This window comes from Melozone crissalis, unplaced genomic scaffold, assembly GCF_028551555.1.
Source record: "Melozone crissalis strain CALT ecotype California unplaced genomic scaffold, PUWL_Pcris_2 ptg000018l_1, whole genome shotgun sequence".
Classification (NCBI taxonomy): domain Eukaryota; kingdom Metazoa; phylum Chordata; class Aves; order Passeriformes; family Passerellidae; genus Melozone; species Melozone crissalis.
In genome coordinates, this window is record NW_026535796.1 from 3,658,327 (window position 1) to 3,918,493 (window position 260,167).

Below are 260,167 nucleotides of genomic sequence, written 5' to 3' on the forward strand. Positions count from 1 at the left end.
CCAGAGACCCTCTGCTGTGTGCTTGGCCATACCAGGCTTCCCCAAATCCCCCTTCCCAGGGACTCCCTGGTCCATCCCAGTGCATCTCCAGCTGCTCCTCCCTATGGACCCTGACGAGTGTTTCTCCCCATGTCCCCTCCCCGTGTCCCTCATGGGCTGCAGAGCCCCTTGGGGTCTCTGGATCTCCACCCCAAAGCCGAATCCTCTCCCTCATCCCAAACAGCTCCAGCTGTGTGTCCCTCCTGCCATGGGGACATCTGGGGCTGTCCAGCAAGGACTTGGCTTTGGATCTTCCTAAAAAAAAAGCATCAGATCCCTCTCCCTCTGCAGCAGAAAGTGGAACCTTTTGGGATCTAGTCCCCAAAACCCCTTGGACAGTTTCGCTTCATGCCCACCACACCACCACCATTGGAAAGACTGTGCCTTCACACCCCCCTGTGGATCTTCCCTTTCCCTCATACCCATTGCTTCTGCCACCTGACCTTAATGCCAGGCGACTTCCAGGGCACCAAGGAGCAATTTCAGACAGCAGGAGAAACACTTTCCTCGGAGAAAATGGAATAATTGCGATTTTGTGGGGAAAAAAACACCCATACGACCTGAGAAAAGGTGGGGTCAGGGGCCATGGAGCAGTATGACATTCCAGAGGCCCTGTAATTCCCAGGAACACCCACATCCAGTCCCGGGGCCAGCTCAGTGCTGGCTGCTGCTCCCTGCTCTGGAACGATCCAGGGAGGGCAGCACTGGGAGATGCTCCCGTGATTTCCTGGTACAAATTCACTTCCAGAGACAAAACACAGCAAGTTTTACTGTACCAAAAACTGCCTGGGTGGGAGAGCAGCCAAGGCTCCTTTCCATCAGGCTTCCCGGCTCTTCCTCCGGGCACAGCTGGAAAAGAGCAGGCCGTGGTCCCTCCCCACTTCCCAGAGCTCCTCTGCATCCCCAGGGATGTGGCAGGATGTCCCTCTACAGGACAGCTCGGGTCCAGCACCCTCCTGCACGGCACCTCGGGGCTCACCACTCCTCACTGGGCAAAAGTGACCCCCAGAGCTGCTCCAGATGGGATTGGATCGGGCTGAGGTTTGGAAATTTCCAAGCTGGGCACCTGCATTCACCCAGCCTCACACAGACACCAACTCACCTATTAAAACCCCTCCTTTTTAAAGCCAACACTTACCTTTGGGCAGCTCTCCATGAAATCAGTGTGACCACAGGTGGGATTCCTGCTCCAGGTGAGCTGGACACTCCTGAGTGTGGAAGCAGGAGCTGGCATCTCTGCCCTCCCACAGGGAGGATCCCATTTTAGGCCACACAAAACGTTATTCCCATGAGGAATCGTGGCTTCCTTCCACCTCCCCCCTTTGAGGCTGCTTTGAGCACTGCTCCCAGACACTCACCAAAGGATTCCTAAACCCAGGTGAGTTTGCAATGAGCAGAGTTCACCTTTTTCCCTGAAAACCTGGACACATTCCTTACCTCAAGGCCAAGCATCCATCCATCCCCATGCTGGAGGGGACACAGCCCAAGCTCCCCCTCAGCCCCCTGGCTCTGTGTGTGTGAGGTGACAAGAGAGGACCCCCAAAGGACACACTAGCACTCAGAACTGCATGGGCAGGACCCAAACTGTCCCTGGGATCGCCTGGATGCACACAGGTGAGTCAGTGCATCATGTATGAGGTCAATTTCCCACTTTTTACACGTGTACACTATTTGAGACACTAAAGCTGGGAGAAATGCAGATGTTGGCGTCATTCCCATACAGGACAAAACCAGATTAAAAACCCAGACGTGTGCTGGGCAGCAGCTCTGCAGGAAGTTTGGGGCTGCACTCTTGGAACTGTACTGTGGTGTTTGTGCCATGTTCTCCTGGACAAACACTTCCCTGAAAAGCAGCCAGATTGGATTAGGCAGTGTCAGGGTGACGTCAATGCCCGGGACAGCGACGCGAGGGCTCGGAGCAGAGGGGACGAATCCGTGTGGCTCAGTGCAGCTCTCACATTTTGGAATCATGACCTGGGGAAACAAAGCAGCCCAGGCTTCCAATTCCCTCCCAGGCTGCTGAGTCACCAGCACAAACACTGCCTGGCTCAGGATGCTCCCTGGCTGTGCCGTGCCAGGGACACGTCTGGGCCTGCTGGTGGCAGGGGGACAGGGATGGGGGTGTGACGCTGCAGGGATCTTTCCCAGAAACCCCCCACTCTGGAGCTATCCTGGAAGGAACAGGGCAGCGACAAAGGGTGGCAGAGCCTGATGTGCTCCTGTCAGACCCCAGAGCAAACCCCCTGCAGCAAGGACAAAGAAAAGAACTCCAGACTGATGGGACACTCCCGGTTTCTGCTTGTGACACGTTTTACTCCGCAGAGCAAAGGCAGGTTGGCCTTTCTCACTTCACCTTCCCTTACATTTAAGAGATGACCGAGACTAAAAGAGAAATTAAAAATAAGAGCTAAGGAGAAGTTGTCAGTCTCCCCAGAGCTGGGACACACCACCCACGTGCTGCAGGCTGCTCCAGGGTGCTGGAAGTCAGAGGGATGCCCCGTGGAGGGGCTGGAGCAGCAGTGCAGCGTGGCACATCCTGTGCAAGGAACGCAGCTTGGCCACACGTCCCCGTGTACCCGCGGCCACCCCATCCTCCTCCGCAGCTCCAGGGAGTTCCAGCAGGAAGAACAGAATTCACTTCCCGTGCCTGGTCTCTGTACACTCCAAAACAAGTGTTGCTAATGCCCAAAGGCCCCACGGAGCTCTGGGTTCCCTGGGAATGGAGCAGCAGGTCCCTGTGTGCCGTGCTCCCAGCCCCATCTCCACAGCTGGATCCCAGGCAGGCACACAGCACCGGGGGGAGGCCCTGCCCCGTGTGCAGGCTCAGCACCGACCTCCCCCACACACACACCTCCTCTGGCCCTGCCCTGGTGACACCAGGAGAGAGGGGGCTGTGCCAGGGCCATCCTCCCCGTGAGGACTCCCACACACTGGAACGCTAACAAGGACAATGAGGAGTTAGGTAGGGTAAGGTTGGGGCTGTGCACCAGGGCACCACGAGTTCCTGTCAGCCCCGTGTCCGTGCTCAGAGCTTCCTCTCCCGCAGCTTGCTCCCATCGGGCTCCTCCAGCAGGGCTGAGTGTCCATCCCCATTGCTCAGGCATTTGTCCTTGTCGTGCCTGTGCTCCTGCCTGTGCTCCTGCTTCTGCCGCCGGATCTCCTTGTAGCGCAGGGTGATGTCCCTGCAACACACACGGCACACGGCTCCAGCCTGCAGGAGAGCACCAGGGAGCCTCTCTGCACCGAGCTGCTGGGGATAACAACTCACTGGAGCCTCTGGCTGGGCATTGCTACCACTGCTGATGGCACTGATTCACTGGCACTTTGTGTTTCTGGCTGGTGTCCTGGCTCTTCCCACCTCTTCCAGAGCACAACAGCCAATCCTGCAGGAGCAGCCACTGCTGCCCCCTCCACACAGCATTGCACTTCAAACAGCTGTGGAATGATTTGGGTTGAAAGGGATCCTAAAGCCCATCCCCTTCCACCCCCTGCCATGGGCAACCTTCCACTATTCCAGGCTGCTCCATCCAACCCGGCCTTGGACACTTCCAGGGATCCAGGGGCAGCCACAGCTTCTCTGGGCAGCCTGTGCAGGACCTCAGCACCCTCATTTTTCCCCACACCACACCTAACCCTGCTCTCTGTCAGTGCAGAGCCATCTCCCTTTGTCCTGTCCCTCCAGCCCCTGATATGTGCAGAGCCATTCTCCCTTTGTCCTGTCCCTCCAGTCCCTGATATGTGCAGAGCCATCCCCCCTTGTCTCATCCCTCCAGCCCCTGCTATGCAGAGCCTCTCTCCAGTCCAAAACCGGAAGGCTGCTAATTCCTTAGGCCCTGTGCAGCTGCTTTCTATGATCCAGACAGGAAGCTGCCAGGATCAGGCCCAGGGAGCTCCCTGTTTATTTCAGAACCTGCACCCACCCAGGAGAGCTGTGCCCTCTCCCCAGGCACTCCCAGGGGGCACATTTGAGGATGGGGGTTGAACAAATCCTCCCAAACCCCTGTCCAGCCCCAGCTGCAGCCCCACTCACCGGATGAAGAAGCGCCAGGCTGTCCAGGTGAGCACCAGGATAATCCCCAGGATCCAGCACTGGGTGATGTAGAAGGGCAGGGAGAGGGTGAGCGTGTAGGGGTCGTACTTGACCACGATCAGGAACTCCGTGGCAGTAATAGCAGCAACCAGCCAGGCCTGCTGGCCCAGCTTCTTGTGGAACTTCCTGCAGGGGAAACACAGACAAGAACATCTCATTGCTGTACAACTGGGGATGTGGAGAAATCTGCACAAAAAGACAGCTGGGGCAGGGATTTCATTCAGCTTGGCACAGTCCTACATGTCTAGTTCAGATCACACAGGCACTAAGGCTCTGCAGGATGACACTTTCATGTTGGTGTTACTTCAGTTTCCTCTCAGAGGCTCTAAAAGCAAGAAAAGTTAAATTTCACCACCACACAATGCAGGAAGTGTCCCCATTCCCAGGTAAATAAATCCACATGAAACAATTCTCTGACCAGCCTGAGACCAGCTGATGTTCAGGGTATGGTTCCAAACAGGACCACACACAAGGCCCAAAGCCATATTTAACACAAAGTGGAATTCAAGCTATACTAAACCATCCAAATACACTGGGAAAAATATGGAATAAATCAAATGTATGTGAGTGCTGATGCAGAGGGGATGAGTGCATTCCTTCTTAAAAGGTATCCTGCCTGGATGAGCTCAGATGAAAGGGCTGCAGAAACTGCTCCAGGTGGTGACAGATTAAATGGGCAGAGACCAGCCCTAACCCACAGGCAGAGAGATGAAAAGAGAAGCAGCAGATCTCTCACAGGGAATTCCAGTGGCTGGGATGATGAGGGCAGCTTTGTGCTCTGCTGGGCTGCTTCCTCCTGTGCCATCCTTTCCCTGACAACAGAATCAAAGATAACCCCAACACAAGAGCTGGGCAGCCCCTAAGGCTGCTGAGGAAGAGAGCTGGTTTCCTGCCCTAATATTCAGGAAAGATGTGAAAGATTTTTCTTGTGAAGAAGGAGATAAAAACTCGTGGCCTTGATGCAGACTCCTTGGAGGTGAGAGGAAGACTCCATCAGGAATGTGTGACTAGGTCAAATGCTACAAATGCATCAAGACACTCCTGGCCAGGAACATTTCACACATCCAGTCCTCGGGAACTCTGAGGCAGTGAGTGGCGTGTGAGGGCTGGAGAAAGCTTCACCCCTCTCCTGGGGCTGTCACAATTCCAGGCACTACACTGTCACCATGCTCAGCCCAAGGTCCTGCAAGCAAAGCCCCACAACTGCCCGCAGATACTCAGAATGCTGAATGGGAAGAAGAATTCTTCACGTTGGAATTTCACTGCTTTCTAGACCCAGCATTGCAGGGCTGGCTGAAGAGACCTCCTCAGTTCATCCCAGCACCACCAGACAAGGCAGTGAGCCACGTTTTTGTCAAGGAAGGACAATAGAATATTCCAATCTTTGAGCATTAAGAGTTTCCAAAAGGAAAAGGTCAGCAAGGTTTCCCATGTGATGTAAGCCAGGAGCCTCTGGTACAGCCTGCTCTTCCCAGCAGGAATAATGCACTGACTTTTGTAAATACAACCATGGAACAAATCATTCTTCCCCTCCTCTTCCCCTACAACACCATGGGAAGAATCCTGAAGGATCCTTGGCTTGAAATGATGTGCAAGTGAAGCTGGTAAATGGGGGCAGATCCTCTCTGCCAGGATGGCCTGGAATGCAGGAAGGGATTACAAAACCCTCTGCAGAGAAGGTGCCAGGTAAGAGCTCAGCTCTGCCCTTCTGCAGGAGCAGCCTAATGTCAGCTTGATGCTCTGGGGGGCATCAAGCAGAGCCAGGAACCCCAGGATGTGGGGACAGTCACCTCTCCCAGCAGGAGGTGGTGGCAGTGACAGGGATGCACAGCTTGGGATGAGCTGCTCTGGCTTGTGGAAAGAACAACAATCAGAGCCAGGGATGAGGCACTGGCCAGGGATGGCTCTCCCAAACTCCTGTGTTATGCCACATGGCTGGACAGAGGGCAAAGGAGCTTTTCCAACCCCAACACAAGAAGATGAATGGTGCTAAGGAGAGGAGCTCAGCAGTGAGGCAGAGACTCTTCTTACCTGTGAGTTGGAGGCACGTCCCAAACCAGTAGGTCCAGCACCAAGGGCAGGGCATCCTGCCCCTGAGGAATGTCCTGAATTCCGACTAAGCAATGTGGGCTGGCCCTTCTTCCCAGTTCTAGGAGTCAAAGCCTTGCAAGGGAAACTGATCTTCAGACCATGTTGGAACCCTAAATTCTGAACACAGACACTTTGTTGCGTTGGTCAGCGACAGACAATGAACACCCCTGGAAGCCAGGCGGTGCCTTAGGCTGAGGATGTGGGCTCAGGCAGGTTGTGACATTAAAAGAAAAGGTGATTTTGAGAACAAAGCTTTCTCAGCTCTCACATGGTCTGCAGAAACAAAAGCAGCGAGGACAAATATGATGCTGAGGTGGGAACGGTCTCGAGTACATGCACTGCTGTGTGTGGTGCCTCACCTGCAGCACACCCTGCTACCCAGGGCCTCTGACCTGCAAGAGGATGCCAGGAGAGCTCCAGAGGGCCAGGGGGAAGAAAGCTCAAGGAAAGAAGTGCCTTTAAGAATAATTTTTTTAGTCTGGGCCCAGATGTCCCCAGAGGGCACATCCAAGGACTGCAGTTCCTGGCTCTGGTCTGGAATCAGAGCGCAGCGCTCTGCCCATGAGCCAGGGGCACTCCAGCTCATTTCCACACTCCCTTCTCCACAGAGAGATCATATACCAGACACTGAGGTTACCACAGTGCACACACAACGCCCTTAACAACAGCTGCTCTCTGACCAGGGGCAGTGAGAGCGGTACCTCCGGAACAAAGGAACACGGAGCGGATGCTTTGGGATTAGGCCTTGCTGTCCCTGACAAGCTGAACTGAACTGGTGCCCGAGATGGATGCCAGCAAGCTGGAGCAAGTTGAAAACAAAGCACGTGGAGCTCGACATGGCAAGTACAGAGAGGAGGGGCTTACGGGTCGTCCATGAAGTCGTAGATCTCCCTCATGGCCACTCCTCCCACGTTGACAAAAAACACCAGGCGTAGCAGCACCAGGTAGTGTTCAGGGGGCATCCACAGCACAAACTTCAGGTAAAACGTGTTCAGCTCTGCCAATAAAAACTGGGAGGGGGGGGGAACATTGGAATTACATTTGGAAAATACCACTGGATGGAGCCTGGAACGCCCCTCTCTCCCTGAACAGCTCCCCCTGTGCATTTCGCAGCATCTCTGAGTGAACCATCAGCACCAACCCAAAACCAACTGGGCTTTTAAACATTTCCTCTACTTTGGAAGAGGCACTAAAATTCACAACAAAAAGCTGAACAAGCAGTACCCTCAAATTTCAAGCAAGGTTTTGAACTTCAAACCAAGAGGCCAAAGTACCTGCACAAACACTGAGGGCAAATCCCAGCACAGCTTTTCCTTTCCCTGCCCTTCAAAATCCAGCTGAGGGAGCCCCACCATAACAAGAGGCAGAGCTGCACATCCTGGGGGGCTGGGTTGGGTTGTTTTTTCTCAGTTATATAAACTCACCCTCAAAGCCAACTTGGGAAAGTTGATTATAAATTAAGAGCAAAATGTTCTCTGCAGCAGCTGCCCTGGCAATGTGCTTAAGGGAGTAGAGAGACACCAGATTGTCACTTCAAAAGAAGTGATAACAAAGGGCATTAAGCCTTGCTGAAACCCAAGGAGTGAGCCAGAACCTGAAGCTGCTTGGAACCTGTCAGCTGAAGCTGAGATGTGCTAAAAGAAACATAATCCCACAGTTCAGTATGAATTCACTGGGATCTCTGTTACAGCAGCACCTAAAACCCCATTTCTTCAGGGTGCAACCAGCAACCTTTGGGGAAACATCTATTTTATTTATATTATACTCTTTCAGTCCTCCCACAGAGCAGGCCTGGTGTGCCACATAGGCTTGGCCAATGTGTCCTGCAGCAGGAATCAGGTGCTGGGAGTTTGTTCTGGCAAAACACAGAGTTCTGTCCTGTGCCACTGAACCTGGTTCATGCTCAGTGCCCCTGGATCACCACCAGTGTCACGGGGATGGATTTAGTTAAATTTCACAGTTGCTGGGCTGAGATAAGTTTGAGTTGCCCAGAGCACAGTCAAGTGACATCCCATGGATGGCACAAAGTCCCCTGGCTGGCAAAGGGGCAGAAATGGGGAAAAGGAAGGGTAAACTGGGCAGTTTAAATGCCTGTCAGTCATGTGGGTGACAAGTTCAGCTTCACAGGCACTGGTATGAATTTCAGATGCTGCATTCCCAGCATAAAACAATTCCACCCACTCAGGTGCTGTGTGTGCAGTGAAATGTTTAAAAAAAATAAAATTCTAGGAGAACTGAATGATTTAGGCAGATCTGTACTTCAGGAGTGAGCTCAGAGGAGCCAGAGGCCTTGGATACAGCCCCTTCCAGCTGTAATGTGACCTGCAGCTGCATAAAACTGAGGGATTGGAGCTACTTTCACCCACAGCCAGTGCTTTGGGGAGCAGCATCTTGCTGAGAACACAAAGATCCCAGTTCATATTGCTCCCAGTGCCAGAACAGTGGGCAGCAAGCAAGGACGGCCCTTTCTGCAGTGAATCTGTCACCTGTCCCAGAGACACGGACACAGCCCCCTGTTCTGCGGGATTGGGAAGGGATCCCTGCTGGCCTCAGCTTCAGGAACACACCCAGAGCTGCAGCCTGAGTGCAGGACCTGGAAGAGGGGACAGGAGGGCCAGAGAGGTGTCCTCACCACGAAGATGATGCCGCAGACAGCGAGCCACCTGCGCAGGCTGGAGGCCGGCTTCCACTCAAACTTCACCCAGCTGTAGGGGGTGAACTGGAACACAATCCTCTTCATCTTGCCCCTGGAAAAAAGCAAAATAACCACTGCAGCCTGAAGGGAAAGCAGGCAAGAGGCATCTGCCAGTGTTGCCATTTGAGACACCAGTTCAGATATGCAAAATGCCTCCGTTTACTCCATTAAAATCACAACTTAATGAGATTAGCTCTGAGCTTGTTATTTTAATTATCAATTTAAGCTTTAATATACTACACCCACTGTTGTAAGCAGTTCTGCTCTGCTCAGCAAAGACACTACAGAGCACCATGGGTCATTACTGGTACACAACTACAAGGGATTTATTAAATTTTAATTCCCAGTGTCCCAGTTCCTGTGAAGTTCTGGTTACTAGGGAATGCAAAAAGACCAAACAGATCCTTGCTGTGAATGGGAGCATGATGCCAGCTTGGATTCCTGCACCTCCTTAAACCATTTCATCAAATAAGCTCATTCCCACAGGATGCCCTCAGTCCCAGCCATCAGGCAATGTTTGGGACACACAGGTGGATTTCCAACAATCCCATTCACAAGGGGAATAAAACTCTCCAACAAACCTCCCTGCAGCAATAAGTCACTGGATCCTGGAGCCACCTGGGAATTCTTTAATCCATATTAACCCAAACAGAACAACCAAGCTCTTGAACAGGGTCCTTTGTGCTGTGCCTGTGGAGTTCCCTCCTCCCCAACTTACTTGTAGGTTGGAATGTTCCAGAGCCCTTGCCACTTGTAGGTTTTCAAGGAAAGCCAGGACAGGGTCTTCATCCCACAGTAAATTCCTAACCCGTTACATAAGATCACATCCATTATCCACTGGAAGGAGAAACACAGGAATGATGCTGGGGAAGGAACACTAGAGCTTGGCAAAGGGAATCACTACAGCACAGCCCTGCATTCCAAGGAGTGGGACAGAGTGTTAATTCCACAGGTTTTCTGAAGGTTAAATAGCTTGGCTTGATGTATCTAATAATGCCCTGACTTTTGAAAACACAGCCATGGAGCAAATGACTCCAAGCTTGGGTCTTTCCCAAAATCCATCCAAACACAGACCCAGAGCTGTGTGCCCTGACTGCAGGGAATTCTGATTGCTCTGGCACCAATTTGCACCTCACACGAAAATAAAACACAACTTTAAAAGGGTGTCCTGTAGCCATGATTTTTTCCTGAAAAATCCTTTCCTTAGGATTTTTACTCCTGAGAAGCTGAGAGGCCTCAGGAACAAAATGTAAACAATGGTTATCTGCTGCTGTGGAATGCAACAGGTGCACTTGTGATTTGTCTCATGTTGGTGTTTCTAATTAATGGCCAATCATAGCCCAGCTGTCTGGACTGTCTCAGTCAGTCACAAGCCTTTGTTATCATTCTTCTTCTATTCTTAGCCCAGCCTTCTGATTAAATGTTTTCTTCTATTTTTTTAGTATAGTTTTAGTATAATATATATCCTAAAATAATAAATCAAACCTTCTGAAACATAGAATCAGAATCGTCTCTTCCCTCATCCTAAGACTCCTGTGAACACCATCACAGTCCCTTTAAACTCACACCAAGTTTTGCCTTTCTCTGATTTTCAGACTTTATTGCTTTTATTTGCTTTATCAGCAAATATTTGAAAATGTTCAGGTACAGCTTTAGATCCTCCCTGTGGTGTGAAACAAACCCAAACAAATATTTAACCACGTGCAAGTGTCTGTAAGACACAAAATGACAGAAACAGTGACAAGCAGGTCACAAACTGAACAGGGAGCAGTCACACGCGGGATACAACCCAGCTCTCACCACTTCCCAGCCCTCCCTGTAAAATCTGAATTCCCAAACAAACCCCGATCCCTGCAGTACATACATGATCCCACCAGCATTCACTGAAGTTTGGGAGCTGGTGCTCCAGGCTGTACTCCAGGAACTCAAACATGACACTGATGATCATGCACATCCACCAGTCCCGAATCATCAGAGTCTGAAGGGAGAAAAAAGCCTTTTAAACAGCTCCTAAAACACATCTACAGTTGTAGATCCTGTCTCCAGTATCCAGAAAAGGATCAGGAAACTCAGGACAATGTTATTTTTGTGATATGATGGTCCAAATGCTCACAGGCCTCTCAATTTATCACCATTACCTGCACAAGAGACAAGAAAGGCCACTGAAGAAAATCACCTCCACCCCAGCCAAAACCAGCAGAGGAATACAGATTATGATAAACTCTGGTAAAATGGGATTCAGCAGGAGGGAAATGAGTTAAATGCATGGAATGACTGGGTGCTCAACCACCACAGGCAGCATCGTTCTTACAGTGCTCAGAAAAGGCTTTTCAGAGCCTTTTATGGGCTCTAAACGACTCCAAAGCCACAATAATTTCTGATGAATGAGGCCCATTCATTCTCAATATTGCCACCCTGGTGCTTTGGGATTTGGGGGAAAGAATCCAAACACAGGCCCATCTCTGTTTATTGAGACAACACTCTCAACTTCCAGCTTTTAATAGAGAAATAGGTTATTATTTAACATATTTAAGAGAAAAATATGCTATGGCCCTCAGGAAATCCACCAACCAATCTCCTTCCAGCTGAGCAGCCCAGCTTCTAATGCAATTCTCTTGGAAAATAAAGGATCCAAGTTTTCCAAATTGAGAATTCAGTTCATTAACAGAACAAGCTGAAGTCCAGGTTTTCCCCATGCCCAGCAAATTCACCTCTGGTTTTGAGGTGAGCCACTCACAGAACACATCTGCACTGTTAAATGAAAACACAAACCAACAGTTCCAGCTTGTTTCAGAACAGCCAAGCTCTGTCAGTTTGTTATTACAACAGCAAACCCAAACAAGGTCTGCAGGGGGCAAAATCTCCTGAGTCAGGCAGCCTGCTTGGGTTAAAAAAGGTAATATTTAGACCAAAGTAATCAGCAAAACATTGCTGAATGTTCTGCCAGAGACAGGCACAGCTGGAATTCCTTCTGCAGTTGCTTGATACCAACTCAAAAGTAACAAGAATTAAACCAGTGCCCATTTAATGGTTTAAAATCCTGATCTGATGCCACTGGGAAAGCAGCAGCAGCAACAACATCTTCCTTTGGGAACATCACTGTCACTGCCAGCCCCACACTCCACTTCCAAAGGTCATTCCAACATTTCTGCTGCTACAGGAATTAAGTTTTTTATTGATCTGACCCTAGGATGAATCCCTATGGAGAAGGAAGGAGCCTGTTGATGTAACAAAGCTCTGGAAATAAATGAGGTGCCCTAACCTGGGAGGAGACAGGAAAAAAGGCTTTTGACATATTGATATGTATTTTCATGTATTACAAACAGCCTGGTATAAGTGACCAAGGCCTGGCACCACAAAAGCAGCAGCAGTGAGGCTTTGGGAACAAAGGAGCAGAGTTTCTAAGTTGAAATGAGTCATTCCTTACCTTCAGGTACCACCCAAAAAAGTGAGCAGGAACAAATCCATCCAGCTTGTCCTGAAAACCAAAAAGAGAGTGAAGGTCACAGCCTTTTTATTTTTTTTTCCCAAGAAAAATGCAGCAATAAACGTCTGTTTTTCCCACACATAAATACTTGCACTCCTTCATCAGGAAGGAATTCAGCAGAGCTCCTTAAATCTTACCAGCCCTGCCAGGCCCTGGACACAGTGCCTTTCCCTCTGCTTTTATCAGATCCCAGGTATTCCAGTTTTTGATGTACTGAGGATTTACAGGGTGGGATTTACACCCAAGGGTGCTCCTCACTTCATGCAATCACGGAGCTGTAATTAACATCATTCCTTTGCCCTGGAATTTCTGCTAGTGAGAAACTTGATGGCTTTTAGGACTCAGAAAAGCCCTGAACTAGTGCAAAGTGTCCTTGCCCATGGCAGGGGAGGAGTTACACCATCTTTCCAACCCAAACCATTCTGGGATTTGGTGGTGCAGCTTTAGGGCTTTGTGCCCCAGGGTGACTGAGGAGAAGGCTCCTCAAGCACACCAAGAAATCCAAACTCTGAGGGGACAATTTGACACCAAACTTGACTGAGGAGAAGACTCCTCAAACACATTAAGAAATCCAAACTCTGAGGGGACAATTTGACACCAAACTTGACTGAGGAGAAGGCTCCTCAAACACACCAAGAAATCCAAACTCTGAGGGGACAATTTGACACCAAATTTGACTGAGGAGACTCCTCAAGCACACCAAGAAATCCACACTCTGAGGGGAAAATCTGACACCAAGAAGCTGAGAAAGAAGAGCTGTTGAACCCTGGGCAATCAGGTAATTGGGATCCAGAGAGACACACCCCCAGGTGATGGACAGGAAAGGTCAAGAGAAGAGAAATGAAGAGGCTGGAGAGTCACTCACAGGCTGTGCTCTGATTCAGCACTCAGCCAGACCCACAAGTGCACTCTGAAGAGTTCAGTTAAGTGGGTTTTCACCCAAAAGCAGCCTCCTGAGTGAGCCTGCTCCTTACCCAGATGTTGTGGAAGGGGTCAGTTGCATTGCCAGGGTCATAGATGAGGCAGTTGCCCCCGTAGTCCCTCTCAGGCAGAGGAACCCCCAGGTGTGGGTCGATGTACTTCATGAACTGCCGCCCGTCCTGCACCGTCTGCGGGAACACAAACCAGGAACCCTGAGGCACTCACACACCTTTAAGAATTAAGAATTACCCCCTTCTCAAATTCCTTGAGGAACAATTGCTGAAATGAAGTCCAACCTGACTTGGAGCCTTTAATCCTAAATATTAAGGGAATAAAAGGCTAGAGAATGACCTTAAAGATGAAAAATCAGCGATCTTTAATGCTTTACCCCAAGCCACTCCTCTGTGCTCCCCATCTCTCCCCAGCTCATCCTTCCCAACACCCATTTCCAGTAAGGTCCCATGCAAACAGCGAAGAGAAATCATCAAAATGACCAAAATGTGAACTCATCTGTCACTAAATCAGCCACACTTTTGCTGAGCATTTATTTCCCAATGGAATCACTCAGTGTTGTGGTCAAGGCTCGACCCTGCAACATCTGTGACAGGCAGCAAAGCTGGACAAAGCCAGAATTAATTGAGTAATAATACAATTACAGAATAAACTGCTGAACTCTGGGACAAGTTTCAGCCACGAGCAAGCTTGGATTTGCTGTCAGGAAGTTCAGCCACCTGCAGACTCAGCAGAATTTAACCTTATTTAAACCTGGGCAAGGCAATGATGTATTTTTAGTGGAGAGCTGAGCAACAGCAGGGAGTTCCTTAACCACTAAATCTCTGCTGACACCACACGCTGCCACAGGGAAGAAAAGCCATTCCAGGCTTTTCTGGTGGAATTCAGAACTGCACCAATAAAAATCACTCAGTCTGACTGCAGCTCCTCAGGAATATCATGCTCAAGGATGGCTGGAAAGAAACCAGGGTGATCAGTCCCATTTTCTCAAGCTCACATGGCCTCTAGAAGCAAAACTTTTTTTAAAAAAAAGCGTTCCCCACCCGTCTCTCACACAAAAATTATTTTTAGAGCTGGCCTGATGAGTATATTGTCTCAAAATGTTTCATTTTAGCCTCTGAGAATTGTACAAGTCAGGGGGAAGTTCTCAGTTTACTAAAGGACAAGATATGGTAAAATGTTTCATTTGGAAGCACCAAGGGCACATCTTTCTATGAAAAGCCTCCTCCTCAGCTCCTGCCACCACACAAAGCTGGGTGTGAAGTTTTGGATTATTGCAAAACCCCCACACCTACAAAGAACCTGTCACTCCAGGTAAAAGATATTTCCAAAGGTGAAACCAGGTGAATTCCCCTGAGTCACACATGGCCCAGCAGGGCAGAGGCTGGACTGTGAAACACCAGCTGCTCAACATGAATTCCCTCACCAGCTCATCTAAAACCACTTCAACAGTGTCTACCCTGGGCTGAGGGTGACTGGAGGTCAGAGCAGGTGAAATATTTTTATATTATCATTTCCCTCAGCCTCACAGTCTCATTAAACAGCCTAATGATTCCATCTCACCAAAACCAGCATCTCCTGTAGTCAGCAGGAAAAGAAAACATCACAAAGGAGTTGATCCCCACATGGAAGTGGCATTTAGGAGCTGGAGGTGTCAGTCACTTACCTGGAAGAGGATGAAGATGAGGAAGAGCTCATAGACCACGCTGACACACAGCCAAAACCTCCAGTAAGCTGCAGAGAGACACAGGGGATGTCAGCAGCAGCTTTGGGGCAAGCCATAAATTAAATTATTCACTAATTTCAGTATCACAGAATCCTGGAATGCTGTGTGTTGGGAGGGACTGAAAGCCCCTCTGGGACACCTCCCACTGGCCCAGGCTGCTCCACACCCAGCCTGGCCCGGAACACTTCCAGGGATGGGGCAGCCACAGCTTCTCAGGAAACCAATTCCACCTCAAGGGAGGCTCCCACCATGGAATTACAACTCCCAGCTCCCAAGCACAGTGCTCCCCACCCTCTCTCCCTCAGGGATACAACCAGAAAGGAGCTTGAAATCCCACACAGGCTGCTGTGTAAGTTTGCTGGAACTGCTCAGGCACTGACCTGGATGTGGGAGAAGGGATCCAGGTCCAGCACACTCCAACCCAACAAACTCAGCAGTCAGGAAGGGGAAGGAAAGGAATGTGCCACCTGCAGTGCTTTCCAGCAGTCCCTAGAGGAGAACCTGATCCTTCCTGAGCTTTCTCCCTGCTCTGAGGTGGCCTGGGCTGCACAGACACACCCAGGGCAGGCTGGAGTCGTGTTCCGCAGCCCAGCTTTGGCCTGGGGACAGGGTCGTGTCCCCAGGGGCAGAAAGCATTTCAAAACCCCAAAGATAACTCCACTTTTACTTGCAATGACACCAACACCAAGCAGACCAAAGGTTCAGCAAGGCCTGTCCATCAGAGATGCCATGCAGAGCTCAGCTGCTGCTGGGAGCCCTCCCCAGATGTGGGATTACAGATGTGCACACACCTGAACCAAAGGGTGCTCAAATTCCAGTGGCTGCACACTCCCAGCTCCCCTGCCAGGCTCAGCCCTGGGTCACAGCCCATCCTGGATGGGCTCATCCATGCCCCTGATCCATCCAGACACCTCTGGGCTCTGAACTCCCTCAGTATTTCTGTCTCCTGCCCTGAGCCAGGGTGGGCACAGACCCAGCTCCAGCAGTTCTCCCTACCCAGATCCAAAAATTCCACACAAGGGAATTCAGCAAAACTCACAACACTCTGGGTGGACACTGAAATTCCAGAAATGCCACACAGCACTCTCAGGATGAGAGCTGCCTTTGTGTGTTTCCTGGAATGGAGTTCTCCTTCCTCAGGTCCATGGGGGAGATGCAGAGGAATCCCAGCAGGATTTGCCAGGAAAACAAGACCCTCTCTGTTAATTCCAAGGCAATGTAGGCACTTTGATGTTCAAAGCAGGGCCAGGCATAAATTACACAAGAATGATACAAACAGAGCCTTACAAACAGAGTTATCAGCACAGAACCCCAAATCAACTCCCCATGGAGATCCTCAGGAGATGTTTTCTCCCAAAACATGTCTTCATCCAGCTCAGCCTCAAGTAGGAAATAAATTATTTAAAAAAATAAAAAAGAAAACCACCACAAATCAAAACAACAGAGAAACAATAATAAAAAATGAAACAAAAAATACCAACTCCACACATTTTTAAAAGCAGCCTCTGACACCATCATTAAAAGAGGCCACAATGTGGAAGGTGAAACATTTTTGCAGCAATCCTGCTAAATCAATTTCATCAGAATCACTTATTTTACATTTCTGGGAAATAAAAAAGAAAAAAGGGAAAATAAAAAATGCAGGTGTGGCCTGCAGAACAGCAGTTCAGAGCTCTGTGACAGCTTTCACCCACTTGTCTTTCCAAAATGCATCTTAGGAAAAACCAAACAGCAAAAAAAAAAAATCCTCCATTGTCACAGGATTATTTGGAAGAGAGGAGCCTCTTCCCAAACTGGCACCAGCAGGGAGAATTAACCTTTCACCACCACACTTCTCCCACCTTTAAATGTCACTGCCAGATATCAAAAAAATGCCCTTTTTTCTAACCCATAAACCTCACACCAGAGATTTTACACTGCTCACAGTCAGCAAAGTGACAGATTGGTCCTAAAAGTGATGTAGCACAGAAAGCAGAGAAATCTAAATCCTTGTCTGAGCTTTCATTCCCCTCTGTACACTGAGCTGTGGCAGCTGCTGAGCAGCCTCAGAAAATAAAAAGATAATTTAAAATGGAGATCTGGCGCTGATTTAGTGCTGAGGTTTCTCCCCAGCTCACAGAGGTCCCCCAGAGGTTCTGAACACACCCAGCACCTGCACCCCAAATGTTTCCAAGGCTGTACAAACACTGCTCTCTCTCCTGCTGGGTCAGGCTCAGCGTTAGCTGTAAGGTTATTTTTGGCACATCTCCAATGCTCGTTTTCCTTTAATTCACTTCCCATTTTGCCTCCCTCCAATCAGGGCTTTCCTCCTGAGTGAGGAGGTCCCCACTAATCATTGACACACCTGATAACCCAGGGATTCCTGGGATCAAACATTAAACTGCTGCCTTGCAGGGATTTGGGAACAAGGCATGAACATTCCAGCAAGCTGAATCCAACCAGCCTTTCCCTATTTCTGCTCAGAGCCTGGCCCACTCTACCTGAGGGGCTAAATGAGTAAAAAACACAAAAATCTGGGTTGTTTGCCCAAGGAAAACACTTGTCCTGGAGCTGCTCCTTCCAGTGCTGCCCTTGCCTGCACATTCCCACTGTCCCAGCCCTCAATCCCACAGGTTACTCCAGACCCTCACAATTGACTCCCTGACCAGCTCATCCTGTCACACAGCCTGTGTTAAGTCAAAATAACTCCTGGTGAAGGCTGGGAATATTAAAAGCTGCTTCTCAGGGCATTAATAACTGTCATGGAAAATTTCTTTGGAATGACAGCATGGATGTGTTATCTTGACAGGCAATAAAGCATCCCTGGGCTCCCACAGCAGCAGCTCCAGGAGAGGAGCTGGCAGGGAGAAGGAAGGACATCTCTTATCTGCAAATCCTAAGGAGAGAGGCTACTGATGCTGGCTCTATCCAGGATTAGTTCTACCAGGAAATGCTCCCCAAATTTGGCTGTTCACCCACCAATGAATAAATGGATCCTCAAGCAGAGTTTAAGATCTGTCCCTTGCACTGCACTGCTCCCCTGGGGATAAAGCAGTGAAGGTTTGGATAGAACCAGTGGAAAATGGGATAAAAGCAGGGCAAGTTGGTAAAGCCTTGTCTGAACAGTCATAGCTACTTATTTCCATGACAATCCTACAATTCTGAATTACAGGGAGGCCACTGGTGTCTGTCCATGCAGCAAATTATTAAACTGGAGGAAACAGGGGCCTGTGTGGAATCAGCAGGGAAATGGCAAAGCTGGATGAGCCCCTGGCTAAAGCTGGGAATGCTGAGAAGGCAACCAAATAAAGAAATAAAGCCACCAGTCTGGACAGGAGCCACTAAGGTAGTGGCTGGGATCAGTTTCCTTAATGGCCTTACTGAAAAGTAGGTTAATGACACACAGCAGGGAAGGCAGGGACAGCAGAGAAGATGATCCCAGGGGACTGGAGTGACAGAGGAGCTCCTAACACAGCTCCATGCTCTGGAACCAGGAATTTGGGAAGCATCACATCATCACAAAAATCCCCAAAACAACCCTGCAGCTCTGGAGAGGACATTTGAAAGCAGAAAGCTCAGAACAAAGCCAGAATGTTATGGGGAAATGCGACATTGGGGGCAAGACTGAAAGCCAAACTTCCCTGCTTTGTTCCAGGGAACAGAACCAGCCCAGACAAACCCTCAAAACCTGGGTGCACCCAAGTGTCACTGGGTCCTCAAAAGGAGCACTGATTTTACAGCAGGAGCCACAATTAACTGGAACAGAAGGAAAGACTAAAACCTGCCATTTAATAAGAAAGGCAAATTTAATAAAGCCCCAGGTGTGCAGAGGTGTGCTGAGGGCACTGCTCTGGAACCACACCTGCTTGGCTGGGGGCTGTGGGGTGGCTGCTGGGTTAAATTTCTGGCATAAACCCAGCTTTATTTGGCTGTAGGAGAGCGCAGTGCTTTCAGGAACATTATTTAAGCCCATATGAATTCCCTTAATTCTTCCTCTTTCAACGATTCACATCTAAAAACAGGCAAGAGATCAAAGCCATTTAAATATTTTCATGTTTCACCTGCTATTCCATTACCTGGAAGAAGTTTGCGTTGTGCTTTCAAGACTTCCAGTCTTACAAGAAACCTTTAAAATCATAATCAAGGGCCTCTAATCTCCGGTGGAAAATGGACATGGAGCTCAGGAAGTGCTCCTGCACTGGATACAAGGTCACAAGTGCTGTCCCAGCACAGAGAGGAGAAAAAAAATGAGGATAAACAGGGGAAGTTCAGGTTTGAGAACTTGGCAGCTCTCAGAGAGGTTTTTAGCTACATCAGGAAGATCCACACAGATCTGCAGCTCCATGGAAGCCCAGCAGGGTGGTTATGGAGGAGCCTCCACGATCAGTGTGCAGTGCTGAGGAACCTGTGATTACTGAAATTACAACTTACCTGCTCTCCAGGCAACACAAACATTTACCTCCTCCCTCCCAGAGCAGGCAGCTGCTCAGGAGGATTTGAGGGAGCCCAGCAAGGTGAATTTACCTGGGTGAGGTCTTGAGAATGGTCCATCTTTAGCTTGTGTCACCCCAAAACACAAGAAAACCAAAATACTGGCGACGATTCCTCTGCAAGGAAAAACAGAGCACTCTGGGTTATTGCCTCATCCTCCTCCTGAGACTGCAAATTATGTTCTCTGATGAAAGAAATGTCTGGCCCTTGTTCTTTAACTGCTCAATGTGTCCCTCTTAAATGGATCCAGGCACCATGCAGAAAAAAAACAGCCAAAAAAAAAAGGCTGAGGATCACAGCAAGTCAAACACTTCCCTGTGTCTGGGAGCAGCTTTTATTCCCACTGGCTCACAAAGACACACAGGATTTAGCAGTGAGACAGCTCTCACTGCTCCACCACATTTCCATGGAATTTAAAAAGGAGCTGTCAGACTTGTCACCACTCCAAAACAGCTTCTCAACCAATTAAAGACAAGCAGGAGCTTTCCAGACCACACCAGCACTGCTGCTATTTCAAGAGCTGGAACCATAACACTGAGCCTAAGGAACATAACAGAGATTTTAAATAAAAATAAATTATCAGACCAGAAGCCCAAATATACCAAAGACCTACGACCCTGGGCATGTTCCTTTAGTTTTAATGGATTAAATGGCATAAAGCAATCCAAAGTGCTCTTTTTACTGCACTTCAACTCCCACTGGATCCTGCTTGCTGTCTCATTTCACCTGCTTAAGAGCTGGCTGAAAGGATGGACAACTGGCAAAGAGCTCATCCCATGTTTGCAGAAAATGATGCAACCCCTGACTGCAAACAAAATGGCTTAGCCTGCAGAAATCACACAAAATACCCAGCAATTTTGCTGCCAGAGAGAAATTGTTACAAACCAGAAGCAACAGGAGATTGTTTGTGCTTTAAACATGTCAAAAAACCTTTCAAAACAGAAGACTAAAGGATTTACAGAAACTATTTTATAACATTCACCTCTGAATATAAATGTTTGTGCTTCCTGAAAATAAAAATGGGGTTTAGTTAACAGATGTAACTCAGTAATTTTGCTTGCTTTAAACACTGGGAAGCACACCAGAATTAGGTGCTGAATGGATCTGTGAATAGACAGTTCCATGGGGATTTCCAAAGATCTGGAGGGCAAAACCCCTTTCACCTGACTTCCAATAATGAGAATATTCTGCATTTTGAGGCCCTGGCTGCATCTGGAAGCTCCAGTCCTGTGTGGTGTGACAAGCCCAGCCATGAACTGAGGGGTCCAGACCACTGCTCTGGCCTTGGGAGGGTTCCAATTCCAAAGCTGAAATTCCAACTTTCAATTCCAAAGCTGGAATTCAAATCCTGGATGCAAATCACCCCAGGAGCTCAGCTCTGCTCCTTCCTCTAAACCCCACTCTAGGCCCAAGAGCTGCTGTGCTGAAATATGCTGGGCATCCAGGTACATTCACTTCAAGTTCACCACAGGAAGTTTGGAAACAAATCGAAACAAACGAATTTTCATAAATAACCACACCAGTTCCATTTCATTATTTTTTTCTCAGTGATAACAAAACTTTCCCTCTTATCCTCATTAATTTACCTTGCAATGCCTCAGCAGCAGCCTGGCCTGAGGCAGGAATGCTCCAGCACCTGAGAGGGGCTCTGCTCTCCTCACCTGGCTGGACACAGCCAATGGATTTTCCTGAGCAGCAAATCAGGAAGGCACAAAACAGCAAAATGTGTCCACAAAAATCATTTTAGCACTTCACCAAATTTAAAAAAAAAAAAAAAAAAGAAAAAAAAAGGGAGAGGCTGGCAGCAGCTCCATCAGCACAAACAAACAAACTCTTGTTTGTGCTGAGAGTCGATTCAGACACACACGACAATGAGGAGCTGTGCATGGCCCTTTGTCCTGGGATTCAAGGAGGCAGCTCCCACTCCCTGTGCCCTACCGGGCTGGATCCATGCTGGCACAGCTGGTACAACCCCCTGGGGCACCACAAGCCCTGAAGAGAGCTCTGGCCTCCTGCTGCCTCCATTTCCCTGTGGGTGCTCAGCCAGAGCAGCAGGAGATCAGCATGCAAACCCACACACCCCTGGATGTGTCCCCATGGAAAGCAGGGATTGCCAAGAGCTGCGTAAAAAATCATCTCAGGAGAGACATTTCCCAGCTGGAAATTCAATGTACAGCCCTGAAGCACACCGGTGCTTTTAAACCTGAATGTGTTTTTATGGAGGGAAAAAAAAGAACTTTTTTTTCCCCCCAAGACACCCTGCTCAGCATTCCAAATATTTGGGAGCTGTGGATTTCTTCTGTGGCATGCAGAGGAGGTGCTCAGTGTTGATCTGGCTGCACTCAGAGCTGGAGCTGAGTCCAGGCTGAACAGAGGAGAATGTCACAGCTGTCAGTCAGGATGAGCTACCCCATGGCTGGGAGAACAGTGGGAATAAAGCTCTCACAACCAGACAGGTTCACAGCACAACCTCTCCTTGCCTAACAAAGTTCCACTGTTCTTACACCGGGGGCAGTTTGACCACACGTGTGATCCCAATGAACTCCTACTACATTTACATAGAAAAAGCTCCTGCAACCTTATCTTAAAAAAAAAAAAAAAAACCAACCTAAACAATCCTGGTTTAATTGTTTCAGGACAGAATTCCTGTGACAGATGTGCAAACACCAGTCTCAGCCATGGACACCACACCCCGTGAGCTCAGAGGTTCGGGTCTTGCCCATCACTTCTGCTGTGAGCGATCCCACAAATCCACCTCTCACCCTGCTCCTGCATGGAGCATTTTATAGGGTGACAAATCCTGATTTTATAGGGGAGAAGGTGGGACTATCCCACAACTCCAGTCCGGGGAACACAAAGCCAGCAAATTTGGGAAGTTCACCCCAATTTACTGCTCTGAGCAGCTCACAAGGACACCTCAGGCAGGGCATGGGAACAAAGGAGGCTGGAGCCTTTGGAAGTGAGTATTTCAGACACTGCTCCACTGTCGGTGTGCAGCAGGTGGAAATAAAAGCCCGTGACAGCTCCAGACTCTGCTCCCTGGTGACAAACCCCCCTGGTCAGCAGGCACCAAGTGTTCCCGAGGAACACCGGCACACAGGGACAGCCTCGTGCTGGCTGGGGCTGGAACTGCAGCACAACACAGCCCCACACCACGGCTGGCAAAGGTCTCAGGGCAGGATGAGGGATTTTAAATCATGGATGCAAAAAAATCTGTGATAATTTGGGCTGTGGATACACTGATGCACACTGTGCTCATCTTACCCTGCTCTGAAATACCTCCTTTCATCCAGAGAGACATAAAACAGGGAATATTTGGAAGTTCATGTCCAAGCCTCAGGATGCTCCTTTTCAAGGATTTTTGTGCCAAGACCTTGCAGAGTTGCAGCAGTGAGCAAAGCCCATTTGCTGCCCCTTTCTTGGCAGGATGCTGTAAATTGATTTTAACACCTGGGCACTGGATAAGCACACAGCAACTCGTGTTTCCTGAGAGAAAGACCCACCTGCTGACTAATCTTCCCTGGGTTTGTTTTGATTAAGGCAGCCCAGGCTCTAAGCTCAATAATAAGATATTCCACTGAGTCACCTTAGCTCTGTATTACTCCCTAAGGATGCATCATCACTTCTCTTTCAGCTCTTCCCCTTCCCAATTGTGAGTGGCCATTCCAGGCCACGCCACCCCTCCAGCCTGGCCTCCCTCATTATGCCTGGGAACAAAATGGCATTTATTTGTTCACACAGCAACCTTCCAGAACCTCTCCCAGCTCCTGACACCTTCCAGCTTGTCCCATGTCACCCCCATGTGAAATCCCAGCTCTCAGTGGGGCACAGTGGGAGTTCCATTACCCCCAGGCATTGTGTAACCACCAGAACAACAGCCAAGATTATCTCAGGAAATACCACAATTCCTGCATCTCCAGCACAATGGATGCTATATCCTGAGTCACTTCAGAAATGTACAAAAAGAGGGGAAAAAACCCCTTCAATAGCAAGGGGGAAAATTTCATTATATTTAAGAAACCAGAGCGGTAGAAAACAATTATTTTCTTGCTTCTGCCAATGATGCTTTGCAGCATATCTTTAAAACATATTTAGCTTTTTAAAACACCACTTTCCTAGCTCCTTTTTCTTCCCTGTTGTATTTTAAAAGGGGAGAAATTCGACCACATTGGATCAGTTTAAATTACAGTAGGAATTGACCACACATGTAAGATTCATTCTTATTTCCCCAGAGCTTCCCTCTGGGCTACACATTCTCACAGCAATTTTCAACAACAAACAAAGATTTGTATTGAAATCTTGAACAGAATTTTACAAAGAGCATTTGAGCCAGAAAAATTCAGTCACAGCCCCCAGCATTTTGAAGTGTTGGTTATTTTAAGGAAAGGTTATCTTTAAGAAAAAGCTATTTTAAGAAACAGCAATAGAACCCTTGCCAAAGAAACCCAGCCAGGAGGCTTTAGCAAGCTTTTTGTATTTTGCTTTAAATCACACCACAGAGCAGCCACAGGCCTGACAGTGACACTAAACTGATTAGAAATTGAATTCAATGATCAGCATCAGAGGAGCTTACAGACTTGTGACTGGTTTTGTAACGTCCTAAGGGAACAGGCACTTCCACAAGGGATTGCAGGGGTCACTGGAGGTCCCTTTTCCAGAACACACCTGGGAATACTCAGATATTCCTGAGATATTCACCTCTTTGTGTTGTAGGCTGTGTCCTGGGGAGTCTCTTCCAGCAGGGTAACGTAGCCCAACGCACACGTGAGGATGAACAGGACTGTCAGGGTATGAGCTCTCCTGAAATTCAGAACAGAGAAAAGTGACATTAAACAGCAGGAAAACTCACATCTCACCCTGCCAGTGCAGCCTCAGGAGGCCAAAACCACGGCCAGCAGTCAGGAATATTGAGGGATTCTCTATTGCAGAGCACAGAGAGCAGAACTTACAGTGGCACTGCATGTGATCAGCAGCAGCTTGGAAAAAACCAGCACCCAGTGCAAACACCCGAATTTAAACAGCTCCAGGTGTCTCCCCAGGTTTGGCAGGTCCACACCTGACAGTGCTGCTCTATTTCACAGCCTACTAATCAAAATTGCAGCTGAGGGAACAGGCCCTTGAGAGCAACCAAAGGGAATTCACTCCAGACATGGGAATTACACAAGAAAAACTAGTCATTAAAAAAAAAAATCTCCAAAGGAGAACAGGAGAACAGTTGCTGTTGTAAGAACTCTGATGCCACCTCAAGGTATCAGATCATCAGGGATATTCCTACAGTTTCAGTGCACCTAGCACAAGGGGTTTCTGTGGGAACAGCCATGACAGCAAAGCTGGGTGGCTGCTCCACAGCAGTAAAACATCCTCATCCATGGGAGCCCACAGGTTTACATGGATTGTGGTGAAGCACTCAGGGAGAAATTCTTCTGGCACAGGTTTCCCATAGAAGCTGTGGCTGCCCTATCCCTGGAAGTGTCCAAGGCCAGGTTGGACTGGGCTTGGAGCAGCCTGGGACAGTGGAAGATGTCCCTGCCCTTGGGACTGGATGAACTTCAAGGTCCCTTCCAGCCCAAACCATTCCAGGATTCTGGGATTCTATGGAAGGAGAGTGAGCAGAGCACATCCAGCCAGGTGACATCCACACCCTGCACCCCCTGATCATCACACAGAGAACATTCTTACAATGTCTGCATCTTTTCTTACTTCAAGTTGGAAATTCCCTTCCTAATGAGAAGTCACTTACTGTTTTCATTGGAAAACTCCTTCCCCGTTTGGGAAGCATGGGAACTCTGTCCAAGTAAGGCCACAGGACACGCCAAGAGTTTTGGTTTAGAGGATAACATCCCTTAACACAAACTAATAAAAAACCCACCTATAAAGAGGAAGCTGAAGGGAGGAGAAAACTTGTAAAAGCAAGAGTCTGTATGTGACATATTTGGCTCTATTTCTATTTTCTTTATATATTCTTTTGTAACAGCAGCTCACATCCCATCCCATGTCATTCCAAGGTTTGTATATTCAGGTTGTGCAGCTCACAATAAACCTTGGAATTCCCAAACCATCCACTGACTTCCCTTGAAACAACCCCACAGCAACCCACCTAAAAGTGCTCTGAAAGCCCAAGAAAAGCTGCCAGTGAACCAAAACTCCATCCTACTGCAAACCCCAAGTTCTGCACAGCACCCCTGCAATCCCACACAGGCAATACCTCATAAGCAGACACAATCCTCTTCTGCCCCTGCCAGAACAGAGTTTGGCATTGAAGGCTCTCCTCCCTCGTGCTCCTGAGGACTCAGACCACCAGCTCCAGCAGAAAACCACCAGGCCCCACCAGTACTTCCAGAATTAGTAAGGAATCAGCGTGCCCAAACCCAGGGAAAAGCCTGGGAGCTGCAAGCTCCTGCTCGGCAGCTGCATCTTGCCGGGTGCCAGGACAGGTGATTCAGCCACCAGAGCTCACGTGGGGCTGCCCTGGATCCTGCAGGAGCTGGAGCACTGAACCCAGCTTCTCCCAGGCCTGCCTCTCCCAGGAGGCAGGACAGCAGCACAGAACCCACGCTCCAATCACACCCTGCCCCTGCACACCCATCACCTGTGCATGGAATGAATGGATTCTACAACACCAGACAGGTTACATGAACTCCAGGCTATTTTGGTATCCCTTGTTTTGCTGTCTGGTTTTGAAACGTATTATTGTGTTGTTTTATTGTTACACAGTTAGACATATTGTTGTAGAGTTATAGATATTATGTATTATATAGAATAATTACATTGTGGGTTATTTTTGAAGAGGCTACAGAAACTAATCTGGAATCCCACCTTGCTGTTTCACCACCTGAGCACCCACACCAAGTCAGCTGCTTTTTCAGTGCATTCAGATCCCATAAATCTCCAAAAAATCAGCGATTACAGCTCCTCCCTGGGACAAACACCTTGAGAACCCTCTACCAGCAGCACAAGGGTGACTCAGCTGTGCTCCTCCCTGTGAGGATCTTGTGGGACAGTGAAGGGTTGGTGCTGGGGAGCCCCATCCATGCATTTCCCATTTATTTTTGGTGCCACAGGCACCAGCCTGAAGCCCAACCAGCTGCTCTGTTCAAGCAGAAACAAGAGGCTGCTCTCTCATCACTTCCCTCATCTCCAGATGCTGCCAGATTCCCTCCTAGCAGGTTTCCAAGGTAAAGGTGCTCCAGCACAGCGTGAATTCCAGGATCTGGGATGAAAGACTCAGGAGATGGGCTTGACTTCTGGGAAGAGCAAGTTGGCAGCCCTGGCAGAGAGCTGAGAGCAGTGACACAGCAATGAGAGGGAGCACAGCATCACACAAATACACTTCAGAGAGCAAAACAAGCCAGGAAATATGGATGTACACCATTTCTCCTCACAGCCTGGGAGTTCAAAAATAAAATAAAATCCAGAAAAAGGAGCAGCTCTCCTGAAGGAAGGGCTCGTCTGAGAGATCAGGATGAATTTAACGGCACAAGGGGATTGTTTTCATCTCCACACACACTTTAAAATAACACACCAGGGGAAGGAGAGCTAAGAACAGCCCAGCAAGGTAAGCAAGGCAGGAATTACATGGAAAGGCTTATGTTCTCCTGGCCTGGAGCCTGGGAGGCTGAAAAGAGCTAAGCTGGGAATCTTCCCCTTAGAATTACACACAGGAGCTTGGGCAACACGCCCGAGCAAAAGGAGGTACAAACTGCAGCCAGATCTGGGAGGTTTCACATCAAAAACTCTGCAAAGCAGTGCCTGATGTACCTGAGAACAAAAATCTAAGGCCAGGGAGAGAGCTCACAACAAATCCCAAGCTGTTAAAAAGGTGGAATATTAAGTGGCTTATTTTTCTGCCTTTCTGCAGCACACACTTGGCTCCTTCCCCACTCAAGCCCTGGGAGATTGAGATGAAATAAATCAGATTTGTTTTCACACAAGCCCTTGCCCTGCTAATTCAAACACCAAGTGAGAGCAAGCGAAGCTCTCCCGCACTGCAGATCACAAAAAAGTGGGTTTTTTCCTAGTTAATAGGATTAAGTTTGATCCCAACTTCTCTTTTTCATGCTAGGTCATTCTCCTGTCACACTGAGACGCTGCAGGTCTGTCAAGAAAATGACTACAAGCTCTTTTATTTCCCAGCTGAAGTCTATGACAGAAATGATGTAAGGGAATTGTTTAAACATGTCATTTTTTGAGAGATTCTGGCAGATCCTTGGGTGAAAAGGAGAGAGTACCACCCAGGAGCAGGCGGCCCATGGCCTCATTCAATCTCCCACAAATTAAAATCAGCTTAAGCAGGGACCACACCCTTGTTATCCACGGCTTGTTTGTCACCAGTGATGCAACAACTCCATTAAACACAATAACAATCACTGGAACACAATGCAAAGAATTTATTTATTAATATTTTGGTCAGTCCTCTTAAGTGGAACAAAATTCAAAAGGCGAGCCAGTCCAGTTTGCTCCTTGGGTTAAAAAAGTTGCATTAATTGCAGCTGCTGATGAAAGGATCTGTCAGCAGACCCAAGAATCTGTCAGTGACTTTTTCATTACTTAATTCTTTATTCCAAATAATGGCAAATTCATTAAACCATTCTTGAAAGAGATTTTTAAATAGATGTCAAAGCTCTGTACCCTCCATAAACCAACAATTCACCTGGAAATCCTAAGAAAATATGGCAAACTGTAAAACGAACCCTTTCCTCCAAAAGCAGCAGAGGGTTGTGTCAAGAACAAGACACAGGAAAACACAACAAAAAATAATACCAATTTAAAACTAATTTAATTTTTATTTGAATTAAAAATTGTAACTAACAGGCAAACTGTTGGGGATAGACAGACGGTTTGGACAACTTCAAGTCAAACCCAACCATACAAATATCCCTGCTGGTTTTAAGCTCTGTGTTATGTTTTAAAATCTGTTCAAACCCTCAGAGCCCACAAAACAGTCCCTATTCTTAGAGCAGCCGCAGATCTTCGGCACATCCCTGAAGTCACCCGAGGCCGATTAAATTTCCGTACAGACGTGTGACACTCCAAAATAGCAACCTGCCTTTTCCTTGCCATCTCCACAAAGGAGCCCAGACCTCCAGAGACCCAGAACCACAGGTCAACAGCAAAGCCTCAGCAAATCTGGGGTTTTCCTTCCACTGAGGAGGAAAGACCAAGTTCCCAAAGTTTCCATCAGTTCCACAGAGCTTGCAAGTTCCACAAATGCACTATTTTGATGATGAAACATTTTTTTGCTTAAACCTAGGGAAATGTGCATCTTGAAGATAGTTTTGGGCAGTTCTGCTGAGACAAGTGACAGGGAATTACAGGGAATTCTTTGAGCACATTCTTCCCTACTCTCCTTAAAACTTTGGGAATGTGTTTATAAAAAAAAAAAAAGCAATATAGAGACCTGATATCCAGCTGGGACATTGAACTCTGACAGGCCCTCTCCACAAAGATATTCCTTCTGCATTTCCAGCTTACTGGCAGAACTATGAAGCCCTTTGAGGAAAGGGCAATGCCATTCCCATAGCGCAATTCCCAAGGCACAGGCCCTCTCATCCATGACCAGCTGGCAAAGGTGGCTTAGTGGGATTGCACAAGCCTGGATGTCCCTGCTCCCTGCCCAGGGCATTCCCACAGGCTGGAAAAGCATGGCAGGGTGACCCAGGGCTCTGGAGCAATGCTCCTTTTCTCCAGTGCAGCGAATCCTGAGCGGGCAGCGCGGCTCGGAGTGGCGCCATCAAAGCAGGGAAAAATCCCAAGCTCAGCTCCCAGCAAACTCCAGGAATGCTGCCTTGGAGAGGGCACAGGGAGCAGCTCCTGCCAACCAACCTGTGGATATTCCATCTCCCTTGTGGATAAATCCCCACCTCTTCCTGCAGACCGCCCTTAGCAAATCCCGGTATTTCAGAGATAAGAGCAATCTCCACGAGGAATGGGTAAGGAATGTTTTGGGCTGAGTAGCAATCCCTTCTCTCCAACACCAGCTGGTTTGCCCACACATATCCTCACTTCCCAGGCCACCTGGGAAGAGTCACAACACTGAGCACAGCGAGAGGAACATGCCAGCAGGGACTGCCTCTTCCTTAGCTGCAAATTCCACGCTTTTTGCACAAGAAAGTGGAAATAATTCCTACAAACACTATGCCATTAGCCCATAGACACACTGCCATTCCCTCTTTTTTAGTTCTTTTCTTATTAATTTTAACATCCTGAGCTCCACAGATCTCTGCTGCCACACCATGACCTCGGGAATTTATACCACATCCACGTGCTGGCAACATGAGATTATTAGTGTGAGAGATAAAACACATTAATAATCAAAAGGTGACATTAATGCTAATGAAATCCAAATTAAGGTAAGACTTTGAAAAAGCAATTAACCCACTGAGTCACAATGTGGTGGCAAAAGTGCATCTGGCACCTCCCAACACCCTTAAATCAAGACTGGATGGACATTTTCCTGGGAAATCTTCTTTGGCTGAAGACAAGCTATGAAATATCTGCAGAAATCTTAGGAGAACATCACCCACAGTATCCAACTGAATGACCCCAGAACAAGCAGGGCTTTGTGTGAAAGCTGCTGCTGAAGGCACACAGGCAAGAACAATCCAAGGTGCTGGAAACAACAGGGAACATGTTCCAGTGGCTTGCCAGGAAAGCTTGGCATTCCCAGCTCCCCCACTAGGAAATCAGTTCAGGGATAAATGATACAGAAACCACGGATCTGCCTCAGAAAGCTCCCTCCTGTTCCCTTCCCTTGGCATTTCCTAATGGCAAAGGGAGCTGCCAGGTTATGCTGACTGAGCAGGTTCCCACAAGGGAGTGTTTTCCAAGTCATTTATATGGAATAAGACCAGGGATTTCAGCACACAAGTGGTTTTTCAAAGTTCCAAGCAGATTTTAAAGAGCAGGAAGCCAGCTAGGAAGCTCCACCTTTCCCAAGGACCACATTTGCAGCAGGAAAATCACCTCTGCAAATTAAACTACTCCTGGAATGATTTCTGTGTCCACAGATCCCAAATCATCTCATTTTCCCAAAAGTAGCAAGCCATGAGAGTAACCTTATCCCTAACTCCTGAACTCCAAAGAGAAGGTGCATTCCATGTTTTCCCAAAGTCAGAGGGCAGCCACTCTTTCCTGTGGCCACCTCCACAGCATGAGAGGAGTCCCAAGGGTCACAGGAAGAAAATCATTCCCCTGGATCATCTTTATTCTTGGACACGGTAGGAACTGAGTCATTGCCAAAGGATACTCTAGCACATACAGGTCAAAAGTTACACGAGGAAAAACTCTGGGACTTTTCCAGATGTTTGAACTCCCGGTTGCCAGCACAAGCTACTAGGGAAAAGAAAACTGGATAAATAGGGAAGTTAAGAATGACATTTGTCCACCTGACACAGGGAAGCTCCTGAGAGAACAAGGCACACATCCACATTTCCAAAGGAACAATCCACATGGCCACACTAACTAAATGCATTACAGCATTTATTCTGAGGTGACAGCCCTGTCACCAGCACCAAAAGCTGACACGAGGAGAGATTCTACAGCAAAACCAGGTATTTCAAGGCTTCACAAAACAGCTGGCAGCAGCCACCTGAAGGAGGGAGTAAGGAAAGGACAGCTTTACCCATTTTCCATTTAAAGGTTGGCACCGGGATCCGGCGATTTGCTCAGCCTATGCGTCCTTGTGTCCCCGAGACCACAGTGTCCCCGCAGGGACCCAGCAGCATCCCAGTGTCCCTCCGCAGCTTGCACTGGCAGGAATGTCACCTCCTTCATCGGGATCAACACCCTCGGCTGCGCTGCTGCCCAGATTGGCAGGGTGAGAGCCAAGGGCCCTCCCCTCCCACTCCTCCATGCCGGGCTCCAGCCAAATCCCAGCGCCCTCGGCTCGGATTCCAAACCTTCAGTGCCGGCTGGGCTTTCTCCATGGAAAGGGACGCGTGTTTAACACAAGGAAAATCACCTCTGCCTACACACACACAGTGTGCTGCTGAGGGGATTTATGGAACACCTCCAGCAAGGCTGGGACTTAGGAGCACTTTTCCAGGTACAAACACACCTCTTCTGCAAGGACTGAATTTAACAAAAAGCTGATTTTCTCTGCTGGCCCAACACCAGCAGTTGTGAGTTTCTGCACCCGTTTTATGGACTGGGACACGCAAAAACACACAATGCCTGCCCAGTAGGAGTGGGGCAGGACGACTTCAGCTTTCTGCCAGGATCGCTGGGAGGAAAAGAAGAAAAAGCCCCTTCCAAGAATAAGGGAGAGGAGAGAAGGAGGTGGAGTCCATGTAAACCATGCTGATAACTGGAATCAGGCAGGAATGCATGCCCGAAAACAGACAGCTCTCAAGGTACTGCAAAACACCTCCAAAGCACCACCAGGCAGGACAAGCCATCGGGATCAGCCCTAAAGGTCCTGCTCCTGGAAAAGTGGGGACCAGGACCGGGAAAAGAGGTGCCACTGCCAAAAGCCAGCCCTGAATTCCCGTTAAATTGCCAGGAAACAATTAGCGGTAGAGCCACACCAGGGAAGCACTTGCAGCCGATTGCAGCACCGGTATCGGAGGCAGAAGAGGCACGTAAACAGCAGATAACGGGGAGCAGATAACTCGGGTATCCCATTCCTTGGGGCCCTCTGCATATCCCACTCCTCAGGGACTTCCACAACCCACTCCCCAGCCCCTCCACATCCCATTCCTTAAGGACCCTCACATCCCACTCCCCAGCCCCTCCATATCCCATTCCTTAGGGACCCCTACATCCCATTTTCCAGCCCCTCCATATCCCATTCCTTAGGGACACCCACATCCCATTCCTCAACTCCCCCAGATCCCATTCCTTAGAGACCCCCACATCCCATTCCTTAGGGACTCCCATATCCCATTCCTGAGGGCCCCCGGGCCCACGCGGAGCCCCCCGGGCCATGCCCGGCGCCTCTCACCAGAAGAACGTGTTGGTGCCGTCGTCGTACACCTCGGACTCGGTGCTGCGGCGGACTCCGGCACCGTCCCGCTCGGCTCCGGGGGCGCCGCCGTTGGGCTGCGCGGGGGGCGGCGGCTGCTGCTCCTCCAGCGCGGCCTTGCCCACGTTGCCGCCGTGCGCCCGCCGCTCGCCGCGCCTCATGGCGGCGGGGGCCCGGGCAGCACGGGCGGGGGCACCGCGGGTGCTGTGGGGACGCCCCGGGGGACGCGGGCCGGGGCCGGGGCCGGGGCCGCGGCGGGAGGGGCGGGGCGAGCGGGGCCGCGCGGCGGGAGGCGTGACGCGGCGTGCGCGCGACCCCGCGCCGGCGCGTGCGCGGCGCCCGGGGAGGGGCGGGGCCGGGCCGGGCGTCGTTTCTCCCCCTCCCGTTGCCGTGGCAACCGCGCGGCCTCCCGACCCCCCTCACGCGACCGCCAGGCGGCGCCAGGAGGCGGAGCCACCGCCCCTCATGGAGGGAGCCCGGGCCCCTCAGGGAGCCGGCGAGCAGTAATTAAACAAAATGTTTAAACAAAATGTCTCCGTACCGCGCAGAACCCTTAACAAAACCCCAGAATAAAAGTGGCAAAAACAAGTGTCCTTTGCCAGGCTGCCGTGCGGCCCTCGAGTGCCCCACGCTGGGTACCCCATGCCTGATGCCGTGGCTGTCCCGATTGCCCCGTCTTTGTGCAATGAAATGTTTAATATCTGTTAAATTTGTGCGTTTTGCTGGCGAAATAAAATTGTGTTTGGCGAAAATTTGCGTTTTGGCGAAATAAAATTGTGCTTGGCGAAAGGTTTTGCTCCCACCCGGAGGGTCTGGCCAGGGCTGGGGGGGCTTGCCGGGTGCCCCCTGTGCTCTTGGATTTGAGGAATTCTAAAATCCCTCAGCCCTTCCCAAATTACCTCGGTCAGGCTCCTCATCCGGAATGTGCCACGCTGATCCCGGACGGCAGGCACAGAGCTCCGGCTTTCTGGAAAGATCTTGGCATGGCAGCAAACTCCAGGAGTACTGTGTGGAGGGAAGGCAAAGTCCTGTGGGAGCAGAGAAATCAATCAGGGAAGGAAATTAGAGGAAACATTTAAAGGATGGCAAATAATCAAGACAAGCTTTAAAGGTCCCTCCCACCCAAAGTTCTTCCATGTTCTGTGAATTACACACAACAGGGGGCAGGATTAGATGGGACATTGGGAAGAAATCCTTCCCTGTGTGAAAAATGCATGTATTTTCTGATTGGCTTTTCGCAAGTATTAAAATGAATATTATATGTGTTGCGTTAGAAAGTAATGCTGTATTCATTCTCTTAAGTACTGTGTTAAATATAGTTTTAGGTTATAAAAAATGTTAAAATAGAAACTATGCTATGTAGGATACTTTTTTTTAAAGAAAGGACTTGTAGCGAGATAGCAGCCACAGGACACCTAAATCTTTCAGAGAAAAAGAATTTATTGCCCTCTTATCAGAAGAAACTAACTTCTTCCCGCCTCGAAGGCGCTGTTAGGATTCGGAGGAAGAAGGTGACAATGACCAGACAGACTCCTGTGTTTGAATGGAATTTATGCATCATGTCTGAGGTGTATAATATGCAACAGGCTACTGCTTTTAAGGGTTAATCCTTTGTTAACGGGTGTCCTTTTTCGGGCTCGTGCTGCCCAGAAAAAGGTACCCGGATGTCCGTAACTCTTTGTATTTATTGACTCATATTGTCCTAATTAAATTTGTCTAAATTATTATTACTCTAATTGTATTACTATTTTTATAACCACTTTATTATTATTAAACTTTTAAAATTTTAAAAACAAGTGATTGGCGTTTTTCACACCACCCAAAGCTATTCCATGGTTCTGTGAAATATTGAAAGGGAGCAGGGTTAGACGGTACATTGGGAAGAACTCCTTTCCTGTGAGGGACTGAGGACCTGGCACAGGTTTCCCAGGAAAGCCGTGGCTGCCCCATCCCTGGAAGTGTCCAAGGCCAGGCTGGACGGGGCTTGGAGCAGCCTGGGATAGTGAAGGTGTCAGGGCCGATGGCAGGGGGTGGCACTGGACAGGCTTGGATGTCTCTTCCAGTCCCAGGCACTCCAGGATTCTGGGATTCTGTGGAATCACGGAGTGGCCACAGGAGGGCAGGAGCGGGATGGGCGAGGAGCGGGCAAGCGCCCGCTGAACACAGTGCTGGGACAGATAAAGGATATTTCTGTCAGCTGCACAATCCCCCCTCCAGCCTAAAACACTCCCTTGCACACCCCACGATGCTTCATGAGAGCAGGAGGCACTCACCTCGTTCCAAGAGATCGCAGAATATCCCGAGTTGGAAGGGATCCATAAGGATCAGCCAGCCCAGCTCCTGCCCTGCCCAGACACAACAATCCCGTTGTGTGCCTGAGAGCATTGCCAAACGCTCCTGGAGCTCCGGCAGCCCTGGGGCTGTGACCATTCCCTGGGGAGCCTGCTCAGTGCCCGACCACTATCTGGGGGAAGAATCTTCTCCTAATACCCAGTCTAAGCCTTCCCTGCTTGGAATGAGCACCCAGTATTTTAATTACAAGCAAGGTTTCATCCCAAACCACATCCTCTGCTCTAACATTGACTGTAGCTCCAGGGATACCCACAGATCCAAACAGACCAGGATTTGGGTGAAAAGACCCCCAGCTTTATGAGAGAGCACAGACATCTGCTGTTATTTTAGCGCCATCCTGAATCAGTGCCTCCCTGTCCAAAAGCATTGCTGCCAGGCAGAGGGTGGACAGGCAGCCTCTATCCAGCCACAGTGGTTTCACACACAAAACCCTTCAGCAGTCTCCTCAGGTAGGAATTACCATCCCCACCTCCAGCCAGGACTGACAGCTCAGGGAGTGCTCCTGGAGCTTCCCTGCCAGTTCTCAGTACAGGTAAAATTGCTGCCCAAAGCAGCTGGAGTCCAGTGGGTTCAGGTGTGTGACCAACCCAGCAGCCACAGAGCTGATCCCTAAATAATTTTCTTTGCTTCCACAGGGTTTGTGTGGCTCTATCCCCAAATTCAGCTTTTCCTGCTGTCATACTCAGCCCCAGTCACCTCAGAGCAGCAAATGCAGGAGGGGAGGGAAGCACTGGAAGAGGGACAGCATCAACTTGCTTACCTGCCTTGCTCTACATGCAGATAAATCCTGCCCAGACAAAACCAAATTCCTCCTGAACAGGAGCAGCAGCCGCGTGGTCTCCTCTGAGTGCCATGAAAGATCCTGCAGGGGGTGGATACACCTCAGCCAGAGCCAACCTGCAGGCACAGACTCACCTTCCCCCCTGGCTGTGACATCCATGGGCTTTGGGAACTGCTGCTGGCTGCATGACCTCCTGGGCTGTCCAGAGAGCTGAGCCCTGCTCAGGAAGGAGAGGCAGGAGCACGGGAGGAGTGCCACAGCTGTTCCTCCCACAGATAACCCCATTTGCCTGGAACACAGCAGCGCTCCCTGTGCAGAGGCCTTTGCCCTGCTGGAAAGCACCGCCTGACAGGGCTTCGCTCTCTCTGGGTAAACACACATACACACACACACACACTCTCCCAGAGATACAGCCTGTTCTCCACTCCCAGCTCATGGATCACCCCTGGAAGGCTAAAGGTCTGCCCACACCTTGCTTTCACGCACAGCAGGATATTGGGATGATAACTCTTTTTTTCCCTCCCAATAATCCCCAGGTCTGGTTTGGCACCTGTTCACTTGGCAAAGCCACAGAGTGATGGTGGCTTAACTGGGAGCGCCACTCTGGAAATGCTGGCTGCCTTTCCTAGCAGAACACAGCTGGATTACCACCCACAGGACTTGGTTTATTCTATAGCAGCCCACAGGAATGCTGTTGGAGGGCACGAGGGAATCCAGAGCAGTTACTGACCCTCTTGTTGTTCCCAGGAAATGCTCTTATTTGTAAATGAAAGCAACAACCCTCCCCAAGAAAACAGGTGTAAGGCAAGATCTGGCTTACATGCAACATTTTCACTCACTTTTTATAATAAGAGTTATTCCCTGTTCCAAGCCATAGGTCCAGATGGGAGTTGATTTTCCTCTGCTCAGGTGAGACCCTACCTGAACTCCTGCATCCAGCTCCAGGGTCCCCAGCACAGGAAGGACATGGACCTGTTGGGGAGAGTCCAGGGGAGGGACACCAAGTTGTTTAGAGGGATGGAGCAGCTCTGCCATGAGGAAAGGCTGAGAGGATTGGGATTGCTCAGCCGGAGAAGAGAAGGCTTTGGGGTGAACCCTTCCACTCCCTGAAGGGAGCCTGCAAGGAAGCTGGACAAGGGCATGGAGTGACAGGATAAGGGGAATGGCTTCCCACTGCCAGAGGGCAGGGTTAGATGGAATAATGGGAAGAAATCCTTCCCATTGAGGGTGCTGAGGCCCTGGCACAGGCTGCCCAGAGAAGCCATGTGTGGAAGTGTTCAAGGTCAGGCTGACAGCACCATAACACATGGGAAGGAAACAGCACCCGACTCCCACAGCTGTTTTACCAACCAGCAAGGCATCAAGAGGAGATTTCTAGAGCTTTCCAGAGCTCCTGTTAATATCTCCTTTTGGCCAGTTTATGGCCCCTCTGGGAGATGTCACAGGGTGCCACACACAGCGCTGGCACCGCGAGGGGCAGAGGGGAAAGCAGCAGCGCCCAGGAGCTGGCAGGAGGAGCTCGGCACTGTTACCTGTGCGGGGCGGTTCTGGGCTTGCCACTCCTCTGGGCGAGGGTGAAGGGCAGCTCCCTCACCTGCTCCCGATATCTGCCCACTGCTAGGCACAGGCAGCTCCCTCCCAAGGCAGGCACGGGTGCCACACGGAAGTCACAGCAGCTCTCGGTGCACATGAGACCTCTGAGACCTCGGGCCAAGGAGCTGGGGAAGGAAACCACAGCCTGAGAGAGCCCAGGAGGCTCCAGCCCATCCTGCACACCAGCCCTCTCCTTAGGGATCTGCCCTGAGGGGCACCGAGGAAGGCTCTCCACTTCACCATGCAGGTAGGAACAGAAACTGCCCCGAAATTCCCAGGATGCTTCTTTTCAGCACCCCTGAGCATCTGTGGCTTGGAAATACAGGATACACTAACCTCCAACCTCTACCACTCACCTGCTTTCACAGCCTTTACGGTACAAAATTCCTACCACAGGTGTGTGACAGGGAAAGCAGGGTGTGCTGCTGGTCCCATGCACCATCCCCAGGTGCAGTGGGGTCACACTGGCCCCACACGTTGGTCCCAGAGCACAGATCAGGGAATGATGGTGTGGATGGAGCTTATGTAAACCTGGGAATGAGCACTGCAGAGGTGACAGCCCCAGGTGTTCCAGCAGCACATGGAATACAGCAAAGGCAGAGGAGGAGTGAGGAGCTGTGATCTCTTTCTTCTCTAATTTGGAAAAAAAGATGTGGGTTTTTTTCCCTGGGAAAAGCCAGGCAAGCTCTCCAAATTCAGGGCAGGTAGTAAAGGCACAGCTCTGCCTGTGCAAGCAAAGGCTGTCCCACTTCTCAGCAAGCCATGGGCTGAGGTGGAAGTGCTCCAAGGGAAGCTGAGTAAGAAACATCCTGGAGATAAAACCAATTTGATCATCCCAGTGTGGGTGAGGGAACCACCCAACCCCACACCAATCCGTGACTGGGAAGGAAAACAAGGATGCCAGATCCTATCCAGGTCCTTGTCCCGAGTTACTCACACTGGTGACTGTGCACACAGCCCAAGGGTGCCTGTGCCATTCCCAGAAGGAGCTCTCAGGGCAGGGGGTTACCTGGCTGGGGACAAGGACCAGTGGTGCACCTTGGAGGCACAGAAACCCTTTTCAATATGGAATCAATATGGAAATTCCTGCTTCCCATTGTGCCACTCACTTTTACCCCTTTGCACAGCGGCACCTCCACATCCTGTTCCACAGGGCAGGAAGGAGTGAAACTGAAACTGTCCTTCCCAAGAGCAGGGACAGAGCCCAGGGTTCCTACAACCACTGCAGAGCCCAGGTGGCCTCACCTGCACCTGATCCCAGAGCACAGCAGCCACAGTCAGACAGCATCCCGAATTCTCAGGAAAAAAACAATTACTTGTGAGAGTAGCAGTGATCCAAAGTCCCTGCCCTCTGAGGCGATCCCTGCCCATACATCCCTGCCTTCCCACCAGGAACTGCAGCAGCAGGACAAGGGGGATGCCTTCAAACTGACAGAGGGCAGGATTAGATAGCATATTTGGAATAAATCCATCCCTGGGAGGGTGGTGGGGCCCTGGAATAGATTTCCCAGAGATGCTGTGGCTCTCCCATCCCCAGAAGTGTCCAAGGCCAGGCTGGAAAGGTTGGAGCAACCTGGGCCAGTGGAAGGTATCCATGCTCATGGCAGAAGATGGAAATGGACAGGCTTTAAGGTCCCTCTCACCCAAGCCACTCTGGGACTCTGGGATTCCATACACATCCCATATGGCCCCAAAAGCAACCTGGGCACCTGCATGGCAGCCTGAGCTCCAGCTGGGATGAATCCAACATCCCATTTGTGAGCCCACCTTGGTAACCTCCCAGCCTCTTCCCAAGGAAGTGGATGTGCTGGCTGGGATGCTCAGATGCCCAAGCAGGACCATTCCTACAGGTGTTGGAGCTGGGAGCCACCTGGGAACAGAAGGTGTGATGCCAGCAGGTGCCTTCACCTCATCTTAAGCTTTACTGGGAGCAGCAGCAGCAGAAGTGTGCCAAGGTGGCATTAGGAGCACTCCAAAACATTCCCATACCCAAAGGATGCTTCCTCTCCACATCCATCCACAAGATCACAGGTGGCACTGGCAGGGAATTGCTGCAGGATGAGGCTGGTGCACATGGGGGCTGAGAGAAACCAGCCAGGCAGGAATGAGCCAACACAACAGTGGAGAGTGTGCCAGGCCAGATCCATGCCAGCATCCCAGCACTGGCAGTGGGCAGATCCCTGAGAGGCTCCCACCCCCTCCCTGTGCCCAGAGGGAAGCTCAGACCAGGATACAGGGAACTGCTGTACCCAATCCTGCCCCACAAACCTGGCCAGAGCAGATGACAGCACCAGAACCCTCCCTCTGCTTCTTGCTGTATTCTGGGGTACCTTTTATCCAAGAGAAGTTCTGACTCTTGGCACAACAGCACCTCTGGGGAGAGCATCCCTCTTCTCAAGCCTTCCCACTTTTCTCATTCCTGTCAGTCAGTCTCCTCATGGCTCCTGTGCTCTGGCTGATCCATGTGAGCGAGCATCTGGCAGAATATCTCAGCCCTTTCCTCATCCTGGCCTCTCTGCTCCCATGGCCTCATTCTCCAGTGAAAGCTCGGGATGCAGATCTTACATCAGGGCACAGTTACACCACCACGGCTCTGCTGCCAAGATTACAGCTGGAGGAACTCGTCTGGCTGGCTGCTCTTTTAGGTCACAGCATCTCTGGTGACACCAAGTGACAGTAATCCCATCCTTGGAATTCCCATTCCCCTTCCCGCTGCTGTGCTGCATCACCTTCCCTTGGGAACAGTGGTGTAACTGTGGGGACACACCACAAATCACACCAAAGGGTGGAAAAACCCCCACAGGGGCAGCTAATGGCTCAAGCTGAGGCAGAGCAGGGTTAGAAGGGATACTGGGAAGAAATTCTTCCCTGTGAGGATGCTGAGGCCCTGGCACAGGGTGCACAGGGAAGCTGTGGCTGCCCCATCCCTGGAAGTGTCCAAGGTCAGACTGGAGCAACCTGGGATAGTGGAAGGTGTCCCTGGAGGGACTGGATGGGTGTGAAGGTCCTTTCCAACACAAACTATTCCCTGATGTTTGCTTTGTGCTCCCCTGTCACAGACATCTTTTATGAAAAGTCCCTTCCATATGATTTTTTCTCCTGAGAAGCTAAGAGGCCTCAGGAACAAAATGTAAACAATGGTTATCTGCTGCTGTAGAATGCAACAGGTGCATCTGTGATTGGTCTCACAGAGTTGTTTCTAATTAATGGCCAATCACAGACAGCTGGTTTGGACTCTGTCCAAGACACAAACCTTTGTTATTAATTCTTTCTTATTCTATTCTTAGCTAGCCTTCTGATGAAATCCTTTCTTCTATTCTTTTAGTATAGTTTTAATATAATATACATCATAGAATAATAAATCAAGCCTTCTGAAACATGGAGTCAGATCCTCATCTCTTCCCTCATCCTAAGAACCCCATGAACACTGTCACAGTCCCCCACATCTGCACCCTTGGGTGTCTGAGTGTAATTACCTGTACCCAGGAAGGTGGGAGCTGCACAGCTGCTCTCTCCAGAGCCACTGACACACAGGAGGGGAACAGGCAAAAGCCAGAGTTCAGGCAGTGCTTGGACAACACTCCTAAGCACATGGATGCTTGGGGTGGTCCTGTGCAGGTCCAGGAGCTGGATTCAATTATCCTTGTGAGTCCCTTCCAACTTGGGATGTTCTATGATTTTATGATCAGCAGCTCATCCTCCCCTCTCTGTCCCTTGGCTGCAGCCTGAGGTATCCAACATATTTTCCAAGGAATTTTTTCACCTGCTTTCCTGCAGAGCTGTGCCAGCCTCCAAGTGTCCATGCTCCACTCTCCCTTTATTGGAATTTAAAACTACCTTCCCCACCCTCCCCAAAAAAACCCAAAAACCTGTGACCTATCTGACAGGAACAACTGACAAATGGAAAAGGCTGATTAAAGCCTGTAAAATCCACTGTAGCATGAAGAGAGAGGGTGAAAGGTAAACATTTCCCAGTACAAATATCAGGGCATCAGGTGAAAGAGCTGAGAGAGGTTTTTTTCTCCTGGTCCAGATCCCTCACAGCCCCAGGGCACAGCTGGGCACACTGAGTTCTAGGGGAGGCTGCACACCCTCCCGGTCCCTGCAGCATTCCTAAACACAAACCCCTGGCTGGGCTGGCCAGACCCCAAACTGGTGATCAGGAGCTTGTGGGAGAATGTTTCACACCAGCTGCTCTTACCTTCCTCCCTGGGCACCTCTTGGAGGCTGCTGGAAGAGGAAAACACAGGATCTCCCAGGGAGCCTGCTGAAGCCTCCCCTTCACTGGTTTTCTTTTCACCAGGATGAAATTCTGCTGACTCCCTGCAGAGAATCCCCTGCTGAGGACACGGACTCCTTTGCCTCCCCGGTAAGCTCTGCTCCTTCTGCATCTGCAGCTCAGAGAGGGGACAAATCCCCATTTCCCCTGCTCATTCCCAGCTTCCCTCTACACAGCCACAATGGGGGTCCAAACCTCTGAGAAGCTGGAGCTGGGAAGGAGAGCTCTCAGCTTTCCATCCCTAATAATTCCCTGCTGGTTTTGTGGGCAGAATGAAGAGAAGTGGGATTTTGTCCTGGTGAGTGACATCCACGAAATGGGCAGTGAGAAGGAGATCAAGAGGAAAAAGTTCCTGGATGAGCTGAGCAAGAAAGGTTTCACCATCAAGGTGAGAGGCTCTGGGAGGAAAAGGCAGCAGATACTTGGCCTGACTTGGGCTCCTGCATCCCAGAAAATGGGAGAGGCCTGAACCATTGAGCTGTTCACTATATCAGAGCTGGAAAAGGACCCACTTGCTCAACCAGCAGAGAAAGCAGAGAAACATCCCAGCCCCAGGACTCACACAGCCCCCAGCCCTTCCAGCTCCGGCTCTTCCCTGCCTCTCTGGCTCTGTTTTAACAGCCCTTCTCTTCCCCTCACCAGAAAATCGAGGACACAAAGCTCTTTTATGGAGTCCGTGCCCCGCCGCACATCTTCTGGAAATACCAGCGTCTCCTGACGAACCCCAAGAGCAGGCAGCAAAACTCCAGTGCCTACCAGGACGTCCCAATGACCACCAGGTGGGTGCTGAGCTGATTTCCAGCCTCCTGCAATCACTGTTCTCCACACCAAAATCCATTTTCCAAAAGGCTGTCCCAGCTTTTTAATTTTCCACAGAAAATTCACCCCCCACATAGAAAGCTGAGGATTTCTCACTGCTCAGATTTCTCCCTCCCTCACTTCCCTGGATTTTAGCGCACACCTTCTTCCTTCTCTGCCCTGTTTTCCTGAGCCACACAACACAAGTCTGTGTCCCAGAGCAGCCTTTAAGCAGAGTTTCTCTTGTTCAGGATACGGGTCGTGCATTTCATCCTGCAGAACACTGTGACATCCGACTTAGGTAAGGGAACGGGGATCACAGGGGTGATGCTGCTCAGCCTGGATCTGCAGGAAGAATTCTGCCCAAGAATCCTGGGCACTGGCATCCCAGCTGCCTTGCCATCCTGGGGAGAGCAGAAAAGGGGGGAGCTCAGACAAGTCAATTTGCTGCTGCAACCAGAGGCTGGGAGATTTGGACTGCAGGAACCAGCAGTTCCTCTGCTCTGTCTCCCCAAAACCTAAGCCTAACCCTGTCCCTTCTGCCCTGCTCCCAGAGAAGCTGCATGACCTGATGAAGAAGAAGGTGTTTGAGGCAGCCTTTCCCCTGCACAAGGTGAGGCTGGGCACACAGTGCCTGGGAGGAAAATCCAGGAGAGACGGAGGAGCAGGATGGGGTGGGGGTGACTGGGGCTGCACCAAGAGCTCGCTGGGTGAAGGGCACAGCAAAGCTCCTGGCAGCTGCCCTGCAGCTGGGCAGGGCACTAAGGGTGCCCTGATGTTCCTGCATCCAACCAACTTCTCTGCTCTCCAGAAAGAAGAGATAAGGGAAATACTAAAGAAGAAGTGGGCTCGCTGGAGAGTTCTATTTAAGGAACAGCCAATTGAGCAGATCAGGTAACACAGGCACAAGAGGCAGATCTTTCTAACCAGGAGGTCCAACCTGAAACACAGAGAGCTCAATGCCCTTTGCCAGGCTTCTGCATTGTCTTAAAAACCATTAGTTTGAACCTGGCTCTTCTCAGAAGCACTGGGCTGCCTCTGCAGCTTCCAAAGCTCTTAGCCTGAGGGTTATCCCTGTGGCTCCGAGCTCCATCTGCTCATCCTGCAGCATCAAACAACCCCCTCGCCTCTGAGGACTGTAATGAACCTGTTTGGTTTCCAGGCACATTCAGAAGGCAGAAGAGGTAGGAATGGAGCATCAGTGCTGCACAGCCAGCCCGAGGCTGAACTCGAGGCGGGAAAGGCAACATGGGGCTCCTACAACCACATGAAATCCTAGGAAAGAGCAGGGCTCTTGTTTCTGAAAATTAACTCCATGGACAGGGGGGCAAAAAAAACATGTTACTTTATAAACCTGCCAGGGGGCTCAGGTAGAGAGGGGAGATCTTAAAATAGAGGTGCACCTCTGACAGCTGGCACAGGATACAGGGCTCCCAGTCCCTCAGTCGGGTCATTTCTTATCCATGACTCCAACCTACTCTCCACACCATGAAAACTGAGATACTGCCACCACAGGCATTTTCTAGTGACTCCCAAAATCTGATCTCCAGCCTCAACTTTCCTCCTAGGTGCTACTTTGGAGAGAAGGTGGCCTTGTACTTTGCCTGGCTGGGCTGGTACACCTACCTGCTGATTTTCGCTGCCGTGGCTGGGCTGGCAACCGTGGCCGCTGGGGCTACTGTTTTCAGCTCCAGCCAGGTGAGGTAAGGCCCTTGGGAATGCCAAATGCACATCCCATGCAGCTCTGCAGGTGGCTCTGAGGCACCCTCGTCCCCCTTGGCTTCTCTTCTCCTTTCTTCCAGCAAGGAGATCTGCAATGCCAACAACACCATCATGTGCCCTCTCTGCGACCAGAACTGCTCGTTCTGGCTCCTCTCTGACACCTGCACCTATGCCAAGGTAGGGAACCCCCTTTCCAGGGCAGGGTAAAGGTAAAGGATGGGGAAAGCAGCTCATACTGCTCCCATATCACTAAAAAGAAGCCCCACCCCAGATTGTTTTGCCCTCCTGTAGCACCTTTACCAGTCTCGGGGGAGATGAGCATGCCGAGACCCCGAGGTACCACAGCACCTGCACCTCGGTGCCCCATCACACTCTTCCCTCATCTTTTCCAGGTCACTCACATGATTGACAATGAGGCCACGGTGGTGTTTGCCATGTTCATGGCCATCTGGGGTAGGTGTCCATGCCTGGGTGCCCAGCATGTGTGGATGGGAGAGGGAGCAGAAGGTGGAAAAAGGAACACCAATGTAGCTTCACCCTTTGGGAGGGGTTTATATCTCCTCCACTTCCAGACACAGCAAGAGACAAAACCACCCTGGTGATATCCTCCAGCTCCCCAAATATTCCTTATCTGAAGCTTGTCCTACCTGAAGCTTCTGCTCAGCATAGCCTCCCCAAGGGCACCCAGCAATTTTCCAGCAGCTGCCTATAAATGGCCACGACCACAGGAAGGAGAGGCCTCCAAACTCCTCCTCCACCTTCCCAAATCACTGCAGAGTGTCGCATTTGCTGTGGGATGATGGGATCCCATCACTGCCTAGGTTACACACCCATCTGGCTTTTCCACAGCCTGCTCCCTGACCAGCCATCTTGGGAGTGGGCTGGGTGTCCCACCTGAAAAGCCATGGCACAGTCCTGAGTGTGTCTGTGGGCTGGCTCACACAGGGACACAATCAGGAGCATCCATCCAATTAACATAAGGGTGGTTGGAATTGGAGTTGGAGAGGTGCAGCCTTGCCAGGGAGCAGTGCAGGACACCCATTCCACCTGAAAAGTGACTTATCCCAAATTCCCTCTAGACACACCAGACCAGGCCAGCGAAAGCTCACCTGCACCATCCCTGTTCCCTCACTGCTGCCTGTCCAGGGCCCTTCCAGGTCACCAAGGCACAGAGGGGACTGCCTGTCCATGGGCCAAGGGCAGTCCAGGCTGGTTTGCCAGCAGGTTGGATGCGATGTGACTCTCTGGGAGACAGAGGGGTGGCATTCAGAGCCGTTCCTAAGTGTCACTGCACTTTCTCCTTCCCAATCCAGCCACTGTATTCCTGGAGCTGTGGAAGAGGGAGAGAGCCAATGTGGTCACCAGCTGGGACCTGTACGGGTGGGATGAGGAAGAGGTGAGGACATCATCTTTCCTGCTCAGTGCTCCCCCTTTCAGGGCAGGAGTCACCTGTCTAAAAGACACATCAGAGGGGTCCCTTGCCCAGGCTGAACTCAATCAGGCTTGGCCTGATAGTGGGTTGGGTGCTCACCCCTGTCCTTCTCCAGCACTGCTCATCCCATATGTCCACTGACACAAGGGGCACAAAGCACTGCTGGGTGCTTTTTCTTTCCCACTTTTAACTTTAATTTTTTTATTTTTTGAAGGAGGAGCTGGCTCTGCAGCTGATCAATAACCCACAGCACGAACCCCGGCTGTACCAGCACTCCTACCTGCGCAGCACCATCGTGCTCATCCTGGCCCTGCTGATGGTACGTGCCAGCTGGCAACGGGAACGTTTGGTTTGAGGGCACATGGACAAAGGAGCAGAGGCACAGATCAGGTTTTTGGGACACCTCCATGCCCATCACAAGGATCCTGGGGCTTCCTCATGCCCACACTTCACTGTGCTGATGGCAGGAGCCACCCACCCTTTGGGGACAGGGGCTGAAAGCTCTGCTCTTGCAGTGAGGATCAAGGCAGTGACATGGAGAGCAGGAAGAGGCAAATCCCAATGCACTTGTCCCTGCTGTGGGTCACAGGAGACTGGCTTAGATGGAGACATAGAGTCCTGTAATCACAGAATGTTAAGGGTTGGAAGGGACCTTATCAAGTCCCAATCCCCATGCCATGGGCAGGGACATCCCCACTACTCCAGGTTGTTCAAGGCCTTGAATGCTGCCAGCGTTGGGGCATTTGCAACGTCCCTGGGGAGCCTGTTCCAGTATCTCCCCACCCTCACAGGGAAGAATTTCTTCCTAACATCCAGCCTAAATTTCCCCTCCTTCAGTTTGCACCCGTTACTGCCTGTCCCATCACTACACCCACCTCACAAACTTGTTGGCCTCCACCGAAGGGCCCTGGTTCGCCTTTGAGGCCTCCTCCGGGGCTGTCCTGAGGGCACCATCAGGAGCGATGAAGCACTGGCCTGGGTGGCTCCTGAGCCCTCCTGTCGCTCCCCACAGATCATGGTGCTGATTGGCATTGCCCACGCACTCGTCATCTACCGGGCGATGGCCGTGGCGGTGTTCACGCAGAGCGACACGAGCCTGCTGAGCCAGCACGCCGACATCGTCGCCGTGCTGACGGGCGCCGTGCTGCACTACCTCACCATCGTCGTCATGACCAAGGTGGGGAGCTACACAGTGTGCCTGGCAGCATTTCCCCACGGCCAGCCCTCCCTGCTCATGGTATCCCTCTGTCCTGCAGGTCAACTGGAAAGTGGCCCTCTTCCTCTGCGACCTGGGTAAGGGAAATTAATGAGGTGTGTCCCACCTGCAGCGCCCAGCCAGCCTCCCATCCCCTTCCCTGCCTCCACCAGCACAAGGCAGTTCCCAGGCACCTCCAGACACGGGGGCCAGCAGCCCCCCAGCACACACTCACCTGTGCCCACATGCTGCCCCACAGCCAGCTCTGCAGGGCTGAGACCTGGCATGAGCAGGATCCACCCCAGCTCCAGGAGAGGTCACAACATGGATTTCCTCTCAGCTCTAAGGTCCTTTCTCCCTCAGTTCATGGCTCTGAGGGACCTCCCTGCTTGGCTGGACTTACCTCCCTCAGAGGGCTCAGGTGGAGGGCAGGGAAGGCTTCACAAGCAGCAGACACCCTTTGGACCTTTGGATCTGTGATGGCACCCATGGGGGAGCAGGGCAAGGTCCCACTGCTCTATGAGCAAGCCCCTGGGCATTATTCCCTTTCCTAGAGAAACCACGGACCTCCACCCAGCGTGAGAACAGCTTCACCATGAAGATCTTCCTCTTTCAGTTCTTCACACACTTCTCCTCGCTCATCTATGTCGCCTTCTTCCTGGGACGGTGAGTGGAGAACACCGGGCAGCCAGGGCTTGGGATGGCTGCTCCTGACTCTCCCCAGGGTGTACGGACAGCCTAGCCCCTCTGCCCTCCCCACCAGGCATAGGGACCCCACCTGGGACTCAGGAGGGCCATGACCCCATGGGTGTCACTGTTGCTTCCTTCCTCAGGGTCAATGGCCACCCAGGGCACTACGTGCGCATCGCGGGCCACTGGAGGCTGGAGGAGGTGAGGCACCCACTGACCCCACAAACAACTCCTCCTCTTCCTTTCCCTGCTGCCCAGGCAGCCTCTGGGAAGCTCAGCTCCCATAGCACCTGCCAAAGGGTCCCTCGGGCCCAGCCACTCTGCTTGCAGGGCACTACCCCTGTCTTGCTGTCCCCTCCAGTGCCACCCTAGCGGCTGCATCACCGACCTCTTCATCCAGATGGCTGTCATCATGGTGCTCAAGCAGACCATCAGCAACATCATGGAGTATCTCATCCCGTAAGCTCCCCACACTGGCACTTTCCATGGAGAGGAACCCTGGCCTTCTTCCTTTTCCCCTTCCTCCAGGGATGTGCTGACAGCAGCCCAGCCCTGCTGTCCTCCTCAGACAGTCACACAAATCCCTCTCTCCCACTGCAGCTTGATATCCCACCAGCTACGGAAGAAGAAAAAGCACCCCCAGAGGAGAAGTCTGATGTTAGGAGAGGAGGAGGAGGCAGAAGACCCCTGCAAAAGGCAGTGGCTGAATAACTATGAACTCAACGAGGTCAATGTCTTCAGCTTGTTCAACGAGTACCTGGAGATAGGTACGTGGGGCAGATCATTGGCTGGGGAGTGATGGATGCTAGGGAGACCATACACAGGCAGGGAGTCACAGCTCCACACCCAGCCCTGCTCTGAGAGCCTTGGGACACCAAGATCATTCCCAAAACAGAGAGCAAGCAGCTGTGCTAGCAGAAAGCAAGAAACTGTGCTAGCCTTTGGGCCTGCCTCAGACCTTCCTCTCCTTCCAGGGCCACGGCTGTAACCCCAGGGTGTGCCTGTGCCTGGCTGGCTCAACTATCCCCACAGATCCCACTCTCTGACAGCTTTGTGAGAGCTGGGAATCCCCAAGATGTGGCTATCTCCCCTCCCACCCCTGCAAACTCCTCTGACCCAAGCCACAAAGCAGGACAAACCCAAGCAGAGAGAGACATCCCCTCTGTGGTGGCTTAACTCCAGCACCCGTGTTTGCCCTCCACAGTGATCCAGTACAGCTTCACCACCATCTTTGTGGCAGCCTTTCCCCTGGCCCCGCTGCTGGCCCTAGTCAACAACGTCATCGAGATCCACATGGACGCCATCAAGATGATGCGGCTGCGCCGGCGCATGGTGCCCAGGAAGGCCAAGGACATCGGTGAGAGGGTCCTGCCAGCACCAGCCTGAGCCCCCGAGACCCCCACAGCCATGGGACAGCACAGGGAGAGCCATGGGTGGGAGGAGGACAAGCTGCTTAGACTCTGCCAGAGGCTGAAGCGCAGCTTGGAGGCTCCCTCCTTGACCTGGCCATACTGAAGCTGTCCCTGAGCTGGAATGGTGGCAGTGAGCTGGCAGAGGGACCTCAGTGGCTGCTCCTCTCCCACAGGGATCTGGCTGCAGGTCCTAGAGGCCATTGGCATCCTGGCTGTCATTGGGAACGGGCTGGTGATCGCCATCACCTCCGACTTCATCCCCGTGCAGGTCTACAAGTACATGTACAGCCCCTGCACGAGGGAGAACCACACCAGCATGGAGTGAGTTCAACTCTGAGACAGTCCCTGCCCACAGCATCCCCACGGCTCTGTCCCCACCACCATGTCCCCTCCTGCCTCAGTGCCACCAGTGCAGGAGCACAAGACAGCTGAGTTGTCCCCCAAAGCAAGGTGGGGGGAAAGGGGAGCAGGGGAACACTCCCACATGGCATCATCACATCATCCCTGTGGTGGGTAAACTGAGTGGAAAGGGCAGTGTGTAACACTGGAGAGCTACAGGATTCCCAGGGTGCAGGCACGCGCTCCCTCCTGCCCTCCCCCTGTTTCTCTAAGCCTTGCTGACTGACCCAGCTCACTCTAAACTCTGAGCCCTCCATTTCCACCAGGCTTTGTGGAAGTGGGCAGTGAGAGCCCCAGGTGGGTCCTGCTTCCCCAGAACAGGAGGTACAACCCGTGCTCAACCCGCTCCTTCCCCACAGCTGCTCCACCGGGTACATCAACAACAGCCTCTCCGTATTCCACATCCAGGACTTCGAGCCCCACACCAAGGTGCTGCCAGTATTTAAAGGGGAGCAGATCAAGGAGTGCAGGTAAGAGCAGCCCCCTGGCACCCCCTGTGACATCCAGGCCAGAAAGCAAGGGCCTGGGCTGGCATTGACGGGGCTGTGCTGCAGGTACCGGGATTACCGCAATGCTGACGACTACACCTACACCGTCCAGTTCTGGCACATCTTCGCAGCCCGGCTCGCCTTCCTTATCCTCTTTGAGGTGAGCACCTAGGGAGGCAGGAGAGGGCTGGAAAAGGGGGTGGATCTGTGCCTCGTGCCCAGGCTGGGAGCCCCTGACTGCCTTTGCTTCCCACAGCACGTGGCTCTGTGCGTGAAGCTGATCGCAGCCTGGTACATCCCCGATGTGCCCCAGAGGGTCAAGAATAAAATTCTGACGGAAAAACACGACCATCTCCGTGAGGAACTGAGGTGGGTGATGCCCTGGAAGGTGCCAGGGGTTGCCAGGTCTCAGGATCTCTCTGCTCTGGAGCCCCTCTTCCTTCAGAAAAAGAAAAGCCCCAAGTTAAAACAAGAAGCAATTTTGACCAGGGAAGGACTTGGTCTAATTTTTCCATCTAAACATTGTTTAAAGAGAAAGGATTAAGTATTTCTGTAGGAAACAGAACCATTGTAGCTGCCCCAGTGCTGCTGTCCCATACTAACTAAGCCCTGCTCTGGGAAGGGCTCAGCCTGATCCCTCTCCATGGCCACCCTGTCCCAGCTGCTGCCCATAATCCTGATGGGAGCAGATAGCAGGGTTCAGGAAACACCTGTATCTCAGTTTTATTTTACATTTTCCTTCCTTGAAATGTAAAATGTAAACCCCCTCCCTCCAAATTATTATAGTTTTGAAATTAAAGGGCTGACAGGCAAAGATATGGGAATAGGAATAACAGTTCTTTAACGGGAAAACTAAAAATATAAATGTCATAGTACAAAAAAGAAAACAAAGCACTGACAGAGTCAGAATACGACCTGACCCCCTGTGGGTCAGGGTGTTGGTAGCAGTCCCATTAAATGGTGGCTGCAGCCCTCCTGCAGTGCCAGCTGTAGTTCTTATGGAGCAGGGATCCTGGAGAAGGATGGAGTTTTCCTCTGAAGGTCCAGTGGTGGTGTAGATAGGCCTGGTCTTCCTCTGGGAATCCAGTGGGAAAAGGGGGGCTGTGTGTTCTAAATCTCTGATTATATCCAGGTGGGAATGCTTGGCTCCTCCCCCTGGGCAGAGCATCTCCCAATGGGATGATGTAATCATATCAGTCATGCAATGAGATTCAATGGCCCATTAACAAAGATATTTCCCGGAGGGAGGATTGGTTGTGGGAGAGATAAAGAAAAACTGCCCAATTAACAGAAGATAACTGCCCCACCTCTAACAGATGGGCCAAATAGAATGCACACCCCCACTAACATCTTTCAAACTAAGACAACCTGTCATGGTTTGACACTGGCCAAACTCCAGGCACCCACAAAAGCCACTCACTCACCCTCCCCTGCCACAGCTGGACAGAGGAGAGAAAAAAGTAGCAAAGGGCTCATGAGTTGAGATAAGGATTGGGAGAAAACACCCCAGGGGTAAAACAGGCTCAACTTAGAAGTACAAAGTCAATCTATAACTAACAAAATCAGAGGAAGATAATGAGAAGCAAAATAAGCCCTTAAAACAACTTTGCTTCCCCCAGTCCTTCCCTCCTTCCCACCGACAGTGCAGGGGACAGGGCACGGGGGTTTTGGTCAGTTCATCACCCAAGGTTTTCTTCCACTGCTCAGGAAGATGAGTCCTTCCCCTGCCTCACCATGGGGGCCCTTCCCACAGGAGAGAGTTCTCTGCAACCCTCTCCACCACGGCTCCAATCTCACGAGCAGGAATCCTCCCAAAACTGCTGCAATGTGAGTCCCTCCCATGGGCATGCAGTCCTCCCAAAGCTGCTGTGGTGTGGGTCACTCTTCCACAGGCTCAGTCCTTCAAGGACAGGCTGCTCCAGCTTGGAAGCAGGGCCCCCTCTCTCCACCAGGTCTCCCCTGGATCACAGCCTCCTCCAGGCACCCACCTGCTCCAGCCTGGGCATCTCCTCCTTGGGCTATGGGGGGATCTCTGCATCCCTGTGGATCCCCATGGGCTGTGGAGGTATCTCTACATCCCCATGGGCTGCAGGGACACAGCTGCTTCACCATGGTCTCACCACAGTCTGCAGAGGAATCTCAGCTCCAGTGCCTGGAATGGCTCTTCCCCCTCCTTCTGCACTGACCTTGGTGTCTGCATGTTTCCCTCACATGTTCTCACTTCCTCCTCTTCTCTGGCTTGCCAAAAAAACTGGGCCCCTTTTTTGTTTTGATTTTCTTCTTAAATACGTTATCTGGATCTCAAACTGGCCCAGCCCTGGCCAGTGGCATGTCCATCCTCAGAGCCATCAGGGACTGGCTCTGCCAGGCAGGGTGGGAGCTCCCAGCAGCTTCTCACAGAAGTCACCTCTGTGCCCCCACACCACCAAAACCCAGGTTGTGCAAAACCAACCCAACCCCACACTGTCACAGCTTTCCATCTCTGCCTTCCTACTGACTGTGGGATTTCCCACAAACAGGGGTTCCCCACCAACAGCCTGTCATTCTTCCTCCATCTATTTTGGGGAAGAGGCCCTGTTCCGACTGGGAGTGTTTTCCCACACCTCCCAGCTCAGACAGTTCCCTTCCCAAGGCCTCTCTCCTCTCTCCCCAGCACGGCAGAATACTCCACCGAGGTGTAGCCACCGCCCACCAAGGAGCAGGAGAACACGGACTCGAGCCCCTTTCCCAGCCTGGCAGTGCCAGGGGTGCTGGATGAACCCCAGGACACGGTGCCACATGTCCCATCTGGGACTGAGCTGGGAAGTGATGACAAGGACAGTGGCTTCACAGGAGCAGGCTGCTCTCTGACTCGGGAATGAAGGATGCTGTGGAGAGCTGGGATGTGCCTAAATGGGATAGAGCCGTGGCGCTGGGGACAAGCCCAGAGGCAGCCCCAGGATTGCTGTGCTGCAGGACATCACCTGGGTCCTTGTCACTCGCTTCCTTAAGCACAGGAAACACCACTTACCTTGTTCCAGCCTCCCTCTCCAGCCCTTTTGTTGCACTTTGGCCTCTTTTTCCGCCGCCTTCTGTGACCTCCTCACTCTCGCACCACCGGGGCACCTGAGTCCCTCTTTCCCGAACTCCTCCCCGTGTGTCAGGACTCCCACACAGCTGCAGCTCCGCCCGGCTGTCTCCATGGACGCGGCTCCACGGGAAAACGCCGCTGTTATCTCGGGCTCAGCCAGGTCCTGAGACCGGTTCCTGGCCCAGCAGCCACCAGCCATCGGTAAATAAATACAGCACCCACGTGGAAAACTGCCTGGTATTGCTCCTGCCTTCCTCCTCTGCCACCCCAAATCATCCCCCAAAACCTTTCCTTATCTCAGTGGGGACAATCACAGCTGCAGTGCCCACTCTGAGGGCTGAGTGGGAGATGGCTGGTGGGACACCAGGGTTTGGCCACGCACATTGGGAACACAGCCTGGTAAACGTGCCAGGATAATGGAAATACCTGGGGAAATGGGAAAAACACAGCAAATCCCAAATGATAGGGTTATCCCACCTTTTCCTTTAGACATCACTACTGGCCGGCCCCCTGCTCTAGACAGAACTCTGCAGCAGGAATGGGGGGACACCTCAGGACTGGACAGGTGCCACAGCTCAGGGGGCTCTGACAGGGGACCCCAGAAGCAGGACTGGGGGGCAGCCCCCTCCTTTCCCACCAGTAATGAACCCAGCCTGGCTGGACACCACCCTGGCACTGCCCCTGTCCCACGAGGGTCCCACCACGGACACTTCCCAAGGTGTCAGTCCCGGGGGATGTGCCCTAGAGGTGACACACTCCAGGCAGGACTGCAGGGAAAGGCACCAGGGTCAACTCAGCCTCAAAACTTCGCTCCCAAGAGCATGGAAAACCACAAACAACCCCATAGGGAACAGAAAGGAGCTTGCTGAGCCCTCACTTTTTGCACCGTTGTGACCAAAACTGGATCTGCTCCTCCATGTAACTTACCTACCACAGGGATAAACCCGGATGGACAAGAAAGATCTTATCAGCTCCTGGTTTGCTCCCAAGCCTCCCCACACCCCTGCCATCCCCAGGACCTGGGCTTCTTCCATGCAATCCTTCACCATCCCACAAATCCTACAGATTTACACAGGATTTTCCAGCTGATGCATCACAGTGTCCATGAGAAGTGGGCAGCCCTCAAAAAAGGCTGCTCCAAACACACACAGCCAGTGGCTGTGGGGACCAGGAGCAGGGGATTCTCCCCAGAGATGCCAACAGGGATCTGTCCCTTTCCCTCCTGCACCAAGCCAACAGCACTGGTAGCTTATATCCTAAACAATGAGGAGTCAGTCTGAGCGTTTCTCCATGGGAACAGGCCCAGTTGGTTGCCATCCAACCTGTGACCTGTACCTGTTTATTTATATAGACATAGTTATTCAATATACATCTACGTATATTTATGTATTATTAAATATCATTATAATTATAATATATATACATACGTATATACATACGTGTGTGTGTATATATATATATATATATATATATATATGAAAATACATACTCTGCACCCGTGGCCCTCTTCTCTTCTTGGCCTCGAATCACATGCTGGTTGATGTTTTTCTGGCTCAGGCTGGTGTTTGTCCAGGGGCTGCTGGTGCTGCTGTGACTACATCCATGATCCATGCCTGAGGCTCCAATCACCTCCACGGTAATTAGCACAGGGAATTTCTGCTATCCACAGTGGCCACGGCCGGATCCGGCTACCCGCGGCCAGTGCCAGCTGGAGCAACCACCTCCAGCACCAGCTTCATCTGGCAAAAAGGCTCTAAAGGCACGGAGAGAAGGAAAGGGAGGAGCAGGAAACAAACAGGAGCCCCCACAGCTCATGGCAGGTTTCTCCTCGCCCTGACACCTCCGTGGGCTCTTCCTGCCTGGAAAACCGGGGGCTCCTCCTTGGCCCCCAAGCCTTGAGACACCTGCTGGGTGTGTTGCTGTCCCCCTCCTCCTTTTTTTCTCTTCTCTTTCCCTCTCCCCTGCAGCCGGAGCTGTCGAATTCCCTCCCGCAGGTTCAGGTGGAGGTGGAGCAGCGGGAGGGAGGGACAGCCAGCCCTTCCCATGGGCCTGGCGCCCGGGGATTGGGGCAACGGGAGAGCCGGCCAGGGCTGGGGCTGAGCTGGGAGGAGAAATAGATAAACTATTAAAACAGAAAGGGAAAAAAAAAAAAAAAACGAGAGAAATTCCAAGCACTGATCTGGCCGGTCGGGTCGGCTCAAGCGGGAGGCGACGAGCAGGAAGCCTGCGGCTGGGGAAGCTCCAAAGGTAAATGCAGCTCTGTTCTGCTTTTCTTTCCGTGCTGAAGCTGCCCCAGATGAGGTCAGCAGGCTTTCACCTTCACCCCATTCCCTGTGCATTCCCGTTTTGGCTCTCCATCCCGCTCCCTGCCTCGGCACACCCACCCCACAGCTCCCTGGCCAGGGTGCCCCCCTGCCCTTCTCGCTTTCCCCATGGCCGTGCTCCTGGGAGTGCCATGCCCAGCCATCATTCACCACCCCACAACGTCCACACGCTTCTCTGCCTCGAATCTGGGGTGTCCCCATGCCAGGATGTGGGAAATGGAGCCCTGCTGCCCGTTAGCCCGTGCTCTTCCCTCCCTGGCCCTGGGCAGCCCCAGCACCCATTCCCTGCCATCCAACACTCTCCTTCCCTGGAGCAAGGGGATCCGGGGTTTTGGGGCCGCCCCACACCCCCTGGCAAGGCTGCAGTTTGTTGGAGCTTCCTTTTTCCAACCATCAGAGGAAATGGTTTAGGAGTGACCCATCCAGAGGCAGAGCTGGAGCATCACACTAGGCAGAGACAGCCCCATGCCACCCTCATGAGCGTCTCCCACCCTTTCCCCATGTGAAATCCGGGTGGGCTGGCTTGTCTCCTTCCCATCCTCTTCCTTCCCTGGCCATGGAGGAACTCAGTTAATCTTTTAGGTATAAATCACTCCCAGCTGGTCAAGCTGAACACGTACTGGGCGTCTCTCATGTACCTTGATCCCTGGTTTCACCCCACGCCTGGCACTAGGCTGCTCCAGAGGGAAGCACCATGCCTGCATCCCTGCTCCAAGCCAGAGCACAGACCTCCCCTTCCCACTCCACACCCACAAACATGGGGGGACAAACCCTGCTCCCACCCAAAATCAGCGTGCAGGCAGGAGTGCTGAAGCTCCACAGAAAAGAGGAGCCCTGGGAGAGGCTTTCACCCCTCCTGATTCCCAGATTCTGTGTGTTTACCATGGAAACATGGGCCCTGTGACATCCCTGAGACTCCCACTCCAGCCCCAGCATCACCCGCATCAGGTGTGTGGGGACAGAGCCCAGCCTTGCCAGGCTCTGCTCCCAGTATCTGCCTCTTCCCATGGGGCCATAGCAGTGATGCCAGCTGGTGGGGGTCCCTGTGTGCCATCCCTGTGCTCCCTGCTTGCCTGGAATGTTGTGCCAATCCCCAGTCCCTGGGCACAGCCACGGGGTAACAACGCACCGAGGCTCCCAACCCGCCGGAGAGCTCTCCAGGTGGGAGCTGCATTTCCATAAACAAACCAGACTGCTGGTAATTAGCAGGTTCAAGGGCATGTCAGGCTGGAGGCAGCTCTGCAGCCCAGGCAGGGAGTTGGCAGGGGAAGGAGGTACCACCGAGCCCCCCAAAAGCTGGAGTTTCCCATGGCTGAGCTCATTTCCCCACTTTAGTTTTGGATTCAGTCTGAAGCCACATTATTTTAAAATCCTGCAACCCCCAGCTGGTCATTAATCACCTCCCACACATAAATTCACGGTTGGGAAAGCCAGGCTGGGAGGCAGTGCGGGGAGGGCAGGTGACACAGTGGCCACCAGGCTGTGGGTGGGACGTGGCTTTGGCTTCCCTGCAAAGCAGCACCCGCCACCCCCAGTGGGAATCACCCCCACCCGACGGGGGTGGCAGGGCCCTCCCTGTGCCAGCACTCAGGAGCTGCTCCCGGTGTGTCCCAGGCCCAGCCCGCCCTGTGGCAGAGGCAGGTGGACTTTGTCCCCCCGGGAGATGCTGGCAGCGCCCGCGCCTGTCATCTGAGCGCGCCATGGCAGGTAGGTGAAATCCCACTTCTCCCCTGTTCTCCGCTGGGAAGGATCCCTGTGCAAGCTCAGCTGGGTGTCCTGCTCTGGTGTCACCTCTTAGGGCACCGAGGGTCCTTCCCAGCCCCCTAAACCGGCTCAGCATGTTGCTAAACAGCCATGAGCGCCACTCGCTGCCAGACCCCCAAGGCAGAGCTTGTTTTTCCAGGATGGCTACAGCAGTCATGATACAGCCCTGGGGGGAGCTGGATCAGCTTTCCCATCCAAACCCCCTCCCCTCTGTGCCCCCAGACCTTTGCGGCGTGCCCCCCGAAATCCTGGTGCCGGCTGCCAACGAGACGCTGGAGCTGGTGCTGGGCAGCCAGGTCGAGCTGAACTGCACCGTGCGCTGGGCGGGCACCGAGCACTGCCAGCCCATTCCCACCTGGAGCAAGGATGGGCAGTGGCTGGGCAGGGGCAGCAGCCAGGACACTGTCTGGTAAGGAGCCTGCCCTGAGGACGTCCATCCATCTGCTTTTGGGGGCTGCCACCACACAGCCTGACCCACAGCATCGCCCATGTCCTCCTGTCAGGTCTGGCCAAAACTCCTCGGAGCAGCTCCTGGCCAGCGTCCTGCAGCTCAACCTCACCCAGGATGCCGATTTTGGGGTGTTTGCCTGCTGGATCAGCAATGCCACGGCCACCTTCACCCTGCGGCGAGCAGGTAGGGACCGGCTGGTGACAGGGAGGGGGCATCCCACGGAGAGCCCAGGTGCAGGGGGGATTGAGGAGGGTGATAGGGACCCTGCTGCTTCTCCCACATTGGTGTGCAAACCCACCCCTGTGTGTGTGCTGGTGGGTTGCTGCTCACCGTGCCTTTCCCTGTCCTGGCAGAGGCGGTGGGGCACGTGCCAGCCGTGCTGGCAGCCCTCCTGGTCCTGCTGCTCCTGGTGCTCCTGGCTGTGCTCTACGTCCAGTGCCGCCTGAACGCGCTGCTCTGGTACCGGGACCGCTACGGAGAGCTGGAGATCAACGGTGAGCCAGAGGTGTTCCCACTGGGAGCAGCCTCCCGTGGCCTCAGAGGGCTCACACAGCCCTTCCCACGTTATCCCTGCCCCGTGGATCTCCCCAGATGGGAAGCTGTACGATGCCTACGTCTCCCACGCCAATGCCCCCGATGATCGGAAGTTCATCCACTTCATCGTGAAGCCACAGCTGGAAAACCGCCACGGCTACAAGCTCTTCCTGGATGAACAGAACATCCTGCCCAACTCAGGTAGGCACCAGGCAGGGCTGGGCAGGGGGTGGCACAGGCACCTGGGGGCTTTGACACCCTTTTTGCCCACAGAGCCATCAGCTGACCTCATCATGAATGTCAGCCGGTGCCGGCGCCTCATCGTGGTGCTCTCCGTGGCGTACCTGGAGCAGGAGTGGTGCAACAGCAGCTTCAGGTAGGAGCACAGCAGCTCCCACAGGAGGGGAGAGGGGCTGCCGGGTCCCTCACCCTCCTGTCACCCACTTGTCTCGCAGGGAAGGGCTCTGGAGGCTGCTGGAGCTTTCCAGGAAACCCATCTTCATCGTCTTCGAGAGCCAGTACCGAGAGATCACTCACCCTGCCATCACCCTGCTGAAGCAGCACCGAAGCGCAGTGACCCTGCTGGTGTGGAGAGCCGGCTCCATGGTGAGTGCAGAGCAGGATCCTGACCCCTCAGAGCCCCCTTTCCCTCCCCAGCACCCCCAGTGCCAGCCTCCCTGCTGCCCTTTGGGGCTGCCCCATGGTGAGAGCAGAGCAGGACCCATCCCACCAGCACCACCTTCTATTCCCAGCTCCCCATTTTGGGTCAGCCTCCCTGCTGCCCTCTGGGGCTGTGCTCTGAGCTCCAGTGCTAAAGAGCGGGTTTGGGCACTTACCTTTGGGAGGACATGTAAAAAACCAACCAGAAGAGCCCCAGATCTGGGAGCTCACCCCCAAACCCACATGGTCTGGACCCTGTGACACCCCAGGGCCTCCCCAGGCTCAGCTCCCCGAGCGGAGCTTTGGCCCAGGGCCACTCCGGCCATTTTGGGGCCAGGCTGGGAGCCGGGAGCGTTCCGGCAGGTCGGGCCGGTTTCGCCGCCGTGTGTGGGCACGGTGCCACGCCGGAGCACAGCCCTCAGCCCTCACCTTGGCCGAGCTCCCAGCGGCGGGGAGAGCGAGCCGGGCCCGGGGAACCCCGCGGGGCCGTGCTCTGGCGGTCCCGGCCCGGCTCATCCCCTCCGGGCCCTGCAGACCCCATCGTCGGACTTCTGGAAGGAGCTGTGCCTGGCCCTGCCGCGCAAGGTGTCCTTCCCGGCGGGAAGGAGCGTGGGGGACCCGCAGACCCAGCTGCAGGAGGACAAGGACCCCATGCTGATCCTGCACAGCAGCTACCTGGACAGTGCGGGAGACCTGGACCCCGACGGGGACCTCGGCACAGGTCCGTGTCCCCGCTGCTCCTCCCGAGGGGACAGATGCGCGCTGGACGTCACCCCTGTGGCGGCAGGGTGGGTCCTGCCCCTTCCCCCTCCGGCTAAACCCATCTCCCCGCTCCTGCCAGGCCTCCGAGGGCGCATCTTCGGCAGCCCCCCACCCCCCCGCCTCGGTGGGCCCGGCATTCCCAGGGCTCCAGGCTCCAGCGGGATGGAGGAGGCACAGCTGAGGGACGGGCAGCGCTCCGAGATCGACGTCTCGGACCTGGGGTCGCGCAACTACGGCGCCCGCACGGACTTCTACTGCCTGGTGACAGAGGATGACATCTGAGCAGGACCTCAGGTGTCCCCCAGCACTGTGGGGACACACAGACCAGGTCAGGGCTGAGGAGCCCAGAGTTATGATGGGATCAGAGCCATGGCCATGCTGGGAAAGCAGGAGCTGGCTCCAGAGTGGAGGACTGGAAAACCATCACCAGGAGCACCCTGCCCGTAATACCTCAGTGCCACCCCTGGGCGCCACCCAGGCGGCTGGGCCGTGTCCCTTGCCGTGGGTGGCAGGTATGTTCTTCCTGCATGATGGACAGTGCTGGGATGGGTGATGCTCTCCAAGGAACAACGTGTCCCAGCCCCAGGGAGTGCCCGACAGGAGTGGTGGCAGCACCTTTGTCCCATATGGAAACCCCCGTGACAATAAAAGGCTGCTGCACCCACTGCGTCTGTCCATGATAGGGACACAGGTGACACAGAGGGAGGGGCATTCCCCACTACAGGCAGTGCTTTGATCTGTCCTTCCCATGCCAGGGTCCCTGTCACACTAACTTGGAGCCATGCCAGGCACAGAGCCTCACCCTGTGCTGGTGTCCCCATGGCACTGCTGTCACTGGGACACTGTCCCCCCTCTCCCAGGTGCTATCAAAACGCAGGTGCAGGTGGGCATCACTCAAGGCCTTTATTTCAGGGGTACACAGGGTGGGGGGGTTGTACACAGAGAGCTGCAGAGCCAAAGACCCCGTGCCCCAAGCCTGGACTGTCCCATTCAGCTCACCGTGGGGGCTGCTCCAGCCCCTCCGCCCGTTCCCCCCATCCTCCCACCCCTCTACCTACTCTACATTGTCCCCCCGGGGTGCCCTGTGCCCCCCAAGCCTGGGGGCTCCCCCAGCCCAAACCCACCGGCAGCCCAAAGCCACCCCCAGCCCAGCCGTGTGTCCCCTCCCAGCCACTACTGTGGCACAGAGAGCTCTGGACCTGTCTGCACCCAGCATGGGGACACAGGGGACATCTCCCCACCCACAGGGTGACACTGCTCAGCAAACATGACCCGGACGGCCCTGCCCAGATCCTGCTGTGCCAGCAGGGCCCAGCCCTGGCAGCAGCTGGTGAGGAGCCACTCTGCCACACTGGGACAGTCCCCACAGGGTGACAGATGGGGCCCTGAAGCTCTCCCAGGCTTCCTGCAGCGAGGGCACAGAACCCCATCAGACACAACCCCCTGCTCACCCTCCACAGCAAAGGGGGAATGCAGCACTGTCACAGCGTCCCTTCCCAGCTCCCTGCAGCTGCTGTGCCACCCCATAAACTGTGGGAAGCCACCTCAGAGCCCTCCAAGCCCCCAAGCCATGCAAAGCTTCATCCCCCCCCAGCCAGGGCAGAACTCTGGCACAGGGCACGGACAGCCCCGGCCCCGCAGCTCAGGGAGCTGGGATGAAGCTCCCCCAGAAGCCCCCTTGCCCCAGAATCGCTCTACAGGAGCCTTCCCAGCTCCCTACAGCTCGTGCTCCCCTGTCAAGCCAGGACAAGCCAAGTTTTGCAGACAGCTGCCTGAGCGTGGGGAGAGCCCCCAAGGGGTGCCATGGGGCAGCCCCCTCCTAACTGGGGCCCCACAGCAGAGCCAAAAGCAGCTGCTGGGTTTAAGGCTGGGCAGGAGGGAGGACGAGTGTCCCCCAGCCAGGGAAGGGGACCCAGCAGAGGGGGGAGGCATGTGGGACGTAGGGATTAGGCTACAGAGTGGGGGTCTGGCAGCGAGCAGCCTCCCCACGGCATGGCTGGCAGCACGGAGCATCCCAGCGAGGCATTCCAGCTCCCAGGGTGTCCTCACAGGCTGAGGAAGTCCTCCTTCCGGTAGCCCTTCTGCAAGGAGACAGCCCCATCAGGCACAGGGAGCCGCTGTGCTCCGGCACTGATGGTCCACAGTGTCCCCACGCCACCCAGAGCACAGGGACAACACTCTGGGATGGCCCCACACCTGGAGAAAAGCAGGTGTGGAGTGGGGGCCCACCATATCCTGGGAAGCATTTGGGTGGTGAGGCTCTCCAGGATGAATCTCCTTGGCCTTGGTTCCCTAGGGATCCCCCCACTGGCAGCAGGGGGCTCTGGAATGGGTACGTACCATCTTGAAGTCCCGGTGGAGCTTGGCGTACTGCCACATGTTTCCCAGGAGGCTGGCGGCAGCGCGGGAGGACTTCTCGTTGTCCGAGCTGGGAAAGGGACAGGATGCCATGATGTTTTGGGGACCACTGAGCATGGGACAGCTCAAGGACACCACGCCAGAGGGGTCTGGAGGGATTTGGGGCTTGGTGAGAGTGGGGAGAGGCAGGAGGTGAATGGCTGGATCCCACAAAAACAGGCAGGAATAGGGAGAGGTTCCCTGATGGGAAAAGGCAGCTATGGTGATGGTGGGGTATCCTTAGGGGGTGACAAAGGGCTGGCAGGTGGCCACAAGGCCACTCTGAGCTAGTGTGGGGACTCCCAACACCAAGGCTTGGGGAGGGAAACTTGTGACCCTCTTCCACTGTGTGGGAGCAGGGAGGGAGAGGAGAGCAGGACAGGAGGCCGGGCGTGAGCAGCTCCCACCTGTCCCGTCGCTTCTTGATGAAGAAGAGCTTCCTGAGGCCGTCGAAGTAGACGATGTCGCGGGCGGCCATGGGGCTCTCCACCACCAGGTTGTTGAGCACGGCGATGATGTTCACAATGACATCGGCGGGCGGGGCCTTGTCCCCGACACTCCCCGGCAGCTTCTCGATCAGGTGGCTGACCACCTTGGTGGCTGTGGGCAAAGGGAACATCAGGGCTGGTGGCCAGAGCTGGAGGGACAGAGCCACGTCTGGGAACAGGAGATGGAGCAGCCCGCTGGCTCAGCTGCATGCGGGGATGCAGCAGGCAGGATGGGGTTGGGATGTGGCTGGAGATAACGGGAGGCAAAGGAAAAGGTTGGGAAGCACCCCCCAGCCCTGGCTGACCCCTGGCACTCACACATCTCGTCCTTGTTGCGGGCGTGGCGGGACAAGTTGCGGATGAGGCCGGTGAGGGAGCGCAGCTGGTGGTGGTCAGCAGTGCGGACGCGGTCCAGCACGGGATTCAGGATGCGCTCCTGCTCCAGTGCCAGCCGGCTCAGCACCCCCGCCCACTGCAAGGCAAACATCCCCTTGGAGACCCCACCAGCCTCCTGCTCCTCCTCCTCCCACTCACTGGGAGCAGGTTGGGGTGAGCCCTGCCCAGGTGCCCCCCTCCCACAGGGCTGTGGTAGACAAGCTGTGGTGGGCAGGCTGTGGGACCCCGGTGTCCCCAGGCCATGGTGGGCCGGCTGTGGGATCCCGGTGTCCCCAGGCTCACCCTGCGGTCCCCGGCCGTGATGTTCTGCAGGGCACCTGAGGCTGCCTCTGTCGTGTGCTTGTTGAGCTCGCAGCGCTGCAGCAGCCGGTTGTAGATGCCCACGATCTGCGGGTTCCAGAGCCACTCCATGCCCTTGGGGTCCTTGGAGACCTCCGTGAAGGTGACGATGTCCGCGTTCAGGTAGTGCTGAGGGACAGAGGCATTGTTAGACTCCAGGGATGTCCCCTCCTCATGTCCCTCACTGCCAGTGTTGCCTTTTCCAAACCTGCCTGGCCTGAACTGCTGGGCAGGGAGCTGGCAGGTCACCCTGGCTACATCATGCCCTATAGCATGGAAAAGCAGAGGTTCAGCACCTGATTCACCCCAAACACCTGATTCACCCTCTGCTGAGCTCACCCGTGTGTCCCACCCACCAGCTAAGGCTGGCGTCCACCTCCGCCCTGGCATCACCTCTGCTGCCAGTGCTTCCCAGTGCCAGCCCCACCCCGGTGACAGGGCCAGGATGTGCCCCCACTGACCTCCCGGGCTTTCTTGCTCTGGGGGCTGAAGCAGCCCACCAGCTCCCCTGTCACTGTGCCACCGGCGTTCCTGCGGTGGCCCTCGAGGCGCTGCAGCGAGGACGGGGGCATCTCGTCATACAAGCGGTAGGAGAGGTTGCGCAGGACACAGACCGCATTCTCCACGCTCTGGGGGGCACAGGGGACACGAGGGTGTCATCCCTTGGCCACCTGCAGGGTGTGTCCCGCTGGCACAGGGGCTCTACAGCAGAGTCATGACACTGGGTGTGCCCAGCGAGCCCAGCTGGTGGACTCCAGGAGCTGGACTGGCTCTCCCAGCATCACACCAAGATGTGCCTTTGTACAATGGCGTGGGGGAGCAGCACCACAGCTCCTCTAGGACCACCTTGGGGTCTCACCTTGTCCTCCGACTTCCCCACCTCCAGGGAGCTGTTCACATAGTGGATCATGGAGTCCACCAGCCCGTGGCACTCGCGCATCTTCTGCCGGGTCTGCTGGCTGGCAGAGCTCAGGTTCCTGCATGGGAACAGGGTTTTGTCATGGAGAGAAGGGGATCCCCCACAGCCACCCCTTCCTGAGCCCAAAAACGAGCCTTGCAGACAGTGCTCCTGTCTCTCCCTCGCTCCAAAACTTTGCTCCCAGTGGGAGGAGCTGGAGGAGATACCTGAGGAAGCCTGTGGAGTTATAAAAGATCTCTGCCTCTGAGGGGTTCTGCTGGATGACACCCGAGGCCCCCAGCCCAGAGAGAGGGACCAGGACCAGGTCTGTGAGCTGCTCCAGCGTATCCCGGGCCAGGCGATCCTTCAGGTTGTCACTGGAGGACAGATTCCACAGGATCCCTGCACAGAGGGGGACCCTCAGTACTGGAACAGCTGGAGAGCACATCCACCCCAACTCCCCTCCCCACGGGGGTGGTGACAACCAAGCCAAGGGATCATCCCTGTGGAGCTCCACTCACACCAGGGCAGTAGAGGCCAACCCCAGGGAGGAGGACCCTTTCCCACCCCACCATTGTCCCCAACCTGTGACGTTCTTGCGGAGCTCGTCGTCGGGCTCCCGCAGGGTGCGCATCAGCTCGTAGATGCCGTTCTCCTCCACCAGCGCCAGCTTGTTCTCGGCGTTGTCGTAGATGAGGTTGCGCATGGCGCCGGTGGCGTGGCGCTGCACCTCCTGGTTAGGGCTGTTGAACAGCTTCACCAGCTTGGGCATGGCCTGCAGGCTGCGGGCCTGGGGGACAGCCCAGGGGGTCAGACATGCTGCGTTCCCAGGGCTCCCTCCGGCCCCTGCACCTGCCTGCGGTGTTGGAGGGGCTGGGAAAACCCCTGCTCCCACTGGGAAACCCCCTGCTCCCACTCTTCCAGGGCCTCACCTGCTTCTTGGCGCTGCTGTCGCTGTAGCACTTGTGCTGCAGGTAGGCAGCGCCCAGCACCTGCAGGTTGGGGTCACTGGCGATCAGGTACTTCACTGCCGAGGGCAGGTCGATGTCATCAAACCTGGAACCACAGCCAGATGAGTCCCAGCAGAGCATCCCACAGGACTCTCAAACTCTGCATCCCACCATGTCTCCCATCTCCAAGGAGTCCCACCAACCCATCTATCCCCTTCCCACTGCACTCTGGGCATGGGACTCCATTCCCAGTGGGATGAGCATCATCCTCCTGCCATGTCTCAGGATCTGTCTATGGAGGAGTCAGGATGAAGGATAGGACACACTTGGAGATCAGCCTGTGCAGCAGGCCCAAGCTGCGCCCACCATCCCATCCCTCTTCCCAAATATCCCTTGTGTTTGCCCTCCTCCAGCAGGGTGGGACACACTCCCACCATGGGGACAATGACCAGGACACCCCGGAGCATCCCCCGGCCCTCACCCTCCGGCGTGGTGCCCAAGCAGCGTGCTGTGCCCGTTGTACATCTCCATGGCGCGCGGCTCCCCGAGGTGGTGGCCGGACTCGGCCAGGCTGCGCACGGAGGGGGCGCGGGAGCTGTGCTCCCCCAGCCCCAGGAAGGCGCCGCCGCCTCCCGCGGGCATGGTGCCGAAGGAGCCGGCGCTCAGCCGGGAGCGGTTGTTGCTCTGGAAGCGCTGCAGCGTGCGCATGGCGGGCGCGCGGATGGTGCGGCTCGGCGGGCCCTCGGCGCCGTCCAGCCAGTCGCAGGCGGCCTTGGAGGCCGTGCCGCCGCTCAGCTGCCGCTCGAAGGCGAAGGAGCGGCTGAAGCCGCCGCCGGCCTGGCTCTTGTAGAGCTGCCGGTGCCCCGGCGCGTCCAGCTGCTCCGACAGGACGCTGTAGCGGTCGTCGGCGAGCGGGACGGGCCCGTCGGCCAGGCGCAGGGAGCGCAGCGACAGCGTGTCCAGGTTCTGGCGGCAGCGGAAGTTGCGCTCGTGGAAGGAGCTGGGCCGCGGCGAGGTGGCAGCCGCCTGTGAGGCCGCGTAGCCGGGCACGTACGTGCGGCCCTTGGGCAGGCCCCCGTTGCTGATGGTGGCCATGCGCTTGTGAGGGGTCAGGTCCACGGCCGAGCGCGAGGACCAGCCGCTGCCCCGCAGCGTGCCGAAATCCTTCTTGGCCAGCGGCTGGTACAGCTGCAGCGGGAAAAAATGGAAGGTTAGGAGTCCATCCCTCCAGCAGGGGAGCAGCGAGCTCTCCTCAGCGCATCCGAGGCTGTGGGCAGGGGACAGAGCCCAGGTGGGTACATACCGAGGCCTTGGCATCCACCCCATTGCTCTGGGAGCGGGAGCTGAAGGAGGAGCGCAGGGTCGAGCTGTACTGACCGCCTGCAGGACAGCCACAGAGGAGGCAGAGTGAGCACGGGCAGGGCAGGAAGGGATCGGCAGATCAAAGATCGCCCCAGCTCATCCCAGGGGGATCTGCTGCGGGAGCCGTGGCACCGCAAGCAGAGCTGGGGGGACACAGGGGGGGGAGGAGGCCGCCTTCGCTTGCCCGCTGGCCACGGGGAGCCGAGGTGGCCTCCCCGCCCTGCCCGTGCCCCGACGGCGAGGGCACTAATTGCCACCTTGGCGGGGACGCCGCGGCGCAGCCCGGTCCCCCCTGCCGCGGCTGGATCAGCAGCCCAGGCATCCCCCAGAGCCAGTCCCGGCTCCCCCGCCCTGGGAAGGGCGCCTGGAAGCCCAGAGCCCCCCACGGCACCCCACGCTGCCCATCTGCCCTGCCACCGCCCCAGGGCCGCCGGCGGGACACGACAGGGACGGGACGGGACGGGACAGGGACAGGGACGCCGCCACTGCTGGCGGTGCCAGGAGCGTGACTCACGCCTGGGGCAGCCCTCGGGGTGTCAGAGGGGTCTGTCCCAGCACGGGGGTCCCCAGCGCGGGGGTCGGGCCCAGGGGATCCCGGCGGTGCCGGGCGGGGCGGCAGGGCGGAGGCCGCCGGCGCAGACGTTAAATGGAGGAGCTGGAGCCCGGCCAGCGCCGCCGCTCAGGGCTGGGGGGGCTCTGCCAGGGCGGGAAAATTCTCCCCATGCCAGCCCAAAGCGGGGCGTGGGACCCCAGCAGCGCAAAGGCCTCCAAGGGCAGGTGGGGGCACTGAGGCAGGACCCTGAGTGCGGTAAAAGGAGCCCACGCTGGGGCTGAGCTACCCCCGCTCCCAGCGCTGGAGATGCTCGGGGGCACTGGGGGGACTCGGTCAGGGTGAGGGGCACCCCCCAACCCGCAGGCAGGGTGCACCCAGAGCCCAGTTCCGACCGAGGGGCTCCCACCCCCCATTTCCCACCGCGTGTTCCCAGGGGCTCCGGGGGGTCTCCCACCTCTGGTGCCGTCGGCGAGGTCCTCGGGGCGGGCGGGCGCCTGTCCCCGCAGCATCATGCGGATGCGGACCTGCTCCTGGACACGGGCGCTGCGCAGCCGCTGGGCCTCGGCCGCCTCCCGGCCACGCTCGTCCAGCTGCCGGTCCGAGGGCAAGGCCAGCGAGCAGACGCCGGCCTCGGGCTGCAGGGCCGACAGCAGGAAGGCTGCGTTAGTCTCCTGCATGGTGCCGAGGGGCCGCGGCCAGCCCGGCCGCCCTGCGCAGGTGAGCGGCCGCAGTGGCGGCGTTCCGGCGTTCCCTAGCCGTAGGGAGGCTCCGTCCCGGCCCGTCCGTCCCGCCCCGCCGCCACGCCTCGCCGGGAAAAGGAGGGGGCCCCACCGGGGCCACTGTCACCATTGACAGCGTCGCCATTGTCACCGCCACAGGTGGTGACACCGCCACAGGGGCCACCTCGGGGATGGGGGAGGTGGGTGGTCCAGGAGTCTGGGGGTCCTACCTTGGGAAAAAACAGGATCCCCTCAAACAGTCACCCCCTGACTCCTGGGCAGCTACACAGTGAGCCCCAGATCCCCACAGTGTCTCATTAACGAGCCGAAGACCCCCAGGAAACCCTCCCAGAAGAGCCCTGGGCCCCCACAAAGCTCCCTGTTGATCTCTGCCATTCAACCCCAGACACCCACATTGTTTCTGCAGTGAGCCCTAGAAACTCATATGGTCCCCCAGGAGAGCCCCAGATCCTTGGAGAACCTTCCTGCTGACCTCCAGAGACTCACAGGGCCGTGACACTGAGCCCCAGACCCCTACAATGTCTGTCCAGTGAGCTCAAGACCCCCAGGAAACCTCTGAGGAGAGTGCTCTGGACCCCCATATGACCTCTCTGTCCAGCTCTGGACTCCCAGATTGTCACTCCAGTGAGCCCCAGACCCCCACATGGGCTCCCAGGAGTGTCCCAGACCGCCAGGGAGACCCCTCAACCAGCCCTGACCACAAAACCCCAGGCCACCTCCACAGGGGGACCCCCAGATCACTCAAGGCACTCTCCAGGAGCACTCTGGACCCCAATGTGCCACAGGGGTCCAGCCTGGAGTGGGGGCTCCCTGCAGTAATTCCTGGCCGGGCCCTCCCTGCTTTGCTTTTCAAATCAGCCGGGGAATGAAAGAACAACAATAATAAAAAAGGGGCGGCAGAGCGCCGCGGGCCCGCGGTGACGAACGCGGTGACTCAGGCCCCGCTGCCACCACCACAGGTACTAATTAGCCTCGCCCCACCTGCCGAGCCGCCCCACGGCAGCCAGAGCGGGGACACCCCGTCCCCTCGGCCCGCCGTGCTCGGGGTCAGCTCCCAAATCCCCCCGCTGTCCCCACAGCCCCGGCTCGCGGCTCGTTCCCGACCGAGCTCGGCCGTTCCCAGCCCCTGCTCGGGGTCACGGTGGCTCGGTGTCACCGTGGCTCGGTGTCACCGGCCGGGAGTTTTGGGGTGAGCGTGGGTCTGGCTCTGCGGGCAGCCCTGGCTCAGCGCTTGGCGTCACCGCTGCGGCAGTGACAGCGGCGCTGCGGGCTGGGCCGGGTTTACAACACCCGGCGGTGACACCGTGCGCGCTTCGGTGGCGGGTGAAAAGGGCGGCTGTCCCCGAGGAATGTGCCGCCGTCAGCAGGAGCCGCGGCAGGGGCGGGGTGCCGACAGCTGCGGGACAGCAGTTTGGGGTGACAGTCCCCACAATCCCCTTTGGTGGCACCATCCCCATGTGGCAAGGACCAACGTGGGGGCAACCCATCTCCCCAACTCTGGGGTTTGTGGGAGCCCCCTGTCGCCCAGGGGCCACGCCTGGGCCTTTTGGGGTACAGCACCCAGGAAAGCCCCCGAGGTTCCCCCCTCTTGTCCCAGCGCGGCACCACCCCACGGGCGCACGGGCTTTGGCAGCGCTCGGCGGGCGCTCCCAGCCCTCGGAGCCCGGATGAATCACGGGTTCCCCCCGCAGCGGAGGGGCGGAGGGGGTGGATCGCTCCCTCTGCAAGCCGACACTTGCCCGCCGTGCCCGTGCCAGGATCCCGGGGGATCGGGGCCATCCCAGCAGCCCCCCAGCTCCGGGGGACAGAGGGGCTGCAGGGACAGCCCTGAGCCCACTGGCACCCCCACCTGCCCCCAGCTCTGCCTGCCTCCCAAACCCGCGTTCCCCCAGCATTACACTGCCCAGCAGCTGACAAATGGAAATTTGGGGGTCCGGGGGGATTCAAGGAACGCTTGGAGCAGGAATGGGCAGCGCTTGCCTCATCAAGCAGCTCGTTAATTGGGGAAGGTCGGATAGGAGGGGGGGATAACCAGGGGGCTTAGAAACAGCAAGTCAGCACAAAGAAAACGTTTGAAGCAAAATTGAGGTATTCCCGAGGGGATCCGACCGCAGCTGGAGTGACACGGAGTGAAATTAACCCAATCCGGGGTCCCTAAAGCGGCCGCTGACCACCCCCAGCCTGGAGCCACCTCTGTCACTCCCCCGCGGGGTGACAGAGCCACACTGCCGGGGAGCCCCGGCTCTCGGAGCGCTCCATGCTCTCCCACCCCCCGAGCAGCACCGGGTGCCCGTGTCCCCACGCCCCGGTGCCCCGGGCTGGCCGTGCCCGCGGGGCCGTCGGTGTCGGGGCGGGAGCGGCCGCGGTGGCAGCGCGCAGCCCGGACAGCGCGCACACGTGCCAGGAGCCACGCTGGGGACAGCGAGGCACAGCGAGGGACGGAGCGAGGGAAAAGCCTCCTGGGCAGAGCTGGCCGCTGATGGGCAGCCGCCAGACCCACACGTTGGAGCCCCAGACCCTCAGCACCGCCCCGGGCAGGGGAAGGGGACAGGGTGGGCGGCAGGGCGAGTGACACCGGCTCTGCCCAGGGACCCGCCGTGGGGACAGTGGTGAGGACGGCCGCGGTGGGGACGGCACGTACCTGGCTGGGTGGCCCCGGAGGGCAGCTGTCCTGCAGCATCCTCGGGCAGGCAGGTGCACCCTTGGGTGCTGCGGGGCGCGGGTGGGCGCCGGCGTCTGTGGCGGGCGTGGGGCGTGCGGGCCCGCCCCGCACCTCGCCCAACCAGTCTCCTCGCAGGGCTTTTGCATGGAAGCCGCTCACCTCCCCGCCGAGGCTGCCATCTCGGGGCTCACCGGGGCTCCTCAAAATCCTCAGCACGGCCGGGGGTCCGGGGGGGACAGCCCCCAAGACAGAGCCACGTCTTGGCCACCTTCGTGCTGCTGCAAAGAGTCCCCAGGGATCCCCACCGCCACCACGGCCATGATCCAATGTGTTCTTCCCACCACATCCCCCTGAAAAGCCAGCTCGGGGCACCCATGGGTGTAACAGGGAGGGTTTGGGGGTGTCAGAAGGAGAAGATGGAGGAGAGGCAGAGTTTGGGGGGCACAGACATTGTTTGGGATGCAGGGGACTCCCCTGGTTCGCAGGGAGCGTGTTTGTGTGCGTGGGATGGAGCAGGAGCCCTTTGAAGCCAGATAAGCTGAGAGGGAGCGTTTGAAACGAGCCAAACCAGTTTGGGGGGTCACCACTTAGCTCCTACCACCACTAACCCAGGCCCCCCACCACACCCCACACCCACCAGGGAATGCCAGGAGGGAGCCCCCCAGCAAAGCCCGGTGCAGGGCAGGAGGTGCCAGGACCGTCCCCATGGCCACTGCTGTCACATGTGGGCTGTTGTCAGCCCGGGGGTGTCAGGGGGACCCTCTGCTCCCCTCAGCCTCCACAACCTCCCCTCTCAGGCCCATGGCTGGGGCAGCCCCTCAACGAGTGAACTCCAGGCTGGAGCTCAGCTCCATCGTCCCTGACAAGCCCCGACACCTTCGCAGTGTCCCCGCAGGGCAGGGAGGGCCAGGGCTGATCCTCCACAATGGGGACCTGCCCGCACCCCGCTGTCACCTGGGGCTCCAACACCTGGCCTGGGACAGGCTCCCTGTGGCTCCTGCCATCCCCATGATCCCTGTGCCAACCCGTGGCCACAGCTCAGCCACCACCAGAGAAACAAACCCTCCGGCGCTGCGCTGCTGGCCCTGCCCCAAGCACACACCATCAGCTGGCCCCAAACTGTCCCCAGCACCACTGGGGATGCCACTGCTGGCACCAGCCCGTCCCAGCACCAGCAGCAGCTCTGGATTAGCTGGGGCTGGTGCTAATGGTGGTGGCTTTTGGAGCCCTGGTGGCTGGGAAGCTGCTGGAAAAGCTGTGCCCAAGGCCAGGCAGGTTTTGGGATGGGACTGGTGGCCCGGGGGCCGTGGGCCACCCGCCCTGCCCAGCCACAGAGCAGCTCCCAGCGCAGCGGGCACAGCCCTCACCCACAACAAAGCCTTCCCAAAGTGCTGCAAAAAAACAGGGAGCAGGGCAAGGAGAGGGGAGAAACAGCTCCTGCCTGCCAGGACCATCCCTTCCCAACAAAGCCTGGGGCCACAAATTTGGGACAAAAAGCCCCCAGCTGTGGCTGTTTGCTGATGGCACACGGATAGCTGAGCCCCCCTTTTCCACCCTCACCTCAAACTCGGGATGCTCGGAGCGAGCATGAAACACCCGGGGGGAAACTCCAAGACTATTTCAGGGAGGAGCCCAGGGGAGAGACAGGGACCCTGGCTGAGGAGGAGCAGGAGCCCATGGCAGGTGGGACACGGCAGAACCCTCGAGACACCCCCACGGGAAGCACCAGCACAGGGCTGGGACAGGGGCGGGCAGGGATGAGTGTGCCAGGACATGCACGGGGAACCAGGGCAGCCCTCCCTGGAGCTGGGTGGAGCCCAGGTGTGGGGCGGAGGCTCAGCAAGCCCGGGCGTGTGGCCGGGCATCAAACAGGGCGCAGCCTCCTCCTCCTCCTCGCATGGAAACAGCACGGGAATGCTGCTGCCCACTCCCACCCCAGAGAGGGGACCAAGGGACAAAGGCCAGCCCGGCTCCCATGCCCTGCATCCCTAGTCCAGGTGTGAGGGTGATGGAGCAGAGGGAAATCTCAGCCAAGACATTGATTTTAATTTTTTAAGAATAAAAAAAAGACCAAACCAAACAGACAAAAACTTCCTGAAAACAGCTTCCTACCTCATAATTTCACAGAAATTAGCTTGGAAATGTCATCTGCCCGTACCTGCTCCAGGCTCTGCCTGTCCCCCCCCAGCCCAGCCCCCCCTGGCACGGGCAGTGCCAGCCTCAGGGCTCTGCCCCCCACCCACAGAGTGTCCCCAGTGCCAGACCCCCCTCCCTTCGTGGGTCCTGGAAGGGGAACAGGAGGGTTTGGGCAGCCCCGTGGGCTCTTAGCCCCTCCCCAAAGCTCAGCTCCCCAGCCTGACACAGGGACAAGGTACTGGGTATTTTGGGGAGGGGCAACGCAGGAAAGGAGCTGCAAAGGGATCCTGGATGTCACAATTGCACCTCCAGTGTCCCCAGCCTGGCACAGCCCTCCAGGACCCAGCAAAGCCCCTGGGAACCACCAGCACGAAGGAGTTAATGAATTCATTTAGACCCTTAAGGACAAAACCACTGCCACCACCCTGGCCCTCCCCAGGGAAACCACAGCGGGCGTGGGTGCCTCCATGGTGGCACGGTGGCCGTGGTGGCAGGGGACAGGCAGGTGCCAGGGGTCGGGGGCTGCAGGCCGGGCTCAGCACTACTCCTTGGAGGGCTTCTTGCTGCGGGTGTTCCACATGCCGCGCTTGGAGTGGTAGTAGTGGTAAAAGTTCCTGAGGCGCAAGCGCTCCACCTCCAGCCCGCTCTGAAGCACCCTGCGGACGGAGGGACGGAGCTCAGGGATGGAGGGATGGAGGGACAGGGCTCAGGGGATGGATGGATGGATGGATGGATGGATGGATGGATGGATGGATGGATGGATGGGGCTCAGGGGATGGAGGGATGGAGAGATAAGGTTCAGGGGTGGATCGATAGAGGGACAGGGCTCAGGGATAGATGGACAGGGGTCAGGGATGGATGGATGGATGGATGGATGGATGGATGGATGGATATGGATGGATGGATATGGATGGATGGAGCTCAGGGGATGGATGGATGGATGGATGGATGGATGGATGGATAGGGCTCAGGGGATAAATGGATGGATGGATGGATGGATGGATGGACGGACCAAGATCAGGGATGGAGGGAGAGGGCTCCCTGCAGATGGAGGAAAGAGGGATACTGCTCAAGGGACAGGGAGATAAAGGGACAGGGCTCAGGGGATGGAGGAAAGAAGGGATGGAGTTCAAGAAATGGATGGACGGAGGGATGAAGCTCTCTATGGATGGATAGATGGACGTGGCCTTCCCAAAGGGAAGTTTTCCCCTTCACCACCCCATCATCCAGCCCCCAGGCAGCTTGATGGATGTGCCCAAATCCACGTGTCTGACCCTGCTCCCGGGGGTTTAGGGGCTGCAGGACCCCCAGGCTCACCTGTCCAGGAGCTCCCAGTCCTCCCCGCCCCAGCGGTCCCGGAACTCCTCCGTGTTCATCCCTCCCACACGGTCAAAGTCCGACTTGTAGATGCCGAAGAGGCCGAAGCCGTTCACCTCCCAGTAGCCTGGAGCGGGGGGGGGAGCAATGAGGTGAGGGGTGGGGGCACCCCCAAATGCCCATCTCATCCCCTCTGTGCTCTCCCCACCACCTGGGAACCACGGGGATTCCCCATCCCAACCCCTCTTCCCACCCATCCCCATCTGTGCCAGCTCCTGCAGAGGGGCAGCAGGTCTTGGCCTGGTTTTGGGGCGCTCCCAGCGGGAAAGGGGTCCCTGCTCACCGTTGGGCTCGCGGGGGGAGCTGCCACAGCTCAGCCTCATGACGATGGGGGCGTAGGCCAGCTTCCCCTCCACGCAGTGCTTGCGGATGCTGTCCAGGATGTTGGCAGGGAAATGGATGTGCAGGTCGCACAGGAACACGATGCTGTGCTCGTCCTGGGAGGGCACACACACGGGTCAGGGGAATTGGAGAGGAAGAGCCCTGGGAGAGGAGCCACAGGCAGAGCTGGTGCCTGTCCCCACTCACCTCCACCATGTCCACACCGGCCTGGAGCCCGGCAGAGCGCTCGAAATTCCCCGTGCGCCGCAGGTACTGGAACCTGGGGAGAGAGGACAGGGCAGGTAGCACTGGGGACAGACAGGGACAGCCAGGAGGGACAGGAACCACCAGCATGGGGTTCCCAGGAAAGCTCAGGTGCTACAGCTCAAGCTGAGGGTCCTCCCATAGATTTCAAGTTTCTCCACCCCCAGATCCACATGGAAAAGCAGTTCAAACCCCCAAAAACGAGGAGGAGGGAAGAGACAGCAAGGCAGGGGCTGTGCAGGTGGGGAAGGAGCAGCAGGCTGTGTGAGCACCCTCCCTATGGCAGGGAGCCCCCCAGACCCCGAGGCTGCAGGTGGGAGTTACCGGGGCAGCCGGGCATCCCGCAGGGCCTTCTCCACATCCATGTCCTCGCTGTCAAAGTCCACCAGGATCACGTTGAAGTTGGCGTCCCCCGTGGCCCCGTAGAGGCCGGCCATGTCCGAGATGAACTGCTGCACCCAGCGGGCCTGGTTCTTCACTGCCAGAGACACATCTCTCAGGCTCACAGAGGAACCCTCAGCACCTCCCCCTGGCCCAACCAACCCCTTCTGAGGAGAGGTGACACCCCCATCCCGCTGGGCGCTGCTGAGGGAGCAGCACAGACCCCAGAGAGCCGCGTCCCGCTGTCACCTACCCGGCACCACGAAGTGCACCATGACGTCCTGCCTCCAGCTGAGCCGCAGCGGCCGGCACAGCACAGATTTCCCATAGAGGATGCTCCAGGCGCTGGGCTGGGGCTCGGTGGCGCCCAGGGCCAGCCCGTCGGGGTTGGCCTCGGCGCTGTCGTCCTGCTTGCCCTGGTGCAGGAGCACGTAGACGTACTCGGAGAGCCGCACCGTGCGCTGGCCCCGCTCCGCCAGCTCCAGCTCCAGCAGGTAGCGGTTCCCCCGCGCCGTGTCCCGCCGCTTCTCCACGTTGATGATCCTCAGGAGGGTGTAGATCCTGCCGGGAAACGAGAAGCCTTGAAATCGCCGCCATCCTGAGCTCTGCTCCCCATGATCCGGGACCCAGCCCCCGAATTCCCTCCGTACCCCCCGTTCTTCTCGTTGAGCCTCTCCATGTACTGGGCCACCACGTCCACCACCTCGCTCTCGGCCAGCTGCAGGTTTCCCGACACGTTGCAGCGCAGGTCGTTCCAGTCGGAGCGCAGCAGCTCGAAGTCCACGGAGCTGACGCTGAACGTCCGCTGCCAGTTGATGGAGTCCTCCAGCCAGCCCTGCTGCAGCTCCCCCGCCTCGTAGGAATAGTCCGACACCTCTTCCTCCTCATCCTCCTCCTCCTCCTGGCCCTTCCCCTCCTGCTGCTGCGATGCCGTGGTCTCCGACACCTTCAGGAAGGACGTCACCCTCGTCCCCTCGGAGCGGGTGGCCTCGGAGGAGTTGTAGCCGGCAGTGGCCGCTGTCCTGCCCGGAGCAGGGGTCGTGTCCTCGTGGCTGAAGAGCCCCTCGGTGCCCAGGGCCAGGAGGCCGGGCAGCACCCGCTGCTTGGGCGGCCGCTCCCACCTCCTGCCGCTCTTGCGCCTGGCAGGGTCCCTCTCCCTGGAGATGTTACCCAGGAGCCAGGGGCTCCGGCGCCCAGGGAGGGCCTGGAGCTTGCTGGGGGCGATGGGATGCTTCTGCGGGGTCCTGGAGCGGAGGTGGACTCTCCTCACAAGCTTTGGATACAGGAAAATGCCGGGGAAGGCCGGCTCCTGGGCCGGGGCTTTGCGCTTCCCGGGCTGCAGCCGGGTCACGTAGACCTTCTCCTGGCTTTTCCGGGGCTTCTTGTCCTCGCTGGGAGCTGCTGGCCTGGTGGGACCTGGCGTTTTAGCTTTGCCACCGAAGATGGACACAGAGAGGTGGGGCTGGAGGCTCAGGTGCTTTGGAGATGCTGCCGGCAGCCCCAGCTCATCCTCCTCTTCCCCATCCTGGGGCAGCCAACGGAGTGCCCGGCGCGGGCCCCGCTCCGGCGCGGGATCCCCCTGGAGGGCGGCTGGAGGGCTGGGGGTGCCCCACGTCCCCCCCAGCTGCCCAGGGATGCCCGGCCCGGCCTGTGTCCGGCCCCGCTGCCGGCGGAAGCTGTAATAGTCCAGGTCATCTCCGTAAGCCCCGGTGACCGGCATGGGATCCTTCCCTTTGGCTCTGGGTGCCGGCCCAAAGCTCCGCTCCTTGGCCTCGGGAGGGGCGTCTGTGGGCTCAGGGCTGTCCACTCCTTCCTCTTCCTCCTCCTCGTCATCCAGGAAATCTAGGGAGCGAAGGCAGAGATCAGTACCCTGAGGCAGAGCCTGATCCCAGTAGCAGAGGAGCCTGTGAGAGGCTGAGGTGAGGGAGCAGAGCTGGGGCACCAGGGGATGCCCACACAGAGACACCCACATAGGGCTGGCAGCTCCAGTTGCTGCCACTTATCCCCACCTCAAATCTCAGCACCAATCCCACTCCATCCAGAAGCAAACCCGACCTGCCAGGGCTTTGCTAAGCTGCAAATTGACCAAGGCAGGCTCTGAACAGCCTCTGGCTCCCCAGGAGCACCCCCAGGCTCCATGGACACCCCCAGACTCCACACTGGGTCTGTTTCCTGCTGCCCACTGCCGAGGCCAATCCAGGAGATGTTGGAGGGAGAGCAAATCCCAACCCAGTGTCCTGCTTCCCACACCCCACACCGCCCTGTTGTCATGCCAAGCAGGATGCTCTGAGGGATGCTGCTCTGCACAGCCCAGCCCTCCTGCAGCCTCTGGCACGGCTGGAGTCACTCCAAAGAGCCACAGCTCCGAGGGGATGAGCTGCCAGCAGCAGGGATGCCGGGAGCTCGGCCCCGTGCCCAGCCATGCCTCACTGTGACTCACTGTCAGGGCCAAGGAAGAGAAACGCTCGCTGCCGCGGATCCTCCTCCTCCTCATCCATCTTCATGTACTTGTAGAACCCAAACCTGGGGATGGAGAGGGAGGGTGAGGGCCTGGGAGAAGGGAGGAGCGAGGAGGTTCCTAAATCCAGGACCGCCGCCAGCACTCAAGCTGCTGCACGCCTGGGAGATGGGGATGGAGCCAGCCTGGGGTGGCCCTCCCATGGGGGACAGGGACACGTGGCTGAGGATGCATCATCCCAGCACTGCTGACATCAGTCCCCTGTGCACAGCACCCCAAATCCCAGCCCCCAGTACCTACTTTTCCAGGTAGAGGGGGGACTCCCTGTAGAAGCACTTGTTCTCTGTCTCCATGTGAGTGAGGCGTGTGAAGTCGTTGGGATACACAAACGAGAGGTAGACCTGGGGGGTAAATGGTGCCGTGTCACCCCGAGGAGTTGGGGACCCGAAGCCACCACCAACGTGACTCCCAGCACCTCAAACACAGGGATTTAACCCCAATTCTCCCAGGTTGAGCCAGTGAGAGATGCTTCCTGCTGGATTTCACCCAGCTGGGAGCATCCCTGCCCTGGGCTCTGCCATGTCCCCATGGGAGCGTGGCCCTGTCCCCAGGGAGACACTTACGAACTGCAGGCCCTGGTAGCGGGCGATGGGGAAATCCTTCACCACGTAGGTGGGGCTGTAGGCACAGGGCACCAGCACGTTCTCCACGCGGGACGCCTCGATGGCAGGGGCTGTGGAGAAGCCCAGAGCATCCCAACGCGTTCCCACACACCCCAGCAGAGAGGCCTCCCCTCAAGAGATGGGCAGAGGCTGGCAGGGATGCCCAGAGCAGCCTTTGTCCTCCCCCAAACCCCGCCAGGGATCAGCATGGATGCATCCTCGGGCACTCACTGAGGAAGAAGGTGTCCCTGGGGTCAGCCTTGAGCATGTCGGCCCCGTGCTCGTCCTGCTGGGCCTCCCAGAGGTGGCTCCCACTGTGGCTGGCCAAGGTCTGCGGGATGTGCTCCACGTGGTTCATCTTCAGGGACGACTCATCTGCGGGACAGGGCCGGGCTGAGCCCCCAGGCACCCCCTCCAAGGGGGCATTTCCCACCCCTCCTGCTCCCAGGGAAGGCAATGCTGCCCTCCCAGCCATCTCAGAGACCCTGCGACTAATCAGCCTAATGATTATTGCATCCACTAATGAGGAGAGGATGAGGGCACAGCTGATCCAGCCAGGCCTCCTGCTCCCATTACCACGGCCTCAGAAAGGAGGGGATGCTGAGGGCTGTAACTCCCAAGGGCACACAGGGGTTAAACCTTGGATGTCCTTCCTGCAGGTACTTGCAACGCGAGCTGGTGTGCCTCCTACCCAGGCATGAGGGTGGCACGTCACCCTTGGCCACCAACCAGCCCCCAGGAGGTCACCCCTGCTCCTGTCACCTCGGCCATGCTCCCATGGGTGCTCCCTTCCCTGCTGCAGGGCCACAGGGAAGCAGGATGCCCCTTCCCCAACCCCAAATTCTTCTTCTTGTGGCAGGGAAAGGCTTCCCAAATGTGTCCCTGCAGCTGGCTGGGGTGGGGCTGAAGCCACTGGAAAAGTCCAGAAAGGGAAGGGAAAGGGAAGGGAAAGGGAAGGGAAAGGGAAGGGAAAGGGAAAGGGCTCTGCCTGCTGCTGGCAGCCTCCAGCAGGGAGGGGCTCCCCAGGGCTGCCATGGCTTTGCCTCAGGGTGCTGCTGGGTCTGAGGGAGCTGGGAAGCAGGAAGGAGGAGCAGGAAGGAGAAGCAGGAAAAGCTGGTGCTGAGGGACAGGGATTTATCTGCACATCACCCATCTCAGGGGCACCTGCATCAGCAGCACTGGCACCCCTCATCCCTCTTGTCCCCAGAGATGCTGCCTGCCCCCTCCTCCTCATGGACACCTCCCAGGGCAGGAGCGATGGCCGCTCCCGCTGCGTGCGGAGCGCCGGGGCAGGGCCCATCCATCACAGCCCTCCCTGCTGCCAGGGCAGGGGCAGCAAGCACAAGATCTATAGATTTAATTAAACCCTCTGCCATCCATCCCCGCTTCCACGACAGCTCCTCGTAACTCAGGGCCAGGCCCCGGAGCCAGAGGGCTCTTGGCAGGCAGAATGAGGCTGGGGCACCAGCAGAGCTGCGCTTCCACGCTGTGGTGACTGCACAGCCCACTTTTAGCAGCATCTCATCTCGCTCCCAGCATCCATCCTACCCACTGCAGCCCCTGCAGCCCTCCTTACAGCAGGCAGAAATCCAGTGTGGGGATTCAGAGGCTGAGATGTCCCCCCAGGACCCCATTTCCCAGGTTCTGCTTTCCTTCCCATCTCTCCCAGGACGTGCAGCCCCTGGAGAGCCTGCTGGCTGTGGCACCTGGCCCTTACCTGTGTACAGGGAGATGTAGGAGGAGTCAATCACCTCAAACTTCAGGCTGGGGAGGAAAACTCGCCACTGGGAAAAAACAAAAGCAGATGGGGAATGAGCAGGGGGGTAGCAGGGGTCAGGATGCAGCTGCCCAAGCCCAGCACCCACGATGGGTCCTCCCTGTGCACAGTTCCCAGAAAGTTCCCTGCAGAAGAGGAGCAAGAGAGAGGGCTGATCCTGCCCCATTTCCCACAGAGTTTGGGATCCCTGCAGGGTTGGAGAGGGAAAGGCTCCTGTGGGTAGGAAACAGGCTCATGCTGGCTCCCTCTGGGACTGCCACAACTCCTGTGACCAAAGGGCTCCTTTCCTCACTCCAGTGCTTCATAAAGAAGAGCTTGCCTTGATTTAAGAGGGTCTCCAGAGCTGCCTGCCCTGATTTAACTCCAGCATTTTAAAAGCCAGTCTGGAGCCCTTGTCGGGACAAGCCCTTCAATGCCCCCGGGGCGAGACACATCAGGGTCCTGCTTTTGTTGTGGATGCTGTTGTTGTCTCTCCCTGCACAGCTGAGAGCTTTTTCTGCACGGCTGAAAGGCTTCACTCCCTCCCTCCAGCAAAAACATCCCATCTCAGAAACATCTCCCCCATCTATTTGCTTTCCCCACTATTTGTTTTTGCCCAAAGAAACGCAGATCTTATCAGGATAGAGGGGATGGGGAGGAAGGGGTGTAGCTGGCCTCCCTGATGCTTTCCTGGCACCAGCTTGATCCCAGTGATTAATGAGTTCTTGGGAGAAAGGAAACCTTTGCTAACGAGCCAACATCTTGCCCTCAGCCAGCCTGAGCCCCTGACACACGCTCCAGGCTTTGCCAGGGCTGTGCTGCCAAGGCAGGCAAGTTCAGATTCGAAACCCATGGTAATTCCAAGGGGGAAAAAGAAGAAAACAGGGAATGGCTCCATCGTCTGGGCCACCTCTCTCCCACTGCTGGGATGCAGCCTGCAAGGTGGGACCTGCCTGTGTGGGCTCTTCTTGCCCATGGGAGTCCATGGCAGGGCCACCAGCAGGAAAGGAGAACAGCACTCCATGCATCCCAGTGCTGGAATGACCAGGGAAACAGTGACACTGACTTGTCCCCACTGGCAGCTGTGGGAGGGGGAAACCTGGCTTTGCTCCAGGATAAAGCCCTTGGGGACACACATGGGAAAAGCCCTGGAAGGAGCCTGGCATGGGGGGTGGGCATTTACTCACCCCAACCTCCACGTGGTCCGAGCCTCGGTCGTCCTGCTTGTGCAGCAGCTCAAAGTAGTAACGTCGGGAGGACATGAGGCTGCAGGGGAGGGGACACAGCTGTCAGAGCCCAGGGCCAGCCTGGGAAAGCCTCCCTGTCCTGCCCACGGGTGGGTAAAACCTTCCTGAGGCAAGGAGACAGGGAGCTGGGGAGGGTGTCTGCTCCCCATCCCACTGCTGAGGGCTTCTGTGGGATTGGGGGCACACTGTGACATCCCTGTCCTCAACTTATCACCTGCCCCTTCAAACCATGGGTCTGGGGTCCAGCCCAGCCCCACGTGCCTTTTGGGAAAGGAGCATGGCCCAGGGAGGTCAGAGGCAGCACCTGCATGTCCCAGACTCCATTCCCTTGGGATGATCCCCACAGACACACTCACCGCAGGGGCTTGGACACCTGTGAGCTGAACTTGGTGAACTCTCCTGGTGCTGTCCACTCAGTGCCCAGCTGGGAAGGAAGGAGGAGATGAGAGAAGCAGGACACCACACCAAAGCCCAGCAGCCTCCCATTACAGGAATTAACCCCAGGGAAATCCAGGAATAAATATTAAATCTCCTGGTCTTTGGCAGCTCCAGCCAAGAAGGGACCAAGGGGCTCCTTTGGAAGCCAAGCCAGGCCTGGCCAGGGAGGGGAGCAGGCAGAAACAGCCTGGCATTCCCAAAGGAGCAGAGAGGCAGGAGAGCTGTCCCCAGCACAGGCACACATGGATCCCTCCCTCTGGAGCAGGGAAAGGCAGAGGTGGTGCCATACCTTGCCCACAAATGCAGCCAGTCGGGAATTGGAGGGACTGTCATCGGAGCTGAGCCAGAACTCTGAGTTGTCATCTGAAGCCACAGAAAACTGGAAATCCCCTGCAGAGAGCCACGGAGAGGGTCACCACGAGGGACACAGGGACCCTGGTGGTGTGGGATTGATCCTATTGCCTCGTGGTGAGATGGGGAACAGGGATGGGACCACCCCAGACCTCACGTCATGGCTCTGCCCTGGATGGGATCAGGGCTTTGCCTCCCTTCAAAGCCACAGGAAAAGGGGCTTTGCTCCGGAAGGACTCCCCTGCCCAGGAGCCAGGATTTGGGGCCCATCTCCAAGAGCCTTTCTGTGCTCCTGTGGCCAGGAAGCGGAAGGACACAGCATCTCCACATTGCTGCATGGGGGAAAAGCCACACTCCGTCACTCACCATCCTTGAAGGGATGGATGTAGCCAAAAATCCTCAGCCCATAGTTCTTCCACTTGGGAGACACAGCCAGCTTCTTCACTGTGGTGCGGGTCTGCCGAGGAAACAGGCATGGATCACCTCCTCCATGGATCACCTCCTCCATGGTACCCCAGCCTCCCACACCCACAGAGGGGGTCCCATCTCCTCCAGTTGGGAATCACTTCCCCAAGCCAAGCCCTGCAAGTAAAGGTCCTGAGGAGGAGCAGGGGGCACCCAGGGAGGGATGTGTGGACCCTCCCACCAGTTCCTATCCCGGGACTCACGTGGGGGAAGAGTGGGAAGTGGAGGTTCTTCCTCAGGTGCCTCACGGCCCCGCCACACCAGTCCTCGAAGACGTGCAGGTTTGCCTTCCCTTTGTACTGTGGGAGAGGAGAGGGGGCTCAGTGGGGCTCCTGCTCCTCCTCCATGCCCTCCCAGGCTGCTGCCCACACCCACCTGCTCGTTCCAGGGCAAGGCCTGCTTGGTCAGGTTGAGCTTGGGGTGGGCACTGGCGCGGCTGGAACGCTGCTGGCTTCTGGAAAACCAGGCATCCCCGTCCTGCCCTTCACTCTGGGGAGGCACAGAGGGACACAAGGGATGGGTGACCAGGGCCAGCACGGCCTGTGCTTGTGGGATGGCTCTGTGCACCCGTGGCTGCCCAGAGAAGCTGTGGCTGCCCCATCCCTGGAAAAGCTTAAGGCCAGGTTGGATAGGGCTTGGAGCAACCTGGGCTAGCAGAAGGTGTCCATGCCCCTGGGAATGGATGGGCTCTAAGATCCCTTCCAACCCAAACCATTCCAGGATTCCACAATCTAAACACCTCATTTTGAGCCTTGCCTAACCAAGGCAAAAGATTTCACGGCTCAGGGCAAAGGAAAACAGGAGGTGGCACAAAAATATTGGCAAGGTGTCCCAGGCAGCAGTTTCAAAATGTTCCAGCTAAACTTGTTTCCCTTCCTCTGCCAAAACTGCTCCAAAACAGTGAGTTTTCTGTTCATCCAAAACGTTTGGCCAGTCTTGGGGGCTGCTGGGATTTTGGGCTCTCTCCCTCTAAAAGCACAGAGGGAGCAGGATGCCTCTGCACTCCCCCTCTTCCTTTAAAGGGGATTAGGTTAATCCCATTGCTTGTATCTCATAATTTAGAGATTAAGTGAGCATTTACCTGCCTCCAGATCACTGATGGGTGACAAGGAAGAGCCAGGTGCTTCTGGGGCCCCTCCAGAGCATTCCCCTCTTCCTCAGCTTCCCCAGAGCATCATCCCCCTCTGTCACCACAGCACAGCCCATTTGGATGCACAGTGCCAGGGAGATAATTAGCAAACTGCCTAAACAAACTCATTAGAGCCCCGGAGGAGGGAGCAGTGCCCTTGGAAGACCTCACAAGGAGGGAGGGTTTTGTGCCAGGCTCAGTGGAAGGCTTCTCCCTCCTCCCAGGAAGAGCCAGGATGCAATTCCTGCTGTGCCCTCTATCTTGACCCAGCACCAGCCTGTGCCTCCTCTGGGCACCTGAGGTTCCCCCTTTGTCCATCTGTCCCTTATTTCTGAGGAGTTGGGATAGGGCAGGGAATACCCTGTGGCTTCCCCCTTCCTCCATCCCACCTGGCTGCCCTGCTAGGAGGCCTCTTGGTGACAACAGGTTGGACAGGGACAACAGGGCCTTCAGCAGGGCCTTGGTGACCTGCTGGACAGGGACAGCAGGGTGTCCCATGGCTACAATTCCAAGTGCCTCATGCTTGGAGGCTGCACCTGGGGTGTAGTGGCTCTCCAGTCCAGGACAGAGCAGAACACACAAGAGCAGGTGGCTCTGCCCAGAACAGCAGGAATTGCAGAGCAGATGAAGCTGGGCCCTGCCCGGGGAAGCCGTGACAGGGCACATGGAGCACAGTGTCGGATATGGGGGGGATATCCCGCCCCGTTTCAATGGGACATTAGAGGGTTCATCCACTGTGAGGGCTGCTGGGCAGAGCCAGAGGTTCTGATGCACCCCCAAACCCTTGGATCCCCTCAGCTGGACGAGACCTGGAGCACTGTGCCCCCCGTGACCTCCCCACCCCTTCTGCCCCGTTACCATGGGATCTTCCTCGCGGCTCTCGCTGGAATCCTCGGCCTTCCTGCGCCGCGCCGGGGCCGCCGGCCGCCTCCCGGGATCCGTCACCTCCCCCGGCCTCTCTGCATCTGCCAGGGAGCACAGGGGGTCACACCACAGCCTGCACCTCTCCTGGGGACACTCGTGTCCCTGGCATTGGGTACAGGGACATGGAAAGGGGGCCCTGGCTGCAATTCCCCTCATTCCATCTGCACTAAGCAGCTTTGCAGCAGCTCATCAGCAGCAGGTTTAATTACACCCCCCACAGCTCCCAGCCCTTTACATAAGAGGTACTGGGATGAGCTGCTGGGGTCTTGCTCCCCTTCCATGCTCAGGGATGCATCCCTGCTTCCTGCCCCTCCAATCCCAGCTCTCCCAAAGCATCCCACAGCTCTACCAACAGCACGCCAGCCCCAAACCCCCCAGACACCATCCCCTCAAACCATGTCCCTCTTCAAAAATCACACTCACATCAAAACCTTGCTCCCAGACCCATCAGGTTCATTAATGTGCTGAGTTAATTATCCCCAACTTTTGAGTCCCCTCTGTAGCTCCTTTTCCTTGGGCAGGGAATTTTAAACTACCCCCACTTCCCCCAAAACAACGGTGCAGACCTGGAAAACGTTACTTTGGGGGGGACATCCTCTTTTTGTGCCACCCACCCCAAAACCCAGGGGGATCCACACTTCAACCCAGAGTCAAGGGAAGCTCAAGGCAATGCTTGGAGAGGTGGGTGTCCAAGAACCACCTCCACAAACACCCGAGGCTCCCCAAAAACCAGCAATGAGGGGGAGCCCCAGGTGTGCTGAGCAGCGACCCCCACCATGGGAATTGCAGGAAAGGGGTCACAGACCCACTTCCAAGGGTATGGAATGATGTCCCTGTGCCTCCACACCCTCCTTCCCACCCCCAGCCGGTCCTGGGGACTCCCATTCCCGGAATGGAGCAGCCTCAGTGACTGCCAGGCCAGGGAGGGGCTGGGGGTGCCCGGAGCCCCCCGCCCCACGCCTCCCACCCCATTGGTATTCCAGCGGCCGCGCTGCCGGCGTCTCCTTGGAGATGGCAGCACAAATCCCATCCCCACGGCAGGGACAGGAAATTAAGCTCTAAAGCCCCTTCTTCTGCTCCCGGCCATTCTTCAGCCCCTGGCAGCCCCAGCTGGCTCCTGGCAGCTCCCCAGGCTGCTCCCTCCCCTCTCCCAGCCCCATTCCTGCAGCCATCCATCCCTCTTCCCTGGGCAGGAGGGTGATGGGAGCAGCGGCACACACGGACAGCGGCAATCCCACATTCCCAGCGCTCTGATCCGAGCATCCATCACGGCCAGGAGGAGCTCAGCGCCCCAAGGGGACCTGCCCAGGGCTGGGAGTGGCTCTGTGGTACCCGCTCAGGGAGTCTCTCCCAGCCCTGGAGGAGATAAACCTGCCTCCCGTGGGATCCTGTGGGATTTGCCACGGACAGAATTCCCTGGATGGCAACCTGAGCCAGCAGCCTCCCTGGGATGGCTGGATGGTCCCACCCTGCTTCACTCTCCTCCATGTCAGGACTGTGAACTGGAGGGGGATTATTTGATATAAATTGGGTAAAAACCAGGAGTTAATCCAAGCTCATCCATGGAGCTCTCAGAACCCAGAGCCACGAGCCCCCTGCTTGCTCCCATCCCTTCCGAAGGGCTCCCACATCCAGGGAGGAGCAAAAGCACCAGCAACGCTCCAGGAAAGGCTTCTGGGCTTCCCTGGCAGTTTAAATATTGGAAAGTGGCTTCTGGTCAGGCTCTGGGGACCTGGGAACCAGTGCCATGGGGATAAGGGGTGGGGATGGGCAGTGCCTGGTGCCAAGGAGCATCACTGCTCCCAAAAATCCTGAGCTCCTTTGGTCCCAACCACAGCCTTGCGGGAGGAGCAGCTCAGAGGCAGGAGAAAGAAGAAGAGGAGGAAGAAGGATTCCAGCTCCTCCCAGCATCCCAGCAGGATGCAGAGCAGCTCTGCTGTGTCCATTCCCTCAGCCAGGCTCCCTCAAGGACCAGAGAGGGCAGGACAGGGACAGGGGAAGCTCTGAGGACAAGCTGTGGGCTGGGGATGCTCAGGGAAGGGAGGGAAGCACTAAAAGCTCTTCTCTGGAGCGACGCCGATGCTTTGGGAGCAGGGAGGAGCGGGCAGGAAGCACAAACCATGGCACAAAGCAGCTCTGAGTCACAGCAGCCTCCAGACAGGGAGCCAGGATCCTCATCCTGGGGAGGAGGCCACGGATACCAGGGACCCAGGCAGGGCACGGAGCGATGCCTCCCATGGGAGAAGCGTGTCCCGTTATCCCGGCCCTGGAACTCCGCTGGGGAGCACAGAGAGCCTTTCACATCCCACCTCCCTCCTCCTCCTCCCCAGCTCCAAACACAGCCCCTTTCTTCCAGGCCGGGGTTTCTCCTGGCCCTTTTCCAAGCCCTGCGACGTGGAGGGGGGGAGGTGACATCTAAACCCCGACACAGCTGCAGCAGAGGTGGTGGCAGCAGAGGTGGTGGCGGTGCCTTCCTCAAACCCAGAGGTTCCATTCCCAAAATTTCCCCCCTCGGAGCAGGAGCATCCCTGCAGGAGCCTCCTAACGAGGTGTTGAGTAATTATAATTAGCGCTAAAGGAATCAACGCCACAAATCCCCCTGTCAGTGCCACAGAAACATGGGACAGAAATCCCTGACAGAGGGTGGTGGCACGGGCTGGGTGACAGCCGGTGACACCAATGGGGATGAGGGGAATGGGGTTTGTGACCACCCTGGACACTCCTGAGCACTGCTGGCACCTGTCACAGCCGTGCAGAGGGAGCTGGAGCAGCCAGGGGGGATCTCTGCTGCCTCCCCCATTCCTGGGCTGCTGTTTTCCCACTCGGCGGCAGCGCTCTCAGCTGGAGCCGTGGAAATCGATGGAATCGCTCTGGCTGCTGATGGAGCTGCCATGAGACCACTCCAGCTGACAAACACCCACCAGGAGAGGCAGCTCCGACACTTCCACGCTCATCATCAGCATCTCACATCCCTCCCAGGATTGGGCAGCTCCCAGACTCCCTGGCTGTGCATCCAGTGCCCCTCTGCCCCAGGGAGAGCTGGATCAGCTCCCACAGGACCCTGCTCCATCCCAACAGGGATGATGCTCAACTCACAGCCCCCAGCACAAGGATTTGGCTTCCTGGGATGCAGCCTCTGGAGGAGGTCACGGTGAAATGCTGGGAATTTTAGGGTGCATTTCACCCCAGAAGCATTCCAGCCTCTGAGCTCCACGTTGCCTGTGGGGTCACCACCCCGATTCCAGCTTCCCAGCCTCTTGCAGCAGCTGGCTCCTCATCCAGCCAGAATTCCTGTGTCCTTCCAGTGCCAAGGCCACTGACACCCCAAGGAGCAGCTCTGGAGAGCCCCAGCTGCAGGCACGGGGAAGGGATGGAGGGGAGATCCAGGGCAGATCCCAAACACCAACACAAAGAGCTCCTGGTGCTTGGGAAAAGCCACCCCTCACCTACCCTGGCTCCAAGGGACGGTTTTGGGGACACTCCAGGAGCCAAGGGGCTGGGTCACAGCCAGGCTGGGGACAGTGCCACCCTGGGGTGCCACTTGTGCCTCTGAAGAGCCACATTTTTGATTCTGAAAAACCCAAAACAGGCAGGTGCCAAAGTATTCCCATTGGGCACCCCAGAGGAGCAGGGCATGGAGCCTGAGGCTGTCCAGGAAGGGATTCCCATGTGGAAAAAGGACCCCAGTGACACCCAAACCAGCCTTTCCCAGCAGGGATGGGAGACTGGGGTGACGCCAGCAGAAGAAAGAGCAGCTCCCAGCCCAGTCCCAAATCCCGCTGCCCTTCATCTTCAAAGGGCTCTCTCATCCCCTTCCCTACCTGCTCCTGGCATCCCTGACAAAAAGGATGAGCCCCACAGGAGCATTCCAGGCTCCCAATTAAAATCAAAGGATCTGCAGAGATGGATCCCAGAGGGACACATTACCCCAAACCCTCTCCCCAAAAACGGGTCCCTGGGGGGAGGAGAGCCAAGGACAGGACACAGAGCATCCATCCCACCGCTGCCTCGGGATCAGGGGGTTTGGGAGCCCTCTGGAGCATGGCAGAGGGGTGACCCAGGCCATGCCACGTCCAGCAGGCAGAGAGAGCCCCACTCCATCCCTGACCTGGCTTTAGACCCCCTGAGCGCCCATCCTGTGCTCCCCCAATCCCACAAAACCTCACTCCAGGCTAAACCCCAGCAAACCCCACACCCCCTGTGCCAGCCATTTCAGGGCTTTATTGCCTTTTTCCCCAGTTCTTTTTTCCTTTTCCATCCTTTCCCCACCTGGCACATCCCCCGTTTCCACCCCATTGCCTCAGCGGGTTTCCAGCCGGGAGAGCTGGAAATGGCCTCATTATTTCCACTGAGGAATCCTGTGCTCAATTAGCCAGAGAAGGGTAATTATCTGCTTGGAGAAGATGAGGAAAAGGGGGGGATGTTTTATCAGGGACCATCCCAGCTTCCAGCCCAGCCCCTGGATGCTCCAGGTGTCACCAATGGCTGGGACATGGGAGCCCTGGGATAATCCCACTGGGATCATCCTCCCAACCCCACCTGGCTGGGTGTTCCCCACTTCACACCCCCCAGAAACTGCCTAAAATCCTCATGCCCTGCACCTGCAGCCTCCAGCTGCTCACTGACATCCTGCTTAATGAGTAATTAACCTTTTTCCTTGTTAATTAACCAGGCAGCACCCCTGGCACAGACAGACAGGTCCTGGCTCATGGTGGCCAAATCCAAAAGTCATCTCCAAACTCCTTTGGGGTGATGCTCTTCCCCCAGACCCTTGCGACAAGTTTTTTCCTTAATATGGTTTATTTCCTATGACCTATTTGGGATTTTTTTGCTTGTTTTGTTTGGTTTTTTTTCCCTCCATTCCATGTTTTTCCACCTAAAACATTCCCTGCCTCTCCCAGTCTGGCAGCAGCAGGATGAGGTCCACCTGTGCATGGTCAAACCCTTCCCCAACCTCCATCCAACCCCTTCCCAAATCCAAAAAGGCCGAGTGGGACCTAAACTCTGCCTCTCCCACACCTTCACCCGGGTTTTAGGAGCCCACTGGAAAATCCAAGGAGCATCCCAGCTGTATCCAGCTTTCCCTGGAGAATCCCCCACCTCTCCACAGCCAAGGAAGGTGCCCTCCCCATGGCAAAGGGCAACATTTTCCCCTCCCAATGTACTTTCCCATCTGTTTCCCCACCTCCCAGAGACCCCGTTCTCCACCAAAGCCCAGCTCCCCTCACTCCCACTTTGCAGCCATTGCACCCCCTCCTTTCCACAGCAAAACCTCTGGAGCATCCCGAGGAGCCAGCCGGGATGCAGGGACAGCAGGGATGGGCACCTGGGGACATCCCTGAGCATCCTCCCCGCAGGAAAACCACGGCTCGCCCCCCAACACCCGCGGGGATCCCATCCATGGTGTTCCCAGCATGGGGACAGCGATCCCAAGCCAGGGTCTGGCCACAGGCCACCCAGACACGGCCATCCCGAACAGCGGCGGGGCCGGGGGGAAGCGCCTGGGGATGGGGGTGGGAATACATGGAAAAGCCCCCGGGAACACCGGGAAAAGCCCCCGGGCACGGAGGATCCCGCAGGGAAGCGGCAGCCCCGGTGCCCTCCCCTCCCTCCCAGCCTCATTTCCTGCCTCGCTCATTCCCATTATCCCGATTTCACCGCGAGGCCCAAAATTTTGCAGGCTCATGCTGCTGCTGCTGCTCCGCTCGGAAACTTTGGGGTTTCCAGCCGGGAGGCTTCGCCAACCCCCGGGACCGCTGGGACCCCCTCGGGAAAGGCTTTTCCTCCCAACACATCCCGGCCCCTTGGCGTTTTTTAGGACGCATTTTATAGGCGAGGTCGGTCCCGGCGAGCTCAAGTTTCACCCGGCAAATATCGCGAGTGGCTTCGTGTCCCCCCGGGCTGCCCAGGGACAGCTGGCCCGGGAAAACCGGGAAAAACGGAGCGAGCCTCGGGGCACCTGTCCCTCCGGAGCATCCCGAAATCCATCCCGGAATCCAACCCGGCGGCTACCCAAGGGAGGGGGGCAGAAAAATGGAATTTTGGGTATTTTTACGGTAGAGAAGTACAGGCTGAGAAAGTGCTGGGATGGGATGGGGAGGGTTGGGAAAGGATGGGAACGCTGGGAAGGGATGGGAGAGCAGAGATTGTCCCTTCCAGCAGGGCGAGCGCCTATAAATGGCCTCTTTGTCATCTCAGCCAAGGCAGCGGGTGGAAAAATGAGGACGGAGCGGCTCGAGGGGGGACAATGAATGTCCCGGCCGGTTTGGGGACCCTCCTGGGTGTTCCCCTCATCCCGAAGGGCCAACGCCGGGGCGCGGAGCCCACGGAGGGGTCCCGCTCGCCCCAAACCCGCTCGGGTGACGCGGGACAGAAACACAGCGCTGGAAAGGGAGGGTGCTCCGGGTCCCCAGCGTGGCAGGGGGACCCCCAAACCCCTCGGGGACCCCCGAACCCCAGGTGCTCTGAGAGCACAGTGCGGGGGGAGCCCTGGCGCTCCCTGGGGACCCTCAAACCCCAGATGCTCCGGTAGCGCGGAGTGGCGGGGGAGACCCACCATCCTTTGGGGACCCCCAAAGCCCCCCGAGGCCCCGCTCCGAGGGCTGCCGGGGACCCGCCCGCCCCGGTTACCTTTGCCGTAGGCGAAGGGGAGGCGCAGGGCGCGGCCCTGGCGGACCAGGCTGATGTGCAGGTAGGTGAACCAGGCGGCCGAGGTGAGCAGCGCCAGCAGCAGCAGCAGCTTCAGCTGCTTCCGGAGCTTCTTCACCGGGAGCCGCGGCATCCTGCCGCCCGCATCGCCCCCGCCGCCGCCGCCGCCACCACCACCACCGCCGGGCTAACCCCGGCCCATGGGGCCCCCCGCCCGTCCAGCCCGCGCGCTCCGGGCCGGCCACGGGGCGGCTGCGGCTCGTGGGGCCGGGGCTCGGTGCGGGGCTCGGCGGCCCCGGGCCCGCCGGTGCATCGCCCCCCCCGCGCCGCGCCCGCGGGGGGAATGAATGAGCCGGCGCTGCGCGCGGCCACGCCCCCGACCAGGAGCGACGGCCCCGCCGGCCAATCGCCGCGCGCCCGCCGCGGGCTCTCCGCCAATGGGCGCACCGCGAGGGCGGGGCCTGCGGAGGCGCCGCGCGTCTCCACGCCAACGGTCCGGCAGCCCCGCGGGGCGCCGCGGACGCGACCATGAGGGGCGCGGGGGAAAACCGAGCCCCCGGGGCTGTCCCTGGCCCTGCTCGGCGGGAGAGCGGGGCGGCGGCGAGGTGGAACCGAACGGGGTATCCGTGCCGAGGACGGAGGGCTCGGCGCGATTAGTCACGCGGGTCTCGGCCGGGTCGCCCCACGACCGCTCCCCCCCGGCGGCGCGGATGGTACGTTCCCGGCCGTCAGCGGCGGGGGCTGCAGCTCCCGGGCCGGTCCGCAGGGGGGCGCTACCCGCAGGCGCGGACCGCACCGGGATCGTCCCGGGAAGATGAGGGCGGGCATCCCGGGATCAGGGTTGGCATTCCGGGATCGTCCCAGCAAGATGAGTGCGGACATCCCTGGGAGCATCCCCCGCTAGGTGCGGGGGTCCCTTGAGGGGTGCGACCCCCAACTCCCACTCGCTGCGAGTCCCATGGGAGCTGGATCCCCAGGATCGCCCCAGCCGGATCCCCCGGGGTCACGGCTCTGCGCCCTCTGCTCATCCCGGCCACAGCTCGGTGCCCCGATCTGCGGGCTGGTTCTTCCCCCTGCCGCTCAGGGCTGGAAAATAACGGGACTTTTCCCTCGCCATCCCACAGGTTGAGGCAGCGTCCCCGCCCTGCTGCGGCTCAGGGTAGGGGTGAAAGCACGGGAGAAATTCGTCATTAAAGGAAGAAACACCCTCACGGCGGGGGAAACTAGAGGGCACCAATGCCCTGGGCTGAGATTCCCAGAAACCAAATCCCAATTTCCAGGGCGGGGCCACGCTCGTTCGGTTTATTTAATCAGAAACACTCCCGGAGTTGCCAGGAAAAGGTTCCAGGACCGCGGATCCTGCGGATTCCGGTGCATTAACACGGTCCAAGCACACCCCGAAGCCTGAGAGGGGGATTCCTTTAAGGTGTGCAGCCCGAGCTTTCCGGGGATCCCAAATGGCAACCCCAAAAAGTGGCAGCCCCTGGCTTTAACCCTGTGTTTTTGGGGGATGGAGGTGGGCTTGGGGCTCTGCAGGATTTGGGGATTTCACAGGGATTAGGGACAGAGAAAGAAGGGGAAAGAAAAAGGGGATAATGAAGGAGCCAAGGGAAAAAAAAGGGGGAAATGAGGAGGGCGAAGGCAGGGGGAAAAGTGAGGAAAAAAGGAAAGGGGAAAGAAAGAAGCAAGCAAAGAAAGGACAAAACGGGAAAAGGGAAGAAAGGGACAACACAGGTGGCCAAAAAAAAAAAAAAAAAAAAAAGGAAAGAATGGAATAAAGGATGAAGGGAGAACAGGGGGCAAAAAAGGTGAAAAAGGTGACAAGGAAAGGGAGGGGAAACAAGGGGCTAAAGAAAGAAAAGGGAAAGAAAACGGTGAAGCAAAAAGGGGGCAAAGAACAGGTAAAGGTGGAGCTAAGGAAGGAAGCTGGCAATAAAGGGGCAACAAAAGAAACTGGGAAATTAGTAAAGAGGAGGATTAGGCAAGGAACGAGGAGAGGGGCCCGGGGTTTCCCCGGCGCCGAGGAGGAGGCTCCCGTGCCTCACAGGGCGTCCGGAGGGGCGGTCTGTTCCCGCTCCGTCCCAAATCTCGAGGAAACGAAACCGCGGCTCTGCGCCCGCCCCGCGGCGCCTCCACCTCCCGGAGCCGCACGCGTTCGCAGGTGCCACCACAGCTGTGCCCCAGCCCCAGGCATGCAGTCGCCGCTTCCGCCCTACGAGGTGCTGCCGACCGACGTGAGCATGGAGGAGATGCCCCGCAGCACCACGGTGGTGGTGGAGGAGACGCGGCAGCAGGAGCAGCAGCCGCCGCCGCGGGACCACCTGGTGTGGTCCCTGTTCACCACCCTGTACGGCAACTTCTGCTGCCTCGGCCTCCTGGCATTCGTCTTCTCCGTCAAGGTGAGGAGCCCGGGGAGACAGCCACCGAGTCCTGGACATCAGGGACACCCTCCGAGCCCTGGACCTCAGGGACACCCTCCGAGCCCCCAGCCCGGGATGCCCCATGGACCTCACTGAGCTCCCGGTCCCAGGGTGACCCATGGACCCCACAAACCCCAGACGAGAGGGTGCCCCAGGGACCCCACAAACCCCAGACCAAAGGGTGCCCCAGGGACCCCACAAAGTCCCCTCTTCATGGAGCCCTGACCCCACAGAGTCCCCTCTTTATGGTGGAGCACTGATCCCACAGAGTCCCCTCTCCATGGAGCACTGGCCCCACAGAATCCCCCCTTTATGGAGCACTGACCAGCACTGACCCCACAGAGTCCCCCCTTCATGGAGCCCTGACCCCAGGGAGTCCCGGCTACGAGTTCTGCAGGGTTTTGGGGCAGGGAGGGCAGTGGGCACCTCAGGGTACCCCCGGTGTTTTGGGAGGGTTCAGCCCTGTCTGGCGCCTCCAGCACCTCTCCCACAGCCCTGAGCCCCCCGGGACCCCCGCACCCCACTCCCCTGACTTTGCTCTGCCTGTCCCCAGTCCAGGGACCGCAAAGTGCTCGGTGACTACAGCGGGGCCCTGAGCTACGGCTCCACGGCCAAGTACCTGAACATCACGGCCCTGGTGATCAACATCGTCATCGTCATCCTCGTCATTGTCTTCGTCTCCCTGGCCTTAGCCGGGGTCTTCAGCCCCCGCCACCCCCCGTACCACCCGTACGGGGGATACGGGTACGGCCGCAGCTAAGTGCCCGCCCTCCCTGCCCTCGGGCTGTGCTTCCCTCCCGGGGCTGGAGCCACAATCCACGACAATCCCGCCTCGCCCGGAGCCCGCTGCTCTCCTGTCCCTGTCCCTCCCCACTCGGAGCTTTCGTGGTGGCTGGAGCTGCCTGGGGATGGACACGGCGCCCCCGAGAGCAGCTGAGCACCCCAGCCCTGCCACAGCCTGCTTGGAGCCCCAGCTGCCTCAAAACAATGCTGAGGAGGAGCGCCTGGCTCAGAGAATCCTTGCTCTCTGAAATAAAAGTTTCTTTTACTTTTGCCGTGTCTCGGTTTCGTATCATTGAGGATGTGGTTTGGGGTTTGCTCTGCAGCAGCTTGGCAGGATGAGAAACGGGGTCAGCCCGTGGGATGGGCCTGGGGGAGGAGGTGTTTGAGGGTCCCGAGAGATGAGAATCTTGACTGCATGCTTCAGAAGGCTGATTTATTATTTTATGTATTATATTTTTTAAAAGTTATATACTAAAGCTATACCAAAGAAAGAGAAAGGAGACATCAGAAGACTATCGAGGAAAGGAATGATAGCAAAATCTTGTGACTGACCAGAGAGACAACACAGCTGGACCTGTGATTGGTCATCAAGTAGAAACAGTTCGTGTGAGACCAATCAAAGATGTACCTGCCGCATTCCACAGCAGCAGATAATTATTGTTTACATTTCTTTTCTGAGGCTTCTCAGGAGAAAAATCCTAGCGAAAGGATTTCCATAAAATGTGTCAGTGACACCTGAGGGAGGTGGGAAGTGTCCCCCATCACGGAGACACTGCTCAGGGGACACCCCAGGCACCCTGAACCTGGCTCCTGCATCCGCACGGGCAGTGAAGCTCCTGGAAGGGTCACACGAGGGTGAGAGTGGGAGCTGATCCCTGCTGGGTGTCACCAGGAGCACCCCCATCCTCACCGGCCCTCAGGAGGGGCTGGCAGCAAGCAGAGCTGAGGGCAAGCTGGCTTTGGGGGGGCAGGACATGCAAAGGGCTTGAGCAGGATGAGCTGGAATGGGACTGAGCGGGGCTGGAGAGGCTCCCAGAGGGAAGGGCCGGTGGGTTCTGCACCTCCATCCCCAATCACCCCACCAGGGCTGGATTGCCCATCTCCCCCTGCAGCCAGGGGAGCTGGGATCCTCTGTGCGATGCTCACTGCCCCCATCCCACGTGCCTGGAGCCCGGTTTGCCTGGGCACGGCCGCCCATGTGCCCGCAGCAGCAAGCAGGGCACGAATTCCGTGTCCCGCCCGGCTGCCATGCGCAGCCTTCGCTTTCGCTATCAGCTCATCCCAGCCCGCAGCTCCCTCCCTTTGTGCTCCAGATTCCCTCCTCATCCCACAGCGCAGCGAACTGCGGCCAGAGGGAGCCGCACCAAGCACCAGGAGTCCCTCCCTGTCCCTGTCCCTGTCCCTGTCACTGGCTGGCAGGGCGGGATCCTCACACTTCGAGGCTGCCGCACGTGTCCCTGCCTGCCCGGCCCCGGAGTGGCCCCGGAGGCGACGTGGGCAGCCCTGGCCCAGCCCGTGTGGCAGAGCCCCGGCCCTGCAGCTGGCCTGGCTCCCCCTTGCCCTGGGCACCCCTGGCCCTCGGCAGGGCCCGGTCCCGGGGGCTGGGGCCCCGCACGGAGGGGAACAAAAGCGCGATTTTGCCTCTCCCCACGAACACGGGGCTCCTGCCAAGACGCCACTCGTAAGATGTCAGAAATCCCACTCACAAACACAGCGGATATTTGTTGCAGGATCGCTGGCACGGAGCCTCCGGTGAATCATTTTCTGCTCTGCTTTTTTCCCGGAAAACACGGGCTCCTTGCTGCACAAGGAATCCGCTGCCTGCCCGGCCCCAGGCTCGGCCTGCCCAAAACCAGCGCAGCCAATGGGAACTCAGGCCAGCAAAGGCCACTGCTCCAAGATCCCCATTTCCTCCTTCTCCCTGTTTTTTATCAGCAGTTTCCGGCACAAATCTAAAGGGCAACCCCACACAAGCCGACACGGAAAGAATTGACCCTTTCACATCCCAAAACAGCCACAGGCAAAGCCTTCCTCCCTCCCTCCTGTGACCACCCCAGGCTGCCATGGACAGCTCCCGCAGCCCACCTGCCACCCAAACTCGGGAGGAGAACAAAAACTCTCCAGCACGACGCTTGCAGTGACAGAGAATGAGGCATTGCCTTGTCCTGGCCAGGACAGGCCATGGAAAACATTCCCATCCACGCATAGTTCCTTACATGGTGTTTCCCATGTCTACACGGACAAAAAGCCAAAGAAATTCCCGTTCAGACGTCTTAAATTACACTTAGAAATTGCACTGACACTTAAGAATTACAATTCTTAGTATTAGATCTCCTATCAGTTCTTGATCCCTTCACCTTCGAACCCTATTTTTCGGTTCTCTCAAGGATTCATTTCCCAGACAGGGAGGCGATGTTGGTTAATGGTCGCTAATGGTCCCTAGTATTCGCTAATGTTCTCTAATGCTCTTATGGCAACTCCCAATCTGTGCGTGTTCAGATCACGGCCCTCTCCGGATGAACAGAATCTTTCGAAGAAAAACTTGATTTCCCCTCCCCTTTGGCACAGGCGAACAAAATCATGATTAATGTTGCATTAAAAAAAATTAAATTTTTATCATTTCAAACATCCCCTCCAGTCCCCTCGGAGTCCTCAGGGCTCTCCCAAACCTCTCTAAGCCCCCCAGGGTCCCCAGGGCTGCCCTGCACCCCCAGCCTGCGTGGGCTGGGGGTCCCAGCGGGCCGTGCCCCTCCTCCCCCTGCGGGGCGGTGCGGGGCCGGTCCCCCGCCCTGAGCGAGCTCCGCTCCCGTTCCCGGCGCTCATTCCCGGCCATGGAGCCCCGGCAGGCGGACGTGTCCATCCCGCTGCAGTCCTCCGGCTGGGGGGCGGCCGCCCCCGGGCCCCGCTCCGAGCCGCAGCCCCGGGACTACGTGCTCTGGTCGGTGTTCAATGTGCTGCTGTGGGGCGCGCTGGCCGGGCTGGGCTGCTGCGGCTTCCCCGCGCTCGTCTGCTCCGTCAAGGTGAGGGAGGGGCCGGGGACCCCCGCCAGACCCGCCCCGGATCGAGCCCCGATCGGCCCCGGGACCCCAACCAAGACCGACCCCAGCCAGACCCTCCCGGGGCTCCCCGGGCCCGGCCGAGCCCGGCACGGGAACCCCGACGTGTCCCGGCTCCATCCCCACTCCGGAGCCCCGACCCAGCCCCGCCCGGACCTTCCCCTCACCCGGGGATCCCCCGGCCCTCCCTGACACCCCCGCTCCTCTCCCCCTGCCCACCTCCCTCCAAACCCCTCTCCCATCACCGGATCCCCTCTCCCATCCCGAACCCCCAGTCTGGTCTCCCATCCCCGATACCAGCCCTCCCCGGGACCCACAAAGCCACACTGTGCCCCCCATGGGACCCCCAAAGCCGTGTTCCCCCCCAAGACACCCAAAGCCGTGTGCCCATCCTGGGACCCCCAAAGCCACACTGTAACCAACCCGGGACCCCCAAAGCCGTGTCCCCACCCCGGGACCCCCAAAGCCACACTGTCCCCACCCCGGGACCCCCAAAGCCGTGTGCCCCCAGCCCCCGCTGGCCTCGCCCCGTGCACCGGGTGACACCCGCGTCCCCAGGCTCCCAGCACAACCTCGCGGCCACACGGGGGGCTTGGCCCCCCAATCTGCGCCCCACACACCCCGAGCCCCCCGCTTGCCCCCCAGGCCCGTGACTGCAAGCTGTCGGGGGACCTGGAGGGTGCGCGGCGCCACAGCCACCGCGCCAGGGTGGCCAACATCGTCTGCTCCGTGGCGGTGGCCCTCGTCTGGCTCATCTTCATCATCATCGCCGCCACCTTCATGTCCCGATTCAGGCACACCTGAGCGGCGCCGGCCCCACCCGCGGGGTGCTGCCCCCTCCTCCTGCCTCCAAAATGCGCCCGCCCGAGGCGCGGGGGCGCAGGGAGTGACCCCGCTGTCCCCGCTGTCCCCGCACGGCCGCGGGACGGGACGGGACGGGGCGGCCAGGCTGGGGCGTGGGGGACAGGGGACAGCCCCCCACTCCCCCGCTTGGCTGCGCTCACACGCTCCCTGGCACCTGTGACACACCTGTGGGTCACCGCTGCCGCCGATGGAGTTGTCCCCTCACTGTCACCTCCTCCACCGCGGGACATCGCGGAGAGAGAGTCCTCGGGCATCCTTGCGGCCTCCTCCTCCTCCTCCTCCTCCTCTTCCTCCTCCTGCTGCTCCCATCCCTGCCTCCATCCCGCCGCGGAGCAGGGCGCTTGCAGCCCAAATCCCATCTGGGGTGTTATAGATACGTATTATAATATTGGCTTTTCGCAAATGTTAAAATGGATTTTATATGTGTAGCGTTATAACAAAGTTATACACCACACATTTTATACGTGTAGTGTATAACTCCGTTATAAATATATAGTTTTTATTTCTGCTGTTAATTAAGCTTGGGCATAGTAGTAAAACAGCTAAGATAAGCATGCTTCTGTTAAAATGCCTGCTTAGATGAGATAACATCCAATAAACAAATAAAAAAAGACTCCTGCTTACAGATATACCGAGTATCAACCCTCATCATCTAGAGACAGTGTGGGCCAAACCAAAACTAAAAATAATAATAAAAAAAAAAAAAAAACACGACCAAAAAATGCACATACTCTAAAAAAGTAAAACCAGAAAAGAGTCATAGTAAACAATCCTTAAAATATGCAAACTAGTTTAAGAAAAAAGTTTACTGTACATCAGAGTCTATAAATATACAACGGGCTGATATTAGAAAAAAACGTGTTTAAGAAGCGTCTCCGGAGATAACAGGGTGCTCTTAACTGAGCACCAAGACACGCCCAGCCGTAATCTTTGCTCCTTATCTCCTACTATCCTTTATTAAACTTCTAAAATTTTCACAAGAGAATAAAAGCGTTTTCCACGTTGGAGATGGCAAGAAAAGGAAATCAAAGCCCCTCCGCGTGTCCTGCCCGCTCACCCTGCAGCCCGGGTGCCGGGGATCCCCGCGGGTGCTGCTCTTCCACTTTTCCACACTTGCTTCCCACTCCACCCATCCCAGCGCCCAAAGGTGCTGCCGAGGGGGGTCAGCCCTGCCCAGCTCACCTGGAGCGGGGTTTGGAGGTGCCTGTGCCAGCCGGGGCTCCGCCTCGCAGCGCTCCTCATCCCGGGAGGAAGGCTGGGCTCGCCATCCCTGCGGGACAACCGCATCCCTCAGGGCTGTAATTTCCCGAGTTTATATTTAGCGGAGCAGGGATATAAAAGGGGCGCTGCCGCCGGAGCCGCGGGGTCCCTCTCCGTGCCACCATGGACACCTCGTACCCGCGGGAGGAGCGGCCGCGCCCCAAGCGGGGGTCGCCCCCCGCCGCCCCCCAGGCGCCCCGCGACCACCTGCTCTGGGCCATCTTCAACACCCTCTACATGAACTTCTGCTGCCTCGGCTTCGTGGCGCTCGCCTTCGCCGTCAAGGTACGGCCCCAGAGCGCTCGGGGCTCGGGAGGGACGGGAGGGATGCCCAAGGAGGCAGCGAGCGCTCGGGAAAAGTCCCGGAGGGGCTGGGGCGGGCAGATCCCAGCTCTCCACAGGCGGTGGCACCTGCCGCTGGTGAATCCTCCCTGCTCTTCCTGCCACCGATTCCGGAGGCTGGAATAACCGCAGCCCCCTGCCCAGCGCCCGAGGAGCAGCTGTGTGATCCTAAAAAATGCCATGGGGGGCGGGATTTCACCAGCACCCCCCCGGCAGGAGCAGCTGGGGAAAAATGGGGACAAGCAGGGACTGGGGTCAGAGAGGCTCTGGAGGTAGCAGGAGGGAAAACAGGAGAGAGAATTGCAGTTCCAGCAGGGCTAGACTGGGACAGAAAAATGGGGACAGGCAGGGACTGTGGTCAGAGAGGCTCTGGATGAAGCAGGGAGGAAAAAAACAAGTGGGAAAGGATGCAGAGCTGGAGGGGAGCAGGAGCAGCCTGGGATGGATGGATGGATGGATGGATGGATGGATGGATGGATGGATGGGTGGATGGGTGGATGGATGGATGGATGGATGGATGGATGGATGGATGGTTGCAAGGGGAACAAAGCCCTGGAGCAGGAATGGCTGAGGGAAAGAGCTGCAAGAGGGGGCCTTGGGAAGGGGATGAGGGAAAGGGCTGTGGGAAGGGGCTCTCCAAAGGGGCTCAAGGAAGGGGATGAGGGGAGGGGCTTTGAAAAGGGCTGTGGGAAGGTTCTCCAAAGCAGCTGAGGAGAGGGTCTTTGGAAAGGAGCTAAGGGAAGGAGCTGTGGGAAGGGGCTGAGGGAAGGGGGCTTTGGAAAGGGCTGAGGGAAGGGGCTGTGGGAAGGATCTCTCCAAAGGGGCTGAAGGAAGAGGCTGAGGGAAGGGGCTGAGGGAAGGGGCTGAAGGAAGGGGCTTTGGAAAGGGCTGAGGGGAGGGTCTGAGGGAAGGCTCTCTCCTCGGCTGCTGCAGGCTCGGGACAGGAAGGTGTCCGGGGACGTGGAAGCCGCTCGTCACTTCAGCTCCAAGGCGCGGTGCTACAACGCGCTGGCCACGGCGGGCAGCGTGGTGCTGCCCCTGCTGCTCGGGGCCCTCATTGTCACCGGCGTCATCCACCTCTCCAAGCTGGCCCAGGACTCCGTGGGCTTCTTCACCTACCAGCTCAGCGGCAGCGACGACGAGGACCAGTGACCCCGGGTGGTGGCACCTCCTCTGCTCCCAAAAGGCCACCGTCCCTGTCTGCCACCCCCCACCCCCCAAGCCCCGTTATTTTTGTTTATCCTGTGGGATTTTTTACCTCCCGTTATCCCGTGTGGAGCCCCAGTTTCTGTTGTTGCTATTTAAATCATTAAACGCTTCACACAGCGCGGGTTTCTGCATGTGGGAAGGGGCAGGGGGGTGCCAAAGGGAAAACATAAATTGGGATTTTTGGCTCTGATGGGGCTCCTGGCAGCCAGTCGACACCATTGTTCCCACAGCCTTTAGGGCCACCTTTGGCCCCAGGACTGAGGAGGGGAGGAAGCAGAGACGCTCCTGGGTCTCGTGGGGGCAGGATGAAGCAAACGGCGTGTCCCCTTCCCAAATGGGTGTCCCCTCCCCACCCCAAACGGAGCTGAGACCTGCAAACCCATTGCAGCGACACTGACACCCCCAGCCAGGACAGGGGGGGGTCGGGAAGCGCCCCCAGTGCTCCCTGCTCTCCGTGCCTGGGCTGGAGACAGCTCATTTTGGGATAAGGGACCCCTTTTTGGAGGCTGAATCCCCTTTTAGTGCCGACTAGCCCTGGCTCCAGCGGGGCCGCATCCCAGCCCCATCCAAATCCCAACCCCGGTGCAGTGCACAGGGCTGGGGACAGCACGGTCCCTTTGTCGTGCCAAGAGCTGCCGCTAATTAGGGGCTGGCTCTACTTAGGGGCTGGCGGCTCTGATGAGGCTGGAGCAGGACCCGAGTAATTACAGGGCAGCGGGAACGTCCCTGCTCCAGCCCTGAGCATTCCCAGATGCCTCGGGGCACGGAGCAGCCGCGGGGCTTTTTATAAACCGGGCCGAGATTCCTGGGGTTGGCCTGGCCGGGACAAAGCCCTCGGGGCTGGGAACGCCCCCGACATTCCCTGAATCCCACCCAGGATGGGACAGGGAGGATGGAGAGAGGAGGAGGATGTGCAGCCAAGAGCCAGGGGCTGGGAGCACCGAGCCCGCCCTGGGCAGGCACGGGAATTCCTCGGGATTCCTGGGACACCAAACACCGTGTGCCAGGGCAAAACCACAGCAGCTCTGTGCTCAGGCTGCCCTTGCCTCCCTCGGACAGGATAACGCCGCAGATCTCTGGTGTCCAGGCTTCCTGCAGCCCTTCAGATGCCAAATGAAAAAGGATTTAACTCTACAAGTGCTTGAAAAGAGAGGGAATAACGTAGATAAGGGTTTAAAAGCATGTGAGGGATGTTACACACCAAATAACAGGAGTGCAGCTGTGTGCTGCCCACACGGGGTTAAAAGGCTTTCTGCTGCATATTTTGGAGTAATACTTAGTGCCAAAACATCGTTCATCTGGTGCAACAGCACTGGCTGAGCCTGCACAGCCCTTTGAGCCCACAGAGCAACACATGGGGAAAGCAAGGAGCAGCTGGAGGAGCTGGAGTCAGGATCCTGGAGTCAGGAATGGGCTTCCTTACAAACACAAACATGCTGAGAGCATAAACAGCTCCTGGGTGTTCAGCAAACACATTTGAAAGGGACGTTTTCAGGCTTGGTTTCCTCTCCTGTGCTGAGTAAGAGATGTGTGGAGGGGAGTGGGGGGCTCAGACGCGGTGACAGCTCCAGCCCCTGACCCCTGGGGCCACAGGGACAGGTGGCACACAGGGGCAGGTGGCACACACAGCCCTGGGGGGGCAAAGGGCTCCTGGCACAGCCTGGCACCCCCTTTCCACCCCCTGCACCAACATCCCGGATCCGCTGCTCCAGAGGGCAGCTCCTGGATCAGGCAGGGCTCAGGGGGTGCTGCTGGGCGACCTCTGGATCCATCCAGGCGCTGTGGGGAAGGAGACACTCTGCCCTGCAACAGAAGAGCTTTGTGTGAGGGATGGGGATGGTTTCTCCCCAGGTTATTTCAGGGAGCAGGTGCAGGCAGTGCTGCCGTACCCTCCCACAGGGGAAAGCGCTGTCCCGACTCCAGCACAACTTCCAGGGGAGGAGCTGGAGGGTCCCAGGAGGCCTCAGTCACTGCCATCCTCATCTCCTCGCTGGTGATGGTGACCTCCAGCCTGTTGCCCAAGTAGGAGATGCTGGAGAGTTTCAGCTTGGTGATACCGTCGGGAAGCACAGGATCGAAGAGGAGGCCGGACCTGGTGATCCTGGAAAGGCAGGAGCAGTCAGGGGCAACAGCAGGAGCCACAGAGGAGCCCAGCTCGGGGTCAGGGTCAGGGAGCAGCCGCCTCTCCAGGCATCACCACCTCACACACACCAGAATGCATCCAAGGAGCTGCTGGGGCTCTGATTCCCAAGACATTCCTGTCCCATCCCAGTTCCACAGCTGGGGCCTGGGCTTTCCAGATTTCATATTTTAGAAACTCAGCCCAATTCCCTGCTCTTGGCTCCAGCAGCAGCTGTGCTGGCAGAGCCTGGGGAATGCCCTGCTCCTCCTGCTCCCAGAGCAGGGAACCCTCACACACCCACCTCAGCTCCCATTCCCATGGGATGGAGGGATGGGAGCTCAGCAGGAAATGCAGGCACAGGGAGCTCCCAAGGCTCAGAGATAGAGATGGATGCAGGGCTTGACCTAAGGCCTCGGAGAAGAGGCTTGAAGGTTTAGAAAAGAAAAGTGAAACAGACACAAAGTAAGAATTAAGATTTGTAGTTGAAGCAGAAATGTGTTTTAAGCAAGCAGAAAAATGCCTCATGGAAGTGAATAAATATGTTAAGTGAGGTAGTAGAAAATTTTAAAGTCTAGCAGTAGAACTTGTTATAGAGCTGGCAAAAAGTAGAATATCCAGCAATAAGTGTCTGGAGAGTTGTATGATTGGATAGAAAGAAGCACATTGCATCAGAGTCCTGTAAAATGTAGCAACGATTTCCAGCAGTTTGCTGTCATTTGCAGCAATGATAGCAAATTAATGATTGGGTTATGAACATCCTGGTGAGCTTTGTAGAAGTAGCTGATTGAGGAATATATAAGATATGATAAGAAATATATGATAAGAAATATATAAAAGACATTGCAACTAAAATTAAAACGCCTTCTGATGTGCTGGCACTGAATGTCGGTCTCAGCCTTCCATGAGACTGATTTTGCAATAAATAAACCATCTTTCAATTGCCTCATCGGTTGACCCTGTCTGCTCTGTATCCCCAGCAGTGCTCCCTCCCCAGAAACAATGGAACAAACATCCCAACCCAGCCCTGAGCCAAGGCCAAGCTGCCTGTGTGGGCGTTGGCTTTGGGTGAGGAAAAACAAGGGCCCCTCTTGTCCCCGGCCCAAATTCTGCACTCCAGAGCGCTCCCCGAGCAGCTCCAAAGGCTGAGAGGGCTGCAGAGGCTGCAGGGGGCTCAGGGGAGCCCCAGCACTGCACAGGATCCGTGTCCCATGGAGGGAAAGGCAGGACTGTGGTTGTACAATGTCACCGCCACCTCTGGAACTTGGCCAGAGCCACAAAGCTGTGGCTTGAGCCTGTGCCACCAGGGGCCTGACCAGCACACACTGGGCACCTGGAGACCTCCCAGCTGGGCCAAAGCCCAGATTTCCAGCTGGGAATATGGGAGCTCACACCCAGCTCCACCAGGGGATGGGGAACGGGTGGCTTTTCCAGCTGGGAATGGGGCAGCTCACACCCAGCTCCGCCAGGGAATGGGGAGGGATTCCCAGCAGCTCTGGCCACACACATGGAGTGAAAATACATGGTTAGGGCTGGAAGTTTTCAGTGGGAATCAAAAGGCTCGATCCAGCCTCAATTAAACCAGGAACAGGCTGAAGAGACGGCGGCTCCAGGGTGGAAACCACCACGGCTCTGAAATTACATGAACAGCTCCATGTTTTCCCGGGATATTTTAAAGCTGAGGCGATGCCTGCCCAGCACTTGGCTCCAGGGAGGCTGCAGGAGGTGTTTCCTCACCACATCCAAAGGAGACAGGAGGATGCTGCTGCCGAAGCAGAGATGTCCTGGATTGTCAAGCAAATTTATTCTATTTGCCACCTGTATGGCAGCTATCTTCTGTTAAGTGGGCAGTTTTCCTTATCTCCTCCATAACTATTCCGAGGAGACATCTGCTGATAACAGCTATTGAATGTCACTGCATGGCTGATAAGAGCTACAGCATCCCATTGTGAGATGTGAGCCCAGAGGGGAGAGACAAGCATTCCTACTGGAGATACAATCTGGAGCTTCTGGAACACCAACACTGGCTTCTCCACTGGATTCCCCAGAGGAACAGCAGCTGCCTCTGCTTCCACTGGCTCTTCAGAGGAAGAGACTGCACCTTTCTACAGGATCCCTGCTCCAGCAGAACCAGCCCTGACACTGCAGGAGGGCTGAGCCACAATTCCAATGGGACTGCTGCCAACACCCTGACCCACAGGGTGTCAGGTTGGGTTTTGACTCTGTCAGTGTTGTTTTAGTGTACTGCATTGCTTGTTTTATCTTTTTATTTTCTTCCCCCTTAAAGAACTGTTATTTCCTGCTCCCATATTTTTTGCCTGAGAGCCCCTTAATTTAAAATTTATAGCAATTGGGAGGGGTGGGGAGGGTTTACATTCTCCATTTCAGGGGAGGCTCCTGCCTTCCTTAGCAGACTCCTGTCTTTCCAAGCCAAGACAGACTGCTACCAACCCACAGGGCGTCAGGTTGTATTCTGACTCTGTCAGTGTTGTTTTAGTTTATTGCATTGGTTGTTTCATACTTTTATTTTCTTCCCTATTAAAGAACTGTATTTCCTGCTTGTATATTTTTTGCCTGAGAGCCCCTTAATTTAAAATTTATAGCAATTTGGAGGGAGAGGCTTTACATTTTCCATTTCCTGCCTTCCTTGGCAGGCACCTGTCTTTCCAAACCAAGACAAGAGAACAGGCTTAGGGAATGGAATTTTGCTTCCCAAATGTGACCTGTCATGAGCTCTTACCTGGGAACAGGTAAGAGCTCCAGCCAAACAGGGACATTTTAAGGGACAAGTGGTTGCTTGGGAGTTAACAGTGACACAACAGGTCTCACCTGAACCCCGTGAAGCCGAAGAGGACGACTTGCAGGAATCCACCCATCCCTGTCAGGAAGTTCACAGCTCCCGACCCATCCGCGTTCTCCACCCAGACCTGACCAGCAGGAGAAAGAGGTGATGCAGGAGTTGGGTTGGGATGCCACCTGCCTGGGAGCAGGAGGGACCTGCAGCCCCTCCACTCACCTTGAAAGGCTCTGTGATGTTGCTGAAGCACTTTTCCAGCTGGCTCCAGGCTCTCTGTGGCTCCTTCAGCTCCAGCCAGCCCACGGCAAACATGCTCTGCCGGAGGGGGACGGTGACAGCGCGGTGGAGCAGCACCACCTCCCTCCCCTCCATCCAGAGGGAGCGGCTCCAGGGCACATCCCAGCTCGGCACTGTGCCCTGGATGGAGCCCCCGCTCCCAGGGGAGAGTCCCAGGCCGGGCTCTGCCCTCTCCTCACCCAGGTCATGGCTGGCCCGGCCGGGTCCGTGACGGGCTCGTACATCTCCAGGTCGTTCCTCCGCACCTCGGCACTCATGGGGTGCATCAGTGGGAACCCCAGCAGGACCACATCTGCCTGCTTCACCGGCTCACCTGTGGACAGGGCTGCTCAGACACCTCCCAAATTTCCTAAATTTTTGAGCCCACTGATGAGAAACCATCCAGTGAGGCAGGAAAACCACCCATCTTGTTGCACTGCAGCAACAGCAGGGACTCTTCTTCTGCCATTCCCAATGGAATTCTGATCCTTCCAGGATTAAAAATGTGATCCATGGGCTGAGCCACCTCCATGGGCTGCTGCCCCTGCCTCCCCGCTCACCTGGGCTGTAGCCATCGTACTCAGGGTGGTATTTCCTCTCCTCATCAAAGGGCACTTTGATTTTCCTGGCACGGTCCTCCCACTCCTCTGGCACCTGGAGCAGCAGGTCCCGAGCCAAGTCAGCAGCAAAATTTAAGCTGGAAAGAAGGAGGAGCAAGGTTTTATGTCAGGGATGGGTGCTGGTGAGAGGAGAGAGGGGACAGAAGGAGCTGCAAGTGAAAGCTGCTGTGAAAGAACAAGGGGCAGGGATTGAGCCAGGGATAAGAGATCCTATCACAGAGCTGGGAGCTCCTTTCCCTGGCTCTGGGTGTCTCCAGCTGGCCAACAGCACAGACACCCCAGGAATGCCCAGGGAGAAGCCCTGCTGTGGATGGAGATCCCTCCCAGCCCCACATGGGCACCGAACAGGTCAGAGGAGCCGGGGGAGCCCCCACTCTCCCTGTGACTGCAGAGGGGAGTGAGGGGAGGGAGGAAGGATCCCCTCGGGATCCTCACTGCTCCCACCCCTGCAGGGTGCCAGGGGGAAGAGCAGAGAGCCAGGCCAGGCTCCCAGGTGGGACCCCAAGCATTACCTGCGCCGGGCCACGGCGTTGGTGTAAGCAGAGTTGTCCACCTGGCTGTGGTACTCATCTGGGGGCATGACACCTGCGGGGACAGCAGGGGACACCTGGCACCCCAACACACCCGGGGCTGCTCTGGGCCCCTCCTCGGGGACACGGTGGGGAAGGGGACCCTGCTGCCCAAATGGATCCTGCTGGCAGGATCCCACACAGTCCCAGCGGGATGCTCAGTGGGGAACACGCACGGTGCTCTGTGGGAAATGGAAAGATAGAAACTTCCACAGATGCAGGAAGGTTTAATTTGCAGCCTTGGAAGGAGCTTGGATTGATGTAAAAATAAAGTATGCAGACATTAAGTAGAAAAATCAACTTATGCTTCTATAATCATAAGTAAGAATAAGCCTTAAGTAAGAAACTATTGATAAAATGGTGAAGGGTATATAAGGTAAGAGTGTAATTGTATAGAGTTTAGATGTTACAATAGGGGTGTGTGTGTACATAAAATAACAGCCTGCTGGTTAAAAGTATCCACACTGCAGCAACAGTAAGTAAAGGTGACAGGTTAGAAAAGCAAAACATGCTCTGTAGCGATAGTCCATTGGATAAGAGAGTTATATATCATCTTGTAAAGTTATATATTGTCTTGTAACAAAGAACTTTTGACTATCTGGAGCTATGGCTGACTGCTTGCTGTCTCAAAATCTCACAGCCTCTGAGACTGACGTCTATTTAAACAATAAATTGTCTTTAGTCCTTTAGACTGATTTTAGCCCTGTCCCTTTAATTAATGCAGTGACAGTGACAGTGCTGAAGCAGGAACAACCCGGGGTGCAGCTCTGGCTGGTGCATGCAGGCACCTCATCCTCAGGGCAGCCTGAAGGGCACCTCCAAGCCATGGAACCCCAGGGTGGTTTGGGTTGCCTTAAAGCTCATCCAGTTCCATGGGCAGGGACACCTTCCACTAGACCAGGTGGCTCCAAGCCTCTGCTTTCCACCCCATTGCCACGGCAGAGGTACCTCTGATGTGGTAGAGCTGCTCCTCCTCACTCCACACCATCCTGCTGCACCAGTACTGAGCCACGGCTTCCACCAGCTCCCAGCCCCCGTCCTCCCGGAACAGCTTCAGGTCCTGGGGAAAGACAGGGGCATGAGGGGGAGACTCCACCAGGCCCAAAGCCAGCAGGAGGATGGAGAGGAGCTCTGAGGAGGCGGAGGGAGCAGGAGGAAAGACTGGCCTGGTTTGAGCCGACAGCATGCTGAGACGCCCACAGGAGCAAGGGCAGAGCAGGCAGGGCTGCAGGAGGGAGCCTGCGGAGCAGAGAGAGCAGAGTTCCTCAGGGAAGGGACAGTGACAGTGTCCAGGTGTCCTGCCACCGGGCCATCAGGCGGAGCACCGTCCCTTTACCTGCGTGGTGCAGTAATACTGCTCGAAGGCCATCAGGACATCCCCGCTGATGTGGATTTCCTGCGCTCCGTAGATCTCCTCAGGACACACCTCCCGGCCCGTGGCTGCGCTCTCCCACGGGAACTTCGCGCCCTGCCAGAGAAGGCATCCATGAGCACATCGCCCTGTGCTGTGTCCCGCTGAAACAGCCCGGGACTGCCCTGGGGACAGGGACAAGTGCCACCCCAGCCCAGGATTCCTCTGGGGATAGGAATTGGTGCCACCCCAGCCAAGGACTCCCCTGGGGACAGGGACAGGTGTCCCCCCAGCCCGGGATTGCCCTGGGGACAGGGGCAGGTGCCACCCCCGCCCGGTGTCCCCTGGGCACAGGGGCAGGTGCCACTCCAGCCTAGTGTCCCCTGGGGACAGGAGTTGGTGCCACCCCCACCCGGTGTCCCCCTGGGACAGGAGTTGGTGCCACCCCAGCCCGGGATTGCCCTGGGGACAGGGACAGGTGTCACCCTGCCCGGTGTCCCCTGGGCACAGGGACAGGTGCCACCCCCGCCCGGTGTCCCTGTCGCACCTCGTATCCCTGTTCGCGCGCGTTGCGCCTGGCGCCCTCCAGCGTGCGGATGCGGTAGTGCAGGATGGCGCGGGCAGCCCCGGGATGCAGCAGCAGGATATTCGGGAACATCCAGGTGTCCTGCGGGGCCGCCGGCGGGATTGGCTGGGGGGAGGCATCCGAATGCTCCCGCCAGCTTCACCCCTCAAGCACACCCTCATCCCGATGGAAGGATGGAGTCTCCTCCATCCCACTGGCCGTGCCAAGCCCCCAGCTCAGCACAGCTCCCCTCACCTGGTCCCAGAAGACGTGTCCCCAGTAGTCCTCGCCGCGGGTGCCGTTGGACAAGCCGCCGGGGCTGATGCCGTGGAAGGGCACTCCGGGGCTGTCCCGGGGCGGGAGGGCGCTCAGCAGGTAGTAGAGGCAGCCGTGGAGCGCCTGGCGCAGGGCCGGGGGCCCGTCCAGCTCCACGGAGCAGCCGCGGCGCAGCGCGGCCCAGGCGCGGACGTGGGAGCGGAGCAGGGAGCCCGCGGCCGCCAGCGACAGCCCCGCGCTGTAGCTGCGCTTCGCCTCCTCCTCGCTGCCCGCCACCGCCGTCAGGAACTGCCAGCACCGCTCCCGCTCCCCCCCGCCCAGCGTCAGCCCCTGCGGGATGGGGGTCCACAGCATGTGCACGGTGGGACGGGGGCCCCCCTCCACCTCGGGAACCAGCGTCTGCCCGTAGATGTAGCTGTGGGAGACGGGAAGCGGTTGGGGAAGGTGTTTCTTCCCAGTGTCCCATCTAACCCTGCCCTCTGGCAGTGGGAAGCCATCACAAACGGCCTCTGGAACCAGGAATTCTGTTCTAGAGGTCACATCCTACAAATCTCCTGTTTTCACCAACCTCACTTCTTTGGAATCACATCTAGCCCTGTCACCTTCACCACCCTCACACATCAGAGTGAGGGATAATTCTGGAGTAGCAAGTAATAAAAATATTTCTATGCTTCATTTCAGGGTCTTTTAAATACACTTACCAGGACGAAGCAGGTGTGAGAAGCCTCTACAACCCTCACCGTTCCAGCCCCACACCCCCCTCACCATTCTATCTCTACATCCTTCAGCATTCCAACCCCACACCATTCACCATTCCAGCCCCACACCCCTCACCATTCTGGCCTCACCATTCCAGCCCCACATCTGCAGTTTATTCCCAGGGGAGAGCAGGGCACTGCACCACAGCCCACAGAAGGTGAGCTCAGGGCAGGGACCCCCATTCCTCACACTCACTGTGCTCCCTGGAAGTCTGGGCCTGAGCTCAAGTGCAGGTCCTGGCTCTGTGGCTCGAACAGGCTCTGGAGCTGGACGGTGACGGGATGTGTGGAGCCATCCAAGCGCCGGATGGTGACACTGGAGGCCATCAGGTGCACCAGGGAGTGGTGGGCGTACAGCTGCTGCGTGGCCGTGTAGCCAGGGCACTGAATGGTGTGGCTGAAGGTCCCTGCAAGCACAGCCAGAGCCACCAGCCTTTGGAAACACTTGGATCCTGCCCTATCCACTGGTTCCTACTGGCCAAGGAATTGCTTTTCCCAGGATCAGACCCAGTTGTGGACTGGAGAACACCACTGACAGCGAGCCTGGCCAAGCTGCTGAGGGACGGTCTGTGCCATCAAACATGATTAAAGAGCGTGTGCCGAGCCTGGCCCCAGCAGGGATAGAGCTAGAGCCTGAAAATCACTTATCCCACACAAAAGGTGGATTTTCCGCTCGTTCCAGAGGAGCAGCGCCCCGAGGCGAACGGAGAACGGGGAGAAGGAGGGTGTGACTGAGCACAAGAGGCAGCAGAAGCAGAGAGAACGGAGCCCTGCAGAGCCCTGGGGAGGTGCCGGCTCCGCGCTCACCTGTCCAGGTGTCGAGGGCGAAGCTCTGGGCGGCTCCGGGCGCTGCCATGCGCAGCCCCAGCGGGCTGGGGACATCGGCGCGGTGCGTGTCCCCCGCGGCGCCGCTGTACACGCCAGCGGCGTGCAGGATGTCCCGGAACACGCGGGTGCCCAGCAGGGCGTTGGTCACCGTGGGCAGCAGCCGCGGGTCCCCGGGCAGGGCCGTGGCCGTGAACACGCCGGGGTCGCCCTCGCCATCGGCCATCGCCCACCTGCGGACCGCAGGGATGGGATGAGAGCTGAGGGGACAAAGTCAGCTCCCTGTCACCTCCTGTCTGCCACCAGCGGTCTCTGCCCCTTTTAGTGTCCCCTCTGTCACCTCCAGCGGTTTTCCCCCATCCCAGCTTCCTCCCAGCCCTGGGGTGCATCCCCTCTGCTCCCTCCCCATCTCCAGCTGTCCCAAATCCCGACGGATGAAGGACGAAGCTCACGGGCTTCATCACTTCTCAGCCTCCTCCCTCTTCCTCTTCTGATGCTGGGATGGGGTTGCACCAGTTTCTCCCAATACACAGAGAGACACCTTCCCCATCTGGCCTCCTCTTCCTCCCGGTGCTGTTCCGTGACACTTTGAAAAGTTCCTGATACTTCCCCCTCTGTCATCTCACTGCACCCCTCTGTTCCCTTCACTCCTGCATCTCCAGCTCAGCCTCCTGGGGCAGGACCTTTCAGTCTCACTGATTTATACATAAAACTATATAAATAATGTAATGTACAGACATATAAATAATTACAGACTAAAGATATGTACAGATACAGACGTGCACAAGCAGCCCCTGACAAAAGGCAGCTGCAGCTGGCTCCTGGCAATGCTGGGCACAGGAAAAACACAGGAATGACCAAACGAGGCTCGGAGAGACACTGAGCGGTGCTGGCAATCCAGCCGGGCTGACACAGGGGCAAGGAGGGTGCCCAGCCCCCAAATCCCTCCCCGACAGAAGCCGGATGCAGGAACGCCCAAGCTCAGCTCGGTTTCCTCACCGAGGCTGAGCTGGGAGGGAAATCCTGCCTTCGGGAAAGGGAAAAATCCCGGCCCAGCCCCAGCCCCAGGGTGCGGGAGGGAGGAGGTGGCTCTTGCCTTCTGTCCCGAGGCCGGGCTGAGCCCGTGCAGGCGGAGAGACGCTGCTCCAGGCAAGGACGGAAGTTGCCCAACCGAGAAAGAAGGAAGGAAATCGCTTTTTTTCCCCGTCTCCTTAAAAAGAAATAGTTGGGAAAATGATCCTGGGCACGCAGGGGTTTGTCCAGCTGAGCTGAGTGCCCGGGAGGGAGCGCGGCACCCCTGGGGCTGCCCCGTGCCGGGGGAGGAGGAACTGAAAGGGGAAAACCCAGTCGGATGAGCTGAGATCCCAAAGCCGCTGGCAGAGAGCCGGGTTAGCAGCACACCCCGCTGACCTCCCGTGCCCCCAGCCACGCTCTGACCCTTTCCCGTTTCCAGGGAGGACGGGAATTCCATCTGGACTTTGACTTTGGCATGCTTTTCCCAGCCCCTTCCAGCTGGTCCCGTCCTGGTGGGTCAGGGATCCAGGGCTGGAGCTGGAGCCAAGTGCCACTGGCTGCTCTGAGCAGCCTCCGGTGCTCACCGGGATCCAGCACTTGGCATAACACATCTGTCCTGTGCTGTAAATCCATGGAAAAAGCCCCCTGGAGCCTGGCTGGGTCAGTCCTGCAGCTGCCCATGCCCCAGGGATGCCTTGGGGCATCCCAAGCCTGAGCAGTAACACTTGCTCCCAGCTCTACTCCTTTGCTATTCCAGGGTCTAATCCCAGCTGGGCCCCAGCAGGATTCATTTCCCCTTTGGTTGGTTCCTCACAACCAGCTGCTGATTCCAGCACAGGCCGAGTCTGTGGCAAGGGCAGGGATATCCATCCCCTGGGCATCCATAGGGCTTCTGAGGCTCTGGAATCCCCTTCCAGCAGCCACCAGCACTCAGGGACAAGCAGTTCCTCCCCCAGCTGATCCCAGTGGCACGCACCCCACTTCCTTCCCTTTATCAGAGGAATTTGGAAATAGCCCTTTCCAGTGAGCCCTTTGTCCCTGAATGGTGCTTTGAGTGTTACAAAGTTTATAAAAGCCCACAGAAAAGAAGGTACAAGAAGAGAGTTCTGCTCCAAAGGAAGAGTTTTGCTCTAAGGGAAAAGGCCCCTCCAAGAGGAGGTCTCTGCTCCCCAGCAGAGCACTCAGTGTCCCCCTGTGCTGGCTGGGGATAGTTTTTGGTCTCAGGATCCTGGGCAGTGCTAAGGGGAAAAAATCCAACAACAATTAAGGGTAGAAAAATTAAGCAGAGATCAACTTGAGCAGACCTGTCTGTGTCAGGCTGTCCCTCCCTGTGCCCTGGAGCTGTGCCAAGGAGCGGCAGGGGGTGGTGGCAGCAGTGACAGTGACAAGCTGGGCAGCTGCAGAGCGAGGAGGAGCAGCGGGATCGCCCTGAGAGCGCCATGAGGGGTTTCCAGAGGGGCTCCCAGCTCCTGGCAGCCGCACTCCGGATCAGCCGGGCCCCCCGGGCACAGCTTCGCTCCCACCCCCCCGAGCACCCCATCCCTCCTGGTGTGAGTATCCTGGGGGGCTGAAAACATGGGAACAGCCCACATGGAGGGGCCCAAGCCCTCTGTGTCAGGGCCAAATTGTTTTGGGAGGGGGTGGAAGCAAAAGGGGAGGGGGAGGAAAAGAAGGAATGAGCCCTCAGGTTCCAGCCCACACCCCCACAGTGTCCATGCCCTGCTCCCCACCAGCTCCTGCTTCTGTTTGGCTTGTCCTTTCAGCCCCTTTTTTAACCTTTGAGGTTTGGGGGTCCCCTGCAGCCCAGGGCAAGGGGCAACAGTGACACTGGGGGTCCCTCAGAGCCAGACCCAGACCCTGCCCCCCTATCCTGGGACAATCCCCACGGGACAGGAGCTGTTGTCACCTCTGACAGCCCCCCTGTGTGGGGGTCCCGCCCAAAGGTCCCTCTGACAGTCCCCCTCAAACCAGACCCTCCCAGGCTGGGTGAAACAAGCTGGGAAAAAGGAGCTTTCCACCAAAATCCTGCCTGGTTCCACCTTCACCCCTTTATTTGGGGTTTTCCCTCTGCTGCCTTTCCAAGGTCTTAAAGAAAGGAGCTGCAGGAGCCTGGAGAGGCTTTTTCTAGGCAAATAAATCAAAGGAAGGTGCCAGTGTGAGGGGTTAATGCTGTCCTGGTTGCACTGGGGAAATGAGGGGCTGCTGCTGGCTGCAATTCCCATCCCAAAGTCACCTGAAAGTCAGGAACACTGCAGGCCCTGGCCACAGCCTCAAGGTCACGCACTGCTCAGTGTCCCAGAGGAACAAACCTGGAGAGCACCAGCTCCATGCACTGCCAGTGGGAACAGCTCTGCTCCCCACAGCCCCAGGGCAGGTGCCAAGGGCTGGGAAGAGCACAGGGAAGCCAGCTGGGGGTGGTGTTGGACAGCAGTGCAGCCATTTCGGGAGCCCTGTGAGCCGTGGCACAGCCATGCCACTGATTCCTGCTCCTTGTCCCCCTCAGGAACAAGCTGTGGCCTTCAGCCTGATGTTCTTGTCCTTCCTGGTGCCCACAGCCTGGGTCCTGAGCAACATCTACAACTACAGGAGCAGGCCTGAGTGAGGAGAGGCAGGAGCAACCTGATCCCTGCTGAGAGCATCCCCAGGGAAGAGGCCTCGGGACAGAGCCTTGCAGGGATGGAACCCCCTGAACCTGCTCATTAAAATCCACCTTTGCATCCAACAAGGGCTCACTGGGTTTGCTCCATCCTGTAGGGAAGGAACCAGAGCTGTGCCCGCTGTCCTGATGGCAGCACTCCCTCAAGGGCAGCCAGCAGGTCCCCATGGGAAGGCACATTCCCTCTGGAGCCTCTAACACCCACAGCACTGCATGCACCCAGTCACCTCTCCCAGCACAAACAAGGAAGCCATTCCAAGGCAAATTCCTATCAGGAAAACACCCGAAGGCTGGAAGTGACATTAGAAGGGTGCCATGGGCTGGGGGCTGCATGCTTGCCCACTCCCTGCCCTGCAGGAAGGGCCTCTCCACCCACCACATCCCAAAATACCTGTGCCAGGGAAGCAGCCAGCACGTGGAAGGTTTGGGCACCAAGGGGCACTTCCAGGTGTCTTGGAAAAGCCTCTGGAGCTGTCTTGGTTCCACAGATCTGACCCTCATTCCCAGGAGCTGCTCAGAGCTTCACAGCCAGGGGAGTGCTCCCACAGCATGGGAGCTGTTGGAATGCTCCTGGGAGAAGCTGGTACTGCTTCCCACAGTGACATTCTGGGTTTTGGATGCTGATCTCAAGCAGCAGGAGCCCCACAACTCAGTGACTCCAGTGGAGTTTGCTTTATTCCCTGAAGTGTAGTGATAGCCCTGGGAATGAGGATGGGATCTGACATAGCATTGGGAAGGAGACTGTGCTCCTTAAAGCCTTCTCCTGTCCTCAGCTATGAAATAAAGGGAATATTTTCCTGATTGGAACACCTACTTCTTCCACACGCTCTCCTGAAGTCAGTAAAAGTGGCACCAGGAGTAAGCCTTGGAAGACAGGATGCAGCAGGAATTGGGCAAGTCAAACCAAGTGGCTGGGCAGGGAAGAGGCAGGCACTGGGCACTGAACAACCCCATCCAGGGGGGAATTTCAGCCAGAAGGGCCTGGAGACCAGCAGCAGGAGGAAGGTGAGCAGGCACAGACTCCAGCAATTCCATTTTGTCCTGTTTTCCAAAGTTTGTCTCCCTTGTGTGAGGCATCTCTGCACCATGCTCCCTTCTCTTGCTGGATTAACACCCTCAGCCAAGGCAGGAAAAGCACAGAAATTCCAGCAGTGTTAATAACACCAGAGAACCAAACTGGTGAGGAAAGCTCCTGACTACCAGGAGTGGCAAGGCCTGACCATGGAAACAGGTTTTTAAAGGCAACATCAGCAGCTGAGCTGCCAGGGATGGAGATGACACAGAATTCCCAAAAAGGGAAGGCAGAGACGTTTATTCCGGCAATGCCGCTGCACCTCACCTGAGCACAAAGCGTTGGTGAAAGACACCCACCCCTCGTGTATGGACACACCCACTAACCAGGAATCCCGGGAAAACCCTTGGATGAGCAAACACTCCCTCTGCTGCAGATGAGGAGGGGGGGAGGGAAGCAGGGCCAGGGGAGGAAGAGGATTTGGGGAAGAAGATTTGGGGAATGCTGCCTCAGGCTGCTGCAGGGGCAGGGGGAGAGGGCAGCAGGACAGGCTGTGTCCCCTAAGGCCAAGACCCCTTGGATCCTGCACTAGGATCCCACCCTCCTGCAGCAGCTGGAGGCAGGAGGGATCAGGAGTGATCCATGCCCCCAGAGCCACTCCTGCCAGCAGAGGGAAAGCTTGGCTCGAGCACCAAAGGGTCACACAGCAAAAGGCCACATCCTCCTGCTTGCCACATCCCAGGCTGCTCCTGCTCTGCCCACCCACCCCTCCAAGGATTCAGTACAGTCAGTGCTCTGAGTGCTGCTGGCCTCAGGAGCAGCAGGAATCTTTCTCTCCTCTATGTCAGGATGTCGTGGGCTTGGTGCTCCACCAGCATCTCCATGCTCCGCACGTCCGTGCACCAGAACTCCAGGCGATCCTTCATCCCCTTGATCTGCAAGGCAAGGCCACAGGGACAGAGTGCCTCAGCTCCTGGGAATGCCCACAGGCTCCTTCTCACACCTGAGAGCTCAAACCATCCCTCAGAGCCCCACACGCTGAGAAAGGGAGATGCCCCACCCCTGGAAGTGTTCCAGGCCAGGCTGGATGTGGCTGGAACAACCTGGTCTAGTGGAAGGTGTTCCTGCCCATGGATGGGCTTTACAGTCCCTCCCAACCCAAACCATCCTGGGATTCTGGGATTAACAGCTTCTACCAGCACATCAGCAAGGGTTAAACTGAAATGCACCAAAGGAATTGTCTGCAGCTGGAATTCCAGGCACTTAATTTTGGGTTTGAAGGTAAAGACACCCCACACAGTCTCCTTAAGTGTTAAAAGGATGAACCTAAGAAGCTCAACAGCTCCATTATATCCTGGACTTCTCTCTTCCCAAAAGGAATGTGCCTCCTACATCCCTGAAACTCCCAGAGGTTGTTTCATGCATTCAGGAATGAGGCCTGGATCCTTCTGGAACACACAGCCATGGCTTCTGTATTCCATGGTGTTTGTGTGGCTTTCACAAGGGAGGTGCCAGCCCTGTCCTGTCCCACCCCCAGGAAAGTTTCTGGGTGAAAGACCCCAGGGGCAAAGCCAAGCCCCCAGGGAGGCTCATTCCCAAGCCATGACTCACCCCAGGTGACCTCACCCAGCCCAGCTGGAGCTGGTGGCCATTACCTGCTGCAGGTCCAGCACCCGTGGCTGCACCCACGTCATGTGCACCCTCTTGTCCACTTCATCGATGCTGCCCTTCACCAGCCCCACTGAGAGCGCCTTCATCACCAGCAGCTCCACCTGGCAACACAGATAATCCTGGGAAATGACACAGATCACCCCATTCTCCCCCTGAGATGAATAAAACTTGGCATTTTCACATGAGATTCCCTCAGAATCCAGGGCAGCGGCTCTCACAGCTGTCGCCTTTTCAGGTGACAGAACTGCCTCGAGACTCAGCACCTCAGCAAAGAGGAGTTCTTCTCCTAAAACCTTTCCCTAAAACTGGATTTTAGGATTTTTAAGTTCTTTTTCCTCTAAAAACACTAGAGGTATTTTCTTTTCTCTGAAATCCAAGGAGGAACAAGGCAATTGGAAAAGCCAAAAGAGCCCAACTGTCCCCAAGCAGTTGGGTGTTGGATCTGAGTTGGTCTGTTCTCCCACGGACCAAATGACAGGACAAGGGGAAACAGCCTCAAGCTGCACCAGGGGAGGTTCAGGTTGAACATCAGGAAGAATTTCTCCATGGGAAGGGCTGTGAGGCATTGGAAGGGGCTGCCCAGGGAGGTATTGAAGTCCCCATCCCTGGAGGTGCCCAAGGAATGACTGATGTGGCACTCAGTGCTCCGGGCACAGGTTGGGCCCGATGACCTCAGAGCTTTTTTCCAGCATAAATGATTCTGGGATTCTGTGTGGTTCAGGTCTATCCAGGCACTGTGAGAGCTCCAGAACCTGGACATGACCAAGGGTGTCCAACCCCAAACTCACCTCGTTGACGGTGACTTTGGCACTCTTGGCAATCTCCTCGAAGGTGAGCTGGCGGTGGTTGGCCGGGCGGGTGAAAGTCATCTGGATCCAGGGAAAAAAACAAGAAAAAACCAACCCCCACAGGGTTTTAGGGATTCCCACAGCTCACACAGCCTCCCCCAAACTGCCCTGCCCAGTCTCACTCTGCACTGGAAACTGCATTTCTCGTGTTTAATCAAAGTAAGTCAAACAAGAATGTTTTACACCAGCATGGTGACAACAGAGCCTTCCAGTGACAGGAAGGGACTGTTCCAGGCTATCCATGAAGGAAAGGACCCTCAGTCCTTGGGAAACAAAGATGTTGAACTCTGTTCTAAAAGCCTTTTTTTATCCTGGAACATACTGCAGACACCATCCCTGAAGGATTGCTCCCCCCTCCTCCATACCACAGAATGAGCATCTTCCACTATTCCAGGTTGCTCCAAGCCCTGTCCAACCTGGTCTTGGACACTTCCAGGGATGGGGCAGCCACAGCTTCTCTGGGCAATCTGTGCCAGGGCCTCAGCACCTCCACAGGGAAGAACTTCTTCCCAATATCCCACCTAACCTTCTGTCAGAGAAGACATTCCCCCTTGTCCTAGCACTCCATGCCATGGAGTTAAGGGACAAGCAGCCCAGCACGAGGTGTTTTCCCTCATGGCACCTGCTTGTGGCTCCATCTACAGGCCAAATCCACACTGAACTTCCTGTATCCAGGAGTTCCTGTGGGTGAGTGACCAGACACACTGAGCACATCCCAGCTCACCTCCATGAGACACAACAGTTGGATCTTCTGCAGCAGGAGAGCTTCGTTGGCAGCCAGGTCGGGCTGTGAAGGGAGAAAAGGCACCAAATCAGGTCAGGATTACATTTTCTCCCCATCCTGGGGCAGAACACCTTTACATATAGGAATAAATCCCTGGGAGGGTTCATTTAAGGGGAAGGAGGCCACCACAGCCCAGCCACTAGACAGGAATGGTTCCAGAAAACAATCCAAGTGCCAGTGAACTCACAAATCCACTGCTATGCCAGTGATTCCTGCTGCTGCCAGTGCAGGTAACATCCAACATCACTGTTTCCTCCTACACTTCCCAGAACAGGAGGGAAAACCACCGTTTTCCATGGGAAGCACTCCAGAGGGAAGCCAAAAGAGAACTAATTATGTGCATCAACATGTAATAACCACTCCTAGGCTCCGACCAGAACTGTACCAGTGCTCCAGAGCCAGGAATGAGGCAAAGCTGATTAAGAAAAAGCCCACAGACTCCAAGAGTCAGGTGGAACTCCCAAGCCTGGGCCTTGAGCAGCCCCAGAGCCCTCACCTGCTGCCCCCAGGCCGACTTGAGGGCCTGGAAGGTCTCCACGTTGCCGCTGTTGAAGGCGAAGAGGGTGTCAATGAGCCACTGCCGGTCTGTGCTGCGCAGGGACTCCAGCACGGGGTGCATCAGCTGCAGGGACAGGCAGGGGGCTGTCAGCAGGGGAACCCCAGCTCCTGGGGCCCCAGGGATGAAGGGATGTGGCAGCACTCACCAGCTCCCCAAAGTTGTAGACGCCTTCTCCAAGCAGCCCGGCCAGCCCCAGGGTGAAGGCTCTCTCCTGCTGCTCTGATACTGGGAAAACAAAACAAAACAAAACCAAAAATAATTTGGATGAAAAAATACCCAAACCAAAACCATTACAGATAAAAAAATACCCTAACCAAAAATAATTGGGATGGGAAAAAAACAAAGCCAAAATTAAATTACATAAAGCACCACTTAAAGCTCCATCAAGCCATCCCTCACCTACATTAAACTATTCCCAGCTCTCATCTTCCTCCACACTGCCTAAAATTCAGGAGCCTGCAGTACCCACAAAAGAGCTGCTTTTTAAATCTAGAGTGAAGATTTTTGGGAGTTGGAACAAACTTGTCCTGCTGGCAGGAGCATTCCCCCTTTTCCCCCAGCACAACTCAGGAGCAGCTCCTCGGGGGTCACTCCTCAGTGCAGCCACACCTCGGATCCACCACAGCACAGCCAAAAGACACGGAGGGAAAAGCTCAGCCAGGGCACTTATCTGGGCTGGGGGGATGAGGCAGAGCATGGAAGGTGGGATTTCCCCTGGGGAGGGGTTACCTGGCAGGTCCTTGACCTCGATGCAGCCCAGGAAGCGCAGCGCATCCTTGTAGTAGGCGGCGTGGTTGCCCACGGTCTGGTAGTACTTGCTGGAGAGGTCGTAGAAGCGGCTGTGCACAGATGTCACCCCAGGGAGGGTGTTCAGCATCTCCTCCACCTCCTCAATGGTCTCCTGGGAAGGACAAGACCTGCCTCTTACAGCTCTGAGGATGGCAGCCTTCCCAAGGGATCCCTGGTGACATCCTGGGCAAAGCCACCATGGCTCCCACTCCCTTCCCTGTGGGGGTGCTGAGGCCCTGGCACAGGGTGCCCAGAGAAGCTGTGGCTGATCCACCCCTGGAAGTGTCCAAGGCCAGGATGGAGCAACCTGGGATAGTGGAAGGAGTCCCTGCCCATGACTGGGTGATCTTCAAGATCCTTTCCAACCCAAACCCATCCCTCAGCACTTGCTCTAAGAGAGCCAAAGCTGCCTCGTGTTGCTATATTTTCTGAAAAATCCCTTTGCCAGAATTTTTCTCCTGAGAAGCTGAAAAGCCTCAGAGGAAAAGAAAAACAATAATTATCTGCTGCTGTGCAATGCAACAGGTGAATCTTTGATTGGTCCATGTCCATTGTTTCTAATTAATGGCCAATCACAGCCAGCTGGCTCAGACTCTCTGAAAGTCACGAGCTTTTGTTATTCTTTCTTTTCTATTCCTTGCTAGCCTTCTGACAAAATTCTTTCTTCTGTTCTTTTAGTATAGTGCTAATATATAATTTTCTTTTAATATAATGTATATAATAAAATAATAAATTAGCCTTCTGAAACATGGAGTCAAGATTCTCGTCTCTTCCCTTGTCCTAGGACCCCTGCAAACACAACCACAGCCCTGCCTGAAAAACACCATTCTGGGTTTATAAGATGGTTTTAAAACCAGCCAAGGATGACAAATCCCACGTGCTTCACTCAGGCAACACCACCACAGGTCACCGTGAGCAGCTCCCACATCCTGGTGAGCTCACAAGCCCCTCAGGGCCGGGAGCTGGGATAACCAAGGAATGTCCAGCACCCCAAAACTCCCCATATCCCAGGCCACCCCTCACCTTGGTGACCTGCAGGTCCCCGATGTTGAGCTTGAGGGCCCCGATGGCTGTTTTGCACAGGATCACGGCCTCGTCGCTGCTCTTCACCTGCAGGGACACAGGGACCTGTTCAGTGCCACCTGCAGCCAGGTGTGCTCTGCTCCAGGGGCTGCATAAATGTCACTTGTGACCATATTCCTGCATTCAAATCCCTGTGGAAAGGTGCTGCTCTCCAGCACAGGCCACACACGTGCCAGTGACTCCTGGCCTGAGGAGCAACTCAGCAAGAGCAGCTTCCAACATACCTTTTCCCGGGTCTTCTCCAGAAAAGTCAGGGCCACGTTGGGATCTGGAGTAGAGGGAAAAACAGATTTATATGAGCAGCTCTCATGCAGCTAAACCTCGCCTAACAAGCCACCTCTGACAGGATTCCTGATGCTGGAATATGGGTTTTCCATGGTGTACCCTCAGCCTGCAGCAGCTGCTGCTAGGTAAGCTGGGTTTTTCCCCACCAACTCCCTCTCCAGGGCAGCTGTGGACTTTCTACTCCAGGAATCAACAGCAACTTAAGCTTGCTAAGCCAGCACTTTCCCTTCCCAACAGAGCAGAAGCACAACAACTTCCCATCCAAGACTGACCCATCCCTGGCCACCTTCCAGAGGTCACAACAGGACAGGGAAGAGGGGAGGACACGCACCTGTCATCTGCCGGACCACGTGCAGGATAATCTCCACCAGGGACAGGGGGTTCACCCTGCAGGGAGCACCTCAGAGTCAGCACCCCTCCAAGCCCCCCAAGTGCCCCCAAGCCCCCCAGGTGACCCTCAGTAACTCACCTGTGCTCAAACTCGCTGATAAAGTTCTCATAGAGCTGCAGGGACAAAGACAGGGACACTCATGGCAAAGGACACCCCGGTTCAGAGCTTCTCACCATATTTTCTCTCTATTCCAGCTCATTTGAACATTCCTGGAAAGTGCTGGACAGGGCTCTGAGCCAGCTGGGCTAGTGGAAGGTGTCCCTTCCAGGGAGGGTGGAACATGATGATCCTCGAGGTCTCTTCCAACCCACACCACTCAAATCTCTCAATCCTATGATTTTTCCAGAAAGCCGGGCAACCCATACAGAAATTCCAGCGCTGTTCAGAACCCAGAACTACTCATTTTAGCTAATCCTATCCCCATAGGCTTCTTCCAGAGAACACCCATCCTGCACTTGCAAAGCTCTTGCTAAAATATGTAATGAAAAAAAAAAAATCTCTCCACAATTCCCAAAAATAAAAATTTTAGTTAAGTGAGGAAAAGAATCACTTTGAAGTTTCTGAACCTGAGACACTTAACTTCAGTAGAGTTTCCACACAGCCACCAGTGCAAACACCCCAGGAGCTGAACCCACCCGGGTCAGTAACTCCCCAAGAGAATTAGGGAAGAGAGAAGCCGAAGGCTGAGTTTTTCCTGGTACAAAGAGACAGGAAAAGCCGGCTCACCTTGATGAGCCCATCTCCCTGGGCGAAGCAGGGGTCCTGCACGAAGTCCAGCACCTGCAGAGTGAGCTGGTGCCATAGCCTGGGGACACAAACAGCGCCGTGAGCCCAGCGCCGCCGAACCGCGCCCCATCCCGGGCCGTACCGAGCCGGGACTGGCGAGGGCGCGGACCGGGGGCGAACCGGGGGCTGGGACCCCCCGGCAGGGGCAAACCCCGCCAAAGTCACCTCCCGGGCGGGCGGCTAAAGGTTCGCGGGCCCAGCCGGGCCCCTCGGCCGAAGGGAGGAGAGCAGCGGGACCCGGGACGGGCGATCCTCCCGCACCCCGTCCCCGCTCACTTCTTGTTGTAGAGCTCCTCGAGGCGGTGCCACACGGCGGCCTGGCCCGGCCCCGCGCTCTGGCTCTGCTGCAGGAAGCCCGGCACGTCCTTCATGGCGGCGGCAGCGGCGGCGGGGCCCGGACGGAGCCGGGGCCGGGGCCGGGTCGGGGCCGGACGGGAGCGGAGCGAGGAGGCCGCGCCGTCCCCGCGGTGCGCACTCACTTCCGGCCGCGCGGGGCCCGCCGGGTACCGTAACGCCCCGCGCCCGCCGCCGCCGCGCACTAACCCCGCGCCCCTCCCGCCGCGCCCCGCGGTCGCCACGGCAACGCCGCCGCGCCGCCGAGCCCCGGGCCTTCCCCCGCCGCCTCTCCCCGCGCCCGCCCCGCCGCAACCAGCCCGGGCGGGGTGAGCGGCGGCGGGCGGCGGCAGTGCGGGCGCGCGCGCTCGCGGCAGTGCGGTAGCGGCGATGGAGCGCGGGGCGCGGGCGCTGCTGGCGGCCGGTGAGCGCCGGGGCCGGGGGGAGCCCCGGGAGCCCCGGGCCGCCCCCAGCACCGCTCTGCTCTTTTGCAGCATGGAGGAGCCTGTGGGAGCGCCATGGGCCCTGCCACGGCGGCAGCGCGGCACGGGCCGCCCGGTGCGGCGGGCACGGGACGGGGCCGGCCGGCGGCGGAGCCCGGAGGTAGGTGGGGAATGCCCGGCTGGGGGCTGGAGCAGCCCTGCGGGAACGGGAGCACGGGAATCGGTGCTGGGAGGGGATGTGCTCCCGTGATGGAGCGTGTCCCGTCCCCGTCCAAGCAGGGACATCACTGTGGGAGCCAGGGCTGGCCTGGGAGCCCGGAGAGCGGGGATCTGCCAGGGAAAGCTCAGTGGGTTTCCAAGAATGTGAGTTCAGCTCCCCGGGAACCCGGTGTGACAGGGCAGAGCCGTATCCTTGTGACAGCAGGGAGAGGCAGTGCGGTGTCACAGCCCCGGGAAGGCGCTGTCACATCGCTCTGACAGCAGGATAAGGCAGGGTCACAACCCTGGGAAAGAGAGCCACATCCCTGTGACAGCAGGGAAAGGCAGTGCAGGGCACTCTTCCCTAGCAAGTCAGTGTCACATATCCCAGGAAAGGCAGCGTTACATCCTTTGGAAACCAGAGCCACGTCCCTGTGACAGGAGGCTAAGGCAGTGCAGTGCCACATCCCTGGGAAGGCAATGACATGTCCCTGCAAAGGAACTGTCATATCCCAAGGAAGGCAGAGCTGACCACCCTGAGGCCTGGAAACACTTCCAGCTCTGTCCCTGCTCCTCGGGCTTGCCAAGCTCTCCTGGCTCTCTCCCCATGCCTGCTCTGGACTGTGCACAATACCCTGCTCCAGCAGCACTAATTTTCTGGGAGAAGCTGTTCCCTGCTGCTAATGACTGTTCCCGAACTGCTAATGACTGTTCCCTGATGATAATGGCTGTTGCCAGCCCAGCTGGGCACGGGGCTGTGATTCCTTTGGACAAGGACACGCGGAGCCCAAGTGGGGAACAGGGACAGGACAGTGTCTGTGCTGACCTGGGCAGGGTGACACATCACCTTGACAGAAACTTGTTGATCTCAGGACACAGCAGGGTCTCCTGGATCCCAGAGGAGTGTAAATCAGCTCTGAGACTGGTGATTCCCAGTGGGTCCAGCCTTGTGTCCATCCCTGTCCAAAAAAACCCCTTCACAGGAATACTGGTAATTTGGTATTTTTGATCCACATGAGGAGTTGCTGAGGGATGTGTCTGCTCCAGGGTTTGGGTCTAACAGCCAAGCTTTCTCCTAGTGAAGCCCAAGCACAATCCTGCCCAGAGAAGAGCTTTCTGAGGAATTTTTGGGTGATTTCTCCCCACTGAGCCAAAGTCACTGTCAGTTCTCTCAGTGCTGTGCTTCCCCCTGTGCCAAGCAGGATCCAAGGCTCCAGGCCCTTCTGTGTGAGCGCAGCTGCCAGAGCCATTTTGGGCAGGTGGGGAGGTGACAAGGGGAAGGAGAAGCTCACCTTGAAGGACGTGGCTGAGCTGCTCCGGAAGGAGGAATGTCGGAGCGTGGTGGTGATGGCTGGCGCCGGGATCAGCACGCCCAGCGGCATCCCCGACTTCAGGTGAGGCCTCTGTGTCTTTGGAGGGCTGAGTCTTGTCCATGGAAAGGGTGATTAAACATTGGATGGGGCTGCCCAGGGAGGTGCTGGAGTCACCATCCTTGGAGGCGTCTGAGGAATGGCAGGATGTGACACTCATGTGGACGTGGCTCTCTTGTTGACAAGGTGATGATGCACCACAGGCTGGATAGGTTGATGCTCTTGGAGGTCTCTTCCAACCTCATTGATCCTGGGATTCTGTCTCCAGCCCAAGTCCCACTGCAGCCTCTCTCAGCTGCCCCCTGTCCCCGCAGGTCCCCCGGGAGCGGCCTGTACAGCAACCTGGAGCAGTACAACATCCCCTACCCCGAGGCCATCTTTGAGCTGGAGTATTTCTTCATCAACCCCAAGCCCTTCTTCACCCTGGCCAAGGAGCTCTATCCTGGAAACTACCGCCCCAATTCCGCCCACTATTTCCTCCGGCTGCTGCACGACAAGGGGCTGCTCCTGCGCCTCTACACCCAGAACATCGACGGGCTGGAGAGAGGTGAGCTCCCTCCTCCCAGCTCCAGCAGCAGCATCAGGAGCTGAGGGGAGAAGCAGGACTGGGGAGATGCACAGGGAGGCTCTGGCTCAGTCCTTTCCCCCATGCTGTATTCCAGTGGCTGGGATCCCTCCTGACAGGCTGGTGGAAGCCCATGGCACCTTTGCCACTGCCACCTGTACGGTGTGTCAGAGGAATTTCCCTGGAGAGGACTTCAGGGTGAGTGGGCCCAGCTGGGCATCAACACAATTAACACAAGGAGGCATTAATTATTACAGCAGTGACAGGTCCAAACCTGTTCTTTTGCCCTTGGGGACAAGAGGTTTGTAGAGGGGACCAGGTTTGGGGTTGGGTGTTGCTCTGAGGACAGGTGGTGGTTCTGAAGCCCTGTGACAGGCAGGTTTGGGGTCTCTCCTTTCAGGGGGACAGGGTCCCTGTGACAGGCGGTTTTGGGGTCTCTCCTTTCAGGGAGATGTCATGGGGGACAGGATCCCTCGCTGCCCTGTCTGCACCGGAGTTGTCAAGCCTGACATCGTGTTCTTCGGCGAGCAGCTCCCACCGCGCTTCCTCCTGCACCTCACAGACTTCCCCATGGCAGACCTGCTCTTCGTCATCGGGACATCCCTGGAGGTCTGGCAATAAGGGAAACCCCTGGGAAAAACTCACATGGAGAACAGGGCCTGAAGGGACTCCAGAGGGGAGAGAGGGCTTAGAGAAGACAAGAAAATGGGTTAGGGAGGTGAAATTTAAAAAATAGGGTGGAAGTGCTCTGAGAGACCCTCTGGAAAGCTGAGCAAAGGCCACCAGGTGACTGGTGACACTGTGACCTGTTCAGAGCCAGGGTGGCTGAGCGGTTCCAAGCCGAGAGTGCCGGGAGCAGGTGCCCCTGGCAGGGTGACTGTCCCTGTGTCCCCTCCAGGTGGAGCCCTTTGCCAGCCTGGCCGGGGCCGTGCGCAGCTCCGTGCCGCGGGTGCTCATCAACCGGGAGCTGGTGGGGCCCTTTGCGTGGCAGCAGCGCCACAACGACGTGGCCCAGCTCGGGGACGTGGTCGGCGGCGTCGAGAGGCTCGTGGAGCTGCTGGGCTGGAAGGAGGAGATGCAAACGCTGATCCAGAAGGAGAAAGAGAAGGTGGGAAGAGGCTCAGACCCCCAGCTCCCCCCTCAGTCTCTGTGTTCCCTGTGCTGGAGTTATGCACAGGAGTGGATTTGTGCTTGCTGGGGTCACATTGCACAGAAAAGTGCAAAAAAAGCCCCATTCCAACCCAAACCTGAGTGCTGTTTCACAGCCAGTGTGCCAGGGCAGAGCCCTGTGGGCTGAATGTGTCTGTGGGAAGACGTGGATCTGCCAGTCCCAGATGAGTTAGGAACATGGAAAAGGACAGGATTTGGGCTGAAAGCAGTGATCCTCTCAGGGACTGAGAAGCTTCCAGTTACATCACCTGGTGTGTGATTTGTTCTCAGACAAACCCTGTAGCTGTAGGTATAGATATCTGGTTACGCCCAGCCCCTGGCAGGAAATGCCCTTGGCCAGCAGCGCTAGGCTGTGAGGCAGCAAAGCCTCAACACACAACTGGGATGTTCCACAGGGAGCACTTCCCTCAGCTCTGAGGAGCTGGAAACTCTCACCTCTACAGTCCCTTCATGGCTGTGCTTCCACTTCCAGAGGTTCCTCTGGAGCAATAAGCTGTAGGAGAGAGGGAAGGGAGGCTCCAGTTGTGCTGAGACCCACTAGTGCTGCCATGGCTTGACAGGGAGTGGGATTCCTGCTCCATTTGGCAGTGATGAATCCTTAAATCAGCCTTTTCCCCCCACCATTCTCACATCTGTAACCTTCTGGGATCTTCAGGAGTGAGAAATTGCAGGGGAACAAGTTTGTAATTACTTGGAGCTCAGTGCTGATGTTAATTACTACATTCTTTTAGACCACTGGGAGGTTTTTTCCACATTTGACATCAAACACAGATGGTGTTTTTTAGGCATACATTGTCCAAACATGACTTCATAAAATCTGGCTTCAAGATTCCAGTTGTAACATCCAGGTTGTTCTTACTTCCCTCAGATTATGCAGCAGGAATGAGTAGGAATTCTTAGCCTTTTTGCCAGGTTTTTCATTTTTCAGTACCAACATTTTGGGGACCAGCCAACCCTTGGCTTGATTCTTGTGCTGCTCTGAATCCCTGAGGGATAATGCTGATGTGCAACAGTGATGGAGGAAAACCAATTGCTTGGAGCAACCTGGACTAGTGGAAAGTGTCCCTGTCCATGGCCAGGAGTGGGACTGGATGAGCTTTAAGGTCCCTTCCGAGCCAAACCATCCTGGGATTCCAGGATTCTGTGGGGATGGAGCTGGGGCTGGAATGTTGGATGCTCCCTGGCAAGCACTGTGGTCTCTGTTTCCAGCTGGATGCCAAGGACAAGTAGGAGGGTGCTCCTGTCACCCCTCAGCACATCACTTGAGGAAGTCCTGCCATGAGTGTCACCAGCAAGTGTCCTAGGGCCTGGGGCCTCGTGCCAGCACATCCAACGAGCTCTGTGGCAGCAGTTGGCTGTTTGGATCTCCCTCCTTCCAAGCCATCCATGCCAGAGCCCCTCAGAGGCACTGGTTCCATGGAGCAGGAGCTGGAATGCCATGAAGGTCAGGCCAGGACAGCCTGGAGAGTGCTTTCCAGCTCCCACTGGGCTGAGCATCCAGTTCCTGTCACAGCTCCTCCCCAGCCACTGTTCCCTTGGCTGTGATCCTCAGCTGCTGCAGGCTGTGTTTAGTCTTCCATAAAATCTCTGTTAATCAGGGGACAAGCCAGGGGCGGGGGGGCTGCCCCCCATTCCCATTCCAGCTCAAGCTGCTGGGGAATTTTTGAATCACTGGAGTGTTAATTATTTAATAATAAAGAAACAATTCATTTCTGGATGTCACTCAAGGGGTTTTCTGTAGAGTCGCATCAGTCCCCACCACTGTTTCTTTCACCTGCTTTTTGGTACCTTTTCCCCTCTCACACAAGTGCCTTACCCTGCTGTAGATGCCATCCTGGGGGGTGGCAGTGTCACAGGGCTGCAGCCACGTCCTGCTCTGTCCCACACCTGACACAACACAATGCAGAGCCTTGTGGCACATCCACACTGGAAATGGTGAGGACTTAGCTTTTAACCATGCCCTGCTGCCTCCAAAACAGTTCCATGATTCTATGAACACCTCCTCCCAAAACACCCAGTGCCAAGCTCAGCCCCTGCTCCAGGGCATTCCAGGCCAGGCTTGACAGCTGTTCTTAGGGATTTAAGCACTCTGGAAAATTGAAACAATATCAGAAGCAGCTGCATTAAAAACATCAAACCCCCCTTTTCCTTTTGCACGGAAAGCTTGGGAAAGGGATCATGGTCTGTGCCTGCACACAGAAGGGCTGGGGAGGGGGGTTTTGCTTGTTAAAAAAAGATGAAATTGGCCTAAAAGCTCACACTGTGACACAGCAGGACTGTCCCCAGCCCAGCAGCCTGGAATGCTTGGGGGTCAGTCAGGAACTAAACAGAAACAGAATCATCCATGTTGGGAAAGACCTCCAAAATCATTGAGTCCAACCTGTGACTGATCCCTACCTTGTCACCAACCCAGAGAACTGAGTGCCATGTCCAGGCCTTCCCTGGACACCTCCAGGGATAGGGACTCCACCACCTCCCTGGGCAGCCCTTTCCAATGTCTGACAGCCCTTCCCATGAAGAAATTCTTACTCATGTTCAACCTGAACCACCCCTGGCAGAGCTTGAGGTCATTTCCTCTTGTTGTCCCATCCCTTGCTCCCTGGGAGCTGCACCATCCTGGCAGGGAGTTGTGGTGAGGCAGAAGGTCCCCCCTGAGTCTCCTTTTCTCCAGACTGAGCCCCCTCAGCTCCTTGTGCTCCAGACCCTTCCCCAGCTCCATTCCCTCCCTTGGACATACTTCAGCCCCTCAATATCCTCCTTGCCGTGAGGGGCCCAGAGCTGGACACAGCACTCGAGGGTTTCCTCAACAAACTCCAGTTTCCTCAGCAGTGAAAACTGGAAAACCAAGCAAAGCACCCCTCCAGCTCTTCACCTCCTGGACCATGCTCAGGAACACCCCCAGCTCCTAAGGACCCATGGGCACAACAGCTGGCATGCTCTGCCACAGGGATTTCCTTGCTGGGAGGAATCACTGCCACACTCCCACGTGTCAGGTTGGCTTTATTCTAGCATCACTTGTGCATTCCTACTCGTGATGGGAGGTTTGGGAACTCGGATACATGAGACAAATGAGAAGATTTTCTTTCCAAAGAAAACAGGAATAAAAATAAAGAGAAATCTACACCAGGCCCGACAGCAGCCCCTGGGGGACACAGCGACCTGGGCACAGCAAGGATGAGCCAAGGACAGAGCACAGGTATTGGCCTTTTGTCTGGAAAGCAGGAGGTGGGGAGAGGCAAATGCCCAAACCCAGCTGGGTGGTGACAGGGACAGTGCCCAGTGCCAGGGAAGGGACATTGGAGCATTCCTAGCAGCTGCCCACGCGCTCTCTCCTGCGGCCAGCGCAATGCTGGAAGCTTCCAAGGCCACACCAGCTCTCCTCAGCTCACCCACACATTCTGGGTGTGCACAGACAGGGATACAGCCACCTGCACCATGCCCTGCAGGTCCCACTCCCACTGGAGGTCCACACCCCTCTCTGGCAGCCCCCCCTTCCCATGGCATTCCTGGGGAGCAGTTCCCACTCTGGGGCTGGGCACACACATAGCCACAGGAGGCTCCATGGATCACTGAACCCTGATGAAGTGGCAGAAAGAGCCTCCCCCTGACCCTTCTTCCCAAATGGCATGTATTTAAAGCCCAAAAATCCTGCTGGAGAGTCCTGGAAGCAATTTGGAGTGTGAAATCCTCAAGGCTGCTGACAGGAGAGACCGAGGTGGAGCCAGGTCACGGAGACCTCTGGAAGGAGAGGCAGCTATGGAGCTGGGAAGGAGGCAGGTGTTCCATGTGGTGGGCTGTGAGGGGCCCAGGCTGGACCCAGATCCCACGGGGAGAGTCCTGGCGCAGTGCCAGCCCCTGGGTGCAGCACCAGTTCTGAGGGAGAGCGGCTGGAGCTGCCTCAGTCCAGCCCCAGGTCCGAGTCGGAGGACGAGCGCTCGTCGGCCATGTTGCGGATGGCGTTCTCCATGGGCGCCAGGTTGCCGCTCGGAGTGATGCCCATGGGCTGGATCACCTTCTCCCTGCAGCCAGGAGAGGGGACAGGTAAGGCAGAGCTGCAGCACAGCATGGGAACAAAGCAGGAATAGAGCAGCAAGGTGGGGCTTGTGGAAATGGCCTGGAGCACACTTGGCATCACTCAAGATCCCCTCTGAGAAATGGGGACGGTGCCAGCCCTAAAAATTCCAGCATGGCAAAGCAATGGCCTGGAAGCACAATCCTATTCTCTGGAACAGGCTCCTTTCCAGAGTTCTGTTCTGTGTGGTTCAGGATTCCCAGAGGAAAACTAACACTGGTGTCCATGTTCCTTTCCCTCCAACGCAGGATGGACTTCCCTCCTTTACTCTTGAAAGCCTGAACTCAGCTGGGCTCCTGTGGGTCAGAGATAACTGGAGAAAGCATTCCAACAGGGAAAGAGGCTGGTGGCACTGGCTGCCATCTGTCCCTGCTGTCTGTCCCCAGAATGCTGCTTCCTCCTGAGCTGTATCGCCAGGACAGAGGCTGCTGTCCTTCCCAAGCACCTGGACAAACCTAGAGAGCACCAGGTGCTTGGGAACACCATAGACACAGCGAGGAATTCTGCAGTGTCCCATCATGCCAAAGATGGAGGAGCTGGCAGCACTTCCCTTGCATGCCATGGAGCCACACTGAGGGAAGAATTTCCCCACATATCCCCTGCCACTCCTGCTCCTAGATCCCTCCAGGCTTTGGAAATACAGCCAAAGGAAGGTTTGTCACAGATGTACCCCCTGACATACACATGTCCCAGTACCTGGACAACTTGTCAAACATGTTGACCAATTTCATGGCTTCATGCTCCTTCTGCTCCTCTGTCATCCCTTCCATGGGGTTGGGCAGCTTCTCCTCCACACGTCCCGTCACAGGGTTGATGCTGCACAGAGAGCAGTGAGGCCATGGTTCAGGAGGGGACAGCAGGTGACAAAGGGCTGTTTAGAATCCTTCTGAGCCTCATGGAGCAGAGGAATGGCACAGCAGGACTGGCTGTCACCGCTGCTCGTGCCCTGAGCCCCAAGTGCCATCCCAGTGCTACTGGGGATTCTGACCTACATCCTTACAAACACCTCCCTTTCCTCTACCATCCCCTCCTGCCAATGCCACAGTGCCACTGGAAATGAGGTACATGAGGGCAGGTGACATTTACTCCCTCTCCTCAAGGCTGGAGACAAAAGCTAATGGAGAAAATCCCAACAAACCCAACCTGCAGGGACACCGAACAGGCATGTGGGTGATGCATGGGTGGGCACAGGCCTGGGTCCCCCACCATCAAGATACCACCCACTGCACAGGAAAAGGAGAGAGGGGAGAAAAAAAGAAAGAGAGGGAAGGGAGAAAGAGGAACCAAGAACCAGCTGGGTGTAGCAATACTGAGCTCTGGAGAGGGGTAGAAACAATGGGCACTTCCACCCCACTGCACGTGGACAAGCAGAACAGGGAAATGGCAGGAGGTGCATGAAGAGGGATGAAGAGAGATAAAGCAGGAGCAGGAGGAAGGTGTAGGAGAAGGGGAGCTCTAGAGGAAGAGGGGATCTCTTTACTTGGGCTTTGCCTCTTTGTACTCCTCTGTGTCCGTGTCTTCATCCTCCGAGTACTCCCCCTCTTCCCGGCCGCCGGCCATGAGGCCCCGTGCCGCCAGCAGCCCCGCGGCGTTACCGTAGCCCGTGTACTTCACAAACCGGGACACTGCCGGGACAAGGGACAGAGACCATCCTTCTGTGCTCCCAACAGCAGCACAGTTTTGCCATGTCTCCAGGCCATGGAGGTGCTGACAGGGAGCAAGGCCCGTGTGTGGGAGCTGCATGTGGGCCAGGCTGTGTGCAGGGCACTGCGGTGTCCTCCAGCACAGCCTGTCCCTCACCGCTGGCCTGAGGGACACCACCTCCTTCCCCAGAGGGTCCCCATCTCAGGGTCTCCCTGTGGAAGCCCCAGGACTCACCGCTCTCCTTGCAGAGCACGAAGAGGAACTCAGCGGCGCAGTGCTTGACGTCGGTGTCAATGTGCGTCATGAGCCTCACCAGCTTGTTCCGCAGGGAGTTCCCCACCTCCGGCCGGTTCCGCACGTCCCGCAGTGGCGGCAGCACCTGCACAGCCACAGCGAGGGTGACAGGTCACTGTGGTACCAAAGCCACCCACAGCAGAGGTGTCTGGGGGTGGCCACAAGCAGGGCTCTGCTGGCCTCCCCTCAGGGCAGCACCTCTGAGCGTGGGGCTCAGCACAGCATACCCTGGCCTTCAGGAACTTCCTGGTCTGCCGGTGGACTCGGGCACTCTCCGTCAGCAGGTTCAGCACAGGGGTCAAGCTCTCCTTCAGCTTGTGGCCCTGCAGGAACATCCCCAAAAGGAGCAGCACGTCAGTCATGCTGAGTTCAGCTTGTCTGGCTCATGCTGGAGAACACGAGCATAGATCACCAGGGAGATGGATGGACATGGAGCTTCCCAACCTCTGCCACAGGCATTCAGTGCCCTCTTCCTCCCCACACCACTTGCTCTGGCACAGGCACTGACAGAAATATTTAGGCAGGGCATCCAGGGCAGAGAAGTGCAGTGGTAAAATCTGGAGGCCCTTTGGAACAACTCCAGAGGCTGAAAACTGTAGTCAGCTTAAAAATAACATGAACTCAGATTTCCAGAACTGCCCACTGGATCACTGCTGAGTGAAACAGGGCTGATTTGTCAGTCACCCAGTTAATTATCAGCTAATCATCCACTGTTCCACCAATCTCACTGCCTGCAGCCCTCAAAGCAATGGCAGTCACCTTCCCATTTCAGGGATGTTGGTTTAGTCCCACCAAGCACAGCTCTGCCAAAAGCTGTCCCTCCTACAAAGGGCTAACTTCAAACCAAGCTTGCTGCTCCCACCAGGCTCTTCCAGGCTGAGGGAAAGGTGCCCCAGACCCGTGGGCAGAAGCAGCCCCACCGCTCACCCTGTCCAGGCGGCGCTCCAGGAAGTCCAGGAGGATGCTGACCGCATCCATGTTGACACCCATGTACTCCAGAGAGCCCGGCCGCACTTTGGGAGTCAGGAGCACATCCAGACACTTCAGGGGCAGGTTGCCCAGCAGGTTGACTGTGTGGCTGCCCATGTGAAAGAGAAGAGAAGTGAACACACAGTGATGGAGCTTTGCTCACAGAAGATCTTCAGCTCTGCAGAAATGAAGGCCCATCATTAACTTGCAGGAGTGTGAGGACCCTGCGATCCAAGTTTTCCTGAAGCATCTCAATCTCCTCATACCACTGAAAGGGGATAACTTCAGATGCTTTTTGGGTAGCTAACTATATGCTGAGAGTCCAAAGTGACATTAGTGACATCTGAGAACCCACAGACCTTGACACAGAGCCAAGCAGGACCAATATGGGTGGTCCAAGGTCTGGAGTCTCCTGTGTCACTCCTAATGCTGATGTTCCACACCAGCACTGCTTGGGATCTCCCCAGCTATGTATTCTTGGGGACAAGGTGGTGTCACCCGCTTCAAGCTGAAACTCCTGCACCAATAATGCTTGGCAACATGACACAGCCAATTTCTCAGCACGGCTTAAGACTAATTAAGGCCATCTCATGGACGTTTAAAGCAGCTTCTTCTCTGGCCAGTTGCCCACTGACATGGATGTCACCATTGGGACAGCCTGACACAGAACACGGAACAAGATCTCAGGGGTCAGGAGGCCATGGCACTCCCACATGGCATTCTCAGGGCAGGAAAGGCTGTTTCTGAGTTCCAGCAGCATGAGGGATCCCCAGGCTAAACCCAAAAGCTGCTGGTCATCAGGGCCCCTCCCAATCACCCAGGGAGAGGCAGGATGTGCCTGGGGGAGCTGGGGAAGCTCCAGGTGAAGCTGCTCCCAACACAGACCTGTGGAACTCCTCGGTGCGGTCCTCGCCGTCAGCAGAGATCATGAGGCAGTGGCGCAGGAGGGCACCCAAGTGCCTGTACAAAGCAGCATCTTCCTGGCCCCAGCATGGAGAGAGGAACACCTCGGTCAGCAAAGGGCAGCCCACACACCCCAGAGCCTGCAGCCCATTCCCCCCTCCAGCAGCCTGATCATGGACTGCAGGGCATTCCAGGGAAAGCAGACTCTCAGTTCTCCATTTGGGAATGCTAAAAGCACAGGTAAAGTAAGGGATAACACTGCACTGGACAGAGGCAGTGCCCTTAAGGACACCCGAGTCCCTCACCACCCTGAGGGTGCACAAGGACCAGTCTGGGACATGAGAAACTGCAAGGGAGGAGAAAACCTGCAAAGCCAGAGCGCAGAGACACATGAATACCATTAGCCCAAGGAGCTCACCTCATCCACCTCCCTCTTGCTGGAATCAAAGGTGATGTTGAAGAGCACTTTGAGGATCTCCATGGCTCGCTCCGTCTCCTGCCGAGGCAGAGGTGGCAGCAGTCCCTCCTCGGTGGCCACCTCGTAGGGGTCCAACCACTTGACCCCGAGGGTCAGCTCCAGGGTGTCTGTCATGAGGCCGATTCCCCGGAGCTCCTGGGCCAGCTGCTGCCGGATGTCCACCCTGAGGGCCGTCAGCAGGAACAGCAGGCGCAGGTCGAAGAACTTGATGTCGTGAGGAAGACTCCGCTCGTTGTAGAGCTTGATGCGCCGCGCCAGCCCCACCACCAGCCGCCCCTCGGCCGTCAGCTCCTGCGCCATGGCGCTGCTGAACACGATGTTGCACAGGCATTTCAGGGATTCCAGGATTACATCCAGGTCTGGCACCTCCCGGATGAGCTCCTCGGAGTAATCGATGCCGGCGTGCCTGGAGAGGGTCTTCAGGCCCTCCTTGGTGGTGAAGGGGTCGAGGCAGTGCTTGTCCCGGGACAGGATGCGGATGCTCTCCAGGCAGGTGACCTGGCAGGATGGCTGCAGCTCCCTCTCCAAGAACTTGATCAGCAGCTGGGCCATTTTCTGTGCAGTTGGAAACAAGCAATGCCTTGGATACTGACACTTGCCAGGGCTCCCTACAGCACTGGCATGCTCTGCCCTGGACAACAGCAGTGTCACCTGGGCCTGCTCAGGTGTGCAGTCAGGAAGTGCCTGGCTCTGGCATTGATCCTGACCAGTTTGGGCAAGAACAACCAGGAAAAAATGTCTTACAGAGAGTGTTGGGTGCAAAGGGAGAGCACAAACAGGGCACTGTTGTAGCTCTGCCCTGGTGAGGATGGCTCAGGCTGACAGGGCCGACCTGCCCACTGCACAAGGGAGGGACACAGGACCTAAGGGACATGAGGAGGGCATCTGATGCCTTGGGAAAAGAGGTGAAGAGACCCCAGGAGACTCAAATAAGCAGCATCTCCTTCATTTCAGTGCTGTCTGGAGACCTACTGGCCCAGATCTTCCATGGGTACAGACTGGCAGAGCCCCACTAACACAATTCACAGGAGCTGCAAAGCTCATGGGGAACAGTGAGTCATGGAGCAGCACAAGAACACAGGTAAGGCCTCACAGACAGAGGCAGCTCAGGCTGAGCCACACGTGGCAGCACTTCACATCACACCAGTAACCCACACACACTGCTGGGGGAGCCCACCAGACCTCAGACACAACACAGCTCAGAGCATGGGTCTTTCTGTGGTGTTACAAGAGTGAAAGAACTCAAAAAATGAGGTTTGTAACCTCATTGGTTACACTTCAAAATAATCAGAGAATCATTGAGGTTGGAATCGATTAATCATAATCAATCAGGCTGGAAAAGACCTCCAAGACCATCAAAGTCCAACCTGTAACCAATCAGCACCATCACAACCAGATCAGAGCATGGAACAGTCATTCCCTGAATACCTCCAGAGATGGATGATGGCTACATGACCTCCCTGGGCAGCCTCTTCCAAAGCCTGACCACCCTTTCCATGAAGAAATTCCTCCTGATATCCCACCTGACTCTCCCCTGGTGAAATGGAAATACTAAGGGAAAGAATGAAGAAAAACTGAACTTCAGTCCTTAATGTGAGGCTCATGGTGTGCCCCACACTCACATTCTGGTGAAGTGATGAAGTACAGCTGTTTCTCTTCTCCTTCCTCACAGGGAGACCAAGTTTCAGATACAGTTCCAGCAACCAAAGCCTCAGGCTGGCTCAGGGGAAAGGGATCTCAGGGTGTGTGCCTGAAGCTGAACCACCTGAACATCCAAAGGAACTAGTGGTGATGTCCATCTCATATTTCATGGCAGACACCCCAAAAGTGGGACACTGTGCCTGAAGCCATGTCCTGTGACTGTCCCAGCTCACACAGCAGGTCAGTGCAAGGCAAAGAGCTCAGATCTCATCAGATCCAGTCACACGTTTCAGGCTGTGCCTGGAACGCTCCATGTGGCAGCAGCTGGCCCTGGCACAGCCAAAGGAGGTCCTGCTCTCCACCCAGGTCACCTGGCCTGCACTCGCTGTGCTCACAGGCATTGGCACCATCCACCAGTGAACTGACCAGAGAACTGAGCCAGCTGGAAAACAACCCAGGGAAAACAGTCATTTTTATGGCAGAACAGCCAGGCTGAGGCCTGCCCTGTCACAAAGTGCTGCAGGAGCAGGAATGAGCAGGCAGAGTGCCCTTCCCTCCAAGTGCCAGATTACACCAGCTCAAAGGATTTGCAAATACACAGCTCCTAGCAAATCCCACTGCTGGCTCCCAGGGGAGCCCTTCACCCTCCCCCAGAGCCAGCACTGCTGTGATCCCTGTCCAGAGGCACCAGAGATCACATCCATGGCTGGGACTAAATGGATCATGGAACCATTGCTAGTGTCAGATGGATGCTGACCTTTACCCAAAACCACCAACTATGTTTGGTTTGGATAAACTGTTTTTTCTACTGATGGAAGAAACAGAGCCAGACACTCCAAGCACACAATTCCCTGACCAAGTTAATGGAAAACTCTCAGCTCCTCTCTGTGGGAGCTGCTTGCCAAGCCCACCTGGACATGAGCACAGAGCAGCAGATTTACACACTGACCAGAGGAGGAACGCAAGCAGCATGTGCCTACCTTCCTCTCTTCCCGCTCCTCATCCTCAAAGATGAAGCACTGAGATTTCTGTGGGGAAAAACAAAATCAATCAAAAAGAGGAATAGGTTAAAACTCCACAGGACCAGAGTAGAGCCATTCAGCTGGAAAGCAGCAGGTCCAAAACATGCAGCAAACACACCATCTCCTGACAGTGCCCCCACACCATGGGCATCACTCCTGGATGCACAGCACCAGTGCAATGCCCCAGGCCAGCTGACAGATGGATTTAGTTTAAATACTGCAGCAGCACAGTGGGTATTCATCCCAATCCCAATATCCTATAAGAGCCGGTAATTCCCCTGCTCAGTGATACCACTGAGCTGTGCCTGCACGACCTCCCCTTGATATTTATTAGTCCTTTTCCTGCCCCAAAGAAGTCCTGTCTCCTTGGTACATGGGAATGGATCCTTCTGGTTAGCAGGCTGTTCTTTAAACACAAGGGACTTGATGTCCAGACTCCATCCTGTCCCTATGCTAACAAACCCTCCTGATCTCCATTAATAGTGTTTCTCTTGCTATTTTGTTTGTTCTTCACTGCCAGTCTCCCTCCTGACCAAACCTGCTCCCATGGAACTGGAGACCACAGGTGCCTGGGGAGAAGCAGCACCTCCCAGTCACTGAGGCAATCCGTGCTCAAGAGAGCATTTGACCCCAGCTTGGAGAACAAAAACATTTAAAATCCATAAAACACGGATTATGTGTGTGCAGTCACCAAGAGCCCAGGGTTGTGTCCAGCCTGGAAGCAGCGATGGACACAGTGCCTGGAGCAGCCCCAGGTGTGGGGGCAGGACAGGTGTACTCCAGCCAGGCTGTGTGTGAGCTGATCCATCCACACTACCAGGACCTGATGGCTCAGTGCTGGCACTGCTGTGTTCCACAAGCAGGCTGCTGCTTCTTCCCCCAACCACGTCCTCTTTTCAGGCTGTAATCCCATTTGGGGATATTTTGGCCACACCTGGGGTTTTGCTTCAGCTGTAGTATATTCCCAGCAAGCAAAAACTGTGTGCACAACAGTGAATTAAAACAAATCCTCAGGAAAAGCATACAGAACCATCAGCCCTGCAGCACAAGCAATGCCAGGCCGTGCCAGGTTTATCTGCAGTTTCATAATCCTCTTTGACTGCTCCATTTCCTCCAGACGGGCCAGCAAACCCTGTGCTTGCAGTTCCCTAGGCTTGATACCCAGGAAGGACCCAGCTGGGGGAATCCAACAGGAAATATCTTGTTTTGGGGGCACACAGACACCGTTTGCACCCCGAGGATGCTGGTGCTGCACCTGCTGCTGGTGCTGTTAATCCTCAGTGCTGTCCTTAACAGACACCTGCTCCTCCTTGGCCAATATCTCCCCACTCCAAATCTGACTGTTAGGAATAGTTCCACACTCTCTCTCTCTCACACACACTCCTGCAAAATATTCCTCAGGTTTTCCCTCCTGGCTTCCACCTACTCCAGCCTGGTGCAGAGTGAGTCAGAGTGATCCACAGGGCCAGCCCCTCTCAGGGGAAACCTCTGAAGGAAATTTCCCTGACAACCAGAGTCTGTTTCAAACAGGATTTCAGAGAGCCATAGAATATCCTGAGCTGGAAGGAACCCACAGGATCCATGCAGCTCCAGCTCCTGGCCCTATGCAGACACCACAACAATCCCTCCCTGTATCTGAGAGCATTGTCCAAAAACTCCTGGAGCTCTGGCAGCCTTGGGGCTGTGCCCACTCCCTGGGGAGCCTGCTCAGTGCCTGACCCTCCTCTGAGGGAAAGAACCTTTTCCTGATATCCAGCCTAAACCTCTCCAGCTGTTCCCTTGGGTCCTGTCACTGGTCAGAGAGCCGAGATTGGAGCTGCCCCTCAGGAGGAAGCTGTAAACAGCTGAGGTCTCCCCTCAGTCTCCTCTCTCCAAGCAGAGATTTACCACCATGGATAATCTTTTCCTACTTTAAGGCTAGAAATGCTCCCATCTCTGCTTCCAGATCATTGGGGTTTGATATTCTACATTCATCATTTACTGCCTTCAGAGCTGTGCCCATATGAGATCCCAGCAGTCACCTCCAACCATCTTTTGACTTGCAAATCCCAACATCCTTTCACCTGCAGCTCCTCCCTGGACTCTCTCAGCACCTCCAAAACTGCCTTAACAAAAAAGCTCCTCTTACTCAGTCCTCACCCTGACTCTTATTTCCTGGCCAGGCTTTCTTGGGATCTGGATAATAATTTTTTAGGAGTCCCTGAGCTGAGGGAAGCGTTGATGCTCACTCACCTCTTGGTTGTAGACCTGGAGCACCTTGAGAACCGTGTCCTGCTCCCCGTTTTCCAGCGTGGATACCACAGCCTGGAGCTCCATTATCCCAACAGCTCAGCTACAGCACAGCCCGGAGGAAGGGGAACGAGGGGTTTTCCAGGGTGATGGAAAAGCAGCTCGGCACACAGACCTCTGAGAGGGAAGAGAGAAAGGGGTGGAGAGAGCAAGGAGGGAAAAAGTGCAACACAAAAAAATCCCCAAGCGATATTGCTCACACTGCTGCATCCATAAAAGTGGAGCAGATGGATAACCCGAGCAAAGCCAGCAACCAGCTTCCTCTCTCTCTCTCTCCCCTGCTAATCCTCTTCTTCCTCGCTTTGCTTTTCAATGTTTAATATATGCCCTCCTAGGAAAGCACTCAGGGAAAACCTTCCCCCCACCAGCTGGGGATTAACGTGGAGCAGATAACAGCAGCTCCCTGAAATAGCTCCCTGCCTCCTCCTCCTCCCCGCCTGCCCTGATTTCTGCTGCCGCACGGGGGGGGGGGGGGGGAAATAACAAATAAAGCCAGAAACACTCCCGTGGAGTGACAAGGGATGGAGCGGCGAGGCAGCCGGGCGGGAGAGCATCCTCCGGCCGCAGGCGGAGCTACCTTGGCAGGTGGTGGGAAGCAGAGCGGGGAGGGTTTGGTGGCAGGCTGGATGACGGCCGGTCCCTGCAGGCGCGGCCAAAAGGCGCGTCCGGAGCCCCCGGGAGAGGCTGTCCCTGCCCACACTGCCAGCGAGCAGATGTGCAGCTCCGCGGGATTATTTTGGATACAGCACCGGGTTAGCGGCTCACGGAGCCCACGGTGCTGGGATAGCCAGCAGATTTGGGCTCGGACATGTGTTCGGCTTCCGTGTTGCCATGAGGATGGGGCTGAGCTGGTCACACCAAGCTCAACAGACCGGGATCCCAGGGCCCCCGAGGTTTGGGAATCACACGGGCTGTCCCCTCCTGCCCACGCAGCCCCAGAGGGGCTTTTCGGGGGGACCAAAAGAGGCAGATCCTGCATTTTGGAAGGCAGAAAGCCGTGGAGACAGAGGCTGGGCTGGCCCGGGGCAGGAACACAGCATCTCCATGCGCAGGGGCTGGGATGCAGGGGATCCACCTCTGCTTTTGGGGGATGACATGAACCAATGGACCATTGGGCATATCCCCATTTCCGTACTCCTACTGCTTCCTCACACTGCCACGTCCTTCCCCCATCATCTGGGTAAATCCCAAACCCCTTTTTAGTCCCCATAACCCTGTTTATGTCCCTAAACCCCTACTTTCCCCCCCAAACATCTATTTTCGTCTCAAGTCCCTATTTTTTCCCCTAAACCTTTCTTTTTATCCCAAGCCCCTATTTCGCCCCCAAACGTCTACTTTCCACCCCTAATTATTTCCCCAAAACTTCTTTTCGTCCCCAGCCCCCTATTCTTGTCCCCAAAGCCCCATTTTCGTCCCCAGTCCCCCCCGGTTTTTGTCGCCAAGCCGTTGTTTTCCCCCCCAGCCCCTGTCCCTCCCCTGTGCCCGGCAGGGCGCTGGCCGTACCTGCGGCCCGGGATCCCTCGGGGGGCACTTCCAGCCCTTCGCCCCGGCCCGGGCGAGCGGCCCGAGGGTCCCGGTGCCGGGGGGAAGGAGGAGGAGGAGAAGGAGGAAGAGCGGGCGGACATTTCGTGGCGGCTCCGCCCGGCGGGGCGGGACGGAGCGGGGCGGCCATGGCGGAGCGGGGCCGAGGTGAGGGGACAAGGGACAGCGACAGGGACAGGTTTGGGGGGCAGGAGGGGCTGGAGCGGGTCAGAGGGAGGAGGAACTCCCCATCCCACTGAACCCCACGGCGCTTCTTGCAGTGCCCCGATTTCTCCCCTATAGCCCGGGAATTGCCCCCCTCCCCCCATAAACACTAATTGCCTACCTGGGCCCCTTTTGGGGTCCTGGGCTGCCCCCCCAATCCCTAATTGCCCCCCTTGAACCCCTAAGTGCCCCTTTGAGTCCCCAGCTGCCCCCATAGCCCCGGAACCCCTAATCCCCCCCCGGACCCCACCTGCCCCACAATGGGGGGCAATGCCGAGAGACCCCAACACGGCCGAGGGGCAAAGGGCCCCGGATCTGCCGGGTTTCACCCAAATCTCACCCCTGGGTGTCACTGGCCATGGAACCCCCACAGCTGCTGCTGGGCCACGGTGGCAGTCCAGGGTGCAAGTCTGGTTCTCGCCCTGGCGCGTTTGGGGGAAGTCTGTGGTGTTTTGGTCACATTGTCAGAGGGTTCCACGGCGCAAACCACGCGAGGAGGGGCTGTGACAGGAACAGAGCCGTGCTGTGGCAGGGCAGGGATGATGTGGGCTCCTTGTTCCTCTCCCCAGGGCAGAGTCCGAGCGCCATGGAGGACCTGCTGGACGTGGAGAACAAGCGGATGGCCGACAGCCTGGCCAGCAAGGTCACCAGGCTGAAGTCGGTGAGTGCCGAGGTCACAGCAGGTGTTGAGATGAAGGACAGGCTCTGATTACCTGGGAGTCCTGCAGGGGATCACCAAACCGTGGAAAGGTTTGGGTTGGAAAGGACCTTAAGGCTCATCCAGTCCCACCCCTTTCCATGGGCAGGGGCACCTTCCACTAGACCAGGTTGCTCCAAGCCCTGTCCAGCCTGAGCACAGGGGTGTTGCTAAGCTCACTCCTCAGGGAAATATTCATGAAAAAAAGGCAGGTAGGATAATTTTGGAAAATACCTGTGTCTCTGTGTAGCTGTTCTTAAAGCTGGTTTGCTCCTATTAACATCAAACACTTTGATTTAAGCTTTAAGCTCTAAATTATTATTAAATGTTTGGTACAAGCCATGAAAGAAGGCAATAACTCACTGTTGCCATCTTATTGCAGGGGTTCCATATGTTGTCTCCTTATCACAAAAGTTTCATACCCTCTTGGTGTTTCTTATGGGTAACTCCTCAGAGTACTACCTCTTTCTTCTTCACAAAATAGCCAATAGACTCCAGTTCCCTTCTCACCCAGCCACCCCACTCTTTTATAGCACTCTTCTTCTCATTGTTTACAGCTGTGGCCTGTTAAAGTCAGGCCTGTTCCTAATCTTTGGTAATTGGCCCAGCTGCAACTCCTTAGGGGTAAGATTACTTTCTACACTATCTTTATTTTCTTATATTCTATCCCCCTACAGTTTGCTCCTATTAACATCAAACACTTTGATTTAGAGTTTTAAGCTCTAAATTATTATTAAAAGTTTAATACAAACCATGAAAGAAGGTGATGACTCACTGTGTAAAAGGGCAGGCTGAATTCCTGCCATTGTGTCCCAGGGTTTAAACTCCCCACTCTAGCTGGCAGATTTAGACAGCCAGGCTTTATTTTCAGAACTGGAAAACTTCACCTGCCTGGCAGGGAAATTCCATTTTCCTTGTTCCTGCACCAGACAAGCCCCTGTCTGTCTCTTGGAGCTAGGAAAGCAGCAGCTTGTTTAAATAATTCACATTTCAGATTTTAGAGGTTCTCTGGACATTAAAAGCTCACTAATGCCCATTTCCTGCCTTGTCCTGCAGCTGGCTCTGGATATTGACAAGGATGCTGAGGAACAGAACCGCTACCTGGATGGCATGGTAAGGACTGGGAGACGGGACAGACAGACGGGGCTTTCTGTGCAAATCAGGGAACTGGGATGAGAGGTGGGATGGCAGAAGCCCTGAAGGGAGAAGCTCTAAATCAGCACTGGGATTGTTGGGTGTCCCGTGCAAGGCTTGGAGCTGGACTGGCTCATCCCTTTGAATCCCTCGGGATGTTCCCTTGGGAAACTCGGGAAGTTCCATGATTCTGCAAGGCCTCCAAGGTGTCCTTTCCCCCCAGGATTCGGATTTCCTGAGCGTGACCGGGCTGCTGACGGGCAGCGTGAAGCGCTTCTCGGGCATGGCGCGCTCCGGCCGCGACAACCGCCGGCTGCTCCTGGCCGTGTCCGTGGCCCTCGTCCTCATCTTCTTCATCCTCTACTACCTGGTGTCCCGGGCGGGGACCTGAGCCTGGCCTGGGAGGTGGCACAGGCTGGACCCCACCATCCACAGACCTGCCCACACGTTTTCCAGAGGAGCCTCCAGCCACACCTCCACCTTCCCAGTGATTTTCCTCCCTCGTCGCTCCGGCTGGGCCCAGACTGCTCTTCCAAAACAAGTTTGGCTCCAAAGGGATCTTCGTGTCTAACGGGATTTTGGGGTCATGGCTCTGGCTGTGACCTCCTGCCTTGTCCACATCCCGTGGGCTGTTCCTAAGGGCCACTTCCACATCACTTCCTTCAATGAAAACCAGGAACTGACAAATCCAGGGACTTGTGGATACTCCATAAGCCAGCTGAGCTCTGCGAGCTGTAGGATTTAGGATGCTGACTTAGGGGATTTGGGAGTACCAGTGTGTGACTGACATTCCGTGTGGCCACTCTCCATTTCCCTGGGCTGAAAGGAAACCTGTGGTGTGCTGCTTTTGGGTGGAATTGGCAATGGATCTGGGCCTGGACACTCTCAGATTGTTGCAGGGAAGAAATGCAGGGGAGCAGGACTTTGATTAAATCCTGGCTTGTTTTTCTGTATCATCCTTGTGGGCAAACAGGGCTGGACCCTGTGGGAAGGGAGGGCCACAGTCCATAACCACACGGATTTTCACTTGTGTGGAACCTTCCAGAACCTTCCCACACATGTGCAAATTTAGATGCTAAATCAGAGTAAAGAAATCTGGTGGCAGAAGGTCCAATTAATTGTGGTTACTGTGCCACCCTGGTTTTAGAGCACTTTGTGGAGATGTAGTGCCAATAAAGCAGAGGTTGAGGTGAGGTGGAATTCCCCTCTCAGTGCTGTCAGGAATGGAGGGGAATCAAGGAGGGATTTGCTGATTTGTTTATGCATTTACAAGGTACAAAAGGAACCCCTTCCTTGCTTATTTCCTTCTCTCTTCCTGTAGCAGCAAGGGCTCAGCCATTCCTCCTCCTCTGATTTAGACTCTCCAGCAAACCCTCTTCATGGATGGATGGCTGAGTGTTCCTTTGCTTTTTCCCTGTTCCCTTGGGCTGACTCGGGTCCACAGCTATGAAGGGAATGTTGTCCCACGTACCAAACTGCTCACAAAACACACCCTGGCTGGATTAGGTGTGCTCTTTTCCACGTTTGGGAAAAAATGTGCAGGAAAGGCAAGGAGCAAGGAGGCACCAGGACCTTCCTGTGGCTCTTCCTGCTTTCCTGGTGCAACGTGGCAACTCTGGGCTCTTTCCTTTGGGAAGAACCGATGTCCTGTGATTCCTGGAGCAGGTGACTCCCGATGAAAGGACCCTGGAGCAGCCCGGCCCTCACTCTGGCGGGGTTTCTTTTGCCTTTTCTGCTGTAAATAAAGCTGATTTTAGACCTTTTAGCCCAGATGTTTGTTCCTTGTGCAAGGTGCAATGTCAGTCACCTGGTTGTACCTGCGGCCTCACAGCCCAATTCCAGCGTCACCGGGAGCCACCCCGGGGCTGGAGCGGGACCCTCGGGTGGGGTGGGGGACTCACGGGGACTCACAGGGACACTGGGCAGGCCTGCGGATAGGTGGACAGTGGTGAAAATGGACGGTGAGAGACACAGGCCCCGGGTTGGGGGCGCCAGCGGCCTCTCACTCCTCGAGGGTCGGTGTCTCCACCCATGTCTGAGGCCTCACGGCAGTGCTGTCCCCATGGCGCAACAGGACAGGGCCGCGCCGGCTCCGTCCCCGTGGCAGCCGCCCCAGGCCCCGGTGACGGGGCCCCGCCATGTCCGGCCCCGCTGTCCCGTCGCCATGGCAACCGGGTGTCGCATCGGAAGTGTCGTAAGGGACAGGCCGGAAGTGGCTGCTGGGGCGGAAGCGGCGGCGCGATGGCGGCGGCGACAGCGGGGAGCGGGTCCGGGAGCGGGGCCACGGGCAGCCCCGAGGCCGCCGGCGGCAGCACCGGGGGCGGCGGGTGGCGGCGTCCCCACGGGCCGCTCCAGCGCTACTATGGCCCGTCCACTGCCGAGGCGGCCGAGGCGCCCCCGGACCCCACCGACATCAACGGGCCCCACTTCGACCCGGAGGTGTTCATGACCAAGGTGGGCACGGAGACCCCTCCCGCGGGCACCGCCACCTTGGCGACGGCTCCGAGGGGCCCCGGGAGGTCCCCGCGGGACCGCGTCACGAGGGATCTCGATGGGTGGCCCCGGTCCTGGCGGGGGAGAACTGCAAGGTCCCCAGAACCTTCGGGGCCCGAGGATCTTGAGGGGATCCCATTAAGATCCTGTTCGAGCACCTTATGGATATGCTCCCCTGGCGACACCGATTCCGTGCGGGAATGGTGCTGAGGTGCTCGGCAGCAGCTGGACCGGGGCAGTTAGCAGGGCAGGGGAGGCTCCTAGGGAACAGTTCCATATCCCGGGAGGAACCCAGGGGGGACAGTCAAGGATCCTGCAGGGCGGGGGAGGCTTCTGGGGAACACTTGCATATCCCAGGAGGAATCCAGGGGGACAGTCAGGGATCCTGCAGGGCAGGGGAGGGTCTCAGATGTACTATGGAGGGCAGTTGATCTCAGCTGGGTGACTCCAGAGGGGCAGTGGAGGCAGATGTGTGTCCGTTGTCCCCTCAGGTGCGCAGCGAGTGTCCCCTGGGGCAGCTCCTGGCCCGTGAGGCCGCGCTGAGCCGGGAGATCCGCGCCCTGGACAGCGACATGCAAACCCTGCTCTACGAGAACTACAACAAGTTCATCTCCGCCACTGGTGAGCTGTTCCCTCTGGAGCCTGCTGATGGCAGCAGTGGGAAATGGGAGTTTGGGAGGGTTCACTCTGAAATCTGCTGATGGCAGGAATGGCAAATGGGGATTTCGGGGTGATCCCTCTGGCAGCACTGGGAAGCTGTCCTGGGGCATGTGGTGGTTCACTCTGGAGATCAGTGACCTGCAGTAACCAGCCTTCTCTGGGGGTTATGGCTGTGCTGTGTTAATCCTGGGAGGGCTGGGGGTGGTCCTGGGCAGCCGAGGGACCTGGCACTTGGCTCGTGTCCCCCAGACACCATCCGGAAGATGAAGGTGGATTTCCGGCACATGGAGGCGGAGATGGATGACCTGGCGGCCAACATGGCGGCCATCAGCGCCTCGAGCGCCCGCGTCAGCGCCGCGCTGCAGGACCGGCACCGCCGCGGCGCCCAGCTGGCCGGTACGGAGCGGGGCCGTGCGGGGGCACATTTATTGGGGTGAATCGTGTGGGGCAGAGGGGCAGATCTGTGGGGTGGAGATCCAGCAGGTGGTCCCACAGCTGTGCCTCATGCTGCTCCTGTTGTATCCCCCCGCTGACGCCGTGTCCCTGCAGGGGTGCAGGCGCTGCTGCGGAAGCTGCAGGCGCTGGTGGAGGTGCCGGGGCGGCTGCGGCGCTGGGCGGGCACGGAGCCGGCGCGGGCCCTGCGCTGCCACGCCCGCGCCCGCGCCGTGCTGCGCCACTACTGGCACCTGCCCTCCTTCCGCGCCATCGAGGACGAGAGCCACGCCATCATGGCCGAGCTGGCCCAGCGCCTGCGCACACGCCTCCGGTGCGTTCACCCTCAGCCTGCTGAGGGCAGCGCTGGGAAATGCGGGTTTGGGGGTGCTCGCTCCAGAGCCTGCTGATGACTCCTATTGCTTATTCCCTGTTTTCTGCCATCGGCCACCAGGGAGGAGACGCTGGACCCCAAGGAACTCACCGAGTGCGTGGAGATGCTGCTGCAGCTGGAGGAGCCGGCCGAGGAGCTGAGCGAGGAGTTCCTGAGCCAGGCGGGCGCGCGCCTCGAGGCCGAGCTGGCGGCGCTGGAGGCCGAGCTGCCCGCGGCCGACCCCTCGGGCACGGCCACCACGCCGCCGCCGCCCGCCTCCGACATCCTGGACTTCGTGGACCGCGGCAGCTCGGCCTTCGTGGGCACGCTGTGCCAGCTGGCCGGCTCGTACCGCGCGCTCTTCGGCGGGGACACGGGGCGCCTGGAGCCCTTCGCCGCCGCGCTGGCCGCCCGCTACTTCGCGCTGCTGGAGCGGCGGCTGGCGCTGGAGCGCGGCCTGGGCGACACCTCCCTGCTGGTGCGGGCGCTCGACCGCTTCCACCGCCGGCTGCGCGCGCTGCTGGAGCTGCTGCCCGCGGGCGCCGACGCCGCCGCCGCGCTGGTGGCCCGGGCCGCTCGTGAGCGCGTCGACCGCTACCTGCGCGCCCTGCAGACCTTCTTCCTGGGCTGCCTGGGTGACGTGCGCCAGGCGCTGGCTGCCCCTCGGCCCCCCGGCAAGGAGGGGCCCGGCCTGCCCGACCTGCTGGCCACGCTGGCCGCCTCCGTGCTGGGCCAGCTCAAGGCCGTGCTGGCCTACGTGCAGCTCTTCACCGCCAGGGACGTCGCCTTCGCCAGCCTGCCCTACTTCAAGGTGAGGTAACACGGGGTGGGGCGCTTTGGGGGGACAGGCCAAGGGGGCTAGGGAAATTTTAGGGGTCACTGGAGCAATCTGTGGGTGGCACGGGATAGGTTGGGGGTCATACAGGGCGGTTTGGAGCCCGTACAGGCCAGTTTTGGGGTGTGACCCACCCCCCCCATTTGTGGCACAGGGGGAGTTCTGTGTGACAGCAGTGCGTGAGGGACTGGTGGTGGCCTTCGTGCGCTGGCTGTGCCACACCGCCCGTGGCTTCGCTGATGGCCCAGCTGAGCGGGGAGCTCCCGCTGCCCCCCCGGCCCTGCTGCTGCTCCTCGCCCGTCTCTGCCTGGACTACGAGAACTCCACCATCAGCTACATCCTCACCCTCACTGATGAGCAGTTCCCACCCCAGGTGAGCCTCTAAATGGCCCTAAGGGATCCTACATGTCCCCGAGGGATTTTCAGGGGGGTTCTGCATGGCCTCAGGAGCCCCTGAAACCCCCAGGACCTGTAAGAGGGGCAGTGATGCTGCTTCAAGGCAGAGTGTCCCACCTGTCCCCAATGTCCCTGTGCTCCCAGCACTCAGATGTAGACTCACAGGGAGGGCAGCATCTCCACGTGTGCCCATGCCCCTCCTGTTGCCAGCGGTGGCAGTGCAGCAGAGGAGGTGCGGGGCTGACGCTGCCCGTGTGTGTCCCAGGACTCGGGGCCGGCGGTGACGCCGGGGCCGGCGCTGTGTGCGGAGGCGCGGGCGGCGGCGCAGCGGCTGCTGGATCACTACGTGCAGGTGCAGGGCGCGGCCGTGGCGCAGATGCTGCGCAAGAGCGTCGAGACGCGCGACTGGCTGGGCACCGTGGAGCCGCGCAACGTGCGCGCCGTCATGAAGCGCGTGGTGGAGGACATCACCGCCATCGACGTGCAGGTCGGCCGACATCCGGCTGAGGGGGCTGCCCAAGGTCCCTGTGCTGCCCTTTGGGGATTCTGGGAGGGTGTGGGAGGCTCACAAAGACTTGGAAGGATGCTGGGTGGTTTGGGGGGTCCCAGGAGGGGGGTGTTGGTGCTGAGGGTGTGGTGCCACCCACAGGTGGGGCAGCTCTTCGAGGAGGGGGTGAGGCGGGCGCAGAGCAGCGATTCCAGCCGGCGCGCCTTCTCCGTCTACAGCAGCTCGCGGGCACCCGGCCGCTATGCCCCCAGCTACACCCCCAGGTCAGCCCCGCCACCCCTGGGTCACCCTGGGCTCCCTGTGTCACTGCTTGGGCCACCCAGGCACCCCTGGGCTCCCTGTCACTCCTTGAGTATCCACTGCATTTCTCCTGTCACCCTCTTCATGATCCCAGACTGTCCCAGGCTGTCTTGACAGCCCTTAGCTGTCCCCATATGCCAGACTATCCTAATGATGATCCCTGTTTGTCCCAACAATCCCTGTGTTCTTAGAACTGTCCCAGAATCCCCTGGTGATCCCCATCATCCCTGTGTCCCTCAGTTGTCTTGTCCCCCTATGTCCTGGAACCATCCTCACATTCCCCTGCCTTTCTGTCCTCAAAAGCATCCCTGCATCCTCTGACCATGGCCCCTTAACGGTCCCTGTGTCCCTGTCCCCACATCCCTGGCTCTGTCAAGTCCCTGACTGTCCCTGTGTCCATGTCCTCAGTGCCCCCATGGACACCCACCTGCTCAGCAACATCCAGAAGCTTTTCTCTGAGCGCATTGACATCTTCAGCCCTGTTGAGTTCAACAAGGTGAGATCATGGGGACACCACCATGTCCCTAAACATCCCCAGAGGTCCCAAAGTGCCTGCATTCTCATTGGCACATGTCCCTGGTGTCAGGGCTCAGGGAGTTGCTTGATGTCCAGGACAAGGGTGTCCCTAGTGTCCCCTGCCCTAGGACTCTGGGGAGGAAAAGGATCACTGTGGGATCAGTGCAGCGACCAGGCTAAGGGCGTCCATGTGCCACACGTCCCCATGCTCAGGAGTTACTGGGGAGTGGCAGCCAGGACAAGGGCCCAGCATGCCATGTGGACAGCATCCCTGTGCCCACGTGCCACGTGTCCCCGCTGTCCCCTGCCCCAGGTGTCGGTGCTGACGGGGATCATCAAGATCAGCCTGAAGACGCTGCTGGAGTGCGTGCGGCTGCGCACGCTGGGGCGCTTCGGGCTGCAGCAGGTGCAGGTGGACGGGCACTACCTGCAGCTCTACCTGTGGCGCTTCGCCTCCGACGAGCGCGTGGTGCAGGGGCTGCTGGACGAGGTGGCCGCCAGCGCCGCCCACCGCTGCCTCGACCCCGTCCCCATGGAGCACAGCGTGGTGGAGCTCATCTGCGAGCGCGGGTAGGATCAGGGACAGGGACGTGCCACACCGGGGCCTGTTGCACCTCTGGGGACAGACCTGGGCCCTCTGAGTCCCTGCACGTACATGAGGGCACTATGTGTGTCCTTCCCAACATGAGTGTCCTCACAAGGATGTCCCTGTCATACCATGTTGTTTAAACCCTCCTTCTCCACTGCTTCCCCAGCCCAGTGACACAGTGTCATCCCCTCACCCTGGTGACATCCCCTCGTGCCTGGAGACAGCCCCTTTGTCACTAATAAATTATGTGTGAGTTGAATTGGGTGTTGTGTCTTTGTCTGTGCCTGGGGGGTGGGAGCTGGCCCTGCACACAGTGGGGTCCCACCTGCAGCTGGGCTAACAGCACGGGACAGGGGCTGGGCACTGAGCAATGTCCCCAATGGACCCACAGCCATGAGGGACCCAAACTTTAAAAATCAGCCTCCAAAAATCAGCCTTAAAAATCAAAAGCCTCTACAGATGCTACAAAGTGTTGGGGAACCCACAGGGACTAAGATCTTCCATAGGAGATCAGAAGTTCTCCCCAGATAGGACATTCTCGCCTCAAGGAATCAGCACAAAAGAGACAGACAGACTCCAAACCCTCAATATCTGTAACAAAAAGCTGAGAGGAGCCCAGAGATGATAAAACTCACTTTATCCAACAGTTTTTGGCCAAGTCAGAAGCTTTTGTACAAGAAATGGCGGTCGCAGGGATACAGACCTGGATGCACAGGACAGCCAATGGAAACACAGGCACTCCATGGGTACAGACAGCAATAGCCAGACCTGGATCTACAGAGCAACCCTAGCAGCACAGACACTCCACACATACAGATCTGCACATACAGAGCAGCCCCAGCATACAGACACCAGTGTATCAAAATACAAAACTTTTAAAATTTAATTTAGAAACAAAATTTAATTTGTTTTGTTTTGAAGAATATCTACTGGCAAACAGTGCGTTGGCTACAGACACACAGACAGGATCATGTCCCTTCACACAAAGCACAGTATCTACAAGGATTTTACAGGGCTGGGCTGGGTGCAGAAGGAATAACTAAACCACCACGCACTCCTGGAATGGGAAGGCTGATCTGGAATTTTTGGTTCAATGAAATTGGGTTGGCCAGAGTCCGGTTAGCAGTGGCTCACTGAACAGGAAGTGCTAAATGGCCGAGACAACGAGCTGATGCTGAGCCACAGCCAAGGGTGAACAAAAGGGATTAAGGTTAAAAACATCCTCTCAAATCCCATCAGGCCTCACAGATGGAATTTCACTGAGAAACAAAATAAAATCTGCCAAAACCCTTGCAGAGTTTCTCCTATCAAGGCCTAGAGCTGGCTCACACACTTGCGGGTTCTCGGGGACATGGTCACACCTTGGTCACCTCTGGCAGAATGTCACTGAGACCCTCACGGTGTTCCTGCCCCAGCTGTGCCAACGTCAGCCGTGCCCAGCTGATGGACACCGCCACACAGGTGGGGACAGAGCGACAAATCCCTTTGGGATTGCAGGAGATGAAGAGCACACCTGGGAACACCTTCCTGAGAAGAGCAGTGGAGCAGGCCGGACTGTGCCCTGGTGCAGTGGTCCCTGGCTGTCACTGACCTCGAGGGCAGCACAGACGTACGACTGAGGAATGGCAGGGCCTGCCAGGCCTGTGTGACAGAGGGGGGGAGATCCCACAGCTTCAGGTGACACCCCTCACCCGCTGAAAGTCTGAGTCCATGCCAGCTCCAAGCTAAGGGTACGAGAGAGACACTTCCTGGGGCAGCACCTCGTGGCTTGGCCTGACAGAAACCGGCCCTGCAAACCGAGGTGCAGAAACCCAGGAAAAGCTGCCATTTATTCAATGCTAGAACCTAAATATTAAAGTGAAGGGTGACTCCTTCCTCACCTGGAGACAGGAAGGCACACCTGCTGCACACCTGCGCTCACCTCAGGGCTTCTTGAAGCCACAGGGCAGCCCCAGGGCTGGCTTGGCCGCCACGGAGGGCGGGGAGTGCCACACGGCCGAGCTGGTGCGCTTGAAGTAGCGGGGCTTGTTCTTGTAGAAGATGTCCTCCAGCTTGGGGCTGGGGATGGCCCCAAACAGCGCGTCCACGTCAGGGGGGTTGTAGTACTGCCGGATCACAGCCTGGCTGAGCAGGTTCCCTGCAGGAACAGATGAGGATTGTGTTAATTTTGATCATTGGGATCGCTGTGTAGGCTGTTGTATGTGGTGTGTCCCTGCTCTGCTCATCTCTCACCACTCCAAGGCAGCTTAGCTGTGTATTTGTCCCCCCATCACGTTGTGATAAGATCCCCAAGTGGTGGAGGAGCCCCTGATTCCACATTCCACATAGAATCATGGAATGGTTTGGGCTGGAAGGGATTTTAAAACTCATCTAAGTTCCAAGACCCGGCCATGGACAGGCACACTTTTGCACTAGACCAGGTTGCTCCAAGCCCCTGTCCAGTCTTGGACACAGCAGTACTCATTTCATGCTGGAGTACTTCAAACTCCTCCAGGCAGGAGGAGGTGGACAAAACCCCACAGCAGCTCCCACAGCCTGCTGGGGGTCCTGGACACACAGAAACCCCCACATCCCCCCCCACACATACCAGTGGCCCAGGCAGGGACAGGCTTGCGTGGCTGGCTCTCGTCATCTGTTGAGTCATCGCTGTTCAGGTCCATCCCATAGTCATTGGAGCTTGTCAAAGGCACCTTGAGTTCCTTCCTGCTCTGAGGAGTCATCTCATACGAGTTGCAGGCAGGGGAATTCTAAAAGGGAATTCCACAGGTGTTGGGTGCAGCAGCATTATCAGGCTCTGAGCTAAAGCAGGGCCAGCTTGTCCCCACCTCCTGCTCTGTCACCTCAGAGCAAACCCTGAGTCTGGCAGGTCTCAAGTTTGGACCTGAGAGCTTGACCCAAGTTCCAAAGTTGTGACCCAATGATGGCTGTGCATGGCCTTCTCCTGTTTAATTAGGCTGATTAATTTGCCATCTGTGGCATGAGCACACAGCAGTGGATGAACTAATGGGTCTAATAGAACAGAGCTCCACTCCAGCCAAGCCAAGGTTAACTGGAGGTTTTATGTTGCTGGAGCAGAGTCACATGCCCTAAACACTCTGCAACTCAACTTCTGAGCTTGATTAATGATGTAAAACTGCTAATTGCTGTACAGAAAACCTGCCCACCAGCTCAGCCAAATCAAGTTCATGCTAATGAGAGCTGCACGGGCAGAAAGTGTAAGGGCAGGAGAAAACCTTCAACTGCAAATTTCAGGTTTTTTCAACAGGAAATTTTCAGCAGGAATTCTATTTTCATTCAGTAAGTGAGTCTCTGGAGAGCTGTCCACAGTTGTCCTTCCCCACCAGAGACCTCCTTCATGGCTTTGTGTCCAGTGACATGAACTCCCACCCACTGGTCCTGCACTTAAAGATTAAGATTCTGAGCATTGCAAGGAGACAAGAGCCCCCTGTTTGTTGTCAATGCTCAGGACATGAACACACACCCGCAGGATTCTCCGGAGCCAAACCACCACCATTCCACGTGGCTCTGCTGCCACCTCGTGCCTGTTCCCAAATTTGACCCGAAATAAAACTTGGAGCACTTTCTGCCCCTGAGGTCCTTCCGGTATTTAAGAGGCACCTAAGACAGCTCCAACACTTGCTGTCTTACCCACAGCCAGGAATCCTGTCCAATCCCTCCTGCTTCCCTTCCCTCTGTCATTGAAATATGCACAGTCAACCCTAGATAACCAGGATTTAAAGAATTCCTGTTATTGCAAAGGCAGATAAAAGCAGAGGGTGGAACAGCTCGAGGCAAGAGTGGGTCAGTGCTGGGACTGAACTCTGCTGTCACCCCTAAGGACCCATCCCCAGTTACCTCCTTGTTCTCCTGGAGTGGTGCCCGGGCATTGTCTTTGGCCTTTTGCTCCTCTGACAGTTTCTTCTGCTCTTCCTCCTGCCTCTTCTTCTCAGCCAGCATCTTCTGCTCCCTCTGCCAGGTGACACCCACAGGATTACCCTTAGGGACTACACTGCCAACCCAGCCACCCATCTTTGTGGCAGGCAAAATATCCAAGCACCTCATTACAGCTGTTCCTCGTGCTGCTGAGGAGCACTTGGGACATGGTGCAGCTTCCTCAGAAGGGCACAAACACACTGACCCCCATGCCAGAGCATCAGCTGCCTTTCCCTGACAAAGCCAGGGCCTCCCACCCTGGAAAACTTGCTGCTGACTTTATCTTGGGGCTATAAAAGCCAGAAACCAGCTGACCACCTGCAGAAGTCTGTGCTACTGATCCTGGCCTCCTTCTAGACTAGTAAACAGTAAATTTAGAGGCCAAGTCTCCCCATGGTACCGTAACCATGCCACACAGGTCTGACTTCCTGCTCAGAAGTGTCCCAGTAGGTCTTCAGGGCAGCCCACAGCATCCCAGCTGAGCTGCTCCAACAGCAACAGCTGGCTGAGACCAGACTGTGTGGCTCCATCCCTTCCCAGAAATCAATCACTCACCTCCTTCTTCTCCATCTCCATCTGGAGCCGCTCCTTAGCAGCCGCTTCTTCCTTCTGCAGGCGGGCAGCCCTCTCCTGCTGCTCGCGGAGCCTGGAAAGCACAGCACAGGCCCTCACTCCCAGAGCCACACCAGGGCCCTCCCTGGCTTACAGCTCTTCAGGCACCCTTCTTCCCCACCACCCCCCCTGACATCCCTGAGCTCAGAGTTCCCCCTTGGCAGCTCAGCACCAGCAGCAGCCCAGAGCTGTGCTGCCAGGTCACCGCAGCTCCCTGCTGCTCCAGCCTGCTACTGCTGCCCTCTGCTCTGTCTGCATTTCAACCCCGTCCCAGAATTTGGTACATAAATGGGGATTTTGCCTTACTTTTCTGCCTGGATCCGCTCCTGCTCCCTCTTCCTCTCCAGTTCTCTCTCTGCAGCCAGCTGTCTCTCCCGCTCCAGTTCCGCCTGCCTCTGCTCAGCAATCCTCCGGGCACGCTCCTGCTCCTCTTCCCTCCTCCTCTGCATCAGCTCCCTGCGCCGCCGCTCCTCCTCCTGGAAGCACAGGCAGGAGTCACTCACCTGGCAGGAGCAGGCTCCGGGGGAAGCACCAGGAACCTCTCACTTGACCCAAATTCCCATCCGTGCACAGCAGGGAAACATCCTGGGGGTAAATTCCCAGTGCCCAAGGCAGGTGGACACCCTGTCCAGCTCTGCCTGTGGGACAGAACAGGCCCACACAACAGACACACAGACCTGCTGCAGAGCTCTTTGTCTCCTGGCCTCCTCCTCTTGTCTGCGTCGGGCCTCAGCTTCCTCCATTTTCCTGGCAGCCACTCTCTTCTTGATCTTCTCCTCTGCCAGCCTTTCTTCCCTCACCTGGAGCACACACAGACCCAGTCTCAGGTAGGACGGCACAGTAGGACCCCTCACAGGGCAAACCCTCCCTCCTTTTCCCTCAGTAACCAAGGGCTTGTGGTTGTGCTCCTGTTGTGGTCTGGTTTAAAAAGGTCATATTTAGGGCAATGACCTTGTTTTGCACCTTCCCAGCAAGAGCTGACCACTGGAATATAACCTCAGAGCCATGCAACCAGACAGGCAGCTGGGAATAATTAAAGCAGACAGATGACCACTAGGCCCCTGCACAAATTGCCTGGAAGTCTGGGATCTGAGGAAGGCTCTGGAGGAAGGATGTTTGCTTTCTCTGTCCAGCTAGCTATTAGTCAGCTGGGAAAAGCAGCAAATAAAGCCTTGGGTCCATTAGGCCACCTTTATCTACTGCAAGTCCTTCTGCCATCTACCAGAGCATTAATAAAGCCCATTTAGATTCCTGATTATGGAAAAACAGGAGTTCAGCTGCCATTTGCTGTAGCCAAAGAAAAGCTGTCCCTAGGATCATCAGGGCTCTGGAAAGTTCTTTATTCAACTACTCTTTGATTCAGCCTCTGGAATCCAAGCAGCCTCCGTGCCCCTCTTCCCAGAGAGCACATTTCTGTGGTGCCAACTGCCTCAGTGGCTACTGACTGTCCCAAATAAGCTCTGCAGGGACTTTACCTTCTCGCTCTTCTCATCAAAGAGCGCAATCTTCTGCTCAATCTTCCTCTTCCTCTCCTTCTCCATCTCCTCCGCCCGCTCCCGGGCTTGCAGCACCTTGCGCAGGCGCTCCTCGCGCTTCCTGAGGACACAGCCCGGCTCACCAGCGTGTTCCAGCCAGGTGAGCTCCCCCCAGCTCAGCACAAGGCCAAAGAGACACAGCAGGAAATTCAATGGCCCAAATTCCACATTCATTTAAGCACCAGCCATGCTTAAGCTCTGTCAGAAAGTGGGGACTCAAGACAAAAAGCTGCACCAGTGGGCAGCAAGGGCAGTGATGTGGAATGCTTTGTATCAGCCCTCCAGGGATACCCCAAGGACAAACACTGCCTGTGTCCACAGGAGTTTCTGTTGCTTGCACAGTTCCTGCAAGATAAAACACCTGGACACAGGAACCTACAGGTGCCAAGAGCAGTGTGACCACATCTACTCACAGCTTCGCCTCTCCGAGTCGCCGTTTCCTCTCCTCCTCCACCTTCTGCCTTCTCAGCTGCTCAGCTTCTTGCTTCTTCCGCAGAGTCTCCAGCTTCTGCCTCTCCTTCTCCTGAGGGGAATTGAATGTCATTGCACCCACTGGCCAGAGCTCTATCCCACCTCAGCTGCTTTGGGGAAGGGCCCAGAGGTGACAGCCAGGAGCTGTAGGCAGGAATATGGGATGGTGACAGCCTGGAGCAGAGCTCAGGCAGCCTGTGACCTGGTCATGAATGGACGAAGGCAAAGAAAACACTGGTGTGAATCTCAGGGAGCAAGAGGAGAAGCTGGAGTGTTGGAACAGGAGCACACACAGCTCTGGAAGCCCAGGCAGCATCCTTAGGGACTGCAGGCAGGCAGCCTCGTGCTTTCTTTTGGTGCAAAGGAGCCACCAAGCAGCGCTAATGGCTGGCACGGCTCCCGCTCCCTGCGGCGAGCGCGGGGACAGATGGAGCTCCAGGAAACACCTTGAGCTCCCGCTGGCGCCTGCACCTCCCACCAGGCTCGCTCTGGGGGTGAACCACCAGCACTCCAGAGCTCCCAGCCTGCTCTGGCATGCAGCCAGAACCAGGGGCTTTCTCCTCATTCTCCTGACCCAGCCCAGGCACGCTGTCAGCCAGGGGAGCGAGATCCAGCCACCACTACAACCACAGCAAATGGACTGACATCAACCCACTCCATGCCCAAGCAGGCCTGGTCTCAGCACAGACCCACAGATCAGCACAGGCATTATCCATGGGAATCCTTACACTGGGCTCCATGCTGTAAATGCTTGGTGCTGTCAGCACCCAAACTGGTTAATATAAAACTAACAATTATATCTTATTGCTCTGCTGCTATTTAGTTATGTTTAGCTCCCACATGGAAAATCTCCCGAGGGGGAGCTGCTTGCACTGGAATGAAACCTAAATCATTCCACGAACTGACAGCAGCAGAGGAAGCACTCTCTAGCCACAAGACTCTTTTCTCATCCTATTAACTCCTTTGTAGTACTGACACTAACATCAGCAGGGGCCCAGTGAGATTGAAGCTGGAATGTTTCACTGCTTCCCAGTGGCCTTTCCTGACCTGCTGGAGCACAGCCAGCCTCTGAGCAGAGCTCTAGGAAGCTCTGCCATTAGGCTGCTAGATGCAGGAATACCAATTCCTGCATATTTCCCCCCTCTTTCTCCCTCTCAGCTCTCCTGCAAGGGGAAACCAGCCCCAGAGCTGCCTATTTTGCAGGTGAGTTGTTGGGTATCAGGAGTATCCTGCTTGGCACCCAGCTTCCAGAGCAGCTCTGAGTGAATCCAGGAAGGTACACCCTTGTCTAAAACCAGCTCTCAAATCCCTCCCTCCCAAATTGCTCCTGCCTTGGAAAACCAGGGCCTTGGAAAGCTCCCTGGGGTAGTGCAGGAGCACCTGCCTGCAGCCAGCCAAGGTGTGCTGCTGGTCCCAACAGGATCCATCAGTGACACTGATGCCTGCTCCATCTGGACACCAGCAGTTGTCTGACTGGCCCCACATCCAGGACAGTTTCATGTTTTCTCCTGCCTCAAGGGTTTGGAAAACCTCCAAGGTTTGAATTTAAGAGGTATTTGCTCAATCTCACTCATGAGAGAAGTCCTAGAAAGGAGTCCTGGGATCAGGCCAGACTAAGAAAAGGAGACCTGGCTTCAGTTATCAATACAACTCAACATTCACAATCCACTCGATTTCTGTTTCCCAGTTTTCATCTCTGACTATTACTTGCCAATAGCGCGGGAGAATGATGCAGGAATAAAGCTTGGAGTTCAAACTGGAATTCTTCAGTAAGCTGACTAACCACAATTTTATTTATTTAAGTGTAAACAGAGCCCTTCAAATCACTGAGTTTCAAATGGGTTGCAAAGCTCTTCTCATAGCTGTGCTTTAAGTTAGGCACTTAATGAAACCACCGTGTACTGGCTTAGAGCAGAGCCTCCTCTTACCTTGGGATCAGCCTGGAGAGGGGTGTTGTACCTGATGAAGGATTTTATGACTCCATTCCTCCCCACAGAGCTGGGTGTCATGAGGAGCTGGTTCTTCTGCACAGTGTGCAGGAACGTTTTGAACGGACGCACCACCTGGGGGAGGAACAGCAAAGTGTGAGTGGGGCTGGGTAAAAAAGGGCCTTGGTCAGGCATTCCAGGGTTACAAGGATCTCACCTTACTGGCTGGGAGGACTGGGGATAGGGTTTTTTTTCTCAGAGGAGACAGCCCTCCCTCCTCTGCCTGCTGGTGGTCGTAGCGCTCATCCACGGCTCTCTTGTAGCTCGGCTTCCTCCTGTGAGACAGCACAGGCTGTGAGACACACCAGGCAAACCCTCCTCGTGCCCCCAAGTCAGGGCTGGAAAGGGCCATGAGCTATCCTGGCCTTGAGAGAGATTCCAGTGTGGGCAGGCCCCGGCACAGGGTGCCCAGGGAAGTTGTGGTTCCCCCTTGCCTGGAAGTGTCCATGGCCAGGTTGGCTGGGGCTTGGAGCAACCTGGGATAGTTGAAGGTGTCCCTGCCTAGGGCAGAGGGTGGCACTGGATGGACTTTACTGTCTCTACCCACCCAAATCAGTCTGCAATTCCAAGATTGTGCATGCACGGTTAGCCAGTAAATAAAATCCTAATGCAACAGAAAATAAAAATTAAATCATACAATCATGGAGGCAGGAAAAACCTATTTGCAGAAGCTTCACAAATACTGAAGGCCAGTGAACAACATCCCAGCACTGAACCTGTTTGGACCAGGGCCACAGCCTGCCTGACACACTTCCAACCAGGACATACCTGGCACTCTGGGGTGGCTCCAGGGTCCCCCCATTCTTATTTAAGTTGTTTTCTGAAAGAGAACAAGTACACAGTGAGTTCTAGCAGGAAAAATCCCCCCAGCACAGGTTTGACAGCAGAGAAGGGATGTAGCAGCTCTCTGAACAGCAAAACCCCCTGCAGGAGTGGGCACAGCAGGACCTGGCTCACATGGCACCGTTCCCACCTGGAAACTCCAGACAAAGCAGAGCTGCCCAAAGCTGTCTGGGTTCTGCACAGCTTCAGCAACAGAGCTCAGCTGGGCCTCCCACAATCCTCCAGCCTCATTACAACCATCTCCATGTGCTTGCCAGGATGGAAATAACTCCAGCACAGAGTTTTCTCGCTGCTAATTGTCTGAAACAAATCCCTGCTCATCAAACATTAATTAATCTTTCAAAGTGAGCTCTCAAATTAACCAGTCAATCTTTCCAGCTTCCCAGCCAGCCTCTCAAAATGATAACTTCCCAAAGTGCTGCCCCCAAACCCTCTGGAATTACCACTGCTGTTCTGCTCCTGGGGCTGCCCGTGTTTGCTGACTGTGTGGGAGCGAAGGGACATCCGAGGGTTTTGGGATTCCTGTGGGAAAAGCAAAGGGGTTTCAGGACAATCACACATGGAAACTGTTCCTGGTTCAGACTGTGGGGTGGCTCTGACACGGGTACAGACAGTGGCATTACCAGGGAACACCCAACCCAGCTCCTGGCAAAGCCCTGGATGCTGCATCACCAGGAGAGGCAGGGACATTAACACGAGCATCTGCACTGCTTCAACTCAACCAGCTCATCAACTATTAAGGCCAGGAGCCTTCCAAGCTGTAAATCTGTGCTGCTGGAGCTCTGGCCAGAGCCAGCATGCCCATATCCCTGAGCAGGGACGAGTGGGGAGCCTGGAGACAGCAGGCAAATGGCTCATTTCCATGATTTATCTGTTTGTTCTGGGATACCCAGCGCTGCACTTAGGCTCTGCTGGGATAATGGGCTGTGGTTCTGGAATTGCTCTCTCCTAGCAGCACCAGCATTGCCTCCTGGTCAGCACTTCACAGTGCTGCACTGGGAAGAGAAGAAAAGGGATTGATGGAGAATCCATCCTCCCCAATTGCTTCTGCAGGGCCTAGAAAAACTGACTTGGAGTTTCTGCATGCCTATAATAGCTCTCCTTGTTTTCACATGCGCTTCAGGTCACTGCTCTGCTCCATTAATTCAGGCCCTGCTCATTGAAACTTACTCTGGACTAAACACTGACATGATCCCAGCATTACTTTCTCAGTGAGGATTGTGGAGAAAAAGGTTTTGATCTCAATAATATTCACAAATTTCCATGTGAGTCCAAACTAACAAGTGCTGAATTACCTGCAGGATTGACCAAAAGCTCAAAAGAAGCTTAAAAAATACAGTGTGCAAACCATGACACCAGCTGAACCAAACTTCCCTGAACTATAAGGTTTTTTATCTGTAAAGACTGGGGACTGAATCTTCATACAATGATCTCTAGCAAGAGGTTAAGAAGGAAGAACCAAGCAGGACTCAACCCTGAGGTCAGGCTCAGGGTGGTGTGCAACAATTGCAACAGATTTAGGAAAATGACAGAGGAAAGTCTTGGCAAGCATCCAAGCCTGTAACACCCTTCTGACAGAACACCTGTACCCAAAGCCATGTGCTATTTCCCAAAGAAAACTTTGCTGGTTTTGGTTTTGTTAGTTCTGAAATGTTGTGATTAAGATTTTCCCTGGTCTGAATACCAGAACCACAGAGGCTCAGATGGGCTCCTGCACTCTAAGCCAGATGCTCTGTGCCTTCCTCACTGACTGCCATGGGGACAGGTTACAAAGTCTGACAACTCACAGTCACAGCTCCCAAATTTCCCTATAAGCTGTAATTCCACACATTTTTTCTACCAAATCCATAGAGGCACAAATACTTTTAATCCCTGCCCAAGTCTTACCAGCTTGGAGGGGGTGGAGGGTCCAGGAGGAGGCCTAGAAAAGAAAGACAAAAGGGGCTGTGCTTAGCAAAACTGAGGAAACTGGGAAGCCACTTGGATTTTACACCAAGAATGGCAGTGAAAAAGTCCTGCAAGCAGGGTAGTGAGGATAAAGAAATAAAGAAATAAATAACTGAGAGCATTCTCACCCAGTTTTGACAACGGTTTCCTCATCCTCTGGCACACTTATGGAGCTGGAGGCTGTGGGAGAGGAAAAAAAACCACACCTGAGCTGTAAGGCTGGGCTGCAGCCAAGGATCTGGAGGGACAAGGAGCTCCAGACACTGCAGAAGGGTTTGTCCTGCCCTGGGGCAGGGTAGGGCAGGGGAGCACACCCAGGTGGCACTGCAGGAATGTGGCCAGCAGCTCCAGTGCAGGAAAGCAGTTTTCAATTATGGATGAGTTTGGGGTGATATTCCATGAGATGGCATTAATGGGTCTTGGGCTTATGTGCAGGGACCTGACTGGACATCCAGAGCAGTTAGAGCCAGCCTTATTTACAGTGGGAATGCTGCTTCCCAAGCCAGCATTCCAGCTGGCTCTGCTGCACTGAGCTCAGGAGCTCTGTCACAGCCAGAACCTGCCATGAATAACCACAGAATCAACAATCAGAGACTGGCTGGGGTGGGAAGGGACCTTAAAGCTCATCCAGTCCCACCCCCTGCCTTGAACAGGGACACCCTGCACTAGCCCAGGTAGCTCCAAGCCCTGTCCAACCTGGCCTTGGACACTTCCAGGGGTGGGGCAGCCACAGCTTCTCCATCAACACGTGCCAGGACCTCACCTCCCTCAAACAGAGGAATTCTTTCCACATATCCTATCTAAATTCCCAATTTTTCAGTTTGAACCCATTTCCCCTTGTCCTGTCACTCCAGTTCCTGATGAAGAGTCTCTCTCCAGCTTCTTTGTCTAATAATTCCAGTAGTTTAGATGAGACTGTCCTAGCCTAAATCTGCCTCTGCCACCAACTGTAAAATTGTGGAAGACTTTTAATCTACAAAGTCCAGCCTCAAAATTCCCTTCTCAAACAAACTCTAGAACCAGCAGCCAGATCCTGCTAAGGAGAAGGGAACTGGTAGGAATTTCACCTTGCAGGAAACAGGAAGGGCTTTAGGAGAATCCATCACCCTTTTTGGCTCCCCAAATCCTTCTCAGCTTTGCCAGCTGTCCCCACAGAAATGGGAAGACCAGCAGACCAGAGGAGCTGTGGCTGTCCCATCTCTGGAAGCATCCAAGGCCAGGTTAGATGGGGCTTGGGAGTGACCTGGGTAATCTTTAAAGTCCTTCCAACCCAAACCATCCTGGGATTCCAGGATTAACAACTTCTCACAGCACATCAGCAATGGTTAAAGCTACATTGAAATGGAGACACTGAGGCTGATCTCCCAGGTGATTTACAAGGCTGAATTCAGCTGTCTGGGTTTCTGTGCTCACAGGGGGCTCCAGAAAGCCAGGGAGGTCTTCCATGAGGAACTGCAGCCCTGGGAGATCAGCTGCCACCCCACACTGAAGACCCAGGAAGCAGAATGCCCCCTATGACACCAAACTCACCATCCACAGAGCTGGAGGACACAGATGTCCTCTGAGCCGCCCTCTTCTTGCCCATTGCCCTGGCGGTGGATGCCCAGATCATGCTCTCCCTCTTGCTGGCCAGGGAGTATTTCTCTGCCAGGGAAGTCCTGCGGCTCAGGGAGGGTTTCCCCATCAGGCTGCGGCGCACGGAGCGCCGGCTGAGCCTGGAGCTGGTCGGAGTCCCCGGGCTGCTCCTCTGAGGCTGGGAGTGCTCCTGGGCCCGGCTGTGGTCCCGTGGGGAGCCATCCCCCTCCTTCAGTCCTGCCCCCGGGCTCAGGATGATGGTGACATTGGCTGCCCTGCCTGGCTGTGGCTCGGGAGTACAGGGCGCCACCAGCTCGGGGGCTGTGGGCACCACCGGTGATTTGGGAGCACCGTGTTCCTCGGGAGAGCCGCTCCCTGAGCTCGTGGGGAGCAGCTCTGCTGGCTTTGCCCCGCTCCTCTGGAGAGGCACTGCAGTACCAGCGTGGTCAGCTTCCACGCAGCGATCCTTCCCTGCTGCCTGCAGGGCAGTAGGGGTCTCAGGAACCACCTTGGCGCTTATGGCAGAGGCTGCAGCCCGGGCCCGTGTCACACGCTGCGGTGGAGAGTCTTCCTTGGCCTCGGCCCTGCTGAGTTCCAGGTTTTCTTTGTTCTTGAGTCGCTGAGAAGATCGCACAGAAGGTCTGCTGCTGCCGTTCCTCCTCCTGGAGAGGCTGATCACAGCAACAGTGGGTGAGATGGGAACAGGAGTCGGGAACAGCCCCGAGTCCTTCCGTGCACAGACAGGCAGGAGCCAAAACACCTGGGCTGGGCCCAGGAGACACAGGGCTGCACAAAGCAGCTAACGCAGACAGCAATCGAGGGATGCAATGGCTTTAAGCAGAAAGATAATAGACAGAAACACGGGGACATAGAACCAGGCAACAATAAAAGCACTTCTCGGGAGAATCGAAATCCAATGTTTTCGGCCTACAGTGCCCCAAACACAGGGTCTGACCAGACTTTTAACACCAGCGGGACGAAGGAAGGGGAGCTCCCCCTGGACAAAGCAGAGCATCCCCAGGACACGCTCCGTGGAGGGCATTGTTTCCCTGAACCCTTGGCAGCAGGTCTGTCCAGCCTCGCACGGGCTCCCTCCCTTCTGCAGGCCCCGAGGACACCCCCTGCGCTCCCCCTTTCCACAGGGGCTCCCCTATCCCGCTCCCGCCGCCCCTCACCGCTTCCTGCCGGACTCCTGCTCTTCCTGTAAGGCCGACAGCCGCTTCCTCCGCTGCCGCTTCTTCTGCGACGGCGTCTTGGGCATCAGCTCGAGCTCCTCGCTGTAGTTGCTAGAGAGGAAGGGGAGATCAAGGCGGGATCAGGGCGAAGGGCGGCCGGTAGGGGCCGGGGCCTAGCGGGGTGCGCAGGTACCTGACAAACATCTTGACCGCCTCCTCGTAGATCTCATCCAGCCACACCATATCGGTCTCGTCCACTTGCCGCAAGAACTGGGCCAGACGCCGGTCGCCCTCTGAGGGCAGCTCCATCGTCCGCGCCGCGAGCTCCGCATACCCCATCGCCACCGCGGCCGCCTTCGCCGCCATCGCTACAGCGCCAACGGCCGCGCGCGCGCGGCACGCCGTTCAAACACGGCCCCGCCCCCCCGCCACAGCCAATCACCGCCCGCCGCCCCCCCCACGGCCCCTCCTTCCCATTGGCTGCCAAGGAAATGACTCGCACTCGGCGCCGCTCTGCTAGCCCGTCTCTATGCTCCTGGAGGACTCGGCTCAGGAGGCGGGGCTTGTGGAGGCGGGGCCACAGGCTTCTCCTTTTAATAGCTGAGGGTGACGGACGGGCAAATTAACCAATAAAACTCCGGCAACTGAGATGTGTGCGCTGTGATTGGCGGACGTCGGGTATAACCGCGGGGTGCGAAGGCCTGCGCCACGCTGTGAGGGTGTGGCGGGCGGACGAGGCAGCTGCGCAGGAGGGGCAGCTCTGGTCGGGCGCCGAGCGAGTTCTCTGGAGGGTCTGGGGAGCTTGGGAGGGGTCCCCCCCAATACCTAAACCCCGGTCTGTGTTCATACTCCCCCGGTGCCTGCGTCTCTCTTGTCTCTCTTTCCCACGTTGAGGGGTGTCGTGGCTGCCCCCCTTCTCCCCCCTTCATCAGCCTTGTCCTCTCTCTCTGTGTTCCAGGCGAGGCGATGGCGGAGGGTCCCCAGCAGCTCCTGCAAGTGTGCGGGCAGAGGCTGTCCCGCTTCCTCTCCGGCGCCCAGCACAAGCGCCTGGCCTGGCTGCGGGAGGTGGAGGAGCAGGGCATGAGGATGCTCAAGAGGTAAGGGCCGCCCTGAGGGACCCCGCTGTGCCACAGCAGCTGGGTGTGAGGGGTTTGATGTGGGCAGTGGGGGAAGCAATCTGTGCTCTGCCTCTTCTGCCCCACAGCAGCTTCAGGGATGAGCCCATGCTCTTGCCCAAGACGCCGTCGCAGAGGAGGAGGCTCAGGAAAAGGCAGTCCTCCTGGATGAGGGAGGAAAACAAGGAGCTGAGCAGGAGGAGGTAGGTGGGTCAGCTTGCTCCGGCTCCGCCTCATGGTGTTTGGATGAAACAAAACAGTGCCTGCGTTCCCTTATCAAAGGGGCACACTGGGATTGCTCACTGTTTGATTCTGGTGAGAGTTTGGGATAAAGTTGGCCTCTTTCCTTCACTATTTTTTTTCTGGTCATAGTTGAAGAATAATAAACGCTCTATTTTCTTGTCTGTTTATATTTGTGTTTTGTCTCACTGGGTTTATCTTTTGGGCTCAGGTTGCTGCTCCTGGTGTTCACTCACTAAGCCTCTGCATCAGTGCCTGGAAGACTTGGGAAAGGGATGTGTTGCCAGCACCATGTCTGAGTTGGCAGGCAGGGAGACTCCAAGGGTTTATGGAGGGACTGAAGTGGAAGTTCCAAGCGATTTGCTTAGAGCCCACGCCACTTTTAAAGCTGCCCAAACCTGATCCATTGGTGTTTTAGGGCACTAAAATCGTGCTGACTGTGGTGAGAAGCCCACAGGAGGAAGAGTTAGAGGTGGGAGACTGTCAGGAAGCAGACATGGAGGGTGGGGAGAGCAGCAGGAATAGCGGGAGCGTGGGAGGTTTGTGTGTGTGCAGGGAGAGCAGGAAAAGCAGCAGTGCGGATCGGAGCAGGGAGAGCTCTGGGCCCTGCTCTGGGTGCTCAGGTCATGCCTTCTCCAGGGGGGCAGCCCAGCGAACTCCTGTTGGTGCTTTCCCTCCTTTAAACTTGGTTTGGGAACAGCTGCTGATGTCAACAGGAAGGTGACACGCTGTGTGTCCTTCTGTAGGTGCTGTCCTCTGCCATGTGCTGCTCCCAGGGCAGGGTTTAAAGCCAGCTCTTGGTGTAGGGCTGGGTGCGCCTTTCCCACTGCCAATCCACACCTGACTGTGTGGCACAGCCGTTGTGTGTGAGCTCCCATCTGGGCTGTGTCCCTGTGCCTCTCCCCAGGGATAGGATGGGCTGTGAGGGGGAATGGTGGAGTGGAGAAGCAGCAGCAGCTTCACTTTTACCCCATCTCCTTTTCCCTCCAAAACTTGCTTGGCAGTGGACGACTCCTTCACAGTTTCCTTCAAAATTCTTTTCCCTTAAGGTTATCCAGAAGGAGGAGTGGTGTCAAGCTGCAGCCTTCCAGCCTGAACTCCCAGCAGTGCCAGAGCCAGGAGCAGCCCCAGAGCCCTGGCTGTGAGGGGCAGGACGTGTCCGTGCCCGGCTGTGCTCCGGGATCTCAGGCTGGCATCACAGCCCAGCTCCCAGCTCTGCCCGGGAAGCAGCCTGAGGAATCCCATGTTCCCATGGCAGATCTGGACGGCCAGGAGTGTCCCCAGGCTGCTGCTGGGGGTGATGCAGCTCCTCCAGCAGTTTTGGGGCAGCAGCTGCATGAGGTGGATGCAGCAGCCGAGCTCCAGGACATCCCTGGTGTCCCTGGGATCCCGGCTGAACAGCCAGGAAGGGATGGGGAGCAGGGCCCCAGGAGAGCCAGCACCTCCACTCCCAAGGCTGCTCAGAATGGTGATCCTGCTGCCCTCCAAGGAGATGGATCTCCTCAGGGCCTCGAGGCACTGCTCTTCCAGGACTCCCCCAGTAAAAGTGCAGCACAGAAATCCAGGATGCGCCGCCGGAGTGGGCTGGGCGCCCCCCGCAAGAGCCACAGGGCTTCCCTGGCAGAAAAGTGCTCCCTGGCCAGCAGGAGGGAGAACATCATCCGGAGAGCCGTCAGCAGGGCCAGGAAGGCAGCGGTTCGAGAATCCTCCTCGGCCTCCAGCAGAGTGAGCTGTGAGTCCCTGCGCTGCTTCCATGTGGGAATGGAGCGGTGTGGAGCGGCTCATCCCTGCCTCCAGGTCCCCCCAGCCCTCCTGCCTTTGTGGGATCGTGGGGTGCAGCTTCAAGCCAGGGTGTTGCTGCAGCAGGGGGAGGCTGGGGGGCAGGGGGAGTTGGGGTACACAGGTTGGGAATGGGCAAAAAGCACAATTGTGGAAGGGAGAGCGTGGCCAGGCTGGTTCCAGCCACGTGTGCCTTTGGATTGGGAGAGACTGCTGCATTCCCTGGGGAAGGGCTTTAATTTATGGTATCTGCCAGCTCTCCAAAAAATCAATAAGGCTGAAAGTGCAGCCCTGAAGTTAGGCTGCAGTGGGCAAAGGAGCTCAAATGCTTTTTGGGCATGAATAGCACAGACTCAAACTAGCTGTGTCACCAGAGGAACAGGGGTCGTGGAGCCCAGGCTATTCTCAGTAGCTCCAAATCCCTTGTATCAGCTATTCCTGCTGCTCCTGACAGGGTTTGGCTCTTTGGGCTTTCCAGAACCATTCCTGCTGCAGGCAAACAGGCTGTGGTGGAGCATGGAGGCCTCTGGAATTCAGCTTTGTCAGCCTTGAGTCACGCTGTATCCAGGCATTTGTTATAGCACTTGGAGCGAAGGGGTGTGATGGGGGGGTGGAATGAGCCTGGAATGAGCCCAAACCCCCTGGATCCCTGCACCAGAGCGTGCAGGGAGGCAGGAGCTGCAGCCAATGGCCTGGGAATGCTGGCTGTGACACAGGCAGCTGGAGCAGGCTGCAGAGCTGCTGCCTCAGTGCTGCTCTGCCTCTCCAGCCCACTCCAGATTCAGTGGCACTCGAGGGAGGTGTGGTGTTTGCTGGTGGAGAAAGCAGAGCAATCCATGTTCCTGGGAGGAAGCCTGAGCTCTTCCATGTGCACCCTGTGGCTGTTGGGAGCCTGGGAGTGAAATCTCAGCTCCACTTGTGCTTTCCTGTGCAGGTCAGAGCTCCTTGGAGGCTTTTGTGGAAGAGGATGTGACCAGCAGCACAAGGTGAGGATACTGTGTGAGGCAGGTGGGCAGGGATCCCAGCATTCCCTGTGGGGACACTCTGGGTGGCTTTTCTGTCACAGACTTTGTCAGGGACTGCTCAGGTGTTGTTGTCACCTGGGGCTGTGTGAGGTTTCAGGTTGTGCTGTTCAGGCACAGTGAGATGAAGTCCTTCACTGGGGTGGCTGGTGGTGTGTCCTGGGGTTCCTGCAATTCCTGGCTGCCACTAGCCCTGCAATGCTGGTGGCCAGTCAGGTCTGCTCTGGGCAAGGTTGTCAGAGTCCCCTCCTTTCCTGCTCCTGGGGCCCAAGGTGGTCATGGGGTGTTCAGCAGCACAGTGGGACAGTCCTTCAGATGCATTTACAGCCCAGCCTTGATGTGCCTGGCTGGAACTGCCTCTGGATGTGCTTAGAGCCTGCACCTTCCTTGGAGTCCCCTACACTGCTTCCATCACCTATAACTCGCCTTCAGAGAGAATTTAAATTATTAAAATAGCTTTTCCTTCACAGGCCTGAGCTGGAGCCAAATTCCCTGAGGGAGAAGGTGAGTTCCAAGGAACAGCCTCAGACTGTGTGGATGCCTTCTTGCTGAGTCAGCACCTTTGCTGAGGTTGTCACTGGATGTGGGGACGTGGCCCATGTCCCAAAATGAGCCATCACAGCCCCCACCTGAGCTAGCAGCTGGCTTTTCCAGGGCAGCAGGTCCCTGCTAGCCCTGTTCTTTGGAGCAGCTGTGCTAAGGGAGTGCTTGTCCTCTTTCCCTGCAGGCTCCTGGAGATGTCCTTGTTCCAAGCACAAGTCCCCGAGCTGCCAGCCCTCCTGCACAGCACCTGTCCCCTCTGGAGCCGCAGGCAGGGAATGCTGCAGGTAACTTCCAGGTGGTCTTGCTTTCCTTGCATGAAACCCTGAGAACATACAGACCTCAGGGTCAGTGGGAGCATTCCTGGGAAATAAGGGATTTGTGTCTAAACCGAGCCACATCTGACCAGTCAAGGAAGTTTTCCAGGTAAAGTTTGGATCTCCTGCAGAGGTGAGACATCAGTTAGGTGGGCAAGGACATGTAAATGTGTCCAAGCTGTGAGACAAACACTGCCCTGTCCAGCTTCAGTCTGTGCAATGAGTGAGTGGGGACATTTGGGAAGGAGCTCTTGGAGCTGGAGTCTTCCACAGAGTGTCATGTCCTTTCCCTCTGGGGTTGCATTATGTGAACATTTAGAGGTCCTGATTATTTTCTGTGCCTCTGAGCAAGAAGGAGGAGTTGGGGGGAGGGGGGGGGGAAGTTTGTTCCCTGTGAGCTGCAGGATATGATAAGCTGCTGGAGCTGGAATGGAGGAAACAGTCCCTGGAGGGAGCTGGATGCCTCACACGTGGCACTGACTGCAGGTTTCTCCACAGGAAGCCATGTAAATCCCAGGAGTGAACCCCAGAAGAGCCAGGAGCAGCCCCACTGTGCCAAGCCCCTGGAGAGTTCTTCCCGCATGTGGTAGGAGACACTGCTAGGAGCAGGGATGAGCCTGGGGTCTGGAAGGACTCAGGTTTAGCATTTTAAGTAATTTGTGCTAAAAAGGGGTGGGGGGCTTCTTTCCCTGCCTTCCTTCCCCAAATTCCAGTAGCTCTGAAATCTCCTTTGGCCAGATCCTGTGTCTTGGAAGTCCCTTGTGGCTTTTGGAGCCTTGTTTGGGTCTGGCATGGGGAGGAGCACCCGAGGTCCTGCACAAACCAGCAGAGGTGCCCTAGCACAGTTAGCTCAGAGCTGGGAGGTGACTTCAAGGGCTCCAAGGGTGCAAGTGACTGACCTGGTTATTTTTGTCTGTGTGAGTGTCTGGAATACCTGACCTGACTCCTGGAATACCTGATGTGCCTCCTCACTGTGTGTTGCTGGGGAGGTTTTGGGAGAAAGATGTAACAGCCAGTCAATCCCTCTGGAGGGTATGACAGCCACTTCATGTCCCTCCTGCTGATGCTACCAGGATGAAAGGCTGCAAGCAAGCCCTGGGTGTCCTGTGGCACGGGCAGCAGACGGGGGCCCGGGTCCTTTCCCCTTTGGATGAGAAGCACAAGACCTTGGCAAACCAGGCTCCAGCATCCCCCTCTCCAGCCAGCAAGGTGAGTGGTGCCCCAGCCCTGTGCCCCCTGTGCCAGCCAGGCCCTGAGTTCCCTCCCCCTCTCCCCTCAGGCTGTCAGGCCACTGAAGAACTTCCTGCAGGGACAAGGGGGTGGCATCAAGGACTTCATCAAGCGCAACACTCCCACCCGGTCCCACCTGAAGGTGCGTCATGTCTGAGGGGTGGGAGGAGAATGGGCTGTGTGTGCTGGGAAGGGGAGTTCTGTGTTAATTCCAGACTTTTAATTGTGTTTTTTATGCCCTTTCTCTGCAGGGAGACTTTGTTGTAAGTATGGCACCTCATTCATGGGGCTGACACGCTGACCACACTCTCCCCTCATGCCGATGTCCAGCAGCCCCCTGGCCACACCAGTGGTGAGGTGACAGGATCTCTGTGCAGTTGTGTTCTGCTGGGAACTGCTGGGAGCTTCTGGCCTCTGAGCCAGGCTGCACTGTGCTGCCTCTCCACCATTTTCTTGGCTCCTGGGACAGGTGGTGTGCAACACACAGGGGCGTGCTGTTCTTTTCTAAAGATCTCTGCAGCTGAAGGACTGAAGCTGTTCCTTCTGTACCTCTGCTTGCATTGGATAATCCCTGTTGCCAAATATGCGTTGTCTCCCCATCCCAGCGTCCAGGCGAATGACTCCAACAGTGCCTGTGTGTACCAGGCTGCCTGAGGGGAGACACAGCCCCCAGCACCTGGTACAGTCTGAGCTCTTCTCCCTTCAGGAGAAGGAGAGGCAGAGACTGGAGAACCTCCGGAAGAAGCAGGAGGCTGAGGAACAGAGGAAGAAGAAAGTGGAGGAGGAGAAGAGACAGCGTCAGGCAGAAATGAAGCAGTGAGTTGGGCTCCTTTCCCCCTGCTCTGTCCTTGGTCAGCATAGACTTGCCTTGTGTTCCCCCTTGGAATGAGCACTTTGGGAGCAGGCAGGGCTGATGGCCCCTCTTGCCCACACTGCCCAGGAAGAGGGAAGAGCGCCTGAGGAAGGCCCTGCAGGCGCGAGAGCGTGCGGAACAGATGGAGGAGAAGAAGAAAAAGCGGGTGGAGCAGAAGATCCTGCAGAGTGATGAGAAGGTGAGAAGGCTGAGTGGGCTTTGGGCCTCTCTGAGAGCTGTGAGACCAGGAGGTGTGAGCAGGGCCCTGACAAGCTCCATGCATGCCAGGATTCCTTCTGACAAGGAGAGGCTTTTGTTCTCCATCCCTCTGCACATTCCTGTTGGGACAGGCCCTGTTCATGCTCCTCTGCGTTCAGGGAATGTGGCACAGCCCTGCAGTGACAGCCTCACCTGGCCCACGTGCTTGGACTGGAGTGTGTGACTCAGTAGGGATTGCATTTGGGTCAGGTTTGGGTTTCAGAGCCTGACCCGGCCCTTTTTGGGGAGGCAGGCTGGGCCTGGTGGCAGCGCTGCTGCTGTGTAATGGCTGTGAAGGGCTGAGGGAGCTGTGCCTGAGGACCCAGAGCCTGAGCAGCCTCTGGGTGAAGCCTGGCTGCTCATTTTGGGCTGGACTGAAGGGACCTTTGGAAAGATCAGCTTTAGAAAACAAGGAGTCATGTTCCTTTCATCCCTTCCCAAACCCTGAGTGGACAAATGTGCACCCACTGCTGGGTCCTCAGTCTCCTTAGGATCTGGGATATCCCAAGCTCCAGCCCTCCCTCCAAGGCTGTGAAGTGCATCCTTGGAGCACTGGAGCTGACAGGTTTGGCTTTCCCAGTTGCACACCTCACAGGTGAGGGAAGAGAAGGTGGCAGAGGAGCGGAGCAAGAGGAAGGGGTCCAAGAAACACGGGGAAGCAGAGGCACGGAAGCAGAAATCCCTGAGAGGGGTAAGAGCAACTCAGAACCCTCCTGCACATGGGAAAGGACGGGGGCAGCAGGGACCTGCTATGTTGGTGTGGCTGGTGGGATAGGGACAGGTCACTGCCTGCTTCTGCAGGGATTTTGGGGTCTGGGCTGCCACATCTCTGTCCAGGCAGCTGATGTTGGGTTGGGGCACACAGGAGAAATGTTCCAGCTGCTGGAGCCTTGCAGGGTTTTCCTCTTGTTTCTTCAGGAGGAAAATGAGCAGCAAGAACCACTGCAGAAAAAAAGAGAGGATGAAATGAAGGAAAGAGGGAAAACAGTTTTGGAACTGAAGAACCTTCTGGAACAGAAACAGCTGGGACAAGCAAAGGAGAGGTGTGAGCTAGTGCTTGTCCTGGAGAAGGGAATTGGCCGCAGCTGTGGAGAAGCAGTGGGTGTAAATGTGATGTTGCACCTGGGCTCTGGGGCTGCCTGGAGGTTGGGAAGCAGGAGCAGGAGGCTGTGAGAGGGTGAGGGACAGCTAGGCATGCTTCCCTCTCTAAATCCTTTCTTTTCCCCCCAGGTATCCCAAGCAGCGAGGGAAGGAGAAGCCCCCCCAAGCAGAGCAGGAGCCAGCAGCATTGGCTGGCAAGGCCACCAAGGTGGGGTTGGAGTGTTCTGGGGGCAGCTTCTCTACACACAGCATGCAGGCTGGGCTCAACATCAGGTGTTTTCCAAGTGCTGCATTGCTGGGATGTTGTTTAGAGGATCAAATACAATAAAACTAATGATGGTTGATGTGCAGGAACAAGCCAAGGGCTGGGGCTTCCCTGGCTCACAGGGGAAGTGCCCTGTCATGGTGTGGGGACAGTCATGAAATGGCACTTGGAAGAACACTTCAAAGAGCATTCACTGATCCTGAAACCAATGTGGAAATTAGAGATTTATTAATGTTTTACTGACACACTTCCTCACTGTGCCCAAAGGATGTGACCCCCAAACCTCAGGTGCCACATGGCCCTGTGTCACTTCATTTGCACTCACACAAAGAACACTGGGGCTTCAAGTCAGGGTTGTTGGTCTTGAAATATCACATTAACATTTGCTTTGACTCTCTACTCTTAAATTCATTGCTTCATTAGTGAAAAATCAATGCCCCAAATGGTTCTTCCTCTTCAGGATCAATTCTTCCTCCTGTGTGGGCTCCTGCTGCACTCCTTCCTTCAGTCCCTGGCACTTGGACTCTTTTGTGCTGTATAAATTTAATTTAAGGTCTGAATCCTTCCTGTGCTGCCAGCAGCAGGTCCAGAATAAGTCTGGCAAAGCTTTTCCAGGCAGGAGAAAATGGCTGAGCAGCACAGGAGGGGAAACTCTCAGAGAAATGGTTTTGAGTCAAAAAGAAACTTCAGCAGTTAATTTTTTCTTCTTTATTAGGGGAAAGAAAGTTCCAAAAACCTGCCTCTCTGGCCTGGGCTGGAGAAAAGATATGAGCCACCAGAATCCTTTTTCTCAGCTCTTAACATCTGGCTCCAAGCAGAGAGGGTGAGTGTGGGCTCCAAAGAGCCAGGCTGGGCCTGAGCAGAGACAGGTTTGGCTTTATCTGGCAGTCTTGGATTTGGGGTTATTTCTGCAGGAGAAGCCACAGAGGCACTGAGGGCTGGGTGTTGCCAGAGCTGCTGCCGAGAACACAGCTCTGTGTCAGAGCCTGTTCTGTGTGAGTGAGGAATGACTTCATTCCCGTGTCTTACAGGAGGCTGACGGTCAGCAGCAGCCGAGAGAGGAGAAAAAGCCCATTCCACCAGCAGCCCCTGGGACGTGGCCCAAAAAAGCCGTCAAGGTGAGCCCTGGCCCCGGCGCCACCCTCGGGCCACCCCCGCCTGCTGTGGCTCCTTGTCCCCCGCGGTACAGCCATGGCACGGAGGGGCAGCTGGAAAAACAAGGGGCTGGAGGCGGAAAAGATGCTGGAAGCGGCCACGGGAGGGCAGCAGGGCCTGAGGCGACGTCCCGAGGGGAGCGGCCCTGGGCAGCCGGGCTTGTGCCAGCCGCAAATGCGGACGGAGCCTTCTTCCATGGGCAGAGCGGCAGGAGAGGCTGCTCGGAGCTGGGATGCAACGCTGCCTCTGCCGGGAATCTGCTGTGGGCTCCGTCCTGGCTGTGCCAGAGCTCCAGCGAGGGAAAACCGAAGGGTTTAGGTGCAGAGTTGAGTGCTGGGACGTGCACAGTGTGCCTTTCCCAGGTTTTTCCACAGAAAACAGGAGGGGAGGGAGGGTTAAGAGCAGGTGTCAAGGCACGGAGCCCAGTGATGGTTTTGTGTTGGTTCAGGATTGGAGCACTTTGGGGCTCTGGTGGCCATCCCAGCCATGGAAGTGCTGCTCCCTTTGCTCATCGCTGCTCTCTGTGTGGTTTCAGAAATCCCTCTCCACATCCTGCCTCGGGTCCCTGGAGAGTGCTCAGGAACCAGCATCGCCCCCGGCCAACGAGAACAGCTACGGGCTGGATCTGAACAGCGACGACTCCACAGATGATGAGAGCAACCCTCGGAAGCCCGTCCCTGCCTGGGCTGATGGTAGGTGCCAGCTCTGGGCTGGCTTCCTTTCCCTCCTGCCCTGGAGCTTTCCAGCCTTGCTTGGAGCCATCCCAGTGCGCAGTCCAGGAGCGTGTGCGCCTCTGGCAGCTCCCAGCTCTGTGTGCTGAGGGCATCAGCGCCGCTTCCTGCGAGCTCTCATGGGCTGAGGTGACACCAGAGCCCTCTGAAAGGGGCACAGCTCCTGAGGAGCAGCGGGGTGTGGTGGCAGTGGGACGTGTCCCACCGCTGCTGCCCGGCCGGTGGCTCTCGGAGGGGAAGGGGAGTGCCGGTGCCGCGGGCCTGCAGTGTGTGCTGTTCCCGTTGTTCCCGCAGGGGCGCAGCTCCAGCAGGCCATCGTGCACCAGTACTACCACCCGGTGGACCTGGACGCGCTGTTCGGGACCATCCCCAGCCCCAAGCTGGAGGACATCTTCTACAAGAGCAAACCCCGCTACTTCAAGCGCACCAGCTCGGCCGTGTGGCACTCCCCGCCCTGCCCCTCCTGCGGCCCCTCCTGCTCCTTCCAGAGCTGAACCGAGGTGGTTTCTAGGCTCTGTGTTCTACTTGCCCTGTGTTGACAATTTTAACTTTGTATTCTTCTTTTGTACAGAAATAAAGTTGTTTATTCAAGTCCCGCAGTCACCGGGTGTGTCTCCTTCCCCTTACCTTGGTGCCTGTTGCTTTTGCCTTGCTGGAATCACAGTTGCTAATCTGCAACCAGAGCCATTTCCTAGTCTGCCTCATTTCCTATTCACTTAGGATATTCTCTTGCTCAAGGAAGCTTGGAAATTGCTTTAAGGAAGATCAGGTTTTTAAATCATTGAGGGGATAATGTTTTTGTAACCCTTTTTCTATATATTTACTGTATTTATGTCTTTATCTATACTGTCTTAATTATCTGCAATTCCTTTTCTTTAACAATGCCTGTGTACTCATCTTAGTCTGAGCCAGAATCTTCTTCCTGCTGTTGGAAAAATCTCCCTGGACAATTCAAGCAATGGCTAATGCCTCCTCACCCTTTTTTTTTCTAATGGGAAAAGGAAGCCCAGGCTCAGCTCTGGATCCTGTTGTGGCAGGATCAGTGGCACAGCCTGTCTTGGGCAGAAGCTGGGTTGATTTGGGAAGGGTGAGGAAGGGGGGATGGTTCTCCAGCGATCTGTCAGTGTGGCACCCTCAGTAGCAGAGCTGCATCCATCCCACTCCTTCTTTCTTCCTTTCCCAAGCCTGAGTGCACATGGATTGACAGGAGCAAGGATAGATTGAAACAGAAAAGGCTCTGGCTGTAAGGTGGATTTATGGAGCCAGAATCCCTGGAGCTGTCCTGCCACTCCTTCCACAGAAAGAGGCTGAAAGTGCTTGGACTGCTTGGTCCCAGAGCCAGTGCTCACCCAAGGGGCCTTTTTGTCCCAGGAATGCTTTTTGGCTGGGATCAGGAAGGGAGGACAGCCAGGATAAGCTGGGGAGGACAGCCAGGCTCCTTCCCACCCCAGAGGGCAGCATCTGTCCCCCGGCTTCCTCAGGGATGCTGTCCCTGTGGCCACCTCCACAGGGGATTGGGTGAGGAGGACACGAGCTCTGCTGCAGCCCAGCGTCAGTCAGGACCATTTCCCAGTTTCTTTGGTGCCAGTGGAGCCCGGAACAGTGGGGGAGTGGAAAAAACCCTCGGCGCCAACAGCTGCTGGCAGGGCTGTGCTGCCAGGCTCCGGGCTGAGCGCTAATGAGGTGTCTGTGCTGCTGCTGGCTCTGCTCGGCTCCTGGAGCCCGCTGGGAGCCCGGCCTCACGCTCCAGGAGCTCCCAGGAGCTTGCAGGGAGCTGGGAGCAGCGCTGGTTAATGCCACCCCAGGAGAGGCGGCTGTGCCGTCTGTCTGCCAGCTCCACACTGGGGAGGATCCATCCCATGGGATGCGGGGAGCAAAAGGCCCCCAGCACCGGCATCGGGCTCCAGTGCCAGCTGGAAAAAGGAGCAGCTCCATGAAATCAGCAGGAGAGAATCGAGCAGGGATCCCCTAGACGTGGGCGGGCTGGATGTGGAAGTGCCTCCTTCCTAGAAATGCTGGAGCCATGGTGTTGCACCATTCCAGGAGCAAACCGTGAGCATCCCTGTGATCCCAAAGGGCCCTTCTCAGGTGGGAGGGGGCAGATGGCTGACCCCACTGTGTCCCTCCAAACGGAGAAGGGAATGTTTCAGCTTGCGTGAAGCAAAATAATCCACGTCAACCTGAGGCATTTTCCAGCGCTGTGAGCACAGCAGGAGCACGGAAGGGTGACAGTGCCCCTTGAATCCCAGCAGTCCCTTCGGATCCTAGAGCTCCCCTTGGATCCCGGCTGCCTCGTTTCTCCCCTCTGCCGCCACGTCATCTGTTTCTGTTTTCAGTGCTTGGGAACCCCTGATTCACCCCATCCCACGAGGATGCTTCCCGGGGCTGGGAGAGAGTGGGAGGGCTGGGGATCGGGGCAGGGGAGCAGGATGGAGTCCTCTGCCTGCTCCATCCCTGCCGGGTGCCGTGCGGGTGCGGGTCCCCCGGCCTGGGCAGGGGGTCCCTGAGGCGGGGGCACCTCCGCCCGCCGCTGTCTCCCCGGCTCGGCGGCTCCGCATCCCGCTCTCCTGTTGCTCAGAGATGTGGAGGCAGTTGCTAAGAGACACCGACACGTCAGTATCTGGCCCTAAGGAAAAAAAGAGGAAAAAAAAAAAAGAGACAGAGAAAGAGAGAGACAAGGGAGGACGAGGAGGAGGAGGGGAGGAAGGAGGTGGGGAAAGACCTGCTCCCATCGCTGGGCTCGCAGCAGCCTTGGCGGCCGCTGCCGAAGCCCAGCTCCCGACTTGGCGGCCTCCGGGGTGTGGCCGGCCACCGGGGACCCCGCCGTCCCCATCTGGAGCCCCCCACATCGCCCCTGCGGACCCCCACATCACCGCAGGGAGCCAGGCCCTGCTCCCTCGCTGGCCAGTGAGTACCCAGGGGTAGCCCGGCCTCACCGGAGGGCTCGGGGCGCTGTGGGCATGGGAGTGACCGGGCTAAGGTGGGCCGGTGGGAGAGGATGGAGCTGGGGCTGCGGGCGAGGGAGGATGGAGCAGACACGGTCAGGTGGCGGGGGGCGAGGGCAGGCCTGGGGGGACCCCGGTGGGTGCTGGGAATGGGGATCTTCCCCCGGGAGAGAGGCGGGGAGGGTGTCCCTGGCACCGGGCTCAGCTCGTGGTGGCGGGGGGCTGGCGGGGGGCCGTGGAGCAGCACCTCTGCCCTGCCCACCACCAGCCAAGACGGGCTGGCCAAGGTCAGCAGGTCTGGGGGGGCCTTTTCTGCCTGGAATCCCAGGGGGATGCTTGGAGGAGCGACCGTGGCCCGGGGGTACGGGGAGGCTGTGGGTGCCCCGGAGGCCACGCCGGGCTGCAGCAGTGGCGCTCCCCCGGCGGGGCGTGCGGCCGGCACGGCTCCCCCCTCTGCTCTTCCTCGCAGGCGGCTGGTGACGGCCCGACGCCGGCCCCGCCGGTGCCCCCGGAGGGGTTGGCGTTGCTCCCCGGATGCCGCCGGGATGCCGGGAACGTCGCCGTGACCGCCGCCAGCCCGGCCCCGCGGCCGGCCGCCGGCAGCCCTCGGCGTGAGCGGGCGGGCGGGATGGCCCCCGGCGGTGCCCCGTGAGGGCCGCGGCCACGAGGCCATGCTGCTGGGCCCCTGGCTGCTGGCGGCGGCGGCGGCGGTGGCGGCGGCGGGCGCGGGCTGCCCGGTGCTGTGCAGCTGCCGCGGGCAGGCCGTGGACTGCAGCGGGCAGCGGCTCTTCTCCGTGCCCCCCGAGCTGCCGCTGGACACCGGCAACCTGAGCCTGGCCCACAACCGCATCGCCAGCATCCCGCCGGGCTACCTGGGCTGCTACGGGCAGCTGCGCGCCCTCGACCTGCGCAACAACTCCCTGGCGGCGCTGCCGGCCGGGCTGTTCCGCGGCGCCCGGCGCCTGGCGCACCTGGACCTGAGCTACAACAACTTCAGCCTGGTGCCCGCCGACATGTTCCGCGAGGCCAGCGCGCTGCTGCGCCTCGACCTCAGCCACAACCCGGGGCTGCGCCGCGTCCACCCGCAGGCCTTCCGCGGCCTGGCCCAGCTGCGGGAGCTGGACCTGAGCTACGGCGGCCTGGCCGCCCTCAGCCTCGACGCCCTGGAGGGGCTGCCCGGCCTCGTGGGGCTGCGCCTGGGGGGCAACCCCTGGCTCTGCGGCTGCGCCATGGAGCCGCTCCTCAAGTGGCTGCGGGGCCGCATCCAGCGCTGCTCCTCGGGTACGTGCCGCCGGGACCCCCGCGCCCCGTCCCGCACGGGGGCCGGCGGCCGGGCTGACGCCGTCCCCGTCCTTCCATCCCGCAGATTCGCAGCAGGCCGAGTGCTGGGCTCCCCCCGAGGTGGCGGGGGCCCCGCTGCTGTCGCTGACGGAGGAGAGCTTCCAGGCCTGCCACCTGACGCTGACCCTCGACGACTATCTCTTCATCGCCTTCGTCGGCTTCGTCGTCTCCATCGCCTCGGTGGCCACCAACTTCCTGCTGGGCATCACGGCCAACTGCTGCCACCGCTGGAGCAAGGCCAGCGAGGACGAGGACGTTTAGGGACCGCCGCTGCCACCGCCGCCGATTGACCCCCGCCCCGGCCACCCCCCGGCCCGGCCGCCCCCGCGGGGACACCAGACTGTGCCTTGTCCGCGTCCCCTCCTGCCGCCCCCCGTGCCGGGGTGGCCCTCGAGGCGCCGGGGACACCAGGGGACAGCCCTGCTCCCTTCTGCCCCAAAGTGGGGAGTTTTTGCACCCCCCCATCACCGTGAGCTTGGACCCCCTCCTGTGCTGTTCCCACTACCCAGGACTGGTTGAGGCAGCGATTTGGGAATCCCCTGGGAACCCCCCCCAGCTCTGCCTGGGAGAGACAGAGGACAAAGTGTGTGTGTCTTGGGAACCACAGCCACTCTCCTGGGGGCATCGAGGAAATCCCTGCTTTCAGCCCCAAAGCAGCACCGCTGGAGCCCCCCAAATCCTGCACATACTCTCCAGCCTCCCCAAAAATCCAGGGGGCCAGGAAGCATTGCTGACACTCAGCTCGTCACCACTGTTCCAGGGCGTGCCTGCACCTTGCTGGTGACATCAGGTTGTGCTGGAACAGCACCGGGACCACCAAGCCTGGCAGTGGGATGGGCTCTGACATCTCCAGGGGATGGAATCTCCCAAGGATGGCACCTTCCAGGGACTGCATCTCCCAGAGATGACATCTGCCTCCTCTTCGGGGCCAACCCGGGCACCGGCACTGCCCACCCTGGGGGAGGTCTGGGAGCTGGAAGGAGCTCTAAAAAAGGGCAAAACAAGAAAAAAAAAAGCAAAAAGCAGAAAGCCAACGACCCTCTGTCCAGCCGGGACAGCCATGTCCCCAGTGCCTGTGTCACCTGTCCCTGGTGTCTGTGTCACCCTGTCACTGTGGGAGCACATCAGTGGGGAGCGGGGCTGGGGTCACCTGAGGGCTGCTTTGTCCCTTCCCCTGTCCCCCATGGAGGCTGAGTGCATGGGGAGGGGGGTTTGGTTTAACCCCAGCCCACCCCAAAAGGGCTCCTGCTGCACCCCAGCCTCAGCACTGCCCCCAGGAAAGGGAACTTGGCCTCTGCCTTCTCTGTTTTGTCTGGGGTTTTATTATTTTCCTTTCAGTGAGTCCAAGAACCCCCCTGCTCCACACCCCCTGCACCCCCACAACTCCTGCACCCCAGGATCAGCCACATGGGCATGGAGCATCCACCTGCATCCCACCAGCTCCTTCCTCTGCCTCACCTCATCCTCTTCTTTTTGTATTTATATTTATGTTTTATTTTCCTTCTCCTTTGTTTCTCCTTCTCTTTTGTTTCTCCTTGTCTTTTGATTTCCTTTCCTTTCCTTTCCTTTCCTTTCCTTTCCTTTCCTTTCCTTTCCTTTCCTTTCCTTTCCTTTCCTCCCCTTGTCTTCTTAGACTTTTCTTTTCTTTTCTTTTCTTTTCTTTTCTTTTCTTTTCTTTTCTTTTCTTTTCTTTTCTTTTCTTTTCTCTTTTCTTTTCCTCTTCCTTTTCCTTTTTTTTTCTTTTCTTTTTACTTTTCCTTTTCTTTTTCTTTCCCTTTTTCCTTTCTTTTCCTTTCCTTTTTCTCTCTTCTCCCCCAACCCCGCTCTTTGTACGTTTTGTAACCGCGGGTTTTGTACCACGGGGCACTTTTTCAGCGCCAAACCTCGACAATAAAGAGTGTCAGCGCAGCCAGGGCCGGGGCACGCGTGTGGCGGGGGGGCACGCGTGTGTGACAGGGACATGTGTGTGCGGGCACACTGTGTGTGTGTGACAGGGACATGCATGTGCAGGGACACTGTGTGTGTGTGACAGGGCCATGTGTGGGGACACTGTGTGTGTGTGACAGGGCCGTGTGTGTGTGTGGGGACACTGTGTGTGTGACAGGGCCGTGTGTGGGGACACTGTGTGTGTGTGACAGGGCCGTGTGTGTGTGGGGACACTGTGTGTGTGACAGGGCCGTGTGTGGGGACACTGTGTGTGTGTGACAGGGCCGTGTGTGTGCGGGCACACTGTGTGTGTGTGACAGGGACATGCATGTGCAGGGACACTGTGTGTGTGTGACAGGGCCGTGTGTGGGGACACTGTGTGTGTGTGACAGGGCCATGTGTGGGGACACTGTGTGTGTGTGACAGGGCCGTGTGTGTGCGGGCACACTGTGTGTGTGTGACAGGGACATGCATGTGCAGGGACACTGTGTGTGTGTAACAGGGCCGTGTGTGTGGGGACACTGTGTGTGTGTGACAGGGCCGTGTGTGTGTGTGGGGACACTGTGTGTGTGTGACAGGGACATGTGTGTGTGGGGACACTGTGTGTGTGACAGGGCCGTGTGTGTGTGTGTGGGGACACTGTGTGTGTGACAGGGCCATGTGTGTGTGTGGGGACACTGTGTGTGTGACAGGGCCGTGTGTGTGGCAGACACCCGGCTGCGTGCAGCGGGCACAACAGCGTCCCGCAGCCTGCAGAAGGCATCAGCCGCGCTCTTCCCTCCAGCGCTTCCTGTTATTCCTCCGGCAGCATCTCCCGGCCCCGGCGGGGCCCAGCTGTGGCCGCCGGGTCACCTCCGCGTCCCCCCCTCCCCGGGAGCCCCTCGGGGGGACGCGGGCCCGTCCCGCCCGGCCGGAGCGCAGAGGTCGGGCAGCAGCTGTGCCGCGTCCGGCCGCGCCGGGGGAGCCGTGGGGGCAGCGGCCGTCAGTGGCACCCCCGCACCCGGGCATTGCCCTGCCATCCCTCTTTCCATGCGCCCATCCTTCCCTTCCTCCCTCCCATCCATCCATCCATCCATCCATCCATCCATCCATCCACATAATACAATCCCACCTCCCATCTCAAACCTCCCGCACCCACCAAAACTGGCCCCCCATCTTTTCCACCCCTTTTCCTCTCTCTGTCCTCTCCTCAGTCCTGCAGGATCACACGGGGTCCACCAGACCTTCGGGGGTCCCCTCATATTGCGGGGGGAGAGGGGTTTGTCACCCCACAGTGGCAAAAGTTTCAGAGCGCTGGGTGTGGAGCCGAAGCTTTCCTGCGGCTTTGGCAAATCCGAGTTTTCCCGGCACAAACGGGAGCTGCAGCCCCCCCACCCACGCGGGCCCCCCCTCCGTTTGCTGTGGGGCGGGAGGTGTGAAGGAGCCCGAGCCGGGCTGTAAACACGGAGGGCACTTCAAAGGGGACGCCCGGGGACATCCTTAGCACCACCAGATTATTTCGGCACCCCCGGGCGGGATGCGAGGCGGGGGGAGGTCGGGGGGCGAACATCCCGTTTGGCAGCTTGGAAAAGCGCAGTGGGGGGAGAGCTGCGGTGGTTGGGGGGGACCTGTCCCCATCCTTGCCCCAATTCCTGGTGCATCCATCCTCCCCGGAGCCCACTTTTACTCCGTGTGCAGAATAATCTCTCTTTCCTCAGTGTCACATTCCCACAACCACGGTTTGGGGAACCCTGGCCGCGCCCCCCAGCCCTGCAGCGTCCCCAAGGCATCGCATTGCGGGGTTTGAGCGCTCCCTGAGGATCACACCCCCCCACACTCCCCAGCCATCCTTTCCAAGGATGCTCCCCATCCCCCCGTGCCTGCTGTCCCCCTCTATCTTCCCTCCTCATCTTCCCCAGGCGCTCTCAGGAAGGCAACACCTTCCTTATCTTCTTCCGACGGGTGGTCCGGCCCTGCTGCCCCTCACCCCCAGCTCCGGCCTTGTTATTTTCTGGAGTGTCCCTGCATTTCTCCCCAGGGACTCCTCAACCAAACATTTCCCTCCTGGAAGGGAAAGGGAAATCTCCAAGACGAGGATAGAAAGTCGGCAGCTCCGTCTCCGCTGGCCGGGCGCCTGCGGCCATTTCCGCGCCCGGCGGCTGAGCCGGACGGGGGGAGGCAGCAAAGCCGAAACCCCCACAGGGCTGGGGGGTTTAGGGGTCGTGGAGGGATGGAGGGAGAGCAGGAGGGTGGGATGGAGGCATGAGCAAAGGGAGGGAGAGAAGGGAATAATCGTAGGATCATCAAGGTTGGAAGACCTTTATGATCAGATCCAACCATCAACCCAGCAACGCCCCTGTAACCCCAAAACCATTAACCCACGGATGGATGGATGGATGGATGGATGGATGGATGGATGGATGGATGGATGGAGGAGGGGACTGTTGGACTGATGGATGTACAGCTGGATCGACAGATGGATGAGAGATATCCAGGGGTCTCTCCAGGCTGAGGGAGCCTGGATGGCTCTGGAATGTAAACACACTTTGGGACGTGTCCCTGGATGCAACATTCCCACTCCTCAAGCCCCCCCCCAACCCTTAGACCAAACCAGATCCATCTGGAAACTCCCCAAAACCCTCAAGGAGGCTCCCACCCCTCCAGCTGGGGGGTTGTGTGGTCCCCAGCCTCCTGGCCACCTCCTCTGTGCCCTGTCTCTGGACAAAGGACTGTCCCCACACGGGGAGACCCCGGGCGGTGGCCCCTAAACATGGCAGGAAGGCGGAGGCAGCTCCCCCGACGGGAAGCATCCCAAGGAACCCAGTAATGATCCCACATCCTTTCCAAGAGAGAACAAAGGCTGAGGAGATAGCATAGTTCATCACCGATAAATGAAGGATGTAAATAGCAAATACGGGGAAGATTTATTTCGAGCAGAGCCTCAGGAAACAGCGGGGGCTGGGAAGGGGGGAAATGGGACAGGAGCCATTTGCTGGCTCATCCAAATCCTGGTTGGGGTGAGCCGGGGTCCTGCCCGGTGCCCAAACCTCCCATCAATGCCCAGAGGGTCCTGTGTCCCTCTTCATACCCCGAGGGTCCCGTGTCCCCATCTGCACCCGGGGGCTGCCATGTCCCCATCCCTCAGGTTTGGGTGTTTCACACCACCAGCTCCTGTTTGCACACCCGGGTGAGTCACCCGGGGCTCGTCCCAGACTCAGATAAGGAAAAAAGCCCCAAAATGGGATTTGGGATTTCAGTGCTGCCGCCTGATGCAATCACGGCTGGGGGGCTGTGGCGGGCAGGTGCCCACCCCACGGGGTCCAACACCCCCACCCCGGTGCTGCAATGCCCCGAAGGGTTGGGATGGAGGTTCTCCTGCGTTTCCCAAAGTGTTGCTGAGGAACAGACCAGGAGAATCCATCTCAGGCAGAGATGCCCCGTAGTGCACACACACCCCACACTCACTGCGCCCTCGATCACGGGCACCCTCCATCCTCCACACCCCTCCATCCTCCCTTCCACCACATCCCCCAGCCCCCGAGGGAACTGCGCACACCCTGCTCCTTTTTTAACCAAAAATTCATTTATTTGTAACAAAACACAAAGCCTTGGGGGTGCCGGGGGAGCCGCTCCCGCCTGAGCCCCCCAGGGGCTCCTCCCCGGCTGTGCCTCAGTTTCCCCTTCCCGCGAGCAGGGCTTTCCAGCGGGGCATCCCCAAAGCAAGCCAGGCTTTGGGGCGAGGCCGAGGGGGGTGTTCCCCCCGAGGAGACCAGCTCGGGGGGCGCAGGGGGCGGTCGGGGACGGGCTCAGGAGCGGAAGAGCGTCTCCTGGGTGGCGGGGTCCAGCTTGCCGCCCGGGCCGGGGCCGCCCTTGCCGCCGGGGGGGTGGCTGTGCCCCGAGGAGTAGCTGGCGGAGCGCTCGGGGCCGGGGCCGGGGGTCCGGCAGCAGAGCAGGGCGGCGCAGGCGTGGCGGAAGCGGGGGTCGAAGAAGGCGTAGAGGAAGGGGTTGAGGCAGCTGTTGATGTAGGCGATGCCCGTGCAGTAGGGATGCAGGTTGTTGAGGAAGGTGTGGAGGGCGCAGGACCAGGGCAGCACCTCCAGGTCCATCAGCACGTAGAGGGTCTTGACCAGGTGGAAGGGCAGCCAGCAGCCCCCGAAGGCGGCCACCAGCACCGTGATGATGGTGAGCAGCCGCTTGCGCTTGCGGGGCCCCTCGGCCCGCTCCCGGCGGAAGTGAGTGGCCACGGTGCGGGCGATGAAGAAGTAGCAGGTCAGCATCACGGCGAACGGGGCCACGAAGCCCAGGGCGGTGGAGGAGAGCCCCAGCCCCACCTCCCAGGCGCCCTCGGTGCCCTGCGCCGCCAGGTCCCCGTAGTCCATGTAGCAGGTGATCTTGGTGTCCCCGTCGAGCGCGGCCGCCCGCCGCAGCACCAGCGCGGGCAGCGCCAGCAGCGCGGCCAGCAGCCACAGCGCCACCGTGGCCACCAGCCCGCTGACCCGCGAGCGCAGCTTGGCCGTGGCCAGCGGCCGCACGATGGCCAGGTAGCGGTCGAAGCTGAGGCCGGTGAGGCAGAAGACGCTGGCGTACATGTTGACGAACACCAGGTAGCTGCTGACCTTGCAGGCGGCCGTGCCGAAGGGCCAGTGGTAGCCCAGCCAGGCGTAGGCGGCCCACAGGGGCAGCGTGACCACGAAGGTGAGGTCGGCCACGGCCAGGTTGGCGATGAAGGTGTCGGCCGAGCGCCGGCGGTCGCGGCCGCCCTTGAAGACGGTCCAGAGGACGAGCCCGTTGCCGGTGGTGCCCAGCAGGAAGACCAGCAGGTAGATGGTGGGCAGCAGGGCCAGCGAGGGGCCCCACTCCTCGTACTCGCAGTCCGTATCGTTGTCGAAGCCGTAGCTGTAGGCGTCCGTCGTCTCCTCCATCCCGGCGCTGGGCTCCGCTCCGCTCAGCTCATCCCGGGCTCAGCCGCTCCTGCGGCCCCGGCGCGAATCCCACCGCGTTACCTCCCCTTCCTCCTCCTCCTCGCCCTCCTCCTGGAGGGGACGGGCGGGACGGGGCAGGAGGCAGGGCCGGGGGGAGCCCCCGTGGGAAACTTCACAGCTCCCCCCACCTCCATCTGGCTCCTGCCGGGCGGTTTTACCGAGCTCTCACCCGCGTGTCAACGCGCCGACCCCCGCGATAACCCCGGCCTCGCCGCGCCCGCGGCTTCGGGCGCCCACCACGGCGGCGGTCGGGGCTGGGATCAGGCTCTGGGGAGCTCGGGAACGGGGGGGCTGCGGGCAGCATTTGGGGTTTTACCTCGGGGTGCCGCATTCGGCACCGGGGTGTCACACATCGGGGCTGCGTTTCGCACGGGCGGTGTCACATCGGGCACTTGGCGGCGGGGGGGTCGCGCTGGGGGTTGGTGTCACACTGGAGGGAGTGGCACTGCGGGGCGGGGGGGGGAGGGTGTGCATTTGGCATTTTGCATTTGGCATTTTGCGTTTGGCACTTGGGATTCCCCGTTTTGCTGCCATCTTTGCACGCAGCGGTGGCTCCGCGGGGTCCCCCAGCGCCGGGGCTCCACTTTGAGCACAAAGTGCCGAGGAGATTATACATTTAGCAAAAATCCTGGGCGGGGAGGGCGGCTCTGAGACCCCCCACGCTGTAAAATGACCATTTTAGGGCAGCAGCTGCCGCAGGACCGGCTGCCACCGGAGCTCTCCGTGCGTCCCAGCTCCGCGGGTTGCTGATGGAGCAGCAACGCTGAGCCAAGAGGGAACAAACTTCCCCCACCCCACAAATAAACACTGGGGGGAGGAGGGAAGGCCCCCGAGGTGGTCTGCGATTGTCCCACTGGGACTGAACTCTCACAGTTCTAGCTCTGGGGAAAAGAACCGAAGAAGCCGAGCGGGACTTTGCAGAGTGAGGTCTGAAGAGCCCCAAATCCGCCGGGACAAGCAGGGGGGGCTGGGCTGGGGCTGTAGGGGGGGATTAAGCACGGGATGGGCTGTGGGAAGGGGCAGGTTTAACACCCCAGCGCAGGGACGGAGGCTGGTGGGGGGCACAGAGCCCCCGGGACCCCCCACCGGCTCAGTGGGGCCCATCTACCAGCAAAGAGGTGCGAAGGAGGGGCTGTGGGGGGAATTCAGCGGCTGAAATAGCGGGGGAGAGCTCACAGGAGCTCCAAAATGAGTGGTGTAGGGGGAAAGGGCTCGGTAAATGGGGGTGCAGGTTAGGGGACTCCGGGGGTGGGGGCACCAAACCAGACACCCAGAGCTGCAGCATCAGCCAGGAGAGCAAAGCAGGCTGGAGATAAGGAGCGATCCCGTATCGCAGTGCCGGGACAGCCGGCATGCGGGGAGAGAGGTATGAAAGGCAGGAGCTGCTGAAAGCGGTGGCAGAACGGCGAAGGTGCCCAGTTCCAGTTCAAATCCCAGGCTGGAATGAAGAAGGGCCGGAACCCCGCAGTCCCCAGCGCAGACACAGCTCGAGCCTTTCCGCTAATTAGCAGCATTAACGGGGAAACACCGGCGCTGCTAATGAGCCCCCCGGGATCGCAGCGAGGCTCCCCGGGCCGCTCCCGCCCTGGCCGGAGCCCCGTTAATGAGCAGGACCGCTAATGAGCGGTTCTATTAATGACTATTAATAACATTCCCAGCTATCTGTGTCCTAATTGGAACACGGCACAAGTATCCATTTCCAGCCGCCGCACATCAATCCGTTTCCAGTCTCTTCCCTTTCCAAAAGCTGCGGGTTGAGTGTCCCGGTCCCCCCCTCGCTGTCCTGAAGCTGGGGTGCCTCCCCTTCGCTGCCACCCTGGGGGTCCCTTGGTCCCGGCGCCGGGGACGAAGCCCCCGAGGCTGGGTTTGTGGTGGTGGGTGGGCGGCCAGGGCTGGGCTGATAAGGAATCCGTGGGGTTGATAAGGAATCCGTGGGGCTGATAAGGAGCCCCGCTATCTGCAGCGGGGGGAGGGTAGGAGCCTCTCTCCCTGCGGGGCGGGGGCTGTCCTGGGCACCAGCGAGGGGCTCCGGGGCCCTCGTTTGGCATTCCCAAGAATGAACCCCAGCGGCTCCGTTGGGAACAAGCCAGGCTCACGGCATCCCTCCCCACTGGTTCTGCAGGGGGATTGGGGTGGGAGTCCCCACGGGGCAGGATGACGAGCCAGAGCTCACCCCCCTCACCCCATCCTGGGAGCCAGAGCTCACCCCCTGACCCCGTCCCGAGCAGGAAGGGCAGCGCTTGGCCCTGCACGAGGAGCCATCCTGGAGCTTCCTCCGAATCCACAGAGTTACTCACATCCGACCGAGGAAGTGACAGCCCGAGGGCACAGCTCCTGTCCCTCTGTGCCCCCTTCCCTTCCACGGGCTGCGCTGCGGGCACGGCGCTCCTCCTGTTGGCAGCTCCCCCCGCGGTGTCCCCCATCCCAGGGACAGCACCCTGACCCCTCTTCCCTCTGCTCCCGCACCCCAAGCCTGCCCGTCGGCCCCCCAAAAACTGCCCCGCGCGCCCCCCAAGGCTGGACACGGGTGGGTGCTGCGAGCCACGGGTTTATTGGGGGGCATGGGGTGGCAAGGACAGGGAGGTGCTGCAGGAGGGGCACTCTGGGGGCAAGGGACAGTGATCGTATGGACACTGGGGACACTGGGATGTACCCGGGGTGGGCACTGGGGACAGTCAGATGCTGATGGGGCTCACAGGGGGAGCACTGGGGACTGGGGGGCAATAGGAGCCCGACGGGGTCTCGGCTGCCCCACAGCGTGGTGGACCGGCAGGAGCTGCCCCATGGCCCCCGGGCTAGAGGCCGAGGGAGAAGGTGCCCGAGTCGGTGGATTGCTTGTCCCGGGAGCAGGTCCCCAGCGCCCCGGGGGGACACGCTGAGGGGGTGGCGGGCACGCCGGCCTCTGACACCTGTGGGACAGGGGACAGAGGCACTGGGTGAGTCACTGCAGCGGGGGGGGGGGGGCTGGTCGAGCCCCCCGAGGTGTCCCCATCCCCAGGGCACCCCTGCCCCGTGTCTGACCTCCTCGAACTTGCGGGCCTTGTAGTGCTCAGCGCCCTTGAGGAAGTTGAGCAGGATGATGTCGCACAGCACCGTGCCCTGGGAGCAGCAGTGTTGGGGTGAGGGGCCCCACGCTGTGGAGCACCCCCGTACCCCCACAGAGCCAGGCCGCTGTCACCCTGCAGCTGTGCTGTGTCCCCATGCCCTCTAGCCATGGGATTTCCCCCTTGTGCCCTGGGAGGTGTCACCAGTGCGGGGCTGAGAACGTCCCCAACTCACCACACCGATGGAGGTGAAAGCAGCCACAGTGTTGATGAGGGTGGGCACGATGCCGAACTTGCCGGCCTGGGGGAGCAGAGCCCTTGTTGGCCAGGGTCCCCAACCCCCTGTGACCCCACAAGTCCCCAGCCCCGCACGTACGCTGCCATACACCAGGACATCGAAGCGGATCCCAAAGGCCTTGATGAGGGTGCGGCGCTCGGAGCCGTCGGGCCAGCGGTAGTACCTGGCGTGCCTGTGGTGACACGGGGACATGGTGACAGGAGCCACGCCAGGCAGTGCACACCCCTGTGCCGTGCGTGTCCTGGCCGTACCTGAAGTTGTATCCGGGGGCAGGGGTCCGGGCCAGGCTGTCCAGGCGGGTGAAGGAGTAGCGGGGCAGGCAGCGCTCCCAGGCCCGGTCCAGGTCACACACCCACCCGATCTTGATCCCCAGCACCCCCCCCTGCCCCAGCCCCACATCAGCACCACGGACCCTGGCCCCACGGCACCAAGTCCTGCATCCCATGGCCCTGTGCTCCATGTCCTATGAACCCACATCCCACATTCTCATCTCCCCAAGCTCCACATCCCCCTGCACGCTATGTCTCGAATCTCCATGTCTGTACACCCCATGTCCCCATGTCACACATCCCAAACCCCATCCGTGTCCCAGTGTCAAGCCCCACATCATCATTCTGTCCCGTGTTCCTGTATCCCCATGTCCCGTTCCCAACATCCTTATCGCTGCATCCCACGTCCCCATGTTATGCAAGCCCATGTCCCCATCTTCTGTGTCCATGTCCCACCACCCCATATCCCCCCCATCCCATGTCCCATGTCCCCACATCCCATATCCCATGTCTCTGTGTCCCCAAGTCCCACATCCCATATTTCTGTGTCCCCAAGTCCCATGTCCCTATGCCCTTCCACCCCACGCACTTGTAACCCCTGTGTCCCCACACCCACGCCATTGTCCCCCCGTGCCTCCCGTGTCCCCTGTGTCCCTGCTCACGGTGGCAGCCAGCGCAGGGAAGTCCTGCCCAGCCAGACGTGCCACGTCCCCCAGGCGCAGGATGGGGCACAGGGGCTGCAGCTGTGGGTGGAAGCGACACCGGCCCAGCTCCACCCCACTGCCAGGGGGTGGCAGGTTGGTCCTGGGGACACAGGGGGACACGGGGGACATGGAGGGATGTGCCATCAGGCAGCAGTCTGGGGTTCATGGACCCCCATCCCAGTATCTCCCCACCATCTTGTGCCTGTGTCCCCATGTCCCCTGTCCATGTCCCTGTGTTACCCCACACCCTGTCCTCATGTCCCCCCGTGTCCCCCCATGGCTTGTGCCACTCACTTCTCGAAGCCAAAGAGCGGGAAGCGGATGCTGTTCTTGATGAGGAGGGTGAAGTTCTCAGCTTCCAGCATGACGGGGCTGGAGGAAGGGAGGTGACACTGAGGACATGGCAGAGGGCATATCCCCTTCTCCTCCCTGTGTCCCCTCAGCCCCACTTACACGTCAATGGTGTCCACCTCGGGCGGGCACCAGCCCTGGATCTCGCAGGTGTGCAGGGTCGCGTTGTAGGGGACGCAGCGCCCTGTCAGCACCCCTGGGACCCCCAACGCTGTCAGCACCCCTGGTACCTCGACCCCTGAACTGTCAGCAGCCCTGGGACCCCCAACCCTATCAGCACCCATGGGACCTCGGCCCCTGAAATGTCAGCACCGCTGGGACCCCCAACCCTGTCAGCACACCTGGCACCTGGACCCCTGAACTCTGTCAGCACCCCTGGGACCCCTCTACTCCCATCAGTACCCTTGGGGGCATCTCTGAGACCCCAGAGCCCCATCAGCACCCCTGTGACCCCCGGACCACTGTCAGCACTTCTGCCAGCACCCCTGAGACCCCAGACCCCCTTCAGCACCCTTGGGACCCCCGGACCACTATCAGACCCCCGGGAGCACCCCTGAGACCCCAGATCTCTGTCAGTACCCCTGGGACCCCCGGACTGCTGTCAGATCCACAGGAGCACCCCTGAGACCCCAGATCCCCATCAGCACCCCTGGGACCCCCGGACTGGTGTCAGTACCCTTGGGAACACCCCTGAGACCCCAGACCCCCATCAGCACCCTGGGGATCCCCATACTCCGTTTGGCACCCCTGGGACCCTGATCCACCGGCTCCCCCAAACCTCCAACTCCAGAGCCCCGGGCCCCCCCAGCCCGCCGAGCCCACCGAGGGTCCGTCACTCCCGCCCGCGGTGGCTCCCGCGGTCCCTCGGTGCCCTGAGCCCCGTTGCCAGCGGGTCTCTCACCGTTGCTCGTGCCCGGGCTCAGCTCCCGGCAGTCCCGGTCCGCCGAGCAGTGGAACGCGGCTTCGCTCTGCGGGGCGGGGGTCAGCGGACGGGGGGCTCACCGAGGGGTCCCCCCGAGCGCCCCCTGCCCCCCCGCACCTCCGGGCACACGCCCTGCGCCTGCTCCTCGGTCCGGATCTGCTTGGTGACCACCACGAACACCGAAGTGCCCTGCGGGACGTGGCTGTCACACGACCCGTCCGGAACTGAGGCGGGGGTGGCCCCGCGCTCCTCAGCGACCCCTCCGGTCCCCGGTGCTCACCTGGGGGGGCGTGACGTAGTCGGCCGTGTCCATCACCTGCCCCGCGTAGCGCCCCACGCCCTTCACCTTGGTGACCACGGAGGACTCGATGGCGGTGTCCCGCACCTGGTACGCTTTCTCATGGAGGAACACCCAGCTGGGACAGCACCGCGGGTGACGCTGGGGACAGCCACCCCCGGACACCACGGGCACCCCCCGGCACCCTCCTCCGGACCGGCCCGTGACCCCCGGAGCTGTCAGCGCCAGCGGCTGCGGGTCCCCGACTGCCGCTTGTCATCCCCCCGCCGGTGGCTGCTGTCACCCCCGGGAGCACTCGGGGACAGGGACCCCAGCGCGGCTCATCCCCTTCTGTCATCCCCTGGGGCTGAGCGGCTTCTCTGCCCCTCGGTGTCACCCACGCTGTCCCCTTCCCGTCATCCACCCGAGATGCTCTCCTGGCTGTCCCCCTTGTGTCACCCGTACCAACATTCCCTGTCCCGCCTTGTCAACCGGCACGCTCTCTGGCTGTCCCCATCGTGTCACCCGCTCCGGCACACCTGAATTCCCGGCACTGACACATTGTCACCCGCTCTCCCATCCTTCCTCTGCTCCCGGCCTGGCCACCCCCTCACCCCGCGTACCGCCCGGTGTCCCCTCGCTGTGACCCCACGCCACACGCCGTCACCCCCGGGTGTCACCTGCAGCAGCGAGTGGCTGTCACCGCGCTGTCGCGGTGCCGGGAAGGGCTCGGGGGTGTGTCCCGGGGGATGTCCCGGGGCGGGCTGTCCCGGAGATGCCCGGGGGTGTCCCGGCGGCTGCCGGGGGTGCTCACCCGACGAAGTAGGCGAGGATGAGGAGCTGGACGCCGCGGTTGACGACGCCCACCACCCAGCTCTTCACCACCACCGACTTGGTGGTCTCGTAGGAGAAGAAGTCGCTCACCCAGCGGGTGCGGGAGCTCGGGAGGGACATGGGCGGCGCGGGGGCGGCCGAAGGCCGGGCTGCGGGCAGGGCAAGGCAGGGCTGCGGGAACCGAGGAGGATGCGGGAAGGGCAGGGCAGGGCAGGGCAGGGGTGCGGGCAGTGAGCGGGGATGCGGGCAGGGCAGGGCAGGGCAGGGCAGGGCGGGCGCGGGTGCAGGCAGCGGTACCGGCAGGGGCACGGACAGCGTGCGGGTACCGGAGGGTGTGGGCAGCACCCGCAGGGGTGCGGGCAGCGAGGGCGGTGCGGGCGGGCGGGCGGGCGGAGGCGGGGGCAGGGCGGGGGCCGGGGGCGGGGGCACGGCCCGGGGGGACGGGAGGGATGGCCCCCCCCATTCCTGGATGGATGGAGGGGTGCAGGCGGGCTCCTTCCCCGGGGTTCCCCCCCTAAAGGCGGGACCCATTCGAGCACCGGGGAGCCCCGCATTGGGATGCACGTGGCGGGTGCGCCCCAAACTGGGGATGCCTGGTTTGGGGGGACACCCCTGCAGGGGAGCACGGTGGGGGTGCCCCGTGCGTGCGGTTTCGGGGGTGCCCCGCTCTGGGCCACCCCATGGTCCGGTTCCAACACTTTGGGGCGCCCCGGATTTGGGGGAGGGGGGTGTCCCCAGAAGAGGTGACGTCACGGGGCTCGCCCCGTGCTGGCCAATGGGGTCTCTCCCCCTTGTTTCTATTGTTCTGGGCGGGGCAGAGCGGCGGGTGGGGGGTGGAGTCCCGGCCGTTTGGCCCCGCCCAAGCCTCTCGGTGGGCGGGGCCTCCGTCGCGCTGCGGGCCCGCCCCCGGTGCGGCGGAGAGCGCTGCGCGGGCCCGCCCAACCGCCAGGGGACGCACGCGCGGAACCGGCGCCATGGCGGAAGTCCGAGCGACTTCCGGCGGCGGCGGCTCCGCGCGGTTCGCGCTGCGCAGGCGGGAAAAGCGGCGGCGGCGGCAGCGGTGCGGGGGGGCCGGCGGGCTTACCGGGGGGAGGGGGGTGAGAGGGTGTCTGGATCTCGCAGGGAGAACCCGGAGTCAGGGCAGGCCGGGCTGGGATGGGGGAACGGGCCTGAGATGGAAGTGGGCTCGGGGCGGGTGGGCAGGCCCGGGGTTGGGGGGAGGCCTGGGGGGCCCTTGGCTGCTCGGGCTCGGAAGGAATTCGGGGGTGCGGCGGGTGGTTTGGGGTGCGGAGAGGCCGCATCAGGGAGGGGAAGGGCAGGGATGGGGGCAGTCGAGAGGTGCGATGACACAGCGGCGGCCGAGGGCTGCAGGAAGGGGCGGCACGGCTGGGGAAAGGGCGAGGTGGTCCGGGGGTCGCCCCCGTCAGTGAGTCAGGTGCCACCGCCAGAGGCAGCGTCCGGGGCTGGGGCAGTCTGGGGGGCGAGGTTTGGTTTTGGGGGCGCTGGGGAGCGCCAGGGGCCTGTCGCCAGCCCGGCTCACCCGCTGTCCTCCCACAGCTGCCGTGAGTGACTCCCGCGCTGCTGCCCCGGGCATGCCGGGCTGGGGAGGCTGCTGAACCCCCCTGAGATCGTCCCCGTCCCCTCCCACACCCCGCAGCCGCCATGGCCGACACGCTGGAGTTCAACGAGATCTACCAGGAGGTGAAGGGGTCCATGGTGAGCGAGGGGACACGGGGGTGGCCCCAGGGGCACTCCCAGCGTTGGGGTGTACGCAGGGGGAGCAAATGCTGTGCGGTGAGGAGGGTGTGGGGGGTGAAGCTGTGACTGGTTTGAGGGGGGTTGGTGGTGCCTGGTGGGTGCCTGGAGCCGGGGTTCCTCCATGGTTCCACGGGGCCGAGTCCCCTCATGCCCAGCTGTCCCACAGAACGATGGGCGGCTGCGGCTGAGCCGACAGGGCGTCATCTTCAAGAACAGCAAGACGGGGAAGGTGGACAACATCCAGGCCTCAGAGCTGGCCGAGGGCGTGTGGCGGCGCGTGGCGCTGGGGCACGGCCTCAAGCTGCTCACCAAGAATGGCCATGTCTACAAGTATGACGGGTTCCGGGAGTCGGTGAGTCCCTGCTCCCGCTGCCTTGGCCCTGTCCCAGATCCCGCTGTGCTCTCTGCCAGCCCCAGAGCAGCTCTGCCCCCCTGCATCTCCATGCCCAGGGCTGTGTGTCACCCGGGGCTCTGGGCACTGCTGGTTCCTGATGGTGTTGCCTCCCTCTTGCCCAACCCAGGAGTTTGACAAGCTCTCAGATTTCTTCAAGGCTCACTATTGCCTGGAGCTTGCAGAGAAAGATCTGTGTGTGAAGGGCTGGAACTGGGGCACAGTGAGGTTTGGAGGTGAGTTCCAGTGGTAGCCTGAGGCTGTGGGGTGGGATGTTCCCACCAGTGTGGCTGTTCTGCTGCCACAGCCATTCCCTTAGGAGCAGCTGCTTTCTAGGCATGTCCTCAGGGACAATGGGGACATTTGCCATCTTAGGAGAACCGGAGGGCCCTGTATCCCAGGGGGCTGTGTTTGATGTGGAATGTGCACATGTGTGCCATTTTCAGGGAGCCAGGGGAGCTGGTGGATGTGCCTCCAGCTCAGGGACCAGGACACATGGGGTCAGATAGTTCCTTTTGGTCTGTTTCTGATCAGTGTCAATTTCCAGTGATGCAGCCGGAAGGGAGAAAGCCTGGGGATTTTGGAGGTTGGGAATGCAGTGATGAGAGCAGAGGCACTGCAGGATTTTGGGGGAGGAGCGAGACTGTGGCTGGAGATGGGATTTGTGGGGCGCAGCTCTGAGCTGGCTGCGGTGTCCCCGCAGGGCAGCTGCTGTCCTTCGACATCGGGGAGCAGCCAGTGTTCGAGATCCCGCTCAGCAACGTGTCCCAGTGCACCACGGGCAAGAACGAGGTGACGCTGGAGTTCCACCAGAACGACGACGCCGAGGTCTCCCTCATGGAGGTCCGGTTCTACGTGCCCCCCACCCAGGAGGACGGCGTGGACCCCGTGGAGGTGCGTGGGGCCGGCAGGAGGGCGGGGGCTGGCGGCGAGGGACCCTTTGTGACCGCTCCCCCGGCAGGCCTTCGCCCAGAACGTGCTGTCCAAGGCGGACGTGATCCAGGCCACCGGGGATGCCATCTGCATCTTCCGGGAGCTGCAGTGCCTGACGCCGCGCGGGCGCTACGACATCCGCATCTACCCCACCTTCCTGCACCTGCACGGCAAGACCTTCGACTACAAGATCCCCTACACCACCGTGCTGCGCCTCTTCCTGCTCCCGCACAAGGACCAGCGCCAGATGTTCTTCGTGGTGAGCGGGCATGGCTCAGCCCTCCCCTGGAAGGGCATTGAGGGTGCTCTGGGGGGGTTTTGTGTCTTCACCTCCTCTTCTCTTTCCAGATCAGCCTGGACCCCCCGATAAAGCAAGGCCAGACCCGCTACCACTTCCTGATCCTGCTCTTCTCTAAGGATGAGGATATCTCCCTGACCCTCAACATGAATGAGTGAGCTCCCCAATGCCATGCTGCCCTCCCTGGATCCTGAGGGAGCTCCTTACACCCCAGACCCTGTTCTCACCTCTGCCCTCCTTCCCTCCACACAGGGAGGAGGTGGAGAAGCGCTTTGAGGGGCGGCTCACCAAGAACATGTCAGGCTCCCTCTACGAGATGGTCAGCCGGGTGATGAAGGCACTGGTGAACCGCAAGATCACCGTGCCCGGAAATTTCCAGGGGTGAGCAGCTGCCTGGCCAGTCCCTCTCTTTCCACCTGGTTCCCATGGCTGGGGGAAGGGGCTCTGTGTGTGATTAATGCTGGGGAGCAGGGCCTGTCTGCCAGGGCTGGGCACAGGGAGGATGTTTGTCCCCATGGATAGCACTGTTTGTCCTGCAGACACTCTGGAGCCCAGTGCATCACCTGCTCCTACAAGGCCAGCTCAGGGCTGCTGTACCCGCTGGAGAGAGGCTTCATCTACGTGCACAAGCCCCCCGTGCACATCCGCTTCGACGAGATCTCCTTCGTCAACTTCGCCCGCGGCACCACCACCACCCGCTCCTTCGACTTCGAGATCGAGACCAAGCAGGGCACCCAGTACACCTTCAGCAGCATCGAGAGGTGGGTGTGGGCTGTGGGGCCAGCCTGGCTGTGCCCACCGGGGTTCCCTGGCACCCCCGGTCCGACTGTGCCCTCTCCCCCAGGGAGGAGTACGGGAAGCTCTTCGACTTCGTCAATGCCAAGAAGCTGAACATCAAGAACCGGGGCCTGAAGGAGGTATCAGCACACAGGGCTGGGCTCGTGCCCACTGGTGCTGCCCTCTCCCAGAATCCAGCTGCTTTTCCCTCCTTTTTTCACCTCTCTTTTCTCTCCTTGCCCTTGTAGAGGAAAAAGGTCCGTGCGATATCCCTTCCTCTTTCTCCTCCTGGTGCAGGTTTCCTGTGCATGGCTGTGGTGGTCTCTGACTAACCCAGTAACCCCAGTGTGGTGTGCAGGGGCCCCCCTAACCCCCATAACTGCTCTGCCCCTCTCTCTCCGGGGCCCTGAGGGGGGAAGGAGGGGACATGGCTGTGTCTGTGCCCTGGCCTGTGCATGCCCAGGGCTGTGCTCACCCAGGGCTGTGCTCCTGGGTGAGCACAGGGAGCAGCTCCCATCCTGCCTCTCTGCAGGGAATGAAGCAGAGCTATGATGAATATGCTGACTCTGATGAGGACCAGCACGATGCCTACTTGGAGAGGATGAAAGAGGAGGGCAAGATCCGGGAGGAGAATGCCAATGACAGCAGTGATGGCTCTGGGGAGGAGACAGGTGAGGGCTGGGGCTGTGAGGGAGTGCCATGGTGCTCCAGCTCCTGCTCCCCGTGATGATCTGTAACACTGAGCCCTCACTTTGTCCTCCAGACTCATCCTTCAACCCTGGAGAAGAGGATGATGATGTGGCTGAAGAGTGAGTAGAGGCCAGACAGGGCTTTTCCAAAAGCCCCATAGGAAGAAGGTGCTGTTCTAGGGCTGTGTGAGCACTGAGAGATGCTCACAGCATGACTGGGATCACCTGGATTTGGGAATGTACAGCTCTGGGTTTGGGAATATTGGGCAGCTGAGGCAGTTCTGGACTCACTTCATTGTCATGGCATCAGGCAATATGAGAAGGTTCTGGAAGGGCTGCAGGGGAAGCCTTGGCTGCTCCTTTTGGGAAAGAGAACAGTTGGGAGGAGGGTTAAAGCCCCAGGCTGGGGTGAGGATGGGTGAGAGTTGTGAAGCTGAGTGCTGGCACCATGAGAGCTCTGAATGTGCAGGAAGCAGAGCACAATGAGCCGTGTTCGTGGAAGGCCACTCCCCTGAGGGCTGTTAACAGGAGCAGGGCAGCTCTGGCCCGGGCAGCCTCAGGGCTCTGGTGTCTGGGGGCAGCTCTGAGGCTGGTGCCCCCATGCAGGTTTGACAGCAATGCCTCAGCCAGTTCCTCCAGCGGCGACGGCGACAGCGACCGCGACGACAAGAAACCGGCCAAGAAGGCCAAGATCGTCAAGGAGCGCAAGCCCCGCAAGAAACAGCCCGAGGTGAGACTGCTGTGGGAGCAGGACCAGCTCCTGTGGGAGCAGGACCAGCTCCTGGAGCAGGGTCAGGCCGGTCACAGCCTCAGCTGCCTGACCTCAGCCTCTGCAGCACTCACCTGTGCCCTGGCCAGAGCTGGTGTCTGGCCTGGTGTTGCTGCCTCCAGCTGGGTCCAGGCCGAGCCTCTCCCAAGGGCACGTTGTTGCCATGCCCAGCCTATCCTGGCTGTTGTTGGGCTGTTCTCCAGCAGCCTGCCCCCCAGCTGTGGCCCTTCAGCCCCACTCTCCAGCTGGATTGCTGGGGGGTGCAGAGGCAAGCAGAGCCTGCTCCTGAGGTGGGTGAGGGGTGCATTGGGCTTCCACGGGTGTTCTCCACCTCCCAGAGCAAGAAGGGGAAGGACCCCAACGCTCCCAAGCGCCCGATGTCGGCCTACATGCTCTGGCTGAATGCCAGCCGGGAGAAGATCAAGTCGGACCACCCTGGCATCAGCATCACCGATCTGTCCAAGAAGGCTGGGGAGCTCTGGAAGGCCATGTCCAAGGAGAAGAAGGAGGTGAGGGATGGGAGGGTAGAGCTGGGCCTGGTACAGGAGGGGAGGCTGGCTGTGCTTCCTTGCTCCTGGGAGCAGGGAGTTGCACAGATGGGGAGTTGGGAAGGGATGGGGACATCCTCGGGCTGGTGAGCTGGGTGATCAGGAGTGGGAGCAGGGTGGGGTGCAAGTGGGTGCTGGATGCAGGATGGTTTAGGAGGAAGGGTGGCCTCACTGACCCTGTGCTCTGGCTGCAGGAGTGGGATCGGAAGGCAGAAGATGCCAGGCGGGACTACGAGAAGGCCATGAAGGAGTACAGTGTGGGCAGCAAGGCCGACAGCCACAGGGGGTGAGTGTGCTGCCAAGGGGCTGACAGGACTTGGCCCCCCAAAATTGGGGTGTTCCCAGGGCCAGCCGGGTAACGTGGCTCCTCTCCCCTCTGCTCACCCAACCCCACACAGGGAGAGGTCAAAGAAGAAGAAGAAGAAGCAGGAGAAGCAGGTGAAGGGGAAAGGGGACAAGAAAGGTGCCACCTCCAAGTCCTCATCGTCCAAGTCCCCAGCTAAGGGCATGAGTGACAGCTTCAAGAGCAAGGAGTTCGTGTCCAGTGATGAGAGCTCCTCTGCAGAGAGCAAGAAGGAGGTGGGGTCACAACTGGGGAGGTCCTGGTCCCTTTTCCCTGGGGAACAGCTGTCTCGGAGGGCCCCAACCCCTCTTCCTTGGGGAACACCCTGGTGGTTTCTCCTGGAGAGGCTGGGTCCTTGTGGTACTTCATGTCCTTGGGGACATCCCTCGGTGTGTCCCCATGTCACCACCATCACCCTGTCCCCGCTGTAGTGGGGGATACTGCCCTGCCTTCCCTGTCCCCTGCTGACCTCTCTGTCCCCCGCCTGCAGGACTCGGAGGAGGAGGGAGCTGCCAGCCCGGCCCCCAGCTCAGAGGACTCTGCCTCGGGCTCGGATTAGCTCCATCCCAGCTGGCTCCAGGCTGGATCCCAGAGGAGAGGACAGGGCAGGCCAGCCCCGTGGCAGGGACCAGGGTCCCTGCCCTGGATGGTTCCCACCCGGGAGCAGGGCCAGGTTCCCCTGTCCCCCCAGCACCCCGTGGTGGCAGGAGGTGCCTCCTCAGTCCCTCACTGTTGTATTCCATCAATTTATTTTTTCTAAACACTTGGCTTTCTCTCCTTTCCTTCCCTTCCCTCGTTGGTTTTTTTTTGGTGTTGTTTTTTTGTATTTTGGGTCTGTTCACATGGCAACTCGGGTTGAATAAAAAAAAAAAACCCACTGATGGTGTTTGTGTGGGTGTGGGGCTGGCTCCCCCTTCCCTCCTTCCTTCCTGCAGCCATCCGGGAGCTCATTCCCCTCCTTGAACCGCTTCCAGGGCTGACTTCACTCTCCCCACCCTCCATTAGCGGCCCCCAGCCCCTGCTCAGCCATCAGGGCTCCTAATTACAGCCCCTCGCTCGATCCTGATGCCATTTGGGGGTTTTTCTACCTCCCTCGTGAGGGGGTTGATCCGATTAAGGCCTGTTTCCCCTCCGGTGTTGATTGCAGCCGATTCCCGGTCTGGAACCAGCCCCGGGGGGACCCCGTGGCTGCCCGTTCCCCCCTCCTTCCACTGCCTTTACCGGCACCGCTGGGATGGGGCTACGGGGAAGCAGGAGTCTCCCGGGGCGGGAGGCAGCCGCGTGTCCCCGGTGGGCACAAGAGACCCTGGATGCCCGCATGATGGGGGGGCTCTATTGTCACAGCAACCTCCGCCTGAATACGCGGTACCGCCCCGCGCCTGGAGGACCCCGGGAATGGGATAATTTGCAATCGGGGGGAGGTCCAGGGGTCCTGCTCGGCTGTTAGGGCCCCCGAGGGTGACTGGGACAGTGCTGGACGTTCTCAGCGTGTCCCCAACCCCCATTTCGGAGGACTCTCCGGCCGCCCCTCTCTATGGTCCGCCCGCCACGCGGCGCGGCTCTGCCCCGCCCCGCTTGCCGCCGGGGGCGTGGCCAGACCGTCATGAATATGCATGAGCAGCGGCCGTGGAGGGTGAGTGGGGGTCTCTCCGCCGGCATGGGGCTACGGGTAACCGGCATTCCCCCTGGGCCCGTGGCGCCCTCCCGGGGGATCACACGGCTTCGGCCCCGGCGGGCAATATGGGCCCGGGACCCCCGAATTGAGTGGGGGGCTTCGTTGTCATGGGGACGGCGCTAGGCCGCGGTCGCGGCCTACTCAGCCACTCGATCGGAGGCTTCGTTGCCGTGGCAACGAGGCTAGGCCGCGCTGGCGGAGTACCCCGGGGGGCCGGACCCGCATCCCGGGGCCCCGCCGCCATCCCGGGCTGGGAAACGGGCCGGATGGTCGCCAGATGCGGGCTGTGGCGGCGGTTCCCCCGTGGAAGGCGAGAGGAGGGGGGGTCGTGGGGAGGGTGGACCCCGGCGGGGCAGGAGGGAGCGAGGCGGGGAGAGGAGGGCGGCGGGGGGAGGGCAGGGGAGAGAGGGCAGGGCCGGGAGGAGGCACCGAGCGGGTTTTTCCTGTCCCCGCAGCCCCGGTGAGTCACGGGAGAGGCGGCGGCGGCAGCGTGAGACCCGCGGGGACAGTAACCCTTCCTCCCCGCCCGCTCTGCGCCCCCCACGTGTGTCCCCGGCCCGCCCCCGACCATGAGGCTGCGGTGGGGAAGGTGAGTGGGGCGCCCGCGGCCCCTGAGAAGGGCTGGCCGAGGGTCTCGGGGGACCGGGCGGTGCCTCCTGGGCTGCCGGGGGCTCGGGGGGGCCGGGAGTGACCTGGGCAGGGAGCTCAGATGGGGATCGGGGCAAAGTGGGGGCCAGCTCGGCGCTGGGGGTTTGGCGAAGGTCGGTGAGAGTGACACGTGTGTGCTGGGACAGGTTAGCGCAGGGTCACACAGGTACAGGAGCGGCCCCGCGGCGTTAGGGGGTGTCGTGTGGGGTCCCTGTGGTTACGGGGGGGTTGGGACCGTGTCTGGCTCTGCTGCTGGGGCCCGGCTGGCTCAGGTGAGCCGGGGCCAGTGTACTAAGGGTGGCACCGCGGTGTGATCACCGTTTGGCACAGCTGGACAGGGCTTGGCACGGGGCCTCGCAGGGTGGTTGGGTTCCCCCAGGCTCGGAGCGCTCCCCAAAACCGTTCTCCCTCTCTCCCCAGGGGCTGACCCCGTGCTGAGCCCCCCACTTCCCTGCGTCACCATGGCCTCCCAGCCGCAGCCCCTGCCCCCCGCCGTGCCCTGCGCCTCCCCTGCCGGCACCGCGGGGGCCGGGCTGGTCGGCAGCCCCGATAAAGGTCAGTACCCCGGGCTGGGGGACACCGGGGCGGGGGGGGCTGCTGGGGCGGCCCCCCGAGAGCTGTTCCCGGTTTGGGGGGCCGCAGCACTCCGCTGACCCCGTCCCCCTCCCTTGCTCTCTGCAGGAAGCGCACGCCCCAAGCCCCCGGTGCGGCCCAAGCCCCGCGTGCTGCCCAAGCCGGCCGTGCCCACCAAGCCCCCGGTGCCGCCCCCCACGCCGGGCCCGCGGCATCCCCGGCCCGAGCTGCCCTCGGCCGAGAAGATGAACCGCCTGGCCGGGCCCCAGCCCTACAGCGGGGCAGGCGCGGGGGGGCCCCTCCGGCGCCCCTCCTTCACTGTCAGATCACCCGAGACCCCCAACGGGAAGGGGCCCTCGTCGCCCTCGGTCACGGGCACCGAGGAGGAGGTGCCGCCGGCCCCGCCAACCCCCTCGCGCAAGGGCCCGGCGCCCTTCAAGGTGACGCCGGTGCCGGTGGCCGCCAGGCCGGAGCGGTTCCCGGGCACCACCGTGGAGGAGATCCTGGCCAAGATGGACAGCAGGGAGGGCCCGGGCAGCCCGGACCGGGCCAGGCTCTCGCCCTTCTGCGCCGACCCCTCCTCCCGCTTCGGCTCCAAGACCTTTGTTGCGTTCCGGAAGCGTCCCGGCGGGGAGGCAGACGGAGACCCTGCCGGCGAAGCCCCGCAGATGCCCCGACCTGCGGCAGGCGAGCTGGGAATGGGGGATGATGGACACCCTGTGGCTGAGATGAGGTGAGGGCACAGGGACCGACGCCGGGAGGAGTGGCAGTGGGAACAGGGGATATCGCTCCGAGCCATCCCAGGCTTGGGAATGTAACGGAGCTGAGGTCTGGTCGCCGGCACGGGGCCCGGGTTCCTCCTGAGCCGCAGTGCCTCGAGCTGCCTCCGTGGGAAGGCCGGGGCGGCTGGTGCCAACCGCAGAATGGGCTGTCCCGGGCCAGGAGCAGCCTGTGGGCGGGCTCTGAGCCAGCCCCTGGGCTGGGAGTTACAGACAGGGGGTCGGTCCCCCAGGAAATGCTCCTGATTTTCTAGCCTTGCTATTTTTTCCCTGCTGGGCCATGGCAGGGCACAGGGAGCATTCAGATCGGCAGGACTCCCAGCTGCAGGATGTCCTGGGCTAGGGCCAGGGCTTGGCCACGATCCCGAGAGCCGGGCACCTCAGGGAGAGCTGGGCGGGGGCTGCTGTGAGCCACAGTGTGAGAAACTCGCTCCCAAAGGACTGAAAACTTTCCAGAAGGGGAGCTGGGGCCGCTTTGCCTCCTTCCCCTCGCAGCCCAAGCCGGAGACTGTGCGGCTGTGGCAGGGCCCGACCCCTTGTACCCTGCATCCGTGAAGGGTGGTGGGCGAACAGCACTGAGGCACACAGTGGGATTTACCCCCCTTCCCCTTCTCTCTCCACAGCAGCTCCCCCCCAGCCGGGCCGAGCTGTGCCGGGGACCCCTGTGGACGCCGGAGGCTGCCATCCCCTCCTGACGTGAGTGCTGGCCTCGCCCTCCGGCGCCATGGCGGCTCCGCTCCTGGGCTCTCTCCTTCGGGGCTCTCCTGTCTCCTCCGGGGCTCCCTCTCTGCGGGGTGCGTGTCTCTCCTTTCTCCTTGGGGTGCTGGCTGTCCCTTCCTGATGGGGGGCCAGGGCTCCCTGTGCCGAAAGCCCGCTGTGGGGCCCGGGGCCGTGGGGATGGCGTGTGCCAGCAGCAGTGCCAGGCGTGGGCAGGGAGCAGCCGTGAGTCACCAGCTGGGGTTCGGTGACCCGGCAGGTATGCGGCAGGGCAGGCCCCACGGGCACCCCGCCAGCCCCTTTCCCCGTGCCGCGCTCACTCAGGGCGGTGACCGGGACACCGGGCCGTGGTGACACTGCGGGTGGCAGCCTGGGCAGCGGCACCAGGTCACCCAGCAAGGGGGCAAACCCCAGCAGTGCTGGGCAGGGGGGTGCCAGCCACAGGCAGGGCAGGGGGCTGTGCTGGGGGTTCTGACTTCTTCTTGCTTCGTTTCTTGTCTCCGTCTGTCCAGGCGCTCTGGGGGCTGCAGGGGGCCGGGCAGGGAGCGGGGCTGGGGCGCCGGGCGCCGCCCTGGCTGAGTCACACGGGAGCAGCCTGGTTCTGGCACGCAGCATGGGCACTTCCTGCCCCGGGTGCAGGGAGGGGAGCAGGGCTGCAGGGAGGGACCCTCCAGAGGTTTGGGGGGCTGGCTTTTGGATGGATGATGGTTGGAGGTGCCTCTTGAGTGACATGACCCCCTGCTGGCTTTTTTCCACAGCTTTCCACTCTACAGCTGGGTGCCCTCGGACCTCCAGGCTCCCCAAGGCCTCCCACCTGCCCAGCCCCAGCCCCAGGAGCTCCTTTTCAGCCTGTTGAGCCCTCTGCCCCAGCCCCTGGCTCCCCTGATGCTCCCCCTGAGCTCCTGGCCCCTGACTCCCCCACACTGCCCCCTGGCTCCCCTGAATCCCCCACTCGGCCTCCAGTCGAGGTCCCTGTCACCTCCATCCAGGCCCCGGGCGCTCCCTCGGCCACCGATCCCCAGCTCAGCGTCTCTCGTTCCCCTGGCTCCCCACACACTCCAGGGGAGGGATCCCCTGGCACTGCCAGTCCCCCTGGCACTCCTGAACTGCCCCCACGAGTCACCTGCCCCCCCGGCTCTCCCGAGGCTGCTGCTGAGTACCTGGGCCCCCCCAGCCCACCCCTTGCCAAAGCCTCTCGTCCCCCAGGCTCCCCAGAGGGACCTGATGACTCCGCAGTGTCCCCACGGTTCCACGAGGGTCCTGATTTCAACCCCCCTCCCCGGGATGTGGGGCTCCGGCGCTCCTCAGAGGGAGTGCTGCGGCCCCCGCCCACGGGGCAGGGCCTGGGGGAGCTGGGGGGCTCACTGAGTGCCCTGCCCCGGGCTGGAGACCTCCTGTCAGAGCCCTCCCTGGGCAGCGAGTCGGGCTGGAGCCTGTCCCAGTCCTTTGAGTGGACATTCCCGTCGCGGGGGGCGCGCTTGCCAGCCTTCCCTCCCCGCTCCCCCATCCGGGAGACGCCCGACTCAGGGCTCTCCGAAGAGGGGGAGTCAGATGGGGAGGCTGCAGCCCCCAGCCCTCCAAAGGACAGCAGGGCTGAAGGACCTGGCAGCCAGCAGGCAGAGGGGGCTCCGTGCCCAGGGGGTCCCGTGGCACAGCGAGAGGCTGAGGGCTCAGCAGAGGAGGAGGAGAGGGAGGCAGAGCAGGATGCTCCCATGTCCCACTCCCCACTTCATATGACAGAGCCTGGCCAGCAGCCAGCTGAGCCTGAGTCCCCCACCCAGCCCAGCCTTACCATAACTGCCCCCCTGGATCCAGCCCCACCAGATCCAGCTGCTCCAGCTGACTCAGCCTGGGCAGGTGATGGCCCCAAGAGCCTGCAGGGTCCTGGGGGTCCAGGCCAGGCTGAAAAACCCTCGCAGGAGCCTGACCCCCACGCTGACCCGGGCTGGCTGACAGAGCTGTTGGAGTCACCTGGGGTCCACAGCTCTCCAGAGGTGAGGGGTGTGGGGGCTCTGTGGGGTCGGTGTGGGCTGGGGTTCTCCTCCCTGCCCTCCCTGGAGCAGTGGGATGAAACAGGATGGGTGGGGGTCGGTCGAGGCTGAGCGGGACTGTGTGCTGAGGGGCAGGGGGTGGGGTCTGCCCCCTCCCTGGGATGAGCTCCACTGTGTCCCTGAGGTGTTCCCCTCCTCCCCAGCTCCACTGCTGTGGGAGCCAGGGCTGCACTCCGTTCAAACTCCTCTCTCCTTTCTAACCTCTTTTCCCCCTCTAACTCCTCTCCCCTTTATTCCACCAGAACCTGCTGGGATGGTCACGGAAGGACCTGTGCAGTGAGTTCGGCATTGGCCACCCTCGCCAGGACAGCACCTTTGACTGGAGCCACCCAGGTGCGTCCAGGGAGAGAGACTGGCCTGTTGAGACCAAGCAGGACCAGGAATTTGGGACCAAATCCAGCTGGGACAGCAACCACAGTGACAAGGACAGCACTGCCCGTGAGAGCTGGAGCAGTGACTACAGAGCAGCGGAGCTGATGGGGGACACGAAACTGGGCTGCAGCGACTGGTCCCAGTCCCTTGGCACTGCGAAGAGCTGCCCACAGGATCCAGACTTCAGTGCCAGCACAGCTGAGTGGGGCCAGGGCTATGGCAGCACGGAGGAGCTTGGCTCCAGACAGGCCAACTGGGGCAGTGGCCTTGGCACGGGACACGTCCGGCAGCTGGACAAGGAGCCACGCCCTGGGCAGCCCACCTGGGCAGACAGGTACAGGGACACGGAGATGAAGGACAGGGAGCTCACCCCAGACTGGGCCAGGAAATACAGCAGCCAGGATGCTGGGAGCAAGGAGGAGAATTTAACACTGGGCTGGGCTGGCAGATCCAGCACTGGGGACAGCCCAGATAAGGAGCTCAGCCCCAGCCGGCCAGCCTGGGATAGGAGGTATTACCCCAGGGACATGGAGAGCCAGGACAGGGAGTTCAGCCCCAGCCGGCCGGCCTGGACTGGTGCAATCAGGGACATGGAAAGCCAGGACAGGGAGTTCAGCCCCAGGAGACCAGCCTGGACTGGTGAATACAGGGAAACAAAAAGCCAGGACCAGGAGTTCAGCCCCAGCAGACCAGCCTGGGGTGACAGATCCAGCAGCAGGGACATGGAGAGCCAGGACCAAGAGTTCAGCCCCAGTAGGCCAGCCTGGGATGACAGATCCAGCCCCAAGGACATGGAGAGCCAGGACCGGGAGTTCAGCCCCAGCAGACCAGCCTGGGATGACAGATCCAGCCCCAAGGAGATGGAGAGCCAGGACCAGGAGTTCAACCCCAGCAGACCAGCTTGGGGTGACAGATCCAGCAGCAAGGAGATGGAGAGCCAGGACCGGGAGTTCAGCCCCAGCAGACCAGCCTGGGATGACAGATCCAGCAGCAAGGAGATGGAGAGCCAGGACCAGGAGTTCAGCCCCAGTAGGCCAGCCTGGGATGACAGATCCAGCCCCAGGGACATGGAGAGCCAGGACCGGGAGTTCAGCCCCAGTAGGCTGGCTGAAGCCAGTGAATGCAGTACCAGGCCCTTGGAAACCCATGAGTTCAGTCCCAGCGGAGCAGCCTGGGGTGACAGATCCAGCAGCAAGGACATGGAGACCCAGGACAGTGAATTCACATCCAGCAGAGCAGCCGGGGATGGCAGGCACAGCGCTGGGGACATGGAGACCCGGAATGGGGAGTTCAGCCCCAGCAGAAGTGTCTGGGATGACAGATCCAGCACCAGGGATCTGGAGACACAGGACAGAGAGTTGAGCCCCAGTGGAGCAGCCCAGGATGGGCAGCACAGCTCTGTGACCCCCAGGGAGGAAGAGCAGGAGCAGATCCCAGCCCGGCTGAGCTGGCCCAGTGAGGGCAGCATCGGACAGAGCGGGCTGGGCAGGCTTGGTGAGCAGGACATGCCCAGCTCCCACCGCCCCGAGCCCCCGGCCCAGGAGCCCACCTGGAGCAGCGCCCACCAGCAGGAGCGTCACAGCTCTGGCGGCAGGGACTGGGCTGGGGAGCTTGGAGCAGCTGAGTGCCAGAGCCAGTTTGGTGTCATTGGCACAGAGCGGGTGCCAGATCCCTGCAGTGCCGGAGCCTCGGATGGCTCCATGTCTGGGGTCCTGCCACAGCCCCGGGCAGGCTTGCACAGGGATCTCTCTCTGGACATGGGCAATGCCCGCTGGAGCCAGGACCTGGACAGCTGGAGCGTGGAGCCACAGGATGCTGAGGCCAGGCGCCAGGAATGGGCGAGTGCCTTCAGCGCCCGCTGTGCCGCCCGCAGCCGGGACCTTGGTGCGGGGGAGTGGAGCGTGGGAGGGGACACCGGCGCAGAGCACGGGTAAGGAGGGCATTGGCGGTGGCAGGGAGGGAGCAGCTTCCCCTGTGTCAGACTGAGGGGTTTGGGGCAGGGCTTGTGTTACCTGGGGCTAGAGCAACTCTGAGATTTTGTTCCCCAAGCAGGTCGGCCCCCAGCCCTTCGATGGGTGACATTCCAGCTGATTGCTCGGCTGTGGAGCCCCCCCGGAGTGAGTCACCCAGCCACTCTGAGGAGGAGAGGCATCCCTCTGAACCAGCCACTGCCTCACAGAGCCCCAGCATCCCCCCTTTGCTGCCAGAGGCTGTCAGTGGGATCCCAATGGACACAGGAAGTGAGGAAGAGCCCTCAGACCACCCAGATGGGGAGAGCTCCTTGAGCTGGGGGGAGCAGCGGCTCTCACTGACTACTCCCCAGCCTGAGGAGTCCATGGAGCATGGGCAGGAATTTCCTCTTCTGGAGGTGAGTGGAAGTGGGGACATTCCAGTCACCCTGTATGGCCTGGGACACAGCATATGTCTGTGGATGGGGCTCTCAGACCCTGCTGCCCCCAGGGACAGCCATGGATTGAGGGCCCCCAGCACTGCTGTGGGGGCTGTGGGTGTGCTGGCTGGGGTGGGGGGTCCCTGGGCTCCCTGTGCCAGCTGTGACCTGTCCCCTGGGCTCGGCAGGACACGGAGCTCCTGGACAGCAGCGTGTTCCGCTGCAAGGCCAGCCTGGGCCGCAAGCGCCAGCACCGGGCGCCGTCCCTGCGCCCCACCACCAGTGAGGGGGAGAGCTGGATCTTCCGGGACTCCACAGGTGAGCCCAGCGGGGATGGGGGTGGGAGCAGGGTGTCTGTCCTGGCACAGTGTCGTGGTGACACTGTCCCTGTGTCCCCACAGAGCCCCGGCCAGCCCCAGCAGTGTCCTCCGACGAGGAGGCAGCGGAGGAGCCCCGGAGCCGGCGGATACGCGGCTCATCCTCGGGCAGGGGGGTTAAGGTGCCGCTCTTTCCTGGCCTCAGTGCCTCTGCCATCAAGGTGAGTCCCTTGGACTCGTGGCTGCAGGGTGGAACACAGGGAGACTAAGGCAGGGTGGGGCTGGGGCCTGGCTAAAGACAGGGAGAAGGCAGTGGGGGGATTTGGGGGACAGAGCATTGTGTTTCTCCCTGACCTCTCTCTCTGCCCCCAGGCCAAGCTGAGGGGTCGCAACCGCTCGGCCGAGGAGGGGGCATCATCAGGGGACAGCAAGGGGACCCCTCCTAAAGACCCCCATGTGCAGCGCTCCAAGTCCTGCAAGATCCCTGGTGTGAGTGGGAAACCCCCAGCCCTGCCCCCCAAGCCAGAGAAATCCTCAGGGTGAGTGTGGGGCCAGGATCCTCCTCATGGAGGCAAAAGGGGAAAGGGGGGGCTGAGGGGTCAGTCTGGGTCCCAGGACTGGTTTTGGGGGGCTCATGCTGAAACTCAGCCAATTCCCTAGATCCGAGGCCTCTCCCCCACACTGGCTGCAGGCCCTGAAGCTGAAAAGGAAGAAGCCTTGAGCAGGGTGAGTGTGGGATTTCATGCAGTGCTGGGGACAGCCCCCAGCTCAGGCTTCCCCATATCTGCACTGCTGGGAGTTGCTCCCTCCTTCCTCTCTGCTCTGCCTGGGTCCCCCCGGGCTGGGTCATCTCTGGGGGGGCTCTGCAGGGTCCTCACTCCTTCCCCCTGTGTCACTTCCAGGCTCACTCCGACGCTGAAGCCCGCTGTCCCTGGACCAGGGCTGTCCCCTCCCGTGGGGACACACACACACACACACACAACACACACTCACCTATGCACTTTGTACGAGCTTGCAGGGTCCCTGTCTCCCCAGCACCTCCTCCCCAACCCCCCATTGTACCCCATCCCCTTGGTCCCCCAGGGCCTGGGGGTGGGCACAAGCCCCCCCTTCCCCTCCGCCCTGCTCGTGTATGGCCCCGGACACAGGGCAACGGGTCCAGCTCGTGGTGCCACTGCCACAGACAATAAAACCTCGCTGGTCAGTTCAGAGAGTCCTGACTCTTCTCCTGGGCCGTGGGCAGGGATCACGGAGATCCTTGAAGAGGGGACCCTGCCACTGCCATTGCCCACACAGGAGCTGTGCAGGAAAGGAGGGACACCTCCAAAATCCCTCTGTGCCCGCCCTGGGTGCACCCAGCCTGGCCCTGCCCAAACACCAAGTGCGTGCTGACGGCAAGACTTTATTGTACTCTGAGGGAAGGGGGAGCAGCAGTAGGGGAGGACTCGGGGGGGCTGAGCCCCTCATATCTCACAGATGAAGGGCAGCTGCCTCTTGCAGCGCACGCTCCTCCAGAGCCCATCTGGGGAGAGAAGAGGGGGGATCAGCCCATGGCCTGCCCACCACACCCCCACCCCCAGGGACCCCTGCAGCCCCAGATACCTTATACCAGCCCCCCAGTGTCACCTCCCCATCCCGAGCCTCCCAGCGCCCCCCTGCCCCCCGGAGCCCCCACTGACTGTTGGTGCAGAGGGCGGTGCAGAAGCGGCGGCCGGGCAGGGGGTGCCCCCGCACCCACCGGCTGTAGTTCCAGGGGCTCCGGTCAGTCCAGTGGCAGTTCGGGTATGGCACCTGCCAGGAGAGAAGGGGTGTGGGGACCGCCAGCACTGGGGGACAGTGGGGTGGGAATGGGACATGCAGGGTGGGCATTAGGGACACTGGGACAAGGCTGGAGCAGCCAGGTGGGCACTGGGGTGGATCTGTGGCTCTGTTGGTGGGCACGGAGAGCACTGTGAATGGGATCGGGGAACCCAGGTTGTGCACTGGGAATCGTGGCACGGGGCTGGGACACCCGGGGTGGGCACTGGGGACACTGGGAGGAGACAGGGTGCCCCGAGGGCAGGGTGGGGGGCGCGAGGCGGGGTCCTTACGGCGGGCTGGCTGACGGCACCGATCCAGACCAGGCCGGCATTGGTGTGCCGGCGCGCCAGGAGCAGCAGGAAGGTGTTGGTGTGGGAATCGTGGATCGAGGCCAGGCGCCCGCGGAAGCGCCGGGCACAGATGCGCTGCAGGGACACGGCTGTCACAGGGGGCACAGATGCCCCCAGGCCGAGCCCCCTCCCAACCCACCCTACCCCATCCCACCTGGGCATGGCGGAAGCTCCGGCAGCGGGGGAAGATGACGTAGCGGCAGGTGGCGGTGCCCGGCATGCTGGGGACACCGAGTGCCTGCTTGTCACTGCCCCCCCGGCACCCGCTGAACTCCTCGGGCATCTCCAGCTCCGTCATGTCCTCCTCATCCTCCACCACAGGGCTGGCAAGAGCTGGGGACACTGGCTGGGTCACCGTGGGATCAGGGGTGTCCCCAGGAGCAGGTGGGGGTGTGGGGGACACTCACCGGAGCGGCTGACAGGAACTGTGCCCAGCAGGGCCAGAGCAATCAGCAGGCAGGGCCGCATGGCACAGGGACACTGGGGACACCACTAGCACCCTTGGGAGATCCCAGAGTGCCATCACTCTCAGCCACCCTGGGAACATCCCCATGCCACCCCCAGCGTCACCCTGTCCTCCCCATGTCCCCTCAGAAACCCCCCATATCCCCACTGTCCCTCTGCCATCCCCAGTGCCACCCCATGCCCCATCCCATCTGCCACCCCCAGTGCCACCCTCAGAGACCCCAGCCCTCCTGTGTCCACCATCTGCCCAGTTCCTCACTTCCCACCCTTGGGTCAGTCCCTCCCCTGGCCATCCTGTGCCATTCTGTCCCCCACCATGCCCCCTCCAGCCCTGGGCCCCCCAGCGACAGACTGAGGAACCCCCCAGCCCTGGCAGCTGAGGGCTGAGCCCACCTCTGTGTTCCTCTCTCCGCTCCTCACCTGGGTCTTGGGGGGCTGTGCCCACTGCCACCCTTATATTGGTGACAGGGACACGTGCCCCCAACCACAGCCTTGTGACATCCCCAACCACCAACTGTTGGGGACATGGTGGGGGACACCCCAGGAGGGCTCTGCCAATGCCCTGCCCAGCCAGTGCCACAGCCTGGGGTGGGCTTGGTCCAGGGGGGACGCTGTGGGGTTTGGGGTGCAGGGTGTGGGGAGGGGGCTGTGGGAATTTGGGGTGCAGGGTGTGGGGAGGGGGCTGTGGGCGTTTGGGGTGCAGGTTGGTAGTACAGGGGCTCAGGGAGGTTGGAGTATAGTGGCAGGAGGGGTTGGGGTGCAGGGGTGCACAAGGTGTGGGGAGGGGGCTGTGAGAGTTTGGGGTGCAGGTTGACAGTGCAGGGGCTCAGGGAGCTTGGGGTGCAGGGGCTGGAGGCATTGGGGTGCAGGGGTGCACAGGGCATGGAGATAAGGATTGGGGGGGCTGTGGGTGCTCAGCTGCAGGTCGGGGGGCTGCTCAGGGCGATGGGAGATTTAGGGGGGCTCAGTGGGGTCTGTGGGCAAACGGCCAGGCCGGAGCAGGGGGCCGCGGCCGTTGGAAAGGAAATGGCCCTTGGGCAAGCGTGGCCGGCGGGAGATGCTATCAGCACCCCAACATCCCCTCTGCACCCCCAGCACCCCCAGCCCAGCCCGTGCTGCACCCCAAACGCCCGCCTTGCACCCCTCAAACTGGAGCAGCCCCCACCCCTGCACCCACCCTCTGCCTTGGCACCCCCCAACCTGCAGCCCCCCCTCCCTGGGGGCCAAGGACTCCCTCCCCCCGCAGTGTCACCCCAATGTCCCCATGGTATCCCCAGGGCCAGGCTGGGTGGCGCAAGGCTGTGGTGGTGACGTGTGGGTTTGTCCCCCCTATAAAGGGGACAACGGGCAGGGCCCCCCAGACCCCAGGTGAGGAGCAGGGATGGGGACAGGGACATGGAGGAGGACATGGGAGTGGGCTCAGCCCCTGGCTGCTGGGGAGGGGACCAGGGGTGGGCATCCCTGAGGCTGGGACAAGGGTGTTGGGGGACACGGGGGTCGTGGGAGGGGCACAGGGGATGATGGGGCACAGAGGGGCAGGATGGGGTGAGGGACACAAGGTGGAACTGAGGGTGGCAGTAGGACAGTGGGGACATGGGGGATGGCAGAAGGGCCACAGAGAGAACAGATTGTTACCAAGGGTGGCAGAGGGGCTCTGGACTGTGGTGCAGGGTGACAGGGTGACAGGGCTGTGGCATCTCCAGAGGGCGCTGGTGCTGTCCCCAGCGTCCCTGCGCGTCCCACTGCCATGTGGCCGTGCCTGCTGCTCGCTCTCGCCCTGCTGGGCACTGTCCCTGCCAGCCACCATGGTGAGTGTCCCCCACACCCCTGCCCGCTCCCAGGGACACCTGGGGACACCCTCAGTCCCTGCCACCCCAGCGCCATGCCCACACCGCCGGTGCCACACGCCTGGGGATGGCAGTGGGTGGCAGAGGGACCCCCCAGCACCGACCCTCCCCCAGCTGTGCCCGCAGCCCCCCGGCAGCCCCAGGGGGTCCCCGCTGGTGACACCACCCAGCAGTACTACGCCGTGGTGAAGAAGCTGCGCACCTACTCGGGCGCCCAGGTGAGGGGACGTGGGCACAGGGAGTGCTCCGGGATGCCAGGCCGCGCCCGTGCCACGGCAGCACGGCCGGGAGGTGCCCGTGGGCACAGGCGAGTGCCTGGTGCCAGCCCGTGCCCGTCCCACAGCGCTACTGCCAGGACGTGTACCGCGGCCGGCTGGCCTCCGTGCACAGCGCTGCCCGCAACCAGGAGCTGCAGAAACTGGCACAAAGCTACCACATCGTCATCTCACCCTGGATTGGAGCTGTCACCAGCCGCAGGGTGAGGGCACTCTGGGGACAAGGGGCTGCCAAGGGGTGCTGGGAGCTGCTTTGGGGGGTGAGGGGCTGGGGCTGCTTTGTGTGGGACGAGCCTGGGGCTGGAGGCTGGGTTTTGAGGCGTGAGGGGCTGGCTGCTGGTTGCTGGTTTTTGGGGTTGAGAGGCTGGGGAGGGGTGGTGGGGGCTCTGCCTGGGGACTGAGGTGTTGGCACAGCAGGCAGGGCAGTGGGAGTCCTACTGGGAGGACTCCAGCCCCTGGAACTACGCGAACTGGGCGCCCACCCACCCCTTCCACATCGTCACCACCTGCACCACCCTCAGCGTCCGAGGTAAGCTCACCCAGCCACCGTGTCCAGGCTTGGGGGTGCTGGGGAGGGGAGCACAGGCTGCTGGGGCATTGGAGGGACATTGGGAGGGCACTGTGGGGAGGGGAGCACAGGGCACTGGATGAGCTGAGGGGAGCACTGAGGGCACTGGGAGGGGTTACAGGGCACTGGAGGAGGCAAGGGGGGGTAGAGGGGGCACTGGAAGTGGTTGCAGGGTACTGAGGGGGCTGGGAACCAGCCATGGCCCTGACACTGTCCTTGTCCCCAGATGGGCTCTGGCGAAGCCGCTTCTGCTTCCAGCTGCGTCCTTTCATCTGCCAGTACTGAGCCCCCAGCGCTGCCATGGCAGCCCAGTTCCTTTCCCAGTAAAGCAGAGAAGCCCTGAGCCGTGTCTGTGTGCACCAGGGGCCTGGGGACGGGGCTGGGGGCTCGAGGGGCAGCACAGTGAGTAGAGGGGGCAGCGATGTTTATTATCCCCACCCCGCTGGCACAGCGCCCCCAGGCCGGTACAAAAATGGTGTTTGGGCGTGGGGCTCAGTGCGGGGTCTCGGCGTGGATCTCAGTGCTGGGGGGCGCTGCCAGGGGGGTGCCAGCCGTGCCCAGCTCCTTGGCTCGCCGCTGGCACTCGCGGGCCACCACCACGGGGCTGACAAAAGCCACCAGCACCACGGTGATGAGCCCCAAGTTCATCTGCAGAGGGGAAGAGTGTCAGGGCAGGGGTCTGGGGGGCAGTCCCCCATCCCCTGTGTTAGGCCTGGACCCTTGTGGCAGCACCTCCATTTCTCCAGGAGCAGGACACCCTGGAGGTGCAGGACCCCCATTTCTCATGGCATAAGACTCAACCATTCCTGGGGGAAGGACTCCGTCCCTCCCGGGGCAGCATCCCCATTTCCCCATGTGGCAAGCCCCCTTCCCTCCCAGAGCAGGACCCCATTTCCCCGTCGAGCAGCCCCCCAGCCCTCACTCGAGGGGCACACTCACATAGAAGGGGTCCCCCTGGAGCGGCCCCTGCACCAGGGCGACACAGGGGTACTGCAGCAGGGCCACCAGCGCCGACAGTGCCATGGCCAGCCCGTAGAGCTTCCCAAAGTGCTGCGGGGGAAACCTGCCAGGCACCCATGTCACCAATGGGCACCTCCTGGCACCCCTACCCTGGCACCCTCCTGAGCCCTGAAACCTCCACTGTGTCACCTGCCACCCTCCAGCGCCACCGCCACCCCCTCCCACCCCATGCTGACCGCGACGCCCTGGCTGTCCCCCGCCACACCCACAACGACAGTGCCACCGTGCCCTGTCCCGCTGAGCCCTGCGCCCCCCGAGGCTGTCCCCAGTGACTCACGCGATGGCCAGGAAGGCGGCGTTGCCGCCGTACAGGAAGGAGCGGCTGATGACCTGCAGCACGAAGGTGCCGAACTGGGCGGGCAGGACAGGCACGGCGGCCAGCACGGAGAACAGCAGGCACAGCGCCACCGTCACCGCCAGCGACAGCACCGCCGAGCGCAGGTCTGCCAGCGCGGCCAGCGTCCCTGTGGGCAGGGGGGTCACGCCATGGGGACACCGCCCCCAGGACCGCGGGCTCGGGCATGTGGTGGTGGTAGCAATGAGGACACAGGGGACAGCGAGCACAGGACAGGACTGGGAGGGGTGTTACCCCCCTAGTGTGGGTCAGGGAGGGGTTCCGCGTGGGGTGAAGGGCCGTGGGGCTCAATCACCCGCGGGCATGGGCTGGGGGCTCAGTTACCCTCGGGGCGGGCGCCTTTTCCCCGCTTGTGCCGGTCGAGGATGAGGCCGTTCCAGGGGGCGCAGAGCACCCCGCAGAGCTGGGTGAAGGCGAAGGCGTTGGTGTACGTGCTCACTGCGGGGGGACAGCGTCAGGCGGGCGGGGCCAGCCCGGGGGTCCCTGCCGTGTCCCCCCGCCGCTATGCCGTACCCAGGGCGTGGTCCCCGTGCGCCAGGTGCTCCAGCTGCGGGTTGAGGGTGCCGATGAAAAGGTAATGGCGCAGCTGCATCACCGAGAGCCAGGCCACGTGCCAGGCGAACAGCCACGAGCAGGCGCAGGCCCGGAACGGCGTCCCAGGGGCGTCCCCACCTGTGCAGGTGTCAGGGTGGGGCACGTACAGACACACCCACCCAGGTCACACCCACACCTTGTCCCTGCCGACCACTGGGGCCTCACAGCCACCGGTCCGACCCTGCCCATTCAGGTATGTCACCGTGGCCACCCTTTAACCACGCCCACACACTGCCACACCCAGCACTCCCTCATTTGCATATCCTTGCCGTCCTCCAGCCGCACCCATCAACAGCCACGCCCATCCATCAGAAGGCCACACCCATCTATTTGCATATGCATTGTTCCCTCCAACCCGGCCATGAACAGCCACACCCCCAGGTGACACTCCTTAATTACGTAGCACGGCCCACGTCCAGCTGTGGTCACGCCCACCCACTCAAGCCCCTCCCCAAATATAAGCCCCACCCCAGCGAGCAGATTCCCACTCCGGCACCTCGAGCTATGGGGGGTTCCAGGGGTGTCTCCTCGGGTCCGGCCTCTCCCGGCGTTTGCTTGTCCTTGTGGGCTCGGTAGGAGCGGGAACGGCCCCGGCACTGCAGCCTGCGGCAGCGCCTGTATCACCCCGCGTCCACCTGCCGGGGCTGGACCTGCCCAGGGGACAGGACCCGCTGCCCGCAGGGTGGCACCCAGCCCCGGGTGGGACCCATCCCCTTCTCCCCAGAGCCCCCAGGGGCGGGGCACAGGCACCCCCATACCCGTAGTCGTAGTCGGGGGGCAGCGGGTAAGGGATGCGGCTGCGCGGCATCAGGAAGAGGGTGCGCAGGAGGTGCCAGGCACTGCAGGCTGCCAGGAACAGGAACATGGCCCGCAGGGACAGCCCCTGCTCGTACAGCAGCTGGGGACAAGGACGGAGTCAGGGACAGGGACAGGCTGCCAGCAGCCACCTGCTCAGGCCTCAGGTGTGTCCCCATATGTGGCCCCAGCAGTGACTCAGCTGTGTCCCACACTGTGTCCCCAATACGTCTATAGATGTGACCCAGCTGTTCCCAGCTCTGTCCTCCCCTGCCACCACTGCCACATCCCTCGCACCCACCTTGACGATGAGGAAGATGGCGGAGGAGGAGTCGAAGGCCCCGTTGTAGAGGGTGATGATGATGGAGCGGTAGTTCCCGAACAGGTTCCCCACCTGGCACAGAGAGACCCCTGTGTGCCATCAGAGCCCTCCCGTGCCACACAGGGTGGGTGTTGGACAGGTGTCCTTGCCACCACGTGGGTGTCAGGGTGCGGGGGGAACCCACCTGCATGTTGGTGAGGATGAGGAGGATGCCACCCACTGACAGCATGGACATGGCCGGGAAGAGCAGCACTGCCAGTTCTGGGGACACAGGGGTCAGTGGGGACACAGGGGTCAGTGGGGACAGGGGTTACCAAAGAGGTTGCCCCAGGGCTGGGGACCCCCTGGCCGCAGAGTCTCACCTGGCGTGGAGAAGGCGACGAGCAGGGTCCCGCCAGTGTAGAGGGAGCTAAAGGGGACAACGGTGACATGTGGGGACAGGAATCACAGGAGATTCCCATCCTTCAGCCCTTTGGGAGCCAGGCCACTCCAATGACCCCCATTCCCGGCAGCCCCAGCCGTGTCCCCCGTGTCCCCCGTGTCCCCCATCACTCACATGGCGATGAGGCGCGCGGCCGTGGTGCCGAAGCGGTCGAAGACAACGCCCATGGGGAAGGTCATGAAGTTGTTCATGAAGGAGCCGATGGTGAAGACCAGGGAGAACTGCTCATCCTGCCCACTGCAGTCTGGGAACGGCCACAAGTGGGGCATGGGGACACGGAGACAGGGGCATGGGGACACCGGGAATACCACGGGCGTGGGGACGCAGGCACCCGGGGACACGGGTCAGCGGAGATGCAGGGGACACCGGGCATGTGGGAGCACCATGGACGTGATGGTACTGGAGACATGGACCGGGGGACAGCAGGCACATGGGCTTGGGGACAGCGGGGACACAGAGCACTGCAGGGCATCAGGACACCGCAGACAGCAAAGACACAGGCACAGTGGGGACATGGGACAGCTCGGGGCACTGGGACAGCGGGGTCACGAGTCAGGGGACCATGGGGACACGGGGGGGGGGTCCATACCAGACCCCAGGGTGAGGTTGGGGCCGGAGGTGGCAGAGGGCTGACACAGCCCCTCGAAGTAGCCCAGGTCCTTGAGGACGAAGACGAGGGAGGCCCAGCCGAAGATGATGCCGCAGAAGGCGCCGCACTCCAGCAGCCCCGACAGGAGCGTCCCCAGGCGCTTGGCCAGCCCTGCTCCCCCTGCCATGGCACCTGCCCAGGCACCCACGGGCCTGGCACCAGCCTGGGGCGTCTTCACCAAGCCTGTGGGTCACAAAGGGCAGGTGTTATACCATGCTGGCACCCACCGGGGCACGGGGACACCTGGGTGCACAGGGGCAGCCAGGCAAAGGGCACTGTCACCCCGGCTCTGTCCCTTGTCCCTGGCCACAGCGGCTGGCACCGGTGTCCCCCCATGTGCCAGGGCACAGGGCAGGGCCTGCATGAGCCAGGGCTCATACATGTGGGGACAGCTGGTGACATGTGGCACACGGCCATTGACAGACACACACACCGATTTATGGGCACACACAGCTGTTTGCAGGGGCACACACACACATTTATGGGCACACACAGCTGTTCACAGACACACACACAGTTTGCAGGCGTGCACACAGATCTATGGGCACACACAGATTTATGGGCACACACAGCTGTTCACAGGCACACACACAGTTTGCAGGCGCGCACACCTGCACCGTGCCTGCTGACTCCCGTCCTGCACCCCCCACCCACGTGCACGAGGCCAGGCCCTGCTGCTGTCACTGTCACCTTCACCGCTGCCCTGCAGCCTGACCCCCGGCAGCGTGGCTGGGTCCCACCTCCCCACCCCCAGCGACTCCCCCATAATCTCTTGGGAGCACACCCGGGTCCCCCAGGCTGCCGGTCCCCGATTGTGCCTCGGGCCCCCTGATAGCACCTCGGGCCCCCCGATGGGGGCTCGGTCCCCTCGCTGTGCCAGGAGCCCCCTGTGCTGTCCCTCTGGCCCCGAGCCAGCCTGGCCCAGGTCCTGGCACAGCCACAGGGACGCTGGCACACTGCTGGGCACCCTGGTGTGAGCACTGGGGACGCACAACAACACAGCTCACCCCAGGGACACCAGCACCCTGCTGGGGACCTGGCACGGCCCTTGGGAAACTGGCACTCTTCCTAGTGATGCTGGCACAGCCCCTGGGGACATTGGCACCCCCTCAGGGACACCAACACACCCTCCCCCCCAGGGCCTGGCACAGTGCTTGGGAATCTGGGACAATCCCTGGAGATGCTGGCACAGGGACACAGGCACGCTGCAGGGGACAGTGACACACCCCCTAGGACCCAGCACAGCCCCTGGGCCCTCCCTTGGGGACCCTGGCACAGCCCTTGGGGACACTGTCACACCTCTGGGACCCCGCCACCCCCTGGGGGATCCTGTAATGTCCCCGGGGATCCCCTCACACTGCTGGGGACCGTGACAGGTCTCCTGGGGCCGCTGCTGCCCCAAACACTGCACTGCACTGGGGCTGTCACCGTGCTGGGGCTGACCACAGGTCACCCCACAATGCAGCTGGGACTCCCCTGTGACCCACAGCCGGGTGCCAAAGGCACCGAGGCCACGTCACCCCCAGCTCCCTCAGCCACACAGAGCCTGGCTCTGCTGCCCCTGTCCCCGTGTCGCTGCCCAGGGCCTGTGGCTGTCCCGCGGTAATGAGGGTAATGAGCCTCATTACAGTGACCAGCAGCTAAAGATTAACCTGCACAGAGCCGGGGGCGGGGGGGCCCGGGGGACCTGTGCTGTGCTTAGCCACTCAGGTGGCCAAAAATAGCACAGGCAGGGGCTATGACAGCGGCTGGGGGCACCGGGGCTCCCTGACATGCGGGGGGCACCCCGAGCCATTCACTATGGGTGCCAGCCACTGGGCCTGCCTGGGGTGTCCTGGACACGCTGTCCCTGCCAGCCACACGGGTGTGTCCCCTCAGCAGTGACCCCCCCATACTGGTGAGAGCTCCCCTGCACTGGTGAGAGCCCCCCTGCACTGGTGGGCCCTCCACGAGGGAGCAGGAGGCTCCAGCTCGGGTCAGCGTCAGTGGCTCTGTCCCCTCTGTCCCTGCCGTGTCCCCCAAGCTGCCCCCCGGGCCGTGAAGGGGCAGGGGGTGTCACAGGACCCCTGGGAGCTGCCCTAGGGCTGGGCGCCCCTCCCCGCCCCGCTGCCCCGGCGGGACGCGGTGTCCCGGGGCGGGCACTGCCCGCGGTCCCCGGAGCGGAGCAGCCCCGGCCGCGGGGATCGGCCCGCACTCGTGTGGCGGGGACACACGCGTGTCCCGGGGGTGGGCAGCCGTGGGGCTCCGCCGCGCCGGCCCCCCGAGCCTCCCCACGGCCCCGGGGCCGAGACGGCTCCGCCACGCGTACCCCGACACCGCCCCGAACACCCCGGGCATTCCGGGCACCCCGGGCACCCGCACCGCGACCACGCCGAGCCCAGCCCCGCAGGCCACGGGGCCAAGGCCCTCGGTCCTTCCGCATCCTCCCGTCCCGGTCACAACCCCCTCCCGCCGCCGCTCCGTGTCCATCCGGGCCCCTCCGGCTCCTCCCGCCGCATCCCCGCGCCGCTCACCCGCCTCCCGCCCGGCCCGGCGGGGAGGGGACCGGGCTCTCCCCGCCCGGCGCTCCCGGCGCTCCCGGTGCTCCCGGCGCCCCCGGTGCCGCGGCCCCTCCCGCCCGCCCCCCCCTCACGGCGGGCGGAGCGGAGCGGAGCTGCCGGGCCTGGCCGGGCCCCGCCCCCGGGCCCGCGGTTGGGGGGGGGCGGGAGGCGGCCTCGGTGCAGCGGCCCCGGCAGCCGCGGGTCCGCCCAGGAGGGGCCGGCCCGGCACGGAGCCCGTCCCCGGCGCCGCCCGTGCGCCCCTCGGCGTGTGCAGGTGCGACAGCTCACCTGCCGCCCCCGAGGTGCGCTCCGGCGGCGCCACCCTTGGCTCGCCCTGCTGGTCACCCTCGGGCCGGTTCGCAGCGGTGCTTGGGTCACCCCTCGGGCCGTTCCCGGACACCCCAGGGCCACCCTTGGGCCATCCCTGGGCCCCTCCCGCTGTGCCATCCCAGAGGCATTCCCATGCCACCCCGCCGTGCTGTGCTGTGTCCCCTGGCTGTCCCTGGTCCCCCACCCCCTGCCTTCGTCCCGCCCAGGACACTGCTGTCCCTCCCGTCACCCTCCCCTCCACATCCTCTCCTCTGTCCCTCTGTCCATCCACCAGTGCTTGCAGCCACCCGGTCTGTCCCCACCTGTCCCCACTGCTGCAGCCTCTCATCTGCTCTGCCAGCTGCCCTTCTGTCTGTTCATCACCCGTCCATCTGTCCATCACCCGTCCATCTGTCTGTCACCCATCCATCTGTCCATCGTCGGTCTGTCTGTCACCTGTCCATCTGTCCCCCTCCAGTCACAACTCCATCCATCCCACCCATCTGTCCCACAACCATCCAGCTGCCCGTTACCTGCCCTTCCCTCCACCTGTCCATCTGTCTGTCCTCCCCATCCTTCACCCATCTCTCCATTCGTCCACCCAATCTCCAGATGTTCTCCGTGCGTGTCTGTCCATCTGTCCACCTCTCCTTATGTCCACCTGTCCATCAATCCATCCTCCACCTCTCTGTCCACCCATCTGTCCCCTCCTTCCTTCCATCCATCCTCCACAGTCTGTCCGTCCGTCCATCCATCCCCTCCTTACCCACCCTGTCCCAGCTCCAGCACCCAGAGCAGCCCCCCGGGCGGGCTCCCCGTCCCGGTTCCAGACCGGCGCTGTCCGGCCGGGGGCTCGGCACCGGGCCGGGGGCACGGGCGGGGGGAGCGGATGGCGGCCCCTGACTCAGCCCCGCGCCGCCCACGCCCCCTCCCACGGCTGCCGCCGTACCAGCTTGTGGCATTTCGCTCGCCGGAGACGGCGCCGCAAACACGCGCCGGTGCCAGCCGGTGCCGATGCCGCCGCAGCCCGCGCGGCCACGCGTGTCCCCCCACGCGCGGCACCGCCTCGGGGCCCGCGCGTCCCGCACCGCCGCCGCCCGCTCTGCCCCGGGCCGGCACCGCCGCGGCGGCACCACGGACAGCGCCGGTCCGGCACCGCGAACAGCGCCGCGGTCCCGCGTGGGTGCGGACACCGCCCCCCGCGCCCCCCCGGCGGCTCGCTGGGTGCGGGGCTCCCGGTCCCGCCGCACCCGCCCCGGGGACAGCCCCCGCCGGGTCCCGCCGTCCACGGGGGCACCAAAGCCCGGCGCCGGTGCGGGGATCGTGGGACAGAGGGAGGGACGGACGGACAGACGGACGGACGGACGGAGGACGGAGACCACCCTCCGTGTCCCGCGGTCACAGCTCCCCACGCTCCCCCGCGCCCTTTCCCCGTGGGGGGAGCCCATCACAACCCGCGTCCCCGCTGGGGTTCCCCTCCTGAGTCCCGCAGGGCGTGGCCCCCGCGGGCGCCCGCAGCGCGTCCCTCCCTCTCCCCGCTGTCCCCCCTGTCCCTCCTGTCCCCGCTGTCCCCGCCGGGAGTCCCTGTGCCCACCCCTGTCCCGCCTGGGGCGGGCCAGCCCGGGAAGGGTTAAACGGCGGGGCCGGCGCGGGGGGCGGAGCGGCCGCCCCGGGATAAGGCGCGGCGCGGGGAGGGCTCAGCCCCACGGAGCCGCGGGCAGCGCCGCGCCGAGCCCACCCGTGCCCGAGCCCGAGCCCACCCGTGCCATGCCCCGGGGCGGCGGCGGCTGCTGCTCCCGGCGGCGCGGCGGGGGCGAAGGGGGCGAGCGGCCCCCCCCGGCACCGGCCATGACCCCGCGGGTGGGCAGCGCCTGAGCGGCCGCCCCGCCATGCGGCCCCCCACGGCTCGGGACCTGCCCCCAGGTAGGCGCGGGGTCGGGCGGGGTCCCGCGGGGGTCGGGCGGACCCGGGGGTGCCCCCCGGAGACCTCGGTCCCGGCTCGGGGCGCCCCGCGGCGCTCGGGGTGCGGGCGCCCCGGGGTGAGCGGGGAGCCCCCGGTGCGCGGGGACCCCGCGGCCGCCCGGAACGCGCGGCCCGGCGCGGGGGCGCAGTCCCGGGGCGCCCCGGGTTGCGTCCCCCCGCGACCCCCGGCGCGACGGTGCCCCCGACCCACGAGGCGCTGCTGCCAGCCCGGCCCGAGGTGTGGCTGTCTCCCGACCCGCGGAGGGGCCGGTGCCAGCCCGGGACCCCCGGCCCGGCGCGGCGGTGCCCCGTGACACGTGGGTACCCGCTGCCATCTCGGGGCACCGTGGGGGTGCCCCACGAACCCCGGCACGCCCCGTGCAGCACCGGCGTGCACAGCCCGGCTGCCGGCGCTCCACGATCCACGGGGTACCCGGTGGCTCCCCGTGAGCCCCAGCCCGGGGTGTGGGTACCCCACGATGCCCAGCGGGGTGTGCCCCGCGACTCACGGGGTACGCGGTGCCACCCCCGGACCCCCAGCGCGGCGCGGAGACGCCCCGCGGTTCCCCGAGTGGCACGGCGGGGAGCCGGGAGCGCCCGGGTCACGCCGCGGGTGGGTGCCGCGGGTCCGTGGGGTACCCGCAACTACCGGGGTGGGGGGGTTGGCACCCGGGGGGGGGGGAAGCTGAGAACCGGTGACTTCAGCTCCCAACTGAGTCAGCCCGCGGCGTGGGGGAGTGACAGATGGGACGCGGGTGGGGGGCGCACGCCGGCACGGGGCGCCGGGGGAGGGGGGCGGCGCTGAGCAGATGCGCCGGACGCCTCCGTGGGTGGCTGGGGGGTGGGCACCCCCCCAGCTCGCGGAGCACCGGCAGAGGGGAAGGGAGGGAAGGGGGCGGCGGGACCCCTCGGTGCATCTCCGGTGTGACCTCCGGTGCACCGGAGGGTCCCACCGCCCCCCTCCTTCCTCTCCCCTCCCCCGGTAGCGGCGACTGGGCGCATCCACGCATCCCCGGGCGTGGATCCAGGCCGCCGGGCTGAATTATGGATGAAGCTCTCGGGTTGCAGCCTGAGGGGGGGATGGACACGGGTGGGGGGGGGGGGGGGGAAAGGGGGGGATGCTGAACACCCGGAGCGGCGGCGCGTGTCGTCAGCCCGCGCCCACGCGTGCCCCGCCCCACACGTGGCCGCGGCACGCGCGCACGTGGCACCGCCCCGTTTGGGGAGGGGGCTCGGACCCCCTCCCAGAGTGGGGTGAGGGGGGTCCCAGGGGTCCGTGACCCCGTGAGGGGTTCCGGTGGACCGTGGGGCGGGCACGGTCCCGCGGGAGTGTGGGCACGGCAGGGGGGGGTCAGGGAGCTTTGAGGGTCCCTGGGGAGCGGGGGGCAGCCCCAGAAAGTCGCAGATGGACGGCCACGTTTTGGGGTGCCCGGCATTGGTGCTGTGCAGCAGCACAGCCCTGGGGGGGGGTCTCTGGGGATCACAGTGCTATGGGCTGATGTGGGTCTGGGGGCTGCAAGGGGCGCTCAGTGCTATGGGGCGTCATGACCTTGGGATTCTCTAGGGCTCTGTGGTGGTCCTAGGGATCTCCAAGGAGACCATGGCTGTGTGGGTGGGCACGGCCTTGGGGGGTCCCTGGGGGGGAGACATGGCCCTCAGGGGCCTGGTGGGGGCCATGGCCCTGTGGGTGGGCACAGTCCCCTGCCTCGGGGTGTCCAGCCCTACAGGGTGGTGATGACCTTGGCATTCTCCTGGGGAACCGTGGCCCTATGGAGCTGACGTGGCTTTAGAGGGCTTCTAGGAGCGCCCAGCCCTATGGGGTTGTCATGACCTTGGGGTTCTCCTGGGCAACCACGGCCCTAAGGGTGGGTTCAGTCCTGGGGGCCTCCTTGGGGTGCCCAGGATCAGGACCTTGGGACTCTCCCTAAGGATGGGGTGGGCACGGCCCCGGGGGGCTCCCAGAGCCATCCGTGGCCCCGGGATGTTCCTGGTGGGCACGGCCCGGGGAGGGCACGGCTCTGCGGGCTCCGGGGGGGCGGGCGGTGGCGGCGCGGGGGTCGGGGACGCGGGTGCCCCGCGCTGACGCCCCGCTGTGCCCTCAGGCGGGCGCCCGGCGGCCCTGCTGCTGCTGGCGGCGCTGGTGTGGGTGCCCGGCGGGGCTCCCGCCTGCCCCGCGCTCTGCACCTGCTACGTCTCGCCGCCCACCGTCAGCTGCCAGGCCAACAACTTCTCCTCGGTGCCCGCGGGGCTCCCGCCCGGCGCCCGCCGCCTCTTCCTGCAGAACAACGTCATCGGGGCGCTGCGGGCGGGCACCTTCGGGCCCAGCACCGTCACCCTCTGGCTCTACTCCAACAACATCTCCTCCATCCAGCCGGGCACCTTCCGCCACCTGCCCGCCCTGGAGGAGCTCGACCTGGGTGACAACCCGCACCTCCGCGTCCTGGCCCCCGACACCTTCCACGGCCTCCACCGCCTCCAGGCCCTGCACCTGTACCGGTGCCGGCTGGCCAACCTGCCCAGCGGCATCTTCCGCGGCCTCCGCAGCCTCCAGTACCTCTACCTGCAGGAGAACGGGCTGCTCTACCTCCAGGTGGGTGAGCAGGCGGGCACAGAGGTGGGACTGGACAGGGTGATGGTGACAAGCCATGGAGACAGGATGTGGGACGAGGTGGTGCTGGCACAGCCAGAATGTGGGGCAGGGACACGAGATGCTGAGGGAGCAGGGTGATGGCCGTGGGGCAGGACCATGGGTGACCCAGCATGGCAGGGACATGGGACAACGTCTTGCACGATGCTCACAGAGCAGGGACACAGTAGAAGGTGACAGGCGATGCTGGCAGGACTGGGCCCCACGGCAGGGCTCTGTGGGGCATACACCAGTGTCTCTGCAGCTGATGCCCACCAGGCAGGGCCACAGAGCAGCACGGTGAGCCCTCATCCCACACCCACCCCTCTCCCGTTCCCCGCAGGACGATCTCTTTGCCGACCTGGCCAACCTGAGCCACCTCTTCCTGCACGGCAACCGGCTGCGGGCGCTGTCCGAGGGCGTCTTCCGCGGGCTCTCGAGCCTGGACCGCCTGCTGCTGCACGCCAACCGGCTGGCAGCCATCCACCGCCGCGCCTTCGAGGGCCTGGCGCGCCTCACCATCCTCTACCTGTTCAACAACAGCCTGGTGGCCCTGCCCGGGGACCCGCTGGCCGCGCTGCCCTCGCTGCAGTTCCTGCGCCTCAACGCCAACCCCTGGGCCTGCGACTGCCGCGCGCGCCCGCTCTGGGCCTGGTTCCGGCGCACGCGCGTCTCCAGCTCGCCCGTGCCGTGCGCGAGCCCCCCTCAGCGCCGCGGCACCGACCTGCGCCACCTGCGGCCCCGCGACTTCGACGCCTGCCCCGAGGACGACGACGACGACGACGAGGAGATGGAAGACGGCAACGGCAGCAACGGGGTGGCGGTGATGGGCACCCCGGGGCGGGCGCTGGGGCGCCCCGGCACCCTCCCGGCCGCGCCGCCCTCCGCCTTCTACCGCGACGGGCTGCCCCCCCACGACCTGCGGGGACCCCAGCCCCGGCCGCCGCCCCCGTCCCGTGACTCCCGCGGGCCCCCCGAGGACGCCAGCTGCCCCCACGACCCCTGCGCCCCCATGGCCGCCGCCGCGCCCCGCCGGGCCCCCGCCCTCCTGCCCCTCCTGGCTCTGATCCTGCCCCGACTCTGAGCCCCCCTCGGGGGTCCCGGCTCCTCGGGGCAACCGCGCCCCCCTTCTCCCCAGGGGAGGCCTCAAGAACTGTGGGGAACAGCCGGCGGGTGGGGGGCCGCAGGATGCAGAAGGGGGTCCCCTCCCATCCTGAGCGGGAAAAACCCCCAACAGGAACCAAAAGGTGGGAAATTATTTATTAAAAATGGTCTTATTTTGGGAGAGCGGGGCCTGGCTGCTGTGGGTGGGCCACTGTCGATCCAGGTCACCGCCTGCCGCTCCTGAAATATTGATGGGAGCGGCGGGTGGCAGGGCAGCGAGGCGTGCAGGGCGCTGCGGGGGGGACGGACGGACGGACGGATGGACGGACACCCCCTGCAGGACACACACACCCCACCCGCCACCGTGGGGCCGGTGACACCCAGGCTGCCGTGACGGCGCCACCCCGCACCCCGGGCAGTGCTGGCGGGTGTCACGGGAGCCGCGGGCGCAGAGCAGAGCCACCCCCGCGCCCTGCACTGCCTGACCCACTTCCCGCAGGCACACGGATGGAGCACACGCTGCCGGGCTGCGGGCACGGGGACAGCGCCCACCCCCTGCCCGCGGTCCCTCTGGGTGTGTGTCACATCCTGGTCCTCGGTGGGTGTCCCTCACACAGCGTGGGGTGTCCCTCAGCGGGTGTAACTCACTGAGTGTCCGTGTCTCCCGGTTCCTCATCCCCTCCAGATGTCCCCAGAGGTGTGTGGGGTGTCTGTGTGTGTGCACACTGTCCCCACGTGGGTGTGCTCGTGTCCCTGTATGTGGGACTGTCCCCATGCCCCCTCCCCGTGGTCTCTGGCTGTCCCCACGTGGTCCTTGCCCAGGCAGAGGTGTCCCTGGGTTGTCCCCACGTGGTCCCATCTGTGTATCCTCAAACGGGGCTGCGTGTTCTGGGAGTGTCCCTGTGAGGGTGTCCCTGTGCCCTGCCCCTCGGGGGCTGTGTCCCTGTGCAGGGCCCCCAGCTGTCCCCTCTGGTGACCCCCAGCACAGACAGACAGGGAGGGGCTGAGCCCTGTCCCACCCCACTGGGGATTACAAGGGGCTCAGCCCAGCTCTGCCTAATCCGGGAGATTACATGGGCTGGGCCCAGCCGGGGGGGCAGCCAGGGGTGCCCCCCACAAGGACACGGCACGTGGCAGCTGGGGACAACAAGGGGGGCTCCCAGCAGCACCCACGGGCACCACGTACCCCAACACACGGCCACAGGGTGGGTTTGGGGGCGAGGGGAGCGCAGCAGACGCCCAGGTTTATTGGGGTGATGGGGGGGGGGCTCAGGCGGTGCCGCTGCCCTGCTGCATGCGCTTGAGCAGCTCCTCGTCCTGCAGCGACAGCTCCGTCAGCTTCTTGCCCATCCGCTCGTGCACCTCCAGGTACTTGGCCACGCAGCGGTCCAGGCACACGCACTCCCCTTTGGACAGCTCCGACTCCTTGTAGAACGGCGGCACGCACTTGCGGTGGCACGCCTGGGTCATCCTGCACGGAGCGCACCGCGCCTGAGCCCCGCGCCGGCCGGGACCCGGCCCCGCAGCCCAGCGTACCCCGTACCCCGCCATCGCCACCCCCGGCACCCCGACCCCGCACCCCAACATCTCCTGTGCCCCGCCATCGCCACCCCGGCACCCAGCCCCGCACCTCAGCACCCCCCGTTATCGGCATCCCCGGCGCCCCCAGCCCTTGCACCCCAACACCTCCTGCACCCGCACTGTCACCCAGCGGGACCCCGGCCTCTGCGCCCCACCAAGCCCAGCATCCCCCGTCATCGCCACCCGGGCACCCCTAGGACCCCCCGCCGTCCCCACCCTCAGGCATCTCCGGTTCCCCTCCCCATTTCCCGGGTATCTCCTAGCACCTCCCGCACTCCCCGACAGCCCCAGGGTCCCCCAGTGCCTCTGACACCCGCTAGTGTCCCCCAAGCCACTGACATCCCGGTATCCCAGCGCCGCCAGTGCTCTCTCCCGGCGGGCCTCACCGGTTGTACATGTCGGCCATCATCTCAACCTCCAGCTCGGCCGCCAGCTGCTGAGCCCGCAGCGGATCCATGGCGGCCAGCACCGGCCCCGCTCGGTCCCGGTCCCGATCACGGTCCCTCTGGGCCCGACCCCGCTCGGATCCGCCCCGCTGGACCCGCACGGTCCCGCTCGGTTCGGGACCCGGCGGCGGCTCCTGCAGGAACCACGTGGGCGCCGCGCTTCCGCCCACCCGCGCAGCGGCCCCGCCCCACCGCCGGTGCTGGCCAATCGCGTGCAGGAGGAGGCGGGACCAGGGGTGCGCCTCTGTCGCTGATTGGTCCCGCTGAAAGGGCGGGGCCCTGGCGGCGGCCGAGCGGCGGGAGGGGAGCGGCGGAGCGCGCGCTCGGCCCGGCCTTTGCCCCGCAGGGGGCGGGGTCACGGCAGGGGGGCGTGTCCAGGTCGAGGAGGGCGTGGCCACCGCCGGGACCTCACCCGGGCATGGCCGGGGGGCTTCGGGTCCCTCTCTGTGTGTCCCCTGTTCCTCGTGTCCCCGGGTCCTCCTGTGTCCTGCCGTCCTGCCCGGGCTGTCCCCGTGTGCCCTGTGTCCCCGCGTGTCTGTGTCCCCCATTGCCCCGGGGAGTCTGCTCCCCCCGCGCTCCCCGTGTCCCCGGTGTGTCCCCCGTGTGCCCGTGTCCGCGCTGTGTCCCCCGAACACCTCGGCGTGTCCATGTTCCCCACCTCGCCCGTGTGCCCGTGACCCCCAAGTCTCCCTGTCCCTGCCCAGGGTGTCCGTGTCCCCTGTGCCCCTCGGGTCGCACGGCACGGTTCGGTCCCCTCCCCGTGCGGTGTCGCCGCTGTCCGGGAGGGGCTGTCGGCGCGTTCCCCCTCCGCAGCCGTGCCCGGTGTCCGGCCCGGCCCCACGCGTGCCCCGCGGGTGGGCGGTGAGTGAAGGCGGCACCTGCCCCCGCCGGGTAAAAATAGCGCCGGGCGGGGGGGCCGGGGCGCAGCGGGGCCGGCGGAGCGGGAGCAGCCGCAGGGTACGGGCCGAGGGGTCGGGGGGCTCCGGGGGGCTCCGGGAGCGCCGGGGCTCCGGGAGCGGCCGGGAGGGTGCGCGCTGGGGGGCCCCGGGGAGAAGCACCGGAGGGCAGCAACGGAGACCGGGAATGGATTGTAGGGGGCGGGCAGTGGGAACGGGAGGGCAGCGAGAAGACATGTGGGGCCGGGAGGGGGACATGGCGGGGCCGGGATGGGATCCGGGCGCTCGGGAGGGGATAGGGGGGCAGGAGGGGGCACGGGGGGGCTGACATGGGGCATGAGGGCAATGGGAGGGTTGGTTTGGGGCTCGGGGGGCTGCTGGAAGACGTGAGGGGCCGGGCTGTGCTGTTGGGGTGCCGGGATGGGGCATGGGGGGGCCGGAGAGGGACAACTGGAATGCACAGCGTGGGAGTGGCAGGGCTGGGGGAGGGCATGGGGACAGGGACAGGAGGGGGTTTAGCCGGGCTGGGGGGCTGTGGGGGGCACGGGCAGGCTCACGGCTTCATCGGGGGGCACCCCAGTGACAGCCCTGTGGCCCTGCAGCAGTGACCGCAGCAACATGGAGGCTCTGGGAGACGCTGAAACCCCCACCTCGGACACCCCCATTTCGACAACCCTCACCTCGGACACCCCCGCCTCGGACACCCCCACCCCCGGCACCCCCACCCAGGACACCTCCACCGCGACCCCCGGCACCCCCACCTCGGACACCTCCACCCAGGACACCCCCACCCCTGGCACCCCCGCCTCGGACACCCCCACTGCGAGCACCCCGACCCCCGGCACCCCCACCCGAGACACCCCCTCTGACCCCGCCGCGGGGCCCGGGGAGGGCAGCGGGGAGGCGACGACTGCAGGGGGTGGGGAGGAGGCTCGGGAAGCGGGGGGCGATGGGGGGGACACGGGGGGTGATGGGGGGGACACGAACACGGGGGATGAAGGGAAGGGTACGGGGGGCTCAGGGGGGTGCGCGGGGGGAGACGCTGCCGGGGATGGCGGGGCAGAAGCGCCCCGGGGTGCCGGGAGCGATGCCGGGGATGGCGGTGCCGATGCCGGGCCAGGGACAGCCGGGGGCACCGGAGGGGGCACCGAGGGCGGTACCGAGGAGGGCACCGAGGGAAAAGCGGCGCCGGCAGCAGCGGGCAGCTCCCAGCGCCGACAGGTGAGGAGGGGTCGGAAGGGAGGCGGCGGCACAGCCAGGGCAGGAGGCGGTGGGAGGGCAGCTGCGGTACGGATGGGGACAGGGGTGGCTTTACTGGGGCAGGGTGAGGGTGCCAGGGCCAGCATGACAGTGCCAGGGACATTGTGTGAGTGACACTGACCGTGCTGGCAGTGCCACCCTGCCTGTGCCTTACAGGAACCCACTTGGCTTCAGGACGAGGATGACGAGCTGTGGCCTGAGTTCCCTCCCTGCTCGTCCCCAGAGGGGGCCACCAGCCCCACGTCCCCCATGTCCCCTACGTCCCCCATGTCCCCTACATCCCCTACATCTCCCACGTCCCCTACGTCCCCTATGTCCCCAGCATCCCCAGTGTCCCCCACAGGTAAGAGCCATTTGGGCAATGGCACCCGGGTGTCCTGGGGTCACTGCTGCCCCACAGTGTCCTCTTCCAGCGCTCTGACCCCTCCTCTCTCCTTGCAGCTGGCGCCGCCGAGGACACGGGGGGCAGCACGAGGTGTGTCCCCACGGGTGGCACCCCGGTCCCCCACGGCAGGGATGGCACCCCCCAGCGCCCTGCTCATGGCTGTCCCACCCGTGTGTGCCTGCAGGGCTGCTCCAGCGGGGGGGACACGGGACAAGGCAGCCCCCGGCTCGGCGGGACAGAGGCTGAGGCTGGAGGGGGCCGGGGGACGGCCACGAGTGGGGACCCGGGCACAGGGGCGCAGCGCCATCCTGGAGAAGTTCGGAGGGTGAGGGGGCCTGGCCCCGCGGGGGCAGGAGGGGCACTGAGGGAAGGGGGGACTCGGGGGTGTTGGGGGGCTACAGGACAGCCAGGGACAGTGGGATGGATGAAAGCAGGGGGGGTGTTGGAAGGCAATGGGAGGGACAGGGGAAATTAGGGGGCATGGGGGGCACAGGGCAATGGGGTCACTGGGGAAGTGGGGCTCTGTGGGGCAGTGGTGATACAGGGCGGACATGGGGCAATGAGGGAGCGTTTGGGACACGGGATATTGGGGACATGGGGCAATGAGGGAGCGTTTGGGACACAGGGGATATTGGGGACATGGGGCAATGAGGGGTGCAGGGAGGAATGGGGGGTCTGTAAAGCAGTGGGGCGTGGGACAGGGGGCTGTGTGGCCATGGGGCAAGTAGGGAGGATATGGGACAGAGGGGGTATTGGGGGCATGGGGCAATGAGCGGTACAGGGAGCAATGGGGGGGTCTGTAAAGCAGTGGGGTGGTGCGACAGGGGGCTGTGCGACCATGGGGCATTGGGGGCCCAGAGCCACGGGGCAATGGGGTCACGGAGGGGCTGGGGTCCCTGTGAGGGACCGTGGGGTGGGGATCCCACATGCCAGGTCCCCCCAGGGCTGCCAAGGGCCCAGCCCCGCACCTGCGGCGCTCGGGGGGGGCCGCCACGGTCAAGGCGATGCTGCTGGAGTGGTGCCGCGCCCGCACCCGCGGGTACCCGGTGAGCACCGGGGGGGCGGCGGGAGGGTCCGGGGCGGCCCGGGGATGGCCTGACCCCCCTGTCTGCGCAGAACGTGGACGTGCAGAACTTCTCGGGGAGCTGGGGCAGCGGCCTGGCCTTCTGCGCCCTCCTGCACAGCTTCTTCCCCGACGCCTTCGACTTCGCCGCTCTGGAGCCCAGCGCTCGCCGGGACAACTTCGCCCTGGCCTTCGCCACCGCCGAGTGCGTGAGCGCAGCGCCGGCCCCTCGGTGCCCCCGGACCCCCCGGGCGGCGCCGGTGACCGCCGTGTCCCTTGCCGCAGGGAGCGGGCGGGCTGCGCCCCGCTGCTGGAGGTGGAGGACATGGTGCGGCTGCCGGTGCCCGACGCCAAGTGCGTGTACACGTACGTGCAGGAGCTGTACCGCTGCCTGGTGGCCAAGGGGCTCGTCAAGACCAAGAAGCGCTGAGAGGGAGGGACCCCCACAGCCCCCCAGATGTGCCACCCCCTCCTCGTCCCCTGCTCTGTCCCTCAGCAGTAAAGGCCGTGCTTCCAGGCGGTGGTGGCCTCGTCTCTGCCCAGTGTCTGGGCGCTGTCACCAGGTTGGGGCACAGCCACCAGGAGGGTGACATATCCCCCAGGGTTCCCGGAGCCCCCCACCCTCCCAGTGAGGCCCCACGGAGCCGGAGCAGGTGATGCAGAGAATTTAGTGCCCTATGTGCGGGGCTGGGGGCGCGGCTCGGCGTGGAGCCGGGTGTGCTCCTCCGCCCGGCGCAGGAACTCCTCGGGGCGCTCCTGCAGCTCCCGGGCCACGTCGGGCCGCAGCAGCCGCCGGGGGTCCGGGCTGTCCAGCTGCAGCAGCAGGTCCTGGAGCACTGCAGGGGCACGGCGGGGTCAGGGGGGCGCCCACCCCCTGCGCCGTGCCCCCGTCCCCGCCGTGCCCACCTTGGATGGCGCGGGTGGCGGGCTCCCAGCGCCCGTGGCTGGTGAGGGGCTGGCACACGCGGCCCTCGAGATCCACGCTGGGGTGGTAGATGGGAGTGCGGAGGGTGGCGCAGGGCGGCTCATGCGGGTGGTTGGGGGAGAAGTTCAGCTCGAAGCGGAAGGCGCCAGCGTTGTATGGGGGGTTGTTCTGCCGGGGTATGGGGGCATCTCAGCCCCCTGTGCCGCAGCGTCCATCGCGGGAGGGGGGGTCTGTCCAGCCCTGATACCCTGTGCCCCTCATAGAAACTCCCTGTGCCAGCCCGAGCCCCTCAGGAGGGGAATCTCCACCCAGTGTCCTCAGAGGGGCCCTCCCCAGTTCTGTCCCAAGGGGGAACCTCACTCAGTGACACCGCCCCGTCCAAGGGGGACCCTCACTCAGTGACACCGCCCCGTCCCAAGGGGGACCCTCACTCAGTGACACAGCCCCGTCCCAAGGGTCACCCCCGTCCCTCCCATGTCCCCAGGGGCACATCCCTCCTCAAGCCCCCATGTTCCCCATGCTCAGGGGACCCCTCCCCGGCCCCGCTCCCCAGGACTCCCCGCAGCCCCCCGTGCCCCCCCCAGCGCACGGGCAGCAGGAGTCCCGTCCAGCGCCGCACGTTCCCGTCCAGCGGCCGCACGTCGCGGGCCCCCTCCCAGCTCCGCGCCTCCTCCAGCTCCTGCGGGAAGGGGTGGGGCGGGTGTGGGCGGAGGTGTGACCCCAGAGACCCCTCCATAGGGTAATCCTCCCTCAGGGACACCCCCCTCTGGGCGGGGCCGCCTGCAGACCCCGCCTCAATGGGCAGGGTTTATTTACCGGGCACGCTTTTATGGACGGGGCCGGAATTCTGGACACACCCCTGGGCGGGGCCGCCCCGCCGGGGAAACGAAACTGAAACGTGCCGGGGTGTTTGTCACCCCCGCACCGGAGACCCTGCACCCCGGTACTGCTTCCCTCGCACCCCGCCACCGGGACCCCCGGCACTGACACCCGCAGCACCGCCTCTCCCCGGCACCGGGACCCCCTCACCTGGCACTGACATCCCCCAGCACGGCTTCTGTCGCACCCCGGTACCGCTATCCCCGCACTGGCACTAACACTCTCCGGAACCCCCTTTCGCACCCCGGTACCGGGACCCGCGCACGGTAATCTCGGCCCCACCGGTCCCCGCTCCGGTGCGGACACCAGGACCCCCGCGCCGGTACCGCAGCGGCACCGAGTCCTGCTCCCGTCCCGGTGCCCCCGGTGCCCACCTTGGCGATCCGCCCGGCCATGGCGATCGGTGCCCGGTGCCACGGGGATGGGCTCCGTGGGGTCACGCCTCCGGGCGGGCGGGACGCGGTTCTGCGGCCTCGCGCCCGGCACGGGTGGGTGGGCACGGACGGGCCGGGGGCGGCCGGCGACCCCCGTCACCGCGGGGTGTGCCAGGGGTGACACAGAGCCGGCGCCCCGCGCAGACGGGAGCGAAACGGGACGCGGGGCCGCATCCCGGCTGCCTCCGCACCCCCGTGCCCGCCCCCGCATTACCGGCAGTGTCCCGGCTGATTTACGGGAAGCTCCTTAATTTTTAACCAGGCAGGGTCGGAGCCGGCCAGATTTCCCGGCGCCGCTGGACGCGCAGGGACCGACCCGCCGGGCACCCAGGTGGGCCCGGGGCGCTGCCACTGCCTCCCCCCACAGCCGGTCCGACGGGGGGACAGAGCGGGGGCACCCCGGGATGGGGGTGCGGGTGGGGATACGGGTGGTGCAGGGAGTGGGGTGCGGGGTGCCGGGGTGGGGGATGCTGGTGTCTGTCCTGTCCTTGACCTGTGCCCTCCCGCCAGCATGGCCATCAAGACACTCTGTCTGCCTCTGGTGTGGCTGGTGGCCACAGCCACGGTCACTGTCACCCCGGTAAGTGTGGCTCAGGGACACGGGCTCCCTGTGCCCGACACCCCTCCTCATCCGAGCCCCCACCCGAGTACCCCATGCCCCCCTCACACAAATCCCTGTGCCCAGGTGCTCGCTCTGGAGGCCCCTTCCAGCTGGACGCCACTGCTTGGGGAGCCCCCGACACCGCCTGTGCCCCCTGTGCCCCCTGCTCGCACCCCGGCTCCCTCGCAGGACGTGGGGACCCCCAGCGCTCACCCCGAGGGGCTGCCGGGCTGGGGTGTCACAGATGTGACAGCGCCGGAGGGGGCACTGGAGGAGCTGGACACTGCAGCCTATGGCTGGGGTATCACAGATGTCCCCACCCCCAGCCCCGCAGCGCCGGAGGGGGCACTGGAGGAGCTGGACACTGCAGCCTATGGCTGGAGTGTCACAGATGTCCCCAGCCCCACAGCGACAGACGAGGCGCTGGAGGAGCCGGACCCCATTGGCACCACGGCAGCGCCCCCGCCCGGCACCAGCGCCCCGCCGTGCCCTGGGGACGAGGAGCCTCCCGACGCCTGCGGGGAGCCCACGGGGGAGCAGCGGGCCGCCGTGGCCGAGGCTCTGGGCACCTTCGCCCTCCGCTTCTACCAGCGCATGGCAGACGAGGCCGGGCCCGACGCCAACCTGCTCTTCTCCCCCATCACCGTCGCCACGGGGCTCTCGCACCTGCTGCTGGGTGAGGGGCTGCCCGCGGGCACCGGCGCCGCCGTGTCACCGCTGTCCCAGCCGGGCACCGAGCCGAGCCTCCCCTGTGCCCGCAGGCGCCCGCGGAGAAACGCAGGAGCGTCTGGCCGCCCTCCTGGCGTACCCGCCGGGGCTGCGCTGCGTGCACGGCGCCCTGCAGCAGCTGGCCGGCACGCCAGGCCTCTTCTCGGCCGCCCAGATCTTCCACAACCCAGGTGAGGCGGGCTCCGGGTGCCGGTGGGGCGCCGCTCTCCGCCGGGCACCGGAGCTGACAGCGGGCCGTGCCGCCGCGCAGAGCTGCAGCTCCGGCCCCGCTTCCTCAACGACTCCCTGCGCTTCTACGGCGCCCGCCCGTACGCCCTGAGCGGCAACGAGAGCCTGGACCTGCAGCGCATCAACGCCTGGGTGCGGGAGGCCAGCCAGGGGCTGCTGCCCTCGCTGCTCTCCGCGCTGCCCCCCGAGCCCAGCCTGCTGCTGCTCAGCGCCGTCCACCTGCGCGGTACGGCCCCGCCACCGGGCATCCCCCGGGCATCTCCCGTATATCCCCCCGGCCATCCCCCCGGCCATCCCCCTGTGCATCCCCTCGAGCATCCCCCTGTGCATCCCCCCGACATCCCCCGGGCATCCCTCGGGCATCCTTCGGGCATCTCCCGATCATCCCCCCGGGCATCCCCCTGAGCATACCCCGAGCATCGGCGGGGCGCGGGGCTGAGGCCGCCCGGCGCGGTCCCGCCGGTGCCCCGGTGCCCCAGCCGCGGTGCCGTGTCCCCGCAGCCGCCTGGCGCACGCCGCTGGACCGCGAGAAGACGGTGCTGCTGCCCTTCCTGCGGCCCGGGCAGCGCCCCCGCAAGGTGCCCACCATGACCAGCGCCAAGTACCCCGTGGCCTCCTTCAGCGACTCCCGCCTGCGGGTCCAGGTAGCGCCGCCAGGTGCTGGGGGTCACTGCTGGGGGGATGGTGGCATGATGCCACTCCAGCGGCACTAAGGAATGCCAGGCTGTGATATAGCTCCTGCGGCACTCGGGGAGGATGCCAGGCTGATGTCACTGCCCTGGCACTGAAAGGGGCACAGGCTGTGCCCTCGCTCCCCTGGGGCTTTGGGGGACGCCAGGCTGGCGCCTCTCTGGTGGCACCGTGGGGGTGCCGGTCCGTGGGGTCCCGCAGTGGCCCTTAGGGGGGCTCTGCCCCACAGGTGGGGCGGCTGGAGCTGCACGGGGGGCTGAGCCTCGTGGTGCTGATGCCGCGGGAGCCGCTGGAGCCCCTGGAGAGCCTGGAGCGGGCGCTGGACCCCGCCACCTTCCTGGCGCTGCTGCGGCGGGCGGCCCGCACCCCGCCCCGGGCCACCGCGCTGTCCCTGCCCCGCCTGCGCCTCGACCTCGCCCTGGACGTGGTGCCTCTGCTCCACGACATGGGTAAGGACACCTCTGGTGGCGCCGCAGGGGCTGGCTGGGTCACATCGCTCCCGGTGCGGTGACCTTACACGGGCCCCTTCCCTGCCCTGAGGGTCACTTTCCCCAGGGTCCCCAAAGGCCACAATGTCCCCGGTATCCCCTGAGCCCCCTCCCACACTCCCGTGTCCCTGGTGTCCCCCATGTCCCCGGTGCCCCGGATGTGCCCCGCTCCCCCCAGCGCCCCTAATGTCCCCTTACATCCCAGTGTCCCCAAATTATCCCCAGCGGCCCGAACATCCCCCATCTCCCCGGTGTCCCCCTCACATCCCTGAGCGTCCCCTGGCGCCCCCCAGTGTCCCCGCTGTGTCCCTGTGTCCCCATGTCCCCGTCCCTCCGGTTTTCTCCGGACCCCCCGTGCCCCCGGGTTCCCTCGGTGTCCCCGCTGCCCCCGCGTTGGGCGGCAGTGGCGCTGAGGCCGGTGCCGCAGATTTCGGGCTGTTCCTGGACGCGGAGCTGTGCGGGCTGGCGCGGGGCCCGGCCGCGGTGGACACGGCGCGGCACCGGGCGGTGCTGGCGCTGGACGAGGCCGGCGTGGAGGCGGCGGCGGCCATGGCCACCTCGGTGGCGCGCTCGGCCCTGGTGCTGGAGGCCCTGCGCCCCTTCCTCTTCGTCCTCTGGCACAACAGCGGCGACTTCCCCGTCTTTATGGGCCGTCTCAGCGACCCGCAGCCCTGACTCTGCTCCTCCTGTGCCTGTCATCCCTCCTGCCATCCCTCCATCCTTCCCTCCCGCCTCCTCCTCCCTCCATCCCTGCCTCCTCCTCTCCCTGCTTCCCTCCTTCCCTCTCTCCTTTACCCCTCTCGTCCCATCCTTCCCTTGTCCCTCCTTTCCCTTGTCCCTCCTCCCTCCCTTCCTTCATCCCTTCCTCTCTCCTCTCCTCTCCTCTCCTCTCCTCTCCTCTCCTCTCCTCTCCTCTCCTCTCCTCTCCTCTCCTCTCCTCTCCTCTCCTCTCCTCTCCTCTCCTCTCCTCTCCTCTCCTCTCCTCTCCTCTCCTCTCCTCTCCTCTCCTCTCCTTTCCCCGCCAGCTCGGGGTCCCAATAAATGCACCATCCACCTCTTGCCGCCTGCGTGTGAGGAGGGGAAGGGACAGGCTGGGGGCACCAGGGACCCCACTCTGTGCCAGGCTGTGTGCCAGGGGTGGTGGCAGCACGGGGACAGGTGACAATCAGCACCTTCCTTAAAAAAAGCGCCTTTATTGCCCTAGAAAAGCCCCGCGACCCCCGCGGCCGGTGCCACCCGGGGGGCGCCGGGGGGCACAGCGAAGGTGCCAAGGAGGGGGTGACCCAGCGCCCCCCCAGGTGCCCCCCAGTGCCAGCCGCGGCCCCCCCTCAGTCCCAGCCGTTCTCCTTCACCATGTGCGACATCTCGATGATGAACTTCCCCTCCTTGTACTTCTGGCTGCTCTCGAACGCCTGCTCCTGGTGGGGGGACACACACAGTATCACCCCCGTGTCCCCACGGGCACTGCCTTCCCCGGGCCTTGGGGGTGTCCTCAGCAAAGGGTTGGGGTGCCCAGAGCGGGGTTTGGGGCCCAGGGATGCCCATGGAAGGGTTTGGGGTGCCCAGGGCAGGGATTGGGGTGCCCGGGGTGGGGATTGCGGTGCCCAGGGCAGGTTTGGGGTGCCCAGGGATGCCCATGGAAAGGGTTTGGGGTGCCCAGACAGGGATTGGGGTGCCCGGGGATGCCCATGGAAAGGGTTGGGGTGCCCAGGACAGGGTTTGGGGTGCTCAGGGAAGGGTTTGGGGTGCCCGGGGATGCCCATGGAAAGGGTCGGGATGCCAGGGCAGGGTTTGCAGTGCCCGGGGTGGGGATTGGGGTGCCCAGGGTGGGGATTTCGGTGCCCAGGGCAGGTTTGGGGTGCCCAGGGATGCCCATGGAAAGGGTTTGGGGTGCCCAGGACAGGGTTTGGGGTGCCCAGGGCAGGGTTTGGGGTGCCTTGGGATGCCCATGGAAAGGGTTGGTGTGCCCAGGACAGGGTTTGGGGTGCTCAGGGCAGGGTTTGGGGTGCCCAGGGATGCCCATGGAAGGGTTTGGGATGCCCAGGGCAGGGACTGGGGTGCCCGGGGATGCCCATGGAAAGGGTTGGGGGGCTCAGGGCAGGGATTGGGGTGCCTGAGAATAACGATGGAAGGGTTTGGGGTGTCCAGGGCAGGGTTTGGGGTACTCAGGGGTACCCATGGAAAGGGTTGTGGTGCCCAGAGCAGGGGCTGGGTTGCCCGGGGTGGGGACTGGGGTGCCCAGAGCAGGGATTGGGGTGCACAGAGATGCCCATGGAAAGGGTTTGGGGTGTCCAGGGCAGGTATTGGGGTGGCCAGGGCAGGGTTTGGTGTGCCCAGGGATGTCCATGGAAAGGGTTGGGGTGCCCAGGGCAGAGGTTGGGGTGCCCAGGTCAGGGATTGTGGTGCCCAGGGCAGGTTTTGGGGTGCTCAGGGCAGGGTTTGGTGTGCCCAGGGATGCCCATGGAAAGGGTTGAGGTGCTCATGGCAGGGTTGTGGCCCCCAGACAGGGGTCGTGGCCCCCGGGCAGTGCCCGCAGCAGGAGGGGGTCCCAGCTGGGGGTGGCACTCACGTATTTCCAGCCCAGGGTGGTCTTGCAGCTCTGGCAGAAGATGTCGGCCACCGAGTGCAGCCCCGTGAGCAGCAGGCGCTGCTCGGCCGGCCCGCAGCCCACGTTCACCCTGCACCGGGGACAGCGGGGCTCCCACCACCGGCCCGGCACCCCGGGCTCCCCTCCCCGCCGCCAGCCCCGGTGCCCCGGTACTCACACGGAGTTGAACAGGTAGGCACGGCCGTGGCTGCCCTGGAAGGACTGTGGGGACACAGCGAGTGTCACCGGTGCGGCCCCCATGGTTCCCGCACCCCTCCCTCCATGTCCTGCTCCCATCGGCTGGGGACACCGCGGGGGACACCTGCCAGCCCGGGGACACTCAGGGGAACACGGCCACCTCCGTGGGAGCCATACGGGTCACATGCCACCGCCAGCACACCGTGCCGTGGCGAAGGGGGTGGGGAGGATGCTTCAAACTCAGCGCTCTGGGGACGCGGCGAGGGGACACCCGCTGTCCTAGGACACCCCGGGGACGCGGCGACGGGACACCCGCTGTCGCAGCACACGAGGGACAGTGCCCGCCCGTGCCGGGGGTGGCGATGGCACCTTGGAGATGAGCTCCTCGTGGCGGGCCAGGTGCGCCCGGCAGTGCACGCAGCTGTAGGTGCGGTGCGAGCGCGGCAGGTAGCTGCGGAAGGTGCGCGGCGGCAGGCGGGCGGCGGGCGGCAGGCGGCGGCGGGCCGGGCCCGGGGGCGGCATGGCGGCGGCGGGCAGCGCCCCGGGGGGCACCGCGCAGCCCCCGCACAGCCGCTCGCACGGGAAGCAGCGCAGCAGCGCGCCCAGAGCCGCCGTCCCGCCCGGCAGAAGGAGGCGGAAAAGGGGGGCGGGCTGCGAGGGGAAGGGGGGCGGTGAGGGGGGACCCCTCCGCAGCCTCCCAGGAGGAGCCGGCTGAGAGCGGGCGGAGTGACACCGGGACAGCCGGGGACACCGGGACAGCCGGGGGGACACGGGGGGGCCGTCCCAGGATGGGTCTGGGGTCTCTTCTCGAAGCGTGGGGGAGTCCCCGGGAGTCCCCAGGGAGTCATGGCGGTTCTGAGGGGGAAACCTGCGGGTACCGAGCGGAGGGAATGGGGAACCGGGGGAAGGATGGAGGGAGTCCCGCCGGGAGATGGTGGGGGTCCTCACGGGGGGTGATGATGATGGGGGTCCCAAGGGGCCGGTTGGGGGTCCCGGGGGGGATGCCGGGGGTCCCCGGGAGGGTGCCGAGGGGATGTTTGCGGTGGCGGTGAAGGAGGACAGGGATGTCGCCCGGGGGGGGGGGGGGGCAATGTCAGGAGCGCTGCGGGACACGAGGGGGGCTCGGTGGGGCTGTGGGGGGCTCGGGGGGACACGATGGGGGGGTACCGGGTTCCGTGGCTTCCCGGGAGCCGCTCACCGCCCGCCGCTGTCCCCGCCGCTGCCGCTGATGTCGCCGCTGTCCCCGGGGCGGGCGCGGGGGGGCCCTGCGTGCCCGGGAGCCGCATCACGGCACCGTGACTCATCCCGCGGCCGTGACGTCACCGCCCGCTACCGCCGCCGTGACGTCACCGCACGGCTCTCCGACGTCAGCCCGGCCACCGGGGATGCGCTGCGACCCCCGGGGCACCTCCCGCTCCCTCATGGCCCCCCACATTCCCATGGATACCCCGTCCCTCCAGACCCCGTGTCCCCCCGTGTCCCCGTGTCCCGCCTTGTCCCCAGTGTCCCCCCGTGTGTCCCTGTCCCCTCATGTCCCCCGTGTCCCCCCTGTGAGATGTAAATTAGGCGGCGGGCGGGACTGTGTAAATGTCGTGCGAACGTCATGCAAACGATCCCGGGACTCATCCCGAGGGATCGGGGGAGGGGGGAGGGGAGAGGGGGAGCCCCACTGTGATGAGATGCAAACTCGGGGCGGGGCCGCGGGCGATATGCAAATGAGATGCAAACGAGCCGCAGGAAGCGGACAGGACACTCCCCCTCCCCACGTGACCCGAGTCACCCGCGCTCCCGGCGCGCCTCTCTGACGTCACTTCCGTCGCGGCGGCGGCGGCCGGGGGACACCGGGCCCGGGACCCCCGCGTCGCCGTCATGGCGGACGACGGCGGCGAGGAGAAGAAGCAGGTGGCCAAGTTCGAGCTGGAGCGGGAGACGGAGCTGCGCTTCGAGGTGGAGGCGGGGCAGACGGTGCAGCTGGAGCTGCTGACCGGCATGGCCGAGGTGTTCGGCACCGAGCTCACCCGCAACAAGAAGTTCACGTTCGACGCGGGCGCCAAGGTGGCCGTGTTCACGTGGCACGGCTGCACCGTGCAGCTCAGCGGCCGCACCGAGGTGGCCTACGTGTCGCGGGACACGCCGATGCTGCTGTACCTGAACACGCACACGGCGCTGGAGCAGATGCGGCGCCAGGCCGAGCGGGAGGACGAGCGCGGGCCCCGCGTCATGGTGGTGGGGCCCACCGACGTGGGCAAGACCACCGTGTGCCGCCTGCTGCTCAACTACGCCGTGCGCCTGGGCCGCCGGCCCACCTTCGTGGAGCTGGACGTGGGGCAGGGCTCGGTGTCCATCCCCGGCACCATGGGCGCGCTGTACATCGAGCGCCCGGCCGACGTGGAGGAGGGCTTCTCCCTGCAGGCCCCCCTCGTCTACCACTTCGGCTCCACCACGCCCGGCACCAACATCAAGCTCTACAACAAGGTGAGCGTGGAGGGTTCGGCCCGGCTCGGGTCTGGCCCCGGAGTTCCCCGGGATTTCCCTGCGGGGTGTCTGAATCCCCGGGTGCTGTTTGGGGACAGCAAAACGTGTTTTAGAAACAGCCTCGTGCACGGCCAGTCACCCCTTCCCAGCTGTGGGATGAGACAGGAGGACACGAAGTTGATGAAGGGAGCTGGAGCACCTCTCCTATGGAGACGGGCTGGGAGAGGTGGGGCAGTTCAGCCCGGAGGAGGAAAGTTTGTGCCCTGTCCTCAGAGCAGCCTTTTCCATCCTGAGGGCCTACGGGGAAGCTGGAGAGGGATTCTTGTCAGGATCTGGAGTGATAGGGTGGGGTGGAATGGGTTCACAGTGAGAGCAGAAGTTTAGCTGGATATTGGGAAGAAATTCTTTTAGTGTGAGGACAGTGAGGCCCTTCAGGGTTGCCCAGAGAGGCTGTGACTGCTCCATCCCTGGAACTGCCCCAGGCCAGGCTGGTTGGGGGTAGGAGGAAGCTGAGCTGGCTGAAGGCGTCCCTGCCATAGGGAACTGGGTGGGCAGGGACATCTGTTCCGAGCCAGACCATTCCACAATTCCATGATTTCGGAATGGAAGCCTTGAGAGTTCTGAAGGAGCTAGAGATGGTGTGGGGACGGTGTGGGGACAGCGTGGGGACACGGGTGCCTGGGTGTGACCCCTCCTCCCGCAGATCACGTCGTGCCTGGCCGACGTCTTCAACCAGCGCTGCGAGGTGAACCGGCGGGCGTCCGTCAGCGGCTGCGTCATCAACACCTGCGGCTGGGTCAAGAGCTCGGGCTACCAGGCGCTGGTGCACGCCGCCTCCGCCTTCGAGGTGGATGTGGTGGTGGTGCTGGACCAGGAGCGCCTCTACAACGAGCTCAAGCGGGACCTGCCGCACTTTGTGCGCACCGTGCTGCTGCCCAAGTCGGGCGGCGTGGTGGAGCGCTCCAAGGACTTCCGCCGCGAGTGCCGCGACGAGCGCATCCGCGAGTACTTCTACGGCTTCCGCGGCTGCTTCTACCCGCACGCCTTCGACGTCAAGTTCTCCGACGTCAAGATCTACAAGGTGGGCGCTCCCACCATCCCGGACTCGTGCCTGCCGCTGGGGATGTCGCAGGAGGACAACCAGCTGAAGCTGGTGCCGGTGACGCCGGGGCGGGACATGGTGCACCACCTGCTGAGCGTCAGCACCGCCGACAGCCCCGACGACAACATCTCCGAGACCAGCGTGGCCGGCTTCATCGTGGTCACCGGCGTGGACCTGGAGCGCCAGGTCTTCACCGTGCTGTCCCCGGCCCCGCGGCCCCTCCCCAAGAACTTCCTGCTCATCATGGACATTCGCTTCATGGACCTCAAGTAGGGCAGGGGCGGGATTTTCCTCCCCTGCCTCCTCCTCCTCCTCCCTGTGCTCCCCCCTTGTCCCTCCAGCGCGGTGTGACCCTGCTGCAGCACCCGCCCTTCGGTTTTATACATTTTGTACAATTTGCTATTAAATCTGGAAGCCTATGCCGCTGGTGAGCGTCTGCTGAGGGTGGTGGGTCCCCGAGGGGAGCGGGGATTGCCGGCCCCGGGCTCCCCCCGCGCCCGGAGTGCGAGCGCCCGGTCCCGTCTGGCCCCTCCGGCCCCCGGTGTGGTACGGCCCGCGCATGCGCCGAGCCTCCGGCCGTGGCCCCACCCACCGCGGCGTGAACGCGCACGCCCGCTCCGCGGCCCTGCGCATGCGCGCCGGGGCTGCCGGGGCGGGCCGGCGGAAGGCGGCCAATGGAGGCGCGCGGGGGGGCGCGGTGCGCACGCGCGCGCGTGACGTCCCGCCCGCCGCAGCCGCCGCCGTCCGTGCCCGGGGCCGCCGCCGCGCGCGGCCTCCTGCCGGTGAGTCACGTGGGCCGCGCGACCCCGCCGGGGCCCCGCCGCTCCGGCACCGCCGCCGCCTCCCCGGCCCGCCGCTCCCTCGCGCCCTTCGCCGGGCCGCGGCCGCCCCCGCCCCGCCGCTGCCCCCGTGGCTCCCCCCGCGCGCGGCTCGGGCTGTGCCCCGGTGCCCCCTCACCGCGCCGCGGCCCCTCCTGCCCGGCGCCCCAGCGAGCACCGACCCCTGCCCCGCCCGCCCCTCTGGCCGCGGCCCCGCTCCGCCGTTCCGCACGGCCGCCTGCCCGATGGTCGCGGTGCTTCTGCCCGGGAGTGCCGCTTCCTCCTGCCCCGGCTGCCGTGCCCGCGGCCCCGCCGCCACCGGAACCTTCTCCTGTGCCGCGGGGAGCCGGGCCGAGGGCTGCGGGAGCGGCGGGGAGCGGTGCCCCGCGGGCTGGGGCCGCCCCTGCGTACGGTGCGGGGTGAGCGCTCCGGAGCGGGGCTCGTTCCCCGCCTGGAAACCGCCCGGGGCCCGGGAGCGGCCGCAGGGAGCCGCGGGGCACTGTCCCGCACCCGGCCTGTCCCCGGTGCCCCCGGGAACGCCGCCACCGCGCTGTTGTGGGGCACCGGAGCGCGGCCTCTGTGCCGCGGCCCGTGGGGACCCGTGTTTACAGCACGGCCTCCCCTCACGGCACCGTCCCTGTTCCCGGTGCGGGGCACTGGAACGGCTCCAGCCCGGCCTCCCCTCAGAGAGAACTCCCGCATTCCCGAACGCCGGAGCTGTGCCCCCTCACCGCGCCGTTCGGAGGGGATCGGCTGCCCCGTGCTCCCCGTGCCTCCGGGAGCGGTTCCCCCGGATCTGCCGCTCCCGCCCCGGCACAGAGCTGGGTTTGGGCCTCAGGGATCCCCTGCACCGGGGGCTGCTCGGGATTTTTGGGGTGTGTGAAGTACAACCGGAGCCTTGTCCTGACCAAAGCCAGAGTTATCTTGGAGCGTCTTTCTGAGCTTAACCCAGTCACCCCCGTCCCTGGGCCGGGCCCGGGTGCTGCTTTAGCGGGCGTTTATTCCCGCTGGTTCCCCGGCCAGCAGCCCCATCTGGGAATGGAGAGGGCGGTGGTTGAGTGGGTCCAAGGGGAGACCTTGAACTCCCCTGTGAGGGGCCTGTCCGGGGACATTCCCACCTGTCGCTGTGCCCGCTGTCTCCTGACACAGTGACAAGAGGCTGGCGTTGTCCTTGCTCGCTGTGGGGCCCGTTGGGACGCGGCCTCGATGGATGAGGCATTGTTCCTCCTGCTTTGGCCATAAAATGGGGCTAATCCCGTGTAAAGCAGCAGGATGGGCTGCGGAAGGAGGATGGGAGCGGTGTAAGCCCTGGGCAGGAGATAAGCAGGGAGTGATTCCAGCCTTCTGGCTGTCTGCAGTGGAGTATTTCTCCATGTTCTGTGTTGATCCTTCTGTACTTCCACCTGGGAGAAAGGCAGGTGTGCAGGGTGCACCTGGAGGCGAGGAGCAGCCAGACAGACATTGGTGTGCATCCTCCTTTGGAATTAGGAGCAGGGTGGTGTCCCCAAAGTGTCCTGTTTGGGCGGGTGCTCCGGTTTGGACACAGGGCAGTGACCAGTGGGGATCTCACGCTGGCACTCCTCCAGTCAGTGCCAGGTTTGGGAAAATTTGCACTTTCTGTGATGGATTTTGGGGTGTGAATTGTTAGCTGGCTGTGCAGGGACAGGGTGAGCAGAGGGAGGAGGGAGTTCCTTGTTCCATGGACGCCCCTCTCTCACAGTGCCGGGCAGCGAGCTCTGGAAGGGCTCTGTGGAGCTCTGGGCTGCAGCTGATCCTAACAAAGTGGGAACAGGTGAAGCACATCCCGTCTGTCTCCCTGCAGCCGGGATCTGCCCTGTCTGGGAGTTGCCTCACGTGGAAGGAATTGTTTGTGTGTTTGCCCTGTGCCATGGGAACTCTGCTGGATCGGGGCAGGTCCCTGGGAGCTGTGGGTTTGGGAGGTTTGGGAGGCAGTGACTGGGAGGGAGCTCTGTCTGTCCTGCCTGTGCCATGGATCCCAGGGGTGGCAGGGGCCATGTGGTTGGTGCCAAAGTGCATTTCCTCCTTCCCGGGCAGGAGCAGAGTGAGGGAGGAGCGAATGTAGGGAGCTGGGGACACGTGTGTCCCCATCCCAGTAGAGGTGGGGAGCACCCCCTGCTCCAGAAGGGACAAGGCATGGAGCACCTGGCTGCGTGTGGGAAGGCTGGAAAGGGGCTGGAGCAGATGAGCAGAGTAGGGAAGGAGGAGAGCAGGGCTGGGAGGGGAGGAAAGGGAGGAAATCAGTGAGGCTTTACAGGGCCTTGAACCAAGAAAAGGAGATGCAGGCTCAGAGAAATGGAAGGTGTCAGCAGCCGTGCTTGCACATATCCCGAGGGAGGGAATTTGGAATGAAAAGAAATCCCCAGAAATGGAGGTGAAGGAAACAGGAGCAGCTCCCCTGTATGAGTGGAGAGAAACCCTGGAGAGTGGAGATGACTGCTCCAGAGGTGGCTGAGCAGAGCAGAACTGGGAAAGTGCTCCAAAAAGGAGGTGCTGGGATGGGAAAACCAGGTGGAATTTCTGAGGGAGGGGGAAGGGGGAGTGAGCAGTGACACAGGCGCTGGGGGAGGAAGGAGCAGGGCAGGTCTGGAGGAGCAGCAGGAGAGGAGGAGTTGCTGGGCTGGAATTGGCAGAGGGAAAGGAATGGGAGGCAAGAACAGAGCCCATGTAGGCCACAGGTAAGGAAGATGAGCTGGGGGCTCTGTGGAGCAGGGAAGTCTGAGTGGCCTTTGTGGATAGGGACAAAGTGGCCAGTGAGGCAGAGGATTTGGGGCAAAAGTGGAGGGAAAGGAAGGGTTGGTTGACCAGAGGTGGGCAGGTTGTAGGGCTGGGAAGGAATATGTGTGTTTGCGAGAATTGAGGCCTGAATTTGTGTAACCTGTGGGAATCTGGGGTGGGTTTTCCTTGTGTTTCTCCTGGACCCCTTGAGGACTGCAGAGCAGAGATCCCACATGTTGACAGCTTTTTCTCTGGGCTTCTGCAGCAGGGCTGGGGAGTGCTGTGGGGTCTCAGCACACATGGGGATCAGGAAGGCATTCTGGGGAGCAGTGAGGTGGCTCTGGGAGCCGGGATGGGCTCCTGTTTGATGAGTTGTGGTGTTATTCCAGGCACAGGCAGTGGAGCAGGGATGCATTTGCATCGCCTCTCGCTGGGGTGTCACTAATGACAGCGCTGGGGCTCTCCCCCTGCTCAGGGCTGCCGGATTCCATGGGGAGCTGGCTCTGGCACGCACAGCTCCGCAGGGATCCCCCTGGGAAGGGCTCCTGGATCTCTGGCTGGGAGGGCTGGGGCAGGGCAGGGCCACGAGGCGCATGCCCAGGGCGCCCTGCGAGGGCAGGGTGGGGATCTCCGGAGCAGGAATTATCAGGGAACAGCTCCTTCTGCCTGGCAGCGCCTGTTTGAGGCCGAGGTGTGGCCGTGCCTCCATGGCGGAGCGTTCAAAGGGCCGGCCGGGTGCTCAGGGAGCAGATTGCTCCTGCTAAAGCAATCAGCCGTGATGTCAGGCCCGCACTTCCGATAGCCCATCCCTGGAATTGCTGTTGGGCTCGGCTCTGTGGGGTGTTGGGCTCTTCCCCGAACAGGCAGAGCGGGGCTGGGAAACTGCTGCTCTCCAGGGAACTCTGTCCCTGCTGTGGAAAACAGCTTTCCCTGGTGTTACTGTTCAATTTGCTCCGCTCAGGAGCTGCTGCCAGGTGAAACCTGCACATTCCCTGCCGGGCAGAGCCTCAGCCCCACGTTTCCTCTCACTCCCAAGGGCAGGGAAACCAAAGTTGAGCTTTGGTCCTGCAGAGGCCGAGTGGCAGGAGCTGTTGCTGGGTGAGTCAGGCGGAGTGGCCGTGAGCTGGGGCTGAGCCCACTTGGTGGTAACACATCCTTGTCATTAAAGCCGCCTTTAATTGGGCGCCGCAGCTCTCCCAACCTTCACTCGCGTTTAGTCAGCGCTGGAGAGTTCCCTGCCCACCCCGAAGGACAAACTGGGGAGGCAGAGAAAGCTGGAAGGGAGAAAGGAGTGAGCTGTGGGCTGTGCTTGGACCTGCACATGGAGGCAGCAAGGGGAGGGCAGGTGACAGACGGTGACAAGGTGAGGAGCGGTGGCTGTGGCAGCAGGAACTGGTGGGATATGATGGGTGATGGGCTGGTGGCTGCTTGGGGCAGGGACGCCTTCCACTATCCCAGGCTGCTCCAAGCCCCATCCAGCCTGGCCTTGGACACTTCTAGGAATGTGGCATCCCCAGCTTCTCTGGGCAACCTGTGCCAGGGCCTCACCACCCTCACAGGGAAGAATTCCTTCCCAATATCCCATCCAGCCCTGAGCTCTTCATTTCAAATCCACTCTTCCTTGTCCTGGCACTGCAGTTCCTGATGAATCCAGAGCTGCAAAGGCCACCTCTGATCATGGGATTGGTGTTTCCATGGGCCTCTCCTGTCTCCTGCCCTCCATGGAAGGGGCTGAGATTCCTGGGTGTTTTTTCCTGCTGTGGTCTCCACCCTTATGTTAAATCCTGGAGTCTCTGCTCAGCCCCTGCCCCTCAGGGAGCCAGCACTCGCTGGTGCTGGGATTTGGGCCAGAGCTGCAGGAAGGAATTCATGGTGTCCCTCCAGTCCTTCCAGGACTCAGGGTGGGTTTCTTGGGGATAGAGGGAGTAGCTTGGAGTTCCTGCAGCAGCCAGTGCCCCTGGGCTGGGACGGCAGATGCCCTGGCCAGGCTGCTGTGGCTAATGACAGCCGGCTCCTTCCCTTCTCTGCCGTGCTAATTTCTGTTGCTGTTTTTTCCAGGTGAGCTGTGACACACCAGACCTCGAGTTTTAATGGTTTTATGTAGTATTTTTTAAAAGACTGATGGATGGATGAATGAAGAAGGATTTTAACGAAGGAAGGGGAAGGGAAAAATGGAGCTGTTTGGAACAAACTGAGGTTTCTCCCCGCACTGCCCGGGCCATGGGTGAGACAGAGCTGCTCAGCACCCCTTCCACCCTTTGGTGTCTGCTGGGGTTGTAAAGGCGCTCCCTGAACACCCCCTTCCCGTTCACCTGCTGGGAAATGGTTGCTGCAGAGAAGATTTAATGAAATTCCTGTCGCTCCCCAACCGCCAAGTGGATTCTGAGCCCATGGAAGGGCCTGGGGGGTCAGGAGAAAGGAGCAAGTAGGAAAACCCACAAGCCACCAGACCTTCCCCTCCGCCCCCCTCGAAAAAAAGGATTTACAGCTCAACCCTGCACCAGCTGTTCCTCGGCTTTAACAGACAAGAGAGAAATAAATAAAATTAAACGGCCACCGCCAGCCAGCCAGCCCCAGATCCCGGTGAAATCAGGGAGAGTGTTTCCGTGACCCCTCCAGCGAGGGGAGGAGGAGGAGGCACGGCAGCTCCGTGAGGAAGCTGGGATTGCTTGGAGACCACCCCCTCCTTCCGTGCAGCACCGGGGGCTGCGCACAGCCGAGGCGGATTAAAAAGGAGAAGTGGCTGCCCTGAGGCTCCCGGAGTGGCTTTTTTGCAAGCACTTTGCTGATCCTGTGCTCTTCTCGGGGCGCTGGCTGGGTGGGAAGCAGCCTGCCCCAGCCTGGGGAATTCCCTCCCTGCTGAGCCTGCCTGTGGGCTGCTGCCTGGACTGAGGCTTGCAAGGGCTCTCGGCATTCCCACTCCAACGGTTGTCCTAAACCCAAATCCCCTTCTCTGTTGTGAATTTTTAATGTTTTTAACCCTCCTTCCCCGTGCCCGGGAGCTCTCACGGGGCAGAGCTTAGAGTGGGCTCCTCTCCTGGGCCTCCTGCTCCTGACCCTTCTCCGGACTGCGCGCCCCGGTCGGAGCTCGCCCCGGGAGCAGGCGTGGGGGCAGGGTAGGGGTCAGCCCCTGTCCCCCTCCCCTTCTCATCCTGCTCTGAGTCCCCTGGGGCCTGGGCTATGCTGCGGGGCGGACCCCCCACCACAGCTCCAACATGCCAGCAGCCTCTGGAAAGAGATTCAAACCCAGCAAGTACGTGCCGGTCTCTGCTGCTGCCATCTTCCTAGTGGGAGCCACCACCCTCTTCTTCGCCTTCACGTGAGTCCCGGCGGCTGGGCCAGAGCGGGGAGGGCCGGCAAGGACAGGGGACAGGAGCTGGGATTTCCTCCCAGAGGGAAGGGGGGTATTGTGCTCTGGGTGCTGCAGCCACAGCAGGAGCCATTTCATTCACTCCATGAGTTTTCCCAGGGGAAGCTGTGTGCTGGCCGTCCTGGTGGTGAGGCACCACTCAGCTCCAGGTCCGCTGGGCTGGGAACTGGTTTGTGACCTGTGGGTGGAAAAGGCATGGATCACTTTCTCCTTTGGAGCCAGGCGAGGTGGATTGGTGGGCTGGGGCAGGACACGTGTTATTTTTAGTTTCGTAATCGATTTGTGAGCCACAAAGGAAAGTTCAGGGAGGAGAACTCTGACCCCAGTGCGGATCACTCGGATCACTCGCTGTGTTCTGTCCCCTGCCCTGGGGCAATGAGGGTTCCGTGTTCCTGGAGAGGGTTCCGGGGAAATGGCCAGCAGGTCACTGGGGCCTGGGGGGGCCACTGGGCTGGGAGATGGTGCTGGGTGCTGGAGAGGTGTGGTGACATCCCTGGGCTGCTGCTGTTCCCTGCCCGGTGACACGTGCCCTAGTGACGTGCTCAGGGGGTGACAGGCGGGGGAGCAGAACCTCGAGGTGCTGACGGAGCCCGGCAGAGGGTGGCTCGGCTGGGCTGGCACCATGGCACAGTGTGCCAGGCAGGAAAGCCAGAGCATGGCAGCTGGAATGGCCACCAGGTCCTGCAGGGCATCCCCGGGGTCTCAGCAGGGATGTGTGTGGGGTCCTGGCAGGGTGCAGGAAGGAGCTGCACCCTCAGCTTCAGGGAGCCTCTCCCACTGCCTGGGCTTTTCCTGCTGGGGCTGCGGAATCAGCTGGAGCTGTGGGAGGCCAAAGGGACAGGTGCCATGGCTGCTGCCACTCCCTGGGAAGGCTCCATTGGTGGCAGGAAGGTCACCGTGGCTTTGGTGACGGGGGAACATGACAACTGGGCAGGGACGGGGGAACTTGACAACCAAAGAGGAGAGCGGGTTGGTTCGCCCCATCCAGCGCTCGTGCAGCTGGCAGTGTCACTCAGCAGCGTGTGGCTGTCCCCTGCTGGGACACCGGGCAGTCACCAGGCTGCCAGGCTTGGGGTTTGGCTGCTCCAGGCTGCCTGATGCCTGTGGAAGTCGCTGACTCTTGCTGCTGTGCCAGGGGTTGAAGGAGAGGCGGAGGGAGCGGGCGGTGCCCTCCGAGCTGCGTGTGCCACCCCGTGTGTGACCTTAGGGGACAGGCTGGCTCTGGTTTGGCACGGTGGCTGCCGGACAGCTGGACCCCGGGCCCATCCCAGCCTCGGGTGCCAGCAGCGCCGGGAGCAGCCGCTTATCAGCGGGCGGCGAGAGGCAGCGCCGGCGCCGCGGAGGAGCAGGTTTGGCCGGGGCAGGAGCTCCTGGGCAGGTCGCTGTAATTGCAGGTCAGCAGTGTTGTTTATCCGACTGCAGAACATCCTACTAAAGCCCGGGCATGGCGTTCACACGCTCCCTGTGGGATGGATCCTTTGGGACAGGGTCTGCCTGGTGCTGGAGCAGGTGGGCAGGGATGTGGGGCTCCAGGTTTGCCTCCTGTGTGGTCCTCGGGGCCACTGTGCCCCTTCCCCCTGTCAGCATCCGACCTAAGGCTGGTCCTTCGGGAAGTGCAGTGGAAGCTGTGGGGACAGGCTCTGGGAGACGTCCCCAAAACAGGGAGCAGCCAGGGGTCGGCATGGCTCTCAAGGCTCCAGTTGTGTTGCTTCCAGCCTATCCACTGGATGCCTTTTGGTCCATCCAGGATTTGTGTCTCTGGGCCAAGAACTCTCTTTAATTGATTAATTTAATTAGGAGCTGCTGCTGCTGCTGAGCACATGGCAGTGGAAATGAGGCCGGTTGTCCTGGAGGGAGGGGAGCAGGAGAGGGGATGTTCCCTCCTCCCCCTGGGATGAGTGGGGGTCCCAGGCTTGCTGGCCTCTCAGACAGGTGCTGATTTAGGATGGAAATTGCCCATTGGGGTCCATTTTTCCATTCCTGCATGTCCTCGCTGGCTGGTCCCAGCTCCTGGTGCAGTTGGTTCTCAGGTTCCCTGTGCCCCCCCTGGGGCTGGCAGTGCCACTGGGACACAGTGCCATGCCCGCTCCCAGTCAGATCCAAACCTGTGTGAGGGTGAGCAGGGATTGTATTTGTCCCAGGGCCTTTGGAGAGCCCATGGGTCAGAGCCCAGGGAACAGGAGGGAGGGAAGGCTGTGCCTGGGAGAGTGCAGGGGCTGAGGGGCTGGGGAGGGGGTGCCAGCAGGGAGGGAGGGACAGGCTTCTCCGGGCGTGACTGGTAGCAAGGAGCCCGTGTCTCATCCCGCTGTGACTCATGGTGCCCGAGGTTCCCCGAGTCCTCTCATGTGCTGCCAGGGACAAGTCCCAGCAGCTCCTCTGGCCACGAGCGTGTTGCGTGCCGATCCTGAGGGGCAGCCCGATGGGTGCTGCGGGACCTGCGTGGCTGGTGATGGGGAGGAGCCTCCCTGCTGCTCCTGCTGCTCCTGCCCCGTGTGCCCCGGGCTCGAGGCAGGGCCTGCAGCCCTGCACTCTCTGTTCAGGAGAGCAAAAGGCAGGAACACATCACTCCCCTGATAAGGAGGTTCCCTTGGGATGGGCACCACCTTTGCTCCCTGCGGAGGATCCTGATCCCTCCAGTGGCTGGGGGTGGTCCCAGGAGGTCACTCTGTGGCTTTGGGGTCACCAGCATGGTGCCACTGGCTCTGTGGGGATTCCCGGGGCACAGGGAGTCAGGAAGGCAGCAGGTCCTGGTGTTCCCTATGGAGGATATTCTGCTTGCCCTGGCCCATGAATCCATCCCACCCAGGGGGTCTCATCAGTGTGTCTGAGCCCACTGTCCTGCCCCAGGAGCTGTGTGTCCCTCCAGCAAGGGCTGGAAGGTGTTCCCTTCCCCTGGTCCCTCCCTCTCTGTGTGCCTCAGAGCTTTCTGAGGCATCTGGATCCTTCCCTGCCTCCCTGGGCTCTGTCTCTCAGGATCCAGGCCGTGTCCTTGGCTCAGCCTGCCTGTTGGCTGTTCCCTGTGTGGGATGACTGCCCGGGCATGGGTCTTCCTGGCTCCCCTCCATCTCTTTCAAGCAAAAGTTTGGGCTGGGATTTCCCTTCTTGGAAAGAGGAGCTTCTTCCACAGGGTTTCTGGAATGGCATTTCCTACTTTTAGGGCTCCTCTGAGCCCCCTGGCCCTCTCTGTACAGCAGAGAGCAGAGCCAGGGAGGCTTCTCTCAAGTGGCGTAGGAGTTCAGCTCAGGGACATGGGATCCTTGGTTCTGGTGTGTCCTCACACTCGACAACCCCCTGACAGGAGGGTGTGGCCAGGTGAGGTTGGGCTCTTCTCCCAAGGAACACGACGAAGCGGCCTCAGGCGGTGCCAGGAGAGGTTTAGTTTGAATGTTAGGGAAAATTTCCTCATGGAAAGGGTTGTTTGGTGACTCTAGCACTGCCCAGGGCAGTGGTGGAGTCACCACAAAACATGTGGCTGTGGCACTTGGGGACACGGTTCAGTGGTGGCCCTGACAGTGCTGGGGAGGCAGTTGGAATTGGTGATCTTGGAGGGTTTTTCCAACCTGAACGATTCTGTGATTCCATGACTCCATGATTTGTCCCTTGCTCGGGTTGTGGCCTGGCACTGTCACTTAGGTCCTGTGCCTCCAGCGCTGCTCTCTGAGGGTTTTGGGGCACAGATTGGAGAGGACTCCTCCTCTGCAGCCGTCCCAGCTGGGAGAATCCGCCTGGCTGGCTTCCAGCGCAGGCGGCAGGGCCGGCATGGCCGGTGCCGCTCAGGAGCCGCTCCCCAGCCCGGGGCACAGCTCGGGGGGCTGGGCCAGGAGATCCCATTCGGGAAATGCCATCCCGGGAGATGCCAGCCTGATACGGAGCAGGGAGGCAGCACCCAGGGTGCCCAGCAGGGTGGCTCCTCAGGAATGAGGGGGAAGAGGTTTTGGGGAAGGTGGTGTGTGGGGCCTGGGGGGCCAGAGAGGAGGAGGAGGAGGAAGAAGATAAGTGTGCTGGGTGGCTTGGCCGTGCTGTCCTCCTTGCCAGGGATGTCTTCCAACCAAAAGTCTGCCGTCCTGCTGTCTCACCCCTGTGCCTGGATGGGGACAGCCTCAGCCTTGGCCTGTGAGAGCAGGTCCCAGCCTCCCTGGGGCACGGAGCGGTGCCCGGTGCTGGGAGCGCCCTGCCCGCCTCACCCTCTGTGCTGCCAGGTGTGTGCTGGAAGGGTGTGCCCGCTTCTCCTGCCCTGCCCCTGGCACTGCTGCTGCTCCCCACCCGGGGGTGCCCCCTGCCCTCCTCAGGGCCCTGAACTGGGACAGAGCCCTGCACCAGCTGGAGCCTTGGCATGGCTCTGGGAGCTGCTGTGACAAGGACGGGGCTGGCGATGGGACCTGTCTCTGTGGGTGGTGGTGGAGGAGGGGACAGGGCCAGCGCCTGCCCCTTCACCCCAGCCTGGGGGGATTACAGCCCTGGCACCATATGTCGCCCTGCCCGCCCAGCCCCACGCTGCTCCGGGCACCTAAATCCATCGGCACTTAGCCCAGTGGGGGGAAGAGAGGGACAGATGCTGCCCTAGATCTGTGGGATTTAATCCCAGCAGCAAAGCAGATTAGGGAATTACGCTGGCGCCTGCGAGGGGGAAGCCCGCTGTCCTAGCCCTCCTGCTGGGACAGGAGGGAGCAGGGTGATTCCCTCACTGCGCTCCCACGGCCTTTTTGGAGGAGCTGGGTGCTGGCTGGGGTCCCCCTGTCCTGCAGGAGCGGTCCCTGGGATGTGAGGAGCATGAGTGGCTCTGCAGGCACTGGAACTGGTGCTGGTTTCGTGTCCCCTCCCTCACAGGGTCCCCTGTGCCCTGAGCAGCTGGTGGGGCACAGGGAGGGTGACATCCTGCTTTCTGGCAGGTCCCCTGGGTGCCCCCCATGCCATTGGCCTGGTTTTTCCTATTGCCAGCACTACTGCTCTGTGGGACCCTCCAGTGGGGTCCCAAAGGGGAATTTTGCTCCCTGAAGGATGCCTGGAGCACGTCCCACTGTGGCCCGCAGGTGCTCCCCAGGCTGTGCTGTGGAAGTGGCTGCAGTGTGGGTGTGGGATGCTCTGCTGGGAGGCGGTGGGAGTGACACAAGTGAGGGTCCGAGGGTCTCACGGCTGCTGTGCCTGCAGGTGCCCAGGGCTCAGTATCTACGTGTCCCCCATCATCCCCGCCTACAATGCCGTCGTCTTCCTCTTCGTGCTGGCCAACTTCAGCATGGCCACCTTCATGGACCCAGGCATATTCCCACGAGGTGAGTCCGGCTCTGGCCGGGAGAAGCTGCCTCCTTGCACCCTTCCTCTGAGGTAAAGGGGATTTCTGGGTCCCAAAAGGCTGGTGAGGAGCCTTCCTCGCCCTGCCCGGTGGGATCAGGCAGTGACAAGCGCTGCAGAGATGGGTTCAGCATCCCATGTTGGGTCCTTGGGACGCAGGCAGTGTCAGGATTCTGGGACAGGACCTGGCAGAGCACCCCCCAGCTTGTTTGGGGGTGCCTGGCTGTCCCTGTGCCAGGTGACAGCAAGGTGATGCTGGGAGCCTTTGGCTCGGGCAAAGGGGCAGCCCAGGGGCTGCCTGGGCCCTGACGCCATGCCGGGGTGTCCCCATCAGCTGAGGAGGACGAGGACAAAGAGGACGATTTCCGGGCGCCGCTGTACAAGACGGTGGAGATCAAGGGCATCCAGGTGCGCATGAAGTGGTGCGCGACCTGCCGCTTCTACCGCCCGCCGCGCTGCTCCCACTGCAGCGTCTGCGACAACTGCGTGGAGGTGAGGAGCTGCGGGGCCTCCGCCAGCCCCCCATGGGGCAGGGAGCCCCCCAGCACCCCCTCACCGAGCCCCATCCCCGGCAGGAGTTCGACCACCACTGCCCCTGGGTCAACAACTGCATCGGGCGGCGCAACTACCGCTACTTCTTCCTGTTCCTGCTGTCGCTCACCACGCACATCATGGGCGTCTTCGGCTTCGGGCTGCTCTACGTCCTGTACCAGGTGGAGGAGCTCTCCGGCGTCCGCATGGCCGTCACGTATCCTGCTGGGCAGCGCGGGTGGGCAGGGCGGGCTGGGCTCTGGGCGCGGTGCCCGGCGGGGCTGTGGCTGCTCCTTAGCTGGCTGTGGCAGCATGGTGGTGATGTGCGTGGCTGGGCTCTTCTTCATTCCCGTCGCTGGCCTGACAGGCTTCCACGTGGTGCTCGTGGCCAGGGGCCGCACTACCAATGAACAGGTACGTCTGAGGGACTATGGGGGGACTGCCTGCTGGCCAGGCCACCGAGGGACACAGTTTGGGATTTCCTGGGGCGGGTTGGATTAAAGCTGGAGGAGGCCCCTGAGCTGCAGAGGTGGAGCACAGGGTGACTGAGAGGCAGTTGCATTCATGGGGGTGCAGTCAGAGGATGGAGCCAGGCAGGCACTTCTGGGGCCCAAGAGGTGAAATTGAGGAGACCTGACCCCCTCAAGGGTATCTGAGCACTGAAACAGGCACTAGGAAAAGGAGCAGGATCTCGGAGTATCTCTGTCCTGGTCCCGAGGGGGTGTCCTGAGGGAGCTGGCATGGCTGGCTGTGACACTCCTTTGTCCCACAGGTGACGGGCAAGTTCCGCGGGGGCGTCAACCCCTTCACCAACGGTTGCTGTAAGAACGTCAGCCGGGTCCTCTGCAGCTCCCCAGCGCCCAGGTGAGCCTGGCCTCTGCATCCCTGGGAAAACTGCCCCATCCCAGGCTCCAGGCCATGACCTTCCTCCCCCCTCCCCAGGTACCTCGGGCGCCCGAAGGCCGAGCAGACGGTGCTGGTGAGACCCCCGTTCCTGCGGCCCGAGGTGTCGGACGGTCAGATCACTGTCAAGATCATGGACAATGGTATCCAGACAGAGCTGAAAAGGACGAAGGTGAGGAAGGTGGGGACCAGCGCTGTCTGCGCTGGGGCCCTCCACGGATCCCAGGGGTGCAAGCCTGCATCCGTGAGTAGAGAACCGAGAGAGCCTGGTCACGTTCCCTGTCCTAGTCCGTGTCGTCTTGTTCTATGTCCCCATGGGTTGGAAACTGTCCCCCTCCCATGTGGCAGTGACCACATGAGGCCTAGCCCCCTCCATTGCCCTTACTGCTCCCATCCTTCCCCACCCTCTGGAGGTTCCTTCTCCTTGGCACTTCCAGCACCCACCCGGGGCATGCGCTGCCCCCTGTTCTGTCAGATGCCCGGGAGGCAGCGGAAGCCCCCAGCGCCGCTGTCCATGCCCTGCCAGCCCGGGGGGGCCGAGGCCCTGGCCCCTCCTGACCCTGCCTGCGCTTTGTCTCTGCAGTCCAAGGGGAGCCTGGAGGTGACGGAGAGCCAGTCTGCTGACGCCGAGCCGCCACCCCCACCTAAGCCCGACCTCAGCCGCTACACGGGCCTGAGGACACACTTAACCCTGGCCACCACTGAGGGTAAGGAGGGCACCAGGGCCCTGGCAGCCGCTGGGAGGGGAGCCCAGGGCTGCACCAGGCAGGCCAAGGAGCCAGGGCCGTAGGGCAGACCTGGAGCACGTCAGCATTCCTGGGCTGGTGTATGTGGCCCGTTGCACTTGGAGAAGCCTGCGGGGGATGCTCAGAGCCAGCGTGGCGCTGTCTGGAGCCACCAGGAGCTGTGCCTTGCAGCCGCCGCGCTGCCAGGACGGAGGAGGCGAAGTGGTGGCGGGCCTGGCTCAGCGGCACAGAGCGTCTGTGGCCGGCTCCGTGTGGGCCTGGCCAGAGGTGGGATGCGATGGGCAGAGCCTGTGGCAGCTGCTTTCTGCAGCAGCTGGAGACCCCACAGCTCTCCCGGCCCTGCCTGGGTCTGCTGCCCGCTGAGGGCTGTGCTGTGTGTGCTTCCCATGGAGCTCCCTGACACCCCCGTGCCGTGCACCCCCAGGGTGTCACCCAGCCGGGGCTGCCGCAGGGGCACGGAAGTGCCAGCCCCACACACGTGGCTGTGGGGACATCCCTTTCTCCCGGTCTGTCTCTCCCACCCCGGTGCACCTCCCCTGCAGCCCGTTCCTGTCCCTGGTCTGTCCGCCCCAGGCTCGCAGTCGGTTCTGAGGCAGGGAGGGCGGGGCTCGGCGTGTTCCCTGCCCGCAGCCGCCCTGAGCGTGCCCCTCTCTCCCGGTGCAGACAGCAGCTTGCTAGGCAAGGACAGCCCCCCGACTCCCACCATGTACAAGTACCGGCCCGGTTACAGCAGCAGCAGCAGCTCGGCAGCCCTGCCCCACTCCACCAGTGCCAAGGTAAGGCCGAGCCTCGTGTGGCACGGGGGATGCCACCCCATTCGTGGTGTGGGAAGGGTTTAGGGCGTGCATTGGGAGCTCCACGGGGGCCCCATGGTCATTCTGTGGGTAACTGCTGCCCCTCTGCCCCTCAGCTGAGCCGAGTGAACAGCCTGAAGGAGCCCAACTCCATCTGTGACAGCGGCCACAAGCCCAGCTACCGCTCGGAGCCGAGCCTGGAACCCGAGAGCTTCCGCTCTCCCACCTTTGGCAAGAGCTTCCACTTTGACCCTCTCTCCAGTGGCTCCCGCTCCTCCAGCCTCAAGTCGGCCCAGGGCACGGGCTTTGAGACGGGCCACCTGCAGTCCATCCGCTCGGAGGGCACCACCTCCACCTCCTACAAGAGCCTGGTGAACCAGACGCGCAACGGCAGCCTCTCGTACGACAGCCTGCTCACGCCCTCCGACAGCCCCGACTTCGAGTCGGTGCAGGCGGGCCCGGAGCCCGAGCCGCCCGTGGGCTACACCTCGCCCTTCCTGTCGGCGCGCATCGCCCAGCAGCGAGAGACCGACCTGCACGGCCGCTTCGCCAGCGCCGCCTCCCCCAAGCACGCGGTGCCCCGCGAGCCGTCGCCCGTGCGCTATGACAATCTCTCCCGCCACATCGTGGCCTCCATCCAGGAGCGGGAGAAGCTGCTGCAGCAGCCGCCGGCCCCGGGCCGGGAGGAGGCCGCGGGGCTGGCGGACTCGGGCATCCAGTCGACGCCGGGCTCCAGCAACGCCCCCCGCACCAGCTCCTCCTCGGACGATTCGAAGCGCTCGCCCCTGGGCAAGAACCCGCTCACCCGCCCGGCCCTGCCCCGCTTCG

General features: G+C 59.9%; 31 protein-coding genes across 44 annotated transcripts in view; 18 read left to right on the plus strand and 13 right to left on the minus strand.

The window, feature by feature from the left end:
• Positions 1-2,981: 2,981 nt before the first annotated feature.
• Positions 2,982-32,653, minus strand: PTDSS2 (phosphatidylserine synthase 2). The gene is made up of 12 exons (XM_054275129.1): positions 32,472-32,653; positions 24,230-24,331; positions 19,565-19,647; positions 15,002-15,069; positions 13,377-13,511; positions 12,343-12,393; positions 10,780-10,893; positions 9,634-9,752; positions 8,853-8,967; positions 7,085-7,230; positions 4,070-4,255; positions 2,982-3,221 (listed from the first exon to the last, which is right to left on the minus strand). Exons 1-12 carry the CDS (start codon positions 32,651-32,653, stop codon positions 3,065-3,067), a joined length of 1,458 nt encoding a protein of 485 aa, XP_054131104.1. The 3' UTR covers positions 2,982-3,064.
• A 4,806-nt stretch (positions 32,654-37,459) lies between these two features.
• ANO9 (anoctamin 9) lies at positions 37,460-52,314 on the plus strand. The gene is made up of 24 exons (XM_054274955.1): positions 37,460-37,465; positions 41,522-41,587; positions 41,769-41,885; positions 42,140-42,276; positions 42,547-42,596; positions 42,850-42,908; positions 43,107-43,189; positions 43,864-43,998; positions 44,098-44,194; positions 44,410-44,470; positions 45,331-45,413; positions 45,664-45,768; positions 46,462-46,626; positions 46,706-46,742; positions 47,199-47,310; positions 47,478-47,535; positions 47,696-47,793; positions 47,935-48,101; positions 48,539-48,691; positions 48,920-49,067; positions 49,505-49,615; positions 49,700-49,793; positions 49,890-50,002; positions 52,287-52,314. The coding sequence occupies exons 1-24, from the start codon at positions 37,460-37,462 to the stop codon at positions 52,312-52,314; spliced, it is 2,283 nt and encodes a 760-aa protein (XP_054130930.1).
• A 4,617-nt stretch (positions 52,315-56,931) lies between these two features.
• Positions 56,932-59,480, plus strand: SIGIRR (single Ig and TIR domain containing). The gene is made up of 8 exons (XM_054274956.1): positions 56,932-57,200; positions 57,295-57,425; positions 57,596-57,736; positions 57,834-57,977; positions 58,050-58,152; positions 58,232-58,382; positions 58,971-59,157; positions 59,278-59,480. Exons 1-8 carry the CDS (start codon positions 56,932-56,934, stop codon positions 59,478-59,480), a joined length of 1,329 nt encoding a protein of 442 aa, XP_054130931.1.
• Positions 59,481-60,867: 1,387 nt separating this feature from the next.
• Positions 60,868-70,001, minus strand: PKP3 (plakophilin 3). 2 transcript variants are annotated; one of them, XM_054275112.1, is made up of 14 exons: positions 69,963-70,001; positions 67,036-67,216; positions 65,970-66,046; positions 65,148-65,854; positions 64,649-64,772; positions 64,302-64,506; positions 63,944-64,118; positions 63,678-63,795; positions 63,280-63,447; positions 62,762-62,947; positions 62,402-62,555; positions 62,003-62,195; positions 61,539-61,626; positions 60,868-61,279 (listed from the first exon to the last, which is right to left on the minus strand). In XM_054275112.1, the coding sequence occupies exons 1-14, from the start codon at positions 69,999-70,001 to the stop codon at positions 61,244-61,246; spliced, it is 2,451 nt and encodes an 816-aa protein (XP_054131087.1). In that variant the 3' UTR covers positions 60,868-61,243. The 2 variants fall into 2 exon arrangements, with proteins under 2 accessions (XP_054131087.1, XP_054131086.1); XM_054275111.1 differs by lacking the exon at positions 69,963-70,001 and having other exon boundaries at positions 67,036-67,258.
• A 2,557-nt stretch (positions 70,002-72,558) lies between these two features.
• Positions 72,559-90,706, minus strand: B4GALNT4 (beta-1,4-N-acetyl-galactosaminyltransferase 4). Its single transcript, XM_054275096.1, has 20 exons — positions 90,523-90,706; positions 83,827-83,933; positions 82,215-82,328; positions 82,043-82,138; positions 81,741-81,831; positions 81,313-81,413; positions 80,942-81,009; positions 80,526-80,604; positions 79,300-79,366; positions 77,814-77,957; positions 77,544-77,653; positions 77,221-77,321; positions 76,903-76,985; positions 75,113-76,304; positions 74,716-75,023; positions 74,406-74,559; positions 74,025-74,097; positions 73,780-73,933; positions 73,437-73,563; positions 72,559-72,775 (listed from the first exon to the last, which is right to left on the minus strand). The coding sequence occupies exons 1-20, from the start codon at positions 90,671-90,673 to the stop codon at positions 72,661-72,663; spliced, it is 3,435 nt and encodes a 1,144-aa protein (XP_054131071.1). The 5' UTR covers positions 90,674-90,706; the 3' UTR covers positions 72,559-72,660.
• Positions 90,707-92,395: 1,689 nt separating this feature from the next.
• LOC128936213 (dispanin subfamily A member 2b-like) lies at positions 92,396-93,720 on the plus strand. The gene is made up of 2 exons (XM_054274965.1): positions 92,396-92,939; positions 93,514-93,720. Exons 1-2 carry the CDS (start codon positions 92,733-92,735, stop codon positions 93,718-93,720), a joined length of 414 nt encoding a protein of 137 aa, XP_054130940.1. The 5' UTR covers positions 92,396-92,732.
• Positions 93,721-96,574: 2,854 nt separating this feature from the next.
• On the plus strand, positions 96,575-97,603 carry LOC128936214 (dispanin subfamily A member 2b-like). Its single transcript, XM_054274966.1, has 2 exons — positions 96,575-96,763; positions 97,445-97,603. The coding sequence occupies exons 1-2, from the start codon at positions 96,575-96,577 to the stop codon at positions 97,601-97,603; spliced, it is 348 nt and encodes a 115-aa protein (XP_054130941.1).
• A 1,443-nt stretch (positions 97,604-99,046) lies between these two features.
• On the plus strand, positions 99,047-100,417 carry LOC128936219 (interferon-induced transmembrane protein 5-like). Its single transcript, XM_054274975.1, has 2 exons — positions 99,047-99,208; positions 100,199-100,417. Exons 1-2 carry the CDS (start codon positions 99,047-99,049, stop codon positions 100,415-100,417), a joined length of 381 nt encoding a protein of 126 aa, XP_054130950.1.
• Positions 100,418-102,195: 1,778 nt separating this feature from the next.
• Positions 102,196-110,856, minus strand: PGGHG (protein-glucosylgalactosylhydroxylysine glucosidase). Its single transcript, XM_054275119.1, has 13 exons — positions 110,613-110,856; positions 110,002-110,212; positions 109,027-109,462; positions 108,754-108,873; positions 108,192-108,323; positions 107,804-107,915; positions 106,799-106,871; positions 106,227-106,363; positions 105,867-106,000; positions 105,610-105,705; positions 105,423-105,520; positions 102,364-102,575; positions 102,196-102,277 (listed from the first exon to the last, which is right to left on the minus strand). Exons 1-13 carry the CDS (start codon positions 110,854-110,856, stop codon positions 102,213-102,215), a joined length of 2,070 nt encoding a protein of 689 aa, XP_054131094.1. The 3' UTR covers positions 102,196-102,212.
• A 4,711-nt stretch (positions 110,857-115,567) lies between these two features.
• Positions 115,568-122,933, minus strand: PSMD13 (proteasome 26S subunit, non-ATPase 13). Its single transcript, XM_054275139.1, has 13 exons — positions 122,785-122,933; positions 122,449-122,527; positions 121,801-121,835; positions 121,663-121,718; positions 121,271-121,314; positions 120,987-121,073; positions 119,904-120,075; positions 119,320-119,399; positions 119,112-119,237; positions 118,556-118,618; positions 117,772-117,852; positions 116,968-117,084; positions 115,568-116,247 (listed from the first exon to the last, which is right to left on the minus strand). The coding sequence occupies exons 1-13, from the start codon at positions 122,877-122,879 to the stop codon at positions 116,152-116,154; spliced, it is 1,131 nt and encodes a 376-aa protein (XP_054131114.1). The 5' UTR covers positions 122,880-122,933; the 3' UTR covers positions 115,568-116,151.
• Positions 122,934-123,379: 446 nt separating this feature from the next.
• SIRT3 (sirtuin 3) lies at positions 123,380-128,304 on the plus strand. Its single transcript, XM_054275164.1, has 7 exons — positions 123,380-123,444; positions 124,685-124,876; positions 125,167-125,399; positions 125,515-125,615; positions 125,865-126,026; positions 126,316-126,525; positions 127,797-128,304. Exons 2-7 carry the CDS (start codon positions 124,830-124,832, stop codon positions 127,815-127,817), a joined length of 774 nt encoding a protein of 257 aa, XP_054131139.1. The 5' UTR covers positions 123,380-123,444; positions 124,685-124,829; the 3' UTR covers positions 127,818-128,304.
• A 1,266-nt stretch (positions 128,305-129,570) lies between these two features.
• RIC8A (RIC8 guanine nucleotide exchange factor A) lies at positions 129,571-141,497 on the minus strand. Of its 3 annotated transcripts, none has more exons than XM_054275124.1 (11): positions 141,403-141,497; positions 139,843-140,016; positions 137,569-137,616; positions 134,888-135,502; positions 134,452-134,546; positions 133,525-133,675; positions 132,825-132,920; positions 132,538-132,682; positions 132,140-132,284; positions 131,356-131,475; positions 129,571-130,606 (listed from the first exon to the last, which is right to left on the minus strand). In XM_054275124.1, exons 2-11 carry the CDS (start codon positions 139,924-139,926, stop codon positions 130,486-130,488), a joined length of 1,620 nt encoding a protein of 539 aa, XP_054131099.1. In that variant the 5' UTR covers positions 139,927-140,016; positions 141,403-141,497; the 3' UTR covers positions 129,571-130,485. The 3 variants fall into 3 exon arrangements, with proteins under 3 accessions (XP_054131099.1, XP_054131100.1, XP_054131101.1); XM_054275125.1 differs by lacking the exon at positions 141,403-141,497 and adding an exon at positions 140,477-141,119; XM_054275126.1 differs by lacking the exon at positions 141,403-141,497 and adding an exon at positions 140,100-140,195.
• Positions 140,410-143,962, plus strand: BET1L (Bet1 golgi vesicular membrane trafficking protein like). 2 transcript variants are annotated; one of them, XM_054275166.1, is made up of 4 exons: positions 140,410-140,484; positions 142,215-142,306; positions 143,399-143,455; positions 143,700-143,962. In XM_054275166.1, the coding sequence occupies exons 1-4, from the start codon at positions 140,421-140,423 to the stop codon at positions 143,865-143,867; spliced, it is 381 nt and encodes a 126-aa protein (XP_054131141.1). In that variant the 5' UTR covers positions 140,410-140,420; the 3' UTR covers positions 143,868-143,962. The 2 variants fall into 2 exon arrangements, with proteins under 2 accessions (XP_054131141.1, XP_054131142.1); XM_054275167.1 differs by lacking the exon at positions 140,410-140,484 and adding an exon at positions 141,485-141,588.
• A 1,755-nt stretch (positions 143,963-145,717) lies between these two features.
• VPS51 (VPS51 subunit of GARP complex) lies at positions 145,718-150,837 on the plus strand. Its single transcript, XM_054275113.1, has 10 exons — positions 145,718-145,930; positions 146,461-146,590; positions 146,879-147,025; positions 147,179-147,395; positions 147,516-148,245; positions 148,424-148,642; positions 148,931-149,152; positions 149,315-149,436; positions 149,882-149,969; positions 150,303-150,837. Exons 1-10 carry the CDS (start codon positions 145,718-145,720, stop codon positions 150,561-150,563), a joined length of 2,349 nt encoding a protein of 782 aa, XP_054131088.1. The 3' UTR covers positions 150,564-150,837.
• Positions 150,838-151,198: 361 nt separating this feature from the next.
• INCENP (inner centromere protein) lies at positions 151,199-165,045 on the minus strand. 3 transcript variants are annotated; one of them, XM_054275107.1, is made up of 18 exons: positions 164,851-165,045; positions 164,658-164,768; positions 163,438-164,153; positions 162,036-162,087; positions 161,848-161,881; positions 160,404-160,482; positions 159,886-159,937; positions 159,275-159,392; positions 159,058-159,192; positions 157,072-157,181; positions 156,599-156,719; positions 155,801-155,923; positions 155,430-155,599; positions 155,067-155,157; positions 154,434-154,547; positions 153,166-153,325; positions 152,500-152,715; positions 152,402-152,423 (listed from the first exon to the last, which is right to left on the minus strand). In XM_054275107.1, the coding sequence occupies exons 1-17, from the start codon at positions 165,021-165,023 to the stop codon at positions 152,501-152,503; spliced, it is 2,574 nt and encodes an 857-aa protein (XP_054131082.1). In that variant the 5' UTR covers positions 165,024-165,045; the 3' UTR covers positions 152,402-152,423; position 152,500. The 3 variants fall into 3 exon arrangements, with proteins under 3 accessions (XP_054131083.1, XP_054131081.1, XP_054131082.1); XM_054275108.1 differs by having other exon boundaries at positions 151,199-152,715; positions 163,438-164,144; XM_054275106.1 differs by having other exon boundaries at positions 151,199-152,715.
• A 408-nt stretch (positions 165,046-165,453) lies between these two features.
• LOC128936285 (inner centromere protein-like) lies at positions 165,454-175,757 on the plus strand. The gene is made up of 19 exons (XM_054275109.1): positions 165,454-165,754; positions 165,862-165,975; positions 167,062-167,744; positions 168,726-168,777; positions 169,284-169,317; positions 169,541-169,640; positions 170,169-170,256; positions 170,744-170,879; positions 170,950-171,042; positions 171,152-171,163; positions 171,607-171,716; positions 171,841-171,952; positions 172,592-172,702; positions 172,930-173,054; positions 173,242-173,320; positions 174,093-174,200; positions 174,409-174,495; positions 175,068-175,224; positions 175,558-175,757. The coding sequence occupies exons 1-19, from the start codon at positions 165,624-165,626 to the stop codon at positions 175,755-175,757; spliced, it is 2,532 nt and encodes an 843-aa protein (XP_054131084.1). The 5' UTR covers positions 165,454-165,623.
• Positions 175,758-178,879: 3,122 nt separating this feature from the next.
• LRRC55 (leucine rich repeat containing 55) lies at positions 178,880-181,232 on the plus strand. Its single transcript, XM_054275151.1, has 2 exons — positions 178,880-179,489; positions 179,575-181,232. Exons 1-2 carry the CDS (start codon positions 178,880-178,882, stop codon positions 179,808-179,810), a joined length of 846 nt encoding a protein of 281 aa, XP_054131126.1. The 3' UTR covers positions 179,811-181,232.
• A 4,028-nt stretch (positions 181,233-185,260) lies between these two features.
• APLNR (apelin receptor) lies at positions 185,261-186,376 on the minus strand. Its single transcript, XM_054275140.1, has one exon. The coding sequence runs from the start codon at positions 186,374-186,376 to the stop codon at positions 185,261-185,263; it is 1,116 nt and encodes a 371-aa protein (XP_054131115.1).
• Positions 186,377-189,107: 2,731 nt separating this feature from the next.
• On the minus strand, positions 189,108-193,255 carry P2RX3 (purinergic receptor P2X 3). The gene is made up of 12 exons (XM_054275137.1): positions 193,116-193,255; positions 192,305-192,440; positions 192,142-192,213; positions 192,004-192,070; positions 191,205-191,298; positions 191,046-191,123; positions 190,710-190,851; positions 190,030-190,160; positions 189,857-189,950; positions 189,716-189,781; positions 189,458-189,535; positions 189,108-189,345 (listed from the first exon to the last, which is right to left on the minus strand). The coding sequence occupies exons 1-12, from the start codon at positions 193,253-193,255 to the stop codon at positions 189,232-189,234; spliced, it is 1,212 nt and encodes a 403-aa protein (XP_054131112.1). The 3' UTR covers positions 189,108-189,231.
• A 928-nt stretch (positions 193,256-194,183) lies between these two features.
• Positions 194,184-200,518, plus strand: SSRP1 (structure specific recognition protein 1). The gene is made up of 17 exons (XM_054275118.1): positions 194,184-194,195; positions 194,693-194,851; positions 195,060-195,245; positions 195,415-195,520; positions 195,988-196,178; positions 196,246-196,476; positions 196,566-196,669; positions 196,768-196,896; positions 197,055-197,276; positions 197,360-197,432; positions 197,825-197,963; positions 198,056-198,101; positions 198,588-198,711; positions 199,089-199,259; positions 199,493-199,584; positions 199,697-199,877; positions 200,132-200,518. The coding sequence occupies exons 2-17, from the start codon at positions 194,798-194,800 to the stop codon at positions 200,198-200,200; spliced, it is 2,118 nt and encodes a 705-aa protein (XP_054131093.1). The 5' UTR covers positions 194,184-194,195; positions 194,693-194,797; the 3' UTR covers positions 200,201-200,518.
• A 1,292-nt stretch (positions 200,519-201,810) lies between these two features.
• On the plus strand, positions 201,811-210,189 carry TNKS1BP1 (tankyrase 1 binding protein 1). Of its 3 annotated transcripts, none has more exons than XM_054275093.1 (12): positions 201,811-201,905; positions 202,385-202,519; positions 202,646-203,270; positions 203,940-204,012; positions 204,792-206,027; positions 206,327-208,386; positions 208,506-208,824; positions 209,034-209,163; positions 209,247-209,383; positions 209,535-209,701; positions 209,823-209,888; positions 210,065-210,189. In XM_054275093.1, the coding sequence occupies exons 2-11, from the start codon at positions 202,426-202,428 to the stop codon at positions 209,881-209,883; spliced, it is 4,902 nt and encodes a 1,633-aa protein (XP_054131068.1). In that variant the 5' UTR covers positions 201,811-201,905; positions 202,385-202,425; the 3' UTR covers positions 209,884-209,888; positions 210,065-210,189. The 3 variants fall into 3 exon arrangements, with proteins under 3 accessions (XP_054131068.1, XP_054131069.1, XP_054131070.1); XM_054275094.1 differs by having other exon boundaries at positions 208,509-208,824; XM_054275095.1 differs by lacking the exons at positions 201,811-201,905; positions 202,385-202,519 and having other exon boundaries at positions 202,771-203,270; positions 203,943-204,012.
• A 417-nt stretch (positions 210,190-210,606) lies between these two features.
• LOC128936992 (bone marrow proteoglycan-like) lies at positions 210,607-211,911 on the minus strand. Its single transcript, XM_054276306.1, has 5 exons — positions 211,720-211,911; positions 211,467-211,645; positions 211,253-211,387; positions 210,842-210,953; positions 210,607-210,684 (listed from the first exon to the last, which is right to left on the minus strand). The coding sequence occupies exons 1-5, from the start codon at positions 211,778-211,780 to the stop codon at positions 210,626-210,628; spliced, it is 546 nt and encodes a 181-aa protein (XP_054132281.1). The 5' UTR covers positions 211,781-211,911; the 3' UTR covers positions 210,607-210,625.
• A 1,748-nt stretch (positions 211,912-213,659) lies between these two features.
• Positions 213,660-214,410, plus strand: LOC128936220 (proteoglycan 3-like). Its single transcript, XM_054274976.1, has 2 exons — positions 213,660-213,842; positions 213,968-214,410. Exons 1-2 carry the CDS (start codon positions 213,660-213,662, stop codon positions 214,298-214,300), a joined length of 516 nt encoding a protein of 171 aa, XP_054130951.1. The 3' UTR covers positions 214,301-214,410.
• A 246-nt stretch (positions 214,411-214,656) lies between these two features.
• On the minus strand, positions 214,657-222,162 carry SLC43A3 (solute carrier family 43 member 3). 5 transcript variants are annotated; one of them, XM_054275559.1, is made up of 13 exons: positions 221,158-221,237; positions 218,585-218,827; positions 218,110-218,239; positions 217,916-217,962; positions 217,738-217,814; positions 217,533-217,625; positions 217,195-217,334; positions 216,933-217,039; positions 216,356-216,389; positions 216,167-216,280; positions 215,765-215,951; positions 215,407-215,517; positions 214,657-215,115 (listed from the first exon to the last, which is right to left on the minus strand). In XM_054275559.1, the coding sequence occupies exons 2-13, from the start codon at positions 218,769-218,771 to the stop codon at positions 214,960-214,962; spliced, it is 1,383 nt and encodes a 460-aa protein (XP_054131534.1). In that variant the 5' UTR covers positions 218,772-218,827; positions 221,158-221,237; the 3' UTR covers positions 214,657-214,959. The 5 variants fall into 5 exon arrangements, with proteins under 5 accessions (XP_054131534.1, XP_054131535.1, XP_054131533.1 ...); XM_054275560.1 differs by having other exon boundaries at positions 214,658-215,115; positions 215,407-215,530; XM_054275558.1 differs by lacking the exon at positions 221,158-221,237 and adding an exon at positions 221,817-222,162 and having other exon boundaries at positions 214,660-215,115; positions 215,407-215,530; positions 216,356-216,514.
• Positions 222,163-223,340: 1,178 nt separating this feature from the next.
• RTN4RL2 (reticulon 4 receptor like 2) lies at positions 223,341-227,366 on the plus strand. The gene is made up of 3 exons (XM_054275563.1): positions 223,341-223,416; positions 225,558-226,045; positions 226,425-227,366. Exons 1-3 carry the CDS (start codon positions 223,383-223,385, stop codon positions 227,163-227,165), a joined length of 1,263 nt encoding a protein of 420 aa, XP_054131538.1. The 5' UTR covers positions 223,341-223,382; the 3' UTR covers positions 227,166-227,366.
• Positions 227,367-228,395: 1,029 nt separating this feature from the next.
• Positions 228,396-229,381, minus strand: TIMM10 (translocase of inner mitochondrial membrane 10). The gene is made up of 2 exons (XM_054275565.1): positions 229,153-229,381; positions 228,396-228,656 (listed from the first exon to the last, which is right to left on the minus strand). Exons 1-2 carry the CDS (start codon positions 229,221-229,223, stop codon positions 228,455-228,457), a joined length of 273 nt encoding a protein of 90 aa, XP_054131540.1. The 5' UTR covers positions 229,224-229,381; the 3' UTR covers positions 228,396-228,454.
• Positions 229,382-230,726: 1,345 nt separating this feature from the next.
• SMTNL1 (smoothelin like 1) lies at positions 230,727-233,296 on the plus strand. The gene is made up of 7 exons (XM_054274981.1): positions 230,727-231,329; positions 231,525-231,711; positions 231,810-231,843; positions 231,938-232,078; positions 232,697-232,799; positions 232,870-233,021; positions 233,102-233,296. The coding sequence occupies exons 1-7, from the start codon at positions 230,727-230,729 to the stop codon at positions 233,244-233,246; spliced, it is 1,365 nt and encodes a 454-aa protein (XP_054130956.1). The 3' UTR covers positions 233,247-233,296.
• A 195-nt stretch (positions 233,297-233,491) lies between these two features.
• Positions 233,492-235,055, minus strand: LOC128936549 (ubiquitin-conjugating enzyme E2-18 kDa-like). Its single transcript, XM_054275564.1, has 4 exons — positions 234,995-235,055; positions 234,331-234,420; positions 233,723-233,909; positions 233,492-233,652 (listed from the first exon to the last, which is right to left on the minus strand). The coding sequence occupies exons 1-4, from the start codon at positions 235,013-235,015 to the stop codon at positions 233,492-233,494; spliced, it is 459 nt and encodes a 152-aa protein (XP_054131539.1). The 5' UTR covers positions 235,016-235,055.
• SERPING1 (serpin family G member 1) lies at positions 235,042-238,577 on the plus strand. Its single transcript, XM_054274982.1, is given in 10 exon segments — positions 235,042-235,108; positions 235,317-235,343; positions 235,346-235,385; positions 235,565-235,634; positions 235,740-236,331; positions 236,417-236,554; positions 236,635-236,838; positions 237,114-237,256; positions 237,532-237,751; positions 238,218-238,577. Coding segments are annotated over 10 exon segments (1,749 nt in total). The 3' UTR covers positions 238,466-238,577.
• A 3,746-nt stretch (positions 238,578-242,323) lies between these two features.
• CLP1 (cleavage factor polyribonucleotide kinase subunit 1) lies at positions 242,324-244,558 on the plus strand. The gene is made up of 2 exons (XM_054275932.1): positions 242,324-243,050; positions 243,754-244,558. Exons 1-2 carry the CDS (start codon positions 242,445-242,447, stop codon positions 244,423-244,425), a joined length of 1,278 nt encoding a protein of 425 aa, XP_054131907.1. The 5' UTR covers positions 242,324-242,444; the 3' UTR covers positions 244,426-244,558.
• A 315-nt stretch (positions 244,559-244,873) lies between these two features.
• Positions 244,874-260,167, plus strand: part of ZDHHC5 (zinc finger DHHC-type palmitoyltransferase 5) — a 15,926-nt gene continuing 632 nt past the window's right edge. The window contains exons 1-11 of one of the 2 annotated variants that reach the window (XM_054275936.1): positions 244,874-244,934; positions 249,765-251,025; positions 256,225-256,346; positions 256,700-256,857; positions 256,941-257,113; positions 257,208-257,310; positions 257,669-257,760; positions 257,839-257,971; positions 258,383-258,506; positions 259,209-259,321; positions 259,456-260,167. The exon at positions 259,456-260,167 is cut by the window's right edge and continues 169 nt beyond it. In XM_054275936.1, coding sequence (XP_054131911.1) covers positions 250,922-251,025; positions 256,225-256,346; positions 256,700-256,857; positions 256,941-257,113; positions 257,208-257,310; positions 257,669-257,760; positions 257,839-257,971; positions 258,383-258,506; positions 259,209-259,321; positions 259,456-260,167 — 1,834 coding nt within the window. In that variant the 5' untranslated portion in view covers positions 244,874-244,934; positions 249,765-250,921. Of the gene's footprint in view, positions 244,935-249,764; positions 251,026-256,224; positions 256,347-256,699; positions 256,858-256,940; positions 257,114-257,207; positions 257,311-257,668; positions 257,761-257,838; positions 258,507-259,208; positions 259,322-259,455 lie in introns of both variants that reach the window. The other variant, XM_054275935.1, reaches the window with a different exon arrangement.

What these genes read in the sequence shown, in the direction of transcription:
- BET1L (XM_054275166.1), top strand. Translation starts at nt 140,421, where the DNA reads ATGGAGCGGCGAGGCAGCCGGGCGGGAGAGCATCCTCCGGCCGCAGGC. An exon ending in AGGCGGAGCTACCTTGGCAG is followed by an intron (nt 140,485 to 142,214) that starts GTGGTGGGAAGC and finishes TCCTCTCCCCAG; the next exon opens with GGCAGAGTCCGAGCGCCATG. An exon ending in AGGTCACCAGGCTGAAGTCG is followed by an intron (nt 142,307 to 143,398) that starts GTGAGTGCCGAG and finishes CTTGTCCTGCAG; the next exon opens with CTGGCTCTGGATATTGACAA.
- LOC128936214 (XM_054274966.1), top strand. Translation starts at nt 96,575, where the DNA reads ATGGAGCCCCGGCAGGCGGACGTGTCCATCCCGCTGCAGTCCTCCGGC. An exon ending in CGCTCGTCTGCTCCGTCAAG is followed by an intron (nt 96,764 to 97,444) that starts GTGAGGGAGGGG and finishes CTTGCCCCCCAG; the next exon opens with GCCCGTGACTGCAAGCTGTC.
- CLP1 (XM_054275932.1), top strand. Translation starts at nt 242,445, where the DNA reads ATGGCGGACGACGGCGGCGAGGAGAAGAAGCAGGTGGCCAAGTTCGAG. An exon ending in ACATCAAGCTCTACAACAAG is followed by an intron (nt 243,051 to 243,753) that starts GTGAGCGTGGAG and finishes CTCCTCCCGCAG; the next exon opens with ATCACGTCGTGCCTGGCCGA.
- RIC8A (XM_054275124.1), bottom strand. Translation starts at nt 139,926, where the DNA reads ATGGAGCTCCAGGCTGTGGTATCCACGCTGGAAAACGGGGAGCAGGAC. An exon ending in TGGAGCGCCGCCTGGACAGG is followed by an intron (nt 132,921 to 133,524) that starts GTGAGCGGTGGG and finishes ATGTTCCTGCAG; the next exon opens with GGCCACAAGCTGAAGGAGAG. An exon ending in TACAAAGAGGCAAAGCCCAA is followed by an intron (nt 131,476 to 132,139) that starts GTAAAGAGATCC and finishes CTCTCTGTGCAG; the next exon opens with CATCAACCCTGTGACGGGAC.
- SMTNL1 (XM_054274981.1), top strand. Translation starts at nt 230,727, where the DNA reads ATGGAGGCTCTGGGAGACGCTGAAACCCCCACCTCGGACACCCCCATT. An exon ending in GCAGCTCCCAGCGCCGACAG is followed by an intron (nt 231,330 to 231,524) that starts GTGAGGAGGGGT and finishes TGTGCCTTACAG; the next exon opens with GAACCCACTTGGCTTCAGGA. An exon ending in GACACGGGGGGCAGCACGAG is followed by an intron (nt 231,844 to 231,937) that starts GTGTGTCCCCAC and finishes GTGTGCCTGCAG; the next exon opens with GGCTGCTCCAGCGGGGGGGA.
- APLNR (XM_054275140.1), bottom strand. Translation starts at nt 186,376, where the DNA reads ATGGAGGAGACGACGGACGCCTACAGCTACGGCTTCGACAACGATACG.
- ANO9 (XM_054274955.1), top strand. An exon ending in GACGTCCCAATGACCACCAG is followed by an intron (nt 42,277 to 42,546) that starts GTGGGTGCTGAG and finishes TCTCTTGTTCAG; the next exon opens with GATACGGGTCGTGCATTTCA. An exon ending in ATCATGGAGTATCTCATCCC is followed by an intron (nt 47,794 to 47,934) that starts GTAAGCTCCCCA and finishes CTCCCACTGCAG; the next exon opens with CTTGATATCCCACCAGCTAC.
- P2RX3 (XM_054275137.1), bottom strand. Translation starts at nt 193,255, where the DNA reads ATGTCCCTCCCGAGCTCCCGCACCCGCTGGGTGAGCGACTTCTTCTCC. An exon ending in CTTTCACCTCCATCGGTGTG is followed by an intron (nt 189,536 to 189,715) that starts GTGAGTTGGGGA and finishes TGCTGCTCCCAG; the next exon opens with GGCACGGTGCTGTGCGACAT. An exon ending in AGGCCCGCAAGTTCGAGGAG is followed by an intron (nt 189,346 to 189,457) that starts GTCAGACACGGG and finishes CCTGTCCCACAG; the next exon opens with GTGTCAGAGGCCGGCGTGCC.
- LOC128936549 (XM_054275564.1), bottom strand. Translation starts at nt 235,015, where the DNA reads ATGGCCGGGCGGATCGCCAAG. An exon ending in GGACGGGACTCCTGCTGCCC is followed by an intron (nt 233,910 to 234,330) that starts GTGCGCTGGGGG and finishes ATACCCCGGCAG; the next exon opens with AACAACCCCCCATACAACGC. An exon ending in CGCCACCCGCGCCATCCAAG is followed by an intron (nt 233,653 to 233,722) that starts GTGGGCACGGCG and finishes GTGCCCCTGCAG; the next exon opens with TGCTCCAGGACCTGCTGCTG.
- INCENP (XM_054275106.1), bottom strand. Translation starts at nt 165,023, where the DNA reads ATGGCGGCGAAGGCGGCCGCGGTGGCGATGGGGTATGCGGAGCTCGCG. An exon ending in CCTCCACCCCCTCCAAGCTG is followed by an intron (nt 160,483 to 161,847) that starts GTAAGACTTGGG and finishes CTTTTCCCACAG; the next exon opens with GAATCCCAAAACCCTCGGAT. An exon ending in CGACTCGGAGAGGCGAAGCT is followed by an intron (nt 156,720 to 157,071) that starts GTGAGTAGATGT and finishes CTGTGTCCTCAG; the next exon opens with GAAGCGCGAGGAGCGCCTGC.
- PTDSS2 (XM_054275129.1), bottom strand. Translation starts at nt 32,653, where the DNA reads ATGAGGCGCGGCGAGCGGCGGGCGCACGGCGGCAACGTGGGCAAGGCC. An exon ending in TCATCTTCATCCTCTTCCAG is followed by an intron (nt 13,512 to 15,001) that starts GTAAGTGACTGA and finishes GTGTTCCCGCAG; the next exon opens with ACGGTGCAGGACGGGCGGCA. An exon ending in TGGAACATTCCAACCTACAA is followed by an intron (nt 8,968 to 9,633) that starts GTAAGTTGGGGA and finishes GCTTTTTTCCAG; the next exon opens with GGGCAAGATGAAGAGGATTG.
- B4GALNT4 (XM_054275096.1), bottom strand. Translation starts at nt 90,673, where the DNA reads ATGCCGCGGCTCCCGGTGAAGAAGCTCCGGAAGCAGCTGAAGCTGCTG. An exon ending in CATCCATCCCTTCAAGGATG is followed by an intron (nt 81,414 to 81,740) that starts GTGAGTGACGGA and finishes GGCTCTCTGCAG; the next exon opens with GGGATTTCCAGTTTTCTGTG. An exon ending in CTACATCTCCCTGTACACAG is followed by an intron (nt 77,958 to 79,299) that starts GTAAGGGCCAGG and finishes CCTGTCCCGCAG; the next exon opens with ATGAGTCGTCCCTGAAGATG.
- PKP3 (XM_054275111.1), bottom strand. Translation starts at nt 67,258, where the DNA reads ATGCAGGAGACTAACGCAGCCTTCCTGCTGTCGGCCCTGCAGCCCGAG. An exon ending in AACTCCACAGGCTTCCTCAG is followed by an intron (nt 63,796 to 63,943) that starts GTATCTCCTCCA and finishes GTTCCCATGCAG; the next exon opens with GAACCTGAGCTCTGCCAGCC. An exon ending in TCCACCGGGACTTCAAGATG is followed by an intron (nt 61,280 to 61,538) that starts GTACGTACCCAT and finishes GTCTCCTTGCAG; the next exon opens with AAGGGCTACCGGAAGGAGGA.
- PGGHG (XM_054275119.1), bottom strand. Translation starts at nt 110,856, where the DNA reads ATGGCCGATGGCGAGGGCGACCCCGGCGTGTTCACGGCCACGGCCCTG. An exon ending in GACACGTCTTCTGGGACCAG is followed by an intron (nt 108,874 to 109,026) that starts GTGAGGGGAGCT and finishes GCGGCCCCGCAG; the next exon opens with GACACCTGGATGTTCCCGAA. An exon ending in CGCGCGAACAGGGATACGAG is followed by an intron (nt 108,324 to 108,753) that starts GTGCGACAGGGA and finishes CTTCTCTGGCAG; the next exon opens with GGCGCGAAGTTCCCGTGGGA.
- LOC128936220 (XM_054274976.1), top strand. Translation starts at nt 213,660, where the DNA reads ATGCCCACACCGCCGGTGCCACACGCCTGGGGATGGCAGTGGGTGGCA. An exon ending in GCACCTACTCGGGCGCCCAG is followed by an intron (nt 213,843 to 213,967) that starts GTGAGGGGACGT and finishes CCCGTCCCACAG; the next exon opens with CGCTACTGCCAGGACGTGTA.
- LOC128936992 (XM_054276306.1), bottom strand. Translation starts at nt 211,780, where the DNA reads ATGCGGCCCTGCCTGCTGATTGCTCTGGCCCTGCTGGGCACAGTTCCT. An exon ending in AGTTCCTGTCAGCCGCTCCG is followed by an intron (nt 211,646 to 211,719) that starts GTGAGTGTCCCC and finishes CAGTGTCCCCAG; the next exon opens with CTCTTGCCAGCCCTGTGGTG. An exon ending in CACCGCCCTCTGCACCAACA is followed by an intron (nt 210,685 to 210,841) that starts GTCAGTGGGGGC and finishes TTCTCTCCCCAG; the next exon opens with ATGGGCTCTGGAGGAGCGTG.
- LOC128936213 (XM_054274965.1), top strand. Translation starts at nt 92,733, where the DNA reads ATGCAGTCGCCGCTTCCGCCCTACGAGGTGCTGCCGACCGACGTGAGC. An exon ending in CATTCGTCTTCTCCGTCAAG is followed by an intron (nt 92,940 to 93,513) that starts GTGAGGAGCCCG and finishes GCCTGTCCCCAG; the next exon opens with TCCAGGGACCGCAAAGTGCT.
- VPS51 (XM_054275113.1), top strand. Translation starts at nt 145,718, where the DNA reads ATGGCGGCGGCGACAGCGGGGAGCGGGTCCGGGAGCGGGGCCACGGGC. An exon ending in CCAGCCTGCCCTACTTCAAG is followed by an intron (nt 148,246 to 148,423) that starts GTGAGGTAACAC and finishes TTTGTGGCACAG; the next exon opens with GGGGAGTTCTGTGTGACAGC. An exon ending in GCCCCCAGCTACACCCCCAG is followed by an intron (nt 149,437 to 149,881) that starts GTCAGCCCCGCC and finishes CCATGTCCTCAG; the next exon opens with TGCCCCCATGGACACCCACC.
- LOC128936219 (XM_054274975.1), top strand. Translation starts at nt 99,047, where the DNA reads ATGGACACCTCGTACCCGCGGGAGGAGCGGCCGCGCCCCAAGCGGGGG. An exon ending in CGCTCGCCTTCGCCGTCAAG is followed by an intron (nt 99,209 to 100,198) that starts GTACGGCCCCAG and finishes CGGCTGCTGCAG; the next exon opens with GCTCGGGACAGGAAGGTGTC.
- SLC43A3 (XM_054275558.1), bottom strand. Translation starts at nt 218,771, where the DNA reads ATGGCAGGGGGAGCAGGGCTGGCCAAGCGCCTGGGGACGCTCCTGTCG. An exon ending in CAACCTCACCCTGGGGTCTG is followed by an intron (nt 218,240 to 218,584) that starts GTATGGACCCCC and finishes GGCCGTTCCCAG; the next exon opens with ACTGCAGTGGGCAGGATGAG. An exon ending in AAAAGGCGCCCGCCCCGAGG is followed by an intron (nt 215,952 to 216,166) that starts GTAACTGAGCCC and finishes CCCTGCCCACAG; the next exon opens with GGACGCTGGCCGCGCTGGCA.
- SSRP1 (XM_054275118.1), top strand. Translation starts at nt 194,798, where the DNA reads ATGGCCGACACGCTGGAGTTCAACGAGATCTACCAGGAGGTGAAGGGG. An exon ending in AGAACCGGGGCCTGAAGGAG is followed by an intron (nt 197,433 to 197,824) that starts GTATCAGCACAC and finishes GCCTCTCTGCAG; the next exon opens with GGAATGAAGCAGAGCTATGA. An exon ending in GATGATGATGTGGCTGAAGA is followed by an intron (nt 198,102 to 198,587) that starts GTGAGTAGAGGC and finishes GCCCCCATGCAG; the next exon opens with GTTTGACAGCAATGCCTCAG.
- TIMM10 (XM_054275565.1), bottom strand. Translation starts at nt 229,223, where the DNA reads ATGGATCCGCTGCGGGCTCAGCAGCTGGCGGCCGAGCTGGAGGTTGAG. An exon ending in ATGGCCGACATGTACAACCG is followed by an intron (nt 228,657 to 229,152) that starts GTGAGGCCCGCC and finishes CGCTCCGTGCAG; the next exon opens with GATGACCCAGGCGTGCCACC.
- LOC128936285 (XM_054275109.1), top strand. Translation starts at nt 165,624, where the DNA reads ATGGCGGAGGGTCCCCAGCAGCTCCTGCAAGTGTGCGGGCAGAGGCTG. An exon ending in GGCATGAGGATGCTCAAGAG is followed by an intron (nt 165,755 to 165,861) that starts GTAAGGGCCGCC and finishes TCTGCCCCACAG; the next exon opens with CAGCTTCAGGGATGAGCCCA. An exon ending in GGCCCAAAAAAGCCGTCAAG is followed by an intron (nt 174,496 to 175,067) that starts GTGAGCCCTGGC and finishes GTGTGGTTTCAG; the next exon opens with AAATCCCTCTCCACATCCTG.
- PSMD13 (XM_054275139.1), bottom strand. Translation starts at nt 122,879, where the DNA reads ATGAAGGACGTGCCGGGCTTCCTGCAGCAGAGCCAGAGCGCGGGGCCG. An exon ending in CGTGGTCCGGCAGATGACAG is followed by an intron (nt 121,315 to 121,662) that starts GTGCGTGTCCTC and finishes CCTCTACTCCAG; the next exon opens with ATCCCAACGTGGCCCTGACT. An exon ending in AGTCGGCCTGGGGGCAGCAG is followed by an intron (nt 118,619 to 119,111) that starts GTGAGGGCTCTG and finishes CTCCCTTCACAG; the next exon opens with CCCGACCTGGCTGCCAACGA.
- SIGIRR (XM_054274956.1), top strand. Translation starts at nt 56,932, where the DNA reads ATGGCTACAGCAGTCATGATACAGCCCTGGGGGGAGCTGGATCAGCTT. An exon ending in AGCAGCCAGGACACTGTCTG is followed by an intron (nt 57,201 to 57,294) that starts GTAAGGAGCCTG and finishes TCCTCCTGTCAG; the next exon opens with GTCTGGCCAAAACTCCTCGG. An exon ending in TGGTGCAACAGCAGCTTCAG is followed by an intron (nt 58,153 to 58,231) that starts GTAGGAGCACAG and finishes CTTGTCTCGCAG; the next exon opens with GGAAGGGCTCTGGAGGCTGC.
- LRRC55 (XM_054275151.1), top strand. Translation starts at nt 178,880, where the DNA reads ATGCTGCTGGGCCCCTGGCTGCTGGCGGCGGCGGCGGCGGTGGCGGCG. An exon ending in CATCCAGCGCTGCTCCTCGG is followed by an intron (nt 179,490 to 179,574) that starts GTACGTGCCGCC and finishes TCCATCCCGCAG; the next exon opens with ATTCGCAGCAGGCCGAGTGC.
- TNKS1BP1 (XM_054275093.1), top strand. Translation starts at nt 202,426, where the DNA reads ATGGCCTCCCAGCCGCAGCCCCTGCCCCCCGCCGTGCCCTGCGCCTCC. An exon ending in CACCCTGTGGCTGAGATGAG is followed by an intron (nt 203,271 to 203,939) that starts GTGAGGGCACAG and finishes CTCTCTCCACAG; the next exon opens with CAGCTCCCCCCCAGCCGGGC. An exon ending in GACACCGGCGCAGAGCACGG is followed by an intron (nt 208,387 to 208,505) that starts GTAAGGAGGGCA and finishes TTGTTCCCCAAG; the next exon opens with CAGGTCGGCCCCCAGCCCTT.
- SIRT3 (XM_054275164.1), top strand. Translation starts at nt 124,830, where the DNA reads ATGGCTGGCGCCGGGATCAGCACGCCCAGCGGCATCCCCGACTTCAG. An exon ending in CATCGACGGGCTGGAGAGAG is followed by an intron (nt 125,400 to 125,514) that starts GTGAGCTCCCTC and finishes GCTGTATTCCAG; the next exon opens with TGGCTGGGATCCCTCCTGAC. An exon ending in TCCAGAAGGAGAAAGAGAAG is followed by an intron (nt 126,526 to 127,796) that starts GTGGGAAGAGGC and finishes CTCTGTTTCCAG; the next exon opens with CTGGATGCCAAGGACAAGTA.
- RTN4RL2 (XM_054275563.1), top strand. Translation starts at nt 223,383, where the DNA reads ATGCGGCCCCCCACGGCTCGGGACCTGCCCCCAG. An exon ending in GGCTCGGGACCTGCCCCCAG is followed by an intron (nt 223,417 to 225,557) that starts GTAGGCGCGGGG and finishes CTGTGCCCTCAG; the next exon opens with GCGGGCGCCCGGCGGCCCTG. An exon ending in ACGGGCTGCTCTACCTCCAG is followed by an intron (nt 226,046 to 226,424) that starts GTGGGTGAGCAG and finishes CGTTCCCCGCAG; the next exon opens with GACGATCTCTTTGCCGACCT.